The 288,358-nt window shown below is 39.3% G+C and overlaps 2 protein-coding genes and 1 long non-coding RNA gene across 8 annotated transcripts; 2 read left to right on the top strand and 1 right to left on the bottom strand.

Annotated features, from left to right (window-relative positions):
* Nucleotides 1–20,339: 20,339 nt before the first annotated feature.
* On the bottom strand, nt 20,340–28,883 carry LOC128531450 (N-lysine methyltransferase KMT5A-A-like). Of its 5 annotated transcripts, none has more exons than XR_008361196.1 (11): nt 28,309–28,878; nt 27,781–27,907; nt 27,568–27,697; nt 25,951–26,143; nt 25,261–25,329; nt 24,968–25,033; nt 24,664–24,732; nt 24,487–24,558; nt 23,127–23,200; nt 22,217–22,294; nt 20,340–21,112 (listed from the first exon to the last, which is right to left on the bottom strand). XR_008361196.1 is itself a non-coding variant. In XM_053505302.1 (11 exons), exons 2-9 carry the CDS (start codon nt 27,893–27,895, stop codon nt 22,217–22,219), a joined length of 792 nt encoding a protein of 263 aa, XP_053361277.1. In that variant the 5' UTR covers nt 27,896–27,907; nt 28,309–28,883; the 3' UTR covers nt 20,340–20,971; nt 21,068–21,112. The 5 variants fall into 5 exon arrangements, 3 of the variants coding, with proteins under 3 accessions (XP_053361277.1, XP_053361275.1, XP_053361276.1); XR_008361197.1 differs by having other exon boundaries at nt 22,221–22,294; XM_053505302.1 differs by lacking the exon at nt 23,127–23,200 and having other exon boundaries at nt 20,340–20,971; nt 21,068–21,112; nt 28,309–28,883.
* Nucleotides 28,884–50,915: 22,032 nt separating this feature from the next.
* pcdh19 (protocadherin 19) lies at nt 50,916–268,270 on the top strand. 2 transcript variants are annotated; one of them, XM_053506467.1, is made up of 5 exons: nt 50,916–54,040; nt 55,858–56,185; nt 136,411–136,469; nt 226,413–226,585; nt 264,245–268,270. In XM_053506467.1, exons 1-5 carry the CDS (start codon nt 51,909–51,911, stop codon nt 264,793–264,795), a joined length of 3,243 nt encoding a protein of 1,080 aa, XP_053362442.1. In that variant the 5' UTR covers nt 50,916–51,908; the 3' UTR covers nt 264,796–268,270. The 2 variants fall into 2 exon arrangements, with proteins under 2 accessions (XP_053362442.1, XP_053362441.1); XM_053506466.1 differs by having other exon boundaries at nt 55,840–56,185.
* LOC128532234 (uncharacterized) lies at nt 78,934–79,471 on the top strand. The gene is made up of 2 exons (XR_008361275.1): nt 78,934–79,127; nt 79,229–79,471. It is a non-coding gene; the product is annotated as an uncharacterized LOC128532234 (long non-coding RNA).
* Nucleotides 268,271–288,358: the final 20,088 nt, after the last annotated feature.

Genomic DNA, 288,358 nt, shown 5'->3' with positions numbered 1-288,358 from the left:
GGGAACAAGAATAACAACGCCGCTGCACTGCAAGTGTCTGGACACCCAGGGCTGTGTTGCATGTGCGTACAAAAGACAAGAAGGTCTCAGACCTAGTTCTAGAAGGCTGACTCGAGGACCTGTGAGCCTGGAGTAGCATGAACATCCAAACTATAAAATTTAACAAATGAGTGCGGAGAGGACCAACCTGCCATATCACACACTTGCTGCAAGGGGACTCCTCTTGCCAGCGCAATAGATAAGGCAATCCCACTGGTCGAATAAGCCCTGATTCCTAGAGGCGAAGTGTAACCACACGCCTCGTAGGCTAGGGCAATGGCATATCTCACCCAATGTGACAGCGTTTGTCTAGTGGCGGTCGCCCCTGGGTTGCGGCCCCTGTAGCATATGAAAAGCTGCTCTTACTTACACCACTGGCTAGTGCGGTGGACGTAATTCTGAAGAGCACGTACTGGATAGAGTGAATGAAGTCTTTCTTGCTCCGAAGCTGTAAAAGGCGGAGGACAGAATGCTTCGAGAACAACTGGGTGCATGGTTGAAAATGGAACTTTGGAAGATAGTTCGTTGGGGATGCAGAATAGCTTTGACTAGCCCAGGGGGAAGGTCTAGGCAGGATGGAGAGACTGACGAATCCTGCAGATCTTTAACTTTTTCTTTTCAAGGAAGTAATGGCCCTAGGAAAAAACATCTTAAGAGTCAGAAGCCTAGCGGGCGCTAACTCTAGTCATTTGAAAGGGGTGTCGATCAGATCCAAGAAGTTCCAAGAAGGGACCGTCGCTCTGGTGGGTGCCTCAACCATTTAGCTCGACAAATAAAACGGGCAACTAAAGTATGCTTTCCCACAGAAACCCTGTTGGTCAGAATGTGACAAGCCGAAATAGCGGCTATGTACGTTCTGAGAGTACTAGGGCATAAGCCCGAGAACAACTTTTCTTGCAGGAACTCCAGCACTGAAACAATTCGGCAGTGGACTGGGTCTACATGTTTTGCCATGCACCAACTTTCAAATACACTTCATTTGAGGGCATAAGTTCTTCTAGTGGCCCTAGCACTTAAAATAGTTTCAATTACACTGGCTGAAAGACCAGCATCTATTAATTGGTACCCCTCAGGGGCCAGAAGTGAAGGTTCCAGAGCTGGGTCAGGGGATGAAATATTGTCCCCTGCGCCTGAGACAGAAGATCCCTCCTCACTGGAATTGCCCACGACAAGCCGTCGAGGAAAGATATTAGATCCGAGAACCACAACCCGGTCGGCAAATGGGGTGCTATCAGTAAGAGGCGCAAACCCTGTTGACTGACCCTCGCCAGGACTCCCGGGAGCAGAGCTATCAGGAAAAACGCATAAAGGCATAAGCTGGGCCACGTATGGGCCATAACATCCAGACCCAGGGGAGCTGGAGGAGTCAGAGAGTAGTAAGTTCCACCTTTGCTACATGAAATCTCTCCCAAATTGGCCTGAATACTTCGGGATGGAGTTTCCAGTCCTTGTGTGTCACAGCTTGTCTGGACAGCAAGTCTGCTCCCACATTCATATGCCACATGCATATGAATGTAAATCACCCTGAGGGACAGGAACTTGTCCTGTGCCCAAAGCAGAACCTAGTGCGCTAGCTTGTTCAAGTGGCACGAGCGCAGTCCGCCTTGGCGATTTATGTACGAGACCACCGTAGTTTTGTCCACCCACACTAGGACATGGTATCCTCTCAAGTGCTGGAGGAAGTGCTTCAGGGCCAGAAATAGAGCCATCACTTTGAGGCAATTCATGTGCTACATGAGAAGATGACCTCTCCAGCTCCCTTGGGCTGAACGGCCATCCAAGACCGCACCCCACCCCTTTGCGACGACAAGACGGACCTAGAGTGGGACCCAGAGTTAGAAACCGCAATCTGAACTACATAGAAAGGGTACGAAGCTCCTGGCGTTTAACCATTATTTGCCTCTGGGAATTGGCCCTCGAGTGAAATCCCCTGGCTCTTAGCCACAACTGAAACGCTCTCATGTGCAGAAGGCCCAAAGGTATCACCGTGGACGCAGCTGCCATAAGACCTAAAGATCTCTGAAAGTGATGAACATTCACCTTCTGGCCTAGGTTGATTTCCTTGGGGTTGTTGAAAATGGATTCGACACGTGTGGGAGACAGCTGTGCCTGCATTGCGATCGAGTCCCATGTGATACCCAATTATTAGCTAGACCAAATGAAAGGACCCGATACTGGTAAGCTTCATTCCCAAAAGCGAACCTCAGGAACTTCCTGTGTTGTGGCAATATTTCTATATGAAAGTATGCGTTCTTCAGATCGATTGTCATAAACCAACAGTCAACATTTTAAACCTTCAGCCCTCGAAGATCTAAAATTTGGTGCAGCCCCTCCCCCCTGTTTTTCTTGAGAACCAAGAAATACTGACTTTAGTAGTCTGACTCTCTGTCTGGTAGGGGGACATGTTTTATGGCCCCTTTTCCCAGCAATTTCTGTAACTCCAGAGTCAGCAGATGCACCCTTTCTGGTTTCATGGAAGTGGAGACCACACCGTTGAAACACGGAGGGCGATGTGAAAACTGAATCCTTTAGCCTCTTTTTACAGTGCTTAGTACCCAAGAAGATATACTTGGCAGTGTCTTCCACGCTGCCAGTTTGAAGTCTTGGTGGCTTGGTTAGACAGGGGGGGCGGGGGGGAGGTGTTCGAGGTTAGATGTTCGACATCTTGAAACATACATGGCAGGAAAAGACAGAAGAACTAACATTTCGTTGGAGACCGGTGTTGCCCTAAACACCAGTGGTGGCGGAGCATGAACACCAACCTCCTAGGAGTGCCAGGGAGAACACTTTATCCTCAAAAGGGAATCTTGGTGGGGAGTGCGTGCTTTTTTTCAGGGAGGATGATGTCCCAGGAGAGAGATAGCCCACAAGCGTCTCTTCTATCTGGGGCATCATCATATAACCCTGCGCCTTCGGATCAACAATATTCGAATAAATCAAAGTTGATGGCACGAAAAACACGGGATGAATAAGGCTTATTCCATGAAAGAGTTAACTCGTCATGAAGGTCGCAAAAAAAAGACAGATAGAGAGAGCGTCGCTGAGGCTCCTCCCCCTGGCCACCTGACAGAAACCTGGCATCGACATTTTGAGTGCTTGGGAAAAATCCCGCTTTCGCGGCCAGCCAATCGCAATCGCTTGATCGCATGCATCACTTACCTGCAGTAACTCCTCCATACACGCGGAAGCGAGAGTAGGTCTCTCCAGTCCATTCACAAGAAGCACCGAGGTGCACTTGAGAAGTGGATAGAAAACTCTGGCGAAAGCGCTAGAGAAAGGGGGAATTCTGTCTCGTGCGCGTCTGCCAGATTGCACTATTTAACTCCAGGAATGCGCCGTGGCTCTTCTTTTAGCAGTGACCACATCTCCTGCTGTGGAGAAAACTTGATCTGCAGACACACTTGTGTTTGGGATACACAAGTATTGCTTTGACAGCCGAGAGAGGATAAAGCTTTACAGTATTCCTCCATTTCCTCCTTAGCAATGACATAAGGGGACTTGGGTTTTACTGTACCTTCAGTGTCAGTCAAAGACTGTTTTAGCAAACTCACAAGCAGTGATGACGATGAGGCCTTTCGTTTAGGAGCAGCAGAAGGGCTGTCCTGAGCGAACTGCTAGTGTCTTACGATCCGCCACGCCTACTTCGATCAAAGGATGCAGGCTGCTTGTCAGTACCGCGTATTACGAAAAATACAGCTGGGGGCAGAGCTTTTTCTTACAAAGCCCCAAAGTTATGGAATAGTCTTCCAAATAGTGTTCGGGACTCAGACACAGTCTCAGTGTTTAAGTCCAGGCTAAAAACCTATTTATTTAGCCAAGCATTTTTATAAATAGATTTGCCATAGGTAAAGGAGCAGATCTGGGGGACTCATGGACGTAGAGTATTATGGTGAACTGGTATGTTTGGATGCTGTCTTCCTCACTCTCATTGATCACTCAGGTTTGCTGACGGTGAGGTGATTGTTTGCTTTACATGTCAGGAAGCCCTCATGTTTGTGTTTCCTTCTGGCTCTCCCTTTTAGTTATGCTGTCATAGTTAGTCCTGCCGGAGTCTCTGCTTGCACTCTACAGTTAATATACATTCACATTATACATCGTGTGACTGTGACCATACCTAACTGCCATCTCTCCTCTTCTTCTCTTCCCCCCCCCTTTCTTTTTCCTCTCTCCTCCTGTCTCCCCCTTTCACTCTTTCTCTCTCTCTCTGTCGAGCTACACATGTCGTTCCTGAGCTGCCAGTGATCCAGACTCCCTCTGCCCTCCGGACCTGTCTGACCCATCCTGGTGCCCCGCTTCTGGCTGAAGATCTCGTCACATGGATGCCCCGTGTGTCTCTCTGGGATGCGTCCGGTGTCTGGGAATGATTCTCTCTACCTAGAAAATGGTTCTGGCCTTGACTGGTGTTGGCAACTGTTTCTCTGGGGACTTGACAGTTCGATAGTTCATAACTGGAACTTCTTACAAGTCTACCTGGGTCTTCAATAACTACCTGGACTCCATATTAACATCAATTAACATCAGCTAATATAGCTGAACTGCCTCCCACCCTACACACTGTATAAATGCAGATCATTAACTGCTTTCTGTTTCACCCAAATGAGGATGGGTTCCCTGTTGAGTCTGGTTCCTCTCAAGGTTTCTTCCTATTACCATCTCAGGGAGTTTTTCCTTGCCACTGTCGCCCTCGGCTTGCTCACCAGGGACAAACTGACCATTTTGATTCATACAAATTCACATTTCATACAAACTTAAATAATTCTTTTGACTGTGTAAAGCTGCTTTGCGGCAATGAAAATTGCTAAAAGCGCTATACAAATAAAATTGAATTGAATTGAATTGTCCTCCATGGATGATTCTTCTCCTAGAGTTTCTGTTCCCTCAGGTGCTTCATACATTCTGTACTTCTACGTGCACACTCATTCGGATCCTCTACTCTGACTCACTGTTGTACCTTTTTAGGAGATCTGTTCTGATTGCATTCTTGATATCACACATTATGTGAGTCTCCGGTGGTGTCTGACATATTCTGGAGGAGTTGCTCGTTTAGAAGAGCAATGAGAGACACTGTCGGATTGCTCTTTTCTGACATCAGTGTTGTTGCATCCTTCATTGGCTTTATTGCCCTCACAGCATCCTCTGCTTTTGTCACATCTGTTTCAGTAAGAGTGCACAGATCTGTCTTTGACTTCTGGTGATAGCAAGGCTGCACAAATTGCAGGTTGTTGTTCCAAGAAGCTCTCGACCATGTCATATGCACTGTTCCATCTTGTTGCAACATCAGTTATCAGCTTGTGATTTCTCAGGCCAAGACATTGCTGTTTCACTTTCAGACAGTGGCTCGTTGTGGTGCTGCGATGGAAGAATGTTGATATTCGGCGGATTTTGCCCAAAAGCCAGGAGAGCGCAGCCACTTTAAGCGTGCGCTGCAATGCCAGATTCACTGTATGCGCGAAGCATTTTACGTAAGGGAATGTTCTGAATTGAGCTGCAGCAATCATGTTCTACACATTATCTGTCACAAGCACTAAATATTTATCTGATACCTGCCATTCCTCGACAACCTAAGACAGTAGCTTTGTCAGATGAACACCCGTGTGTGACTCATAAACGGCTCTTGTTTGCAGCACATGTGACAACATCTTAAAGTGCTCACTAATGTAATGTGCTGTTATTGTCACATACGACTCTGTCGCGACCGAAGTCCAGGAATCACGTTATTGCAACTCGATGAGTTTGGCTCATTGATGCCATTACCTGGGTTTTGGTTTCGTGGTAAATTTCCGGCACAGTTTTCTCTAAAAAGTGATTCTATTCTATATTTTACAGTGTTATTGGATGAACATCTTGCAGGCTTTTATACCATAAAAAATGTAGACAAAATTTAATGGGGTGGTGTACAGCATACCATCAAATGTTGGTATGCTGGGATGCTTGGGCTGCATATGTTGTGTTTAGGTGCTGGTATGCTGGGGACCAGCATCAGTAAAGTGACCAGCATACCAGCAAAATGTATGCTGGTCACTAGCATAGCAGCAAAATGTATGCTGGTCACAACAGACTTTCTGAGTCTATCTAAATTTGTGTTTAGTTCAGGGCAGAGATACAGTTTCTATATAATGAACCCTGAGTGACGAATCTGTGCAGCTAGCAGACAGTTTGTTTAGCCTGTTTGTCTGCTCCCTGGCCTGGGCTCTGGATTGTCACAGATTAACTAGGCCTCTTTTGAGAATATGCGCTATACTAAAGACCAGTTTTGCCCTATAGGTGTTCAGGTGGCCCCATTTACAAAGCGGAGGCATATTGAACCAAATGATTAGAAACGACCACACATGTCCATCCTCTCAACTCACCTTTATTTAGCTTCCCCCATGCACTCTGTGTCCCTCACAAAGGTTCCTACCCCTCCATACTTCACATATCACTACTTCCCCCTTTTAGAGTATGAATAAACAATAACAACATTGTAAACATATTCAATAAGTGCAACATGCATCCTTATACAGAATTCAAATGTAACTAAATTTTTTTCGAGGCAGAAAGATAGAGATGGGAAGGATGTGCAGCAGGTTAGAGTGATTAAAGATAGAGATGGAAATGTACTGACATCATATGGAAGTGCTTAGGAGAGGTGGCAGTAGACTTTCTAACTAGTTTGTTTAACAAGATCTTGGAGAGTGAGAGGATTCCAGAAGAATGGAGGAGAAGTGGATTGGTGCCTACTTTTAAGAACAAGGGAGATGTGCAGAGCTGTGGCAATTACAGAGGCATAAAGCTAATGAGCCATACAATGAAGCTGTGGGAAAGAGTAGTGGAAGCTAGGTTAAGAGCAGAGGTGAGCATTTGTAAGCACCAATATAGTTTCATGCCTAGAAAGAGTACATCAGATGCAGTATTTGCTTTGAGGATGCTGGGGGAGAAGTACAAAGAAGGTAATAAAGAGTTGCATTGTGTCTTTGTAGATTTAGAGAAGACATGGCAGGGTGCTGAGAGAGGAGCTGTGGTGTTGTATAAGGAAGTCTGGAGTGGCAGAGAAGTATGTTAGAGTGGTGCAGGACATGTCTGAGAGCTGTAAGGCAGTGGTGTCATGCACACTCAAGACGCGACCAGCACTAGGACCCGACGTAATGCGGTCGCGAACCAGTAAGTATAAAAGGAGTAAACAAACCACAGTACAGCGCTCAGTCATTGAGTTGCCCGATGTCGTCTCGGTTGCGTTCATCAAACTGTGAGTACTCACTTTCTTGGCATTGCTTTCTTACTGAATGTGTGTTTATAGGACGCGGGTTAGATTGTGTCTTTCCCTTACTCCCCAATCGTGAGAGTCCCTAAACTAAACAGCGTGATTATCCTGCCTATTCGTGTCACTCCGCATTTGGGTTTACCATTCACGCTACACAGGGCTAACCGCTAAAGCTACGTCTTCTGGTCACCTCAGGTTAGTTCTTGACAAGTGGTGAGATTTGCTGTAGGTGTGACAGAAGAGTTTGAGGTGGAGGTGGGTCTGCATCAAGGATCAGCTCTAAGCCCCTTTTTGTTTGCTCTGGTGATGGACAGGATGACAGATGAGGTTAGACAGGAGTCTCCATGGACTATGATGTTTGCAGATGACATTGTGCTTTGTAGCGAGAGCAGGGAACAGGTAGAAGAAAATTTGGAGAGGTGGAGGTATGCTCTGGAAAGCAGAGGAATAAAGGTTAGCTGCAGTAAGACAGAATACATGTGTGCGGAAGGTACAGGACTTTAAGTACTTAAGGTCAATGGTCCAGAGCAACGGAGAGCGTGGAAAGGAGGTGAAGAGGTGGGTACAGGCAGGTTGGAATGGGTGGAGAAAAGTTTTAGGTGTGTTGTGCGATGAAAGAGTATCAGCGAGAATGAAATTAAAGGTGTACAGGACAGTGGTGAGACCAACGATGCTCTACGGCTTAGAGACAGTGGCACTGAAGAAAAAACAGAAGGCAGAGTTGGAGGTAGCAGAGCTGAAGATGTTGAGGTTCTCCTTGGGAGTGACAAGGATGTATAGGATCAAGAATGAGTTCATCAGAGGGAAAACCCATGTTAGATGTTTTGGAGTTAACGTCAGAGTGGCCAGATTGAGATGGTTTGGACATGTTCAGAGGAGAGATGGTGAATATATCGGTAGAAGGATGCAGAAGTTTGAACTGCCAGGCAGGAGGTCTAGAGGAAGACCAAAGAGGAGATTTATGGATGCAGTGAGAGAGGACATGAAGTTAGTTGGTGTGAGAGAAGAGGATGCAGAGGATAGGTTTAGATGGAGGCAGATGACTTGCTGTGGTGACCCCTGAAAGGGAACAGCCGAAAGACAAAGAAGAAGAAGAAGATGATGATTAAAGTGACCTTTTAAACATTTGAAATATCTGGCCTTTACTCACATAATATTGGTAACATCAATAGCGCAAACTGTGGAGGAATCTCTAGAAACATCAAAATTACATCTTTTCAACAATCAAACACTTTTTTTGGGGGGGATGGGGTAGACTGCCCATGCCCTATAACCGAGTGTGGGGATTATTCTGCCCCAAGTCTCATTCAGTGCAAAATTTATTCGCCAACAAAGTCTTTAAGGTATGCTGGGGGTGCGCTGACTCTCATAGGGAACTGTCTCTCCAACTGTGGTGTGTTGTGACTATTGCCACTTTGGACCTCAGGTGTAACAGTGATGCTCACCCCATCAGGAGCAGTGCTGTCAGGTTCGGATGAGCAGACGAGTGTTTCTGGTGCTGTTGGGGTTGGTGAAAGATGGTACCTGTTTCTTTGAAGGGTGCCCCTGGCTGTGTTAATGATGTAGGACCTTGGTATGTCAGCAGCAGACTTCATTGTACCTCTCTCATCTATGTCCTTGACCCACACAAAATCGCCCGGTTCTAGTTGAACCATGTCTCGTTCTCTGTGTCGGTGGTCATAGTTCTGTTTCTGCTTTTGTCTGTACCTTTGTTCCATTATTTTTAGTTTCTCCATATCTGTCCAACCTGGGTCAAGTGGGAAAGGAAGCACAGGAATAAGTGTTCTTAATTTCCCCCCCATGAGAAGCTCAGCAGGACTATGTCCATTTGCCAGAGGAGCAGCACGGTAGGCCATGAGCAAGGTAGGGATCAATGGATTTCTTCAGTAAGCCTTTTATTGTCCTTACAGCCCACTCCGCCTCTTCATTGCTCTGTGGGAAACGAGGACTGGATGTCACATGAGAGAAGCCCCACTCATGGGCGAACTGCCTAAGAGCTCGGACACAAACTGTGGACCATTGAGCAAAGATGGATTTACAGTGCAAAATCGCCGCTTCTGATGTTGCAAGGCCCTTAACCCTCAACTGCTCAGATGTGTAATGAGATAAGAAATGTAAGTCGCTCTGGATAAGAGCGTCTGCCAAATGCCCAAATGTGAATGTAAATGTTGTACTGCTTAACTTTGACACTTCAGTACCTTAAAAAGTAATCCACAATGACCAAGTACTGTTTACTTTTTATATCTGAAACAAGTCTGCTCCCACTGTAGAACATGGTCTTGATGCTAACTCCGTAGGTAGCATTGTTTCTTTTTGTTTTTTTTTCTTTCCTGGCTGCATTGGTCACATTTCTCTATTAATTTTGAAAGCTCTCTGCTAAGTCCTGGCCACCATACCAACTGCTTAGCCCTCTCCCTACACTTAGTGATTCCCAGGAGGCCCTCACGCAGTTTGGTCAGTATGTCAGCTCTAAGAGTTGCCAGAATAACTATTCTGCAGCCATAAAATAATAGACCGTTTTGAACCGTGCGCTCACCTGAGAATGGCAGATTGGCGGTTGAATGCTTTTCCAATAGAGAATTTTTCTGGCCAGCCTTCTGTGCAGTACTTCTTCAGATGCTGGAGTATATTGTCCTTGTCCTGATATGACTGTAATCCTCTGAGTCTCTTTTCAGTAGCGGGAAGACTTCCTATTACTACATATAAATTGATCTCCTCCTCCTGTAAACCTTCTGCCGTGTTGCTGACAGGAGCTCTAGAGAGCACATCTGCTGGGGCGATATTTTTACCTGCTACATGTGAGATAGTGTAAGAGAACCTCATGAGTCGCATGAGTCGATGCTGTATGCGAGATGGTAGTTCATCCAGACTTTTTGAACCCAGCAGAGGGATCAATGGCTTGTGATCAGGTTTAATATGAAAGTTTTTCCCAATAACAAACTCTGCAAATCTCTCACAGGCCCATTTTGTGGCTAATGCTTCCTTACCGCTGAGGGAGTCTCTGCAGAAGAACAGCCACTATGCCATAGGAAGATGAATCAGCGGAGGCAAGCGTTTCAGCATACAATGCAAGACCGGAAGGTGTTATCAGTTCTTCCTTGATACTATTAAAGGCCTGTTGCTGTTCAGGTCCTCAGGCCCACATGTTGGACTTTTTTTTAGAAGATCCCTGAGAGGGTGAGTTTTTTCTGCCAGGTGAGGCAAAAATTTCCCCAGGTGATTTGTCATCCCCAGGAAGCGCCTCACCTCACTCACATTTTTGGGCTTTGTCATTGCTTTGACTCGCTGACCCCTGATGCCTGAATAACTTGTCCCAGGAACTTTATCATGCTCTTTGAAAACATTTATCATTGAGCGTCACTTCCGCCTCCTGTAGTCAAAACAATGCCTTCCGCAGCCTCTCGTCATGTTCAGTCTGTGTCGCTCCCCAGATAATTATGTCGTCCATCTGACACAGGACTCCCTCCAGGCCTTCCAGGATGCGAGACATGCGTTTTTGCAAGTTCAGGTGCTGATGAGATACCAAAACATAAATGGTTGTAGCAATACCGCCAATGCCGTTATAAATGTAGTTAGCAGCAAAGATTTTTTTGACAATGTAATCTGCCAAAATCTAGCATTTTGTCCAAGGGTGTTTTCAACAGACGGAAGAGGATGTTTTTCTCTCAATACCGATTTATTCAGTTCTGTCAGGTCAGTGCATATACGAACTCTACCTGAGCGTTTGGGTACTACCACTAATCTGTAGGTGCACACCATTCTGTGGGCTCTTCCAACTTGGAGATGACCCCTTGCTGTTCCATATGACAGAGCTCCTCTTTAACTCTTGGTAGAAGCAGTAGAGATATGCGTCTGGGTGTTGAGATAGAGACAGGTTTTGCTCCGGACTTAAGCACAATATTGTACTCACCTCCCATTTTCCCCAATCCAGAAAAAAGCTTTGGGAACTCACAACTCAGGTTTCACTGTCTCTTTAGAATTTAAGCTGATGCTGCCCAGTCTGGATATGAGCTTCAGTGCCATGGCAGCTAGCCCTCCTAGCAATGGTGTGCGCAGCCCATCCTCTACATAAATCTCGTCTTTTGTGCTTATCTTATCCCTATTAATAGTGGTTCTAAACCTGGAGCGCCCTGGAACGCCACCCCATCATCACTGTCTTCAGTCACTGCTGCTACGTTAGCTTCCCCTGCTTTTTTTAACTGCTCTGATAAGCGTTTGTCTCTCAGTCCCACCACGAGCCTGTCTCTCACCATCTCATCATGTAGGGCTTGCAATGGCTAGGCAATGCAGAGCTGTATGGAAGCTATTTACTGATTCGCCTGTTTCTTGTTGCCTCTGATTAAATTTAGCTCTCTCAAAAATGATATTTCTTCGAGCTACAAAGTAAGCCTCTAGTTTACTTTTAACTGTATCATACTCACTTGCTTCCACAGGGCTTAAATGTAGAGAGACCAAGATATCTTCAGCTTCTTCCTCCATAGTGTAGATCAGTGCTTTTACTTGATTCACTTCCACTTGCATTTCTAATCCAGATGCAATGCGAAATCTTTTAAATTGCTTAATCCACTTGGGCCACTTGTCAGTTTTAAAAGTAAACTTTTCTGGTTTCCAAAAAGTCTGTTTTAGTCATTTAATTAACATAGATACCACAAACTCGGATCACACTGAATGTGCAGCCGGCACCTTTGATCTGAAGCTAGGACTGTTAAATATTAGATCTCTCGCATCTAAAGCAGTTACAGTTAATGAAATTATCACGGATCAGGAATTTAATATACTCTGTTTTACAGAAACCTGGATTAAACAGGACGAGTATGTAGCTCTAAATGAAGCTAGTCCTCCTGGATACAGCTACATACGGTTAACTGGTAGAGGAGGAGGCGTCGCAGTTATTCACAATGATAATTTGACTATTATACAAAAACACGGACACAAATTTAATTCATTTGAAGTTCTCTATAGTAACATAACAAATGTAGCTACAAATATTAAGTCAGCTCAGTCGACTCCACTAATCATCATTTACAGACCTCCAGGACCGTACTCTGAATTTCTTAGTGAATTTGCAGATTTCCGCTCAAACCTAGTCATCTATTGTCCATGTCCAAAGTTATATTATATATATATATATATATATATATCATATTATAGATATATTATCAATTCAACTATGTCATAGTAATAACGTACGCACAGCCCCGCGTTACCGTACTAAACGTACATTCACATCAACTACCACACAGAGTTTTATCAGTAATCTCCCAGACTTACCAACTTTGATTAGATCACCGTCTGACCCCACAGAACTCGATCAGGCAACTGAATATTTAGAGTCAGCATTTCATTATACCTTAGATAATGTAGCTCCAGTTAAAAGAAAAATTGATAGAGATAAGAAACTCGCTCCCTGGTATAACGATCATACGTGCTCTTTAAAACCAGGCCGGGTAGCTCAGTGGTTAAGGCATTGAACTACGGTTCGGAAGATCCCCGGTTCGAACCCCACAACCACCAAGTTGCCACTGTTGGGCCCTTGAGCAAGGCCCTTAACCCTCAACTGCTCAGATGTATAATGAGATAAAACTGTAAGTCACTCTGGATAAGAGCGTCTGCCAAATGCCTAAATGTAATGTAAGACAGACTCAAAAATTAGAACGTAAATGATGTCAAACTAAATTGTTAGTATTTCAAATAGCATTGAAGGAGAGCCTCCTGAACTATAAAAAAGCTCTTAGTGTAGCTAGATCAATGTATCTCTCCACTCTTATAGAAAATAAGATATTAATACTGTAGCCAAATTAACCAGAAATAAGACCACTGCAGAAATCTCCACAACAGCATTGTGTAATAGTGAGGACTTCATGAACTTTTTTAATAATAAAATTGTAAATATTAGGCATAAAATTTAGGCCTTGAAACTAAACAATGTAAGTTATGCAGATGTTAAACTAGCCATGTCAGATCAGAACCTAGAATACTTTACTCCCCTTGAAGATAATGAACTAATTTCACTCATCTATTCTGCAAATTCGTAAACCTGTATATTAGATCCTGTACCGACACATTTTCTCAAACAGATAGTACCAGCAATAACAGAACCCCTGTTGAGAATAATTAATTCTTCACTCAGCATTGGGTATGTTCCAAAATATTTTTGAATTAGCAGTTATTAAACCGATTATTAGGAAACCTGACCTTGATCCCTGTCAGCTGTCCAATTACAGGCCAAAATCAAACCTCCCCTATATCGCTAAGATTTTGGAAAAAAAAGTAGCGGAGCAGCTATGCTCATATCTACATAGAAATGGCATACATGAACTGTATTAGTCAGGATTTAGGCCTCATCACAGCACAGAGACAGCACTCGTTAAAGTAGTAAATGACCTCTTATTGGCCTCTGATCAAGGTTGTGTAACCATGCTTGTATTACCCGACCTCAGTGCAGCTTTTGACACCATTGATCATAGTATTTCTCTTCACAGGTTAAAAAATGTAGTAGAAATTAAGGGTACAGCCCTCTCCTGGCTCAGATCCCATTTGACCGATCTATATCAGTATGTAGACTTAAATGGTGATTATTCTGCATGTTTTCTAATGGAGTTTGGTGTTCCACAGGGTTTAGTTTTAGGCCCACTGCTTTTTTCTCATTACATGCTTCCTCTGGGCAATGATATTAGTATGATAAGCATGATATTAGTTTTCACTGTTATGCTGACGACACACAGTTATATGTCTCAGCAAAACCTGATGAGATAAACCAGCTTACTAGCTGAGTTGTTGAGCAATGTGTGCAGGACATAAGAAATTGGATGCTAATTAACTTCCTTTTGCTTAATTCAGATAAGACAGAAGTTCTAGTCATAGGATCGCATACAGCTAAAAGTAAGATTTTAGATCACTCTGTAACTTTAGATGTTTAGCCTTTAGCCTTTCTGTTCTATTAAGTGCAACAGTAAAAGACCTTGGTGTGATTATAGACTCTAGCCTTTCATTTGAAGCTCATGTGGATAATATTACCAGGATAGCATTCTTTCACCAAAGAAATATTGCCAAGATAAGAAATATATTGTCGCTAAACGATGCAGAAAAACTAGTTCATGCTTTTATCACCTCTAGGTTGGACTATTGTAATGCCCTACTGTCTGGTTGTTCAACTAGGTGCATAAACAAGCTTCAGCTAGTCCAGAATGCAGCAGCGAGAGTCCTCACTAGAACCAGAAGATACGAGCACATCACACCTATCTTATTTTCACTTCATTGGCTCCCTGTGAAATTCGCATCGACTTTAAAATACTACTTTTGACATATAAAGCATCAAATGGTCTTGCACTGCAGTATCTGAGTGAAATGCTAGTGTCTTACGATTCGCCACGCCTACTTCGATCAAAGGATGCAGGCTGCTTATCAGTACCGCGTATTATGAAAGCTACAGCTGGGGGCAGAGCTTTTTCTTACAAAGCCCCAAAATTATAGTCTTCCAAATAGTGTTTGGGACTCAGACACAGTCTCAGTGTTTAAGTCCAGGCTAAAAACCTATTTATTTAATCAAGCATTTTAATAAATAGATTTGCCTTAGGTAAGGGAGCAGATCTTAGGGACTCATGGTCGTAGAGTATTATGGTGAACTGGTATGTTTAGATGCTGTCCTACCCACTCTCATTGATCACTCAGGTTTGTTGACGGTGAAGTGATTGGTTGCTTTACATCTCAGGGAGCCCTCATGTTTGTGTTTCCTTCTGGCCCCTTCTCTTTTAGGTATGCTGTTATAGTTAGTCCTGCCGGAGTCTCTGCTTGCACTCTACAGTAAATATACATTTACATTATACATTATGTGACTGTGACCAGACCTAACTGTTATCTCTTCTCTTCAGCTTTCTCTCCTGCTCTTTCTCTTCCCTCTCTTTCCCTCTCTCTCCATCCCTCTCTCTGTCGAGCTACACATGTCGTTCCTGAGCTGCCAGTGATCCAGACTCCCTGTGCCCCTCCGGACCTGTCTGACCCATCCTGGTGCACCACTTCTGGTTGGAGATCTCGTCACATGGATGCCCCGTGTGTCTCTTTAGGATGCGTCTCGTGTCTGGGGATGGTTCTCTCTACCTAGGAGATGGTTCTGGCCTCGACTGTTGTTGGCAGCTGTTTCCCTGAGGACTTGACTGTTTGATAGTTCAGGACTTGAACTTCATACAAGTCTACCTGAGTTTTCAATAACTGGACTCCATATTAACATCGATTAACATCAACTGTTATGCTGAACTGCCCGCCAACTAACAAACAGTATGAATGCAGATCAATTCCTGCTCTCTGTTTCACCCAAATGAGGATGGGTTCCCTGCTGAGTCTGGTTCCTCTCAAGGTTTCTTCTTACTACCATCTCAGGGAGTTTTTCCTTGCCACTGTCGCCCTCGGCTTGTTTACCAGGGACTATTTGACCATTTTGATTCATACACATGCAAATTCCATAATATTTAATATTATTCCAATAATTTTTTGATTATGTAAAGCTGCTTTGGGACAATGCCAATTGTTAAAAGCACTATACAAATAAAATTGAATTGAGTTGAAAACTGAATTTCCTGCTAAACTTCACGTGCTAAACTGCTGTGTGTTGCACTGTTTTGTTGCGTATTACTGCAAGTCGCTTAACTTATGACACCATGTTAAATTGGTCGCATTTTATAAAGCAGAGGTATATAAAACCTCACCTTTATTTAGCTCCCCCCATATCACTACAAAAGGTTTTTCAATTATTTATAAATACCACATTATTTTCGGAGCACCAACTGGACATCCAGCGGTTCAGCAACCATAACCTGCTGTAAGCTATGTTGCCACGTCTCATTGGGATGGGACCAGAGAATACCACCTCAATTACCTAGCTGTCACTAATTTAAAAACCTTTGTAAAGTTACACTTACTAACCTTTGACTGACAAAGGTGTAAATCGTTAGCTCCAGCATGTGCGACTATCTTAGAGAACCTATGCTGTCCTAGAGCCCTAAGATTGTCCAGTGCTCTGCATCCTGTGATACACCTAATCACTCCCACTGGTGCCCCTACAGGCCTAGCTAATTTCCCGTACCTCAGTATAGAGTATCCTATTACCAGAGCTCTTTCAGGTTTCTCAAAGGATGCATCATTGAGGAGAGCAAAACTGTTGGACATGTGAAGCGCGGAGGAGGTGTGCTCCGTTGGGCTAGTCTTAGCGTTAGCTTTGGCTGAACCAGTATGCTGCTCATCACACCCTCACCTCGCTGTGAGGGCTCTAATGCTGGCGTCGGTGGCTGGTTATCTCCGCCTGTGGCCTCCAGACTTTCCGCTATGGGAATAACACTGCTCTCGCGCTTTCTAACCCTCTCTAAAGTCTGGATGCACTCCTCTAATGCTGATATCTTCTCCGTCAGAGTGTTCACTAACACACACCTATCACAAGTAAAATCATCAGTAACGACGGAGAAAGCATGTCTAAACATCCTGCACTTCACACACTGAACAAGCTAAATATTATCTATTATAGAGTACCTGAGTGAGAGTTTAGTTGTTTGATTGGTACCCTGTCCAGATTGTACTCGCCTCGTGCCCTTAGTCTCCTGGGATAGGCTCCAGGTCCCCACGATCCTGAATACAGGATGAAGCGGTATAGAAGATGAGTAAGTAATGTTGTCCCCTCAAATGTTGTCATTCAAATTTGGCTGAGTGCTAAATGTTTTTTCCCCGGTGTGTTACACATTTATATTTTTGCTTAGTCAGTCTTACAACTTTATGTCTTCAGGTGCCAGCATTACATCAGGCGTAAGACATCACCCTGTGGAACAAATGTGTGGTTGGATTTTATTCGAATGCAGGATTATCTAAAATATCAAAATCTCTAAAAGATCCACTTTCTTTTTATAATTCTAGTGGTGCTCTTTTGGACAACAAATCACGTTTCTTGGCATCTTTTCCTGATAAGCCTTTGCTTTGTTTGTTGTCCTTTGTTAATAGACTTGTCATTCGCTAATTTATAAGCAATTTGAAGAATCAAAATGTGAAAAGGAATAACATGTATGTATAACAAAATGCATGAATGTTGTGGAAATTATAATTTATTAGATGTTGAGCCTTTTAAAATGAGATAAAGCGTTTGCTGCGTTCTTAGCGCTGTACGAGCTCAGGACAGCGGTTTTCTCACACAACTCATGCATGGAAATTGTAAAACATACAACATGAGTTTGTAAGCATTTTGAAGCATCAAAGTTTAAAAAAGAATAACGAAAAAGTAGTTTTCCAACATGTATGCCAAAATGCACGAATGTTGTGGAAATTATCATTTATTAGATTTTTCGCCTTTTTAAGATGAGATGCGTTCTTAGCGCTGTATGACCTCAGGAAAGCAGTTTTATTACTCAACTAATGGATAGTTATGTAAAACATACCAAATAAGTTTATAAGCATTTTTAAGCATCAACAGAAACCGAAAACAGAGATTAATGAACTGAGCGCACTGATTGGTTTACCAGTGTTGTTTTGAACTTAGTTTCCCTATCAAGATGCATTTTTCTTAGCCCCTTCTCTGTGCAAATGCTGTATTCAGAGATAGGCTCGCACAAGAAAAGGTTGTGTGCATACTGAGCTTCTACGGGTTCTAAAATTGATATTGTTAACATTTTTTAATCTCAGGAATACAAAAGACAGAGAATTTCCTTGTCATAAGATGCACTGTATTGTTCTTCAATCACTCTATACACAACCTATGATTTTTTATTTTATTTTATAAATAGAAAAATTTTCTTTGTTACTTTTTTACACAATATTTTAATTTTATTTGTTTTTTTTAAATGGACTACTACCAGTGCTGATTTCTTTTATATGCAGTTTGGGTTCATTCAGATAGATACAGTATGATTTTGTAAATTAGCGAAGATTCATCATATTTAGTTTCATATATTTAAAAATATTTAGAATGATAAAGCTAATTCACTTTTGTTGTGAATAGTAACATTTTGACAGATGTGGGAACACCTGTACTAGCTGTTTTTTTTTTTTTTAAATATTATGTATGTAATAAAAGAGACAAAGGTGAAGGCAAAAGTTAAAGCCGTGTAATCATACAAATCAGTCAGCAATAACTGATTGATACGCTGGGATTATTTTTATTACAAAAGATTGATTTATGAAAATTATGAGTCATATCATTATTGTCTTGGTCTTGCACATCAATTTATAAAAATAATTTTTGAGAATTATTCTGTGCAGCATGTACTGTAGTATCCTAATTAGGCTCAACCTCCCTTCCATGGCACTGAGGTCACGTGACCTTAGACCTCATTATAATTTTTTTCAAAATAGTGGACACAGGGCCAACTCTCAAAAAAGATGCAAGCTTTTTTTAGTTGTTTGTGTTTCCGACACCTTGTCACATGACCGTTTCATTTGCATACTTATTAATATTCATAAGCATCTGCCAAAGATGGGCATGTACACAGGATCAGCTTTGTCTGTGTTCAGTTAATTAAATGTTTATACAACACAGTTGTATATGCTATAGTTTATTTAATTTTTCCCCTTTTTTAAACTATTTTAACTAGTGTTAATTTTGTCAACGAAAAATCTCTCATAAAGGGGAGACGATGACGAGACGTCATGGATATCAATGATTAGTGACAAAATAATATTTATTTATTTATTTATTACACCAGAAAAGTCTGGGCCAACAGCCTTGATAGGGCTGAGTGTCCTCAGTTCTATTCTGACCTGTTGTGCTGTGATGGTGGGGGGCAGCGAGGCTCCTTGTTGCAGTGTGGGTGAGGACTGAGACAGTAGTTGAGGGGGATGGGTGGTGTTAACAGGACAGACAGTCGTTGGTAAAGAAGTGAGGCAGTCAAACCTGTTGGGCTTTAGGAAAATATGTTTCCCCATACTTCAATTGAAAGACAGTGTTTTTAAAAAACATTCTGTGCATTGTGTTACCTTTGTCCCATGTACACATGTCTCTGAGGCAATTTCAGACATCTTTGATATTTCTACAGCCAGTAGGAAGAGGGAAACAAATTTTCCTGATGATCAGGAAAATATGTTTTCCATAATCCAACTTAGGCTTAGGTACAATGTTATCTGTAGTACAAATGTCATACAGTGGGGCAAAAAAGTATTTAGTCAGCCACAAATTGTGCAAGTTTTCCCAGAGGCCTGTAATTTTCATCATAGGCATACCTATGATGAATATACAGTATACACACACAATAAAATAATGTTTCAAATTTCAAATTCCTGGGCATCAGGAAAATCTGTTCCCCCCCTCCCTACTGCCTGTGGAAGTATCAGGGATGTCTGAAACTGACTCAGAAATATGTGTTCCCGTAGCAAAGAAAAAAATAGTAATTAGAATGTTTTAAAAAACAGTCTTTTAAATTAAAGTATGGGAAACGTATTTTCCTGGGCATCAGGAAAATCGGTTTCCCTCCTTCTACTGGCTGTGGAAGTGGAACCAATTCAGATACATTATTCAATGTAAAAATGCTATTATAATATGTGCTGTGCCAATTATCCCTCTCTCTCTCTCTCTCTCTCTCTCTCACATACACACACACACACACACACACACACACACACACACACACACATACTGGTTTTTGTGGTTTATAAGGTCTTTAAAGGCCAAACCAGTAGGGTGGTGGTTTAAGGGGACCCACCTTTCCCAATGCTTTACAGAGATGAGAATACTATCAAAAAATTTCTTTTGTTCTGCAGAAAAAGAACCTCACTCAGGATTTCCTATACACACAACAGAACTCAAAATATGATAACATGATATTTAAGTGGTACATAAGGACTTCCCCGCCCACTCCTAAAAGTACCCGCCCCTGTGAAAATTGGGGTTTACTAGGTCCTACTGATTTATGACGCCTTGCAGTTTACAACACACAGAAAAAGTAAATTTGCTAGTTTATAGGAACAAATGTGTTTTACTGGCACATTATAGTAAACAACACACAAACATGACAATACTGTGCATTGCCAGGACCAAGGTGATTTGAAAGAACCGTTTTGCAAATACAACACACAATAAAAGATCTTACAGTACTACAGGGACAAATGTGTTTTATTGGAACATATCCAAATGCAACACACAAAATTTACAACAGTGCATTGCCAGGATAAACACAAGTACTATTATATAAAATTTTTATCCCTTAGATAATATTGAAAAACTTTTTTTTAGTTCAAGCATGCCAAGTGAAGAAACAGACATCCATCATGTACAACTATGTACTTTCATAGGCATCTTAATCCATTGAACCATTCAAAACAATCTAAATAAAACAAGGCATAGCTATATATATAATCAATAAAACATAAGATGAAACCTAAACCAGTTATTCAAAATAAAATGTTAAAGCAGAATTTAAGAACAACTGTAGAATTTAAAAACAATCTGCTGCATATGTAAATGAAAAACAAAATAAGTGGACAAAAAAATCTTAAAGAAATAACGTACTTGCTTGTGTATCACTTATTTTGGGCTTTCCTTTTCAAGCAAAGACCTCCATTTCTTACAAAGTCTAACACTGCTGGCATTCAGACAAAGTGCCGAGTTTCCCTTTAGTTATATGTGCTTTCAAAAGTTTCATCACAGTTGTAAAAAAATCCCAGCATTGGACCAACACACTCTTCAACTTATTCATGGGTTCCCAATCTTTGTCCCGGACTCATTTCCTGTACATAAGAATACTTACTTTATTAAGCCTGAATTTTGTGGGAGGTTCATGTACTTACATTGCTGGCTATATTCCAATGTAAAATCTCAGGTACCTTGAGAAACTTCAGGAGGTGTTTCAGTGGGCATCTTCTGAATACCTGCAAGACATAAGCAATGCACTGATAAGAAACCTCAACAGTTCTTAAGCACATACCCAAAATTCTAATTATACGGCCAGCAAACATCTGAAGAAAATACAATATGTAAAACAACCTATATTGATCACTGCTACTCTGAATTCTAAAAAAAAGAACATTCTACGAACAGTGATGCATGGTGGTGGAAATGTAAGGTCTGGGGCTTCTTTTTGCTGGGCCGAAAATAGGCCAAAGTGGGGCCCAAAATGAGTGGTGCAACAAGCCAAGCCAAGTCATTTTACAGCCAAGTGATACTATTTATCCTTTCCTGATTTTTCTGTATTTCCATCATGTTTATTCTACGTAAAGCTGCTTTATAACTACTACTTTATGACAATTGAGAAAAGCTATATACAGTTAAAACCAGATACTTACATGCACTTGAAAAATTAATTAATAATACTAAATAAAAAAAAAAACCTTTTGTTCCTTTACTGTCAAACATTAAATCAAAGTAAAACAGGAGAACTTTTGTACCCTTATTTTTTTCAGTAAAGAAAGAACTGTTTTTTTTTTTCTGAAAGTGTATGTAAATATCTGGTTTCAACAAGGTTTCATTGACTTAAGTTGAACAAGTAGTTCAAGTGTACATTCTCAAGTTTTATAAAAGGTAATTTTATGCATATTGGTGTCAATATGAAAGACATTTTACCTATAATCTCCCTGAATTGTACATCTGCATAATAGGAACTTCCCCATGTACTGCAACACTATACATACAGCATATGCCTTAAAATATTGCCACTACAGTATGGACATCACATATTTAATGGAAATTATAAAAACACTTTATAAAACCTGACCATATACAGTTTAACCACTTAACAACTTGCTTGATTACAAATTTAAAGCTGTGTAATACAGAGGAAAAGTATATTTAAAGGAAAGAAATAACTAAATTCGTCCTAAATATAGCATCTCTAATTTCAACAATATTCTAGTCATGCACTAATTAATAAATGTAAACATTTCAACTATATAAAACATTTAGTCTATAGGTAATTATTCCCTAAATACAATTATGGGTTAAAAAATTAACAGATATACATAAAGATGAGTCCATACCTACATGATTAGAGGCACCAGCAGGAACGTTATCTTCAGCATCAGGTCCACTGGCTTCACACTGTCACACAATCTCACCTTAAAGTAAAAGTGACATGAGAAATGTCAAAATGTGTTTAACATGCACACAACATCAAACATGGACTAAAATGACTGCAGAGTTTCTGTTAAAATTTGCTGAGGCCCAGGGCAAAATCATGAAGAGCAGTACTGTCCCTTTCCTGAAAACTTGCAGCATTTTTTACACATCGCCAGCATGTCTATGATTAAAAACAATCATTCTTGCAAGTGTTGCTTTGGCTAGATCAATGTAGACCTGAGATGATGTTTCTTTGAGTTTCCCAAACGCCATATTTGCAGTCTTTTCAAGGAACTGATAAAGACACTGTACATCTTGGGTGAATGATAGTGTTAATGGTTTGTTAAATTTGGCCTCAATCAGTGTAACTAAGGCAGTGTGTGAAATCAACTCTCTGAAGTATAGAGCTTTTTAAAGGCATCTGTTGATGTTCTGTATGTCTTTATGGACCCTTGCTTTGTGCACTGGTGTGCAGTCATGTTGGAACTGGTGTGAGGTTGTTTTTCAGGGGTTTCAGCCCTTTATTTCCAGTGAAAAACTCTGAATGCTCAAGCATAGCAAGACATTTTAGACAATTTCATCCTTTCAACTTTTTGGGGACCGGTTAGGGATGTCCCCTTCCTGTTCCTGATTGTGTGAAGCTGCTTTGGGACAATGCCAATTGTTAAAAGCGCTATTTAAATAAAATTGAATTTAATTGTTCCAACATGACTGCACACGAGTGCACAAAGCAAGGTCCATAAAGACATGGATGAGCACGTTTGGTGTGGAAGAACTTGACTAGCTGTCAAAAGTAACTGTACTCGTAAGGAAAAAAAAAGTGTCACTTACATCAACTTCTTGGATGCCTTTTTATCTGATGTATCCTGTTGTTCTGGTGTCGGTGAATTCTTAAATGATGTCATCTAAAAACAGTTTTAAAGGTTTAAAATATTTACAGGCATAAAGCAAGCAAACATTTTTTTCCATGCCATTTCATGTGATCAGTCGACTTAGCAATCTTATTTCGTTACTACCTTTTACACAGAAGTGGCTATACTCCTGTATAGGCAGACTGTATATACAGACTTAAATATTTAATTTATCAATTAACTTACATCAGTCAATTAACTTACATCAGTCAATTAACTTACATCAGTCAATTAACTTGCATCATAGACATGCTTAATCTTGGCTATCGCTATTCAGCTTACAGTTTAAGCTGCAATTGTGTTTCTATATATAAATTTTAAATTAAAATTTTGCATTTCCTTGGCCCAAAGAATCATCTCCCACCCCGTGTCCCTGTTAAAAACAAGTGTCCTCATAAACAAGGTTTTTGTAAAACTAACAACACACTGAGATTCTTCAGTCAGATCAAACACTGAGAACATGTTCTGAGGATGTCCTAATAAAACAGTGTTCTCTTAAAACTGGTTTCAGTCATACACAATTTTATAAACACTAATACAGTACACTGTCCCAATAATAACTAGTGTCCTCATAGACAAGGTTTTTGTAAAACTCACAACACACAGATTCTTCAGTCAGGACATACTCTTAGAACATGTTCAGGGGGATGTCCTTATAAAACAGATTTATGTCTTACACAACTTTATCAACACTACAAAACACTTTCCCAATAATAATTCGACTGTTTTAAGAGTTCTGCAATGTTTTTTTTTTATTACTCCAATTCAGGTGTTTATAACAGTATTCTTTCAGTATTTACACTTTCCTCAGATGGTGATATGGCTGTTTACACAGCGTGTGGAGTTATTGATATGAGGTGTACGCTGGTCAGTTTCTGTGACTCTACACAAGGCCTTTCTGATGGTTGTATGTTGCTAAGTATCAAGTCATAACATTCTACCCCTGCTTTGTTCCACACTGTACATGTTTGGCACCACAATGCGGTGTTAACCCTGCAAAAGCGGTGTGGATCCTGCTACAGAGCAGTGTTTTAGAACAACAGGTAAAATGCTGTGATAATCCCACTCCTTAATTTCAAGTGTGAAACACTCCTTTACATGGAGTTAAAAGTAGGGTTTAGAAAGATGATAACCTGGGGTTAGGCACAGTGTGGAACGGTGTATACAAACACATTCACACAGTATTAAAACCTATACTGACAATGTGTTGTTCCAGTTTTAATAAAAAAGGTGAAATACTGTAAATAATGTCTAACAAATCCATCTAAATATTTAAATACCTGTTCAAGTCCTTGTGTTGATAAGCAAAAGCTCAGCTCCTCTTTAACCAACGACTCTTTGACAGGATAAACCTGGAAATATTAAGAATAGAAAAACATCCAGGTATTAGACTTATAGCTCAATAGGTAAAGACTACAGGTAATCATTTTCCTGAATCATGTAATTCTCAATATTACCTTCTCCCCACCGTTCTTCTCAATATAATTCTGCTTCTCTGAGGACAATTGGGCCATACCAAGGGTAACCTGAAATTCAAGAAAAAGAAAAATATTCTACTACAGGCAAAGGGTTTGAATATTAAATTCTACTTCAGCTCTGACTTCTGACTGAGATGAGGTGTTTAATTCATGGGTAGAATGATGAACAAAACAATTATCAGGTTATATTCAGCTACAGAAAGGTAGAACACTGCACTAAATGTGTACGTCAACACAGTTCTCACAAACACAACTTTACTTAAATGCAGAATAACTAATTTACCTCGTCTGTTTCTACGGTCAGTTCTTCACAGGCAGCACTGTCTGATGGCAACTCGCTTATCGGGCACTAAGAAATAAAATTTCACATTCAGAAACACTTTTACTAAGAGAAAGAAAAAACACTTATCCAGCAGAATATCAAACAATGTATACAAAAGATAAAGTCAAAGTTTGCATATTCAGAAAATAAAAACGCTACAATGTCCACACTGTGCACAGATATAATAAACAGTGCACACATTTGTAAGAGTAACTGTAATCGTAAGAATAACACTTTACTCTTTTCTACATCACCTTTTTGGATGCCTTTTTATCTGCTGTATCTTTTTGTTCTGGAGGTGGTGAATTCTTAGACGATGTCATCTAAAAAAAGTTTTGAAGGTTTTAAATATTTACGGGCATAAAGCAAGCAAACAAAAATATTTTTATGCTATTTCATGTAATCAGTCGACTCAGCAATCTTATTTCTTATAATCTTATAAAGCTTTCACACAGAAGTGGCTATACTACTGTATATGCAAACTTAAATATTGAATTTATCAAAAGTCAGTTAACTTACATTACAGACATGCTAAATATTGGATATCGCTATTTAGCTCACAGTTTGAGCTGCAATTGTGTTTCTCCATGTGCCAATGTTTTCGCAATGAATGCTAAACATGTTGCATGCGAACAGGCACATCAGCACTGTTTTAGACCTGATACCAATTTATAAACGCTAATACAGAACACTGTCCCAAGAACTAGCGTCCTTATGGACTATCCCTAACAACACAGTGAGCATGATTCCATAGACAAAGGATGCAAAAAAAAAAAAAAAAACTTTGAAGGGAAAAATTAGCATCCTGCTCCTGAACTTATATCAACAGACTGTAAGACACATTCTCTGGCAGAAACCAGATGTTAAGTGTGTTAAACTGCTTAAAGCATTTAATATACACCAATGCTTTAAAATAATGCACAAAATTACTAACATCTACATACCTTGCATCGCCATGGCCACTCAGAATCGCCGTAATTGTATGTGATCTCTTCACCAGGACAGATGCTTCTTATGGCAAATAAACAAAGATGAGGTTTACCATCCACACGGATGGTCTTCATTCTGCAGTTTGGTTTTAGATGATCATCATTCACCAGTCTCCCAAGGGAGCCATCATCCAGGGCTGCATCAACACTGAACAAATGACAGTGAATCTCTTAATAATACATTACTATTACAATAATACATACTTCTTATTCCAAATAGACACAACAACTGAGAATATCAGCACCAAAAGCTTCTCATCGAATATTATATTATTTGAAAACATTATCATTGAATATTTAATGGTCAATGGTCTTTAAGAAAATAAAACTGGGCCCATATTTACTAAGCATCTCAGAATCACTCATAGGAATCAAAGTTTATTTAGGACTAAAGACACCTCAGAGAAGGACATATAGGTTATTTATAAAGCTTTCTATTCTTACTTTCGGCAAGGAGTAAGACTGCGACAAGGAAAGTGTGAGACGTCACTTTTTACGACACAGAGCCGCAAAGTAGTCTGCACATTATAGGAGGTGTTGTAAAGTGTACAAAGTTTTAAACGGTGAAAAAGTGAAATGCTAAAATCAGCGGCAGATATGTGAAGGTTTTATGCACATGAACAAAACCTATAGATGTGTGACTCGCTGCATGACGTTATTCTAATCACTCTGCTCCAATCACAACTGATTAAAGCCCCTATAATAGAGCTGTCTAGGTCAGTCATAATCTGATCAACATGACTTCAAATAAAACGAGAGGATGAGAGTGTTTTGCTTGTGGCGAAGGGAGTAAAATGTAAAGAAATAATTGAAGTAATATTCTGTCCTACTCTTACCTCTAAAGATAAAAAGTCAATGGATGCAATATGTAAAAGCATCAGAGTAACCAGTCAGTTTGTTACACGTACCCCTGAGGAGTGAGAAACATGGGGATACGCCATGTTAATGAAACGATGAAGTGCTGCTCATAACAAGGAAACAAGAAAACAGTTCACTTAAATAATTTAATACAAGATAAAATGTATATATGAATATAATTATTTTAATATGTGCCATGGATTATGCATTCATGCTGCATGGTGGGGAAATGTGCGTGATCTATGAAGTTTAATTTATTATTTCGGACTGCTGGAATTAGTAGCCAGAGAAAAAGTTTTACTCCCCCACCCCATTTTTGTCTAAACATGCCCGTTATGAGCTCTGTGCTCTAAGCATCTCTCCTCTACATGTGTTACTGCCTGAACACCACTTCCTCACTATTCCTAACCAGTTAGGACACCTCCGGCGCTCTCCAACATTTTGGTGAAGATAGGAATGATTTCCTATTTTAAGAATCTTGATGAATAGCTCTTACCCCTCCCCACTCATGAAAATAAGGCCAAAATAGCGTCATTCTGAAGTTTTTGACCATTTAGGAATTGCAGTAGGAGCGATTTCAGACTCTGAGACGCTTGGTGAACATGAGCCCTGATCATTAGTGCTAAATAACCATGCAAATAACTTCCACATCTCCCCCATGTATATAATATTTGTACATACCAAAGGAATTTGCCATTGAATCAAAATTCATACATGAACACTTTGAGGGCATCATGATATATTCTTTGCCTCCGCTCACATTCTTCTCTGCTTATGAGATCCCCTCTGTACTCCAATAGGAAATCTCCCTTATCAAAGTCAGTACAACTAAACACACCTCTCCCTAAATAAGAGGAGTACAGCATGTCATGTACCTGAGACATTAATCATTAATTAAACAATCCCACCTGAACACGTAACACTTACCTTTAAACTCATTTATAAACTGAGCTTCCAGACCATCTTGATCTTCCTTCTTAAGGCTGAAGTGTGTGGCCTCCTCCAGTGGACTGGGCTTCCTCCTCCTCCTCCTCCTCATCATGTTTTAATCAGACTGTTTCACAGAGGAAAACCTCCTTTATACCACTTCATTTATGGTCAAATTCATATTAATCTGTGTTTATTTATAATTTGTGTTAATTTATATGTTTATCTTAACCAGAACACTGTACTGTGAGTCCCCTCTCACCCCCCCCCAAACAAAGACTGTAGTCATGACGACGCGCTACCGTGACGTCACAGGCGCGTGTCACACGCTCAATTTATATATTAAATATAATAAAACAGCTTAAAACTAATTGACCAAAAGTTAAATTAATATTTTAAACACTTATATGTATCTGCGCGCGCCTTTAACAGCGCACGCGACACTTTCTGGCGCCGTTTAACTGACATAAACAAACCAAACTAACTCACGTGCAGTAATTAAACCGATTAAACGGCGTTATAACTCACCTTTCATATGGCAGCGGCTTCCGACACCGATGTCCTCTTCTCCAGGGTGCAGAGAGTCCAAACACGATATTAATTCGTCATGTGTTATATTACTTTACAAACTCCGTGGATTAAAACCCCGCTGTATTAAATCACCTGCAGCTGTGTCTTAAAGGAAGTCCCGCCTCTTAGCGAGGCCTTATATGTGCACGGTCCCTCTAAGGTCCCGCCCCTTAGCGGAAGCGCTTCTCCTGTTACTGCTGGCCAATCACCGACGAGGATTCTTGTAGCCAGCCAATCAGAGACCGGGAAAACTTACACTTGTGTATATATGCAAATTCTTAATGACGTAGGTGCAGTTCCGCGACCGGTCTACAGGGGCGCATGGAGGGGTTAGAGAACACACAGTGTGTGGTATTTTTTCAGGTTTATGTGGTCTATACGGACATGGGGCCAAAAACGGTACAGAATTGATCCCTAGACTGAGATAATGACTGCTACAAGGTCGGATTTATAAGGACATGGCCCCTGTCCTCATAAACGGAAATGTCCCTTTAATGCTGGTGCGTATTCAGGTCAAAAGTCCTCTTAAACCACAAAAACCAACACACACACACACACACACACGTGAGTGACCTCCATCCTAGCAATAGCATAGCATAGTCTACTATTAAATGTTTTTAAGTTTGAATACAATAATTTGAGCATTTGCACAGTGTTAGCCTACAAATCCTCCAGATAGCTTACTATTTAGTGAAGATGTAGGCTACACTTAACATTTTCATTGTTAATTCCATGGGCTATTATCATTCTGCGTGTGTGTAGGCTTACGTGTGTCAACCTAGAAATCCAATAGTCAGCCATGTCATTTATATAGCTCTGAGGGTTTATTTGTTGCACTGCGTGAAGATTGTCAACAATTTCGATCAATCGTGACAGACGTAAGACCACTCATTAATTTGATGTGGATGGCAATGTAGCCTAGCCTAATTGGCAGACGGTTCATTTGGGAATAGCAGCTAGGTAGGCTAATGGTGCAGGTTGTCGACAAACACTCAAAAGCACGAGTGACACACACACAGACCACAAAAAATCTTTCTTCCCTACATAAATGTCCCTCCCTTCACTCTGCCAACATTTCAGCTACTTCTTACCGGTCTCGTAGCTATTCTGAAGCCTTCCTCAATCTGTCCCTGCTGGGTCACGTCTCTCATCACCTCCGAATCAATTTTAATAGCTACTTCTTCTTTATCTGTGTAACTAACGTTGACGTTACTCTGTTCTACATTCCCTTGTGCCGCTCCGGCAGCCTGAGCACTCTGGACTCCCTCTGCACTGTTGCTAGATCTTGATGGCCCTACACCAGCAGCTGCAATTGAACGTGTGGTGGTGGCAAACATTTCTGTGATTTTCGCACATTTTGCTGCTTCCACTTGTAGGCTTTTGCGTCTTTTCTCCCGCAGCTTCTCTCTTTTTCTGGTTTATCCATTGTTATAGACGGAGTCATCTCAAACTCCGGTCGAACTCTAAATAGCAGATTTTGTCAAGGGGAGATGAGGGCGGGCCAGGAGGGAGGCAGGGTGTGGCCTGAGATTTCATTGGACTAGCTCAATGTCCTTTAAGACAGTCCACCAATAGGCCGTGATTCGTGTCTCAGATACTCTACCGTTGCGTTAATAAATAAATTGGCCTAATAAACTTAAAAAAAAAAAAAATTAAATTATGACTGACAGCCCCGGCCCAAAAATGTGCGACGGCCCACTGGGCATTGCCCGGTCAGTCCAGGCCTGCCTATAATCGCTGTAACTGTGTGTTTCATATGTACACCATAAACTGGATGTTTGAGTGGGTTAAAAAAAAGAGTATCCTGGTTATTACGAGAAGACACTCTACCCTTGATTTATGTGCTATAATAAATTACAAATTATAACCTAAAATATATTTAGAAAAAATCAGTATCACATCTATCATCACACAGCTGATGTACGTGTATTAAAAGTAGTTGCAATGTCAGTACTTGCCCAGCAAACCAGTCTTTTGCAGCGGCTTAAAACGTCTGAATTATCTTCAAATATACAAAAAAAACGAAAAGACACTCGATTATTTTGCATAGGTTATATGTTTAATTCACAAAGTTCGTAAAAACACTTTAAAACAAGAGAAAACTGTTGAAATCCTCGTTCGCCTTCTCAGCGTTAGGTAGCGAGTGACGTCATGATTTGAATCTGCACTGCGCGCGACTGGGAAAACATAGGGAAACTGAATGTCCCGAAACACACCTCCAGGAAAAAGTGCTTCACCGTCATGGAGGAGGGCAGTGCCCCGGTCAGTGCACATGCAGTATATTACAATAATTATATACTGTCAGATATTCCATTCATTTTGTGATAAAATAATTTAGTCAAAGTTTAGTTAAAGTTGGGCTAGCTAGCATGAGACCCAGACTGATGTTTTTGTTACGCACATGAGACAGAGAAAGAGAGTGAGACAGTGGTGGCCAAAAGTATCAGGACAACATGTATTAGTTCTTCACAGAACAGGTGACGCTTAAATTAATTTGGATCTGGGTGTAGAGTTGCTAAATAAAATCAGCTGGTTTAGTTAACTGGTGAAACAAATAAGTGTCAGGACTTTTACTTCCTGAAGCCATGGTGTCCACCACGTCACAAAATCTTTAGTTTTAGAAGAAAATGACTTCATAATAAATACTGATAGTTGTATGGCAATTTAAATAAAAATATCAAGTTATTCTTATTTTTTGTACTGTCATTATTTAAATGCTTGAAATTGACACAATAACTTTCCCTTTGTCTCAATACTTTTAGCCACCACCATTTATTATAAAGGTGGATGTAATTATGTTGAACCTTGTATGTGTGTATATAATGCCTCAGGACAACTTGATTCAGTTCCTGGGGCCTGATGTATAAACGTTGCGTACGCCCAAAATGGGCATAGAAATATGCGTACGCATTTTTCCACGTACATATCGGGATTTATAAAAAATAAACTTGGCGTAAATAAGTGCGCTCCGTAAGGATGCTCTTGACCGTGCCTACGCACTCTTTTAGAAGAGTATGTGTTTTGGCGACACCAACTGGCCCAAATAGCAATAACTATTTAAAATTGTCATCACCCAATTAATCAAATTGCATCAACCTGAATTATCATTATCAGCATTCTTAACCAGATGCAAATACTTTGAATTAACTTTTTTTTTTTTTTTTTAATGAATGGGCTATAAAAAGGTATGTGCGTTATATAACATATCATCATAATGGATGCTCTAGCGCTGTTAGAAGACCTTGCTAATGACGCTCTACGGAGGGAGCGTGTTTTCAGAGACCGTAAAGATTTCCTTGCTCATGATGATGATTGGCTCATGAGCCGATTTCGATTCCCAAGAGCCATCCTCTTGGAATTGTGTTCTGAATTACGGCCAGTATTGGAAAGACCCTCGCGGAGAAACCACGCGCTGTGTGTTCAAGTACAAGTATTGACCACATTAGGCCACTTGGCCACTGGTACTTTCCAGCGAGAGTTGGCAGACCGATCGGGTATGTCGCAGTCATCCCTGAGCCGTGTCATGCCATATGTATGGGATGCCATAGTGGGGATGGCACCCTGATACATCCGTTTTCCTTACACGCAAGCTGAACAGGCCAACATCAAAACGCAATTTGCAGCAATCGCCGGTTTTCCCAATGTAATCGGTGCTATTGACTGCACTCATGTTGCAATAAAGGCACCATCTGAGAATTAATTTGCTTTCGTTAACTGAAAACATTTTCATTCTTTGAACGTGCAGATCATATGTGATGCGCATATGTCTCTGACAAATGTAGTTGCGAGATGGCCTGGGTCAACTCATGATTCCTACATTTTGTCCAACAGCAGTGTAGGGAACAGACTGCGAACAGGTGCTGTGCGTGATGGATGGCTTCTTGGTAAGTCGGCAGGAATGCGCATGTAATTGTAATTGAGTAATGATGCAAATGTGTTTAAAGCATACCTTTTAAAATGTTTTTTCTTTTAGGTATAATTATAATCTCCAATGATAAACAACCCCACACTTATTTTTATATTTTTAATGCAAAATTTCACTTCAATGCAAATTTTCAGGAAACAAAACATGTTTCATAGCATTTAAAAATTAAGTTAAATGTTATATTAAATCAATATTAAATATTGTATTATATTAAAACAAATTTCTTTGTTTAGTCTTCTACTTTCCTTCATAGCAGCATTATTTTCTCTTTAAAACAGACCTGCTTTAGATCTTTCATTCCTTTTTTTTTATACAGAAAGACTGATGGGTATTAATTGTTCATTACAGATGTGCACTGTGTAGTCCAGGTAGCAAAGCATAGTCTTTATAATACATGTTTAACTGATGAAAAAAACGTCTGTGTGTACTCTATGTACTTTCCTTGTGTAAGAGAAGTAGAGAATTCTGGGGAGATTTAAATACTTAGTATAAAAAGTAACTTACTTTAAATGTATTTAATTACAATTATTCATGACTGTGTACTTGTTTCATATATACATAATTTTTAATGCAATGATACACACTTTTTAAATATGCCATTGATATTTTTCATTTAAACACAACACAACGGTCACCATTGGCCTCCACGGCCCCTAGTTGGACTTCAGAGGTTTCTAGATAGATGAATGGATTAGACCTAAAAGATTATTTAAATTAAATGACTATATGATCCAAGATGGCTGCCGCAGCATGTGGAGTTGCTACAGGCAGGAGCAAAATTCGAACAAAACCTGAAATCTATCATACAGATACAGGGCAAGTGATTGTGGAAGATGAGCTTTTGAACTTCTTGTTTGTCAAGCTCAAAACTGTGAAGCAGGATGAGATTGTTTTGATGGCTACAGACCGTTTTGGATCAGAATGGATTGCAAACTCCACCAAACTGCTTTTTGAATTGTGTCCAGGTTCTACTCGCAAGCTTGTGGCTCACACCGGACCTCAAAAAGACTCAAAAAACATCAGGAGTTGCCTTAAGCTCCCTAATGAAGCTGGTGAAAATGTACCTCAGTTTGTTTCGCACCATCTTGATAAACTTCCACCTGTGACTTTTAACAGCCTTGATGTGTCCTGTTTGCTTGGTAAGATTGAACAACTAAGTGTGGATATTACAACTATGAAACAGGCTGTGGCTCTGCAGACTAACTCCTGTAACAATCTGCGGATTTTCACCATGGACATAAATCAACGTTTGAATGCTATTGAGCAGCCTAGAACAAATCGGAAGAGAGGGCCTGTTCTCCAAACCACCAAGCCTGTGATGACTCAGGGAGTGTCTACTCCTCAAGCCTGTGAGAAGACACAAGATGACATGGAGGGTCAGACCAGCGAAGGAGATTTAAGCCAGATGGAGAATTCTGCCTCAGGCCTGGGCAGATTAACCAGTGTTGCAAAGGAAGACTCTCATGCAAAGTGGAGTGACATGGCAGCTACTCCACCCTGGAACCTGGCCCAGGGCAAGAGGAGCAACAACCGCAAAAAACAGGTACATGAAAATGCTTCAGTAAAGCCCAAACCTCGGATGAATACTCACAAAGGGAAGAAACCTGCTGGCATTGTTGGAACTGGTACAGGTGGAGACATCCAAGTCATAAAATCCAAACTGGTAAGTGTATTTGCAACAAAATTCTCTCCTGATTTGGACTCTGAGACTTTGACTAAATATAAGAAAGATAAACTTGGGCGTGATGCAACCTGCCAAAAGATAGAAGCTGTACAAAGTCGGTTCAGCTCTTTTAAAATAACTGCAGAGTGCAAAGAAGTAGATGAAATGTATAATCCAGAGCTGTGGCCTGAGGGCACTTTTGTGCGGCGATTCTATGAGGCACGCAAACCTAAATCTACAGCTATGTCAATATCAGTGATGAATGTGCCTGTAATGGGATCAGGGGTACCTCATGCCTAGTACTAGCAATAGTGATGGTGCTCAAAGTGGTGTCATACAACTCACGAGGCTTGCGCCTAGGACAGAGTGCTGGGGACAGAGCACGTCGGATTGTGGTTAACCAGCTACTGGAGACCACAGATATTCTCTGCCTGCAAGAGACATTTTTAGCCAAACAGGACCTTGATAAACTTAATTCTGTCCACAGTGATTTTCATGGAGCAGGAGAATCCACAACAGATTTAAGCGCCAAAATGGTGCGTGGTAGAATACCTGGAGGCGTGGCCATTTTGTGGCGTAAGAAATATGATCCAATGATTAGTATTATCAGATTAGAGGTGGACTGGTGCATTGCAATTAAAGTTGTGCATTCTATGAATGTTTTTATTATTTTAAATGTCTATACCCCATATGATTGTTATAAAAATGAAGATGAATATATGAATAGATTGGCTTTTTTGAACTCTTATATTAGGGAATGTGCATATGCAAATATATTTGTGATGGGTGATTTGAATGCAGATATCTCTGATGACAAATCTCTTTTTGGTCAGCACTTGTTACAGTTCTGTCATGATAGTAAACTGGTTCTTTCCAGTATGAATTTTCTCCCTGCCGGTAGCTATACTTACATCAGTGAAGCATGGAACACTATATCTTGGCTGGATCATGTAATTTGTACAGCTGATGCTCATGAAAGTCTGGAAAAAGTTGAAATTCTGTATGATTTGACTACAACTGATCACTTACCTGTCTCTATGATTATAAATGTCGATAACTTGCCTGACTGCAGTAGTTTGACAGAAGATGGTGCCAACATGGGTAAAGTGAATTGGGATAAACTACATAGAAAGGATGTCTTGTACTATTGTGGGAGGACGGATGCTCTCCTAAGGAAAATACAGCTACCCATGGGTGCTATTTTGTGTTCAAATATTAATTGTGATGATGTCACTCACTGTAATGATTTATGTGAAATGTACTATGGTATAGTGAGTGCTATACATGATGCTAGTCGCCCACTATATACACATTCCAGAAAGGCTAAGAATATTAAGCCTGGTTGGAATGAGTATGTAGTTGACTACCAAGAAGCCGCTAAGACGGCTCATAGGTCCTGGGTTATAGCTGGTAGACCCAGACAGGGGCCAGAGTTAGAACATAAAAAACATACCAGGGCTAAATATAAATATGCAGTGCGCTTTATTGAAAAACATGAGGAAGCATTAAGAGCTCACTATATGGCGGGAAACTTGATTGGCAACAATGTCACTGAGTTCTGGAAGGAGGTGAAAGCTACAAATAGGGCCAAGACAATATTGCCTTGCCATATCGAGGGTGTATCTGGTGCAGAAAATATAGCAGAGCTGTGGAGACAGCACTATGCAACTCTGTTTAATTGTATTAAAAGTGAGCCCTATTGTGTGGGTGAGTTAAATGAGGATTTAATTCACTTTACTCCAAATGAGATCTATAATGCTATAGAGCAACTAGCTGATAACAAAGCTAGTGGCAAAGATAACATCACTGCAGAGCATCTCAAGTTAGCCAGCCCTAGAGTGGCAGCCCTGTTATCCATTTGCTTCACAGGGCTGATGACTCATGGTATACTGCCAGACACCATGTTGACCGTCACATTAGTGCCCGTCATCAAGGATAAGGCAGGGAAAATAGGGAGTCTTGACAATTATAGACCCATTGCTCTAGCTAGCATTCTTTCAAAGGTGTTAGAAAAGTTGCTACTAGATAGACTGAGTGGGCTCATTTGCACTACAGAAAATCAATTTGGCTTTAAGTCTCAGCATAGTACTGATCTATGTATCTATGCCTTGAAAGAAGCTGTTGAATCCTACAGAAGGCAGGGCTCTACAATGTTTATTGGGTTTATTGATGCGTCCAAGGCATTTGACAGAGTAAATCATCATAAGCTTTTTACTAAACTCATGCTTAGGGGTGTGCCGGGATGCATTATACGTATACTGGTTTACTGGTATGCCCAACAAAGCATGCAGGTTAAATGGGGAAATAGCCTATCGGCACCCTTCAGTGTAAGTAATGGAGTACGGCAGGGGGGGATTTTGTCTCCAGCCCTGTTTAACTTATATATGGACAACCTTTCAAAACAGTTGGGGAAATGTAAGACGGGTTGTGTAATAGGGAATACTCTGTTAAACCACCTGATGTATGCAGACGATTTAGTTATTATGTCCCCCAGCACTGTTGGGTTCCAGCAGTTGTTGGATATATGTTCCAAGTATGGGGCTGAGTTTGATGTACAGTACAATGCAAAGAAGAGTGTTGTGTTGATTTGTAGGACTAAGGAGGATCAGAAGGTGCACTTCCCTATGTTTTACCTGTCGGGACATTGTATCTGTGTATCTAACTGTACAAAATATCTTGGGCATATTATTACTGACAAGATGGAAGATGATGCTGATATGTATAGGCAGAGACGAATGTTGTATATCCAAGCGAACATGTTGGTCAGGAAATTTCATTATTGCTCTAATAATGTGAAGGTGCACTTGTTTCGTGCTTATTGCACCCCTATGTATGCAGCCCCATTATGGGTCAACTATAAAAAGGAGACTATGCGCAAACTGCAGGTAGCATATAATGATTGTCTGAGAATATTGTTGAAGAAGCCTAGGAGTAGCAGTGCAAGTAAGCTTTTTTGTGACGTGAGGCTAAGTTGTTTACAGGCCCTTTTGAGGAACCTAATGTTTAAGTTTATGTGTCGACTTGATGAGTCAGAAAACTGTATTATAGTAAGGCTCACAAGTCCTATGTGTAGCTCGGTCCGGTATCAATCACATCTATGGAAGCATTGGTATGAGTGCCTTTTAAGACTCTTGTGAAAAAGGGTGTATTTTTTATATGTTTATGTAGATTTCTTTTTTTTTCCCTTGTATATGTTGTATGTTCTGTTATTGGGCCTGGAGCCTGTAATAAAGATTATATATATATATATATATATATATATATATATATATATATATATATATATAATATTGCCCTGGAAAAAAACAAAAAGCTATCTGGAGGCTATTTTACAAGCATGTACTTTCTTTAAAGTATTTTTATAATATTGTTTATAATTGTTACCTCTGCCTAGCACTTGAAATGTTATATTAATTGTCCCATTGTATTTACATTCATTGTTTTGTTATATTTCCTTTAAAAAAAATTGTAAATGTTTTACCTCTCAGGAGACAGTGGTTATCCCCTTAGATTGTGGCTGCTAACTCCACTAACTAGACCCCAAACCGAACAAGAACGGCGTTATAACGAGAAGCATTGCCGGACGCGTTCAGTGGTCGAACGCACTATTGGTCTGCTAAAAGGACGCTGGAGGTGCGATCGAATGCCCATCCTGAAGATAATGAACCCGACCCTGGCCCTCCTAATGCAGTGCATAATGCTATGGCAATACAGCGGCGTATTAATGTAATAAATGCAATGTAAAAAGGCAAGTGAATTCAAACTTTTTATTTTTTCACAAGTTCTTTAAGTGAACCACTTATTTCTGACAAAATTGTTTTTATTTCTTTCAGTTCGGAACACACCGCATTAACAGCATGAACCATGTGACGTTGGGTCTGCATGACTTCTTCCGTCAGTACACGCCTTGAGTTACCAGCGCTCGGTGGTGGCACAAAGGATGATGATGATGCACTAGATTGCGCACAGGATGGGGTTGCTTGGGCATTTGATGATGGCGGCACACTGGACGTTGGTGGAGGCACACAGGATGGTGGTGGTGGCACACAGGATGGTGGTGGAGGCACACAGGATGGCGGCGGCGGTGGCACGTAGGATGTAAGCCTACATCCCTTGTCTACTTTAATTAAAGGTTGTATTGCATATCTGTAAATGTGTGATATAAAATGTGCACTTGATGACTTGCTTTTGTCTTTTTAAGTTAATTTTTTTGCATATGAATAAACAGGAAAATCGACTGTTTTAATAAACGTATATCTTAAATACAGCTGCATCTATTGCTAGATTTGTCACTTGGATATTTTAGGACTTTCCACTTCCGCGGAATGTGAATTGGTTGATTTAAATTATCCACAATAAAAAAGCAGAATTTTGAACAGACAAAAACTTATATAATGTGTAGATAAATCAATTACTTACCATCGTCACTGCAAATCACATCCGTATCACCTTGGAATTCTGGAAGAACTCCACTTAATCCTGTTTCCCCTATAATCGCGCCCACCCTTGCATCAAAGGCTGAGAGGTCAGTGATTCCTTGACCACCACCAGTTGTTACAACACTGCGCCTGTGTGCACATATTCTTTTTTTTACCACAACTTTTAAGTCTGACCGTTTTTTTTGGTCTCTTGGACTGTGCGAGGCACCGATGTAACAGCATTGACTGCTTCTGTTACTTGCTCCCATTCTACCATTTTTCTTTTATTTGAAATGCCCGCAGAGAGCCCACCAAATAAAACTTTTTTTCGGCCCTCCACCTCAGACAGCAGTACCTCCTCCTCTTTTTTTGCTTTTCGTTTCTGTTCTTCCATTTTTAGCCAAACAGATCAATGACAATTATCGGTCGTATTAATATACAGGGAGATCATACATATTCAAAATAGGCGGTCTTAACCTCCAAATATGGTTATTTCGGAAGGAAATTGGGGTAAGCTATAAGCACATGCACCTGCGCACAATATTCAGATAATTGTGATTTATAAAGCGAACCTTGCGCAGGTTCTGGCGTACGTAGGGTTTTATAAATCTAAAAACTTTTGTGCGTACGCAAATTCTGCCTTATGTGCGTACACACAGTTTAAGGATGAAATCTACGCAAAGTTTTATACATGAGGCCCCTGATCTTTTTGTTTTTGTTTTCAATATAGGTTGTTTTCCAACACATCATCTGGCTCCATGAGAAGAAGTCTCTCAAATTGTTTGTCAGGCAAACTGTTTCTCCTTGAAATCAGCTCTTACTGCTCAGGCATGGATCTCCACAAGTGAACAGTCTTGACTGCTTATTTCCATTGATATAAACTTGCTGTAGGGCCGTGGTTCTCAAAGTGTGGGGCCCGCCCCACTACTGGGGAATACAAACATGACAGGTGCTGTTTCTATGACTTTTTCAGGTATTAAAAGGTAGGCAAGATTTGGCAGGATGTGTATGAATTGTTCCTCGCAGAAGTTCACAATTCACTTGAGAATTCCTGAGTTTTAGGCGTTTTGTACAGAGGTGGACACCACAGCTTTACTAAGTAAAAGTCCTGCCACTTAGTGTTCCATTAATTACCTGAAGCAGCTGATTATAATTAACAACTCTTCAGCCAGACTCTAACTAATTAGTGACGTCACATGTTTTGTGCAGAGAGAACTAATACATGGCGTATTCTGTCCTAATACTTTTGGCCACCACTGTGTCTCTCTCTTGTGAGAATTCTTCAGTTTATTAGTTGAGTTGGGGTGTTGCATTTTATGGGATATACATTTTATCCTTGGGGGCTTGCCGTGCACGCAAATGTATGGACAAGAGAGCCCCCTGCCCTTTTTCCCCTGGTGTGTGTGTGTTTGTGTGTGTGTGTGAGAGAGCGCAGCTGGTTGGAAAGGGGAGATAATAAAAGTGAGCATCGTTCACATAACTTTTGAGTCTCATCTTCATAATTTATAAAGTTAAAAATAAGTCATTTAAGCGAACCCGATGTGGAAGCTCGATCACACTTGTAGCAGCGGTTTTGTTTTGCATGAGCAGAGTGATTTATTTTGAAGTGTGCTGGCAGCTGTTTAACTAGGTAGCTTGTCTTCAAAAATTTATATGGAGGTAGCAAAAGTGGCCAATCATTATGTGGTGCAAAGATAAGGACAGGTTTAGTACGTTGCAGAACCGTGACAGAAGCCATAGGAGAGTATATATTGAATTGTCGCCACCACTCTCTGGGGAGAAGAAACAAAGCTTGAACTGGTCCAGACAGTTTGAAGTAGCTGTAAAAGCAATCACAGAAGGAGGTGGAACCACGTCATACAACTACGAACTGACTAGGATTTTACCTACAAGTTTAAGCAGCTTTCTCATTGTGGGACAGTCTTCCTGATGCTGTTAAAGTGAACTGTAATGCAGTGAAAGAGAAGCTGAAAGAAGCTTTTGGAAGAAAACTGTTTCAGAGTGATTCACAGCCAGCTCATCTGCCCCACCCCGAGCAGCACGGGAGGGTCTTGGAAAGTTATGCAGCAGAAATAAGCTGGCTAGTGGTTGAGGCTTTTCCCAAATATGGTGACAGGGCCCTGAGAAAGGAAAAGTTTCGTTGTTTCATGGCAGGCTTGGACCCAGTGCTGAGGACGAACTGTTACAAACAGGGAGCGACAGATATGGAAAAGGCTGTAATAATCGCAGGTTGGTCTGAGAATGCAAGAAGTTAAATTGATGTGGGATATGCAACTGCCAATATCAGACATAATTTGATCGCTATCGGGGCTGTGGCCAATGTGAACAATATAAATGTCAGAAATTGGTGGACTTTACAGAGCAATTGACTGGTTAACTGATGAGGTGAGAGACATGAAGGAAGCTTTTAGCCGTCTGAAGGACGAGAACCACAGACTGAAAGAGAAAATGAAACATAGCAGCAAGGACTACTGGACTAGAGCATGCTTCCCATTACGTGAAGCAAGTCAGTGCTACTGTCAGGGAGCACTCTTCTGAGTGTCGCTCTTCTGAAGGAAAACCATTTATGAGGTTTAATACTCAGAAGGATCATAATTCGACACGTAGCCCCGTGAGGCGCGCTACCAGCCCCAGCCCCAGCATGCGCAGACGGAGCAGTTACGAGGAGGAAACTAAAAAGGAGGTAGTTCGTTTCATGACCCCTGGCAGTAAGGAGAGGAATTACATGCCAAGAAACGGGCTGTAGCTGATGTTGCAGCCCAAACACCAGCTGTACTACCCAGGGCCCCAAACCCCAATGACAGTTCATCTGTATTATTGGTCACTGAGATGCGCACAAACTCATTATTTTATTTCATTCATTCATTTATTTATTTCATTTACTTTTGAAAAGAAATAAAAGGGAGCAGAAAGAAGATACATTTATAATATCTGCCCCTTATCAACATAAAACAAATTACAATTCCAATAAGGTGCGCTTAAACACATATAACTTTGCAACACATATACAATGTCATAAATCAAATATATGCAACACATATTCATTGTCATAAATCAAATATCACATTTTCCTGCTATTTAGCATCATAATATTTCTCTATTAGTAATGCTCTTACACACTTCCTAAAAACAAAAAATTATGTTGCAGTTTTAATTTCAGTATTTAAACTTTTCCACAGACTAACACCTTGCATTGAGACACATCTTTCCTTTTGTTCTAAACTCAGATTTCTGGAAGACTACAGTTCCTCTTAAAGTGTAATTACTAACTCTCTTAATGAATCTGTTTTGCAATTTATCAGGTAATATTTTCTGGTGTGTTTTAAACATTATTTTAAAAGGCTATATTCTAATAAATCATAAAATTTTAATGTTTTTAATTGTGCAAATATTGGATTTGTGTGGGCCTTATATCCACTTTCATTTACAACACGAATGGCACATTTTTGCAGTTTAAAAACTGGTTTAGTATAAATCTTGTTAGCACTTCCCCACGCTTCAGTGCAATAGGTTAGATGTCGAACAATCGATGAATTATATAACAAAACCAAGGCACTTTTATTAACAAATTCTTTTACCTTATGCAGCACAGCTATAATTTGGGATACCTTAGATTTAACATAATCGATATGGAATTTCCATGTTAATTGTTCATCAATCAAAACACCTAAAAATTTATATTCATGGGTCCTTTCAATCTGTACTCCTTGTACTGACAATACTGCATTAAAATCCTTTTTTATACAACTAAAAATCATAAACTTAGTTTTACTAATATTTAAAAATAATTTATTTGCATTAAACCATCTCATAATTTTCCCAAACTCATACTCTACAACTTGTAATATATAATTTATGTTTTTACCAGCATAAAATAAAGTAGTATCATCCGCTAACAAAATACATTTAAGTAAATTAGAAACAATTGCAATATCATTTACATAAAGAAGAAAAAGAACTGGACCTAGTACCGATCCCTGGGGTACACCACAAGTTATTTGACAAGATATATGTTATTAATTTCAACAATTTTCTGCTATCTTTTTTTTAAATAGCTTTTGACCCACTGATATGCTATGCCTCTTATACCATATTTATATAATTTACTCCATAATATTTCATGATCTAAGGTGTCTAACGCTTTTTGCAAATTAACAAAACACTTACAGTAACATGTTTCTTATCCACAGCATTGGTAATTTCTTCTACCAGATCCAAAATTGCTGTTGCTATTGAATGATTTGAACAAAATCCATGTTGATTATTTTTTAACATTTTATTCTTATAAATTTTATTTTATCTAAACACAAATCATTTTTCTAAAATTTTAGATAACTGTGGTAGCAGGGATATGGGTCTATAATTCGAAACATCATTTTTGTTTCCTTTTTTTTTTTTATTGGAACCACTATGGCTATTTTCATATGTTCTGGAAATATCCCTGAAGTGAATGACAATTACAAATGTACGTTGGAGGTTCAACAATGACCTCTATAATTTGCTTTATTAAAGACATGTTCATCTCTGTATAATCATTTAACTTTTTATTTGCAAATTTATGCACAATTTTCAAAATTTCACCCACTTGTACGATCTCAAGAAAAATGCTGTCAACACTGTGGAATAATACAACAATCAACGTTTTCATCTGGGATATGTTGTACTAAATTGAAGCCAATGTTTGCGAAATAATTATTGAATTCATTTGCAATTTCTTTTGTCGCATATATATCTGAGTTGATTTTAGTTATATAATCGAGAGTAGTATTTTTGGCCTTGCCTTTATGTAAGACTGTATTTATTACACCCCATGTGTTTTTGATACTGCCTTTACTTTAATCTATTAATTTAGCATAATAATCCTTTTTTTTGTTTTCGTATAATCAATACAAGTTTATTTTTATACTTTTTATATCTACACTCTGCTTCTTCTGTTCTTTTTTTAATAAACATTCTATACAGATAAAAAAAAAATTACAAGCATTTTTCAACCCATTTGTCATCCAAGGGTTTTCAAATAAAATTTTCGCAGTTGAAGCACGGATTTAGATTATTATTATTTTTTTTTTACAATTTTTATCATATAAATTTATAAGTATAGTCATAAAAGCATTATAGGCATTATTTAAATCATTCATATATACTTGATCCCAGTTTTGTCTCTTAAGATCTTCTCTAAAATCCTCAATAGCTTTACTAGACCTATCCCTTATAATGACAAAAGAGTTATCTTGCATAATATTAATACAGAAATTATCATAAATTGTAAATACAAGGAGATGATCACTCACATCCGTCACGAAAATACCGTTTATAATTTCACCATGTATATTTGTATATATGTTATCAATAATCGTGGCACTATGAGTTGTGATTCTAGTTGGTTGAGTCACCGTTGGGCATAGACCAGCAATTGCCATATTATTCTTAAAATCATTAATTGCTACTGTGTTACCTAAATCTATATTGAAATCACCACATACAATTACTGATTTATTCTTTACATCCTCAAGCATATCTATATTTTTTTCTGTGTACAAGTCGGTAACAGGCCCAGGTGGTCTATAAACACAAGTGATTAACACATTTTTTCCTTTGTCATTTATAATTTTTATCGTTGATGCTTCCATCAAATCAGTCACTACTATAGTTTTGTGCTCAACAACTTTACATTTCAATTTAGCATCAAAATAGAAGGCAACACCTCCTCCCCCTTTCCCTATCCTGTTAACATAAAACATATTGTAACCATTGATCTGTACACTGTCAACTTGCGATTCATTCAACCAGGTTTCTGTTACAGCAATCACTTTAAATGTCTATTTTAAATCATTTAAAAAGTCATTAATCTTTAATAATTTACATTTAAAACTTTGACTATTAAATTGTATGATGGAAAATGCATCATCAGAAAACCTGTATGTAGTCCTATTGAACTCTTGTGATGTGAAGTAATGACATTCCCCAGGGGCTAGTATATTATGTGCAAAGACAGTATCCATATCAAATATTTTATCACTGTTTATATCAACATCTGAGACCATTATCAAAAATGTAGGCACTTGGAGCGAATGAACATTCTAATGAAATCTTGCAGGCCCAGTCCAACAATACCAAAAGAATCAATTGATCCATTAAATCCATTAATCTAACAACAATTTCTTTTTGACACATTTATGTTCATTCCCACAGGGTATCTTAAAATATGACAAAATACACAGCAAAATATGCCACATCATTTAAATTGTTCAAGGTCTATTGAATCTCTTAATGTCATAACTTTAGCTTGTTCTGGATTTGCCCCATTTAACTAATTATATACCTTACAATTTCTTGTCCAAGTCGCCTTGATTTTTCCAATTTTCAGCAGCATGGGATGCCGTGCTGGTGTGTACATTTATCTTCTCTACAGCCTTCGCGATCGCTCCAGCCAGTGTCAATATCCGGATTGTTCTGTTGTATAGTAACAATGTCCACTGTATCATAGGACAAATCAGACACGCTCAGTACATTATCCGCACTTGAGGACATGTCAGGCCCAGTTATTATCTTAGCCGCCTTGGTGGTCTCAGAAGAACTATACATGTTGTTATCATATTGAACATGGACATCTGTCACAGGAAAAGCAATTAGGCCAGAACGGACCCAGGGAAGTGGACGCCTTGAGTCTAGCCAGAAGACAAACCACACCTCCAGGAGAGGGTGATTCACCATAATGCTGACGGCGGCCCGGTCAGTGCACCTGCAGTGTGTTACACTAATTATGAACTGTTAGACATTCTAGTCATTTTGTGATAAAAAAGAGTTTATGTTACTATTTGACTGAGTTTAACTATCTCTCTATAATAAATGGACTGCTGTGTCAATCTGCTTCCAAGGCTCACAGGTGACCTTGTTGCTCAGGTTGTCGTCCCTCCTGCTCTTAGACATGACCTACTTCTAGAGCTTCATGGAGCCCAGACTGTTGCTCACTTTTCTTTACAACAAGTGTGGAAATGAGTGAGGCAGTTATGCTACTATCTGTCTATGTTTAAGAACATCAAAACATGGTGCGAACAATGCACAGAGTGCAAAACTCGTCTTAAGCCTGTCCCTATGCATCAGACCCTTTGAGAGAGTCACTATGGACATTTTGAAACTGCGAATAACAACCAAAGGGAATTGGCTGCCTAAACAGTCTGCACAGACTGTCGCTTATTGCCTGCTTGAAGACTTTTTGATACATGGCATTCCCGAAGCTTTACATTCTGATCAGGGCCGTTAGTTTGAATCAGAAGTAGTACTTACTCTATGTCTTTGTTGAATATAAAGAAAACACGCACCACCCCATACCACCCAGCATCGCATGGCATGGTGGAACATTTTAACAGGATCAAATATCTAAGATACTTTTGTCCTGTGGGGGTGAGTGGGATGATTTTGTTAAACAGGTTGCGTTTGCATACAATTCCTCACCTCATTCATAATATTCTATTCTAAATAAGTTTTTACCATACTTTTTAGTTTTTGTATGAGAACTGAGGATGCCCACTGACTTGTTACAAGCCACATGTACACTTAATCAGAACATTTCAAGGCTTATAGAGTCAGTGCCATGGTGTGGCTCATAATCCGGTAGAGAGCCGCATGAAGCTGGCACCTCATTGGAAGGGACCTTTTTAAGATTATAGAAATCCTGGGGTCTGGTGAGCCATAACTGACATGCAGTATCGTTAGCCCTAAAGACTTAGATGGACAATGACAAATAGTGCATTACAATAGGTTGAGACCTTATACATTGCCTGATGTTTGCTAAGACACTGATGTTTGCTAAGAACCTGTCTGAGGATCCTCATTCTCTCTACAATTCCCCTCCTGAGGAGGCTTACATGTTGGGTGGGTTAGAGTGCAGTTTACCTAAAAAGAATGTCAATGAAGCATTTGAAGGGCCTTATGAGGCCAAACTTGCTGCAAGCAGAGCTGGGAGGAAGATACAACCTTCTGGTTGTATGAAAGATTTTGTGTTGTACTAATGTGCCTTAAAAAAAAGTGGAAATGTTGGGGGAAATGTAAGTGTGTTTTAGGTGAAACACATGGTTTTACTGTAGGACATGTGTTCTGGTATTATACATGTTAATGTGTATTATGTTCTTATCTGTTCCGCTGTTGACTGTTCTGGTAGATAAACAGGGAGGTTTATTTTAGGAGGATGGGACGTATGTAACAGAATAATTCGTCGGTTTAAGTTGTTGGAGTGCTGCATTTTATATTCAGATACAGATTTTGTGCTTGGGGGCTTAAGTGGGTGTGCACGCGTATGTATGGACAAAAAAAGCACACACTCTGTCACACTAGCTAGCCCAACTTTAACTAAACTTTAAATTTTTTATCACAAAATAACAGTATATAATCAGTGTAACTCACTGCAGGTAAGTTTACAGCTTGAAATAGACTATTAAGAATTTCATGTGACATTCAGATCACATAAATTCAGATATTACTTTTTAAAGTCAAATATTTCAGTGTAATAAATTCATTATGCAGGGAGAGTGGCCCATTGGTTTATCCTCTATACTAACAGAGTTAGCTCAATCACATGGTGCCATAGGCAAAGCAATGAAGTATCTTTTTACCTATAAAAAAACTTTCATGACACCCCTTCTCACTTCCATCTCTCCTGTCAAAATAGACAGATCTAAGCGGAAACGTGCTGCAGAAAAAGAGACAAGCTTATAAGTTTGGACGTTACATCATCTACAGTATGCACATTTGGTAGCATTCCCGTCCAAAAAGTGTAGGGAAAATGGAGAAAGAGAGATTGAGAGAGAGAGAGAGAACCACAACTACAAAGCAGCACAATCCAAATTTATATTCTGTATCTTTATTTTTCCCCCTTCTCTTCTTCTTCCCTTCATTTATATCAAGAATGATTCTTCTTTGCCTGAACTTTCTCTGTTCATTCTTCTTTTTCTTCGTATTATTATTTATAGTAGAGGCACTGGTGGCTCAGTGTTAGGTTTTTCGCCTGGTATGCGGAAGGCCGGGGATCGATTCCCAGCCAGTGCCCAAACTGGACGCAGTGCCGGATAAATATAATATGATATAAGCCCAGAAAAATGGGAGGGTTGCATCAGGCGTAAAACCTGTGCCAATTTGTTGTGCGGACTGCATATTCCGCTGTGGCAACCCATTGCTGGGAGTAGCCGAAAGACCAACAACAACAATAGTAGTAGTAATAGTGTTGTGGTAATTATTAGGGCCCAAGCACTATGACATCACCCTAGTACGTCATAGTGTGTAAAGGACCCATTTGTTTTTTCCTAAAATTGTAACGGCCCATGCACTATGACATCAGTCCTACACCTGCTGCCATTAGAGTCTCTTTACAAGTGATTTTGCATTGGTAGTCTGAGATGTTGAGGTATATTTGTTGGATAGAGCCCATGATATGCAGAGTGTAAATTGTTCAGCTCCATGAGATCTAAAAGTGTACTAATTTTGATTAGCAAATCATGTTTGTATGAGCTGTACAGGATAATCTAAAAAAAAAAAGAATATATATAGCATATAGAACATATAGAATAATATATATATATATATATATATATATATATATATATATATATATATATTCAACTTAAATGAAACATATATTATTTTAAATTTCATTATTAGAAATTATAAAATTAAAATATTACTTAAGACCAATAAGATTTTTAACACAGAAATGTTTAACTGGTGAAAAATGAAAAATATGTAGTTAATACTTGTTCAGGGCTCCCTTTGCATGAATTACTGCAGCAATGTGGCATAGAGGCAATTAGTCTGTGACACTGCTGAAGTTGTTATATGGGATTCTCTATGGAGTATAGGTGGAAGCAGTCAGAAAGGATATGAAGGGAAATACAAGCAAGCTAACTCTACCACACATCAATGTATGCACCAGGCTGTGTCGTTTAGTTTGGAAATAGGCATGGGCCTGTGCTCATAAGTTCGATTGGCAGGTTAGGCATGTGGAATAATGGATGACCACATTGAACAATAAATGTGGCAGCAGTGAATAACAAAGCTCTTTTGATAAAAGCTACACATAGACCTTAAAACAGAAAACAGTGATGGTGAATGTAATGGTTACAGATTCTTTTGTATTTTCATATTTAATGCCTGATATTTAATTATTCGACCTCTGTGTTCTTTTTTTTATGTGATTTGTAGACATTCTTTGTGTGACTTTCTGAATTATAGTACTTGGTTTTCTATTAACTTTAGTGTGTTTGTAAACAGGTTTTTGGCTTTTTATTAGGAGATTGTGGATATTTATTATTTGGATTATGTGCATTTATTATTTGATGATTTATTTAGTGCAAATATTTAGATTTTTTTATGTGTACATTCATCATTTCCTAATTTGTTATTTGAAGTGTCGTTTTATTGATTGGTTGTAATGGTGTATGAATTAAATTGGAGGTTTAATTGAAAGAGGTTTCATAATATCCAGCTTTGGAAAAAATTAACAACCACTCCAAAATAATCTTCTTATGTACAGGTGCATGTATTGGTGAGTTGAAATTATTATTTTTTTTTTCATTTTTTGTGAACGGATGACAATATTTCTTCTAAATTTAAGATACACCCCTTGTTTTTTAAAGTGTATATATTCAAAAGAAAATTACAGAAAAAATACATAAAAATAACCCAATATCATGCAGTATTTGCAGAGCTTTAATACCTTAAATAAATCAAAATGCAAAAATTTGTGAGCAAATTGTGTTAATGATTTGGCTAAATGACATTAAGAAATCAGTATTTGGTGAAATAACTCCGATTTGCAATTATAGCTTTCATGCGTTTTGGCATGCTCTTCACCAGTTTTTTACATTGCTGTTGGGTAACTTTATACCACGAAAAAAAAAAGAAAAAAAACAACAGCTCAGCTTGACGGTTTGAGACCATCCATCTTCCTTTTAATGACATTCCTGAAGTTTGCTGGAGTAAATTGTAGTGGTCTCGTACTTTTTTTCAAAGCTGTCCTTGGATCAATTTATTAGAATAAAAGCTGAAAATAAATATTTATATACATTTATATATGTGTAAATATAATATTTCAAAGTTATGAAATATTTGAATATGAATTCCAAAGTAAAATATATTTTTTATTTTAAAGATGACAGCTTACAGCTACTATAAATCCAAAACCAAATATTTTTAAATATTGGAATACTGCTTAAGATCAATCACAAAAAGGATTTACAATATAGAAATGTCCAACTTTTGAAAAGTATGTCCATGGCTATTTTTTTGGGGATGAACAATATATAGTTGTGTCCAACTAGAACGATTCTGAATTGTAGTACCACCTGGCCCAAAAATGCCAGGGCTAATTTATTGGTCCCAGTCCAGCACAGATGGTAAGTTTTACTCTTATGAATCCTAAGCCCTTTACTTAATATTATAGCATATTATACTGTATATTCTGATTGAGTAAGTAAACCTGTCAAACCTGTGATGACAGTAACTGAAAAATTATTTGACATCAAACAACTGCTTTGTTTAAGACATAGCAAATATACAAATATAATCACACCGGTCTGCAAAACTAAGTATATATATATATATATATATATATATATATATATATATATATATATGTAATTCTCAATAAGGTTGATAAGTTAATTTATTTCTGTAATTCAGTTCAAAAGTATTTTATAGATTTAATACACACAGACTGATATATTTCAAGTGTTTATATTTCATATGACAAGTCCTGCTGAAAAATTAAACCAGCATCTCTGAAAAGCTGGTCAGCAGAGAGAAGCATGAATCGCTCAAAAACTTCCTGGTAGACAGCAGCACTGACTTTGGATCAGATGAAACAAAATGGACCAACACCAGCAGATGACATGGCTTTCAAACCAACCCCTGACTGTGCAAACTTTACACTATACTTTAAGCAATTTGGTTTCTATGCCTCTGCTTTCTTCCTTCAGACTTCGGAAATTTGGCTCACTGAACAACAGTCCAGTCCTTTTTGTCACATTGCTGCAGGATATTATGTAAATGGAGCTCTAACCAAGAATTTAGTGCTGTATATGTTCATACTTTTCAGTAGTCCAACATTTCTGTGTTAAAAATCCTTACTGTGTATTGGTCTTAAGTAATGTACACATTTTCTGTCAATCAGCAGAATAATAAAAAAAGCACTTGAAATACACCAGTCTGTGTGCAATTAATCTATATAATATATAAGTAAATCCGTAGATGGTATTCTAATTTATTGAGATGCAACTGTATGTGTATGTATACACACACACACACATATGCTTACGCATGTTTAAATGAGCGCTTTAACCTTTAACACTGTTATATGATTACATTAAGAGTTTAGGTAGTTATGAAGGAGAAGCCCCTCCGCTCGCTTTCTAATAAAATCCACTTCACCGTACTCGAGCAGGATTTTTGGCCTGATATCAGTGCGTTATTTGGTTACGCCCACTCGTCAGTGTAAGCTGTGGTTGGCTGAGGGGCTTACAGGTCCTGAGAGCAGCGCGCATCGAGGTCTGCGTTCTCTAGTGAAAACTGAGGGTGCGTGTAGTGAGCTGCAGCTATAGTCTCGTTCGGAATTAACCATTTTTTGCCCCCATATACGGTTTTTCTTTAATAGCTACACGACACAGACAGCAACACTGAATTGGACAGCTAAATCATCGCGTTTAATAAGGATTTTACCCATTCCTGGACTTAAACCTGATAATACGGCGTATTTTTGTCTGAAGAAATTTGGTCGCTTAAACCTAAAGCGCGCGGAGCTGTCTCCGTTTGGGAATACTGGATTACCGTAAAACTGATTTGGACATCTACCAGTGATTCGTGAATTATCGTCGTCATTACCATCATTACAATCGCTGTTTCCGTATGTGAGTTTGATTTTTTTTTTTTGTCCGGGTACTTGATCTGTATGTTTAACTAGTACAGTGGGGCTTCGACATATAGGCCAATCGTGGAGTGAAAAGGAGAGGCATGTTAATTTTAATTTATTGGGTTTTTGGGCATAACAAACGGTTAGAAAGACAGTTTATTTAAAATAAACACGTGAACTCTAACAAACATGCATTTGATTAGGAACGTTTAAAATAATTTCTGTGTCACGTATATCCTAATTTGTAGACCTGTCTATCCGTGGCTGCTTTCTCCTCATTGTCACAAAATGGTCGGCTCACAGTAGCGTATTGTTTGTTATACAATATTGTATTTGATGTGCGCGAATGCCGTCAGTGCATTTTTTGTTTTGTTTTTATAAAAGGCTTCTTCTCGCTCACACTATATTCGAATTTTTTGCAGCACGCACATATTTTTTTAGATGACGTTAAAATGGCCAGCAGGAAAAGAGCGATGAAGTGACTAGAAGACGCAGTCTCGGTCATTCCTATGAAATCAGTTAACGTTAGGCTTGTTAAGGCCGTGATTCCGACATCGTTCTCGTATATTTTTTACACGACGCCATTCCTGGCTGCTGCTAAGATGGGTAATAAGTAGGATAAGAACATCAACAGGTTTTCACCACTTTAAGGACATGGATTTCGTGCACGTAATTCTGTGTTTTCTGGCGTGCTGGAGCGGCACCGGGGCCGTTTTCAATCTGAAATACACCATCGAGGAAGAATTGCGCGCGGGAACGAAAATCGCCAATGTTACGGCGGACGCGAAAGTAGCTGGATTCGCGCTCGGGAATCGGCAACCTGTTTTGCGAGTAATCTCTAATTCCGAACCGCGGTGGGTAAACCTAAGCCCGGCAGGACTGCTCCTCACTAAACAGAAAATCGATCGCGACGCTGTATGCCGGCAGACGCCGAAGTGCATAATTTCTCTGGAGGTCATGTCCAATTCGATGGAGATATGCGTGATTAAAATCGAGATTCTGGATGTGAATGATAACGCGCCCCGATTCCCCACCAGCCATATCGACATAGAGATCTCGGAAAATGCCGCTCCTGGCACGAGATTTCCCCTAGAGGGGGCAAGCGATCTGGACTCGGGGAGCAATGGCGTTCAGACATACACCATCACTCCAAACGACATTTTCGGTCTGGAGATCAAGACCAGGGGAGACGGATCTAAAATAGCCGAGCTAATAGTAGAAAAGACTCTTGACCGAGAGACGCAATCTCATTATACGTTTGAAATCACGGCTGAGGACGGAGGAGAACCACCAAAGACGGGGAGTGTACCACTTAACATTAAAGTCATCGACTCCAATGATAATAATCCTGTATTTGATGAACCTGTTTACACAGTTAACGTGATGGAGAATTCTCCTATAAATACATTAGTAATAGACCTGAATGCAACTGATCCAGATGAAGGAACAAATGGTGAGGTTGTATATTCATTTATTAATTTTGTGTCCAACCTGACGAAACAAATTTTTAAAATTGATCCCAAAACTGGTGTCATAACTGTTAATGGAATTTTAGACCATGAAGAACTGGGTGTGCATGAAATAGATGTTCAAGCCAAAGATCTAGGCCCAAATTCCATTCCAGCACACTGCAAAGTGATGGTTAATGTAATAGATGTAAATGACAATGCACCAGAAATTAAACTTTTGTCCGAAAACAGTGAGATGGTAGAGGTCAGTGAGAATGCACCTATTGGATATGTCATTGCACTGGTAAGAGTTTCAGATGATGATTCAGGTGCAAATGGGAAAGTGCAGTGCAGACTACAGGGTAATGTGCCTTTCAGACTTAATGAGTTTGAGAGCTTCTCTACGTTACTTGTTGATGGCCGACTAGACAGGGAGCAGAGAGACATGTACAATCTTACAGTCTTGGCTGAGGATAGTGGTTATCCCCCACTTAAAAGTTCAAAATCTTTTGCTGTTAAAGTAACGGATGAAAATGACAACCTGCCTTATTTCACAAAGCCACATTACCAAGCAATGGTGTTGGAAAACAATGTCCCAGGGGCATTCCTACTTGCTGTGTCTGCTAAAGATCCTGACCTGGGAATGAATGGCACAGTGTCTTATGAAATCATTAAGTCAGAAGTTCGAGGAATGTCAGTGGAATCGTATGTTACTGTAAACTCAAATGGTGAAATTTATGGGGTCAGGGCTTTTAATCATGAAGACACCCGCACGTTTGAATTTAAAGTCTCTGCCAAAGATGGAGGAGATCCTTCATTAACAAGTAATGCTACAGTGCGCATTGTTGTTTTGGATGTAAATGACAACACTCCAGTGATGACAACCCCACCACTTGTTAACGGCACTGCAGAGGTTTCCATCCCCAAAAATGCTGGAGTTGGTTATTTGGTTACTCAAATCAAGGCTGATGATTATGATGAGGGAGAAAATGGAAGACTGACGTATTCCATATCAGAGGGAGACATGGCTTACTTTGAAATTGACCAAATTAATGGTGAAGTACGGACTACAAAAATGTTTGGAGAAAATGCCAAGCCATCCTATCAAATCACTGTTGTGGCCCATGACCATGGCCAGACATCTTTATCTGCTTCTGCATACATCATTGTCTACCTCTCTCCGGACCTTAACACACAAGAGCAGATTGGACCTGTAAACCTGTCTCTCATCTTCATCATCGCTCTGGGTTCCATTGCTGCTATTTTGTTTGTCACAATGATCTTTGTAGCAGTGAAGTGCAAAAGGGATAACAAGGAAATTCGGACATACAACTGCAGGTATGTTAGCTAGTTTAATTAGCTCCTTTTGTGTTATCATAGCATCATGAAACCGAGTGATTTTCATGGTGTGAAATGTGCATATGAGATGTTATTGTAGAATGTAGTGCATGTTTTACTTTTAGTTTATCTTGACAGTTGCTGTGTTGTTTTTTTGGTGGTTTTCTGTGCATGTGACAAGGTCTTTCTTAAATGAGGCCAGTCAGGATTGCATGTCCAAAAGTTCCAGGTTGAAAACATGCAGAACGGAACAGGAACATGTAGAATCGTACAACTCTATTGTACTCTTTTTATTTATATAATATAGTGTTTTAATTTCTAAGGCTCGGGTGAATCCAAAAAATTAAAAACTTAAAATAAATAATCTCACAAATAGGATTACAAGAGCTAAGTGTTAGTAAGAGTAACCTATCTAGTGCCCTAAGTCCCATGGGTAGGCTCCAGGCTTCATGTGACAATGGACTGAATAAGCAGTGTGAGAATAGTCTCTTGGGAAAGAAGAAAAGTCTGCTGGGAAAGATTGTTACAACACAATACTCACTATTGAGTTCATTAGTTCATGTCTAGTTTAAAAACATTGCAGACAAAGCATGTTACAGTTACTACTCTTCTGCTGTGTTAGTGATCAAATTATTGTGTTTGAAGTGAACTTGCCGTAAAGACTATTAAGTATTAAAATGCATGTGTGAGTTGAGATTTGAATATTTATATATATATATTTTGCTTACACTACTGTGTATGCTGCTGTGGTCTAGCATGTTTACATTGTGCTGGTTGTTTGTGACAAGTAAAGCTTTAATGCATGGGATTGCAAACAAATCAGGAATAATGGCTCCGTTGGTGGCTGGAGGTCAATTTACTGTGGCTTTGCCAATGAGCCCATTTCTGGTAGCAGGTGACGCGTTGATTGTAAGGGCTCTATTTTTATGCTGATCCAGAAACATATATATATTTTTTATAAATATATATTTTAAAACAGGTGGTTTTCACATTAATCAGCCTAGACCATCTTTTCTTGTTCTCACACAGCTGATATTTTTTGCCACCACTTACCCCAAAATTGAATAGAACGGTATTGATTTTTTTTTTTCTAATCCAAAATGATGCTTAACCAAAACAGTTGTTAAAGAAGTCCAGTTGACCTTAACCAACTACAAATGTCTTATTTATTTAAAAAAATTACAAAACATGACAAAGCCCACAAAATAAATGTGTTAAGAAATTTATTATTATTTGTTATTTATTACTATTATGCAAAATTGTCCCAAATATTTCTAAACCTTTCCATAAGGTGTACATGGTCACATAAGTAGGGATCATTATTATGTTTGGGGAAGAAATGTGGTTGACAGATTTGAAAATAAAGAGATTAAGGCAATCAATAACCGATCTTACACTGATAAGTATTAATCAAACACTTTTAAATCTAGTTCAATAGGTCAGCAATATATGCAATATATAATGTGAATAATTAAATTAATGTATATAGTAGAAGTAATGTCTTTGTGTCAAGTGATTTGAACAAATAGAATAATTAATAACTCTAATTAAATACTACACTTTAAATGTATGATTTGGCAGTATCACTATAAAGTCTATAAGTAAAATCTAACCATTTCCCAAATGTTTATGTGATTCACTGCACACACAGTAAATTTCTACACATAGTACATACTAAAAGAAAAGCACATATTATTATTGCAGGCACATGCATTATTTTTGTGTTTGCAATATAGTTTAAAAATGGGGCCCTGCGTTTAGCTGTAAATATAGAGCACTGCTTTATTGAGTCTGTTCAGTTGTTTTTACCTGCACAGGGTGGCGGAGTGCTCCTATGGTAACCAGAAGAAGTCAAGCAAGAAAAAGAAATTGAGCAAGAATGATATCCGCCTGGTACCACGTGACATGGAGGAGACAGACAAGATGAATGTGGTGAGCTGCTCATCCCTCACATCCTCTCTCAACTACTTTGACTACCACCAGCAGACACTGCCACTGGGCTGCAGACGCTCTGAGAGCACCTTCCTCACTGTGGAAAGCCAGAATTCAAGAAATACTCCACCAAAACATGGCCATCATCATACCTACACTGGGCAGGGCCCACAACAACCGGACCTTATCATCAACGGCATGCCACTGCCAGAGGTGAGAGTCACTTTATATCAGTCTTGGAGTCTTGCATGGGATTTTCGAACAAAACAATTTGGTTGAAAATGCTTGATATTGATATTTTTTTTAGAAGCTTTGAACTACCAATAGCACAGGTTTTGCTGCATTGTGAGCCATGATGCACTTTATGTTTATGTTTACAAAAGAAAATAAAGCAGAAAATTAACACTACAACAGTCAATTGTGGGAACTGTTGCATTTGCCATGTCTAGTTACATCTGATATGTCAAATTCTCTAATCAAGATTTCTGAACTCTACTATAACTTATAGTTATTATAATTATTGTGACCACTGATGCACACATGATCTGCTGATGCCTGCCATATGTGGCATATTCCTCCATATAACTATTATAAGGTGCTGTTATCAACTAGTAAAGTGAAACTGTTGAGGAAGGAGGCTGATGATGCATTATAAACTTTTCATAAAGTTTTCAGTATTGTTTTTAATATTTCCCATAATTTTTAACAAGATTTTGCTTGTAGGCTGATTTATCGATTGTGACATAACTGAGACAAAATCATACAACATTCACACTAATATAAGCAAAAAATTTTGACCTAATATTAACATTTGTAACCATACACAAAATATGCTCTAACAGTTAATAAATATTTGTAATACTTTTTCCTTCTCCAAATGGCATTTTGTAGTCAAGCTGATAGAACAAGATTATTTCGCCTTGATCTTAAAAAACAGCTTGATATAGCTTTTGTTGGATTTTAGCATATTGGCCCCACTTAGCTTATAAAACTTTATAAGCTTATAAAAGCTTATCACATGACTGTGGTTGTCAATGTGCAGCCTAAATATTTTTTTTAGATTTAGAGAAGGGCAAAATTATTTCAAGACATGGGTAGCTTTTTTCTCAGTCACCTTAGACAAAAAAAAGTTAAATGTCTAAATTATCTAGTTAAAAGTGAAAACTAAACCATGCAGCTTAGTTTGATTGGCATTTCCAAATTCCCTGTTGTGCGTGCGTGTGCACACTGTGTGCCCTGCGATGAATTGGCCCCCTATCTAATGCCCCTGGGACCCTGTCTAGGATAAGTGGTACAAAAGAGGAATGGATGTTATTAAGCTAAAAAAAAAAACACCACCACCCTGTGACTTGTTTTTAAAATTGAATACTTGAAGTTCTTTAATGTTGAACAGTCTGCATGTTTACGCTGACAGACAAGATGGTACGTGGTGAAAATGTGGGTTAAAATGAAAACTAAAAAAATATACATTGTGTTCCAATGTAGAGTCAAAACATGCCAATTATTAATTATTATTAATAGCACTTCATAATTGGATTAAAGTTGCATCTTAATTTAATTTTATACTATCTTCCCTTGATAGTGATCTTGATCTTTTTTTTTTTTTGCAAAAAACAATTTGATTAGGTCTACTACTGTGATAACTAAAGATGTACCCATCAGTCGGCCAAGCATTATCTGAAGATCGTGATTTCAAATAATGGTTTATTTTAAGGAGTAGATGGGCATGCTCTTAGTGGGAAGGAAAGCATACTTGCTCTTTCACATCAGTCACAGCACACTTGTCAGTCATAGGGGTCCCCAGCATTCATAGTTCTCATAATTTTCTGTTTTACATATTTTATAGAAGTTGTACAAGTTAGTTAATAGTCAATGCTGCATTACATAGATACTATTTAAAAACTATATACAATACAAATTTTCATCTAAAGAAATGTATTAAAAAGGTTTGGATATGCTGTCAATTATACAGTAGGAGCCATCTCAAACAGCTGCCTGGAGCATGGCAGTCCATGGCAGAATCATGACAAGTCCATGCATGATCTGTGCATGGAATGTGATCCCCTGTGATGATGCAGTTAATGATGCCCAGCCCCATGAACGCTCCCATGCGCTTTCTAATAAGATAATTGCAATGCTGTATAATCATGCCAGGTGGAGCATTGACTGCTTCAGTTAACTGCAGTGTCCAGGCAGCCTTATACAACATGTTCAATATATAGGCATTTATTACATTGTCAACATAGTTTCATAAATTGATGATGTGTTAAAAAAAAAGGTTAATAAAACAGATTTTTTTAAATCACTCAATACACAAACATCATTAATAATACTTAAAGACACAGTAACATCTGTAATTTATTTATACTGATCGTTGTAGGTACAGAATACAAATGCGGGCTATATACAGTATTTTACATTACGGTGTAAGGCTGGGCGATATGGCTGAAAACTGTATTATGATATCAACGATAATCATTGATATTTTTATGACCCATTTAAAATAAGGACCAGGAGAAAAATATATTACATTTAAACATTTTTATTTTAAACTTAACCTTCCTCTGATCATAGTCCCCTCAGTTATTAAGACAAAAATGTCAATAACCATGGAAAACTCAAATAATTAAAACGTAAACATAAGTCTAAAGTCACAATGAACACAACAATTATCTCTTAACATTTACGGTGCAAAATGAAAGAAAATGTAAGAAATGCTTAATAAAGTGTAATAAAATAAGTGCATTTTCTGCTTTTGAAGAGGAATCCAGCAGACCAGCATGAGACAACGACATGGCGCAACCAAACGTGATACACTAACGTCAATCATGTAACAGTATCACTCCCTACGTTGCTAGGTTACCAGAGAACGAGTGCTTTTGTTAATGCAACGGTCACGGGCAACCGGAAGCGGACCAGAAGACTAGCAGTTAGCCCTTGTAGCGTGGATGGTAAATCCAAACTTGGAAATAGCGTGAACAGGCAGGATAACCACGCGAGTCATTGTAAGAACTCTCACGCTGAGAGCAAGAGTTTACACAATTATACCCGCTGTTGCCGGAGAGAGGTTGATTTTACGGCAGCTGTTTACGGCAGTGTAGTCCAGTGCAAGCAATGCTTTGTGAGTAATGCAGTCCAATGTGCGTGTACTCGGAAATGTGAGATGAGCTGAAATATAGAGCCTGAACCTGTTTTCTTTTAGTAGTTTTTGGTTTGAGTTAAGTACGGAATCCACCCGGAAGCTTCTAATATCGCCTGACAACGCAGTAAATAAAAGAATGGACATGCATCGACTCGTTTGTCTTTCCCATCAGCGCCATCTTGTCTCCTTTTATACTTCTTGGATCGCGACCGTACTACCTCAGGGTCCTAGTGGCGGTCGCGGAGCGAGTGCGCATGACAGCAACCAAACTAGCTTTGCGACCTCTGTTTTCTTCTGACAGAGAATAAAAATTATCGAACGTTTAACCGAACAGATTTTTTATTGATATCGATCACGTGTCTATCATGATACATATTGTTATCGCTTTATCGCCCAGCCCTATTACGGTGTATTTTATCTATTTCTGTTTAATATCCTGTAAATAATATTTTGCTACAAAGTAAAGCTTAAAATCTAACTTTTGCTTCGGTTTGTTTTCGTTATATATTTTTGATAATGGTTTCGCTGATGATTTTTTTCGCTGATAGTCAAAAATTGGCATAACAATTTGATTAATGGTCCACAATATCTGGAACAAATATCTGCCCTTACGGATCAGTATTTCTTTAGTCATTTAACTATACATAACGGTTCCCCATCAAAGATCTAATGGGCCATTAATTACTTTAATGATTGAAGTGGCAGCAGAGACAGATTAAATACTTATAATCATTCACACTTGAAAACAATACTAACAGGACTAAACAGTTCCAAAGGGTTAGAGCCTGACAGGCATCACCTACAGTATACTAATTTATTTTTCACTGCTTATATATTTTTGCCCCTTGTACTGATTCATTGGACATGGCTCTTTTGTAATGTTCAGCAAAATAAACACTGTCTACCATTCAAATATTTTGTTAACGTCTCAAAGTCATGATGTAATAGAGACAAGTCTCTTTAGATCCTTCTGCATTAATGTTATCATGGTGTAAATTATTAACGTATTGATGTATTTCACTTGCGGACAAAATAGACAATGTGTCTGTTTAGTATTTCTTCTAAACAGCTGTGTTCATAGGTTTAATCAGCTGTTTACAAGAGAACGTTGATGCACAAACAGTTGAAGTGCCACAGGTGTGTGTGTGCGCTCCTGTATTTGTCAGGTTTGCATGAGTTGGCTTTAACACAAACTCATTTGTGCACCGGCAGGACGAAAGAACCTATCTTAGCACCATCTAACAGTCAGTAGTGGGGGGAGTCAGTACATTCTCCATTGAGATTTCTCACCTTACCTTTCTCACATTTCACTTCCCCCAAGTTTGTCTTTCAATGAAGTTCTTAAAACCCAAAGCATTTTTTAAACTAAGAAAAAATAAATATGGACGCAAATAATCAAGTGTTTGTTATTGTCGGTTTCTCAAACATAATTTTCCCAACTTGGCGTTTATAAAGATTCAGACAGACTGAATTTAAGAATGCACCCCTAGGAACCTAAAACACAAACACACACTCACCAAGGAGCAAAGCGGAGATGCGCACTCATACCACTGACCATCTTTTGTCTTGTAAATTAGGTATCCTCATTTATTTCCCCCCCCTAATGCACATACTCTTTCTTTGTACTGTACACTCTTGCTATGTTTGTTGGGGCACATGGTTATACACAGTATTTTAATGTATGGAACACTTACTTCCTGGTTTGTTTTATTTTAAATATAGCTTATTACCTTATTCAGCAAAATAAACAATGTTGTCATTGTGTAAATTATTAACGTATTGATGTCTTTTAATTAAGGACAAAAACAGACCTTGCGCTTGTGTTTAGGACTGCTGAACAGCTGTGTGCATAGGTTTAATCAACGATTTACAAGACAACAGTTAAAGCATTTGTGGATGGAGAGGTGCCTGTGTGCGCCTGCCTTTCTCTGTTGGCTTTAACACAAACACAAAGACAGGTCTAAAGAACCCCTCCCCCGCCAAAAAAACAAAACAAAACACACAGAGCAATTAGCACCATGTCATAGTCAGTATTCTCCATTGAGGTTTCTCACCTTCCAGTCCTAAGTTTGTCTTTGCTCTTTTGTTTGAGTTCTTAAAAACCAAAAAAAAATTTATACTGAGAAAAAATTATGGGTCACATATCACAAACACAAACTAGCACAGATGCATATGATCAAGTGTTTAACTGTTGTTTTCATTTGTTTCTATGACCAAGAATAATATTAATAATCATTATTATTATAATTATTATCCCAACTCTTTAACACTTTAAAACGCTTTAACACTTTAAAGATTGTCTCCCATTTTTTGCCCATTAAAGTAGTTGGTTCGAATAAATGTTTTTTTTTTTTTTTTTTAAATACCCAAACAATCTCCCAACATTTAAAACATGCAAACATGAAAAGTCATAGCATCCCATTTCCGAATAGGCCACACGATTTAATACCTCTTTCATGGGTCTACAACAAATGGTATGGGACTAGTTATGCGGCAAACTTTTGTACAGAAGCATCATATCTTATTAGTTAGGGCCCCAGCACTGTTTTCCTAAGGATTATTTTTTATCTACTCTTTTGGGCTTTTTGGGGGTCTTAACATGCTCAAAAACTCTGTCAGGTTAAAATCTGCTGCCATTAGGATGCCTGAAAATCATGTGGCCTGAGGCCCTCAAGGGCCCTCACACAAGATTTTGCTGTAGGGCTGAAACGATTCCTCGTTATGTTTGTGTGCAATTATTTGTTTGGCGTGACACTGCGCGTTACCGGATGCAAACCGCAACTAAATACTGACGATGAATAAAAGCTTACGTCACCCAAAAAAGGGGAAGGAGACGCAAACAGTTAGCTGTGTATTAATTTGATGGAGTGTTCTGTTGTGGGCTGTGAAATGAAAGAGAGCGAAAAAAACATATCAGCGAGCCAAGAGAAGAAGAAACCAGCAAGAGAAAATGACAGAAATTCAGTATAGGCTTATGTTATGTCTGAGCTGTAAATTATGAAACTTTAAGTTGTGAAAGTTAAGTTACAAAAACAACTTAGTATTTATTTTAATGTGTGTTATGCCACAATAGTCTTATCCAATTTCTCCCCGTCACTAGGGGGCTCCCTCATTAAGGCTACTACCACTCGGTCAGGAGGGCCGAAAACTTTCACGTGTTTTCTCCGAAAAACGTGACGCCAGCCGAACACATCTTTTCGAACTGCTCACTCACACACCGTTGTGGGCCGCGTCACACACTTGGAGGACAGCGCTATCCACTCCTTTCGCTTGCGCGAGCTCATAGACGCCCCTGATTGGCTGTAGAGCCGTGATTTAATGTGGGAGCACAAAGTACCTCTCCTCCCTCCCCTCTGAGAGAGCTCGGCCAAACAGCTCTCTCTAGACCTTCGGCTGCGAGAGGTTACAGCATCACCCTGGAACCAAACCAGCGATCTCCGGATGATAGGGTGAGCACTTTACCACTGCGCCACTCAGAGGCCCCCACACGAAACTATTATAATAAAATAAGCAATATAAAAGTATACATGCTGTATATAAAAAATATATATAATTTATATATTTTTTGCCTTTACAATTTGTGTTTTTTATATTGCTTATTTTATAATCAAATTCGTTTGGTAGCAATACAATACATGCTCAGATCAAACATGAGGATTCCCAGGACTGTTCTATATGACATACTAACAGTGCCAGCAGTCTTGTGAATTGTTCTCTCACGATCATTATGCACAAGTTGCCAGATGGTTTAAACATTTTTGCAGTTAAGCTTGTTGAGGGGCTTTCTGATCTTTGTGTCGTCTTCCAGTGATGTTCTTCTGCTCTTGAAGCGCACCTGCAACTCAAAACACCTCGAACGACTCATTGCAGCATCGCCATAAACTTGCCGAATCATCTAAAATGTCTGTCAGATTTGCCCAGTTTTATGTTCGCTTTGTTCTAACTTCCATAATAAAATAGCAGACGTGGTCAGAATAGCACCAGTTGCATATGTCCTGATGTCCACAGACTTAGGAAGTCGGTGCTCCCTGTGACTGTATGTGTAGCCGTGTGTGTGTGTCTCATATTAACCTCTGTAGTCTAATAAGGAAACATTGGAGGCCAATGGGGAGTATTGTATTTATTCCCATTTGCATGACCGTGGTAGGACCTCCGGTCAACACTCACATGCTCTTTCACACACTATTTGGAATAATTTGAAAACGCCAGAAAAACCTAATCTGCATGTGGAAACCGGATAAGACAGAGAAAAGCCGCCAAGCACGTGGAGAACATGCAAATTCAATGCACGCAGACCCGACACGGGAATCAAACCGGAGATGCAGGAAATCCTTCAGACCACTTTTTGTATGTCTGCCAAATGCCTAAATGTAAATGTGATGCAAGGCGACAGTGCTAACCACAAGTGCTAAAAAGTCACCATGCATATATACACACGCACACAGGTACGTGTGTATATTTACAGTGGGGTATGGAAGACCCCCTTACATTTTTCACTCTTTGTTATATTGCAGCTATTTGCTAAAATAAAAAAAAAAGTCAAGGTCCTTTTTTTTCTCATTAATGTACACACACGTGCACCCCATATTGACAGAAAAACACAGAACTGTTGACATTTTTGCAGATTTATTAAAATAGAAAAACTGAAATATTACATGGGCCTAAGTATTTAGACCCTTTGCTGTGACTCTCATATATTTAACTCAGGTGCTGTACATTTCCTTTGATCATCCTTGAGATGGTTCTACACCTTTATTTGAGTACAGCTGTGTTTAATTATATTGATTGGACTTGATTAGGAAAGCCACACACCTGTCTATATAAGACCTTACAGCTCAAAATGCATGTCGGAGCAAATGAGAATCATGAGGTTAAACGAACTGCCTGAAGAGCTCAGAGACAGAATTGTGGCAAGGCACAGATCTGGCCATGGTTACAAATTTTTTTTGCTGCATTTAACGTTCTTAAGAGCACAGTGGCCTCCATAATCCTTAAATGGAAGACGTTAGGGATGACCAGAACCCTTCCTAGAGCTGGCTGGAACTGAGCTATCGGGGGGAGAAGAGCCTTGGTGTGAGAGGTAAAGAAGAAACCAAGGGTCACTGTGGCTGAGCTTCAGAGGTGCAGTCGGGAGATGGGAGAAAGTTGTAGAAAGTCAACCATCACTGCCGCCCTCCACCAGTCGGGGATTTATGGCACACATTTTAAAACACCTGAAGGACTCAAAGATGTTGAGACATTCTCTAATAAGACCAAGATGGAACTTTTTGGCCTTAATTCTAAGCGGTATGTGTGAAAACCAGGCACTGTTTATCACCTGTCCAATACAATCCCAATAGTGAAGCGTGGTGGTGGCAGCATCATGCTGTGGGGGTGTTTTTCAGCTGCAGGGACAGAACAACTGGTTGCAATAGAGGGAAAGATGAATGCGGCCAAGTACAGGGATATCCCGGATGAAAACCTTCTCCAGAGTGCTTAGGATCTTAGACTGGGCCGAAGGTTTACCTTCTTACAAGACAAGGACCCTAAGCACACAGCTAAAATAACAAAGGAGTGGCTTTACAACAACTCTGTGACTGTTCTTAAATGGCCCAGCCAGAGCCCTGACTTAAACCTAATTGAGCATCTCTGGAGAGACCTAAAAGTGGCTGTTCACCAACGTTTACCATCCAGAACTGACGGAACTGGAGAGGATCTGCAAGGAGGAATGGCAGAGGATCCCCAAATCCAGGTGTGAAAACTTGTCTATCCCAAAAAGGCTCATGGCTGTATTAGATCAAAGGGGTGCTTTTACTAAATACTGAGCAAAGGGTCTGAAAACTTTAATAAATCTGCAAAAATGTTGTCAATTCTGTGTTTTTCTGTCAATATATGGTGCTGTGTGTATATTAATGAGGAAACTTAAAAACTTAAATGATTTTAGCAAATGACTGCAATATAACAGAGTGAAAAATGTATGTATCACCTTGTGATTTTGAAAGTTCTCTTACTTAGAAATCATGGAGGGGTCTACAATTTTCAGCATAGGTGCATTTCCACTGTGAGAGACAATCCGGAAATCACATTATGATTTTTTTAAAAACAATTTGTGAATTACGGTGTCAAATAAGTATTTGATCACTTGCTTATAAGCCAGATTTTTGACCTTTAAAGACCAGTTGTTTTTCTTTTAAATAGTCTGCTATTTAAAAACCACTGCTTGGTTTTCCTTCCTGTGTGCTTTGGTTCATTGTCATGTTGGAAGACCCAGCCACAACCCATCCTTAATGCTCTGACTGAGGCATGGCCCCGTTCATCCTCTCCTTAATACATTGCCGTTGTCCTGTTCCCTTTTCAGAAAAACACCCCCAAAGCATGATGCTTCCAGCCCCATGCTTCACTATAGGTATGGTATTATTGGGATGATACTTATCATTTTTCTTCCTTCATACACGGCGAATGGAGTTAAGACAAAAAATTCTATTTTAGTCTCATCTGACCAAATGACTTTAGCCCATGACTCCTCTGGATCATCCAGATGGCCCCTGGCAAACTATAGACGGGCCTGGACACGGGCTAACATAAGCAGGGAAACCTTCTGTGCGATGCAAGATTTTAAACCAATGTCTTAGTGTATTACTGATGGTAGCCTTGGAAACAATGTTCCCAGCTCTCTTCACGGCATTGACCAGCTCCTCCCTGGTATAGTTCTGGGCTGATTCTTCACCATTCTTAGCATCATTGATACCACATGTATCTACTTAGACTTCGGCTGTTTGTGGGGTGCACAGGTGTCTTTATGACAGCTAACGACTTCAAACAGGTGCTACTAATTTAGAATCATGAGCAGAGTGTAGCTGGACTATTTAAAAGCAAAATAACAGGTCAGAAATCTGGGTCAGAGGGTCAGAAATAAGCAAGTGATCAAATACTTATTTGACACAGTAATTTACAAATAAATAGTTAAAATCATACAATGTGATTTCCGGATTTTTCTCTTTAGATCTTGTCTCTCACAGTGGACATGCACCTATGCTGATTGACCTCAGCATAATACTTATTGACCTCACTGTATATTCAATTCAATTTTATTTGTATAGCGCTTTTAACAATTGGCATTTAACTGACCATTTTGATTCATACACATTCACATTTCATACAAACTTAAATAATTCTTTTGATTGTGTAAAGCTGCTTTGCGGCAATGACAATTGCTAAAAGCGCTATACAAATAAAATTGAATTGAAGTGAATTTAAGTTTGTATGGAATTTGAATGTGTATAATTCAAAAATGGTCAGATTGTCCCTAGTGAGCAAGCCGCGGGCGACAGTGGCAAGGAAAAACTCCCTGAGATGGTAGTAGGAAGAAACCTTGAGAGGAACCAGACTTAACAGGGAACCCATCCTCATTTGGGTGAAACAGAGAGCAGGAATTGATCTGCATTCATACTGTGTGTTAGTTGGCAGGCAGTTCAGCATAACAGTTGATGTTAATTTGGAGTCCAGTTAGTTATTGAAAACTCAGGTAGACTTGTATATAGTTCCAGTCCTGAACTAACAAACGGTCAAGTCCTCAGAGAAACAGCTGCCAACACCAGTCGAGGCCAGAACTATCTTTTAGGTAGAGAACCATCCCCAGACACGAGACGCATCCCAAAAAGACACACAGGGCATCCATGTGACGGGATCTCCAACCAAATGCGGGGCACCAGGATGGGTCAGACAGGTCCGGAGGGCAGAGGGAGATCACTGGCAGCTCAGGATCGACATGTGTAGCTCGACAGAGAGAGGGAATGAGAGAGAGGGGGACAGAGGGAAGAGAAAGAGCAGGAGGGAGAGCAGAAAAGGAGAGATAAGTTAGGTCTGGTCACAGTCATATAATGTAAATGTATATTAACTGTAGAGTGCAAGCAGAGACTCCGGCAGGACTAACTATGACAGCATAACTAAAGGGGAGAGCCAGAAGGAAACACAGACATGAGGGCTCCCTGAGATGTAAAGCAACCAATCACCTCACCGTCAACAAACCTGAGTGATCAATGAGAGAGGTGGACAGCACTAAACATACCAGTTCACCATAATACTCTGCCCATGAGTTCCCCAGATCTGCTCCTTTATCTAAGGCAAATCTATTTACAAAAATGCTTGATTAAAAAATTAGGTTTTTAGCCTGGACTTAAACACTGAGACTGTGTCTGAGTCTTGAACACTATTTGGAAGACTCTTCTATAATTTTGGGGCTTAGTAAGAAAAAGCAGGGAAGAAAATTTCACAGGGAGCCAATGAAGTGAAGATAAGATGGATGTGATGTGCTCGTATCTTCTGTTTCAAGTGAGGACTCACTAGAATGCTGCTGCATTCTGGACTAGCTGAAGCTTGTTTATGTACCTAGTTGAACAACCAGACAGTAGGGCATTACAATAGTGCAACCTAGAGGTGATAAAAGCATGAACTAGTTTTTCTGCATTGTTTAGCTTCAATATATTTCTTATCTTGGCAATGTTTCTTTGGTGAAAGAATGCTATCTTGTTAATATTATCTACATGAGCTTCAAATGAAAGGCTGGAATCTAATCCTCTCACACCGAGGTCTTTTACTGTTGCACTTGATGAAACAGAAAGGCCATCTAAAGTTACAGAGTGATCTAGAATCTTACTTCTAGCTGTATGCGTTCCCATGACTAGAAGGTCTGTCTTATCTGGATTAAGCAGAAGGAAGTTAATTAGCATCCAATTTCTCATGTCCTGCACACATTGCTCAACTTTAGTAAGCTGGTTTATCCCATTAGGTTTTACAGAGACATATAACTGTGTGTCGTCAGCATAACAGTAAAAATTAATACCATGCTTACGGATTATGTTGCCCAGGAATGAAGCATGTAAAGGGAAAAAAGCAGTGGGCCTAAAACTGAGCCCTGTGGAAGACCTCTAGAGAACATGCAGAATAATCACCATTTAAGTCTACATACTGATACCGATCGGTCAAATGGGATCTAAGCCAGGAGAGGGCTGTATCCTTAATTCCCACTACATTTTCTAATCTGTGAAGAAAAATACTATGATCAATGGTGTCTAAAGCTGCACTGAGTTTAAGTAATACAAGCATGGTTACACAACCTTGACCAGAGGCCAATAGGAGGTCATTTACTACTTTAACAAGTGCTGCCTCTGTGCTGTGATGAGCCTAAATCCTGACTGATACAGTTCATGTATGCCATTTCTATGTAGTTATGAGCATAGCTGCTCCGCTTCTATCTTTACCAGAATCTTAGAGATAAAGGGGAGGTTTGATATTGGCCTGTAATTGGACAGCTTACAGGGGTCAAGGTTAGGTTTCTTAATAATCGGTTTAATAACTGCTAATTTAAAAGATTTTGGAACATACCCCATGCTGAGTGAAGAATTAATTATTCCCAACAGGGTTTCTGTTATTGCTGGTACTATCTGTTAAAGTAAATGTGTCGGTACAGGATCTAATATACAGGTTGATAAATTTGCAGAAGAGATGAGTGAAATTAGTTCATTGTCTTCAAGGGGAGTAAAGTATTCTAGGTTCCGATCTGACACGGCTAATTTAACATCTGCATAACTTGCATTGTTTGGTTCCAAAGCCTCAATTTTATGCCTAATATTTACAATTTTATTATTAAAAAAGTTCAGAGTCCTCACTTTTACACGATGTTGTTGTGAAGATTTCTGCAGTAGTCTTATTTTTGGTTGATTTGGCTATGGTATTAAATAAAAATCTAGGATTATTTTTGTGGAGAGTGGAGAAATACGTTGATCTAGTTACACTAAGAGCTTTTCTATAGTTCAGGATGCTCTCCTTCCATGATATTTGAAATACTAACAATTTAGTTTGACGCCATTTACGTTCTAATTTCCGAGCGGTCTGTTTTAAATAGCGCGTATGATCGTTATACCAGGGAGCAAGTTTCCTATCTCTAATAATTTTTCTTTTAACTGGAGCTACATTATCTAAGGTATAAAGGAGTGTCGACTCTAAATATTCAGTCGCCTGATTGAGTTCTGTGGGGTCAGACGCTGATCTCATCAAAGTAGGTAACTTTTTGGGAGATTACTGATAAAACTGTGTGGTAGTTGATGTGAATGTACATTTAGTACGGTAGCGAGGTGCTGTGCGTACATTATTACTATGACACACTTGAATTGAGACAGGTTAGTGATCTGATATAACTTCAGACAATTAAATTGTAAAACATTTTTATACTTAATCCAAGTGTGACCTGCTTTATGAGTGGGTCCTACTACACACTGATTGAGTCCAGTATGGACATAAATGCTCTACGCACAAGGTCTTCTGGATTCTCAAAATTAAACTGCAATTAACGCCTTGTCTACAGAAACGACTAGGTTTGAGAGAAAATCTGACAATTAGTGGAATCGACTAAGCTGACCTAATATTTGTAGCTACACTTATGTTACTATAGAGAACTTCAAATGAATTAAATTTGTGTCTGTGTTTTTGTATAATAGTCAAATTATCATTGTGAATAACTGCGACGCATCCTCCTCTACCAGTTAACTGAGGCTGGTGTATGTAGTTGTATTCAGGAGGACTAGCTTCATTTAGAGATCCATACTCGTCCTGTTTAATTCAGGTTTCTGTTAAACAAAGTATATTAAATTTCTGATCCGTGATAATTTAATTAACTATAACTGCTTTAGATGCGAGAGATCTAATGTTTAAAAGTCCTAGCTTCAGATCAGAGGTGCCGACTGCGCATTTAGTGTGCTCCAAATTTGTGATATCTATGTTAATTAAATTACTAAAACAGACTTTCCAGGTCTTTTTACATTTTTGCTTACCTCGGGGAACAGACACAGTCTCAATATGATGAACCCTAAATGACGACTCTATGCAGCTAGCAGATGGTTGGTTTAGCCTGTCTGTCTGCTCCCTGGCCTGGGCTCTGGATTGTCACTGAATAACTAGACCTCTTCTGAGACTATGAGCTATACTACAGGAAATGAAAGCAGCACCTTCCAGAGTGGGATGGACACTGTCCTGCCCTAACAGGCCAGCTTTGCCCTCAAAGGTCTTCCAATTGTCTATGAAGCCCACATTTTTTTCGGAGCACCACGTGCACATCCACAATCGGGCAAGATTCCACATTTTCCAAAGTACTCGTACTCGTTAAAAGTCCCCCAATACCGGGGACCGATACCACAGTCTGAGAAATGTCTATGTTTGAGCGGCGTGTAGGGGGTTAATCACAGGCGCCCAGTGCCCGCCCCCGGGCCCCGGCTGCAGCTGAGAGCGGGGAGAAGGCGAGGCGAGACATGTCATCTGTGTGGAACTGTTTCAAAGGGAATGAACACAACAAAACAAAGGCGGACTGCAAATTGTGCTCAGCAAAATTGTCCAATGGAGGCTCAAAAGGTAGCGCATTTAATTTAATCAAGCACCTAAAATCCCAACACAACAACGAGTACAAAGACTTTACCCACGCTGCAGCAAACTCTTGTAAGACGAGAGAAAATGTCCAGAGACAATCCACGTGCTGTGAAAATAACACAGGCAATTATCGAGTACATTGCATTGAGTGACCAGCCACTCTCGGAGGTAGAAAATGTAGGATTCCTGCGTCTCCTCCATGTTCTGGAGCCCAGATATGATGTCCCAAGCCGCGGCTACGTGACCGACACAGAGCTGCCTAAATTACACGACTCTGTGAAAAAACATATTCACAGCCTACTGCAAGCCTCCTCTGCGTTTAGTTTCACCACGGATATTTGGACAAGCAGTGTTAGCCCCATGTCGCTAATTAGCCTAACCTTAAGTACTCTGTATCGGTATCAGCGAGTATTGAAATGCAAGTACTCGTACTCGTTTTCCAAAAAGTGGTATCGGTGCATCCCTAGTAATTGTCACCTAAACCTAATAACTGGCAACAACTGCAGTCAAGCTCTAGTGATAGCTGGCAATGAGACTGGATGTTCTTTTTGTAAAATGCTGTTAGTTTTAAGTTTAATGCACTGCCTCTGCTCTGGAAAGTCTTTTGTGACTTGTCTGCAACGCAACTAAGAGTGCAGTAAATCCCAGTTACCGACACGTACTAATGCTCAGACTAAACTCATTATAATACATACTTAAGTTGCTGTCTTGTCGTTTTAAACTTGTGTGTCTGTGTATGCGTATGTGGTGGCGTTAAATAAGCACAACGCCTTTGAATAGAATTCTTGTAAAGTGACGTGATGCATATGTTAATTGTTAAATTTAAATGTCCCAGCGCTCTTATGCTCTAGATGAGCACCTGTGGAAAGCCTGCTGTCTAATCCAATTGCCTGGTCGGAATTAACTGTTTATTAATCAATAATTTGTAGAAGTAAAAGTAAAGGTACTTTTGCCAAGGTCTGGAAGATGATCTTATCTGTCCTATCAGCTGACAGGCAGTTGGTTTAGATGATCAGGAACAACCCATGAACCACCAAAGCACATGCCTTTCATGAACAGGAAGCTGTTGGTACACCGAGCTGGTATACGAGTTTTAGATCACTATAAACTGAAATGTTGCAACCCAAGAAAGAAGTGCTTGCTCCAAAATTGGCATCTTAATGCTCAACAAAAGTTTGTGGCTGACCACATAGATAAGAGCTACGTTGAAAGAAGTAGGTCATACATTTAACCCCAAGAATACTTTAAAACTGTTGAGCGTGGTGGCGGTAGCAGCATCGTGTTTGAGGTCTTTTCCTGCCAGTTCATTGAACAAATTACATGCAATAATAAAGAAAATGCCCCAGAATTCAGCATGATCTGAAATCATCAGCTAGATGGTTGTAAGTTGGAAAAACATAAGCATTCTAACAAGACAGTGACCCAAAACACACATTAAAGATGATAAGATTTTCTTCCTTATTTAGTCGTGTCCAATTCCTCCCCATCGCTAGGACATTAAGGCTAATACTACAGATGTCGCCATTAAAAACGCACGTTTCGAGAAAAGAAATCCCGTGACTTGCCGCGGCATTGTGTGGCTGCGCAAGGCAAGCTGTGAAAATGCCATTCATTACCTGTAGGGGGCAGTCGTTTTTCAGTCTGAAGTATCGTGTGTCTACTGAAGCCGAAAATGTGTTTAAAAAAAAGTGTGTGCAAAAAGACTACAATGATGTTAGCCTAAAACAATTGTTTTATTGTTTTTATGTGCTTTAAATATACAATCTTGTGCAAAGTGAAAGTGAGTTGCGCGTGCGGCTTTTTGATCAAAAGGCTGATAAACGTGTGCGCAGATATAAGCAGATTTTTCCATAAAACAACAGACATGAAATGAAAAAAAAAAAAAACCACAAAAATATGTACTACTCTCTGAATACAACGTGACAGCGCGCAAAATCCCCCAAAAAAACACGTGTAAACACATCGTTGGGTTGTTTATGCTGGGTCAAAATTCTGTGTTATTTCGGGTACTTTATTTATACTGTTGGGTTGATTTTGCTATGAATACTAAAAGTGCTGCATGATAAACTCAATGAAAATGTTTTGTCCTTAGACCTTTTGTTCTGGTGTTTATGCAGTAAACCCATGGGTGAACACGATGACTTAAGAATTTAATTAAACACGAATATAACTGGCATTTTAATTCAAATCCAACATTTTAATGGTTAGTGATTGGTGCAAGGGCGTCAACTCGCACGTTCTGCGATATTACATTGTCCAAGTTTTACTGTGTGTGCTTTGCAATGTCAGACACATTCAAATGCAAATAATACCCCCTCCTCAGGTGTGAATAAGTTTCTCCACTGTGCATGGTTTCAGCAAAGTGGAGGATCTTGGATCTTGCTTCAGGCCTCTTCTTAAATTTGTGTAAATTTAAAATCTTCTGGATTCTACATTCTAAAATTGACATTGTTACCATTTTTAATCTCTGGAATGCAATTTTTCTTATTATAACATGCATGCTTTTAAATACTCTACAATGTTTTAATTTTAGATTTTATTAAAAAATAAATGAATAAACCAAATTAAATTATTCCATTTGTAAAAAAAAAGATGGGTTGTGTATTGAGCGATTAAAAACAATGCAAGACATGTTACGATAAGGTGTTCCAGTGATTAAAAAAACGGCTCACCAGTCATGTGTCCTCCTCTTTAATTTACCACGTAGTCTAAATCAGCGCTCAGCCGCACGCAAAAAGTTTTCCAGAGCGCACCAGCAGAAGTATTTCTGCTTGTACAGAGATGTCTGCTCGGTCTTGTTACAGAAGCTTGTACAGTATATTTCTATTTTCGTACAGCATATTTCTATTTTTAGTTCTATTTTTCCTAGGTTCATTTTATTTTTATTTATTTAATTTTTCTTTTATTCATATTTATTACTTATTATAAGCTTTAATTCTCTTTTTAAGGTCACTGGCGGTCGTGTTCACTACATTTCGTACTGTGTATGACTGTGTATGTGACAAATAAAATTTGAATTTTGATTTGAAGTTGACTAATGATTGTGAACGCGTCGGGAAAAACAGCAGGCAGACTGACTCTGACCATTTAAAAAAACGTTTGCCATAATTTTCTGACACGCTCAAGTTCACCAAAAACAATACAGAGTAGCGCACCTTATTTGCTTATTATTGATTGAAACGTTTTCCCGAGCGCGGAGGAATGTTGTCTTTTATTCCTATTAATCCTGGGTTGTCGCACCCTCCCCAGGTGTGAATCAGCTGTTTTCACCTATACTTTCAGAGAAACTGAAATGCACCTCTCCACACTTTAAAAACCTTTTGAATCTGAGGCTCTTCTGGAGACTTTCAGTGATTTAAATTTGTGTAATTTTAATCTTCTGGATTCTAGATCCTAAAGTTGACATTGTTACCGTTTTTAGTCCTTGAAATGAAAGAAATCGAGATTTTCCGTATCACTCTATACACAATAATATTCTTTGGTATTTTTATTTAAAAAATAAAAACGGGTATGGGGCTATCTTGGTTTATTAATCTTCGTGCCTGGCTTAGGTTTAATATTTAGTGCGCAGTGTTTGTACATCTGTTATTTTAACTATATCATAACACTCAGAAAGACCTTTTATTTGGGGTTAAGTGACTGATGAGCCTAACATTTTTCAGCAGAAAAGACCTCTTGACACCTCTCTCTCTCTCTCTCTCACACACACACACACAGCAAACCAAATCGTCATTAGCACGTCCCTCCCCCAAACAGCGCAGCAATTTACTTTCTTTCCATTTACTTACATCTGAACTGAGTCGTTTACATAAGTCAATGATCAATAGCTTATCATATCAATTTATTCATACAGATGTACCTGTTTTACATGGAAATTTACTGGTTTGTTACAGAATGATTGACTCTGACAGAGCCATCAGTACAGTGGCAGCTGGAACACCTAAAACACATGCAGGATTATTTTTTTTATAATCTAAATAAAAATGCTTTTCTAAATGTGGGCTATTGTTATTACACAAAATATTTGTTAATTTAATTTAAATGGGGTTTGGGCTTCAGTATGTTGAGCATCGTGATCCTCAACTTTACCTTCTGTGACGGCGTGCGCCTGTGATGGGTGTGCGCCCAAATCTACTATCGCTACTCACTCACTCCGTAGGCTCCCTGAATAGGCGGCAAAGGGACGGAGCCGCCTATTTGTGCCGGCTGGCTATAATTAACGTTAATAAGATTGCGGGCTTATAGAGTTACTGCATTATGTTTCAAGACATTCTTAATTGAGATTTTTCTCCTAATTACATGTCCACAAATACTTTGACATACACTTATCAACAGAAACTCTCCGTGTTATCATGAGTTGCATTTTATATGAATGTTACGTATGAGATGCGCGCACAAGCACATAATACATTTTAGGCAGAGACGTCTGCTCGGTCTTGTTAAATAGTTTTAAACCCCTCAATTCTGCCAATTCCCCCATCCGCGAAACCGGTTTGATAACGTCACACCTACGTCAAAGGTGAGAAGAGGGATGATAACTAAGCGCGGTCACGTTGTATATACTGCGCGCACACACACACACACACACACACACACACACACACACACATACATATATAGTTCATTCATGTCTTCTGATGATGGCGACACATTTTTACGCTTTAAATAAGATATGTTGGCATATTCACGAATCAGGACATTCGCATAGTTAACACTATCAGATTATAAGGTAGCTTATCAGGTAATTAAATAAATTTAAGACCACTTAAACTGAGGCATTGCCGCGTCTTTTATTAATTTGTCCCTGTTAAGACATTACAAAAACTATATATGAAACTTACTATAAATTTCAAAGCACGAGTTTGGGCATCTCATTTCATCCTTATGAAAATAATATGAAGCACATACATTGTATATGAGATGCGCACACGGACACACACACACACCTTATATAAAAATAAAAATAACCAGAGCTTCACCGTCTACACGAGAACGGATGGGATTCTGGAAACTAAACCAAAAAACTAAAGATGTTATCGGGGCTAACTGTATGCCCTTACCGAGGATTTATAGGAAGAAAGAGTTTGTACTTTGTGCGCTTTAACCCGAGAGCGCGCGCTAAACTGTTTATGCGCGGCACTGCCCCTTACGCGAGCCGTGTCGTTACTGTACATACATATCCACAAATACTTTAACAACATGCACTCATAAATTGCATTTAATATGAATGTTACATATGAGACGCGCGCGCACACATACTTATATAATATATTCACTACAAACATACTGTATTCACATAAAAACATAATATAATCAGTAAATTTGTGAATTACACTCAAAGTAATTATGAAGTCTGATTTGATTGGTACCATTAAACATTTTATTTCTATATATTCTATGTTTTGCTGGCGAAATAATTTTAGGCAGAGACATTGTTAAATAGTTTTAAACCCCTCAACTCCGCCAATTTCCTCTGCCAATATTTAACGTTTTAAATAAGATATGTTGGCATATTCACAAAACCATTTATTTTAAATTCCCGAATGTTGCCTCCGGCAAGTGGCGGCACGCCGCATGATAAATTGCGGCATCTCGTGGGAAAACGGCAACATCTGTACCACTCAGTCGGGCTATCAAAGACTATCACGTGTTTCCTCCAAACCACCTGACGCCTGCCGACCGCATTTTGCTTGCTCACGCACCGTTGGGGGCTGTGCAACGCACTCGGAGAACAGCGCTATCCGCTTCTTCCGCCTGCGTGAGCTCCCTGATTGGCTGTAGAGTCATGATTAATGTTGGAGCACTAAATACCTTTCATCCCTCAGGTGTGCATTCCACACCACTTAGCTGATTTTTATTTATTTATTTATTTGAATTGTGTAGTGGTTTTTACCTTCCAAAGGTAGTACAAGAAGAAACAACCAGTGAACCACCAACAGTCATGGGTGACCAAGGCACACTGATGTGTACTCAAGGCTCACTGATGTGTGACCAAAGACTAGCTAGTCTGGTCCAGTACTACAGAAGAGATACTGTAGCACATACCGCTAAAAAGTTTATTAAATTAGTTTATTGCTCTACTCACTCATTTTGAATGTGTCTGATACACATGCTTACACAATGGCATTTAGTGCCACACTTACTAATAGTGTTCTCATTGTTCACGCATGCACATTTTAGTCTACTCTTTTTGGCTGCCAGGATACATTAATGTAACTTTTTCCAGACAGATCGTGTATATCAACTAGTGTATTATATAATTCTTTAGAACTCACTGTTTGGTGTGTTTCAGTGAAGTGGTCACACTTTTTTTGTATAAAGATGCCATTGTTTGTCCACGCACATAGATAGCCCTTAAACCCTGAGCATTTCTTTGCATTACTGTGTGCATTTTGTGACTTACATTTTTGTAAAATGTACGTTTTTAAAGTAATGATAACTTTTGGTTTTTGTGATGTCTGATGTGACGAGACACTAGCAGCTCACTTAGATACCTCAGATAATAGTAGTATTTTTAAAATAGATGCGAAATTTCACAGGGAGACGGTGCTGTTTGGCTAAGATAGGGATGATCTGCTCGTATCTTCTGGTTCTAGTGAGGGCTCCCGCTGCTGCATTCTGGACTAACTGAAGCTTGCTTATGCACCTAGTTGAACAGCCAGACAGTAAGGAGTTACAATAGTCCAACCTAGAGGTGATAAAAGCATGAAATAGTTATCTGCATAATTTAGTGACAATAAACTAAACATTTCCTGACTTATGCAGTTCGTTTATGCTATTTCTATGTGGATATGAACATAGCTGCTGTGATACTATCTTTTCCAGAATCTTCGAAATATAGGGTTTGATATCAGCTGTAATTGGAAAGCTGACAGGGGTCAAAGTCAGGTTTCTTGATTTAGCGGTTTAATAACTGCTAATTTAAAGGATTTGGGAACATACCCACTGCTGAGTAAACACTTAATGACTTTCATCAGGGGTTCTGTTATTGCTGAAACTACCTGCCTGAGGTAGGTGTAGGACCGTTATTGGATCTCCTTTAGAGCTGCACGTAGTAGCGGATAAAATGAAGTGAAACATCCCATAGCCAAGAAACTCCAAGATGAAATCTCATGTTAATCTCTTCTTTGTCTTCTAGAAATGAGCCGTCTTTGAGACTTAAATAAAATTTAGACATATTCTGCATCTTCTCAATGGTGTCTTAAATGTGGCTCATTACCTTTAAATCTCCAAAATAGTTCATATTGGTCTTGTGTGCGACTCATATTTTTTATTTTCCCAAAGCAGTGTTTTCCACACAAGGTATACATTACTGTGCATTTAAGTTTTCTGATATGATCCTTTTTTATTTTTGCTTAGTCATGTGTATAGTTAGTTAAAATTAAATAAAATTGAGTTCTTTATATTAAAGAATATATTGTGCTGAAAAAATGTCACTATATATTGCACAATCCTGACTCATATACAGTATAATTATTAAAACAGTGCAAACAGTGGCTAAAAATGCTTTGGGGTTTAAGAGCTATGGTTCTCTGACAAACAGCATCATGTACACTAAAGGGTGTTTAGGACTTTTTAATTGTGTGTGTTTTTAGTACTTTTCACATACAGGTAGATGGAGAGGAGGGTTAGTAGGTTGGATCTCTGAAATGAAGATGTGTAGATATGTAGGTTGGTGACGACTAAAGACAATTACAAAATTGCTTTGTAAATAAATGTTTTATTTTTAAATCTAGCTTCTTTATTTAAAAAAAGAAATCCACACATGCTCTAAGCCTGCAAATTGGCCAGTGTGTTAGAGAAAGTGTATCACCAGGCTTCAGTGTCGAGACAGCAAAAAACACTTTACTCGTCATTCATCCAGACATTTAGGTGGCGGTAACGCACCAACAACTTTTCCTGACGCGAATAAAAGTGAAGCAGAAGACCAAGAAGACAAAGCGGACGATGAAGGTGGGTTTTACTTTTTCACACTAAATTTAAAATTCATTATTATTGATAAGCGGTCAGAATGTATGTTAAAACCACAGAGTCTGTGGTAAAATAAAATAAAAAAAACTGTGGTATAATTGGCTGAAAATTATACAGCTTACGTTTGTTGTTAAACTGCAAAAGGAATTCAAATGCTAGCCGTGTGTGCTTTAGCACGTGGTTTAGCATATCTAGGTAACTAACACTTATGAGGTTGTAAGGTTTTATTTATAATTTTTTGAATGGTAAAAATTAGTCACCTTGTTACAGTATTATTATAAGGCATGCCTAAAGTTAACCAGTGTGGTTTGACATATTAAGTTACTTTTTATCCTTTTTTTTAATACCAAGTTAATATTATTGCATGATCTTTTTTTTTTTTTTTTTTAAACCAGTACTTATAGAGTGTTAAGTGTTTCACAGTAGTTACCAGAACATGTGACTTTAGAGACATTGGTTAATTATATTCTATAATAAAGGACCAATATGTTTGTTTGTGGAAAGGTTATGTTAGTAATTATACATATTTTACTTTAACTGGGTTCTTTTTAGAAGCATGCCACCTCAGCAGACCAAGAATCTCAACAAAGAAACTGCCGGAGAATGTTCCATCAGAGTCTCTGTCAGCACTACATCATCAGTCAGGTAAGGGCACCTCTCAACCTTCAGAAATTTGGGAATGGAGTAGCTAAATGGTGTTTAGGTAAATCTCAAATGTTTTAATGTATATTTTTTTGTTCCACTAGATACTAAGCAACTTCAGGGGTTGCAGACTTTGGACAAACTTGTTGGACATCCACCACAAGAGAAGAGTGATGTAGCCGGTGAGAGAACTTTTCCTGGCCTGTTCTTGTAGCCCTTTACATACAGCAAGCAACTAATTTTTTCTTTAAGAATTGAATCTCCTTTTTGACTAATTTTTTTACTGGAATATTGTCAAAATGCTGTGGCCGTTGTGTAACTCCAAAATAAATCATACTTTAAGTTGAGTAATGTGACATTATCTTTGTCAGGTGCGGTGACATTTTGTATCATTTAGTATCTTGATTTGCCAGATTTTGCTGGTGTCTGTTATATTGTGTGAATTGTAAATTCAATACACTGTATTCTGTAAATTGAGGATTTTTGATATGTTCAATAAAACTGTAATATTTAAAATTTGTGTTTTATGCATCTCAGTTATAGCTGGCTTTAATCTCATTACGGTCTTATATATGGCTCATTTGCTTCTCCTTCAAATGCACTTTTTTCAATATTTTTATTTAACAATTGTCATACATAAACATAACAAAAGCAACTAATTAAATGTATTATTATCAAATGAAAAGAAAAATGAAAAACTCCCTAGCCACACACACACACACACACACACACCCTGGCATCCTTCAGCTCAAACTAATCTGTGTAAATTAGATTGGTCATACATACACTCCGATGCTTGACCCAGTCCAGATAATCATTCAGGCAGTACCTGTAAGCTTGCGAAATAAGCAATAAATGGTTGCCATTTGTGAAAAAACATTATTAGAACCTCTGTGTATATTTTATCTTTTCTAGCTTAAGAAAAAATAATAAATCTTTGATCCACTGAGAGATCGAGGAACAAATTAACAGACTTCAAGTGTAAAAGTATTGTACGTCTGGCCAACAAAGATGAGAAGGTGACAACGTCTTTATGTGCAGAACTTAATGGAACTGAGACATCTGTAATGCCAATATAGCAGTTAATGGACATGGCTCCAACTGTACCCCAAGTATAGTGGACATGAAATTAAAAAAACCTTTCCAAAAGTTGTGCAGGTTTGGGCACAAATAGAACACAAATAGAACTCCCTGTAACTTAAGTTACAGGGAGAGGCATGGCACTTGTCACATCTGTCCTCAACATCAGGAAATATTTCAGCCAGCCTTGATTTGGAATAATGGACTCTGTCCAAAACCTTAAACTGAATAAGACTGAGACGGGCACAGGAAGAGCTGGAGCGTATTCTGTCTATAGCTTTCTCCCAACATTCCTCACTCAACTGCAATCCCAGTTCATTTTCCCAAGCAGCTCTGGTTTTAGCGATTTTACAATCACCAAAAGATAAAATTATATATTCTTGATATCCCACCTGGCTGATATGGATTACATGTGATCAGATTTTCCAACGGCTGCCTGGGAGGTATAGAAGAAAAATTAGCAAAACATTGGATACGAAGTTGCGAACTTGCAGGTAACAAAAGAAATGAGCTCCAGGCAGCTCATACTCCGAGGACAGACTAGCAAAACTTTTAAGAACTCCATCTTTATACAAATTATAAAAATTTGTGATGCCTTTGTCGTGCCATGATAATAATGCTGAATCTAAAAGTGACGGGGGGAACAAATGATTTTTATGCAATAGATCCATTGCTGATGCAGATCCAAATTTAAAGTGGCGTCCAAACTGATACCAAATTTTACGTGTATTAAGTACCACTGGATTATCAGTGTATTGAGGGGTTTTGATTGGAAATTAAGTGCAAAGTAGAGCTAATATACAGAATGGTTTACAAGACAGTAACTCTAATTTACACCATGGGGATTCAGCTAAGTTTATCCAAAAATTAAAATTTTGAATATGTGGCCCAGTAGTAAATTTGAAAATTAGGCAGAGCTAGTCCACCACGAACTCCACATCTCTGTAGTAAGGTCTTAAGGATTTGAGAGATTAAAGATTATTAAATTTTATTTTAAGGACTCAAAAAATACTTAGGAAGAAATAAAGGAAGTGATTGAAAAAAATAAAGAAATTTTGCAAGGATGGTCATTTTAACTGCATTGATTTTTCCGGTTCCAGAGAAGGAACCAAAATTATCCAAAATGGTTAAAATAACAGGAATATAGGCAGCAGGATAAGTCACATATAACAACATGCCATCGGCATATAGGGATAATTTATGCTCCAACCCATAACGAATAATACCTTTTAAAAGCAAGAGAAGATCTAAGCTTAATAGACAATGGTTCAATAGCATGGGCAAAAAGCAGTGGTGACAGTGGGCACCCCTGCCGGGTATCACGCCCAAGAGTGAAATAATCAGAGCTTATATTATTTGTATGAACACTAGCTTGCAGGGATTTGTAAAGGAGGCGAATGCAAGAAATAAATTTGTCACCAAACCCAAATTTCTTTAATACTGCAAACAAGTATTTCCACTCAACCCTATCGAAAGCTTTCTCAGCATGCAGTGAAATTACAACCTCAGGAAATACAGATGTTTGTTTGGAGTAAATTATATTAAAAAGTGTACGAGTATTAAAAAAACAAATGGCGTCCTTTTATGAAACCAGTTTGCTCCTCAGATATAACGTGGTAAAACATCTTTTAAACAGGATGCAATTACTTTAGCCAGAACTTTCACATCAGCATTTAGCAATGATAATGGCCTATATGATCCACACTGAAGGGGATCCTTTCCCTATTTAAGAAGAAGAGCAATTGAGGCTTGGTTAAAGATAGATGGTAATGAGCCCTGGTTGAAGGATTCATTGAACACACCAAGAAGCAATGGGGCTAATTTATCTAATTGTCTTTCTAATTTTTCTAATTTATCTATTAACTTTTAATAAACTTCTATTGGAAAACTGTCCAATAGAGGGCCTTGAGCTTTATTAGACTGCATTGCCTTAATTGAAACTATGGGTTCTTCAAGAGATAATGGAGACTCCAAGTCCCTTACAGATATTGTATCAATAACAGGAATATCAATACTTTGAAGGAAATCATTCAATTTTATATCATCTTTAAGGCATTCAGATTTATAAAGGGAGGAGTAATATGATTTAAAAACTGCATTGATCTCTATAGGATCAGCAGTGATAATATTTAAGTAATTTTTTATTTGTATTAGGCGTGAGGCATGCTGTCATTTTAGCTGATGTGCTAACAATCTACTTGATTTATCACCATATTCATAATACGTTCCCAGAGTCTGTAACAACATAGGTTCTGTTTCTTTTGTTGAAAGAAGATCAAATTCTGATTGTAAGTCAATGTGTTGCTTGTACAACTCCAGGGAGACAGATTAGATGCATAAATATGGTTTGCTAATAGCTGATGTGAGTTCGTTGAGCCTAGTCTTGTGACTTAGAAAAGCAGAGTATGAGATGATTTGCCCTCCAAGATAAGCCTTGAGAGTTTCCCATAATAATGAATAAGAAGTGGACTCGAGATGGTTAAACAACAAAAATTCATCAATAGTGTTAGAAATGAATGTACAAAACTCTTTGTCCGCTAAAAGAAGTGAGTTAAACCTCCAAGACGATGGGGTGTGTTTATGCGTTGATAATTGAATAGCCAGTGATAAGGGAGCATGATCAGAAATCACAATACTTAAATAATACTTTAAAAAAAAATACGGAATCTCCTTGGGTCTGCAAGGCCATTCTGTGACATGAAATCAAAAAATATTTTAGACATGGCAGACTAGGACACAACGCAAGAGCTAGAGTGATCCAAAACTGGATCAGAAACACAGTTTAAATCTCCCCCAAAAATTATCAAGTGGGTGTTTAAGCAGGGAAGGCTACTAAGTAAATCTGGATTATCAAAGTTTGGAGTATATACATTTCCCAACAAAACCTTGGTCTGAAATAGTGTGCCTGCAACAAGAAGATACCTGCCATTTCTGTCAGCAATTATATGGCTAGGTGAAAACTGTATCTTTTTGTTAACTATTATGGCCACACCCGTGACTTAGAATAAAAAAAATAAATAAATAATTGACGTACCCAGGGACAGAGAAGCCTACGATGTTACTTAACTTAAATAGAGGTAGCATCAGAAAATGTAAACAGATCACACATTTTGCTTTTTGAAAAAGGAAAGAAAACCCCTATTCAACAATAAATAAATAAATTAAAGTTAAATATATGACGAACTATTTAAAACACTGCGAGTGCAGATCACACAGTGTGAATAGTTTTAATGTAGTCTTTTGCTTCATTGGCCGAAAGAAAATCTTCCCCTACACCATGTTAGGTTATCCTCAGCCGCGCTGGGTAAAACAGGCCGTAGCGCGTGCCCTCAATGCCACGGAGTTGTCGTAGGACCTCATTAAAAGAAGCACGCACTTTTGCAATTTTTGCTGTGTGATCGGGAAAAACAGAAATACTAAATTCCTTGCATTTAATCTGGCTTAACTCTCTGGCACGCCGTAAAATATCAAGGCATTCACTGTGGTAGTGAAATCTGGCCACAACAGCTCGAGGTCGTTCACCAGGCTTTGGTACAGGCTGTAGAGTGCGATGAGATCTGTCCAAAGTTGGCTCCTTCTCCAGGCTGAGCGCCTCTTTAAGCAACGCAGCGACGCTAGAGGTATGCAGCTGTTAGGACCCTCAGGAACACCGATTATGCAAATATTATCACAACGGGATCTGGTGTCCAAATCTTTGCATTTGTTATCCAGTTTAATTAAATCTGCTGTAAGACGTATCTTACTTTGCATTGCAGTAATATCAGTACAACCGGAGTGCGAACGCTCCATCTCACCTACGGTACCCTTTAGACAGTCCGACATCAATGGCGGCCTTGTCATTAGCCAGTTGTGTCTTTACAGCCTGTAATTCCGATTTAATTTTGGACAAGTCATCACCCAATGCAGCACGCAGTTCCGCCTTAAAAATACAGTGGAACCTCGGATTACGAGCATAATTCGTTCCGGAAGCGGGTTCATATTCTAAAATACTTGTAAATCAAAGCACATGTTTTCATAGGAAATAATGGAAATTAAAATTATTTGTTCCACAGCCCAAAAAAAATAAATACATAAAAATAATTAACAGAAAATATAAATTAAAAATAAAACAAATTAACCTGCACGTTACCTTAAAAAAAGTAAAAATTAAAATCCAGACAGATAAGTGTTTCCATTTATGCACACAGGCGCTGTGTGTGTCTCTCCTGCGCTGCTGAGTGTCTGTTATGTGTGTGCGCGAGCGTAATTTGACACCGTGACACACAACACACAAACTTTGCAGCGCAAGAGAAAAAAACACACACACACGGATTGATTATACCAGTAAGAGACGAGCACTAAGACCCAGCAGGGGAGATGAATACCCGCAGCTCCAGAGAGAGAAAAACGGCTGGCTCAGTTGTGATGACGTGACACTCGGTGTCAAAACAAGAAACGCATGCGTTATACATGATACTCGGTGCTCGTAAACCACGGCAACTCTCGTTTTTTAAGTCAAAAATTAATAAAAATCTTTGCCCATCTTCCTCAATGAGGACGATATCTCGAGCTTTAGCGCACCCGTGTCAATCACAGAGACTGCCTGGTGAACCGTGGGGTCAGCGTGCGGCGGCGAATCTTGTGAAGGCGAATCATATGAATTAGGACTCAGTTGTGACTGCGTTGTGCTATGGGTTTTAGTGTTTTTACCGACACTGTAACCACCTTTAGAGACGAATATACAAATAAAACTGTTAACGGGGAAGAATGACAGTAAAATTAAAACTGGAAAGCGCAATTTAATAACAATTTTAACAAAAATCCTCCGGAGCTTCCCAAAATAGTCCTACTCCATCACAAGCTCAACAGCGCCCCCTCTTCAAATGCAGTTTGGAGAAACATTTAAGAAATCTGAGGTGTACATGAGAAACACTCATGTACACCTCAGATTTCTCAAATGTTTCTCAAAAGTATGTCTTGGATTGTGTCTGTTATTTCTCTTTGTTTCTCCTAAGTGGGGTTTAGGAGAAATAGAAAAGACAAAGTTGAGCTTTTAATGAGACAGCTCAATTCAGTCTCATGAGACAAGAAAAACCTCATTCTGAACAACAAAATAAAAAAATAAAGATTTTATCATGTGTAATTAGAAAAACTATCCGTGTAGGGTTTTGTCATCTTATATTTCGTGTTCTTTAAATTTGTAGTAGATTTATTAACCTAAATGGAACAAATGGAAAAATACAAATGGAAAAAATAACTAATAATAATAAGTAAATAAAGCAAATAACACTTTTATTTGGTTTATTTATTTATTAATCTTTTCAATAAAATCTAACATTAAAACATTCTGTAAAAATACAGAAGAAAATTATTGTTTGTAGAGTGATAAAAAAAAAACAATACAATGCATGTTATGATAAGGAAAATCTCAATTTCTTCCATTCCAGTGATTAAAAATGGCAACAATGTCAATTTTAGAATCTAGAATTCAGAATTTTTTTTAAAAAGTCCTCGCCGTTGTTATACTGCATAAATATTATTTAGTACAACACAATTCCTCCTGCTCTCGAAAACTTTATGCGTGCGGTTGAGCACTGATTAGACTACATAGGAAATTAAAGAGGAAAATTACGATGCCGGCTCAACACCCTGAGCCCAAACCTCATTTAAATTAAATTAACAAATATTGTTAGTAAACAACAATAGCCCACAATTAATAAAGCATTTTTATTAAAAATCATCTATTTTTAGACATGCCAGCTGCCACTTTTTATTTAGAAGTTTTCAATACAAATCTTTTAATGCCCACATGACATCAAACATTCCCCATCTTAATATTTATCTATTTATTTTAACTATTTAAACCATTGAACTATTTATTTTACTGTTTTAACTATTATTATTTAATTTACTTCAAAATAAATTTAAGAACAATAAAACTTTTTAAAATATTGTTGATTACATTTAGGCTGAAAAAACTGTTGTCCTCAAAAATTTAACAGATGAAGACTCATGTCCATCAATTTGATATACAGTATGCTGGAGAAACTTCCAGGTGGGAAGACACTGCTTTATGTAGTTAACATTAGTTAAAAAAAACAAAAAAACTTAAAAATAAACAACATTCACCAAAGAGTCTGGAACGCAGAGTACAGGGTGCATCACACAGCCATATATAATATACTATAAGTGTATTATACCAAAGAATACCAGTGAGAAATATCCTAAATAAAGTACCTCAGCTGTTTTAACAATTACAGAGACATTACAGCCAGTGACAGTTTTCAGAAATTCTTTAGGTTGTACACACATGCATTCTCCCTAAACAACTCTTAATGCTACAATAACAGTAATTTCGGACATTTTGGTGGTCGTTTGGAGAAACCAAAAATTAAAGAATAACCCGTTGTCAAAATACCCCACCAGGTGTTTAAAGAAACAACTTGCCATTTTTAGCGTGTATTTTTAGTTATTCTAATGTTCTATTCTAAAAGTCTATTTTTCAAATTATTTTTATTTTTAAAGTTTGATGTCCTTAAATGTAATTTTTTAAAATAATAACAAACAGATACAAACAGAGGCTATATAACAGTTTATTCTTTGTACAAACAAAGTTGTGAGCTAGTCAATTGATCATCTGTCTAAACAACATTTAACCATTTTTTTAAACTCATTGTAGTTGTGGTTCAGATTTTTCATGTTTGTTTTATAAAGTACTCAGATGTGAAAATTACCATTACTAGTATTTCTTCGATACATGTTTTTTTATGACTTAAGATCTAATCATATTTGAAAACTGTGGTGAATGAAAAGGTCACTTTGCGCCACCTGGCATTCATTTCATGAATGACACCAAATGCGACTGATTTATTTGGCGGCTGTCGTTTTGCCGGTGGCGGTAAGCATGGTGGTAAGCATGGCGGTAATGGACATCACTCTTGACTACCTACTGTACATATTTACTACTTACTGATCAAACAACTACATATGAAATGTGCGCACACTTTAGTTTGTATATGTGATATAATATGTGTATATATATGTATGACTGTTCCATTTATGTATATGCCAGTGTTTCATGTGTGTGCATAAGTGAAGTTTGATTTAAGCCCTATACTGAGTTAAAGATGACTAAGCTTCCAGAGCTAGACATCCCATCACTGCATGCACAAAATACTCCTGACATGCTGCGTGCTGTGATCCGGGAAATACTGCTGCTCGTGCCATAATGAATGAACAGCGGTTTCCGACAAATTAAATGTTGGCGAAAATAAAGACAGATGTTTTTTTGTTTTTTTTTAAACCACATTTTAGTCTTGTTTTTTCCATCAACAATATTGCATGCTGATTTTGTCACTGTTCATTTATATCTGTGAAGTCTTATCATCGTCTCGTCTTAGTCTCAGGAAAAGCAGTCGTCACAAATATTTTTCTTGACGCAATTGACACTAGTTCAGACTTCCAGCCCAAATCCGAGTGTCCTATGCAGATTGGAATCAGATTGCTTTTTGTGATCATTAGGAAAACAAAAACAAAAATATTTAATCTCGTTTTTGCTTATCCGATTTAAACCACATCCAGAAATCAGAATCAGATCGGATTCCTGAATATGTGTCTTACCTTGGATGTTCTACCTGCTTTACCAGATTTCAAACTGTCCATTATTTCACTCGAACCCGAATCGCAAGACCACAAGATCACGTGGTATGGAGCCATGGTGAAAATTTGTAGTTGGCAATTGAGTGAGGGGATGATTGAAGGAAAGGAGATGTACATATATTAATTATAATTTTGTAGAAAGTTGAGTGCTATGCATTAGGAAGTCACTTTTAAATTAGATTTACACTCAACAAAAATATATACGCAACACCTTTGTTTCTGCTCCGATTTTTCATGAGATGGACTTAAAGATCTAAAATTTATTCCAGATACACAATATTACCATTTCTCTCAAACATTGTTCACAAATCAGTCTAAATGTGTGATAGTGAGCACTTCTGCTTTGCTGAGATAATTCATCCTATTTCACAGGTGTGCCACATCAAGATGCTGATCTGACATGGTGTACCTTATACTGCCCACAATAAAAGGCCACCCTGGAATGTGCAGTTTTGTCTCACAGCAAAAAAGCATTGAGGGAGCGTGCAATTGACATGCTGACAGCAGGAATGTCAACCAGATCTGTTGCTCGTGCATTGAATGTTCATTTCTCCACCATAAGCCGTCTCCAAAGGCGTTTCAGAGAATATGGCAGTACATCCAACTGGCCTCACAACCGCAGACCACGTGTAACCACACCAGCCCAGGACCTCCACATCCAGCAGGTTCACCTCCAAGATCGTCTGAGACCAGCCACTCAGACAGCTGCTAAAACAATTGGTTTGCATAACCAAACAATTTTTGCACAAACTGTCAGAAACCGTCTCAGGGAAGCTCAACTGCATGCTCGTCGTCCTCATCGGGGTCTTGACCTGACTCCAGCTCGTCGCCGTAACAGACTTGAGTGGGCAAATGCTCACATTCCATGGCGTCTGGCATGTTGGAGAGGTGTTCTCTTCACGGATGAATCTCGGTTTACATTGTTCAGGGCAGATGGCAGACAGTGTGTGTGGCGTTGTGTGGGTGAACGCTTTGCTGATGTCAATGTTGTGGATCGAGTGGCCCATGGTGGTGGTGGGGTTATGGTATGGGCAGGCATCTGTTATGGACAAAGAACACGGGTACATTTTATTGATGGCATTTTGAATGCACAGAGATACCGTGATGAGATCCTGAGGCCCATTGTTGTGCCATACATCCATGAACATCACCTCATGTTTCAGCAAGATAATGCACGGCCCCATGTTGCAAGGATCTGTACACAGTTCTTGGAAGCTGAAAATGTCCCAGTTCTTGCATGGCCAGCATACTCACCGGACATGTCACCCGTTGAGCATGTTTGGGATGTGTGGGATACGACAGTGTGTACTAGTTCCCACTAATATCCAACAACTTCGCACAGCCATTGAAGAGGAGTGGACCAACATTCCACAGGCCACAATTGACAATCTGATAAACTCTATGCGAAGAAGATGTGTTGCACTGCATGAGGCAAATGGTGGTCACACCAGATACTGACTGGTTCTGAGTCCCCAGACCCCCAATAAAGCAAAAAACTGCACATTCCAGGGTGGCCTTTTATTGTGGGCAGTATAAGGTACACCTGTGCACTACTCATGATGTCAGATCAGCATCTTGATGTGGCACACCTGTGAGGTGGGATGGATTATCTCAGCAAAGCAGAAGTGCTCACTATCACACATTTAGACTGATTTGTGAACAATGTTTGAGAAAAATGGTAATATTGTGTATCTGGAATGAATTTTAGATCTTTAAGTCCATCTCATGAAAAATCGGAGCAGAAACAAAGATGTTGCGTTTATATTTTTGTTGAGTGTAGATTTGCCTGCAGTCTGAACAAGGCCTAAGAGCCAAGACCAAACCAGTTCACACTGGTAGTGTGCAGAATGGTTTTATATTTTCTTAACATACAGTATAATACAATATATATTACCAGAATTATAGAAAAAAAAAATTGGTGGATGATTTTACTCATTGTATTGATGTACAATTAGAGGTACCCCCAAGAGAGGCATCTAGTGAGGAGACCATCTAGCCACCCTATTCCAGTCTCATAGTTCTGAGTGGGAAATCTACTCAGACAGTAACCTTCGTATTTTACAAAGTAGAATCAAGGTGCCTATTCTGACAATGTTAATTGACCCATGCCGTAACATGATTGATGTGACATGCAAATGTTTTGTTAGTTTGTTTCTATGGTGGAAAATCATAAAAACAGTTCATGTTCAAAAATTTTATTCTTGTAAAGCTGCTTCAAATGCTTACTTTCTAGGAGAGTTTTTATACATGATGTCTCCAAAAATGCATGCATGTTGGCTAAGCAGTCAAGGTTTTGTTTTCTTTTTTCCCCTTCTTCTTTTTCATTAAGTCAACCCTGAAACTATGTGCTTTACAAGCACTCTTTAAAGGTGTCATCCAGCCCCATTTTAAATGTTAATATGATTCTTTAGGGTCCTAATGAAAAGTTTGTAATATACTTTAATTACAAATTCTACTACTTTTACCTGGTAAAAATTAGCTCTGTTCTCAGCAACCTGTTTCAGTGCGGGCAATGCTTTGTGGGTAATGCAGTCCAAACTGGAAAATGCTGGAATTTAGAGCCTGAGCCTGTTTTCTTAAGCAGTTTTTGGTTTGATTTAAGTACGGAACCTACGCGGAAGTTTGTAATATCGCCTGACAACGCAGAAACGGATGTACATAGAGAAGACTACATACCCATGTCCTATGAGAGTGTTAGTTAACTTACACTCCACATTCATCGTGATTATTAGAAAAGGCGATATGCAAAGATTCATAGAAAAAGAAATTACACTCACCAAGCCTGGTAAAGATGCAGGAACACGAAGCGTTAGTACAGATCTATTTTTAGGAGCTGCTTCCTAGCAAAACCTGCTTTATATTGACCCGCGTTTATAAAGCAGTCTGGTGAAAAATGATTAGCGCAAACATGAACGCATTTAGGTAGATCGGCGGGGACGTTAGCTTCAAAAACAAAATTCAGGCACTGCCTCCTCAGCAGCTCAGAAGTCGGTAGTGAATGATGACTGCTGTGTTCGCTATTACACCCAACAACTGTACACCACACTCGCTTAGGCGACATTTTGCTCCAGCGGCGAAAAACAATGGCCGACAGCTTCTACTCACTCGGGGCGGGTCTTTGCTAAAACACTGGTGACAATCAACTATAGTAGGAGCGGCCTCTTTTGGTGTGGCGTCACATTGCCAGGCATTTGAGATTGGCCTGATTTCAGAAGGGGCATGTTATTTTAATAACTGAAAAGAATCTCTTTCATGACGCTTTCATGATCATTAGTCTACTTCTACTGGTGCGCTCTAGAAAAATTTATGCATGCGTTTGAGTGTTAATAAGACTACGTAGGCAATGTTTGGCTTTCTGTGATCTAAGTCTGTTAAGTGTGTGTGGGGTGTCACCTGCTAGGTGTCAATAGGTCTTACATATTCATGAAAAATCGTGGATTATTCAGTAAAACAGAGGCTCTGCCGTAAAATGTTTATCAGCTCATTAGTCACTTTACCCCAAAAAAAAGGTCTTTCTGAGTGTTATAGTTGTAACATGACAGTTATACAAACTGAACAAATGATGCGTACTGAAAACTAAACCTTAGCCATCCCCGTGAAAACGGTGTATTCCGAGAAAGGTTCGCCTGCGAGAGGTTGTGCGCGGACCATTGAGCTTCTGCGGATTCAAAAACTGACATTGTTACCGTTTTTAATCACTGAAGAGATGGAAAATTTCCTTATCATAACATGGGTTATATCATGCTATACACAACCCATAATCTTTTATGCTATTTAATGGAAAATACAAATAGATTTTTTTTTTATTATTAAAGAAAATAATTTTATATAAAATTAATAAAATTAAAAAAACAATACAACGGATATTTTAATGAGGGAAATCTCAATTTCTTCCATTCCAGGCATTAAAAATGGTAACAATGTCAATTTTAGAATCTAGAATCCAGAAGATTTAAAATGTACACAAATTTAAAAATAGGCCTGAAGCACTGCCGGTCTTTAGAAAGTCCTCAGATCCAAGAGGGTCTTAAAGTGGGGAGGGGTGCATTTTAGTTTCTCTGAATGTACTGTATAGGTGAGCTGATTTAATCCTGGAAAGAGGTGAATTATTTGCATTTGAATGTTGTCTGACATTGTAAAGAATACACCATAACAATAAAACAACAACCACCTAGAATAAATATGAGGCCCTGATTATACTGCGTAAATATTATTTAGTACAACAAAATTCCTCTGTGCTCTGGAAAACATGCGGTTGAGTGCTGGTTAGACTACGTAGGAAATTAAAGTGGAGGATCACGGTGACGGCTCAACATCCCGAGCCCAAACCTCATTTAAATTTAATTAACAAATATTTTAAGTAAACAATAGCCTACGTTTAGAAAATAATTCTGCATCATTTTTTAGGCGTGCCAACTGACACTTTTTATCATGCCCAAATAACTTTATTTTAACCATTTAAACCATTAAACTATTTTAACTGTTAGTATTTCCTTTACTTTAAAATAACATTAAAAACAAGAACAATAAAACTTTATAAAATATAAACTTAACATAAATATTAAATTGTTAAAATATTAAACAACAGAAAATTAACAGTTGAGGGCTCATGTCCATCAATATACAGTATGCTGGAAGTTAACATCAAAGACAAAAAAACTTTAAAAAACAACTATCACCAGCCTTAACCAAAGAGGTTGGAACGCAGAGTACAGGATGTGTCACACAGCTGCAATATATTATACTATAACCGTATTCTATTAAAGAAGGCCAGTTAGAAAAACCCGAAATATAATACATCCACTTTTTTAACCACCACAAAGACGTTACAGCCAGTGGTAGTTTTCAGAAGTTCTTTCCAAGATAAGTCTACAATATATTATTTATTATAATAACGGTAATATTTTGAACATTTTGCAGGCTCCCGTTGGTGAAACCAGAGCATAAAGAATAAAACAGTTGTTGAATCAAAATAACCCAAACAGGTGTTCATTTGTAAATGACGCACTACATCTCATTTGACCCCGCATGAGCCAACCCAATGTGTTTAAAGTATCTGAAATAACCCAAAATTTTGACCCAGCATAAACAACCCAACAATGTGTTCACAGCAGCAATCCAGCATTTTTTAAAGTATATTTTCTGAGTTATTCTAATGTTCTAAAAGTCTCTTTCCAGTTATTTTGATATTTAAACGTGTAAAAATTTTGATGTCTTTAAATGTAAATTATTTTTAAATAAAAACAATTTAAATGGATACAAACAGATATAGACTATATAACAATCCATTCTTTGTGCAATTAAAATTGTCAGCTAGTGAACTTGATCGTCTGTCTAAACAACATTGGTTAAAGTTTTTTTTTTTTTTTTTTTTAACTTATTGTATAGTAAATGTCTAGCTCTGGATCTGATTTTTCATGTTTGTTGTATAAAGTACTCAGATTTGGAAATTAACATTATGGTAGTATTTCTTCAATACAACATATTGAGAATTGATATGAATTTTTTTATGACTTGAGCTCCAATTGCATTAAAAAAAATTGGGCAAATTAAAATGTCACTTTCTCCCCAGCTGGCGGTTATTTCACAAATGACTTGAAAATGCGACTCATTTTATTTTGGCTGCTGTTGTTTTGCCGCAGCGGTAAGCAGAATTTACGTTGACTACCTACTATACTATGTATGATTGTTAGCTGCTAATTGTGTTTAATTACTGTGCTTTAAACTGCCCGACAAATGGTCGCAAAATGTTAATTGCCATTAGGAAAAAAGCATCTCGGTTTGTAATCCACGTGAACGGTTTAATGTTCCGTGTGGATGGTTTGTTTGCTTTTTTTTCTATTTTTTAAATGACATGACTCTACTGGGCTACTGTGTAGGATGACTTACACACACACAAACACACAACAGTTTACAGATAAATACTTACTTACACGGGCACGCGCGCACACACACAGACACACCAGCTTGCCAAATTACAGAATAGAGACTCTTTTCACACCAGCTTGCCGACAGACAAATAGTATATGTGTGAGTGGATGTTGGATGATGAATGACACGCACACTGAGCTGAAGCATGGAAGACGCACACAATACCCACAATACTGCTTGTGGGTATATAAGATTATGTACCCACAATACCTACAATAAGACTATGTATTTGGGTTTTTGGATATGTCAGGTAGAACAAGTTATCAACTGTAAATTTGACCACTATCAGAATACGGGATTAAAGTTGCAAAAATATAGAACTATTTTTATTTTTTGGCTATTATTATTATTATTATTATTATTTAAAAAAAAAAATTGTGTGATTGTGTTATGAATGTGATTAAGTCTTTGCCTTTGAGCCCAGTTTATAATTTTTCGCTCAGTCATGTTTGGGGACGTTGGTTAAAATAAAAACTTGTATTCCGTTTCTTATATGGCCTATTTTGTGTTGAAAAAAAATGTAATTATATACTGCACAATCCTGGGGCCTATACAAAAAAAAGGCAAAACAAATAATGTTTAAAATGCTCTAAGTTTAAAAGGCTATGGCATGCAGAGTAGTTGTACAGATACAATAGAATAAAATAAAATACAACTGATGGGGAGGAGGTTTGTTTTTCTGCACGACAGGAGTTTTAATCACAAATGTCCTGAGAGTCCTTGGAATGGGAACAGGCCACTATGGAGCTACAGTCTCAGCAGCTTATGGTTCTGAGGCCTAATTAGCCTAAAGTAATGTGTCATGGGCTGTTTTTTTGAAGCACACATACCCAGAAGACTGCCGTTGGATAAAAATAATGCTAGGAGAGTACAGGGAGGAGTTTTATTCTCTGAAGTATGTTGTTTGTCTTTTATATGTCATATAACAAATAGAAGGAGAACGCTTTTATCAAGGATTCTTAGATTCTCCGTAAAAAGTGTTATCAATTGTTATTGTGCTACATTTCATACCCTTAACTGCCGAGGTAACAATAGGTGCTGCTTTCTTCAGCTTTCTTTGACATTTTTTGGTATGTTTATATTTAGTAGTTCTGGCTGACTTAATTCTTCAGAGCGCCAAATTATCACCACAGACTCTAAAGGTTGTTGAACATGATAGTGTATGCTTTATTGCTTATTGATAGAAATTATAGGTCTCACAATTTGCACTTGTACTCACGTTATGATTGAATCTTTAATGATTCGGGCTAGTTTGATTCGGGCTAATTTGATTAACTGATTTAAGGAATACACTTTATATACTTTAAGTCCATTGTAAATATAATTGAGTGTATCTTACCAATCCTCTTTATCCCGCGGCCAAAAAGGATAATACAAAACCTGGTATTTATTGATTATGAGCAAGGTAACGTAAGATCTGGGACAGTTTAGACTTTAAAATACATGACCAAGACAACAGTTCTTCATAAAGAAACAAGAATTTATTTTACTAATCTATGACACATAAAACTACACTACTTAAACACACATGCGCGCACACACATGCATACAAACGGTTTGCAAGGGGAAAGTTAATGGAGTTCATCTACTACTGTTTACTAGACCAAAGAAAGTCACAAGAGTAGAGTCTTGGGTTTAATCTTAAAGTTATGAAGCAAGCACAAGTTTTCAGCAAGGTATGAATCTTTGTTTGTTAAGCTTTCGATTTATATCACACATCCCATATTTTGCACATATCATTCATACCTTCATCTAATAAAAGGGGTTGGTAAATGCTGATTACACTTTTTACGTTATGCAAAATCATCAAAAATACACAGAAATAATGAAAAAAACTAAGTGAATATATGTATATGTTTTTTCCCTACTGGCACACTTTAAAGATTGTCTAAAATAATGTCTCTGCCATATGCCTCTTTCTTCGTTGAGCCACAAGGAGAAACATTGTACATCCCGTGTCCTGCAATCAATGAGAGTGTCAAAAGGTGACTTAGTGGTTTCCATACAACTCGGGGTGTAGCTGTAAAACTGTTTAGTGGATTGCCGATGTACACTGTTGTGTTTGGGTTTAATTCGAGGCCTCTGGTTTCAGCATGGCTCCAGGCACAGTGGACTTCCTGTCCCATGCCTGGTTAATGTTCACAAATGACATAAGGTTATTGAGATGGTGCCATTCGGCTGGGAGAGGGGTTCTAGAATGTGATTGTTCGATTGCTTTCTTTGTGGGCCTGTTCATTCCTACAGATGTAACCAAGAGGGAGAAGGTAGATGGGGAACAGAAGGTGGTCAAGGAAAGAGTCTTGCAAACACCACAGCTGACTGGGAGAGGCTGAGAATGGAATTTTTTTTATTTGCACAAGATGGATATGGTCAGAAAAGTATGAGATGAACCAGGCTAGAGGGATGTCAGTGATGCCAATTATAGCTAAATAGTCTAATAGAATGGAGTGAGAGATGGTGTCGAAGGCTGCCATTAAAAGATGTTTTCTCTAGTCTATGAGGCACCGAACTCTGCTAGCATCAGTGCGCGAGACCCATTGTGTTCACTCCGCTCCGCGCTCAACAAAATTATTTTTTTTAAATTAATCAAATGTCTCTGCGTCGCATGACACAACGAACCGATTATGAAATTCGTTGCCAACTCTTTTGGTAATCGATTTTTATTGTTTTAATAGATTGGGGTTGCAGCCATAATTTCAATGTACCGGTCATAGTTACTGTTGCGCCACGTTCCTCAAAAAAGTATGGGGCAATCACACCAAAGTTGGCAATTGAATATGTATATGCTTCATGCTCGGTTGAAATGCATCTGTACCAGATCATAAAACAATTTTGCCATGGATGTCTCACCTTCGGGCAACTGGATCCACACTGTAAGGGGGGTAGTTCAAGTACTGCAGAAACAGATGCGTCTTGAGTCGTCGTTTAAAGATAGTCGAAGTCTCAGCTGTACGGACATCTAGAGGAAGTTTATTCCACCACCTAGGTGCCAGAACAGAAAAGAGCCTGGATGAATGCCGCCCTCGATCCCTGAGAGATGGTGGAAAGAGGCGAGCAGTGCTGGAGGATCGGAGGGAACGTGGTGCAGTGTGTGTTGTGATTAGAAAGTGCTGGGCCACTTTTAGCTTTGTAGGCAAGCATCAGCGTTTTGAATTTAATGCGGGCAGCTACAGGAAGCCAGCGCAGGGAGCGGAGGAGTGGTGTGGTGTGGAAGAACTTGGGAAGGTTAAAAACGAGACGTGCTGCTGCATTCTGAATCAGTTGCAGAGGACGAATTGTGGACAGCGGCAGGCCTGCCAGGAGTGAGTTGCAGTAGTCCAGTCCTGAAATAACAAGGGACTGAACAAGCACCTGAGTAGCCTGTGAAGAAAGAAATGGGCGAATTCTTTTGATATTGTAAAGGAGAAATCTACAAGAGCGAGTAAGGTTAGCGATGTGTGGGGAAAATGACAGATGATTGTCCACAGTTACCCCAAGATTGCGGGCAGTGGTTGAAGGAGTGATTTGGTTGTTGTCCAGGGATATCACAAGGTCTTGACATGGGGATGAGTCACAAGGGATACACAACAGTTCTGTTTTACTGAGATTGAGCTTCAGCTGATGAGCAGCCATCCAGGATGAGATGTCTGCCAGACATGCTGAGATCCGGTTGGAAACCTGAGTGTCAGAGGGAGGAAAGGAGAGAGTAAGTTGGGTGTCATCTGCATAACAATGGTATGAAAATCCATGCGATGATATGACCTTAGCAAGAGACCGGGTATAGAGGGAGAACAGAAGAGGACCAAGTACTGAGCCCTGCGAGACACCAGTAGAGAGTCTACGTGGGGCAGATGTAGATCCTTTCCATGTTACCTCATATGACCTATCTTCTAGGTAAGAAGCAAACCATTGCCACGCTGTTCCACAAATTCCAAGGCTTGTAAGAATAGGTAATAGAATCTTGTGGTTCACCGTGTCAAATGCAGCTGACAGGGCCAGGAGGATGAGGACAGATGATAGTTTAGCAGATCTAGCAGCATGGAGCTTCTCAGTGACTGACAGAAGGGCAGTCTCTGTAGAATGTGCCACTTTAAATCCAGATTGGTTGGGATCATTAAGGTTGTTCTGTGAGAGATAAAGAGACATTTGGTTATAAACAGTTCTTTCAAGAATTTTGAAAATAAAAGAGAGAAGTGATACCGGGCGATAATTGTTAACTTCTGATGGGTCCAGGCAGGGTTTCTTGAGGATGGGAATAACTAGAGATGGGCCCGATCCGATATGATATCGGTATCGGGTCCGATATACCCGTAAGTCCGTCATCGGATATCGGTCGGACAGGCCGATATATATATTCTAGTTCGCAGCTTGCACTGGACCTTAAACTTGACGCAATGCACCGCTCCTTATTCCATATCATGAAACTGCGGCAACTTCGATCTGAGCAAATGAATAACATTAGCCGTTGTTGTGAACAAAATGTCGCTCGTTTGGAGATACTTTAGTTTGGAAACGCCGAAAAGCAAGACGGCTACTTGCAATGTGTGTAAAGCCAGCGTGCCGAGGGGTGGTAGTACGGTTGCTTCGAACAATACAACTAATTTAATCAAGCACCTGCAGAGATTTCACGGGAAAGAGTACCAGGAGTTTATGCTAGCAAACAGGGAAAAAGACACCAGGCAGCAGACGCTCGTCGGTTTTTTTTAACTGACTTTTTTTTTTTTTTTACTCGGAAGATGTTTATTTCTTTGCAGTTTATTTTAAAGCCTTATTTAGTTGGTGCTGTTGTTGGTCTGTTGCTTGACCTGTCAAATAGATGCGTCTGGGCTTATTGTTTTTAACTTTTTTGATAGTTAAGATATTTATTTAAAATGTATTAGTTTTGCACTTTTATTTTTTACACAGTTGTTGCTGCTAAAATGGACATAATACTTGAACTTATTTCAACCAAGATTGTTGTGTTTGCTGCTACCTTTTTGTGAAGTGTGACATAAATTCCTTCGGAATGCCTTTAAATTCAAAGTAGTTGTGTATATTTTTTGCTCTTCTAACAAGTGCTTAATAGTTTATTTATTCTGTGATGTAACCTTACAAACAGCACAATTTCAACAAAATAATGCTAATATTAAAGTAAAAAGATGTATTATATATCGGAATCTGTATCGGTATCGACAGTCATGTATCGGAATCGGATCAGAACTGGAAAATCGTGGATCGGCCCATCACTAGGAATAACCCTTACCTTCTTAAAAGCAGCAGGAACATGACCAGATAATATGGAATGGTTGATGATGGTTGTGGTGAAAGAGGTCTTGTGAGATGGCCTGGAGCATTGTGGAACGGATTGGGTCTAATGACCAGGTGGTGGGGTAAGATGACGAGATGATCTGCTGAACCTTATCAGATGACAGGTTGGAGAATTCTGCTAAGGGAGGGAAGGAAAGGTCCTGAGGTTCTGCAGTAGGAGTTTGGTTGGGAGCGAAGGACTGGCGGATTGCTGTAATCTTCCCATCGTAGAATGTGGCAAAATCGTCAGCAGTCAGAAAGGAAGGGGCAGGAGGAGTCAGTGGGTTAAGTAGTGAGGAGAAAATGTTGTGGAGTTTGCCAGGATCATGTGCAGAGGCTTCCAGCTTTTCTCTGAAGAAGGTAGTTTTGGCAGAAGTCACGTCATATAAGAATTTGAAGAGAAGAGTCTGGTAAGAGATGAGATCTGCATCAAGTTGCGATTTCTTCCATCTTCTCTCTGCAGTTCTTAATTCTCTCCTGTTGTTGCGCAGTACATCAGATAGCCAAGGAGCAGGACAAGATGTCTTTCTTGGTTTAGATGACAGCGGGCAAAGGAGATCTATGGATGAGGAGAGAGAGGAAAGGAAAGTTTCAGGCACAGTCTCTAGTGGTAGAGAGGAGAAGGAGTCTGGGGCTGAAAGGGATGATGGGGTGCAGGAAGACACAGAGGAAGGGGAGAGTGAAGGTTTCCGCGGGTAAAAGAGACATTTTGGTTAGGTTTACATAGAATAGGAAGGGTTATGGTGAAGGACACCAGGTAATGATCAGATTTATGAAGAGGAATAGTAGTGATATCTGTGACTGAGGAATGGGGAAGTGCCATGTGTAGGTCGAGAGAATTCCCTGCCTTGTGTGTGGGAGGGCAGCTGTTTAGAGTTAAAGAGAAGGAGTTAAGGAGAGGGAGAAGGAAAGAAGATTGGAGTTTGTCAGATGGAAGGTTGAAATCTCCTAGAACAGTGAGAGGAGTGTTAGCAGAAGGAAAAATACTAAGAAGCATGTCCATTTCATCTAGAAAGTTTCCTAGAGAGCCAGGAGGACGGTAAATAACCAAGATGTGGAGGTTAACTGGAGAGGTTACCTTAACTGCATGAAATTCAAATGATGAAAAACTGAGATGAGACAGGGGGATAGGCGAGAAGGACCATCTCTTGGACAACAGGAGACCTGTACCACCACCTCTGCCAGTTTCTCGTGGAGTGTGAGCAATCGTTAGAACTCCAGAAAATGTGGAAGCAGTAAGAGTATAAATTCAGCAATCGCCAAGGCGAGAAAAAAAACTAAACAACTTACCGTTATCATTTTGGCACTGATAAGCAAGCCGAGGACGATGGTGGCAAGGAAAAACTTTATGAGATGAAGAAGGAAGAAACCTTGAGAGAAACCAGACTCAACAGGGAGCCCATCCTCATTAAGTTGATATCAGAAGGATATATAGCGGGGATTGATTTGTGTTAAAAGTTTAGCATAATGTGAAAGGTGATTAAGTTAATATAAAGTCCATGTTCATTGTTGGAGACTTGGGTACAAAACTGTTTGTGGGGAATTTTAGTTCTAAACTATTAAGCAATGGTAGTCAATTAGAGAAAAACTGCCTGCATCAGTTAGGTCAAAGGCCATTTTGATAGTTAAGTGTAACTATACGCAGTCACTATACATGTCTCCAGGAGACCACACATGGCCAAGCTCAGCAATGAGCCAGAGATCCCCATGTGACAAGAACTCCAACCAGAAGCAGGGCATCAGAATTTGTTGGCAACTCCGAAGTGCCATGTGTAGCTTGAAAGAGGGAGAGAGAGGGAGAGAGAGAGAGGGAGAGAACAGGTATACTTAGTCCAGTGGTTCTCTAACATTTTCTGTCATTCCCCAGTTAAGGGGGTGGGCGAATTTTCAAGCCCCACTTATCAACAAAATGCTAACGAAATCAGCCAAGTTTACTATTTATTAAAATATCAATTTCTAAACCAATAAGATCAAATAACACCAAGTTCAAAACAAATAAACAAAAAAAGTCACTTATATAGAGCTTTATTTCAAAGAAGTCGAGTGGCTTATTACTCTGACTGGGTGTGTTGTCTTCCTACTTTGTTCGGTCTCATGCTGTCTGCTGCCAACGGTTTAAGACACAGAACACACAGGTCTATCCTCTGCCCCCACCATCCCCACCATGAATCCAAGCGCAACATACAGTGGGCTTTGTCATGTTTTCCTTTCGGCTGGCTTTTTGGCTGATAGTGCTGAATCACCTGCGTTTTTGTGGTCCATGTAACAAATGTATCCATTGACGTTATTATGCTCACTACATACAGTACGCTACTGACCCGGTTTGTGTCCGCGGTAAAGTTAGTTTAATTTTCGCATCTCCAAATTCAATAGCTGCGTAAATAAACCCGCAAATAAGATACACACATATATTTCCTCTCTTTAATGTCTTTAAGCTACATTCGCCTTAAATTATACATGTTTAAAAGCATAAACACCGTTATTCTCTACGGCGCAACAAATGATTTAGGGATTATCGCAAAATGCCGCACAGCAACAAAAAGCGTAGAACAATATTGATCTTCCCTTTTGTTCAGCGCCTGAAGGATCTAAAAGCAACTTTGTTGCCACACTGGAAACTAGAAATGCCAGACTAGTACTCCCTGATAAAATATTAATTTTTAACAAAAATAAAGAAACATTAGCATACACATTGGAATAAATGAAATTACATGTATAATACTGAATGTTTCCTTGTATATTGTTCCTCTGCAATTAAGATGCAGACGTTAAACAGTTATCGTTGCACTATGATTCCACTTTTTCTCTGATGTTATTTTAATTTACTTGTATTAATGATCCATTTCTTTGCGTGTGATTGTTTAGTTTCGAGTGTCTGATCTTTATTGTCAATAAATAAAAGCATGAATTAGAATAGGTACTTTCCTATTATTTTCCACTAATTTCCTCCCGTTTATTATGCCCCACCTGTCATGTCTGTATTCCCCACTAGTGGGGTGCACCCCACACTTCGAGAACCACAGACTTAGTCTAATAGTGGATAAGGTCTGAGTATACAGTGCTATGAATAAATTATTTGTCCTTTTTCTGATTTTTTCTTTTTTGGGGGGGGGGCATATATGAAAAAAAAGCTTTCCAAGCTGCCTGACCCCATGTGGAGAAATGAATTGTCCCTAAACCTAATAACTGGTTGTGACACACTTGGTGACAACAACAACTGCATTTAAGCATTTGATGTAAACTGTCACTGGCATTTTCAATTGCTGTTGAGAAATTTTGGCATGCTCTTCATGGGAGAATTGGTTTTATTCTTTGTATTCACGTATCCTCAAGCTAAAGGGGGCTCTACTAAGTACTGAAGATGTTTCTTATCAAGAACTTAAATAATTTTCATACTATAGTAGTCATTAAAAGTAGCATTTTGTGTTGACATCAGAGAAAACATTTTCACTGATTTATACAAACCCCTGCAAGTTAGTAATTTTGGACAAAAAAAATATCATCCAATGGGGGATTGAATAATTTTGAGTGCAACTGCCCTTCATACTTTTAAAAGCACATCTCTGGGGGTTATGTCTGCAGTGACTTGGGCTCACAGACAACACCCATAAGCACCATCTTGGGGCAGAGTATGTCACACTGCCCAGTTAGCCTAGGATTTCTTTGCATTTTGTCTCTTCATTGAATTATGTGAACACTTCTGCACACATGAGAGGATTGAGATTGTCTCTTACCTACCTCATACAACTTTTTATGCTACCAGAAAATGTGAATGACGTCACAGAAATGTAGAACTTAAATGAGACACCCCCATTAAAAAGTAATTTATTCAGTAGCTCAATAAACAAAAGAACAATTACCAAAATTTTTACAAGGCTGAGTTTTTTTTAACACTTGTTTAACTCCATAACATGAAATTAAGGTTAATAATATAACTTAGATCACAAAATCTTTAGTTTTACTCAAATTTAATGAATACACCTCGCAACAAAAACTACTACAGCTAGTATTTTATAGGCCACCGTGATTTTTAAGGACAACAGTTTTCTAGGCATGGAATGAACAAGTTGGCGACATATTGCAACATAAATTCTTTTCTGTTCATTAAGAATAACCTCTTTTAGAGCCTAAATGCTGGATGGCGAGTGATGCTCAACTTGTCCCTTCAGAATTCCCCACAAAGTGTTCGATTGGGTTCAGATCAGGAGACATACTTTGCCATTCAATTACCTTCACCCTGTTCTAATTCACAAATGCAACAGTAGATGTGTGTTTTGTATCATTGTCGTGTTGAAAAAGTGCATGACGACCAAGTGCACGGAGTGATGTCAGCATCTTCTCTTTCAGTATAGAGCAGTACATTGTTGAGTTCATGATACCATAAATGAAATGCAGCTCCCCAACACTAGCAGCACTCATGTAGCCCCACATAAGGACACTGCCACCACCATGTTTCACTGTATGCAACATTGAATTTTTCTTTGAAATCCTCACCTTTACGACACTATACAGTTTTAAAACCATTAGTACCAAAAACAGTGATTTTTGTCTCATTACTCCAGAGAGTCCCAGTAGTCCTTATCTTTTCAAATTCTAGGCATGCTTTTTGTGCATGGGCTTTAGGAGCGGCTTCCTTTGTGAACGATACCCATGCATACCATTCCTCTGCAGTGTGTGCCGTATGGTGTCACGGGAAACGGTCACTCTAGTTTGGCTTTCTACTGCTTTAGCTAACTGCAGTGAACTTGCATGGCAATTTTCTTAAACCCTTCTTATCAGAAGACGCTCCTGTCGGCATGTTAACTTCCGTTGACAGCCTGAATGTCTCATTAAGTTGGTTGCACTTGCATCTTTCTTAAATTTGTTTGGATCACTTTTGCTACAATATTTTGACTAATATGTAAAGCTTTGCTGGTCTTCTTGTAGCCCTCACCTTTTTTGTGTGAGGAAATAATTTCCTTTCTCATATTTTGTAACATTTCTCTTTCATGTGGAGCCATTGCTGACAGCATGAAATGGGAAGGGCTTTTCTTCATTAAGTAATGCCCTTTAAAATTAACAAATCTTGTTTGCACTTAATGGCCCACATTTGTGGGAGTATTTTGTAGTATAGTATCTCATAGAAAATGTTGATTCTGAAAGGAAACTTAAGGTTTTCTGACAAATGTAGTGAGGTGTAATCATTTATGCTGAGCACTGTATATGGGTCAATGACGTGACGCCCCCTTTTTCTGTCCGGGTTAATTTTATTTTGCAGAAAAAACTAAAAAATACATTAAAATTTCTCATCTACTTGTTATACCTTCTTTACCTACTAAACCACTCTAACTTCTCCAAATTTTTAAGTTTTTCATCATTTTTCTGCTATCCTAAATGCCAAAACATCATATGGGGTGACCGTCCGGCCTTGACTTTAGTTAGGACAACTGGTTTAAAAACACTTTAAATCAACTTAAATATATCCCTTTTCCTAGTTGGCATAATTTTAAACATGTTTTACATCCATTGACAAAACTATAAAGCATTTGCTCATATATTTCTAGCATGATATACAAACGAATGTTGTCCGAATTATGTTGATTCTATCCATATCATCCGGGGCGACCATCAAGAAACCACAATTTTGAGACCTTTATTTTAAATAAAACATCTCAAGGATGGGATACTGCATCAGCCAGACACAAGTGAAGACCCCCTGGAAACAACTGTATAGTAAATCAGTCTCTCTCATATAGTAAGAAAAAGCTGTTTTTTAACTGCTGTAATGCTGTAGTCACTTTTGGTCATCATGTGGGGCGACCACCCCAAAACTGTAAATTAATTTTTTTTTCCACAAATCTATATTTTGATGATAAATTTGATAGTGCTTTGTCACTAGAAGAAGCTAGTTTGGTTTCTGAGGCTAACCGTTAGCCTGTTATACTTGAGTAAACTTGAAAACATCATATGGGGCGACCGAGTATCATGTGGGGCGACCACTGCTGAGTGTGTTAAATGATAGATATATGTCCTATATTTGTAGTTTTCATATTCTATACATCAATTATATACATAGAGTTAATTGTTTAAGTATAATTATTTGTATATTTTATCTTTTTTTGTTTTTCCTAAATTCAGCCATTTTCCATTCCTTTTATAGGGATAAACATTTATTTTAACTGGATAATGAAGGAGACTCTGATATTATAGAATAAACTTGTGAAATAATGGTTTTCATAAAATGAAAAGGCACTGAAGTTCATCTTTCTACATCAGTTTATCTACTTACTGATATGAGTTCAACTAGTCTTAATGATACATAAAAATGTGAATTCTGAGATATATTACGGTCGCCCCAGATGACTTTTTTTAAGGCTGTTTTATTACCTTAAGTGTAAAAACACTAAAATGAATTTTTTTTTACTTTTCTTTATAAAGGCATGTGTACACTACATTCCAAATGTTTAGAAAATGGCCAAACATATTCATATTTTTGGTATTTTAAAATTGGCCTATTAAAAAGTCTTATCCGTCAATGACCCATATGCACAGTAGTTAGTCAAGTGGAATGTCTATTACCACCGCGCTCTTTGTCACGGCAAAACGGCAACGGCCAAAATAAATCAGTCACATTTTGTAACATTCATGAAACAACCGCCAGGAGGCGCAAAATGACATTTTCAGTTGATGCAGTTTTTAAATATGATTTGAGCTTAAGTCATAAAAAGTCATATGTTGTATCGAGAAATACTAGTGATTGTAATTTCCATCAGAGTTCTTTATACAACAAACATGAAAATTTTTTTGTACAATAATGAGTTTTAAAAAATTGCTTAAATGTTGTTTGGACAGACAAATTCACTAGCTAACAATTTTATTTTTACAAAGAATTAACTGTTATACAGATGTCGCCATTAAAAACTTTTATTTACCTTTATTATTACCTGTAGGGGGCAGTCGTATTTCAGTCTGAAGTATTGTGTGTGTACTGAAGCCGAAAATGTGTTATCTCTCTTAGGCAGCAATTGACAGCAAGCGACAGAGCTCATGAACGTTTCGAGCTCAAACTGTAAATACTGATATGTATTTGTTTTTCATTTTCTATTCTCCTTTAATAATGATACTTATTTAACTGCGCTTTGTCCACTTAGTATTATTATTATTAGTAGTAGTAGTGCTCCGAATTTATTCTTCTTCTTCTTATTATTATTATTGTAACGCACCCGCGTTTATGTGCAAAAAGACTAAAAAAATTTGATATGTTAGCCTAAAATATTATTGTTTTATTGTGTTTATGTGCTTCAAATATTCACTAAACAATAAACACTAAAAAATAAACACTGCCTTGTGCAAAGTGAAAGTAAGTTGCGCGTGCAGTTTTTTGATTAACACTGAACCCAAACAGCAAAAGAACATAACAATAATAATCATCTTCGTGATTTTAGCTGTTTATTTCCAGCATTGAATTATTATTTAATTATTCATAATAAAAGCTGCTCACATTGCGCGCGCTTTCACTTAAAGAATGCGTCAGGGAAAACAGCAAGGAAACTGACTGGCCAAACAAGCACTACCTTCAACAGCCCAAGGGCTTGTTATTTATTTATTTTTTAACTAGGTAATTAAGTTCACTAGCTAATGATTTTATTTGTACAGAGAATGAACTGTTATATAGCTTAAATGCAAATAATACACCCTCCCCAGGTGTAAATCAGCTTTTCTCACCTTTACACTCGGAGAAACTAAAATGCACCCCTCCCCACTGTGCATGGTTTCAGAAAAACCGGGGAGGATCTTGGATCTTGCTTCAGGCCTCTTCTTAAATTTGTGTAAATTTAAATTCTTCTGGATTCTACATTCTAAAATTGACATTGTTACCGTTTTTAATCCCTGGAATGCGATTTTTTATCATCATAACATGCATGCTTTTAATTACGCTACAATGTTTTAATTTTAGATTATTTAAAAATAAATAAACCAAATTAAACGATTCCATTTGTATTTACCCTTGTAAAATAGCATTTAAAAATTATGGGTTGTGTATCGAGCGATTAAAAACAATACAAGACATGTTATGATAAGGAAACTTTTTATCTCTTCCATTCCAGTATTTAAAAAACGGCTCACCAGCCATGCCTAATTCTGTCATGTCATGTGTTCTCCTCTTTAATTTACTACGTAGTCTAAATCAGCGCTCAGCCGCACGCAAAAAGTTTTCCAGAGCGCACCGGCAGAAGTAGACTAATGAATATGAATGCATCGCGAAAAACAGCAAGCATGGACTCTGACCATTTTAAAAAACATTTGCGTTTATTTTCTGACACGCTCAAGTTCACCAAAAACAATACAGGACAACGCAGCTTATTTGCTTTAAAACATTTACAAAATCATAATGTTTTTTGTTATTGTGAGTGCGCTTAAATAAAAGTTGAGTCTTATAAAGGCTATGTAGTCTTATATAGTTTCATTATATAGTTTTTATACATTAAGCAGAATCCTCATCTGTTACATTTTTGAGGACAATAGGTTTTGGCCTGTCACGGCGTGCGCCCAAATCAATATCACTCCTCGCTCACTAGTTAGCCCCCCCCCTCCCTCTCCCTTAAGATACGCGAAGGAGCGGGGCCGCGGAATTAGGCACGGCTGGTGAGCTAACCTTGCTAATGATCCCGGGCTTGCACCCTGCGCTATAAAATAGTCACGGAACTATAAAATAGCGGACTGAGGCAGGAGCTGCTGGAGCTCCTGTCCTCGCTGCCCCCGCTCACCAGGCCGTGCCCGCATGCCAACCAAACCTGCACGTGCACATTCCTTCCTTCCATCCTCACTTCTTTAACCCTTTCCTTCCCATTTTTTTCTGTAAGACCTCGCCTCGAGTCCTACAGCCTAATCAGCGCTCAACCACACCAAAACGTTTCCCGAGCGCGGAGGAATGTTGTTTTACTAAATAATATTTATGCAGTATAATCAGGGCCTTTTATTCCTATTAATCCTGGGTTGTTGTTCTTTCAGTGTTACTGTGTGTGCTTTACAATGCCAGACAACATTCAAATACAAATTATTCACCCTCCCCAGGTGTAAATCAGCTGTTCTCACCTATACATTCAAAGAAACTGTAATGCACCTCTTCACACTTTAAAAACCTTTTGAATCTGAGGCTCTTCTGGAGACTTTCAGTGATTTAAATTTGTGTAATTTTAATCTTTTGGATTCTAGATTCTAAAGTTGACATTGTTACCGTTTTTAATCCTTAGAATGGAAGAAATCGAGATTTTCCGTAGGATAGCAAAACTTGCATTGTTTTTAACCACTCTATACACAATAATATTCTTTGGAATTTTTATTTAAAAAATAAAAACGGGTATGAGGCTATCTTGGTTTATTAATCCTTGTGCCTGGCTTAGGTTTAGTATTTAGTGCGCACCGTTTGTACATCTGTTATTTTAACTATATCATAACACTTAGAAAGACCTTTTATTTGGGGTTAAGTGACTGATGAGCCTAAAATTTTTTAGCAGAGCCTCTGTTTCACAAAATAATCCTTGACTTTTCATGAGTATGTAAGACCTCTTGAAACCTCTCTTTCCCACATACACACACACATACACACACACACAGCAGACCAAATCGTCAATAGCATGCCCCACCCCCAAACAGCGCAGCCATTTACTTTCTTTCCATTTACTAACATTTGAACTAAGTCGTTTACATAAGTCACTGATCAATAACTTATATCGATTTATTTATACAGATGTTCCTGTTTTACATGGAAATTTACAGGCTTGTTATAGAATGATTTACTCTGACAGAGCCATCAGAACAGTGGCAGCTGGAACACCTGAAACACATGCAGGATTATTTTTTATAATTTAAATAAAAATGCATTTCTAAACGTGAGCTATTGTTATTTACATACAATATTTGTTAATTTAATTTAAATGGGGTTTGGGCTCCAGGATGTTGAACATCGTGATCCTCAACTTTACTTTCTGTGACGGCGTGCGTCTGTGATGGGTGTGCGCCCAAATCTACTACCGCTACTCGCTCACTCCGTAGGCTCCCTGAATAGGCGGCAAAGGGACGGAGCCGCCTGTTCGTGCCGGCTGGCTATAATAAACTTAATAAGATTGCGGGCTTATAGAGTTACTGCATTATGTTTCAAGACATTCATAATTGAGATTTTTCTCCTAATTATATGTCTACAAATACTTTGACAACATACACTTATCAACTTATCCACATACACTTATTAACGGAAACTCTCCGTGCACGCACATACAATCTCTCCGCGCGAAAACAACGCGTGTAGCCTATATACAGTACTGTACATGTATTTCTCTTTGGTGCATTTCTGGCCGAGAATGTCTGCATTTTTATTGATAAATCGCGCGTGATTAGCAGCCTTTATAAAACAAATTAACCTGCACTTTATCTTATCTTATCTTTATCGATAAAAATGCAAACATTTTCGGGCAGAAATGCACCAAAGACATATACATGTACTGTATATACTGTAGGCTACTCACGTTGTTTTTGCGCGGAGAGATTGTGTGTGCGTGCACGGAGAGTTTGTGTGTGTCCTCGCACGCTTTTTATATGTATGCACGGAGAGAGTTTGTGTGTTTGTGCGCGCGTCTCATATTTGACATTCATATGAACATTCATATGAAATGCACATTCTTGATACTTGTTGAGTGAGTGTATGTTGATAAGTGTAGGTTGTCAAAGTATTTGTGGACATATAATTAGGAGAAAAATGTTAATTAAGGATGTCTTGAAACATAATGATGTAACTCTATTTAAACACGGTAAATAAAGTCAGTGGGTCAAATAAAGTCAGTAGAAAAATCTGTAACTGAAAAACTACTATATATTATTAAAACCAGTGAATGATATTAAATACCACAAATGTTTACCTCGAGGATTTAAGAACTTAATTAAACACAAATATACATTTTTTTATATCTGTGTGTGTGTGTGTGTGTAATATGGAATATCATATACTCAGCAAAAAAAGAAACGTCCTCTGACTTTAACTGTTTTTACTTTCAGTAACTTAATGTGTAAATATTTGTATGAACACTAAAAGAGTCAACACCATAAGACATAAACTAAAAATGTTTCACAATGTGTCCCTGAATGAAGGGAGGCTCAAAATCAAAAGTACCAGTCAGTATCTGGTGTGGCCACCAGCTGCTTGAAGTACTGCAGTGCATCTCCTCCTCATGGACTGCCTATTGCGGACAGTCTGAGCACTGATGGAGGGATTGTGTGTTCCTGGCAGAGTTGTGGACTCGAGTGTGTGTGACAGAGAGCATGCGCGCATTCGGCACGACATCCAATCACAGTACCGTAGATTCTTTTGATTCCACAGCGTCCAACGTGACAACAACGTGATACATGGTTGCCAGGGTAGCAGTTTTACCGCACAATTGGGCTATTTTAGAAAAGGAGTTGCGGGAAAAAATACGGAGTTGCGGGTTGTGGTTTTTTGGGCTACATTTATAATGTACCGCGGCCGCAAAAAAAAAAAAAAAAAATTAATTGTGGACAAAGATAAAAGGGAACTATGGCAAGCCGTTTTAACATTTAATGGCAAGTCTGGATATGTATTACAGATATCCGTAATTCAGTTCTTCCTAGGCAAAATGAAAATTTCAGATATCCACAATAGCATTCCTCCTATCAACAACGACCATTCCAGATATCCACAACGTCGTTCTTCCTAGGACGAATGACGTCACTTTTACCGTTCATGTCTATGGAGCTTTCCTTAACAGATATCTTTAACTCAGTTGTAGATATTCACATTGTGAAATGTGGATATCTACAAGTAAATTATGACTATCCATAATTCCTGTTAGAGATATCTACAATTTAATTCTGACTAGTCACAATTCCAATTCAATATATCATCAACTCCCCTCAATTAAAGATATGTATAATGTCCTTTTTAGATATCTTGAATTCTACTTTAACTAGTCAAAACTGGATTATAGATATCTTGAACTGGTATTGTCACTAGTCAGAATGAAATTGTAGATATCTTTAACAGGAATTGTGAATAGACATAATTTAAAATCAGATATCTGTTATCAAATTATAGATATCTTTAAATGAATTTTGATTAGAGATATCTCAAATGAGAGATATTTTTAACTTTTATTCTGCCTAGTCAAATTGTAGTTACAGATATCTTGAATATAGAGCTTTGACTAGGCAAAATAAAGTTGCAGATATCTGTAATTGTGTCACAAGTTATGGCAAATAGGAGGACGGGACGGGTTTGATATTGGCGGGAGCGGCTTACTGTTTAAATACGACGTAAATTTTTCCCACAACTGAACTCTTGTTCCCCACAGATTCCTTGGTTGTGTATGAGTTCTATGGCATGGCATTTTTTTATTATTTTGTCTACAACAGCGACCGCCATTTCTTCTGCTAACTGTTCAAATAATTTGTCTGCTAGGCAAATATCCAATGGGAAGTCTTTCACGAGCAACGTCGGACACAACAATGCTGACGTTTACGATATCTTTAACTTTAATTCTGCCTAGTTATAGATATCTGTTATTGTAATTTAGAATGTCTGACAAGTCGAATATCAGTTTTAGTGACGTCATTGCAGATATCCATAATTCAGTTTTGACTCTTAAAAACTTAATTGCAGATACTGTATCCCTAACTTTCATTGTGACTATCCAAACCTGAATTACAGATATCTCTAACTTTCATTTTGACTTGTCAGAATGCAATTACAACTTGTCAAAAATATGTTGTTGATATCTGTAAGGTTTTATTCCGGGTAGTAAAATTTTGCCATTAAATGTTAAAACGGCTTGCCATACGCGCGCCACTTGTGCTTTTGACATCACAAATCAAGCATCATCATCACGTCACTCCATGAGAGCGTTGTAGTCAGAAGTGTCGGTTCGGTTGTCTGTGGATGAACAAGCAGCATTATAAAATGTCAGGTAAATGGGAAAAGTATGGAAAGTTCCAAATGATGATAGAAAAGCGTTCTGCAAATATTGCAAATGTGAAGTAAGAGCTCACCACGGTGATCTGGTAGCTCATGCTGCGACTGAAAAACATTAAAAAAAAAAGGACTCCTTTCTCAAATGCCAGAACATTATTTGACACAGGCAGTTCCTTTCTAAGAAATAATGCACCTGTGAAAGAGGCAGAGTTGAAGCTGGCTGCCCATGTTGCTCGTCACTCAAGCACTTGTTGACCACTTAGGAAGTGTTGTGAAAAAAATTTCGAAAAAAGGCATTAGTTCACATCGAACGAAATGCACAGCACTAATTAATTCAGTGATAGGACCAGTAGTACATGAAGACCTTTTGGAGGATCTAGGAAATGGACCTTACTCACTCATTGTTGTACAAGTTAAGTTAAGTACAAGTTTATACTTCTGACTAGGGTCAGTAAATATTAGAGAGGACATGTTTTTATATGATCTTTATTGTATGAGATTGTGTATTTAAAAAAAACACAGTGTGTGATATTAAGAATTTGGGTAAGACAAAAGGCCAATACTTTAAACTTAAACTTATATAAATTTATTTTAAGGCCCTTTGTGGGAATCCAGCCGTTGTCTAATTTGATTGGACACGGAAAAATTGGGCCAGTTTTCAATCCATTTTTGCGGATTTTAAGTTGTATGAGTTGTCATTGGGCTGGAAATATTTCTGGGACCTGGCAACCCTGAACATGAACGCGCCAGTTCGCGAAATAATAACGAAGGTAGTTTCGTTTGGCTATAAAAATTACGAGGTGGTCAACAAAAAAATGAATTGCAGTATCGAAGATTACAGACGGAGATGCCACAACTTCCAACTTAGTTCGACACTTAAGGTAAGTTTTGGATGAATACCAAGACTACCTTATCAGCTAAGTAATTTACAAGCTGCATGTTTATATCAATGAGACATTTCCTCAACGTCACCTTTCAAACATTATAATCTGCAAACCCCTGCTGGTTCATACTAAGCGGGATTTTGAAAGCTGGATTGTTTGTATGAGGTAGCCTATGTAAGTGTATCACACAAGGTAGAGAGCAAAATTCTTCAATGTTCTGTGAAGAAAACAACGTTATTGTTTGTATGAAGTAGCCTACTTCATTGAAAATATGTGCTACCATTTTACAGTGGTTAATCAATCGGAATGTAGGTCCTACCGTCGCCGCGCTCGGCGGTACCGTTTGGCTTTGTGCGTTTGCTGGCTTTTACCGTTGAGTGGCGCTATATAACTACAGGCTGATGCCTCATGCCTTAGTTCATTCTCTGCTGGATTAATGAGACACAGAGTTTTAGAACTGCACGTAGTAGCGGATAAAATCAAGTAAAACATTGTAGTTAAACAAATTTATAATCACAGAACTAAAATGACGATACAAATGTAGATTTTTAAATTAAATTAAATCTTATTAGGATCAAAGTTAAACAAAATAAATGTTAACACAGTGAGCCTTTAAATTTTATCACGTGTAATTAGAAAAAACGCGTGTAGGGTTTTGTGTCGTCTTATATCTTGTGTTCTTTAAATTTATAGTAGATTTATTAACTAAAATAAATGACCATAAAAATTATAACATTGTCAGGACGTTCTACTGCGTCAGCTGATGTCGGTCATTCAGCCCTGCCTGTGTTTGTGCGTTATTATAAGAATGAAATGCAGTAGACTGTTATGATCTGTAAACGGGTTCGACCCATGTTGCACGGGCGGCACCATAAAGCACGGACACGAGGCGAGGTCTTACGGGGAAAAGGGTAATTTATTTAGGCAAAATGGGGAAGGAAAGTGTTGAAAGAGGAAGAAAGGAAAGAATGGGATAAAGGTTGTGCATGTGCAGTTCCGGGGGCTGTGCCACACTGGCATGCGGGCACACAGCTGATGTTAAGTGTTGGTGCGAGTGGCAGAACTGAGCACGCGGAGGCAGCGCTCCTGCACGCTCCCTCGTGACGGCGCTTCTCCCGCTGTCGATGGCCGGCGCGAGTTCTCGCTGATGCAAAAACCTAACCACACTTTTCCTCTTCGGCAGCGGGGCTGCGAGGGCGGGCACGGTGCGGGAGTGAAGATGCCGCGGGAGCTCGCGCAGCTCTTTCTCGCGCTGTCCTCAGCGCGGAGATCAAAGGGCGGAATTCTAGTGTCCTTGTTTAAAGTCCCTGGGCCGCGTCACATCTCCCCACTGACATGCTTTTTTTATATTCTCCATTACATCATGTACTTCCCAGACCTCAGACAAACCTCCGCGCCTTGCTTTTATAATGCGGAGCAAGCCCGAGATCATATTAACGTTAATTATCGCCAGCCGGCACAAATAGGCGGCCCCGTCCCCTTTGCTGCCTATTCAGGGAGCCTACGGAGTGAGGGAGTAGTTATAGTAGATTTGGGCATACACCCATCACACGCGCACGCCGTGGCAGATCATCATAATTGTCCTAAACTTGTATTTCATAAGGTTTTCCGAGCGGTGGTACAGCGCAACGGGGTCATTATTTACTATTAAACATTAAACGAATTTACAAAACTTAATGCGTGCGATTAAGCGCTGATTCTACGTAGGAAAGTAAAGAAGAGGATCCTGATGCTCAACATTCCGGAGACCAAACCCCATTTAAATTAAATTAACAAATATTGCATGTAAATAACAATAGCCCACGTTTAAAAAAGCATTTTTATTTAGATTATAAAAAATAATCCTGCATCTGTTTTAGGTGTACCAGCTGCCACTGTTCTAAAATTCAAATTAAATCAAATCTTATTAGGATCAAATTTAAGCACAATAAATGTTAACACAATGAGCCTTTTGATTTTATCACTTGTAATTAGAAAAAAAGCGTGTATGGATTTGTGTCATCTTATTTCTTGTGTTCTTTAAATTTATAGTAGATTTATTAACTGAAATAAATTACCATAAAATTAAAACAGTGTTAGGACGTTCTACTGCGTCAGCAGATGTCGGTCTTTCAGCCCCGCTTGTGTTTTTGCGTTATTATAAGAATGAAATGCAGTAGACTGTTATGATTTGTAACGGGTTCGACCCATGTTACTCAAACAACTCAGTTCAGGTGTAAGTAAATGGATAGAAAGTAAATGGCTGTGCTGTTTGGGGGAGGGATGTGCTAATGATTTGGTCGGCTCTCTGTGTGTGTGTGTGTGTGTGTGTGTGAGAGAGAGAGGGGTGTCGCTGTCGTTTTCAGTGAAACAAAGGCTCAGCTGAAAAATGTTAGGCACATCAGTCACTTAACCCCCAATAAAAGGTATTTGAGTGATAGTTTTAATATAACAGATGCGCACTGAATACTAAACCTAAACCAGGCACGGAGATTAATGAACCAAGATGGCCCCCATACCCGTTTAAAAAAAAAAAAAAAAAAACCCAAAGAATATTATTGTGTATAGACTGATTAAAAACAATGCAATTTATGCTATCATAAGGAAAATAACAAGTTCTTCCATTCCAATGATTAAAAAAGGTAACAATGTCAACTTTAGAATGTAGAATCCAGGAGATTAAAATTACACAAATTGAAATCACTGAAAGTCTCCAGAAGAGCCTCAGATTCAAGAGGTTTTTAAAGTGGGGAGAAGTGCATTTCAGTTCCTCTGAATGTATAGGTGAGAACAGCCGATTCACACCTGGGGAGGGTGGATAATTTGTATTTGAATGTTTTCTGGCATTGTAAAGCACTATAGTGACACTAAAAGAACAACCCAGGATTAATAGGAATTCTTATACTGCATAAACATTATTTAGCACAAAAAAATTCCTCGCGCTCGGGAAAACTATGCGTGCGGTTGAGCGCTGGTTAGAATTTAGGAAATTAAATCGGAGGGTTTTTATTTAGACTATTAAAAAAATAACCTGCGTCTATTTTTAGGCGTGCCAGCTGCCACTTTTTAGTTAGAAGTTTTTAATACAAAGCTTATAATGCCCACATGACATGACGGAATAAGGCACGGCTGGTGATGATTGGGGTTTGTTGGGTTACAGTGGATTTTACTACGCGGTGTGAGTGCAATGGCCATCCGTCTGCTCGCGCTGACTCTGCTCTCCGCGGATGGCCGTACCGGCCCCTCCCACCTCTCGCTCCTTTGAAGTCCCCGGGGCGCGTTCCATTTGCCCTGCTTGCATGCCGCACTTCTGCATTGTTGCACGCGCGCTGCATACACAGCGCGTAGTAAAATCCACTGTAGCCCGACAAACCCCGAGTATTTTATAGCGCGGGGTGCAAGCCCGGGCAACGATAGCAACGATAGCTCACCAGTCATGTGTAATTCTGCGGTCCCGCTGCTTCGCATGTCTGAAGGGGAGGCCGCCTAACTAGTGAGCGAGGAGCGATATTGATTTGGGCGCACGCCGTGACAGGCTGAAAAAACTGTGTCAGATTAATGTGCAAAAACACATGTACACATTACAAACACATTAAAAAATGTAATAAAACTATATAAGACTACATGCCTTTATAAGACTCAACTTTTATTTAAGCGCACTCACAATAACGAAAAAACTTTGTGATTTTGTAAGTGTTGGGATTTTGTAAGTGTTGTAAGCTGCGCTGTTCTGTATTGTTTTTGGTGAACTTGAGCGCGTCAGAAAATGAACGCAAACGTTTTTTTAAATGGTCAAAGTCAGTCTGCTTGCTGTTTTCCCGACGCGTTTATAATCATTAGTCTATTCCTGCCGGTGCGCTCTGGAAAACTCCATGCATGCGGGTGAGCGCTGATTAAAACTATGGAGTAAATTAAAGAGGAGAATCACGATGCCGAATCAAAGTCCTGAGCCCAAACCTCATTTAAATTAAATTAACAAATATTATAAGTAAAAAAAAACAATAGCGCACGTTCAGAAACCGTTTATAAATTCTTTCCGACATGAGTTGGCCCGGTGTTATGCGCAGAGCGCCGGGAGATTTCCTGAAGCTCCGAAATCACTGGGCATGTTTTCTAAATAGCCGCTATTTTTAATAACTGATGGAGGTTTTGAGCTGTATACACATGCATTCCTGCCTAAACAACTCTCAAAACTACACCTGTGACACAATAACAGTAATATTTCAAACATTCTGCAGGCTGATATTTGGAGAAAGGAAAGAATAATGAATAAACCAGTTGTTGGGTCAAAATAACCCAACCAGGTGTTCATTTGTAAACTACATCTCATATGAGCCAACATGAGCAAACCAACAATGTGTTTAAAGTACCTAAAATAATCCAGAACTTAAATAACAATAAACCGATACAGAGATACATGACTTTGAAATGCAACTGATTTATTTTGGCCGCTGACGTTTTTACGCGGCGGTGAGCGCGACGGTAATAACCATTCCAATTGATCAACTACTGTACATTGCTACTAGCATTTACTAACATTTGTATTTTTATGTATCTGAGCAATGTTCTTTTATAAAAAAAGGTTTGTTTAATAAATACAGATCTTACAACCATACATAATCTGTATACATTTTATTTTTCTAAAAAGACTTGAAAAGACTCGAAAGTCAAACCGTAGGACTTTGGACTTGACTTGAGACTTGTTGGCCTTTGACTTTGGACTTGACTCGGGACTTGAAGGCAATGAATTGAGACTTACTTGTGACTTGCCAAACAATGACTTTGTCCCACCTCTGGTTCCTGGTGTGACTTGGGCAGTTGTTGTGGCCATCCTGTACCTGGGTAGACTGTACCCAGTCGGTAGACAAGTCTCTTTGGTGTCTTGCGTTTTTAAAACTGTGTCCTTAAATGCTATTTTCTGTAAGCTGTTAAGGTCTTAACGACCATTCCAGGTGCATGTTAATTAATTGATTCTTATTGATTAATTGATTAATTGAACATGCATGGAAAACATTGTTTAAACCCTTTACAATGAAGATCCGTAAAGTTATTTGGATTTTTACATTATTGTTGAAATACACAGTCCTGAAAAAGGGACGTTTCTTTTTTTGCTGCGTGTATATATATATATATATATATATACATATATATATATATATATATATATATATATATACACACAGTGGAACCTCGGATTACGAGTAACGTGGTTTACGAGTGTTTTGCAAGACGAGCAACACTTTTAAATAATTTTTTACTTAAAAAACGAGCATTGTCTTAGTTAACGAGCACCGAGTATCATGTTTCACGCATTCGCTTCTTGTTTTAACAACGAGCGTTACGTCATCACAAGTGAGCCAACGGTTTTTCTGTCTCTTGCAGCAGAATTGTAGGTAATCGTCTCTCCTGCTGGGTGAATACACACACGCGCTGTGTGTGTGTGTGTGTGTATGTGTGTGTGTGTGTGAGATGTGCATGTGCGCGCGCACACACACACACACACACATTAACGGAGAGACCGTTTTTAAAACCGTTTAAAAATTAGCAAGGAACATTGCTAGTCACACTCGCGTGAGTGCATACTAACGGGATCACTACTGTAAAGTAAAACAACAACAAAAATTAAACAGCTCCTCACCTTTGAAAACAGTCGCGACAGAGAAGAGTTTGTGTGTTTATTTGGCAACCTGAGAGAAGCGGAGCTGTAAAGCCGAGACCTATCGTCTCCCCTGCTGGGTCTTAGTGCCTGCAGTGTTTTTGAGTGTATGTGTGTTTGTGTGTGTGTAAGGCAGAGAGTTTGTGTGTTTGTTTGGCAACCTGAGAGAAGGGGGCCGTAAACGCGAGCGGGCCCCCCTTCATCCCCCCTCCTCTCAGGTTGCCAAATAAACACACAAACTTCTCTCTGTCGCGATTGTTTTCAAAGGTGAGGAGCTGTTTAAGGTTTAATTTGTTTTTTGTTGTTGTTTTACTTACAGCAGTGATCCTGTTAGTATGCGCTCACGTGAGTGTGACTAGGAATGTTCCTTGCTAATTTTTAAATGGTTTTAAAAAGGGTCTTTCCGTTAATGTGTGTGTGTGTGCGCGTGTGCGGGCGCGCACATTTTACACACATACACTCTGCATGCACAAACGAAAACCCTTATCTGTCGGGGTTTAATTTTAAATTTTTTTAATGTAAAGTACAGGTTAATTTGTTTTATTTTTACTTTATATTTTGTATTAATTATATTTATGTATTTATTTTTTTTGGGCTGTAGAACAAATAATTTAAGTTTCCATTATTTCCTATGGGAAAATTAAATTTGGTTTACGAGTGTTTTGGAATACGAGCCCACTTCCGGAACGAATTAAGCTCGTAATCCGAGGTTCCACTATATATATTTATGCTTACCTCGGGTGTAACGAGTGGTTATTTCAGTCAAAGTTGCTCTTCTATGAGCATGAATCAGTCAGCCCATTCTCCTCTGACCTCTGGCATCAACAAGGCATTTTTGCCCACAGGACTGCCGCATACTGGATGTTTTTCCTTTTTCACACCATTCTTTGTAAACCCTAGAAATGGTTGTGTGTGAAAATTCCAGTAACTGAGCAGATTGTGAAATACTCAACAGGCCCAACAACCATGCCGTGCTCAAAATTGCTTAAATCACCCTTCTTTCCCATTCTGACATTCAGTTTGGAGTTCAGGAGATTGTCTTGACGAGGACCACACCCCTAAATGCATTAAAGCAACTGCCATGTGATTGGTTGATTAGATAATTATAATAATGAGAAATTTAATAGGTGTTCCTAATAATCCTTTAGGTAAGTGTGTATATATATATATATATATATATATATATATATATATATATACACTTACCTAAAGGATTATATATATATATATATACATACACGTGATATTTATTTGCCACTGTGACCCTTTTTCTATTTTTTTCTGAATAAAATTTAGAAAAAAGGGTATGTCACTCTATATCACACAATTCTGACCCTATTTACAGTGGGGCAAAAAAGTATTTAGTCAGCCAGTTGTGCAAGTTCACCCACTTAAAAAGATGAGAGATGCCTGTAATTTTCATCATAGGTATACCTCAACTATGAGAGACAAGATAAGTAAAAAGAAAAATCCAGAAAATCACATTAAAGGATTTTGGATGAATGAATTTGTAAATTTCTCTGTAAAATAAGTATTTGGTCACCTACAAATAAGCAAGATTTCTGGCTCTCACAGACCTGTAACTTCTTCTTGAAGAGCCTCCGCTGTCCTCCACTTGTTACCTGTATTAATGCTATCTGTTTAAACTTATCAGTATAAAAGACACCTGTCCATAACCTCAGTCAGTCACACTCCAAACTTCACTATGGCCAAGACCAAAGGGCTGCCAAAGGACAGCAGAAACAAAATTGTAGACCTGCACTAGGCTGAGGAGACTGAATCTGCAATAGGTAATTAAAAAAATAGAAGACATACAAGACCACTGATAATCTCCCTCGATCTGCAGCTCTACACAAGATCACAGGAACTGATCCCAAAACCACATGGGGGGACCTAGTGAAAGACTTGCAGAGCTGGGACCAAAGTAACAAAGGCTACCATCAGTAACACTGCACCGCCAGGGACTCAAATCCTGCAGTGCCAGACATTTTCCCCTGCTTAAGCCAGTACATGTCCAGGCCTGTCTGAAGTTTGCTAGAGAGCATTTGGATGATCCAGAAGAGGATTGTGAGAATGTCATACAGGATGGTCAGATGAAACCAAAATAGAATTTTTCGGTAAAAACTCAATTGTCGTGTTTGGAGGAGAAAGAATGCTGAGTTGCATACCTAATGTGAAGCATGGAGTGGAAACATCATGCTAGGGGCTGTTTTTCTGCAAAGGGACCAGCACGACTGATCCATGTAAAGAAAGGACTGAATGGGACCATGTATTGTGAGATTTTAAGTGAAAACCTCCTTCTATCAGCAAGGACGGTGAAGGTGAAACGTGGCTGGGTCTTTCATCATGACAGTGATCCCAAACACACCGCCCGGGCAACGAAGGAGTAGCTTTGTAAGAAGCATTTTAAGGTCCTGGAGTGGCCTAGCCAGTCTCCAGATCTCAACCCCATAGAAAATCTTTGGAGGGAACTGAAAGTCCCTGTTGCCCAGTGACAGCCTCAAAACATCACTGCTTTAGAGGAGATCTGCATGGAGGAATGGGCCAAAATACCAGCAAAAGTGTGTGAAAACCTTACTGAAAATGTTTGACTTATGTCATTGCCAACAAAGAGTATATAACAAAATATAAGTTTTGTTATTGACCAGAGCCCGATTTCTCGATAACGCACACTCTTTGCGCGCTAAGAAGACTCTTAAGATATATCTTACGTAAAGTGTATTTCTCGAACTGTCCCTTAGGAGTCTTCTTAAGTTGCTGCCTCTTACGTCTGATGTTACAAGGCACTGTCTACAATGAAGGTACTGAATTAGCTGACATCGATTGCACAGGAATCGATATTTGACTCCTTTTGCGTGACAGTACTATGCAAATTAAACACTGCACTAAATTATTTAAGTAGCGTTTATTTTGACATGGGTTAACTTATTAATAACATGCCATAATAGACAAATATATAAATTAAATCACCAAACTGTCGCTAATATTTTCATGTAACCCGTAGTGACAGTGAAACGAACTGAGTATACAATCATAGTTGATTGACAAACAGCTGATAACACTCTTCACCAGCTTCAGAAACAATGTGAAGCATGTCAGTTGTTGGGGTTGTATAGCGCACTATGGAATAAATACGATGAGATGATAGCGTAGAGGTTTAATACCCCTATCTTACCTACGCGGTTTCGTGCGGTGGCCGTAAATACGGTTCATCATGATTCAGCGCGAGTTTTGGTGCCGTGATTACGTTTCCATTTTACCACGCAAAAAAATTAAACATGTTTACCATGCGGACCTGTCTGACCCATCCTGGTGCCCCGCTTCTGGTTGGAGATCTCGTCGCATGGATGCCCCGTGTGTCTCTTTGGAATGCGTCTGGTGTCTGAGGGTGGTCTTATTTTACCATAAAGACGGTTCTGGCCTCGACTCAGCTGTTTCTCTGAGGACTTGACTTGGCTGCGGTTGCTTGATAGTTCAAGATTGCAATTGTCTCCAATAACTACCTGGACTCCATATTTACATTAATTAACATCAACTGTTATAGCTGAACTTCTTGCCACCTAACACACTGTATAAATGCAAATTAATTCCTGCTTTCTGTTTCACACAAATGAGGATGGGTTCCCTGTTGAGTCTGGTTCCTCTCAAGATGTCTTCCTATTACCATCTCAGGGAGTTTTTCCTTGCCATCGTTGCCCGCGGCTTGCTTACCAGGGACAATCTGCTCATCTTGATCCATGCACACTTACATTCCATACAGACTTAAATAATTCTTTTGATTGTGTAAAGCTGCTTTGCGACAATGACAATTGTTAAATGCGCTATACAAATAAAATTGAATTGAATGCGGAAGCTCGCGAACCTTGCAGATCTTCGTGGAAAGTCGGGCGGGCACTCGAGGCGGCTTACAGTGCCTAATACCCCTATGTCACCTATGTGGTTTGACTCATGGTGAGATGCGATGTTAGGCACCGTGAGCTGCCGCGATTGCCCGTCAACATTCCGCTAATGTTTCGCAAAGTTCTGCAAGGTCTGCAAGCTTCCGTGAGGACCGGCAAAAAAAATTTTTTTACGCTGAAAGATTGAAACGCAATCACAGTGCAAAAACTCAGGGTGAATTATGATGAACCCTACTTACTGCCACTGCATGTAACCGCGTCGGTGATATAGGGATATAACACTGCATTTAACAGCGAGTCAAACTGCATAGGTGAAATAGGGGTATTACACATTACAACCATGCAGAAAAATTTATGGATGCGGAATTTGAAACTCCCAAGGTTATTTTTTTATTTAACTAAATAAAATTTCATAAAAATAAAACGTGTCAAAAGAAAAGCCCATCCAGTTATGGCTAATGGCTAATGATCAATGAAACATATTGTAGCGTTTTTCACCGCTAAGAAGGGACTTGGAGAGACGAGTGAGCTTCCTTGCTGCCCAATGCAAATGGCTGGGAGTATTTTATTCATTAAGTACACAATCAACAGTCACTAAAACACATATCAACAGGACACACTCTAACTCACACACACACACCCTGGCCGAAGCCACTAACCCAACCACCTTTCCTCGACAGGGTGAACACCAAACAACCACTCCCGCAAAGCATGATGGTTACTATTCCAAACCCCACCCACGCCACACTGCCCCCACCCGAGCTGTGACCGCCCCCGGTCACGATGGCGAACTCAGTCCTGGAAGCGTGACGGTGGTCGGCGCTGGCGTTGTGAACGCCGGAGTCTTTTTGCGGGGGAAGGAGGGCCGCTACTCTCTCCCTGAGGCGGACCGGCCTCCACAGAGTTCGAGGTCTCGCTGGCGTTGGGCTGGTAGGGCGCGAGACGGTCCCGGTGGAGCACGACCACTCGTGACCGCCCCGTCAACCTCACCCGGTAGACTACATCGGAGAGCTGGCCGATTACCGTACAGGGGCCCACCCAGTGAGACATGAGCTTAGGCGAGAGCCCCCTTTTCCTTCCGGGAGAATACACCCAAACCTGCTGCCCAGTAGCAAAGTCTCGCCCTCGGCTGTGAGTGTCATATAAGCGGCGCTGTTTAACACCAGCGTCCGCCAAGTGTCTACGCGCCAACTCATGGACACGGAACAGTTTGTCTTTTAACGAACAAAAATAATCCAACCCCGGCTTCGTGGGTAGATCCACCTGTGGAGGGGGGCCGAACACAAGGTCCACAGGCGTGCGCAACTCGCGCCAGAACATTAACGAAGCTGGCATCAGCTGAGAGGACTCCTGCACTGCTGTGCGGTATGCCCACAGCACGAGAGGCAAATGTTCGTCCCAATCCTTCTGCCGGTCGCTGGTCAGCACGGCGAGTTGGGTGGTGAGCGTCCGATTGAACCGCTCCACGAGGCCGTCACTTTGTGGATGAAGGGGCGTGGTGCGAGTCTTTTTCACCCCGAGGCGCTCACACACCACCGCAAACACCTCCGCCTCGAAGTTACGCCCCTGATCGCTGTGTAACTGCTCCGGGGCGCCAAATCGGCTGAACACCTCATCCACTAGCACTCGAGCGGTGGTGGAAGCGCTCTGGTCAGGCACAGCAAACGCCTCTGGCCACTTGGTGAAGTAGTCCATGGCCACTAGCACATACCGGTTCCCGCGATCGGAAATGGGAAACGGCCCGAGAATGTCCACGCCCATACGCTCCATAGGTGCCCCAACCCGAAAGTCTTGCAGGGGTGCTCGCGAGCGCTGGGTAGGGCCCTTCTTGGCCGTGCAGACGTCGCATCTGTGAACAGAGAGTTTTTGACTCCAAAGTGTCCTGCGCCCGCGTGCCCATGGACCATTCCTAACACACGTGCCCGCAGAGTCCGCGGCACCAGCAGCTGAAAAGATTCGCCAGCGCCGCACGGCCGTTCCCAGTGTCGGTAAAGTAAGCCCCCCCCGCAACGCGAGTCGATGAAACTGCGAGTGGAGGGCTTTTTCCTCTTGTCCCAGGTGAGCGACCGCGGCATAATCCGGTCTCTGGCCCGCGTTAACCCAACCTAGTACCCGCTGCAGCGCCGGATCCTTTTCCTGCTCGGCAATGAGCTGACCACAGTCCATCTGTGGCACAGGCGGAACGACTACAGGTGATGATCTAGGCGACGCAGTAATTCGGCTGCACGCCGGCTCGGTCGGCTGATTAGTAACGGGGGCTCCGGAGGATTGCGCAGGGAGAATGTTCTGATTCACGGGGGTCAGAGAGTGTTCGATGACGCGACCACCCACGCGCTCTTCAACCCGCTCGCAGTGCCGACAACTCTCTTTGCTACACGGCCGGCGAGATAAAGCATCGGCGTTAGCATGCAGTTTTCCCGCTCGGTGCTGAATGGTAAAATTATAATCCTGCAACCGCTCGAGCCAGCACGCTAACTGCCCCTCGGGCTCTTTAAAACTAAGCAGCCACACCAGCGAAGCGTGATCGGTCCGCAGCGAGAAGGATTGCCCGTATAAATACGGCCTAAAATGTTTAAGGGCCGTGACGACCACTAACAGCTCGCGCCGCGTGACGAGTAATTTTTCTCCGGTCCAGACAACGCGCGGCTGAAGTAGGCAATAGCATGCTCTTTACCATCGGAAACCTGAGACAGGACAGCCCTTAGCCCTACATCGCTTGCGTTCGTGTCGAGGATAAACATACACGACGCGTCAGGATATCCGAGAACGGGCGACGTGACCAGAGCTTCCCGTAACCGAGTGAAAGCGCGCGCGTGCACCCTGTCCCAGCGAAACGGCTGATTCTTTTTCGTGAGCCCGTGCAGCGGACTAGCGATCGTGGCAAAATCCTTCACGAACCGACGATAGTACGAGGCTAACCCGAGGAAGGTGCGTAGCTGCGACACGTTCGTCGGTTCAGGCCAATTCTGTACCGCAGCAATTTTGGCTGGATCGGTGGCAATCCCTTGAGCGCTAATTACGTGTCCCAGAAACACGGTCTCTTGCCGCAACAGCTGGCACTTTTTCGGGTTGAGCCGCAAATTCGCCCGCCGGATAGCCAAAAATACCTCCCGTAGGTTAGCTAGCGCGACCTCAAACTCCTTGCCGTGCACCAGTAAATCGTCCAGGTAGACGACACAACGATTGCGAGGAATGTCGGCCAACACTTTCTCCATCAACCGTTCGAACGTAGCTGGAGCGTTACATAGGCCGAACGGCATGCGCCGGAATTGCCATAGCCCTTGCCCGATCGAGAACGCGGTTTTAGGTCGCGCTTCCGGGGCTAGCTCTACTTGCCAGTACCCGCTACGCAGATCTAACGAGCTAAACCACGCCGAGCCCGCAGCGCATCATCTATACGCGGCAACGGAGAGGAATCTTTGCGCGTTACCTCGTTCAACCGCCGGTAATCGACACAAAACCGCCACGATTCGTCCTTTTTACGCACCAACACAACCGGTGAAGACCACGGTCCGGACGCTGGCTCTATGACGCCCGAGTCGGCCATCTCACGCAGCTTCTGCTCGGCGATAGCTCGTTTAGCTAAGGGAAGGCGTCTCGGATGTAATCGAACAGGAGCTGCGTTACCCGTATCGATCGTGTGCTGCACCAAATTAGTATGTGTGCACTCGCGCTCATCTACCGCGAAAATGTCCGCGAACTCGTGTAAAAGGGACTTCACTGTGTCGGTCTGTGTCTGACTTAGCCCCATGCTGCTACGCTGCATAAGCTCGGCCATTATTCTCGCTCGGTCTGCTACCGGGATGTTTACATGGCGCGTCCACCGGAAGTTCCGCCCCCCTGGTGCGCGCTACTAACACGTCCGGCTGCGCTTTGGGAACTAGCAACCTGACTAACCCGGAGTTACCACGTAACGTTCCGTCAGCGAGATTCAGTACCGCACCCCACCTTTCTAAAATGTCCAACCCCAAGATACAATCATCCTCAATGTCTGCCACAAAGAATGGATGAGAAAGACTGATTGTACCTACTTGTATTCGCACAGTGCGACAGGCCCGTATCTCCAAATAGCTCCCCGACACGGTGCGAATGGTCGAGGCTGGGGCCGGCAGCATACAACCGCGCTCGCCCTGTTTTAATACTCCCCAGCGCAGCAGCGAAACTGTAGAGCCGGTGTCCACGAGTGCCCGTAGTGAAACGTTGTCCAGGCCACAATTCACGTAGACGCGCGCACGATTTCCTAAGCGTCCTGACCGGAAGTTGGGCCCGGCAGTTGGGGAAACAGAAACGGCTGTGGGAGGCGGCTTCCCCGCGGCTAGTTGTAACGGCTGAATGGGCCCGAATTCCGGGTAGCCCCGGCGTGCGAGAGATCTCAAGTCCATGGCGAACGCCCCCAGTGGCTCGGAGGCGCTCCGCTCGCGGGTCGCTAGCTCTTCGCACGCGGCCTCCTGACGGTCACCCACGGCGAACCGGAAGTGGAGCGACTCCCGCAGCTTCGCCCAGTCCTTCCTCTCATCCGCCCGGAGGTCTTCCAACGACCGGAGCGCCTCGCCCTCTAGCGAGAGGGCCACCCGGACGGCTGTTTCCGCCGGGGACCAGCCCGCAAAGTCGGCGGCTAGCTCCACCTGGGCGATGAACGCGTGGGGCTCGACAGCGCCATTGTAGGACGGCAGGTGCAGCTGCAGGTCGCCTCGCCGGCTAACGGCGCACGGAGCTGTAGCTTGCTCCGGGGTGCGCTCTAACCCGTTACTCTCCATCCCACTTCTGACACCAAATGTAGCGTTTTTCACCGCTAAGAAGGGACTTGGAGAGACGAGTGAGCTTCCTTGCTGCCCAGTGCAAATGGCTGGGAGTATTTTATTCATTAAGTACACAATCAACAGTCACTAAAACACATATCAACAGGACACACTCTAACTCACACACACACAGGAAAAATTTACATGAACCACACGGCTCTGCGAACGGTGCAGTCTTAAGTTTAGCACAACAACATGCTGTATCGCTGCCAAATTGTTTGCCACCTGTTGAAATAGGCTAAATAAAAGTCACTCTATTAGTTCTGATATCAAATAAGATAAAATTCTTAAACAGGCCTACAGTATATTTCATCATTAATACAACCTTGATATTGTGCCATAATGTGCTTCCATACACCGCTAATTTATAAAGACTGCTGCTCAGTTTTACCTGGTAAAAACTAGCTCTGTTCTCAGCAAACTATTTCAGTACATGCTCCTTTAAATGCTTATGATCTCTGCTGAGCCCGCCCCGCAGTTCTGTAAGGCGTGTCTTCACAACACATGTGGGGTATAGCCACGGGAGTGTAGTCCAGTGCGGGCAATGCTTTGGACTGCATTACCCACAAAGCATTGCCCACAAAACAGTGCGGGAAATGCTTTGTGGGTAATGCAGTCCAAAGTGCGAAAATGCTGGAATATAGAGCCTGAGCCTGTTTTCTTAAGTAGTTTTTGGTTTGATTTAAGTACGGAACCCACCCGGAAGTTTGTAATATCGCCTGACAATGCAGAAATTAAAAGAATGAACATGCATCGACCCGTTTGTCTTTCTCATCACTGCATGCGCATGAATTAACGGGCTGTTACGTTGCCACGAGCAACGACAAAAAAAAGCGGAGAAGCTAACACGGTAAGTCGCGTACTGAGAGAGAAAAGAAACGCGATGTGTTTACTGATGTGTTTACATTACTTCTTAATCATTGACAGACACCGTTATAAACCATCTAGCGTTACAAAGGTAAGCATAATATAGTTTTCCCGACTACGTACACAGTTTGCAACTAGACAATCACCTTAAATGCATTGTTTATTATAAACGTGCAATTAGGAATTATATAGAGACAGATGTACATAGAGAAGACGACATAACCATGTCCTATGAGAGTGTAAGTTAACTTACACTCCGCATTCATCGTGATTATTAGAAAAGGTGATCTGCAAAGATTCATAAAAAAAATAAATTACGCTCACTGAGCCTGGTGAAGATGAAGCAGGAACACCATGCGTTAGTACAGATTCATTTTTGGGAGCAGCTTCCTAGCAAAACCTGATTTATATTGATCCTCATTTATAAAGCAGTCTGGTAAAAAAAATTATTAGCGCAAACATGAACGCATTTAGTTTTGCTTTTTTTAGAACGCACTTTTTGTTTTGCTGTTTTCTTTAATGATACACAATCCTGAGCTCTGTATGCTTAATATAGAGTGACAGCCATTTTTTTTCAGCACAACCTAGAAGACATTTAATTTAAAACTGAATAAAATTTTATCTTAACCAACTATACAAACATAACTGAGCAAAAAAAAAAAAAAAAATTCTGGTGTTTTTTATGACAAAAAAAGCTAATTTTGAGAGTCCTACATTTTTGCAACATTCAATTCAATTTAATTTTATTTGTATAGTGCTTTTAGCAATTGTCATTGCCGCAAAGCAGCTTTACACAATCAAAAGAATTATTTAAGTTTGTATGAAATGTGAATGTGTATGAATCAGAATGGTCAGTTTGTCCCTGGTGAGCAAGCCGAGGGTGACAGTGGCAAGGAAAAACTCCCTGAGATGGTAATAGGAAGAAACCTTGAGAGGAACCAGACTCAACAGGGAACCCATCCTCATTTGGGTGAAACAGAAAGCAGTAAATGATCTGCATTTATACAGTGTGTTAGGTGGCAGGCAGTTTAGCTCTAATAGCTGATGTTAATTAATGTTAATATAGAGTCCAGGTAATTATTGAAGACTCAGGTAGACTTGTAGGAAGTTCCAGTCCTGAACTATCGAACTGTCAAGTCCTTAGAGAAACAGTTGCCAACACCAGTCGAGGCCAGAACCATCTTCTAGGTAGAGAGAATCATCCCCAGACACCAGCCGCATCCCAAAGAGACACACGGGGCATCTATGTGACGAGATCTCCAACCAGAAGCAGGGCACCAGGATGGGTCAGACAGGTCTGGAGGGCAGAGGGAGTCTGGATCACTGGCAGCTCAGGAACGACATGTGTAGCTCGACAGAGAGAGAGAAAGAGTGAAAGGGGGAGAGAGGGAAGAAGAGGAGAGATGGCAGTTAGGTATGGTCAGGGGGTCAGGGGTAGCTCAGTGGTTAAGGCATTGGACTACGGTTCGGAAGATCCCAGGTTCAAACCCCACAACCACCAAGTTGCCACTGTTGGGCCCTTGAGCAAGGCCCTTAACCCTCAACTGCTCAGATGTGTAATGAGATAATAATGTAAGTCGCTCTGGATAAGAGCGTCTGCCAAATGACTAAATGTAAATGTAAATGTATGGTCACAGTCACACAATGTATAATGTAAATGTATATTAACTGTAGAGTGCAAGCAGAGACTCCGGCAGGACTAACTATGACAGCATAACTAAAAGGAAGAGCCAGAAGGTAACACAAACATGAGGGCTTCCTGAGATGTAAAGCAAACAACCACCTCACTGTCAGCAATCCTGAGTGATCAATGAGAGTGAGGAAGACAGCATCTAAACATACCAGTTCACCATAATACTTTATGTCCATGAGTCCCCCAGATCTGCTCCTTTACCTAAGGCAAATCTTTTTATAAAAATGCTTGGCTTAACACTAGAAGCGCTGCGCCAGTGTCACCTACTAATAACGCGGTTCAGCGGTCATTTGACTGCCTATTGTTTTGAATGGGAATCTGCTGCTGACACACAATGATCGCTAGATGGCGCTTTCACCCAAAGCAAATAGTTTAGCTCCAAGATCAACTTGCACTTGGACAATGCGCCATTCATTCCCGCGTTGATAATCAGCGGTATCTTTTTTTCATATTCAACTGAAAGAATGTACTACCGAGTCTCTAAGGGGACAAAGGAAGAGAGAAAAACGGCATAAAAAAAACAAGTCATGGTTTGCATTTTAACCCAAAGTTTTTGGCATGACTTTTTTTTTGCCGTTTTTTCTCCTTTGTCCATCTAGGGGCTTCGTACTATAACAAAAAAGAAAGCTCTACTTAATTTTATATCGTATGGAGAAAATTTATTAATGTCTCGGGTGGTGCAGGAGCAGCGATTTAGTTCTGAGCTTGTTTTCGTGAAATTATCGCTAAAACAATATTAAATTTGTATAAATCCGATCTACCACAGCAGATAATAAACTATGCTATGTCATAACCGAAGCAAACACCACGATTCTGCCTCGTTTCGTTCAGTGTTGCTAGGCAACGGACCACGCGCCTAATCGGCATTAGGTATTACAAACCTGCGGAATGTTTCACTGCTTATGCTTTTCATGTAATAAAAGCGAGGGAAATGTGGAAGTGATGTGTGGCCACTGAATGAGAACTAAATCAAAGATTTTCGGTAACTACACTGCATAGTAGGTCGCGCGAACATCTGCATAGTGACACTAAACAGCTGAACACCTTCACTTTTCAGTTTACCTCCGAGAAACGAAAAGCTGTATTTTGTTGTTTATATTTAGAATGTTTATAAAAGTACACGAAGTAGGCGCGCGCACACACACATCCACACACACACACACACACACCTCCCCTGAGCCCTCGGTCAACATCTAATCACCGTCGGTATGCAAATGAGTCAAGGCGTAGCCTAACGTGGTGTCGTGTCGGATTTCAGCGGTCACGGAGTGGAAAGACTTTGAAGGAGTTGCAGCGTTTTTTCAGCTACAACAAGCACGGCGATGAGTCCACGTTGTTTCACTGGTTATGACATAGTGACACTAAACAGCTGAACAACTATAACTGGAGCTACATTTTATAGCTATATTTAGTCGCCTGATCGAGTTCTGTGGGGTCAGATGGTGATCTAATCAATGTTGGGAACTCTGGGAGATTACTGATAAAACTCTGTTTGGTAGTTGATGTGAATGTACGTTTCATACGGTAGCGCGGCGCTCACCCCTGTATATTGCTACCTATTTGCATGTATTTGTGAATGGCCTAGAATAGTATGTGTTGCATACTGTGGTGAGGAAATAATGCGTTTGAAAAGTCCTGCAAGTAAATTACATTCAAATGTAGTTACACAGGAAGCATTGAATTCATGCAATAAGGGTGACTTTATTTGTTTGTGCTTGACAGTACCTTCCATAACGTCTTGAAAGGGCATTACTGTGGCAGTGCTTTTAACGGCCAGTTGGTTCACTGATTACAGTTTACTTTTTAGTTTGCACATGTGCCAGTTGCATACCAATATACAATATGCCTCCCAGTTTTTCTGTTAAAATTTGCCATAAAAGTCTTTTTTATTTTTTATTTTTTTAAATGCAATGTTTCTTGTGCCAAGTATTTAATGTGCCTATGAATTATAGTGCTATTATTGGATACTGGAATTGGAATGATTGGGTTAGCCTGGTTCTGATTTGTGAGGGCTATTTAGCCCCAATTAGGACTCGCAGCACACACCACCCCCCTTAATAAAATATACACACACATACATTGGCAGCGATATGTATAAATGCCAACTTGATGTCATGCACAATTTTGTAAAATAATTTTTTATGACCCTTACCTTCAAACCAATACAGGGGAGACACAAGTGTAAGAAAGTTCAAGGATTTTTGCAAGCCAAAAAAATAAATCAAATATTAAAAAATTTTAACATTTGTAACAAATATTTGTCAGGTCAAGTAGTATTAGTCATTCTCACAATTAATTATATTCCTTTAGGATTAACTAGCCAACTTCTTATCTTCTCTAAAAAAAAAAAAAGTTCTCTCCCCCTGTAGCTTATTGATGTACTTGGTTCAAGTTATATATATATATATATATATATATATATATATATATAATGTGTGTGTGTGTGTGTGTGTATATATATATATACACTCAACAAAAATATAAACGCAACACTTTTGTTTCTGCTCCGATTTTTCATGAGATGGACTTAAAGATCTAAAATTCATTCCAGATACACAATATTACCATTTCTCTCAAACATTGTTCACAAATCAGTCTAAATGTGTGATAGTGAGCACTTCTGCTTTGCTGAGATAATCCATCCCACCTCACAGGTGTGCCACATCAAGATGCTGATCTGACAGCATGAGTAGTGCACAGGTGTACCTTATACTGCCCACAATAAAAGGCCACCCTGGAATGTGCAGTTGTTTTTGCTTTATTGGGGGTCTGGGGACTCAGAACCGGTCATTATCTGGTGTGACCACCATTTGCCTCATGCAGTGCAACACATCATCTTCGCATAGAGTTTATCAGATTGTCAATTGTGGCCTGTGGAATGTTGGTCCACTCCTCTTCAATGTCTGTGCGAAGTTCTTGGATATTAGTGGGAACTGGTACACGCTGTCGTATACGCTAGTCTTTTTGACGGTATTTTTGTTGAGTGTATATATATATATATTATTTTTTTAGGTTGGCCTAACAATACGCCGACAATTAAAACAAACAAACATTATTTAAACTTCATTCTTCCAAAACTATTTAACACAGTGATCTGCATAAAACAGGGGCATACAGCTTCTATTTTGCTTAAAGGTCCACAAAATCCTTTTTTGTCTCCAAAAAGCAGGGATGATAGCGTTCCGGCACCACGCCGGCGTACTGTGTCTGCGGGGGGGGAAAAATCATTCTTAAATTTTCTCGGTCTTTCGATAAACCAATATGGCTTATTAAAGATGCACTGTTTTTTTTTTTGGGACATGGTTGTTTTGTAATGTTCAGCAAAATAAATACTGTCTACGGTTCGAATATACTTTTGAAGTCTCATTAGATCCTTCGGCACTAATGTTATTGTGTTGTAAATTGTTTACGTATTGATGCATTTCACTTGCGGACAAAATAGACCATTTGTATGTTTAGTATTTCTTTTGAACGGCTGTGTTTATAGGTTCAATTAGCTATTTACAAGACAGCGTTGATGCACTAACGGCAAGTTAGTATCACAGGTGTGTGTGTGTGTGTGTCTGCTCCTGCATTCGTCAGGTTTGTCTGAGCTGGCTTTAACACAAACACATTTGTGCGCTGCATGTGAAAAAAAAAACCGTCTTAGCACCATCTAGCAGTCAGTAATAAGGAGAAGTCAGTACGTTCTCGACTGAGATTTCTCTCATTCCACTCCTCCTAAATTTGTCTTTTAATGAAGTTCTAAGAAAAATATTTTAGGTCACTTAAGCACAAATTAGCACAGATGCAAATTATCAAGATTTTAATTGTTGTCATTTTCATAATTTCCAACTTGGCGTTTATAAAGATTCAGACAGACTGAATTTAGGAATGCACCCCTAGTAACCTAAAACACACACACACACCGAAGAGCAAAGCGGAGATGCGCATTCACACCTCTGACAGTCTTTTGTCTTGTAAATGAGGTATCCTCATTCACCTTCCAATCCCCCAAGCGCACATGCTTTGTCTATACTATACAGAGTACTTTAATGTATAAAACACTTACTTCCTGGTTTGTTTTATTTTTAATATAGCTTATTACCTTATTTAGCAAAATAAAAAATGTTATCATTGGGTAAATTATTAACATTTACATTTACATTTAGGCATTTGGCAGACGCTCTTATCCAGAGCGACTTACAAAAAGTGCTTTAATGTTTACAACATTGGATACATACTTACACTGGGTTAACTAGGTTAATAACTAAGTGCCATTAGATGTGACAACACATCTGAGAAGAGGTTTTTTTTTTTTTTTTTTTTTAAACGTATTGATGTCTTTCAATTAAGGACAAAAACAGACCCTGTGCTTGTGTTTAGGACTGATGCTAAACAGCTGTGTTCATAGGGTTAATTCAACAATTTACAAGACAACAGGTAAGCGTTTGTGGATGGAGAGGTGTGTCTGTGTGCGCTCCTGCATTTCTCTGTTGGCTTAAACACAAACACATTTGCGCAGACAGGTCTAAAGAACCCCTCCCCCCGCCAAAAACACACACACATAGAGCAATTAACACCATGTCATAGTCATTATTCTCCACTGAGGTTTCTCACCTTCCACTCCTTTTAAATTCATCTTTGCTCTTTTGATGGAGTTCTTAAAACCCCCCCAAAATTTATTTGTACTAAGAAAAAATTATTATGGGTCACATAATTACAAACACAAACTACCACAGATACATATGATCAAGTGTTTAACTGTTGTTTTCATTTGTTTCTATGACCGATAATAATATTATTAATAATTATTATTAGACCAACTCTTTGACTATTTAAAACAAATTCGTCTTCCATTTTTTGCCCATTGAAGTAGTTGGTTCAAGTAAATGTTTTTGTAAATACCCAAACAATCCCCCAACAATTAAAACATGCACACATGCCTTTAAAAATAAAATGTATTCTTCCAAAACTAGTCAAAGTTACAACAGTAATTTGTATAAAACCGGTGAATACATGTTTTATTTTTGCTTAAAGGTCATTAAAAATACCCGGATAACACCAGCTGCTTCAGTCTCTATCTGTTTTTTTTATATTAAAATATAAATCTAAAAACTTTTAAAGATGGAACAGTTTAAGTCTTTGTTTCCCCCAAAGTATCATATGTTTGCAATTCTATGTTCAGAATATAGACCTGACCAAACATTTTAAAGCAGTTGCACTGTGACATTATTCCTACTACAGCTCCCTCCAGTAGCTCCAAAAGGCTCCGCTGTTGAGGATGACCCCATCCTCAACAGCGGAGCTCTGATTAAAGAGAACATGAGAATTTAGTGAAGACAAAGATAAATAAACTTTACAAAATATCTAGTTGTAATAAAAATAGAAGATATTAGTAAACCTACACCACAGAGTATGAAAAAATACTGTTTGGGGGAATTCTGAAATGTAATAAACTGTGCAAATCTTAACCATTTAGCATTCAGCTCGCTAGCTCCTGTACATCTGGCCTCAGCTTGTGTCCTTCATGACCTGCATCACATTATATTTACAGAAATAACCTGCAGATTAACTCTTACCTAAAGAATAAATAAATAAATGCTGAATTTATCCAGACAACACTCAGTCAGACTCTAAAGTTATTTTCAAAGAGCACAAACACTTTTCATTGGGTAGCTTTTGTAATAGGGACATTAATAGTATTTTCTACGTTTTTGAAATCTTTTTGAGTAAAAGAGGAGTAACATTGTGAGTTTGTGACACTGACAGTAAGCTGTAATGTTAACTCCAGACTTGGTAAACAGATCATTAAGTTATCTAAAGTTACATCTGACCGCTGCTGGTGCTGCCAGTGATTTTCAAAACGTCAAAAAAAAAAAAACTAAATTGGGAAATAATCTGTAAACTAATCCCAAACAGATTTTATTAAACTAACCGCGAATAGTCCATTAAGCTGCCATCGTCATCTCTGTAGTGCAGTTTGATAGCGTCAGTTCGGAGGGGTTGGGGGTGGGTTATTAAAATCACGTTATTGCAACTCAGCGCAGCTAAATTGCTGGTGTGTGTTAACGTGTTCTTGAGAACGAAGCGCCATCTAGTGGTGGAACCAGGTAAATGAATAAATAGGGCTTGAATGGGCGTGTTTACTGTAAAATCTTGACACGCCTTTCTGGAAGGAAAAGGAGGGGGGACTACGCTGTCCATAGGGCAGCTGTATGCCGTTCGCACGCCATTCACACGGCCGCGGCTATTTGACGTGGCTCCATGTGTAGCATGACATATAATGTAACGACATAACATGGACCACAAGGTGCTTACTGGGTCAGTGCTTGTCTATTTACATCCATCTCTGTAGACCTAGATGGGTACAAGAGGGTACAAAAATCAAACTAAAAAATGCATATTCACCTTTGAGACCTACCAAGAGATGGATTAGGACGGTTCTGATCTGATGGTATACTTGTTCATGTACTTAGAGCACCAAATGGTTATTGGAAGTTTTCATAAATTGCTTTAATCTGTCTAAAGTAGTCCCTTTAAAAAATAATGGTTTTTATAGTAACATTATTGAATGTAATAAATAGCAATGAGTAGCAATGATTTTATTTCAGTTGCTGTAATTAAATATACCCCCTTTTTTTCTCTCTCTCTCCAGACAGAAAATTTTTCCAGTGACTCCAGCTATATTAACAGCAGAGCACACCTTATCAAAAGGTATGACTAGATTTTTACAATTTCCTTTCCAATAAATACACTTTTTACTTGTTGCAGATGTTGTCATAGTAATAATTGACTGACTAAAAACATTTAATTTAACATAAGAGTTCTGAAACCTTTTCTTATTTCTATGAGTAGTTATGTGTACGTCATATGTGCTTATTTGTTTGCACACTATGCCCCTTCACAAACACACCCCTCTCGCCTTTACACACACACACACACACACACACACACACACTCTCCTCCTCTCGCCTTTACACACACACACACACACACACACACACACACTCTCCTCCTCTCGCCTTCACACACACACACACACACACACACTCTGCTCTACACAGAAACATTGCTCTGTCCCAATTCTTTTCAACGGTAAAGTGCATATTAATTTTTTATTTTTACTTTACAGCAACGAGTTTGTTATTATGCGCTCACGCAAGTATTATTAGCGATGTTGCTTGCTAATTTTTCCAATAAAACAGTGTTTCTGCTAGTGTGTGTGTGTGTGTGAGAGAACCTCAAATAAGAGAGGAGGAAGGTTTACTGTGTAAGATGAGATGAGTAGGGGAGAGGGTTCCTTCTCTCCTCTTACTTTAGCTTCTCACACACACACACACACACACACATACACACACACACACACACGAACACAAACAGCACCCAAACGCATAAACAGAAACACTTATCCTTTAGGATTTATTTTTACTTTAAAAAAAAAAAGTTAATTTGTTGTATTTTTACTTCATATTTTGCATCAATTATTTTTATGTATTTACTTTTTTGGTCTGTGGAATGAGAATTTTGCATTTACATTATTTCTTATGGGGAGATTTGCTTTGATTTACATGTGTTTTAAGCCTACTTCCAAAACGAATTATGCTCGTAATCCAAGGTTCCACTGTAAAATTAAAACATATTAACCTGCAACTTTAACTTTACCTTTAAAAAAATAAATTCCAACAGTGTTTGTGTTTGTGCACAATCACCTTTGTTAAGTAAAAGTAAAACAAATTAACCTGCACTTAACCTTCGTAAAGAATTGTAACAGAGAAGTGTTTTCGTTAGAGTGTGTGTTTGTGTGTGTGTGTGCAGGCAAGGAGGAGGGAAGGGAAACACTCTTTAACGGAATCAGTGCAGTCTAACAGAGAGAGAGAAAAAATGGATCCTTAACCTCTCTAACACTTGTTTTTGCTTTATGCACATGCACAAGCGTTATAATAAACACGTGCGCATGAAAGGATGACTTACTTACACACACACAAACACAAAATAAAAGATGTTTTACGCATTCACACATGGTCATAGTGCTATAGTACGCGTGCACGGGTGTCTATCCGAGTGAGAGACTGAACATGGGAGACGATTACCCACAATTCAACCGACATGAGAGAAAGAAAAATCATTAGCTCATTTGTGATCACGTGACGCTCAGCGTCAGAACAAGAAGTGCATGCGTGCTACATGATACTCGATGATACTTGGTACTCATAAATTAAAGCACTCTCGGTTTATATTCAAAATGTATTAAATGTTTGCTTGTCTTGCGAAACGCTTGCAAACTGGGTTACTTGCAAGCCGAGGTTCCACTGTACTAAAGTTTCAGTGAAGCTCTGATATGCAGGAAAGGTGAATACTTAAAAATGAAAAAATAAATAAATAAATAGTATTCAACGAAATATTCCCATATATTGACAATAATCAGCTAGGAAAGTTCATTAGAGCAAATAAGAATTGTGACAGTTTGTAATTAGAGCAGCCTAAGCAGTGTTTATCTGCACAAGCACATTACTTCTACTCATCTCTATAGTACTTGGCCTAGAGGACATTCTGTCTATCTTCATTATACAGTATAATCAACTGAAAACATACACGATGCATTGCATAATTACAGTGTTTTATTATTGAAGTAAGCAACATAAAGTTTTAATGCTTAAGAAATGAACACTGTCAAATCAGAAAATAATAAATTAAATTTTATTTGTATAGCGCTTTTAACAATTTTTATTGTCGCAAAGCAGCTTTACACAATAAAATAATTATTTAAGTTTGTATGGAATGTGTATGAATCAAAATGGTCAGATAGTTCAATTCAATTCAATTCAATTTTATTTGTATAGCACTTTTAGCAATTTTCATTGCCGCAAAGCAGCTTTACACAGTCAAAAGAATTATTTAAGTTTGTATGAAATGTGAATTTGTATGAATCAAAATGGTCAGTTTGTCCCTGGTGAGCAAGCCGAGGGCGACAGTGGCAAGGAAAAACTCCCTGAGATGGTAATAGGAAGAAACCTTGAGAGGAACCAGACTCAACAGGGAACCCATCCTCATTTGGGTGAAACAGAAAGCAGTAAATGATCTGCATTTATACAGTGTGTAGGGTGGGAGGCAGTTCAGCTATAATAGCTGATGTTAATTGATGTTAATATGGAGTCCAGGTAGTTATTGAAGACCCAGGTAGACTTGTAAGAAGTTCCAGTCATGAACTATCGAACTGTCAAGTCCCCAGAGAAACAGTTGCCAACACCAGTCAAGGCCAGAACCATTTTCTAGGTAGAGAGAATCATTCCCAGACACCAGACGCATCCCAGAGAGACACACGGGGCATCCATGTGACGAGATCTTCAGCCAGAAGCGGGGCACCAGGATGGGTCAGACAGGTCCGGAGGGCAGAGGGAGTCTGGATCACTGGCAGCTCAGGAACGACATGTGTAGCTCGACAGAGAGAGAGAGAAAGAGTAAAGGGGGAGACAGGAGGAGAGAGGAAAAAGAAAGAGGGGGGAAGAGAAGAAGAGGAGAGATGGCAGTTAGGTATGGTCACAGTCACACAATGTATAATGTGAATGTATATTAACTGTAGAGTGCAAGCAGAGACTCCGGCAGGACTAACTATGACAGCATAACTAAAAGGGAGAGCCAGAAGGAAACACAAACATGAGGGCTTCCTGACATGTAAAGCAAACAATCATCTCACCGTCAGCAAACCTGAGTGATCAATGAGAGTGAGGAAGACAGCATCCAAACATACCAGTTCACCATAATACTCTACGTCCATGAGTCCCCCAGATCTGCTCCTTTACCTATGACAAATCTATTTATAAAAATGCTTGGCTAAATAAATAGGTTTTTAGCCTGGACTTAAACACTGAGACTGTGTCTGAGTCCCGAACACTATTTGGAAGACTATTCCATAACTTTGGGGCTTTGTAAGAAAAAGCTCTGCCCCCAGCTGTATTTTTCATAATACGCGGTACTGACAAGCAGCCTGCATCCTTCGATGCAGTAGGCGAAGTAGGCGTGGCGGATCGTAAGACACTAGCAGTTCGCTCAGGTACTGCGGCGCGAGACCATTTAATGCTTTATATGTCAAGAGTAGTATTTTAAAATCAATGCGAAATTTCACAGGAAGCCAATGGAGTGAAGATAAGATAGGGGTGATGTGCTCATATCTTCTGGTTCTGGTGAGGACTCTCGCTGCTGCATTCTGGACTAGCTAAAGCTTATTTATGCATCTAGCTGAACAACCAGACAGTAAGGCATTACAATAGTCCAACCCAGAGGTGATAAAAGCATGAACTAGTTTTTCTGCGTCGTTTAGCGACAATAAATTTCTTATTCTGGCAATATTTCTGAGGTGAAAGAATGCTATCCTGGTAATATTATCTACATGTGCTTCAAATGAAAGGCTGGAATCAATAATCACACCAAGGTCTTTCACTGTTGCATTTGATGGAACAGAAAGGCCATCTAAAGTTACGGTGTGATCTAAAATTTTACTCCTAGCTGTATGCGGTCCTATGACTAGAACTTCTGTCTTATCCGGATTTAGCAGAAGAGGGTTAATTAGTATCCAATTTCTTATGTCCTGCACACATTGCTCAATTTTAGTAAGCTGTTTTTTCTCATCAGGTTTTGCTGAGACATATAACTGTGTATCGTCAGCATAACAATGAAAACTAATACCATGCTTACGGATTATGTTGCCCAGAGGAAGCATGTAAAGGGAAAAAAGCAGTGGACCTAAAACTGAACCCTGCGGAACGCCAAACTCCACTAGAGAACATGCAGAATAATCACCATTTAAGTCTACATACTGATAACGATGGGTCAGATAGGATCTGAGCCAGGAGAGGGCTGTACCCTTAATTCCCACTACATTTTCTAATCTGTGAAGAAGAATAGCGTGATCAACGGTGTCAAAAGCTTCACTGAGGTCAAGTAATACAAGCATAGTTACACAACCCTGATCAGAGGCCAATAGAATGTAATTTACTACTTTAACGAGCGCTGTCTCTGTACTGTGATGAGGCCTAAATCCTGACTGATACAGTTCATGTATGCCATTTCTATGTATATATGAGCATAGCTGCTCCGCTACTATCTTTTCCAGAATCTTAGAGAAAAAGGGGAGGTTTGATATTGGTCTGTAACTGGACAGCTGACAGGGGTCGAGGTCAGGTTTCTTAATTATTGGTTTGATAACTGCTAATTTAAAAGATTTTGGAACATATCCAATGCTGAGTGAAGAATTAATTATTCTCAACAGGGGTTCTATTATTGCTGGTACTATCTGTTTAAGAAAATGTGTCGGTACAGGATCTAATATACAGGTTGATGAATTTGAAGAAGAGATGAGTGAAATTAGTTCATTCTCTTCAAGGGGAGTAAAGTATTCTAGGTTCTGATCTGACATGGCTAGATTAACATCTGCATCAATTACATTGTTCGGTTTCAAAACCTCAATTTTATGCCTAATATTTACAATTTTATTATTAAAAAAGTTCATGAAGTCCTCACTATTGCATGATGTTGTTGTGGAGATTTCTGCAGTGGTCTTATTTCTGGTTAATTTGGCTATAGCATTAAATAAGAATCTAGGATTATTTTTGTTATTTTCTATAAAAGTGGAGAGATATGTTCTTCTAGCGACACTAAGAGCTTTTCTATAGTTCAGGATGCTCTCCTTCCATGCTATTTGAAATACTAGCAATTTAGTTTGACGCCATTTACGTTCTAATTTCCGAGCGGTCTGTTTTAAAGTGCGCGTGTGATCATTATACCAGGGAGCAAGTTTCTTATCTCTAATAATTTTTCTTTTGACTGGAGCTACATTATCTAAGGTATAGCGAAATGTCGACTCTAAATATTCAGTTGCCTGATCGAGTTCTGTGGGGTCAGACGGTGATCTAATCGAAGTTGGGAACTCTGGGAGATTACTGATAAAACTCTGTTTGGTAGTTGATGTGAATGTACGTTTCATACGGTAGCGCGGCGCTGTGTGTACATTATTATTGTGACACACTTGAATTGAGACAAGATAGTGATCTGAGATAACTTCAGATAGTGGTATTGTGAATAAATTTCTTATACTTAATCCAAATAATATTATTAAATCTAAAGTGTGACCTGCTTTATGAGTGGGTCCTACTACACACTGATTTACTCCTACCGAGTCCAGTATAGACATAAATGCAGTTCTCAGAGGGTCTTCTGGGTTTTCAAAATGAATATTAAAATCTCCAGCAATTAACACTTTGTCTACAGAAACGACTAGATTTGAAAGGAAATCTGCAAATTCACTAAGAAATTCCGAGTACGGCCCTGGAGGTCTGTAAATGACAATTAGCGGGATCGACTGAGCTGACTTAATATAGTTAAATACACTTATGTTACTATAAAGAATTTCAAATGAATTAAATTTGTGTCCGTGTTTTTGTACAATAGTCAAATTATCATTGTGAATAACTGCGACGCCTCCTCCTCTACCAGTTAACCGAGGCTGGCGTATGTAGCTGTATCCAGGAGGACTAGCTTCATTTAGAGCTACATACTCGTCCTGTTTAATCCAGGTTTCTGTTAAACAGAGTATATCAAACTTCTGATCTGTGATAATTTCATTAACTATAACTGCTTTAGATGCGAGAGATCTAATATTTAACAGTCCTAGCTTCAGATCAGAGGTGCCGGCTGCGCATTCAGTCTGATCCAAGTTTGTGGTCTTTATGTTAATTAAATTACTAAAACAGACTTTCTGAGTCTTTCTAAATTTTAGCTCGGGGAACAGACACAGTCTCAATAGAGTGAACCCTGAGTGACGACTCTATGCAGCTAGCAGATGGTTGGTTTAGCCTGTCTGTCTGCTCCCTGGCCTGGGCTCTGGATTGTCACCGATTAACTAGGCCTTTTCTAAGACTATGAGCTATACTACAAGAAATGAGAGCAGCACCTTCCCGAGTGGGATGGACACCGTCCCGCCCTAACAGGCCAGCTTTGCCCTCAAAGGTCTTCCAATTATCAATGAAGCCCACGTTGTTTTCGGAGCACCACCTGGACATCCAGCGGTTCAGCGACCATAACCTGCTGTAAGTTATGTCACCACGTCTCATTGGGATGGGACCAGAGCATACTACTCCATCGGACATCGCCTTCGCTAATTTAAACACCTCTATAAAGTTATTCTTACTAGCCTCTGACTGACGAAGGCGTATATCGTTAGCTCCAGCATGTACTACTATCTTGGAGAACCTGTGCTGTCCTAGAGCCCTAAGATTACCTGCTATGTCCGGTGCTCTGGCTCCCGGGATACACCTAACCACTGCCGCTGGCGCCCCTAAAGGTCTAGCTAATTTCACGTGTCTCAGTATAGAGTCTCCTATAACCAGAGCTCTTTTAGGTTTCTCAGTGGGTGCATCACTGAGGAGAGCAAACCTGTTGGACACGTGAAGCGCAGAAGAGGTGTGCTCCGGTGGGCTAGCCTTAGCGTTAGCTTTGACTGAACGAGTATGCCGCCGAGTCGTCACCCACTCGCCCCGCTGTGAGGGCTCTAATGCCGGATTCGGGGGCTGGTTATCTCCGCCTGTGGCACCCAGACTGTCCGCTACAGGAATAACACTGCTCTCGCGCTCTCTAACCCTCTCTAAAGATAGTCCCTGATGAGCAAGCCGAGGGCGACAGTGGCAAGGGAAAACTCCCTGAGATGGCAATAAGAAGAAACCTTAGGAGGAACCAGACTCAACAGATAACCCATTCTCACCCATGATCATATCCGGCCGGAGGGTTCTTGTTGCAATGTGCTGGGGAAACTTCAACTGTTTTCCCAGATCCACCTGCAGCTGCCAGTCAGATGCTGTGTGGAGTAGGCCTGTTGCCATCTTTTGGTGTGCCCTGGGTTTTTCTCCAGCTTTAACAAAGGAGATTGCCTTCATCGGAGCATGTTAGTTTTTGCTGGAGCTGATGGCTGAGGCTAAACTCTCAGCGACTGCCTTGAGCACCTGGTCATGGCGCCACCGATAGCGACCCTCCGCCAGAGCCTTCACGCAGCTACTGAGGAGGTGTTCCAAAGACCCTCTGCCAGAGCACAGCGGGCAGGAGGGTGTCTCACTTTTCCCGTACACATGGAGGTTCGCTGGGCTTGGTAGGGCATCATAGACGGACTGCACTAAGAATCGGACCCGCTGGAAGTCTGGATTTGAGATGTTTGCCCAGAAAATCCTTCGGTGAAGTGCGCACTCCCACCTCATCCACGCTCCCTGTTTCCGTAGCTCCACTGCCCTACTCACTCGCTCTTCCTCCACACCCGCTCTAACTTCTTCCTGGATCAGGTGGTGTATTTCCTTTCTACGGGTCTGGCTAGTGAGGGTCTTTGGAAAGTAGCCCAACCCTGCTCTACCTGTTGCCACGGTGCCCAGCAGTTCCTTCTGTATTAGGCGTGACTCTGACAACTCCACTGCTTCCCCAGCCCTCCACTTCCTTCCTGTCCTCACCTCGATACCAGCTGCTGACACCTTGCAGTCCTTTAAGTCCCTGTACTGTAGGGCTTCCCTGGTGCGTGCCACCATAAACTCTTCTTTGAGGCCACTGATGGGCAGCTGCAGAATGTTACTTATTCCATACAGAGCAGTGCTGGTGAGGCTGCGAGGAAGGCCCAGCCACTTTCGAAGAAAGCTGCTGATCCTCCTCTCTAGGGTCTCAAAACTTTGGAATAGCCTTCCAGACAGTGTTCGGGGCTCAGACACAGTTTCCCAGTTTAAAAGTAGACTCAAGACGCATCTCTTTAATCTGGCATACGCGTAACTCATCCCATAACTTCATACTTCAGTACATCTATTCTGAATGGCAACTACGCTAATTCTCTCCATCTGTTCTGTACTTTTCTACCCATCCCGAGGCATCTGGAGATTGTACCAGCTTCAGTAGACAAAGGCCAACCCTGCGAGGATCCTGAGGCATCCAGAGAAGAACCAGCTCCAGCTAAATTCTGCCTTATTCTGGTTGGAGCTACACATCCTGCTCCTGTGCTCCCAGTGATCCAGATCCCATCTGCCCTCTGCACCTACTGACTTATCCCTATGTTGAACTGGACTTCATGTTAATTTAAAGAATTTCTGTTATATTGAACTGTACTTTCAGCTGCATAACACACATGGTGTTATATCATCTCAATCAGTTTCTCTGAGGACTTGACTTGGCTGCGGTTGCTTAATAGTTCAAGATTGCAATTGTCTTTAATAACTACCTGGAATCCATATTTACATCAATTAACATCAACTGTTATAGCTGAACTGCCTGCCACCTAACACACTGTATAAATGCAAATTAATTACTGCTTTCTGTTTCACCCAAATGAGGTTCCCTGTGGAGTCTGGTTCCTCTCAAGGTTTCTTCCTATTACCGTCTCAGGGAGATTTTCCTTGCCACTGTCGCCGTCACCCTTGGCTTGCTCATCAAAGAAATTTCATTTATTTATCTTATTATCTAGACACATTTTTCTTACACATACACAATTTATTATTAGTAGTAGTATTATTTTATTATTATTTTATTTTATATATATATATATATATATATATATATATATAATGAATTTCTTTCATCTTTGTGAAGCTGCTTTGAGACAATGACGATTGTTAAAAGCGCTATATAAATAAAATTGAATTGAATTAAATCAACTGCTGTCATTGGGACTGCATAAATCAGCAGGAGCTACTGAATGCGGGGTAGTATTGAATGCTGGTAGATCCAGGCTTTGAACCTACCAGGCAAGCCCGACTTATCTACCTTGGTGAGCCAGGTGCCGAGCTCTAAACTGGCCTTCTGGATGGCTGCTGAATCCTTCAGGCTGAAGTTTAACAATTTCCCCAAGCTCTTGATGGTTTGCTCTGTGATTGTTGGGATGACAATTCCTGAGATCGAAAAACGGAACTTGTCAATCACCTTCCCTTTCTTCAGCTCCATGGACCTTGATTTGGAGGGCTTAAAACTCATCCTTGCCCAGCTGATGATTCTTTAGAGCCCTTGTAAAATCCACCTGCACCCTGGTACTGATGTTGTTACTGTGAGGTCATATATAGGCTCTGATGGGGGGTTGTCGCACACCAGACTTAGTCAGAGGCCCTCTGCACTCCACCTCGGCTGACTTAACCACCATATTCATGGCTAGGGAAAAGAGGATAAAAGAGATGGTACAACCTGTAATTATTCCTTTCCCTATACAATGCCAGTGTGATGTTTCGGACCCAGAAGTTACTCTCATCCTGAAGTTATTATAATAATCCAGAATGAGGTCCTTGATTTTCCTGGAAACATAGTGGAGGTGCAGAGTGAGCCCTATCAGCATGTGTGGTATGGACCTATAGGCATTTACCAGGTCCAACCACAAGACAGCTAGGTCGCCTCTGTTCTTATGGGCCTCTCTAATCAGTTTATGTAAAATATATAAGAGAAACAAAGATTAATTGGTTTTCTTTTTAGAAAAATCAACTTCTGTTTTTTTTTATTTACAATACAAGGAATACCTTATATCCCTATATGCGGTGTTAGGCACCGTGAGCTGCCGCGACTGCCCGCTGACCTTTCGCTGACGTTCCGCGGAGTTCTGCAAGGTCCGCCAAAAAAATTCAACATGTTTAATTGTTCGCGCGGAAAGATGAAAACGTACTCGCAGCACCAAAACTCGCGGTAAATCATGATGCGTGGTACTTCTGGCCACCATGCGAAACCAAGTAGGTGACATACGGGTATTAAAGTTGCCTGAGATGAATTAAGTGCATTACAGTGCCATATAGGTCCTTCTTAAAAGATTTGCATATTGTGATAAAGTTCATTATTTTCTGTAATGTACTGATAAACATTAGACTTTCATATATTTTAGATTCATTACACACAACTGAAGTAGTTCAAGCCTTTTAATTATTTTAATATTCATGATTTTGGCATACAGCTCATGAAGACCCAAAGTTCCTATCTCAAAAAATTAGCATATCATGAAAAGGTTCTCTAAACGAGCTATTAACCTAATCATCTGAATCAACTAATTAACTCTAAACACCTGCAAAAGATTCTTGAGGCTTTTAAAAACTCCCAGCCTGGTTCATAGGCCATCATTGACACCCTGAAGCAAGAGGGTAAGACACAGAAATACATTTCTGAACGAATAGGCTGTTCCCAGAGTGCTGTATCAAGGCACCTCAGTGAGAAGTCTGTGGAAGGGAAGAAGTGTGGCAGAAAACGCTGCACAACGAGAAGAGGTGACTGGACCCTGAAAAAGATTGTGGAGAAGGACCGATTCCAGACCTTGGGGGACCTGCGGAAGCAGTGGACTGAGTCTGGAGTAAAAACATCCAGAGCCACCGTGTACAGGTGTGTGCAGGAAAGGGACTACAGGTGCCGCATTCCCCAGGTCAAGCCACTTTTGAACCAGAAACAGCGGCAGAAGCGTCTGACCTGGGCTACAGAGAAGCAGCACTGGACTGTTGCTCAGTGCTCCAAAATACCTTTTTCGGATGAAAGCAAATTTTGCATGTCGTTCGGAAATCAAGGTGCCAGAGTCTGGAGGAAGACTGGGGAGAGGGAAATGCCAAAATGCCTGAAGTCCAGTGTCAAATACCCACAGTCAGTGAAGGTCTGTGGTGCCATGTCAGCTGCTGGTTTTGGTCCACTGTGTTTTATTAAGGGCAGGGTCAATGCAGCTAGCTATCAGGAAATTTTGGAGCACTTCATGCTTTTATCTGCTAAAAAGCTTTATGGAGATGAAGATTTCATTTTTCAGCACGACCTGGCACCTGCTCTCAGTGTCAAAGCAATTTCCCTCTGGGATTAATAAAGTTATTTGAATCTTGAATCTTGAAAACCACTGGTAAATGGTTTAATGACCATGGTATTACTGTGCTCAATTGGCCTGCCAACTCTCCTGACCCGAACCCCATAGAGAATCTGTGGGATATTGTAAAGAGAAAGTTGAGAGACGCAAGACCCAACACTCTGGATGAGCTTAAGGCCACTATCGAAGCATCATGGGCCTTCATAACACCTCAGCAAAGCCACAGGCTGATTGCCTCCATGCCACGCCGCATTGAAGCAGTCATTTCTGCAAAAGGATTCCCGACCAAGTATTGAGTGCATAACTGAACATAACTATTTGAAGGTTGACTTTTTTTGTATTAAAAACACTTTTCTTTTATTGGTCGGATGAAATATGCAAATTTTTTGAGATAGGAATTTTGGGTTATCATGAGCTGTATGCCAAAATCATCAATATTAAAACAATTAAAAGGCTTGAACTATTTCAGTTGTGTGTAATGAATCTGAAATATATAAAAGCCTAATGATTATCAGTACATTACAGAAAATAATGAACTTTATCACAATATGCTAATTTTTTAAGAAGAACCTGTACATCCTTTTTTAAAGCCTTTTCTCGAATGCAAAAAAAAAAAGATATTTCAAATGACTTTAAGGATCATGGGCCTCTCTAATCAGTTTATGTAAAATATATAAGAGAAACAAAGATTAATTGGTTTTCTTTTTAGAAAAATCAACTTCTGTTTTTTTTAATTTACAATACAAGGAATACCTTATATCCCTATATGCGGTGTTAGGCACCGTGAGCTGCCGCGACTGCCCGCCGACGTTTCGATGACGTTCCGCGAAGTTCTGCAAGGTCCGCCAAAAAAATCAACATGTTTAATTTTTCGCGCGGAAAGATGAAAACGTACTCGCAGCACCAAAACTCGCGGTGAATCATGATGCGTAGTACTTCTGGCCACCATGTGAAACCAAGTAGGTGACATACGGGTATTAAAGTTGCCTGAGATGAATTAAGTGCATTACAGTGCCATATAGGTCCTTCTTAAAAAATTAGCATATTGTAATAAAGTTCATTATTTTCTGTAATGTACTGATAAACATTAGACTTTTATATATTTCAGATTCATTACACACAACTGAAGTAGTTCAAGCCTTTTAATTATTTTAATATTCATGATTTTGGCATACAGCTCATGAAGACCCAAAGTTCCTATCTCAAAAAATTAGCATATCATGAAAAGGTTCTCTAAACGAGCAATTAACCTAATCATCTGAATCAACTAATTAACTTATTAATTTTTTAAGAAGGACCTGTACATCCTTTTTTAAAGCCTTTTCTCGAGAAAAAAAAAAAGGTATTTCAAATGACTTTAAGGATCAAAAAACTAAGGCACACATTGAAATAAATAATTATACAAAAACACTAAGGTGTGCAACCAAACTTTCAGAACTAAAAGTTTCAAAATCTACATCATACATCGTAAGCCTTTACTGACAATTTCTGTCATTTTCTCTTGCTGCTTTTTTCTTTTCTTGGCTTGCTGATATTTTTATTGCTCCCATACATTTTGCAGCCCGCACCAGAACGCTCCATTAAATCAATACACAGCTAACTGTTTGCGTCTCCTTCCGCTTTGTGGGTGAGGTAAGCGCTTCTTCTTCGTTGGTGTTAGCTGGCAGCTTGCATCCGGAAGCACACTTTGTCAAAAGTGCGCTGTCAACAAATAATTGCGCAAAAACGCAAGCTTTTAAAATTTATTTAACGAAGCTTCGAGGCAGAACATTTTGCCTCGATAATTTTTGTAATAGAATTACTCGATTTACTCAAGGAATCGTTTCAGCACTAATATTTAGTGTAGAGGGACTTCAGCAGGGCTAACTAGAACAGCATAACTAAAAGGGAAAGCCAGAAGGAAACACAGACATGAGGGCTCCCTGAGATGTAAAACAACCAATCACCTACAGATGTTACTCATGCGGTATTCTGGTTTTACCGTCACGCCTTATGGTGGCGACATTTGGGTTTGTGCGTTTGCTGGCTTCTACCGCTGAGTGGCGCTATATAACTATAGACTGACGCCTCGGGCATCAGTTCATTCTTTCAAAGATTAATGAGCCGCGCTCCGTTAGACAATTTTAAAAAATTACATTTTCACATCCCAGCACCCCCGTCGCACTGTGTCACCGCCAGCCATTCCGTATAAAATCCAAGTGAAACATTAAATGAATTTATTATCACAGTACAAATTTAGAACCTAAATATGGGGGTTTCTTATCATGTGTAACACTCGCGTAGCCAGAAAACTCTGGGTGTGTATCAGAAAACGTGGGTGAGTCACAGGTGTTGTCAGATTAATGGGCAAAAAACTATATAATAAACCTATATAAGCTACATAGCCTTTATAAGACTTTACTTTTATTTAAGTGTACGCACAATGACGACAAAACGTCGTGATGTAAAATAATGAAAGCAAACAGAGATACAGCACTATTCTGTATCGGTTTCGGTGAACTTGAGCGCGTTAAAAAATAAACCAAAACTCTGTGTATACTCGCCTCACAGACGTGAAAAATATATACTTACAGAAAGCAGAATGTCTGCTTTTATATAAACTAAAGGGGAAAAAATCAGCTTATGTAATTCGTATGAAACATGAATTACTATAGTGCATCCACTCACAGCTGAAACGAAAAGACATCATCTTATCAATGAATTATTAAAATGGCCATTCAGTTTCCTTGCTGGTTTCCCCGACGCATTCATAATCATTAGTCTAGTTCTGCCGGTGCGTTGTTTCTTATTCCCACCCCCGTTAAAACGGTGTATTCAGAGGATCGCCCGCGAGAGGTTGTACGCGCGCAGTCCACTACACAGCAAGAACATATTTGTATATTATGAATGAGATACGGCTGCTTACATCGGCGTGCATTTCGCACAGCGCCGCAAAGACAGCGCTTATTTTACACGTATAAATGTGTTTTTTTTTTTCTGAGAAAGAGAAATCTCTTATAAATCTCTTATAAATCTCTCATATCGGGTTTACGCAAACATTTTACTTTCACTAAAAGATTCATTCACAACCACATTTCGGCCATTCACACACATGCATTGTGCTATGTTGTTTGTAGACACTTTTACTTTTTCCCTTCTTATCTACCCTTTGATCAAAATGCTCCCGATATGAGCCGACACGAGCTCATATCGTTTCATAAAGAGAGGCGACATATACTTGATTAAACATTGCATTTTTTAAAAGTGAAAGCGCGCTCGATATGAGCAGCTTTAATTATGGATAATTAAATAATTATTAAATGCTGGACATAAACAGCAAAAAGAACAATGTTATTTTGCTTTTAATTATTATCATGTTATTGAATGATTATTTGAAACTAAAGCCTTTCGTGTAGATTCATGACACGATTCATTTTATCATACAAAGATTATTACGTTGTGCTCAGACCACTAAGCATCTGTGGATTCCAAAATTGACATTTTTTCCGTTTTTTAATCACTGGAATGGAAGAGATGGAAGGGTTCCTTATCATAACACGCCTTGTATTGTTTTTAATCGCTAGATACACAACCCATCATTTTTAATGCTTTTTTACAAAGGAAAAAATACAATGGATATATATGTATATGGTTTATTTATTTATTTTTTAATAAAATCTAAAATTAAAACATTGTTGAGTAATTAAAAACAGTGTAGAGTGATTAATAACATGCATGCTATGATAAGAAAAATCTCATTCCAGGGATTAAAAACGGTAACAATGTCAATTTTTGAATGTATAATCCAGATGATTTTAAATTTACACAAATTTAAGAAGAGGCCTGAAGCAAGATCCAAGATCCTCCACTTTGCTGAAACCATGGACAGTGGGGAGGGGTGCATTTGAGTTTCTTCCAGTGTAAAGGGGAGAACAGCCGATTCACACCTGGGGAGGGTGTATTATTTGCATTTGAATGTGTCTGACATTGCAAAGCACACTCAGTAACACTGCAAGAACAACCAAAAGTTAATAGAAGTAAGAGGTCCTAATTATACTGGATAAATATTATTTAGTACAACAGAATTCCAGCTGCGATATACTATACTATAACCATATTATACAAATGATAGAAGTGTATATTTAAGTTATTTGAATGTTTTATTCTGTAGGTCTATTTTCCCAGTTTTTTTATATATTCCAATTTTAATGTCTTTAAATGTAATTTTTGTTTTATAATAACAATAAACCGATAGAAACATAAGCTAAATAACAGTTCATTCTTTGTACAAATAAAATCGGTAGCTAGTGAACTTAATTTGCTAGTCTAAATAATATATTTTTTACAAGCCCTTGAGCTGTTGTTAGTGCTTGTTTGGCCAGTCAGTTTCCTTGCTGTTTTCCCCGACGCATTCATTATCATTAGTCTAGTTCTGCTGGTGCGGTGTTTCTTATCCCCACCCCCGTTAAAACGGCGTATTCAGGGAAAGCCTCGCCCGCGAGAGATTGTGCGCGCGCGGTCCACTACACAGCAAAAACATATTTGTATATTATGACTGAGATATGGCGGCTCACATCGGCATGCGTTTCGCACAGCTTTATTTAACACGTATAAATGTGTGTTTGTTATATTTCTGGAAAAGAGAAATCTCTTATAAATCTCTCATATCGACGCGCACTTTCATCTGACATCAAAACTCTGCAAAGTGAAAGAGCGCACGCGCCGCGGGTTCACGCGAACATTTTACATTCACTTAAAGATTTATTCACATCTTAACCACATTTCGGACATTCACACACATGCATTGTGCTATGTTGTTTGTATACACTTTTACTTTTCCCCTTCTAATCTCCCCTTTGATCAAAATGCTTCCGATATGAGCCGACATGATTTAAAGTGAAAGCGTGTACGATGTAAGCAGCTTTGATTATTGATAATTAAATAATTATCAAATAGTGGACATAAACAGCAAAAATGACAATATTATTTTACTTTTGATTATTATCATGTTATTGAATGATTATTTGAAACTGAAGCGCTCTGTGTAAATACATGCCACAATTCATTTTATTATACAAAGATTATTGCGTTGTGCTCGGACCACTAAGCATCTGTGGATTCCAAAATTGACATTTTTACCGTTTTTTTTAATCATTAGAACGGAAGAGATAGAAAGTTTCTTTTCATAACATGCCTTGTATTGTTTTTAATCGCTCAATACACAACCATCTGAAATAAAGCGGCTCACATCGGCGTGCGTTTCACACAGCGTCACAAAGACAGTGCTTATTTAACACGTATAAATGCGTGTTTGTTATATTTTACTAAAAGGCTTATTCACAACCATATTTTAGCTATTCACACACATGCATTGTGCTGTGTTGTTGTTACACACTTTCACTTTTCATCTCCACTTTGATCAAATTGCTCCCGATATGAGCTGACACAAACAGCTTCGAAAAATCTGATTATTCATCTATCATAAGGAGAGGCGACATATACTTGCTGATTAAACACTGCATTATTTTTAAGTGAAAGCGCGCGATGTGAGCAGCTTTAATTATTAATAATTAAATAATTTTTCAATGCTGGACATAAACAGCTATAATCAAGATGAATGTTATTCTTTAGATTGTTATTATCATGTTCTTTTGCTGTTTGGGTTCAGCGTTAAATGATTATTTGAAACTGAAGTGCCTCTTGTAGACTCATGCCACGAGTCATTTTATCATACAAAGATCATTACGTTGTGCTTGGACCACTGACTCCAAAATTGACATTTTTACCGTTTAAAATAAAAATGTTTTTACAAGCCCTTGAGCTGTTGTTTGTGCAATTTTTAAATAATAACAATAACAGTAGACAGAGAGAAACATAGAGTCTGTCTAAACAAAATTAATTGCAGCCGTTTGCAATATGTCCCCTTGCGCCACCTGGCGGTCATTTCACAAATTACTTTGAATTGCGACTGATTTATTTTGGCTGTTGCCGTTTGCCGCGACAGAGTGCGTGGCAGTCATCGACATTCCGCGTGAGTAACCACTGTAACCATCAAGAAACCTGAGTGATCAAAAGTGGGGAAGAAAAGTGGGGAAGACAGCATCTAAACATACCAGTTCACCTAATACTCTACGTCCATGAGTCCCCCAGATCTGCTATTTTACCTAAGGCAAATCTATTTACAAAAATGCTTGATTAAATAAGTAGGTTTTTAGCCTAGACTTAAACACTGAGACTGTGTCTGAGTCCCAAACACTGTTTGGAAGGCTATTTCATAACTTTGGAGCTTTGTAAGAAAAAGCTTTACCCCCTGCTGTAATTTTCATAATACGCAGTACTGACAAGCAGCCTGCATCTTTTGATCGAAGTAGGCATGGCGGATCGTACGACACTATCAGTTCCCTCAGATACTGCAGTGCAAGACACTTTAATGCTTTATATGGCAAAAGTAGTATTTTAAAATCAATACAAAATTTCACAGGGAGCCAGTAAAGTGAAGATAAGATAGGGGTGATGTGCTCATATCTTCTGGTTCTTGTTAGGACTCTCGCTGCTGCATTCTGGACTAACTGAAGCTTGTTTATGCACCTAGTTGAACAACCAGACAGTAAGGCATTACAGTACAAGGCGTTCACCCAGGGGTGATAAAAACATAAACTAGTTTTTCTGCATTGTTTAGTGACAGTATATTCCTTAATTTTGCAATATTTCTGAGGTGAAAGAATGCTAACCTGGTAATATTATCTACATGAGCTTCAAATGAAAGGCTAGAATCTATAATCACACCAAGGTCTCTTACTGTTGCACTAGATAGCACAGAAATGACATCTAAACTTACAGTGTGATCTAAAATCTTGCTTCTAGCTGCATGCGGTCCTATGACTAGAACTTCTGTCTTATCACGATTAAGCAGAAAGAAGTTAATTGGCATCCAGTCTCTCTAGTCCATATCCTCTATGCATTGCTCAACTTTAGCAAGCTGTTTTTTCTCATCTGGTTTTGATGAGACATGTAACTGTGTGTCATCAGCATAACAATGAAAACTAATACCATGCTTAGGGATTAAGTTGCCCAAAGTAAGCATGTAAATGGAAAAAAGCAGTGGCCCTAAAACTGAACCCTGTGGAACAACAAACTCCACTAAAGAACATTCAGAATAATCACCCTTTAAATCTACATACTGATAACGATCAGTCAAATAGGATCTAGGCCATGAGAGGGCTATTCCCTTAATTCCTACTACATTTTCTAATCTGTGAAGAAGAATATTATGATCATTGGCGTCAAAAGCTGCACTAAGGCCGAGTAATACAAGCATAATTACACAACCCTGATCAGATGCCAATAGGAGGTAATTTACTACTTTAACGAGCACTGTCTCTATGATGAGGCCTAAATACTGACTGATACAGTTCATTTATGCTATTTCCATGTAGATATGAGAATAGCTGCTCTGCTTCTATCTTTTCCAGAATCTTAGAGATAAAGGGGATGATTGATATCGGCTTGTAATTGGAGAGCTGACAGGGGTCGAGGTCAGACTTCTTGATTATCAGTTTAATAACTGCTAATTTAAAAGATTTTGAAATATACCCAATGCTGAGTGAATAATTAATTATTTTTAACAGGGATTTTATTTCTGGCACTACCTTTCTAAGAGAATGTGTCGGTATAGGATCTAATATACAGGTTGATAAATTTGCAGAAGAGATGAGTAAAATTAGTTAATTCTCTTTAAGAGTAGTAAAGTATTCTAGGTTTCCTATCTCTAATAATTTAAATAATTTTTTAACTGGAGCTACATTATTTAAGGTTATAACGGAATGTTGACTCTACAGTAAGTATTCAGTTGCCTAATTGAGTTTTGTGGGGTCAGACGGCGATCCAATTAAAGTTGGTAATCTGGAAGATTACTGATAAAGCTCTGTGTGGTAGTTGATGTGAATGTACGTTTAATACGGTAGCGTGGCACTGTGCCTACATTATTTCTATGATACGTTAATTGAGACAAGATAGTTTCTGAGATAACTTCAGACAGTGGAATTGTAAATAAATTTCTTATACTTTATTAAATCTAATAATTAAATCTATTAATTAAATCTATATTATTAAATTTAAAGTGTGACATACTTTATAAGCGGGTCCTACTACACATTAATTTACTCCTACCGGGTCAAATATGGACATAAATGCTGTTCTTAGAGGGTCTTCTGGATTTTCTAAATGAATATTAAAATCTCCAGCGATTAACGCTTTGTCTACAGAAACGACCAGGTTTGAGAGGAAATCTGCAAATTCACAAAGAAAATAGAAAATAGAAAATTTCAAATGTATTAAATTTGTGTTCGTGTTTTTGTACGATGGTCAGATTATTATAAATATGTGTATGTACAGTAGATAAAGCAGTGTCGTGAATACTTGATAAAGTGATGTAATGTTAGTCGGTTTTTACATTAGAGCCCTAGGATTGTTGTTGAGTACACCTGACCAAAATCTGGTTCATCCACTTGAAAAGGTGGTCTCGGGTACACATCAAATCAGATATGGAAGCCAGTCGCACCAGAACACAAAAATTGATTGCTGTTTAGATGCGACATTATCGCTATCAGTTTCCTCCAAAATACAGCCATGTTCTGTGGAGAGTGTACATGTGTACTGGAGCGTTGAAAACTAGGATAATGTGAGAGCTGGCCTGCGGTGGAGTGGGGGGAAATGAGCTATTGTTTCTGGGCAAGATGGAACTTAATCATGCCTAGTTTAAAAACAGCCTTAGTGTAATAAATTTAAGATAGATGTTGCAGTTGAGCTGCGCTCTAATCCTTAATGTTGCATACAATAACAAGAATGATTGAGTCCCCAAAGCAAGAGTGGCCCTCTGAGATCCCACTGTCTGATTGGCCGACTGATTCCTGGCAGGCCACATGAGAAATGTGAAGATTTATTTTTGTACATTGTAGGTCCTGTGTTACTTCACCCTGTCCTTCTCCTGTCTCGGCCTCCCATGAGTGTGTGTGAGAGAGAGAGTGTAAGTTTTGTGTTTTGGCCCTGTCATCCCACACAAGGTTGCAAACATTGTCATTTGTGGCAAAATTCAAGCACCGACATCTGTCAGCTCTCACATTCCCGCACACTTTACCCTTTGCCTTTTGGGATCCAACCTTTATTTGCTCCTATTCTATCGCATTTTTCATACGCCAAGTTGGGGACCGGATGCATTAAATATAGCTTTGTGGTTCCTTATCACAAAACGGCCAAAATATTATCTGTTCAGAAGCCATTGCAAGTAAATTTGGAAGAGAGAGATGCTTTTGATGATAATATAGAGGAAAATGATCTAATTTCTAAAATGACAGTGACATTAAAGAAAAGGTTAAGACTGAGCATCAGCTAGTTTCAAAACGAAGACAAGATGCAGAACCTGCCCATCAGCAGCCAGCTCCAGAATCAGAAGCCCATCAGCAGCTAGCAAGTAAAGAAATATGGACGTCAAAAATTGGTAAAATTGAATGATGATCTTGCCCAAGAAATGGCAGTTACTTATGTGCAGGACATCAAGTCATCTTTTGAGTTTTCCCCAGATTCCATCCAGAAAATTATTCTGCATTGCAGTAATTTAGAAGGAAGGTGTGTGTTTTGGAATGAGGGGAAAGGTGATAGACCAAACCCATTCACATACCCAGTTTGGGGTTCCTATCCTTTCTGGAGTTTTCTTATCCTTGCTGGAGTGTGCGGATCCAAGATGGACAGAGAAAAAGACTATGTACATGCATCAAGAAGTACATATGCAACACAAGCACAGCAAAACTCTGCCCCATGTGTTGTATAGACTGGTATGAAAAGGCAGTGTATACAGTGGGGCTGATGGGTGTGCAGCGGGTCCCAGACTCTGAACGTTGAAATAAAAAAATATGAACACCACACAAGGGTTAATAGAGAAATACATATCAAAATAGCTAATCTAAAAGGAAATAATGTTGCAATTAAAGTGCCTTCTTCATTAAAAATTAACTGTATACTTTTATATTCTATGCTTACTTAAACACTAGAAGCACAGAGTACCGGACATTTGACTGCAATGGGGAAAAAAATAATAAATACTTCACACTTGATCAAATTCCAGGACCCTCCTTTCATGACTTTTCCTAGATCTGTAAGCTTAATCACGCAGCATGCTTACATTTTCTATTTTGCTCTTATTTACGTGAAATTGCTGACAGCTGCACGCCGGTCATGCCATTTCCTGCCTTTTCCAACCTGCGATTCTCATTTCTCTCAGCAGATGGCGCAAGGGATCGTGCATACTACTTGTTATGCGTTATTCAGTGTGTATATGTAACTATCTCAGATTTCATTCCATATATGCAGTTTATATATATATATATATATATCCATATATATATATATATATATATATATATAAATTTTTTACATTTTAATGGTTAGAGATTGGTGCAGACATTCACACTATTTTGGGGGGGAAAAGGAGGGTCCTAAGCTATCGTGGAAAAAAAGAAATTGAACAAAAACAACTGTAGGCATTTGCAGTTCCTACAGATATTAGTAGCAACAGAAATGGAGACAAAGACGTTTTATTCCATGAAGAATGTTGCCGTTGGTGTGGGCAAAAAACAAAGGGTAAGAAATCCTTTCAATAATATATTGTAGTTATTCAGTTACCGATTTTTCCACTGCCTTTGGCATTCTGATTTTGTTGTACTTGTATCCTAACTCTTTACTGTCTGTACAGAGTTCTGGAAAAGAAAACAAGTCGCCTCAAAGCACAAAAAAAATTGTGCACACCCGGCTTGTAAAAAAGAAAACGGTATGTATTTTTCTTGCAACAACATTTAACAATCTGTACATGTCAGGTGTGTGCTAAAGGTATTAAATGATTCTTATGTTGGCTTTTACAGGCTATTGTTCACTAATCAACAGTCGGTGCCCCGCTGTAATCAGCAGATCAAAGGAGCAGTTATCCGCTATAACATGTAGCCTTCTGAGTTTGGGCACCAGGGTTGGTTGGTTGGGAGCATGTTTGAAGGAAAAGATAACGTGACAAAAACCCACACAAACTCTCCGTGCATACACACTTACAGTACAGTATGAGACGCGCTTGCGGACACACACAAACTCTCCGTGCACACACACACAATCTCTCAGTGCAGATACACCGTGCAAGGAACAACTGAACAACAGGTCTTCACTTTGTAATACACTTGGCTATAAATAAGAATAAATATTTAGGGCTAAAAACATGCTTTAAAATACATCTTTAATAATTTATTGGCATGTATAAACCCGCAGCCTTAACAAAAGGCAGCGTTTTGATCAAAAGGATGATAGACATGTGCGATTTATCAATAACCCCCCCCCCCCCCCCCCCCCCCCAGAAATACAACAAAACAAGCCGAATTGTTCAAGTCATAATATAATATACCTTTTTTTTGCTGTGTATTTAATTTTTTTCTGTGTATAAGAATTGCATTTCAATTATTGTTTCATGGTGCACCAGATGGCCAGTCCTCTACTGCTCAAGAGTAAAGTATATACTATATGAGAGTGTAAAATATAAAATAAAAAGTTATTTACATGGGTACTTAAAAGTAAAGCAAATGCAATTATTAATTTATTGTGTATATTTAACTTCATAAAGCTGTTAAAGTTATATGAAATATACATGCCTATCAGCCAACTATTATTTTCTATTCAAATTTAAGGATGCCACCGTGTGTGCAAAAAAATGAAATACAACAACGAAAACAAAAGTGAATAATCTTTCATAAAGTTAGTCTAATACAATACTATTTCCATTGCTGAAGCAGACATGATTTTGTTTAAGTTTATACGCTGAATACAGGCAAACATTTAAGGTGAACAACCACCGAACTCCAGTTACTGTAATCCCTCTTCTCACCTTTCATTCACAATAGGTGTGAAGTTATCAAACCGGTTTGATCACATTGAACTGAAGCTTAGCACGTCTACTATGTCTTCTTGTTTTAATCTGTAAATAATAAAAATATTTATTATCATTCCCGGAACATTGTTGGCCATACATTTTATGTATGTGGGAAACAGTGAAACCTAAGCACAAACAGAAAGGATGAATAAAGGAATGTACGAAACATTAACTCCTTTACCGTTTTCAAATGAATAAAGAGTTACTGCATTATGTTTTAAGACATCCTCAATTTACATTTTTCTCCTAATTATATTGTTACGGATGCGGTGTGGAGAGCCACACCATGAGATGTTTTTCTGATTATAAGAGCCCTGACAAAGGGCTTTACAGGTGGTCAGTGAAATATAAGTTGTCAAAGTGCTTATGACAGACACGGAAGACCTTTACATTTGGAGATTCTGGAAACTAAAACAAAGTAACGAAAGATCCCTTATGCCCTTACCGAGGATTTATAGGAAGAAAGAGTAGAGTTTGTGCTTTGTGCACTTTAACCCGAGAGCGCGCACTAAACTGATGCATGTCGCTCTCTCTCTCTCTCTCTCGTCGGCGTCTTAGACACACAGAGGCTTGGGCTTTGCCTGTGTCTTCTTCAGCGCACTTTGTCCTTTGGCCCTAACACCTTTTACTAGTGTGACCTAATGATCACATGAAGTGTCGTGGTATCACGACCCTTTATATAAACACACTGCCAGGTGTGGCTTGTTTAGGCCTGGAAACCTATAATAACATATATAACCTAATTTCTGCGCCCTTGCCTGTTCAGAACAGTTTATGCGCGGCTCTGCCCTTCGAGCGAGCCGCGTCGTTACATATATGTCCAGAAATTCTTTGACAGTATACATTTATCATAAATAATAAAGCTTTATATCCTCAGGAGGGGTTATTACGATGTTTTAGCGATAGACTAAAGAACTAAATCGCTGCTCCTGCTCAATCTAAAGCACTGTCACACTAAACAAACATCTGAGAAGCTTTAAATAAAATTAAATTAATACATTTTGACGAAAACTAAAGTCACTACTCCAACAGAGTGACTCTAGGAGACTGCTGCAGGGACTAAGGACAGTTACGTCCAAATGCGGACGTAACTCTGGCAGACGAGCTGAAAACTTTCTATGCTCGCTTCGAGGCTGCAGCTTAAGATGCTAGCGATACTATTGCTAGTGGCACTAACAGCTTCAGACAGGAAGACACTGCCAGCACCGGAAGCGCATTCATCATCTCCAAGCATGACGTGAGGAGAGCCTTCAAGAAAGTGAACACCAGGAAAGCAGCAGGACCAGACGGCATCTCAGGCCATATTATCAGAGCCTGCACAGACCAGCTAGCACCTGTGTTCACTGAGATATATCTCTCTATCTCAGTCAAATTCAAATCTTATTTGTCATGTACATAGTCATACACAGTACGATATGCAGTGAAATGCTTTTTCGACTGCCAGTGACCTTAAAAGCCTAAACATAAGAAATAAATATGAATAAAGGAAATACGTTAAAAAATAAAGTTAACTGGTAAAATATACTGTACAAGTAAAAATAAAGATATATTGCAATAAAAGAAAAAAATGAAATTAACTAGTAAAATATTGTGTGTAAAATAAAATAAAAAATACTGTACAACAGAAATGAAGAAATGACTGAGGTGTGCAAATATGCATAAAGTGACTTCTTAGATTGTCTTATTATTAAAGTGATTTGTGCAGTGGTCCATAAATGAAAGTATAAGTATATAGTGCAAAAGTGTGCATGAATGTGTCCATAGTGGCCATGAATGCCCAGTCAGTGTTGGATGTAAAAGAGATATTATTCAGTCGGTGATCCCCACATGCTTCAAAGAGTCCATCATTGTCCCTGTCCCGAAGAAACCTCATCCTGCTTCCCTCAACAATTATCGCCCTGTAACCCTCACCTCAGTAGTGATAAAGTGCTTTGAGCGCCTGGTCAAAGACTTCATCATTTCTTCACTACCGGACTCACTGGACCCACTACAGTTTGCATACCGCCCGAACCGTTCCACAGACGATGCAATCTCTCATCTCCTTCACACATTGCTCACTCACCTGGACACTAGGAAAGGGAATTATGTTAAAATGCTCTTTATCGACTACAGCTCTGCATTCTATACCATAATTTTCTCCACACTCACCACCAAGCTGGAGCACCTGGGACTCAGCTCATCTATGTGTCAGTGTATCTCCAACTTGGCAGACCACAGGCAATAAGGATGGGTGGACATGTCTCAGCCTCCATCACTCTCAGCACTGGAGCCCCACAGGGGTGTGTTCTGAGCCCCCTGCTGTACTCCTTGTACTCCTGTGTGGCCACTACCAGCTCCACCACCATCATTAAGTTTGCTGACGACACTGTTGTGGTGGGCCTGATCACCAACAATGATGAGATGGCCTACCTAGAGGAGATAGGAAATCTGGAGAACTGGTGCCAGAGGAACAATCTCCTCCTGAATGTCAGCAAGACAAAGGAGCTGATAGTGGACTTTAGTACAAAGCAGAAGAGGAACTACCAGACCCCCATCATCAACAGAAGCCCAGTGGAGAGAGTGGACAGCTTCCGATACCTTGGTGTTCACATCACGCAGGACCTGTCATGGTCCTGTCACAACAAAACCGTGGTGAAAAAAGCCCGACAGCGTCTCTACCACCTCAGACGCTTGAGAGACTTCAGACTGCCCTCTAAGGTGCTCAGGAATTTCTACTCCTGTACCACAGAGAGAACCCTGACGGGAAACATCACAACCTGGTTTGGAAACAGCACCATGCAGGACAGACGAGCTCTACAGAGGGTGGTGCGATCAGCTTAGCGCACCATCCGCACAGAGCTCCCTGACCTGCACTTGATCTACAGCAAGAGGTGCTGGACCAAAGCCAGAAAGATTGTGTAGGACCTCAGCCCTCTCAAGAATGGATTGTTTTCTCTGTTGCTGTCTGGGAAGCGATTCCACTTCCTGAAGGCCAACAGAGAGAGACTGAGGAGCAGCTTCTTCCCGCAGGCGATAAGGTCTCTCAATCACACCACCATACAGGGCTAATAGCATCTTTTAAACTCCCAACATTGACTGGACAATCATGGGCACATTCATACACACTTGCACTACATATTTATACATTGCAGAAGACACTTTAATAAGTCACTTTTACAACCACTGTCCCTTTAAAATTTGTATATATATATATATACTTTTTTTCTTCTATATTTCTATATTTTGTAATATTTTTATTATCCCCTTATTTGTACAGTTTATTTTACTAGTTATTTTTTCTTTAATTCAATTCAATACAATTATTTTATATAGCGCTTTTAACAATGGTCATTGTCTCAAAGCAGCTTCACAAAAATAAGAGAAATCAATTAAAAATAATAATTAAAAAATAAAACAAATAATAATAATAATAATAAATTGTGTATGCGTGAGAAAAATGTGTCTAGATAATAATGAGATGAATGAATAAAATGTCTCTGATAAGCAAGCCAAGGGTGACGGCGACAGTGGCAAGGAAAAACTCCCTGAGATGGCAATAGGAAGAAACCTTGAGAGGAACCAGACTCAACAGGGAACCCATCCTCATTCGGGTGATAACAGATAGAGATAATATAACATCATGTGTGTTATGCAGCTGAAAGTACAATATAACAGAAATTCTTTGAAGTGAAGTCCAGTTCAGCATAGGGATAAGTCAGTAGGTGCAGAGGGCAGATGGGGTCTGGATCACTGGGAGCACAGGAGCAGGATGTGTAGCTCCAACCATCATAAAGCAGAATCCAGCTGGAGCTGGTCCTTCTTTGGATGCCTCAGGATCCTCGCAGGGTTGGCCTTTGTCTACTGAAGCTGGTTTAATCTCCAGATGCCTCAGGATGGGTAGAAAAGTACAGAACAAATGGACAGAATTAGCGTAGTTGTAATTCAGGATAGATGTACTGAAGTATGAAGTTATGGGATGAGTTACGCGTATGCCAGATTAAAGAGATGCGTCTTGAGTCTACTTTTAAACTGGGAAACTGTGTCTGAGCCCCGATCACTGTCTGGAAGGCTATTCCAAAGCCTTGGAGCTAAATATGAAAAATCCCTACCCCCTTTTGTAGATTTTGAAATTCTGGAAATTACAAGAAGTCCAAAGTTTTGAGATCTTAAGGAGTGTGGCGGATTATAGCGTATCAGAAGACTGGTTAGGTATGTGGGAGCTAAACCATTTAAAGCCTTGTATGTAAGTAATACTATTTTGTAATTAATTCTAAACTGAACAGGTAGCCAGTACAGGGATGATGATATTGGGGTTATATGATCATATTTTCTGGATCTAGTGAGAACCATGGCGGCTGCATTTTGGACTAACTGAAGCTTGTTTATTGAGGATGCAGAACAACCACCTAGTAAGGGATTACAATAGTCCAGCCTGGAGGTCATAAATGCATGAACTAGCTTTTCTGCATCAGATACGGATAAGATGCTCCTACGTTTGGCAATATTTTTAAGACGGAAAAAGGCTGTTTTTGTGATATTGGAAATATGATTTTCAAAGGACAATTTACTGTCTAATATTACGCCCAGGTCTTTTACTGTTGAGCTAGTAGTAACAGTACATCCTTCTAAACACAGGCTGAATTGTGAAAGCTGTTGTGTGCTGGTTTTTGGGCCGATAAGTAATATCTCTGTCTTGTCGGAGTTTAGTAAAAGAAAGTTATTGGTCATCCAATATGTCCTGGACACACTCGGTTAATCTAGACAACTTGGGTATTTCGTCTGGTTTTGTTGAGAACCTGACTGAACTTTGCTGAAACCTGACTGAAATTCTTCAAGAATGTTGTCTTCATGCAAGAATGTGCTTATTTGAGCTGATACTACTTTTTCTAATATTTTTTATATAAAGGGGAGGTTTGAAATCGGTCTATAATTTATTTCATTCGCAAATTAGATTTTTTTAAGAAGTGGAGGAGGAATAAATAATGTTTAAAAGTGGCTCTCCAACCGTATGCATCACTTCTATTAAAAATCTGGTTGGGATTGGGTCTAATAGGGACGTTGTTGATTTAGCTGAGGTGATAAGTTTATAAAGCTCTTTCTGTCCTATACCTGTAAAGCACTGAAAAACTAAATGTGAAACTTTAGGTTGAACTAGATCATGAGATGCTATTAGAGGTTGAACCTCCGTTATTTTTTTCCTGATGCTATCGATTTTTTCATTAAAGAAGTCCATAAAGTCTTCACTACTAAAATGTTGTGAAGGCATCTTGGTGAGCCACTGTACTAAATAAGAACTTGGGATTGTTTTGGTTTCTTGCTATCAGTTGGCTAAGATGCTCGGTCCTAGCAGTTTTTAGAGCCTGTCTATAGCTGCACATACTGTCTTTAAACGCAATTCGAAAAACTTCTAATTCAGTTTTTCTGCATTTTCGCTCGAAGTTACGGGTTGCTTTCTTTAGGGCACGAGTATGACTATTGTACCAAGGTGCAAGTTTTTTATCTCTAACTTTTTTTAATCTGATGGGAGCAACAGTGTCTAATGTACTGGTAAAAATAGTGGCAATGCTGCTAGTCACTTCATCTAGATGGTCTGCATTTAGGGGTCTAATAAGTAATTGGGACAGATCCGGCAGATTACTTGTGAAGCCCAGTGGACTTACTTGTGATTCCTTATGTATAAGTTTTTATTTTTTAAGGTCACTGGCGGTCGTATAAGCATTTCACTGCATATGGTACTGTGTATGACTGTGTACGTGACAAATAAAATGTAAATTTGAAAACGTTATCAAAAAACTTTACTAAATTAAGTAGAGCTTTCCTTTTTGTTATAGTGTGAAGCCCCTAGATGGACTTAAGCGGAGAAAAAATGGCAGAAAAAAGTAAAAAGTTTTGGGTTATAGCGCAAAAGATTTGAGTTATATCGCAAAAGTTTTGGGTTATAATGCAAAACATGACTTGTTTTTTCTTCTGCCTTTTTTTTTTCTTTTTTTGTCCCCTTAGAGACTCTGTATTAGATTTTCTCAGTTGAATATGAAGAAAAATGGCACATTGTCCAAGTGTAAGTTAATCTTGTAGCTAAACTGTTTGCTTTGGGTGAAAGCGATCATTGTGTGTCAGCGACAGCTCCCCATTTAAAACAATAGGCGGCCAAATGACTGGTGAATCGCATTAAAAGTAGGTAACACTGGCGCGGCGCTTCTAGTGTTAAGCCTTGGGATCATTTGCCTGTGTGTATTCAGTTTTTGTTGTAGTTTAATCCTACTGGGAAATCTTTAAAATAGTCAAAGGTCTTTAAACTGTAGATTTGTCATTGTGGACATCCCAAGTAGGTGTGGGCATGTGTTGTCTGCTTTGCTATGCTTTGCTATGATACATTTTTGCTTTGACATCGATATCATTATGAATTTCGGTATGTATTGATATCTTCTCCCTGAGGCAGAGGCACAAGAATTATCTGATTAATAAAATTATTAAAAAGTATGGAGATATAGCAGAGACCTATTAGATTTTAAATTCTCTATGTATTCTTAACTGATTGGATATATAGTATATTAATCTACGAATATATTTATTTATATATTTATCATGTCATGTCAGATCATTTTTAAAAATCAAAATAGGGCTTTGGTTGAAATACAAAATAAATAAGGTTGGGATTAAGTATTGGGAAAAATAGCAATTAAACAAGTATTTTTTATATCTCAGCCTGCTGACTATCTGGGTTTTATAAGGCACAGAAAGTTTTTCACTCATTTAAATATGTGCATCATCAATCATTAATAAAATATATATGTAACAAATAGGAAATAAATCTTGTATCCACAGTGTATTTAACACCGCAGTACAGTACAGATCCTGTGAATTAGCCAACATTTTGTATTATCTTACACAGTTAACTAGGTAATTCAGTTTACGTGCGCTCCCTGACACCATCATTATAACATGCTGGTGACCTGCATTGATACGAATTGAAATAGGTGTAGTAAGTCAGGCAAAAAAAATCTGTTTTTATCTGAGGATTTTATTTAGCTTCCAGCCAAAATAAATAAATTAGATGCTTCTTCTCAGTGGGACAAACATGTTGTGTGTTTCACTGTAACCTGGTTCAATGATTTAATTCCTGACAGTGGATTGCAATTTATGGATCATATAACCAAGCTATTGAGGAAAACAAATGGTAGGATTTGGTTCTACATGAATGAAGGTTGGTTTACTGATGTCAAAGTCCTAAACAAATACTGTAGTTTGGACCTGGTGGTGTAGTTTATCAATTGCTTGCCATTTTATACTAAGCCTTACACTGCCATTTTATCTTGGGAATGTTTCCTGCTTCATTTTGGCTGTGGCCAGAAAACGAGTGGATGAAGACCTGCCGATCTCATTACAAGAAAAGAAAAGAAAAAACATAAAGGAAATAAAAATGCATGTTTTACTAGATTATTTTAAATGACAATAAGTTATTTGCCAAATATTTATTTATTATAATTATGACAAAAGTGGGAAAACAATGTGTCCATGCCTGATGTTCTCATTAAGACCTTTTAAGCACTGTTTAAAAACATATACAGAATGCAAATAAAATTTGATTAAGTATGGAGCACATGGAACAGTTACTTCAAGATGGCTGCAAGGTAGGATAATTTCTTTATATCTCTCCAGTTAAATATTAAATGTTCTGTTGTTAGAATGTTAACATGACTTTTTGATTCTCATTACAGAAACATGAAGTGTTCCACGTTTTAAAAATTGTTAGATTTACAGGTTTTTTTAATGAAAATGTACTTTATTGCGAGTAACGTAACGAGAGTGTGCTGCAAGACAAGCAATTTTTAATAAATTTCGGCTTTACAAGTCAAATGAGCAAGTCTTGGTTTACGAATACCAACTATCGTGTAGCATGCATGTAGCGCCACATGATCACAACTGAGCCAATGTTTTTTCTCTTTCTCTTGTGATGCGGGAATTGTAGGTAATCGTCTCTCCTCCTCGTTCTTAGTGCCAATATTACTGGTATAAATGCAAATTTAAATTTTTATTTGTCACATACACAGTCATATACAGTCTGATATGCAGTGAAATGCTTAATTCTTCGCATATCCCAGCTTCCTGTTGGTAGGAGCGCAGGGTCAGCCATTTTACAGCACTCCAGGAGCAGACAGCGTCAAGGGCCTTGCTCAAGGGCCCACAGCAGCAACCTGGCGGAGCTGGGGTTTGAACCGCTGATCTTCTGATCCATAACTCAAAGCCTTAACACACAATTTATGCCCCCAATAATAATATAATCAACATCCGTGCGCGCATGTACTGTTTACTATAACACTGTGACCATGTCTGTGCGCATAAAAATATTTTTTGTGTTTGTATGCGTGTGTGCAAGCGTGTAAAGCAAAAGCAAGTCTCATTAGAGAGGTTAAGATCCATTTTTTTTCTCTCTCTATGTATCAGCCGGCACTTTGTATGGGCGCTCTTCATTGGACACTGTGCTCCTTCCAACACCCCACACTCTTCACCTTCACACGCCCCTCATTCTCTCGCCTTCACCCCCCCCCCCCTTTTCACCTTCACACACACACTTATTTTTATTTTACAGCAGTGATTCTTTAGTGTGCGCTTACACGAGTGTCATTACAGAAATTACTGGTTTATTTTCCCGATAAAACAGTGTTTCCATTAGTGTGTGTGTGTGAGAGAGAAACTCAAATAATAGAGGAGGAAGGGTTACTGTGTAAGACAAGAAGAGGGAGAGGGGAGGGTTTATTCCTCCTCTCCTCTTGCTTTAGAGAGTGTAGCCAGACAACACAGAATAGTGGTGTGTAAAATAACCCTGGTGGTGAGGAAGGTGAAGAGGACAAAGCAGAGCAGAGGACAAAGTGGTGGAAGCTGAGAAAGGAAGAATGTTGTGAAGTCTTTAGGGAGGAGTTGAGACAGGCTATGGGTGGTCAGGAGGGGCTTTCAGTTGACTGGACAACTACAGCCAATGTGATCAGGGAGACAGGTAGGAGGGTACTTGGTGTATCATCAGGTAAGGGAAAAGTGGACAAGGAGACTTGGTGGTGGAATGAGGAAGTCCAGGAGTGTATACAGGGAAAGAGGCTAGCTAAGAAGAAGTGGGACACTGAGAGGACTGAAGAGAGTAGAGAGGAGTACAGGGAGATGCAGAGTAAGGTGAAGGTAGAGGTGGCAAAGGCCAAACAAAGAGCATATGAGGAATTGTATGCTAGGCTAGACAGTAAGGAGAGAGAGGTGGATCTGTACAGCAGGTTAGAGTGATTAAAGATAGAGATGAAAATGTACTGACAGATGCCAGGAGGGTGATGGGAAGATGGAAGGAGTACTTTAAGGAATTGATGAATGAGGAAAATGAAAGAGAACAAAAAGTAAAAGAGGTGACTGTTGTGGAACGGGAAGTAGCAAATATTAGTAGAAGTGAGGTGAGAAGGGTGTTGAAGAGGATGAAGAGTGGAAAGGCTGTTGGTCCTGATGACATACCTGTGGAGGTATGGAAGTGCTTAGGAGAGGTGGCAGTAGAGTTTCTGACAAGTTTGTTTTAACAAGATCTTGGAGAGTGAGAGAATTCCAGGGGAATGGAGAGGTGTATTGGTGCCAACTTTTAAAAACAAGGGAGATGTGCAAAGCTGTGGCAATTAAAGAGGTATAAAGCTAATGAGCCAGACAATGAAGCTGTGGGAAAGAGTAGTGGAAGCTAGGTTAAGGGCAGAGGTGAGCATTTGTGAGCAGCAATATGGTTTTATGCCTAGAAAGAGTACATCAGATGCAGTATTTGCTTTGAGGATGCTGGCGGAAAAGTACAGAGAAGGTAACAGGGAGTTGCATTGTGTCTTTTTAGATTTAGAGAAAGCGTATGACAGGGTGCCAAGAGAGGAGCTGTGGTATTGTATGAGAAGGTCTGGAGTGGCAGATAAGTATGTTAGAGTGGTGCAGGGCATGTATGAGAGCTGTAAGACAGTGGTAAGATGTGCTGTAGGTGTGACAGAAGAGTTCAAGGTGGAGGTGGGTCTGCATCAAGGATCGGCTCTAAGCCCCTTATTGTTTGCTCTGGTGATAGACAGGATGACAGATGAGGTAAGACAGGAGTCCCCATGGACTATGATGTTTGCAGATGACATCGTGCTCTGTGGCGAGAGCAAAGAACAGGTGGAGGAAAATTTGGAGAGGTGGAGGTATGCTCTGGAAAGCAGAGGAATGAAGGTTAGCCGCAGCAAGACGGAATGCATGTGTGTAAATGAGAGGGACCCAGGAGGATTGGTGAGGCTACAGGGAGCAGAGGTAAAGAAGGTGCAGGATTTTAGGTACTTAGGGTCAACGGTCCAGAGCAACGGAGAGTGTTCAAAGGAGGTGAAGAGGCGGGTATAGGCAGGTTGGAATGGGTGGAGAAAAGTGTCAGGTGTGAGAATGAAAGGAAAGGTGTACAGGACAGTGGTGACACCAGCGATGCTCTACGGCTTAGAGACAGTGGTGCTGAAGAAAAGACAGTTGGCAGAGTTGGAGGTAGCAGAGCTGAAGATGTTGAGGTTCTTTTTGAGAGTGACAAGGATGGATAGGATTAAGAATGAGTTCATCAGAGGGACAACCCACGTTAGATGTTTTGGAGATAAAGTCAGAGAGGCCAGATTGAGGTGGTTTGGTCATGTTCAGAGGAGAGATTGAGAGTATATCAGTAGAAGGATGCTGAGGTTGGAACTGCCAGGCAGGAGGTCTAGAGGAAGACCAAAGAGGAGATTTATGGATGCAGTGAGCGAGGACATGAAGTCAGTTGGTGTGAGAGAAGAGGATGCAAAGGATAGGGTTAGATGGAGGCAAATGATTCGCTGTGGCGACCCCTGAAAGGGAACAGCCGAAAGACAAAGAAGAAGAAGATATTATATTATATTACACTACTCACAATAGGTTAGGGATATTATTTACATGAGTGCTTTTCCTATTTGCTCTAAATTTAAATGAAACAAGTAAAAGTTCCCTTTAATATTACTAATAATGTGTGAGAAGAAATACCATTTTCATTAGTTTAATATTTATTTCCCAAAAAATTTTAAGAATAACAGGGATAGACGTCAACAGATTTGAGATTTGTTTATTGTACATGGCTCAGTCACTGCACATTCTTACCTCAGAGACATAATAGAACCCATCATCATCCCTCAATTCCGTCATCACACCCATATTTATGTTTATAGATGATAATGCTTCACCACATCGTGGCAGAATTGTCACTGCAAACGTTTACGGCGGTGTCTTGGTGTCAGTGGAGTCACCTGCAACGGTCGTCTGGCATTCAAGACAAAGCAGTGGAGTCGGTAGCGAATGGTTTGTCTGGAAACCCTAGTACCCCTCGCATCTCGTAAATGGGCCTGCAGCTGTGTGGCAGTTGCATAACGATGTCTGAGTGCATAGGTCCTTATGTACTGGTCGTCGTTGCGGTCTGTCACTCGTGAGGCTCCACTTGTGGGGCTGAACTCTGCCAGTAGTTCTGTGTCTTGATGCAAGTCTGCTGATGACACTTTGAGACACACCAAGTTCACGAGCAACATCTGACTGCCTGCCAACAACTCGAAAGCGCGCCATGACCAGGTGGCGCTGCTCGTCCGTTAAGTGACGTCGTGTGATCATGGCTGATCGAATGATGAACTTGGAATGACTTACTGACAATACTAGCTTTTTATACCCACAGAATGTTGAAATTGATGCCACATTGAAAACGGTTGTCTTTTGAGATTTGTTCATAAATGAGTCTTGTACACCTTTGGCACAAATAAACAATATAAAGCATACCAATTCGCTTGACTAAATATGCCAAACACTGCCGAACTGTGGTGCCAAACACTACACTGCCAAAAACTAACTGTGCCTACAAAAATTAATTTCACAGTGAAATGTAGTCTCTGCCCCTTTAAATCTTGACAAGGGGAATCTCGGACAGCGAATTTACCCATAAGAAATAATGGAAACTCTAGTGATTCCTTCCACAACCCAAAAATTTTCATGTAAAAATGATTAATTGAAAATTTTAAGTAAAAATAAAACCAATTAACCTGCACTTTACCTTTGAAAAGAATCAGGCTGTGTGTGTAAAGCAGAGGCAGGAGATGGAGTGGGGTTATTGTGTAGGACGAATTTCACACGCATGCACACACACAAAAGCGCGCTCGTACACACGCGCAAACAAAAACACACACTTAATGGACAACTGATGAGGCGTCGCAGCTGGGATATTTGGAACGTGGGGTGAATCCGTCGCATGGACGAGGGGAGAAGAAGTCGGACTGCGCATGGGTTGTTTATCCTGGTTATAGTAAACTGGCCGACGAAACGGGGGGAGAGTTTACGTGAGAGAGTCTTCAAGGGGATTTCTTTTGTGGCGAGCATGACTCAGTCAGTCTCCTACACGGTACTTGGGGGCTTTGATGCGGTGGCGGTCCGCCTGTTTTTTGTAAGAGAAAATGGTTCGCCTGGTGCGTAGCCACGTTTGCCTGCAGCGGCGGACGAAGTGTTGGGCTGACGGGGTCTCCACCTCTATTTCTTGGACTGGGAAGAGTGGAGGTTGGTAGCCTAAGCAGCACTGGAACGGGGACAAGCCTGTCGACGCGGAAAGCAGAGAGTTGTGGGCATATTCGACCCAAGGGAGAAACTTGCTCCAGGTGGTAGAGTCCCGGGTCGTCATGCAGCGGAAAGAGACCTCTAGTGCTTGGTTCATGCGCTCAGTCTGTCCATTGGACTGGGGATGGAAACCTGACGATAGGCTGAGAGTGGCCCCGACGAGCCTGCAGAACGCACCCCAAAACTGCGAGGTGAACTTGTGAGCGCAGGGGAGGGGGAACGAAGAGACGGTTCGGTGGAACATCACTAGGTCCGGGCTCCTGGGCCAGGGCCTGCCGAACTTTGCTCTCTATGTCCAGTTCAATGGCGGCGACGAGGCAATGGGACGGGAGGATAGTATCTTCCGACGTGGGCTCCTGGTAGGGTGAAAACTGGCGTGAGTGGGCGTCTGGCTTGGAATTCCTTGAGCCTGGCCGGTAGGACAGGTTTAAATTAAACCTGGAGAAAAATAGTGACCATCTGGCTTGGCGAGCATTGAGTCTCTTGGCAGTGCGTAGATACTTCAGGTTCTTATGGTCGGTCCACACTAGAAATGGGAGCTCAGTCCCCTCTAGCCAGTGTCTCCACTCCTCCAGGGCTAGCTTGATGGCCAAGAGTTCTTGGTCCCCCACGTCATAGTTTCTCTTAGCTGGGGTTAGACGACGGGAGTAGAATGCGCATGGATGCATCTTGTTGTCTTGGGTGGACCTTTGGGAGAGGATCCCACCAACCGCGGTATTGGAGGCGTTAACCTCCACCACAAACTGAAGAGATGGGTCAGGGATAGTGAGGATGGGGCAGACGTAAATCTTTGCTTGAGTTTAGCAAAGGCTTGATCGGCTTCCTTATCCCAGCGGAACCGGGTCTTTGTGGAGGTTAGCGAAGTCAGGGGAGCGGCGATGGAGCTGAACCCTCGTATGAGACGCCGGTAGAAGTTGGCAAACCCCAGGAACCGTTGGAGGTCTCGCCGTGAGGTTGGTGTGGGCCAGCTAGTGACAGCCTGGACCTTGGCTGGTTCCATATTCAACATGGACGGGGAGATGACAAACCCCAGGAAGGTGGTGGAGGATGTGTGGAACACTTCTCCGCTTTGACATAGAGGTTGTTCTCTAAGAGTCTCTGGAGGACCTGACGAACGTGGTGACGATGTTCCTCCAGTCCTTGGGAGAAAATTAAAATGTCATCCAGGTAAACAAATACAAAGGAGTTGAGGAAGTCGCGGAAAACAACATTAATGAGGGATTGGAAGACGGCGGGAGCGTTAGTAAGGCCACAGGGACCACCAGATATTCATAATGTCCCGTAGGGGTGTTAAAGGCTGTCTTCCACTCGTCTCCCTCACGAATACGAACGAGGTGGTAAGCATTTCGCAGGCCAAGTTTCGTAAACGTGTCGGCCCCCTGGAGCAGTTCGAAGGCGGTCGCCATGAGTGGAAGTAGGTAGCGGTCCCTGACGGTGATTTCGTTAAGGCCCCTGTAATCTATACATAGACAAAGGGACCCGTCTTTCTTTTTCACGAAGAAAAAGCCTGCCCCCGCAGGGGAGGAGGATGGGCAGATGATTCCGGCAGCGAGGGCCTCTGTGATGTAGGTGTTCATAGATCCTCTCTCTTGGCGAGACAAGGAGTACAGTCGGCCTTTGGGCGGAGAGGTGCCTGGGAGAAGGTCGATGGGGCGGTCGTACGGGCGATGAGGAGGAAGCGACATGGCTCGGGTCTTGCTGAAGACCTGCTGGAGATCGTGATAATGAGCGGGGACGTTAGAGATATCTGGGGTGTACTCGGCCTTGGCGGTAGTAGGGAGTGCAGAGTGAAGACATGACGTGGCGCAAGAGGGGCTCCAACCCGTGATCACATGTTTGATCCAGTCAATCTGGGGACCGTGAAGAGCATAGCCGTGGAACTTGTTAATAACGAAGAAGAAGATCTCAGAGTGGTTCCCAGATGTTCTTAGGGTGAGTGGAAGGGTTCTGTAAGTGATGGCTGCAAGGGGGCTTCCATCTAGAGCTTGGACGGACAGGGGATGATCCAGCGGCATGCAGGGAACCCGCAACGCCTTGGTCGTCGCGGAGCTGATCAGATTCCGATTGGAGCCGGGGTAGATGAGCACCTGGATGGGGTGTGGTTGGCCGCTGATGACTAGTGTTACCAAGAGCAGTGGGCGTGGTTCTGGGAGTTTATCGGGAGGAGCGCCCTCTAGGGCTCCCAGTCTGGTAGTAGCTTGGTGCCTGCCTCTCTGCCGATGTGAGATCGGTCACAAAGAGGCATGATGTCCGTCGGTGCACAAAGACGGATCCAGACGCAGGTGCAGGAACAAGGCGTTGACTGGTCGAGGATAAATGAGAGTGTGCAGAGCAGAGAAATGGTGTCTGTGCCGAGACGTGAAGACAACCCGTGGTAACTCGAATGATCAGGAAGTCAGGGACTACCTGTTTTATATAACTTTTTTGCACTGTGTCTTTAACTTTTTGTGCAGTATGTGATGTCTACTCCTGTAGAGGCCGATGTATATGCTGGTTTTTGGACAGTGCCTAAGAGAAGAAAAAAGAATGTATGAAAGTATAACAGTGCCAAAATTTCTCAAAATAGCATGTCGAATTATGTGAACTAAACAAAAACTTGCTGCAATAAAAATGTTTATAATGCTTGAAATTTTTTTGCAGTTTTGTGGTATATATCTTAAATGAAAACGTAAGTCAAGCATTTTAAAGCCAATGCAAAAATATTTACCTTTTTGACCACATTTTTAAGTGTTAAAAATACCATCTTCATTATTTTTTAACCTCAGATTCAAATTCAGGCTTTTAATTCTGGTATTAAAATTTTAGTTAACAAAATTCAGGTTAAAAATACAGTTTGAGAAAATTAAGGTTTAGGAAATCTAGGTATAAAATATCATACAAAATTCACTTAATAAAATTCAGGGCAAGAAATAACAGGTATTAACATTCAGGTCGACGAAATTCAGGTCTTAACATCCACGACATCACAAGAAGGTGCAATTGACAAATTTTTGCATTAAATTTGCATTTTAGCATTAAATTGGGTATTATCTTTTCGTTGTTTTGCTATAGGCCCACACCCTTTTCATGAACTCCGTTCTGTGTTTAAAGCAATGTGTGAGGTTTAATTCTCCATTTTTACAGTTTTACTGTTTTAAAGTGTGCCCTTTCTGCTCCCTGTGCAATCTACTTTGTAGAGAACTACTTGCCAATCTTGCACATATAAACTTTATAGCACTTTTATAACCAACTAGTTTGGTTGCCAGTTAAGCAAGCTGAATAAATGTTATGCATTCAAATTCTCCCCACACCATTATCGCTATATTCATATAAATTGGGGCAGTAGTGGGTCAGTCTGTTAAGGATCGGAGTTATTGATTGGAAGGTCAGCGGTTCAAGCCCCTGCTCTGCCAGGTTTTCTTTGTTGGGAAATTAAGCCAGGCACCCTGTATGCTTTAGGGGTGGGGTATAATCGCTAACCGTGCGCTCTGACCCCTGTCTACTAACAAGAAGCTGGGATATGCCAATAATAAAGAATTTCACTGTGCAGTAATGTATGTGTGACGAATAAAGGTAGAACTAAACTGAACTTCAAAGTGAAAGCGCTCTTTCAATCAAATACGAGTGTGATGGTTTTCCTTTCCCTTACACTTGGTAATGCAAACACAGTCACGCTCCGCAACGAGATGAGATTCATTTCTTCAACAGCAGCAACAACAAACATGCTCTTTACATATTGTTGAATTTATATTGATTAAAAATTAAGGTAACAGTAACAACTTTGTAATGAAAAAAGTGTACAGTACATTGCAAGGTATAACATGAAGTACATGTGTTAAACATGAAGTGTATGTTTTATACGATAGGCTATCTAAGGGTTATTGCATTTGGCAGCAGAGAGTTAAGAAATTGTGAGAAATGCAGAATTGAATTTTAGCATTAAATTGAGTGTTATCTTCTTATTGTTTTGCTAGGGGCCCACACCTAAGACTTTCATGTACTCCGTTCTGTGTTCAAAACAATGTATGAGGTTTGTTTATTCTCCATTTTCACTGTTTTACCGAGTTAGAAATTGTATTTTCTCCTGACTCTGACAGTCGCACTTAAAAAAAAAAATAATCCACATGAATCTAACATATTTACAGCTATTATTAATTAGTGCTCTATGTAAATAAGTGAAATTATTTAGGTACTACATTGGTAAGGTCCATACTTACAAATCAATCCCTCCTGTATTTGTGGGATATACAATTCAAAGTTCAATTATATAACCCCAGTGTTAAGTGTTAAGTCATCATATAGACCACTTATTATGATGAAACCTGTTTCTGGTAATTATAGTTCCAAAATTGTTGAGCAACTGCAGCCAAGGACAGAAAAACAGCCACAAGAGCCAGGTCCAAAGCCATCTTATTTGCCATTGAATGGAATGACCTCTGTCACCATACTTACCCACAAGCAGAACACACCGGGTCGTACTCGGCTAATTATGACAGTGTAACTAAAAGAAACAGACAGATATACACAAACATTAAGGCTCCATGGGAAGCAAAGCAACAAATCAGTTCACTGTTAAATTCTAATCAAATTAAAATTTTATTTGTCTCATATTCAATTCAATTTTATTTGTATAGCGCTTTTAGCAATTTTCATTGCCGCAAAGCAGCTTTACACAATCAAAAGAATTATTTAAGTTTGTATGAAATGTGAATTTGTATGAATCAAAATCGTCAGTTTGTCGCTGGTGAGCAAGCCGAGGGCAACAGTGGCAAGGAAAAACTCCCTGAGATGGTAATAGGAAGAAACCTTGAGAGGAACCAGACTCGACAGGGAACCCATCCTCATTTGGGTGAAAAGGAAAGCGGTAAATGATCTGTATTTATACAGTGTGTTAGGTGGCAGGCAGTTCAGCTATAATAGCTGATGTTAATTGATGTTAATATGGACTCCAGGTAGTTATTGAAGACCCAGGTAGACTTGTAGGAAGTTCCAGCCTTCTTTCATACACACTGCTTATACCACCGCTTGTGACCTTTAAACTCTAAATTATCAATAGAAATGGAAATAAAAATAAAATAGGAAATGAAAATTAATAGAATTTAGAGAAGATGATGCTGTCTCCCCCCACTCTAATTGATCCCTAATTGATATATATATGAGCAAGGCCCCTAACCCTGTTTGCTTCAGGGGTGATGTAAAATGGCTGAGCCTGCACTCTGACCCGTGCCTACTAACAAGAAGCTGGGGTATGCAAAGAATAAAGAATTTCACTGTGCAGTAATGTATGTGTGACGAATAAAGGCTGAACTTAGAACACATACCAGGTTACCATAATATTCTATGCCCATGAGTCCCCCAGATCTATCTAAGATTACATTTATTTAGTTTCACTAAATGTTTAAGTTTATAGTTAAAAGACTGTGTCTGAGGCACACATTATTTGGAGGGCTATTCATAATTTGGGGCTTTGCTCTGCCCAGCCTGATGTTTTTCATAATATGAGGTTCCAACAAACAGCCCGCACCATTTGATTAATGTAGGCATGGTGGATCATAAAATACTAGCAGTTCACTTACTAACTAGCAGTTAATTACTTACGTAGTGCAACATCCAGACAATGATGCATTGTAATAATCTAACTTAGAGATAACAAAAGTATGAACTAGTTTCTCTACATTATGTAATCATGCCTGGCAAAAAAGGCGCTCACTCTAAGATTTCATTTAGTCAACTTTAGCTTTGATTACAGCACACAATTTGTTTAATATGTGAAGTTGTTTACTGTTTTTTTTTTTTTTATCATTCAACGATCTACATCCACAAATTTGATGGTTCAGCACTATTTTTCCAGGTATTGACAATGTGGTGAAAGCTTTTTAAATGAGTTGTTTGATTTGCCTAATGCAATCCAATAATTTGACTGTTCTGAAATGACTTTTTCTCTTTTTTCCCCCTTTTTTGTCAGGCAGTGTATTTATGTTTCTGAGCTTAAAGAAGGCTATATCAATAATATTATGCACGTGCTTTTCAAATGAAGGAATAATCACACCGAAGTATTTTAATACTTCACATGATAAAAGAGAGTGCCATCCAGAGTTACTACAGTATTTACTCAAGGGGAATGTCTATTACTGCCGCGCACTCTGTTGCGGCCAAACGGCAACAGCCAAAATAAATCAGTCACAATTAAAAGTAATTTGTGAAATGGCCTCCAGGTGGCGCAAAGGGACATTTTGCAAAATGGCTGCAATTAATTTTGTTTAGACAGACTCTCTGTTTCTATCTGTCTCTTGTGGTTATTAAAGAAAACAGCACAAACAACAGCTCAAGGGATTGTAAAAACATTTTTATTATTTAGACTAGCTAATTAAGTTCACTAGCTAACAGTTTTATTTGTACAGAGAATGACCTGTTATATAGCTTTTGTTTGTATCGGTTTATTGTTATTATAAAAAAATATATATATTTAAAGACATCAAAATTTAAATATAGAAATAACTAGAAAAATAAACTTTTAAAATAGAACATTAAAATAATTTTAAAAAAGACACTTCTATCTTGATATAGTACGGTTATAGTATAATATATCGCGGCTGTGTGACGCATCCTGTACTCTGCGTTCCAGACTATTGGTGAAAGTAGTTGATGTTTATTTTATTAATTTATTTTTGTCTTTGATGTTACCTACACTAGTTTCTCCAGCATACTGATTGATGGACATGAGTCCTCATCTGTTACATTTTTGGTGACAACAGTTTTTTCAGCACACATTTAATCAATAATATTTTTTAAAAGTTTGATCCGGCATTATAATTATCCACTTTAATTTCCTACGTAGTCTAATCAGCGCTCAACCGCACGCATAAAGTTTTTGAGAGCGCAAAGAAACTGTGTTACTGTGTGTACTTTGCGATGTCAGACAACATTCAAATGCAAATAATTCACCCCTTCTCCAGGTGTAAATCAGCTGTTCTCACCTATACACTTGGAGAAACTAAAATGCACCATTCCCCACTTTGCTGAAACCATGATCTTGGATCTTGCTTTTTAAATTTGTGTAAATTTAAAATCTTCTGGATTCTAAAATTGACATTGTTACCGTTTTTAATCCCTGGAATAAGATTTTTCATAACATGCGTTGTATTGTTTTTAATCACTTAGTTTAAGATTTTATTTAAAAATAAATAAATAAACAATATAAAATTATTCCATTTGTAAAATAGCATTTAATATCATAGGTTGTGTATCGAGCGTAACGTAATAATCTTTGTATGATAAAATGACTCGTGGCATGAATCTACACGAAGCTCTTTAGTTTCATTCAACGCTGAACACAAACAGCATATGAACATGATGATAACGTGTTTTTTTGCTGTTTATGTCCAGCATTGAATAATTATTTGACCACAAAGGTTAAAATGGCTAAAATAAAGCTGCTCACTTTCACTTTCAAAACATGCAGTGTTTAATCAGCATCTATATATTTGTGCTCTGTTGTTTTTCTGGGGTACTGATTTTACATTTTGTCTGCTTTGCAAATGTCGCCCCTCTTTATGATAGATAAATATTATGACTGAAACAAAACTGCTTGTGTTGGCTCATTTCGGGAGCATTTTAATCGAAGGGGAGATGGGAAGTGAAAGTGTGTACCAACAACACAGCACAATGCATGTCTCTGTAAGCCTTTAAGTGAATGTCAAATGTTTGCGTGAACCCACGGCGCGAGTGTGTGCTCTTTTACTTTGCCGAGTTTTGATCTAAAGTCAGATAATGGCACGCGTTGAGAGATTTATAAGAGATTTCTCTTTCCCAGGAATGCAACAAACACAAATTTATACTTGTTAAATAAGCGCTGTGTGAAACACGCCCTCGTGAGCCGCTTTATTTCAGTTATAATATACTAAAATATTTTTGCTGTGTAGTGGACCACGCACTCAGCCTCTAATGGGCGAGCCTTTCTCTAAATATGCCGTTTTAACAGGGATGGGGATAAGAAACACTACACCGGGAGAAGTAGACTAATGATTATGAATGTGTCGGGGGAAAACAGCAAGGAAACTGACTGGCCATTTTAATAATTCATTGATAAGTTGATATCTATGGTTTCGTCTGTGATGAAGTTGATCATGTTAAATCAGCAGTGGATGCGCCAATAATTCACGTTTTATACGAATTACAGTGGAAGCCACGTCAAACAGCTGCCTGGAGCATGACAGGTCCATGACAGGACCATGCACGATCCGTGCACGGAATGTGATCCCCGCGATGACGCAGTTAACAATGCCCCGCCCCATAAATGCCCCCATGCTTTTAAAAAGATTACTGCAATGCTGTATAATCCCGCCAGATGGAGCATTGACTGCTTTAGTTAACTGCAGTGTCCAAGCAGCCGTATACAAAATTCTAATTTTAAATTCAAATTTAATTTGTCACATACACAGTACGATATGCAGTAAAATGCTTACACGACTGCCAGTGACCTTAAAAAATAATAAAAGCTTGTGCATAAGAAAATAAATATGAATAAAAGAAATATGTTAAAAATAAAATTAACTAGTAAAATATGCTTTACAAAGTAAAATAAACAGTAATAAAAGAAATACGTTAAAAAATAAGAATAACTGGTGGAATGTACTGTACAAAGTAAAATATACTTTATAAGTAAGAACAGAATATCTATCGCAAATATAGAAAAGGAAATAGAAATAGAAATTTGTCAGAAACAGAAATTTTGAAGTTTAAAATGGCTGGGGTGTGCAAATATGCATAAAAAGTGACTTTGTAAAGTGTCGTATTTAAAGTGATTTGTTCAGTGGTCCATAGATGAAGATATAAATATAAAATATAAATATGATAAAGTGTCTTATTAAAGTGATTTGTGCAGTGGTCCATAGATGAAATATAAATATGTGGAAAATATAAAATATAAATTTGTAGTGCAAAGTGTGCATGAGTGTGTCCAAATGGGCCATGAATGTCCAAAAGACGGTATTGGTCCTGAGTTGTGTTGTGGTTGAGAGACCTTATCGCCTGCGGGAAGAAGCTCCTCCTCAGTCTCTCCGTGTTGGCCTTCAGGAAGCGGAACACTTCCCAGACCGCAACAGAGAGAACAGTCCATTGTTGGGATGGCTGAGGTCCTTTACTATCTTCCTGGCCTTGGTCCAGCACTGCTTGCTGTAGATCGAGTGCAGATCAGGAAACTCGGTGCGGATGATGCGCTCAGCTGATCGCACCACCCTCTGTAGAGCTCGTCTGTCCTGCATGGTGCTGTTTCCAAACCAGGTTGTGATGTTTCCCATCAGGATGCTCTCTTTGGTGCTGATGTGAACCCCGAGGTATTGAAAGTTGTCCACTCTCTCCATTGGGCTCCTGTTGATGACTGGGGTCTGGTAGCTCCTCTCCTGCTTCGTACAATAGTCCATTATTAGCTTCTTTTTTTGCTAACATTCAGGAGGAGGTTGTTATCCTGGCACCATTTCTCCAGATTTCCAACCTCCTCTTGGTAGGCCGACTCATAGTTGTTCGTGATCAGGCCCACCACGACAGCAACAAACTTGATGACAGTGGTGGAGTTGGTAGTGGCCATGCAGTTATAGGTGTATAAAGAGTACAGCAGGGGGCTCAGAACACAACCCTGGGGGGCTCCAGTGCTGAGAGTGATGGAGGCTGAGACATGACCGCCCATCTTTACTGTCTGTGGTCTGCCAGTTAGGAAGTTAGAGATCCACTGACACAGAGATGAGCCCCAGGTGCTCCAGCTTGGTGGTGAGTGTAAAGGGAATTATGGTATTAAATGCAGAGCCTTAGTCGATGAAGAGCATTTTAACATAATTCCCCCTTTTACCACTACTACTAATAAAAAAATATTTCAATGTAACCCATGGGTCTCAATCACAAAATCAGCCAACGCTGTAAACAGATGACACGACAATTTATATACTCTGAAACGTTTATTTGAACATTTAAAAAATATATACAAAAAACAAATTTAAAAACAATCGATTATTATTGTCAGGGTCAAGTTTACGGGGCTTCTCAGTCTTTCGTTAATTTTACTTCTGACTCGAAACCAATGTGGCATATTAAACATGCACTCTTCTCTCATGCAGCACGGCTAAAAAGATAATAAAATTACACCAATCCTGCCATGATGCTACCCTGCCCATACACAACACTGGCTGGGAAGATGAACTTAGACTTTCCAAAATGTACTATTATTTCTTTAGATGAAATTAAGCTAGGATGAAGAGAACAGAAATGAAATAAACCCTCTGTGCAATATCTAAGTAGAGTGTAACTGGAACAGCCGCAAAATGCCCCCCGTCCAACTCTGATTAGAAAAAGCTCACAGACACCAAACCTGCAGCATTTTGGTGTAATTTTTCTATTATGTTTTAGCCGTGCTGCATAAGAGAAGAGTAGTGACAAATTTGTTACTTTTAACCCTCGGGGGTCCGCGCACGTATATATGCGTTTTGAGGCATCTTCCCCTGATGACGCCAATAAGAACCTAAATTACACTTTCAGTTTTGATCGTACAGACAAGATCTATATATTAATTGAATCTGTAAAGTGTCTACTTTTATTTGTATGCACACATGTTAAAAATAAAACTTTGTGCATTAATTAAGTAAAGAAAACAAACAGGGTGCGCTTAGGTGTGTAATTTGGTCTGCGTGAACTGCAGGGAGAAACACGTCATTAAAATCAACTGAAACTCAGCAAATACTCCACAGAGAGACACAAAATACATATGTATAGAAAGCTTGAATTGTCCACTTTTACCAATTCAACTCAAAAACAAATAATCTGTTTTATGTAATCCGTATGAAAGTAAGGAGTGGCACAGATTCTCCTGTATTGGCTCATTACAGCTAATGTGATCCCGCCTCCCTGTGTGCGCGCTGTTCATATGGAAATGAACCTTTCATAAACAGCGTGCACACAGGGAGGCGGGATCACATTAGCTGTAATGAGAAAAAAAAACATTACAGCATAAAAACAAATTATTTGTTTTTGAGTTGAATTGGTAAATGTAAAAGTGGACAATTAAAGCTTTCTATAGATATGTATTTTGTGTCTGTGGAGTATTTGCTGAGTTTCAACTCATTTTAATGACGTGTTTCTCCCTGTAGTTCACGCAAACCAAAGCGACAGACAGCGCACCAGGTTTGTTTTTTTCTTTATTTTATTAATGCACAAAGCCTTATTTTTAACATGTGTGCATACAAATTAAAGTAGACACTTTACAGATTCGATTAATTTTTGGATCTTGTCTGTACAATCAAAACTGAAAGTGTAATTTAAGTTCTTATTGGTGTCATCAGTGTTTTTTTGCACTGTTCTTACACTTTTATATTTTAACATGTAATTTATGTGTAATTTGTGATAATTATAGCAACAAGCTATATTTTCTGTTATAGTGACTGCAGTAATGCTGCTAAAAAGTCAACTTCAGTTGTTTAGGCCTAATAAACTGTTTAGTCTTAATTTTTTTGTGTGTCAAATACATTCTCAAATAACCTAAACACTGAAAATATATAAACTTATTTTGTCCTCAGATTCTTTCTTGTAACTCTCCCCTCTCTGTCACATACCTGTCTGATGGCTCATTATGCAAGCCTTTGTCTTCTCAGGTGTGAATCACTGCATTGGTAATGATAGTTCACGCCTTCTCGCATAGACCCTTTACACTCAAAATGTGATGTAAAAAATGATAATCACTATATTGTTTTCTGTGAGCAAGTAAACAAGATCATTTTCACATAATTTTGAAGCAAAAACACTAGTTCACCAGCCCAGTTCTTAAAAGTCTTGTGAACAGATGTTCTGTGTGAGTTTCATGGTCTTATTTCAGCTACTTTTATTTTCACAAAACTTACTAACCATGCATAATATTTATTTCCTAAAAAATGCAAACACATACATTCATTTTGGTCACATATTATTGTAGAACAGTTTGTGCTGATTACAAGAAAAATACAGGTTGGTCAATAATATATTATAAGTAGCTGAAAAAGCACAAATATCAGAGCATGTCCAAACATCTTAAGCGCCCCAAAATCACCTCCGTGATTTAAGAACAGGGCCCGTGATGTTTGATTGGATGTCATATAATTTTAAAGTTATATAAAGTTTATTATAAAGTTTGATAGTGTCGAGTTTAGAGTGCATTATACGTGTGATGCGAAAAAGGAAGTAAATGAACACGCAATGCAAAGAGCTGCGAAATATTTAAGCAATATAAAATCAACAAAGTGTGATCATAATGGTTGCTATGGGTTAATAGGGTTAGGGCCTAACACACCTCTGAACATCTTTTGTCTTGTAAATGATTATACTCATTTACCTTCCAATCCCCCACAGCGCAAACACTTTCTACACTGTTGCTATGTTTGTTGGGGCACTTGGTTATACACAGCACTTTAATGTATGAAACATTTACTTCCTGGTTTGTTTTATTTTAAATATTGCTTATTACCTAATTCCGCAAAATAAACAATGTTATCATTGTGTAAATTACTTAATTGTAAAAAAAATAACGTATTGATGTCTTTTAATTAAGGACAGGTAGACCTGACCAAACATCATTCTAAAGCTGTTGCATTCTGACGTCATCCCTCATACAGCTTCCTCAACAGCTTGTTCAGGCTCCTCCAGTAGCTCCAAAAGTCCAGCCGTCACCCGTCTGACCCCCCAATCCTCCACAGTGGGGCTCTTTTTAAAGAAAACAGGAGAATTTATTGAAGACAAAGATAAATAAACTTTACAGAATATCTAGTTGTAATAAAAGTAAAATATATTAGTAAACCTACACCACAGAGTGTGTAAAATACTGTTTTGGGGAATTATGGAATGTAAATAAACTGCCCGTGCTTGTTAACCATTGAACTTTGTTAGCGTTAGCCGCTGTCTGTCTGTATTATTGTCTGCATTTAATTAATCGAGAATTTACTTAATGCACTTTTCATACAAATAAGTTAAGCAATATAACACTCGTATATAAGCATTAGTTCATCTCTGAAGCCAAACTATAACTTACCAAGTACTGAAGCCCCCTCACACACACCTCCCCCCTTCTCCTCCTTAACTGATAAACACTTCAGGGTTTTTATCCAGCTCGTTAACGGCCAAATTGAGAAAAATATAAACCCGGTTATGAGGGTTTAGCTCGCAAGCTCCTGTCCATCTAGCCTCAGTCTGTGTCCTTCATGAACTGCATCACATCATATTCCAGTCACAGAAATCACCTGCAGATTTACTCTTACCCAAAGAATAAATAAATGCTGAATTTATCCAGACAACATGCGGTCAGACTCTAAAGGCATTTTCAGAGAGCACAAACACTGATCAGGTAGTGCATCTTTTGTAATAGGGACATTAATGGTATTTTCGACGTTTTTAGAATCTTTTTAAGGAAAAGAGGAGTAACATTGTGAGTTTGTGACACTGACAGTAAGCAGTAACGGCCAATAAAAAAACCAAACTGGAAAATCAACTGTAAACTAAACCCAAACAAATTTTATTAAATAAAACACCACTTACCGCGAATAGTCCATTAAGCCACCATCTTCATCTCTGTAGTGCAGTTTGATAGCGTCAGTTTAGTGAGGGTGGGTTGTTAAAATCACGTGATTGCAACTCACGTTGATTGGGGGGGCTTCGGATGTAAAAATGTAATTTGTTTAAACCTTTTCATTATTTATTAAAGAACATTATAATGATCATAACAGCTTACTGCATTTAATTCTTATAATAATGCAAAAACACATTGACATCTGCTGATGCAGTAGCACGTCCTGACAATGTTTGAATTTGTATGGTCATTTAGTTTAGTTTATTTCAGTTATTTAAAGAAATGTAAAGAAATTTAAAGAACACAAAATATAACATGACAAAAAACCTGCATGCGTAGCTTTTTTAATTACACATGATAAAATCTAAAGGCCCCTGTATTAATGTTTACTTTGCTTAAATTCGATGCCAATAGGATTTAATTTGAATTTTACATTTGTACTGTAATTTTCGTACTGTGATTATGAATTCATTTAACTACAATGTTTTACTTGATTTTATCCGCTACTACGTGCAGCTCTAAAGGAGCTGCGGCTCATTAATCCTTGAAGGAATGAACTGATGCCTGAGGTGTCGTCTATAGGTATATAGCGTCGCTCAGCGGTAAAAGCCAGCAAACGCACAAACCCAAATGCTGCCACCGTGAGACATTGCGGTAGAACCAAATTACCACTTGAGTACCATCTGTATGTAACCAGAAAGTTTTCTTCGAGCTGCACGTGGTTCTACTACTAGTTTTGTTAATTTTAAGGACATGAAGGTTACACATTCAGTGTATAATGTCCTCTAGGCATTCGTCATAATAATTAATTTAGTAACTCTCATGTGGCTTTGGTGGAACTGCGTGTCTTCAGCCTAAAAGTAGTAACTTGTACCATGTTTAAGAATATTATATATATATATATATATATATATATATATATATATATATACACAGAAAAAACATATTAATTACTTACTTAATCAGCTGCCTTATTTAATAAGTAAATTTATGTTTGTGTTGAGATTACCCTGTGATATTCATGTTTTTTTTTTTTTTTCATCTTGGCTCTGGAAGCAAATATTTGAATAATATAATAAATGTAACACCTTGGACATAGGAATTCCTTAGTACATAACTCTCCTCCAAATAATGCAGCAGTTAGCATTTACTTACATTTAAATAGTCATTTACATAGAATTTGCTTGTTGATGGAGCGTTTCCTAATGTGTATGGACAGTTTCCTAATTTGTGTAGACATTCAGTTCTCAAAAGTGATGTGTTGGAGTAGTGAAGAAGAATCATTTGGATGACTGGGTGCATGGTGAAAAGATGCCACCAGTATTATGATAAAAAGGAAGCCTATTAGGGGTAGAGTAATGTACTGGGCAACGCTCTATTGAAAAACCTTGGGCCCTGGCATATATGTGGATGTTACATCAACATGTACTGCCTACCTAAACATTGTTGCAAACCAAGTACAGTGAGATTGCCTAAAAGCTGTGCCCTTATCCAACAAAAACTGTTCAGATATGGTTTAAACCAGTGATTCCTAACCCTGAATCCGAAGGAACCCTTTTCTACAACTTTTTGTGTTTTCCCAGCTTCTAATGCCTCTGACTTATCAGCTAATTAAATTTAGACTAAAGACTTATAGTCTTTCTGGATTGAAGTGGATGTCATAGAGTAGGAAAATACAAAAATAGACAGGACAGGACCAGAAAAAAAAAAAACCCTGTGGTTTAAGGAACAAAAAAGGGTTTAAGGTTAACTTAAACTGTGGAATGTGCTGGGCTAGCAAGTCTGATCCAAGGAGGGCTAAAACAAATATCTTAGTGGACTTAAATGATCTGTTTTTAATGCCATGACCAAAACTGTTTTGGTGTCAACTGAAGCCTGCACAATATTAGGCATCTTGGTTTTATAACTGATTGTTTTATCTACCTTATGTTTTTGCATACTTTTATAAATAACTCTTACAAACATTTAAAGCTTGTATTTTAAGAATATTAAAAGGGGGGAATGCAGTATTAGTTTAAATCATCAGAGAACACAAAGCAAATTTGTTGTGCTTAAAAGGGCAGCGGATGCAGAATCAGTTCACACAGACAATGTAAGGTTCACACCTTAGTTACTATGTTAGTTCATACAGACATAGTAAGACAAAGAGAAAGGTTATTCCCTTTTGTGTAAAGAGACAACAAAGTACATTCCCAGATCTACCTGGCCAACTAGTGCCTGACAGAGATGCTGGGTACATGAACATAATTAATGAAAACCAGCTTGTGACCCAAGGATTTATTTCTTATTCAATTTGCAATAAGAGTTAATTCGCTATTTAAAGTTCGAGCTCAGCATGAATCAATGTAGTGACATTTACAGTATGTAAACCTCATTTCTACAATTTTGCCTCCTGACTAAAAATAACTGTTTTAATAAATAGCAGTGGTTTCATGTCCAGCATAAAACATGCACATGTTGACTCCCTTATTTTATGTTTCCCCTGCCCTTTTTTAACAGGACCCAGTGTGCATGTGTGTGTACAGATCTGGGGCCTCATGTACAAAGACTTGCGTTGAATTCATACTAAAACATTGCGTACGGACAAAGCTGTAAATTTGCGTACGCAGTAAAAAAATCTGATGTATGAAACATTGCGTACGCGGAATCCCATGCATATTCTCTTTGTACATCCAAATTAACGTGAAATTGAGCGCACATGCACGAGCGCAAAACCCCTCCCTGCCTCCTCCTCCGTATAAATATGTTTATGACTCCACTTTGGCAAAACCAAACGAAAAAGCAATGGCAAAAGCAAGCAAGAAGAGAAACTTCACAGAATGTGAATTGGAGGTGCTCCTATCGGAGGTAAACCGGAAAAAAACTTTTTTCAAGTTTGTCCTCCAGAATTAATAACAAAATAAAAAAAAAACTTGAGCTGGAATAATATCTTTAAATACATCACTCACCAAGAAGCCACCCATCACGCACCCTGCCACCTTGGAGCCTCATCCCAACCATGCTGAATCATGGGTTGACCCAGGCCACCCTGCCACAATATTTGTTTGGCGCATTTGAGCATCACATATTATTGCACATTTATTGGATGAAAATGTTTACGATTCACGTATGCAAATTCGTCTTCAGATGGTGCCTTTATAGTAATGTGCGTGCAGTCGATCGCTCCGATTACATTAGGAAAACCGGCGATCACTGCAAATTGCGCTTTTATGTTTGGTTGGTCAACTGCATGGTATGGAAACCTTATATACTTGCTAGACATGCGGATGATCCCGTTCCATACAGCTGGCATTGCACGGCTCAAAGACGACTGGCTTAACCCCGAGCGGTCTGCCAGTTCCCTTTGGAAAGAACCAGTTGCCAGGAAACCAAGCGGTGTCAGAACCTGTAAGGGAACGGGTAATGTGTGGATCCTCGCTGTGTCTCTTTCCAAATTTGGACCCAACTCAGCACAGAGCTCCAAGAGGATAGCTCTTGAAAATCTGAAACAGCTAATAAACCAGTCATCATCGTGGGCCAGAAAATCACTGTGATCCCAAAAAACGGATTCGGCCACTGACAATGTCCTCTAATAAGGCCAACCCTGCCATTGCCATAGACTAAGGGTTGTATACATTTCAAATGCTTTTATATGTTCTAAATCACATAATTGGTATAAAAATATTGTCAATTATAAATTAATAGCAATGTTTTTCATGTGTTGGTGCGATACTTTGTAGTGTGCAATTTAACAAAATTGCCTCTAGGAGTCGCCAACGGAAATAAAACAAACACACACAAGAAATACACATACGCAGACATAAAATTGGCGTGGAAGAACGCACATTCTCACGTTAATTTCACTGTTAGTAAATCCGACCGTGAGCGTGAAAACTGGCATAAGCAAAGTTTTTGTGCGTACGTAGCGTTGATACATGAGGCCCCTGGCCATTAAGAACGCATGTTTCGAGAAAAGGGATCTCGCGACTTGCCGCAGCTGGGTGCTGCAAGCTGTAAAAATGCCCTTTATTACCTGTAGAGGGCAGTCGTGTTTCAGTCTGTATTGTTTATTGTGTGTCTGCTGAGCTGAAAATGTGTTATCTCTCTCAGGTGCCCATTGACATCAAGCAACAGAGCTCATAAACATGTCAAGCTCAAACTGTAAATACTGATGTGTATTTGTTTTTTATTTTCTTCTCTCTTTCGATGATGATACTTATTTAACTGCACTTTCTCCATTCCATATTATTATTAGTAGTAGTAATAGTGCTCCGAAATTATTATTGTTATTATTATTATTGTAATGCACCCGCGCATGTGTGCAAAAAGACTACAAAGATGTACATGTTGGCCAAAAACATTGTTTATTGTTTTATTGTGTTTATGCACCATAAATATACACTAAACAATAAACAATTTGCCTTGTGCAAAGTGCAAGTGAGTTGCGGGTGCGGCTTTTTGATCATTGCTAAACCCAAACAGCAAAAGAACATCATAATAATAATAATAATAATAATAATCAAAAGAATAATAATCATCGTGATTTAAGCTGTTTATGTCCAGCATTAAATTGTCATTTAATTATTAATAATGAAAGCTGCTCACATCGCGCACGCTTTCACTTTTTAAAAAAATGCAGTGTTTAATCAGCAAGTCTTTCTTTATCTATCTTTATGATAGATAAATATTCTGACTGAAACAAAGATGTTCTGGTCGGCTCATGTCGGGAGCATTTTTATCAAAGGGGAGATGAAAAGTGAAAGTGTGTACCAGCAACATAGCACAATGCATGTGTGTGAATGGCTGAAATGTGGTTGTGAATAAGCCTTTTAGTGAATGCAAAATGTTTGCGTGAACCTGCGGCGCACATGTGCATGCGCTCTTTCATTTTGCCGAGTTAGGATCTAACGTCAGATGAACACACACGTCGATATGAGAGATTTATAAGAGATTTCTTTTTCCCAGAAATACAACAAACACACATTTATACGTGTTAAATAAGCGCTGTCTATGCGGCGCTGTGCAAAACGCACGCCGATGTGAGCCGCTTTATTTCAGTCATAATATACTAACATATTTTTGCTGTGTAGTGGACCACGCGCGCACAATCTCTTGCGGGAAACACCACACCGGCAGAAGTAGATTAATGATTATGAATGCGTAGGGGGAAAACAGCAAGGTAACTGACTGGCCAAATAAGCACTAACAGCTCAAGGGGTTGTAAAAAAATATATTATTTAGACTAGGTAATTAAGTTCACTAGCTAACGATTTTATTCGTACAAAGAATGAACTGTTATATAGTTATATAAAAGAAATTACATTTGAAGACATCAGAATTTAAATATAGAAATAACTGGGAAAATAGACCTTTAGAATAGAACATTATAATAATAGTAAAAAAAAAAAACACTTTTATTTTTGGTATATCGCGGCTGTGTGACGCATCCTGTACTCTGCGTTCTAGACCCTTTGGTGGAAGTTGTTGATGTTTATTTTATTTATTTATTTTTGTCTTTGGTGTTAACTACACAAAGCTGTGTTTTCCCACCTGGGAGTTACTCCAGCATACTGTATATCAGATTAATGGAAATGAGTCCTCATCGGTTACATTTTTGGTGACACCATTTTTTTTCAGCACACATTTAATCAATAATATTTTTTTTTTAAGTTTAATCCGGCTTAATAATTCTCCTCTTTAATTTCCTACATAGTCTAATCAGCGCTCAACCGCACGCAAAGTTTTCGAGAGCGTGGATGAATTTTGTTTTACTAAATAATATTTATGCAGTATAATCAGGACCTATTTCTATTTATTTAGGTTGTTGTTCTTTCAATGTTACTGTGTGTGCTTTGACATGTCAGACACATTCAAAATGCAAATAATACACCCTCCCCAGGTGTGAATCGGCTGTTTTCACCTTTACACTCAGAGAAACTTAAATACACCCCTTCCCACTGTGCATGGTTTTAGCAAACTGGGGAGGATCTTGGATTTCAAATAATCATTTAACTTGGAACTCAAACAGCAAAAGAACATTATAATAATAATCAAAAGAATGATATTGTTCTTTTTGCTGTTTATGTCCACCATTTCATAATTAATTAATTATCAATAATTAAAGCTGCTCACATCGCGCTCACAAAAAAACCGACATGCCTAGCTTTTCTAATTACACATGATAAAATCTAAAGGCTTACTGTGTTAACATTTACTTTGCTTAAATTAGATCCTAATAAGATTTAATTAAATTTAAATTCTTCATGTGTACTGTTATTTTAATACTGTGATTATGAATTCGTTTAACTACTAAGATAAGTATGGCGTTATATTCCTGCCACAGAAAATTGAGCTGTTGAGCATGCAGTGGAGACACTGCACGTGCATAGAGTGCTTTGTCTGCTCTCAAAATGTCAAACGCCACGCTCAGAATTGTGGCAGTAATATAACGCCATACTCTCTCAGCATGTTCTCCACGCACGCGCAACTTCTCAATTTTGTGCGTGCTTGACTCTGTCTGCACGCGCGTGCAAAATTTTTTTTTCTGTGCATGCTCGACTCTACCTGTACGCTTACTCAACTTTGTCCAGTGTTACAAAACTGCTGTTTCTTCTATATCAGCTGGCAATATTGACCGCATAACGCATACTATAATTTGTATAGTGCTTTTAAAATGGTCATTGTCTCAAAGCTTTACAAAATCCCCAAAAAATTATACAAAATTTAAATTATATTATTATATATAATTATATACAAATGAAAAGTAATTATATAAGGGAAGCATTGTAAGTAAAGTTGTATTTATTTATAAATATTATAAACAAATATTATAGTATTTATTTTTTACTCAATGAAGTATTAGTATATACCTGTTTCGTTTGTCCATTGCGTGTTTTTATTTACATATTTAATTATCCATATAGCTCATTGATAGACTACATCGACTAAAATTCAAATCGGACAACTTGGTCGCTTTACTTATAAACCTTTATTTACAACGCTTCCGTTATGCGCTTGATATTGCCAGCCGATAGAGAAGGAACTGCCAAGCAGAGGTAGTGTATGGATGTCTGTGATTGGCTAGTTTTGTGGCAGTTTTGTAACACTGGACAAAGTTAAGCAAGCGTACAGGCAGAGTCGAGTGCGCACAGAAAATAAATGTTGCACGCGCATGCAGGCAGAGTCAAGCGCGCAAAGAATTGAGAAGTCACGTGTACGCGAAGAACATGTTGAGAGAACAGAGGAGACACTGCACGCGCAGAATCGAGCTGTTGAGCGCGCAGTGGAGTGCTTTGTCTGCTCTCAAAATGTCAAACCCCGCCCTCAGAATTGTGGCAGGAATATAGCGCCATACTCGCTGAATACAACGCGACAGCATGCTGAATCCCCGGGCTTTGACTCCGCTTTCTCCATTCATTAGTACTGTAGTAGTACACAAAAAAATGGTACTTCAGCATAGTAAAAGTACACTAGCATGAGTTATATATACTCAGCAATAAAAAAAAAAGTCCTCTGACTGTTTTTACTTTCAGTAAACTTAATGTGTAAATATTTGTATGAACACTAAAAGAGTCAACACAATAAGACATAAACTAAAAATGTTTCAAAATGTGTCCCTAAATGAAGGGAGGCTCAAAATCAAAAGTACCGGTCAATATCTGGTGTGGCCACCAGCTGCTTGAAGTACTGCAGTGCATCTCCTCATGGACTGGACCAGATTTGTCTGTTCTTGCTGTGAGATGTTACCCCACTCTTCCACCAAGGCACCTGCAAGTTCCTGAACATTTCTGGGGGAAATGGCCCTGGCCCTGGCCCTCACCCTGCGATCCAACAGGTCCCAGACGTGCTCAATGGGATTGAGATCCGGGCTCTTCGCTGGCCATGGCAGAACACCGACATTGCTGTCATGCAGAAACCCACGCACAGAACGAGCAGTATGGCTGGTGGCATTGTCCTGCTGGAGGATCAGGTCCGGAGAAGCATGCATAAAGGGTACCACATGAGGGAGGAGGATGTCTTCCCTGTACCGCAAGGCATTGAGATTGCCTGCAATGAAAACAAGCTCAGTCTGATGGTGATGTGATATACCGCCCCAGACCATGACGGACCCCCCACCTCCAAATCGATCCCGCTCCAGGGTACAGGCCTCGGTGTAACGCTCATTCCTTTGACGATAAACACGAATCCGTCCATCACCCCTGGTGAGACAAAACCGTGACTCATCAATGAAGAGCACTTTTTGCCACTCCTGTCAAAGTTGTCAAAGCGAAGGTGGGTTTGTGCCTATAAGCAGCGTTGTTGCTGGTGATGGTAAGGACCGGCCTTACAACAGGCCTACAAGCCCTCAGTCCAGCCTCTCTCAGCCTATTGCGGACACTGCACTGATGGAGGGATTGTTTTCCTGGTGTAACTCGGGCAGTTGTTGTGGCCATCCTGTACCTGTCACGCAGGTGTGATATTTGGATGTACCGATCCTGTGCAGGTGTTGTTACACATGGTCTTCCACTGCGAGGATGATCAGCTGTCCTTTCTGTCTCCCTGTAGCGCTGTCTTAGGCGTCTCACAGTGCGGACATGGCAATTTATTGCCCTAGCCACATCAGCAGTCCTCATGCCTCCCTGCGGCATGCCTAATGCACGTTCACGCAGATGAGCAGGGACCCTGGGCATCTTTCTTTGGGTGTTTTTCACAGTCGTTAGACAAGTCTTTTTAGTGTCCAACATTTTTAGAACTGTGACCTTAAATGCCTACTTTCTGTAAGCTGTTAAGGTCTTAACAACCATTCCACAGGTACATGTTAGATAGTTGATTATGGGTAATTGAACATGCATGAAAAACATTGTTTAAACCCTTTACAATGAAGATCTGTAAAGTTATTTGGTTTTTACATTATTGTTGAAATACACAGTCCTGAAAAAGGGACGTTTCTTTTTATTGCTGAGTTTATAAAATAAAAATATGTACAAAGAAAAAATAATTTATATATTCATTTTATTATTATTAATTAAATTATTAACATTTTTTGGTTAGTGATTGTTGCAGACATTCACACTATTTTGGAGGGAAGGGATTGGCTTGTACAGGCACACTGATCAGCAGTCCGCGCCCCGCTGTAATCAGCAGATCAAAGGAGCAGTTATCAGCTATGATACGTAGCTCTCTGAGTTTGGAGTCCAGAGTTGGTTGGTTGGAAGCATGTTTGAAGGAAAAGATAACGCCAAAAACACACACAATCTCTCCGTGCAGATACACCGTGCAGAACTGATTAACAGGTCTTCACTTTGTAATACACCTGGCCATAAATAAAAATGAATATTTAGGCTTAAAAAGATGCTTTAAAATTCATCTAAAATTTCTTCATCGGCGTGTATAAACCTGCAGCGTTTTGATTAAAAGGATGATAAACATGTGCGAAAAAATGCAGACATGGAGGACTATACTCAACAAGAATATAGAGAATAAGAATCATGTTTATAATAAGATAATTAATTAAATTATAAAATTGTATCAAATAAGAACTTTATCTAAAAGCCAGACCGACCACATTTCTCATTTACTGCTAAAGTACTTAAATATGCTTATACTCTAGATACGTAGGTTACATTTTAAAAGTACAATCGCAAGTAAATCAAAAACTGCATGTAATGTTGTAAAATATGAATAAAACACAATTAGACACAAATATATGATATGGTTGTATATGTAATGAAAAATCTATTTACACGAGTGCTCAAATGTAAAGCAAACGCAATTATTAATTTATTGTGTATATTTAAAGCTAACATGATTTTGTTTTAGTCAATTCTCTAAATACAACACGACAGTGCATTACCCTTCTCACCATTCAAGATAGGTGTGAAGTTATCAAACCAGTTTCGCTGCTGGAAGAATTCGCAGAATTTGGGGTTTTAAAACAAATTAACAAGACCGAGCAGACGTCTCTGCCTAAAATGTATTTCGCCAGCAAAACATAAATAGAACAATAAACATAAGTGAATATAAAATGTTTAATGGTAACAATTAAATCAGACTTCATAGTTGGATTTGATACTTTGAGTGTAATTCATAAACTTAGCGTAATAAAAGTACCCTATCATGAGTTAATATATACCTATATTAAATAAAATTTCATATTATACACACACACATACACATCGCGCAGCTCTTTCTTGAGCTGTCCTCAGCGCGGGGATCAAAAAGCGGAATTCCAGTGTCCTTGTTTAAAGTCCCTGGGGCGCGTCACATCGCACCACTCACATGCCACTCTTCTATTCTCCACCACATCACGTACTTCCTGGACCTCGGACTAAACTCCGCACATTGCTTTTATAATGTGGAGCAAGCCCGATATCATATTCATGTTAATTATCGCCAGCCGACACAAATAGGTGGCTCCGTCCCTTTGCCGCGTATTCAGGGAGCCTGTTTATCATGATTTCCCTTTAATAGTAAATAATGACTCTCGTTGCGCTGTACCACCGCTGGCAAAACCTTATGAAATACAAGTTAAACATTAAACGAATTTACACTACTGTAAGTAAATAACAATAGCCCACGTTTAGAAAAGCATTTTTATTTAGATTATAAAAAATAATCCTGCATCTGTTTTAGGTGTTCCAGTTGCCATTGTTATGGCTCTGTCAGAGTCAATCATTTAATAACAGTAAATTTCCATGTAAAACAGGTGCATCTGTATTTGAATAAATTGATATGATGTGCTATTTATCAGTGATTTATATAAACGACTCAGTTCAGATGTAAGTAAATGGATAGAAAGTAAATGGCTGCGCTGTTTGGGGGAGGGACATGCTAATGATTTGGTCTGCTCTGTGTGTGTAAGAGAGGGGTGTCACGGTCGTGGATTATTTAGTGAAACAAAGGCTTAGCTAAAAAATGTTAGGCACATCAGTCACTTAACCCCAAATAAAAGGTATTTTTAAGTGTTATGATATAGTTCTAAAATAACAGATGTACAGTAGAATACTAAACCTAAACAAGGCACGAGGATTAATAAACCAAGATAGCCCCATACCCGTTTTTTAAAATAAAAATACCAAGGAATATTACTGTGTATAGAGTGATTAAAAACAAAGCAATTTATGCTATCATAAGGAAAATTTCAATTTCTTCCATTCCAAGGATTAAAAACGGTAAAAATGTCAACTTTAAAATCTAGAATCCAGAAGATTAAATTTACACAAATTTAAAAAGAGGTCTTCAGAAGAGCCTCAGATTCAAGAGGTTTTTAAAGTGTGGAGTGGTGCATTACAGTTCCTCTAAATGTATAGGTGAGAACAGCTGATTCACACTTAAAGAGAGAATATAATTTGCATTTGAATGTTGTCTGGCATTGTAAAGCGCAGTGACCCTAAAAGAACAACAATTTAGGATTAATAGGAATAGGAGGCACTAAAGAGGAGGATTTTTATTTAGACTATAAAAAATTTACCTGCGTCTTTTTTAAGGCGTGCCAGCTGCCACCTTTTAGTTAGAAGTTTTCAGTACAAATCTTATAATGCACACATGACATCAAACATTCTCCTTGTTAATATTTTATCTATTACCATCCATGCCTAATTCCGCGGCCCGCTCCTTCGCATATCTGAAGGAGAGGCCGCCTAACTAGTGAGCAAGGAGCGATATTGATTTGGGCGCACGCCGAGACAGGCTGAAAAAACTATTGTCCTCAAAAATGTAACAGATGAGGACTCAGATTAATGTGCAAAAACTATATAATAAAACTATATAACACTACATAGCCTTTATAAGACTCAACTTTTATTTAAGCGCACTCACAATAAGAAAAAAAACATTGTGATTTTGTAAATGTTAAAAGCAAATAAAGGTGTGATGTTCTGTATTGTTTTTGGTGAACTTGAGCGCATCAGAAAGGTAATGCAAACGTTTTTGTAAATGGTGAATGTTAGTCTGCTTGCTGTTTTTCCGACGCATTCATAATCATTAGTCTACTTCTGCTGGTGCGCTCTGAAAAACTTTATGCATGCGGCTAAGCGCTGATTAAAACTATGTAGTAAATTAAAGAGGAGAATCACGATTTCGAATCGAAGTTCTGAGCCAAAACCTCATTTAAATTAAATTAACAAATATTATAAGTAAAAAAAAAAAAAAGTTATGTGTTATGCGGTGTTATGCGGAGAGAGCCAGGAGATTTCCTGAAGCTACAAAATCGCTGGGGCATTTTTTCTAAATAGATGCTATCTTTAATAACTGATGGAGGTTTTAAGCTGTATACACACGCATTTTTGAGGGGTTTAAAACTAATTAATAAGTCCGAGCAGACCTACATGAAAGGTGAGAAGTGAGTAACTGAGCGCACTGTCGCGTTGTATATACTGTACAACACGCGTTTATCAACCTTTTGATAAAAATGCTGCTTTTTGTAAAGTGAAAGTACTTTACAAAAGAGGGACAGCTTTATTTCAGTCATAAATTCACAATCCAGCTATTATTTCCAGCCGTGGTTAAATAATGGATGAAATAATTATTTAATGCTGGACACAAACAGCAAATATGATGATTATTATAAAAAGCCAGAAGAACTTCGTGTTCATGAAATAATATTTACTTAATAAGATGACATATATAGGTAATTCATGTCTTCTGATGATGTCAACACATTTTTACGCTTTAAATAAGACATGTTGGCATATTCACGAATCAGGACATTTGCATAGTTAACACTATCAGATAGCCTACTATTAGGAAATGAAATTAATTTCAAGTCCATTCAAACTAAGACATTGCCATGTCTTTCACTGTTTTGTCCCTGTTAAAACATTACAAAAACTATATAAGAAACTTTTAGGAATTTTAAAGCACAAATTTGGGCATCTCATTTCATCATTATGAAAATAATATGAAGCGCATATACACACATTTATTATGAAATATCTGTTGAACCAAAATAAAATTAATGTTTGCTTCAGCATTGGAAACAATATTGTTTTAGGCTAAGTAATTATACACAGTTCTTTGTTGTACAGTACTTGGTCCGGCTTTTAGATAAAGTTCTTTCATGCGCCATCTGGTGGATATTCAGTGAAGCACAACACATTTATTTAAATTCCCAAATGTTGCTTAAGGCAAGTCGCGGCACGCCGCGCGCTAAATTGCGGCATCTGGCGGGAAAACACATGCAGTCTTAATGGCCACATTTTTATACATACACTCACCTTAGTGCCAATTCAGGTGATTTAAGCAATTTTGAGCGTGGCATGGTTGGTGGTGCCAGACTACACCAGGTCTAAGTATTTCACAATCTGCTTAGTTACTAGGATTTTCACGCACAACGATTTCTAGCGTTAACAAAGAATGGTGTGAAAAAGGAAAAACATCCAGTATGCGGCAGTCCTGTGGGCGAAAATGCCTTGTTGATGCTAGAGGTCAGGAGAAAATGGGCCAACTGACTCAAGCTGATAGAAGAGCAACTTTGACTGAAATAACCAGTCATTACAACCGTGGTATGCAGCAAAGCATTTGTGAAGCCAAAACATGCAGAACCTTGAGGCGGATGGGCTACAACAGCAGAAGAACTCACTGGGTACTACTCATCTTCACTACAAATAGGAAAAAGAGGCTACAATTTGCACGAGCTCACCAAAATTAGACAGTTGAAGACTCGAAAAATGTTGCCTGGTCTAATGATCCTCGATTTCTGTTGAAACATCTAAATGGTAGACTCAAAACTTGGCATAAACAGAATGAGAGCATGGGTCCATCATGCCTTGTTAATAAAGTGCAGGCTGGTGGTGGTGGTATAATGGTGTGGGGGATGTTTTTTTGACACACTTTAGGCTCCTTAGTGCCAATTGTCTTTTATAAAGTCCTTTTATGCGCCATCTGGCGAATATTTAGTGAACCACAACACATTTATTTAAATTCCCGAATGTTGCTTAAGGCAAGTCGCGGCACGCGTGCTCACTGCTGCCGCAAAACAGCGGCCAAAGTAAATCGATCGCAACCTCTCGTGGGCCCGTCTCTGAATATGCTGTTTTCACGGCGGTGGGGCTAAGAAACACGCATCTCGGTTTTCAATTTAATTCAGTTTTATTTGTATAGCGCTTTTAGCAATTGTCGCAAAGCAGCTTTACACGATCAAAAGAATTATTTAAGTTTGTATGGAATGTGAATATTTATGAATCAAAATGGTCAGTTTGTCCCTGGTGAGCAAGCCAAGGGCGACAGTGGAAAATTCCCTGGGATGGTAATAGGAAGAAACCTTGAGAGGAACCAGACTCAACAGGGAACCCATTCTCATTTGGGTGAAACAGAAAGCAGGAAATGATCTGCATTTATACAGTGTGTAAGGTGGCGGGCAGTTTAGCTATAATAGGTGATGTTAATTGATGTTAATATGGAGTCCAGGTAGTTATTGAAGACTCAGGTAGACTTGAAGGAAGTTCCAGTCCTTGAAGTCCCCAGAAAAACAGTTGCCAACACCAGTCGAGGCCAGAACCATCTTCTAGGAAAAGAAAATCATCCCCAGACACCAGACGCATCCCAAAGAGACACACGGGGCATCCATTTGACGAGATCTCCAACCAGAAGCGGGGAACCAGGATGGGTCAGAAAGGTCCGGAGGGCAGAGGGAGTCTGGATCACTGGCAGCTCAGGAACAACATGTGTAGCTCGACAGTTGGAGAGAAAAAGTGAAAGGGGAAGACAGGGGAGAGAGGAAAGAGAAAGGGGGGGGGAAGAAAAAGAGGAGAGATGGCAGTTAGGTATGGTCACAGTCACGCAATGTATAATGTGAATGTATATTAACTTTAGAGTGCAAGCAGAGACTCCGGCAAGACTAACTATGACAGCATAACTAAAAGGGAGAGCCAGAAGGAAACACAAACATGAGGGCCTGCTGAGATGTAAAGCAAACAATCACCTCACCGTCAGCAAACCTGAGTGATCAGTGAGAGTAAGGAAGACAGCATCTAAACATACCAGTTCACCATAATACTCTACGTCCATGAGTCCCCCAGATCTGCTCCTTTACCTAAGGCAAATCTATTTACAAAAATGCTTGGCTAAATAAATAGATTTTTAGACTTAAACACTGAGACTGTGTTTGAGTCCCGAACACTATTTGGAAGACTATTCCATGATTTTGGGGCTTTGTAAGAAAAAGCTCTGCCCCCAGCTGTATTTTTCATAGTACGCGGTACTGACAAGCAGCCTGCATCCTTTGATCGAAGTAGGCCTTGCGGATCGTAAGACACTAGCAGTTCGCTCAGATACTGCGATGCGAGACCATTTAAAGCTTTATATGTCAAGAGTAGTATTTTAAAATCAATGTGAAATTTCACAGGGAGCTAATGCAGTGAAGATAAAATAGGGGTGATGTGCTCATATCTTCTGGTTCTAGTAAGAACTCTCGCTGCTGCATTCTGGACTAGCTGAAGCTTGTTTATCCACCTAGCTGAATAAGCAGACAGTAAGGCATTACAATATTCCAACCTAGAGGTGATAAAAGCATGAATTAGTTTTTCTGCATCGTTTAGCGACAATATATTTCTTATCTTGGCAATATTTCTGGGGTGAAAGAATGCTATCCTCGTAATATTATCTACATGAGCTTCAAATGAAAGGCTGGAATCTATAATTACTATAATCTGTCAAATAAGATCTGAGGCAGGAGAGGGCTGTACCCTTAATTACTACTACATTTTCTAGTAGAAGAATAGCATGATCAATGGTGTCAAAAGCTGCACTGAGGTCGAGTAATACAAGCTTAGTTACACAACCCTGATCAGAGGCCAATAGGAGGTCATTCACTACTTTAACGAGTACTGTCTCTGTGCTGTGATGAGGCCTAAATCCTGACTGATACAGTTCATGTATGCCATTTCTATGTAGATATTCAATTCAATTCAATTCAATTTTATTTGTATAGCGCTTTTAGCAATTTTCATTGCCGCAAAGCAGCTTTACATAGTCAAAAGAATTATTTAGGTTTGTATGAAATGTGGAATTGTATGAATCAAAATGGTCAGTTTGTCCCTGGTGAGCAAGCCGAGGGCGACAGTGGCAAGGAAAAACTCCCTGAGATGGTAAGAGGAAGAAACCTTGAGAGGAACCAGACTCAACAGGGAACCCATCCTCATTTGGGTGAAACAAAAAGCAGTAAATGATCTGCATATATACAGTGTGTAGGGTGGGAGGCAGTTCAGCTAAAATAGCTGATGTTAATTGATGTTAATATGGAGTCCAGGTAGTTATTGAAGACCCAGGTAGACTTGTAAGAAGTTCCAGTCATGAACTATCGAACTGTCAAGTCCCCAGAGAAACAGTTGCCAACACCAGTCAAGGCCAGAACCATTTTCTAGGTAGAGAGAATCATTCCCAGACACCAGACGCATCCCAGAAAGACACACGGGGCGTCCATGTGACGAGATCTTCAGCCAGAAGCGGGGCACCAGGATGGGTCAGACAGGTCCGGAGGGCAGAGGGAGTCTGGATCACTGGCAGCTCAGGAACGACATGTGTAGCTCGACAGAGAGAGAGAGAAAGAGTGAAAGGGGGGGACAGGAGGAGAGAGGAAAAAGAAAGAGGGGGGCAAAGAGAAGAAGAGGAGAGTGATCAATTAGAGTGAGGAAGACAGCATCCAAACATACCAGTTCACCATAATACTCTACGTCCATGAGTCCCCCAGATCTGCTCCTCTACCTATGGCAAATCTATTTATAAAAATGCTCGGCTAAATAAATAGGTTTTTAGCCTGGACTTAAACACTGAGACTGTGTCTGAGTCCCGAACACTATTTGGAAGACTATTCCATAACTTTGGGGCTTTGTAAGAAAAAGCTCTGCCCCCAGCTGTATTTTTCATAATACGCGATACTGACAAGCAGCCTGCATCCTTTGATCGAAGTAGGCGTGGCGGATCGTAAGACACTAGCAGTTCGCTCAGGTACTGCGGCGCGAGACCATTTAATGCTTTATATGTCAAAAGTAGTATTTTAAAATCAATGCGAAATTTCACAGGGAGCCAATGGAGTGAAGATAAGATAGGGGTGATGTGCTCATATCTTCTGGTTCTGGTGAGGACTCTCGCTGCTGCATTCTGGACTAGCTGAAGCTTATTTATGCATCTAGCTGAACAACCAGACAGTAAGGCATTACAATAGTCCAACCTAGAGGTGATAAAAGCATGAACTAGTTTTTCTGCGTCGTTTAGCGACAATAAATTTCTTATTCTGGCAATATTTCTGAGGTGAAAGAATGCTATCCTGGTAATATTATCTACATGTGCTTCAAATGAAAGGCTGGAATCAATAATCACACCAAGGTCTTTCACTGTTGCATTTGATGGAACAGAAAGGCCATCTAAAGTTACGGCATGATCTAAAATTTTACTCCTAGCTGTATGCGGTCCTATGACTAGAACTTCTGTCTTATCCGGATTTAGCAGAAGGAAGTTAGTTAGCATCCAATTTCTTATGTCCTGCACACATTGCTCAATTTTAGTAAGCTGTTTTTTCTCATCAGGTTTTGCTGAGACATATAACTGTGTATCGTCAGCATAACAATGAAAACTAATACCATGCTTACGGATTATGTTGCCCAGAGGAAGCATGTAAAGGGAAAAAAAGCAGTGGACCTAAAACTGAACCCTGCGGAACGCCAAACTCCACTAGAGAACATGCAGAATAATCACCATTTAAGTCTACATACTGATAACGATGGGTCAGATAGGATCTGAGCCAGGAGAGGGCTGTACCCTTAATTCCCACTACATTTTCTAATCTGTGAAGAAGAATAGCGTGATCAACAGTGTCAAAAGCTGCACTGAGGTCAAGTAATACAAGCATAGTTACACAACCCTGATCAGAGGCCAATAGAATGTCGTTTACTACTTTAACGAGCGCCGTCTCTGTACTGTGATGAGGCCTAAATCCTGACTGATACAGTTCATGTATGCCATTCCTATGTATATATGAGCATAGCTGCTCCGCTACTATCTTTTCCAGGATCTTAGAGATAAAGGGGAGGTTTGATATTGGTCTGTAACTGGACAGCTGACAGGGGTCGAGGTCAGGTTTCTTAATTATTGGTTTGATAACTGCTAATTTAAAAGATTTTGGAACATATCCAATGCTGAGTGAAGAATTAATTATTCTCAACAGGGGTTCTATTATTGCTGGTACTATCTGTTTAAGAAAATGTGTCGGTACAGGATCTAATATACAGGTTGATGAATTTGAAGAAGAGATGAGTGAAATTAGTTCATTCTCTTCAAGGGGAGTAAAGTATTCTAGGTTCTGGTCTGACATGGCTAGATTAACATCTGCATCAATTACATTGTTCGGTTTCAAAACCTCAATTTTATGCCTAATATTTACAATTTTATTATTAAAAAAGTTCATGAAGTCCTCACTATTGCATGATGTTGTTGTGGAGATTTCTGCAGTGGTCTTATTTCTGGTTAATTTGGCTACAGCATTAAATAAGAATCTAGGATTATTTTTATTTTCTTCTATAAGAGTGGAGAGATATGTTGATCTAGCTACACTAAGAGCTTTTCTATAGTTCAGGATGCTCTCCTTCCATGCTATTTGAAATACTAGTAATTTAGTTTGACGCCATTTACGTTCTAATTTCCGAGCGGTCTGTTTTAAAGTGCGCGTGTGATCGTTATACCAGGGAGCAAGTTTTTTATCTCTAATAATTTTTCTTTTGACTGGAGCTACATTATCTAGGGTATAGCGAAATGTCGACTCTAAATATTCAGTCGCCTGATCGAGTTCTGTGGGGTCAGACGGTGATCTAATCGAAGTTGGGAACTCTGGGAGATTACTGATAAAACTCTGTTTGGTAGTTGATGTGAATGTACGTTTCATACGGTAGCGCGGCGCTGTGTGTACATTATTATTGTGACACACTTGCAATGAGACAAGATAGTGATCTGAGATAACTTCAGATAGTGGTATTGTGAATAAATTTCTTATACTTAATCCAAATAATATTATTAAATCTAAAGTGTGACCTGCTTTATGAGTGGGTCCTACTACACACTGATTTACTCCTACCGAGTCCAGTATAGACATAAATGCAGTTCTCAGAGGGTCTTCTGGGTTTTCAAAATGAATATTAAAATCCCCAGCAATTAACACTTTGTCTACAGAAATGACTAGGTTTGAGAGGAAATCTGCAAATTCACTAAGAAATTCCGAGTACGGCCCTGGAGGTCTGTAAATGACAATTAGCGGGATCGACTGAGCTGACTTAATATAGTTAAATACACTTATGTTACTATAAAGAATTTCAAATGAATTAAATTTGTGTCCGTGTTTTTGTACAATAGTCAAATTATCATTGTGAATAACTGCGACGCCTCCTCCTCTACCAGTTAACCGAGGCTGGTGTATGTAGCTGTATCCAGGAGGACTAGCTTCATTTAGAGCTACATACTCGTCCTGTTTAATCCAGGTTTCTGTTAAACAGAGTATATCAAACTCCTGATCTGTGATAATTTCATTAACTATAACTGCTTTAGATGCGAGAGATCTAATATTTAACAGTCCTAGCTTCAGATCAGAGGTGCCGGCTGCGCATTCAGTCTGATCCAAGTTTGTGGTCTTTATGCTAATTAAATTACTAAAACAGACTTTCTGAGTCTTTCTAAATTTGTTTTTAGCTCGGGGAACAGACACAGTCTCAATAGAGTGAACCCTGAGTGACGACTCTATGCAGCTAGCAGACGGTTGGTTTAGCGTAAGGGATCTAATGTTGAGAAGTTCAAACTTTAGAGGTAGACTTCGATTACTTATTTGGGCTTTTTCTGGTTTAATGGTTACCAGATTGTTTCGGCTGGATTTAACGAATTTATTCTTTTTTCTCACTAATCGGGGAATAGACACAGTTTCTATGGTACAAGCTATGTGTGTGCGTCTATTAGTATGGTGGGTTGTATTGTGGCAGATATCTAAAGAATCTGAGGTATGACTTACCGCAAGTCAGATGGTTCGTAATGTCCTGGAGATGTTGTCAGAGAGGACCGCTGCTCCAGCTCTGCTAGGGTGCAGGCCATCTGTGCGGTAGAGCCTAGGACGCTCCCAGAAAACATTCCAGTTATCAACAAAGGGTAATCTCTGTTGTTGACACCAAGATTGTAACCATTCATTGAAGGCAAATAATCTACTGAACCTCTCGATTCCTCTGTGAAATGTCGGAAGTGGTCCAGATACGACGATCTTTGTCGTGGGTGATGTGCTGCGGACCTTCTCAACCAGGCTCCTGAAGTCCTTCTTTAGGATCTCCGTCTGCCTCAGCCTGATGTCGTTGGTGCCAGCATGGAGAACCACAGCTCGAATGTTCTTCCTCAGGGCCGCAGGCACCTGTGCAGCAACATCAAGAACACGTGCACCAGGTAAACAGCGCGTGTACGCCTTACCTTTAGCTGTGGTAGCACGCACGTGCCGGACAATGGAGTCTCCGATGACCAGCGCGTCGTGTGCCGTCTCACGGAGAGGAGCGAAGCGGTTTCGGGTTGAGATCTCGAAGACGGGTGGTGGCGGAGGAGGAGAGGTCCTCGCCCGGGGCTTGGCGTGCGTCTTCCGCTGCTGAAGTTTCCAGGCCTCGTGGTATCCCGGCGCCGGGGTGAAGGAAAGCTGGGCGGGCTGCGTCCTCGGTGCGTTGGACCTGGGCAGAGAAGCACGCGGAGTAGAGGTTGTCGGAGAATTCTCATGCCGAGAATTTACCTGGGACAGGTGAGCGTCGGTCCGCGACGATTCCAGCGTGGCTTTCCGCTGCTGTAGCCGGGCCAGCTTCACCTGTAGGTCGCGGATCAGCTTCTCCACGGCCTCCATCTCCAAGTCCACCGAGTGCAGCTCCAATGTCTCCTCACCTGCACACAGGGGCAGAGACCCAACCGACATGGTGTCTAAAAATAGAAATAACCGGTGCGAAAGAGCGTAAACAAACTTGTGATAGCCGGGCTAACGGGCTAGCGATGCTAATGAAAAGCCGGCTAGAAGCGGTGCGCTGCAAAACTATTAAAACTTATACGATATAAACTTATACGAAAACGATATAACATGCGTTTCGAGTGAATATATTATAAGGTAGTATGAAATACTTATCTGTTATATGTTTACTCTTCGTAAGGGGACGAAAAAGTAGAAAAATTGGTCAGTCTGGCGGAGCTCGGGAAAAAAGAGCTGCAGGCTTAGTCGTGAACACAGTGCAGAGATATGAGCATAGCTGCTCCGCTACTATCTTTTCCAGAATCTTAGAAATAAAGGGGAGGTTTGATATTGGCCTGTAATTGGACAGCTGACAGGGGTCGAGGTCAGGTTTCCTAATTATTGGTTTGATAACTGCTAATTTAAAAGATTTTGGAACATAACCAATGCTGGGTGAGAATTTAATTATTCTCAACAGGGGTTTTGTTATTGCTGGTACTATCTGTTTAGGACAATGTGTCGGTATCGGATATAATATACAGGTTAATAAATTTGCAGAAGAGATGAATGAAATTAGTTAATTCTCTTCAACAGGAGTAAAGTATTCTAGGTTCCGATCTGACATGGCTAGATTACCATCTGCATCAATTACATTGTTCAGATTCAAAGCCTCAATTTTATGCCTAATATTTACAATTTTATTATTAAAAAAGTTAATGAAGTCTTCACTATTGCATGATGTGGAGATTTCTGCAGTGGTCTTATTTCTGGTTAATTTGGCTACGGCATTAAATAAAAACTTAGGGTTATTATTTTTTTTTCTATAAGAGTGGAGATATATGTTGATCTAGCTACACTAAGATAGTGTGATACTTTTCTATAGTTTGGGATGCTCTCCTTTCATGCCATTTGAAATACTAACAATTTAGTTTGATGCCATTTACGGTCTAATTTCCGAGCAGTCTGTTTTAAAATGCGTGTGTGATCGTTATACCAGGGAGCAAGTTTTTTTATCTCTAATAATTTTTCTTTTAAATGGAGCTACATTATCTAAGGTATAGCAAAATGTCGACTCTAAATATTCAGTCGCCCCATCGAGGTTTTTTGGGTCAGAGGGTGATCTAATCGAAGTTGGCAAGTCTGGGAGATTACTGATAAAACTCTGTGTGGTAGTTGATGTGAATGTACGTTTAATACGGTAGCGCGGTGCTGTGCGTACATTATTACTGTAACACACTTGAATTGAGACAAGTAAGTGATCTGAGATAACTTCAGATAGTGGAATTGTGAATAAATTTCTTATACTTAATCCGAATAATATTATTAAAACTAAAGTGTGACCTGCTTTATGAGTGGGTCCTACTACACACTGATTTACTCCTACTAAGTCCAGTATGGACATAAATGCTGTTCTTAGAGGGTCTTCTGGATTCTCAAAATGAATATTAAAATGTACAGCAATTAACACTTTGTATATAGAAATGACTAGGTTTGAGAAGAACTCTGCAAATTCACTAAGAAATTCAGAGTACGGCCCTGGAGGTCTGTAAAGGACAATTAGTGGAATCTTAACTGACTTAATATACTTAATTACACTTATATTACTATGTTACTATGTCTGTGTTTTTGTACAATAGTCAAATTATCATTGTAAATAACTGCGACGCCTCCTCCTTTACCAGTTAACCGAGGCTGGTGTATGTAGCTATATCCAGGGGGACTAGCTTCATTTAGAGCTACATACTCATCCTGTTTAATCCAGGTTACAGTTAAACAGAGTATATTAAACTCCTGATCTGTGATAATTTCATTAACAATAACTGCTTTTGATGTGAGAGATCTAATATTTAACAGTCCTAGCTTCAGATCAGAGGTGCCGGCTGCGCATTCAGTATGATCCGAGTTTGTGGTCTTTATGTTAATTAAATTATTAAAACAGACTTTTTGGGTCTTTCTACATTTTTGCTTAACTCAGGAAACAGACACAGTCTCAATATAGTGAACCCTGGGTAATGACTCTATGCAGCTAGCAGACGGTTGGTTTAGCCTGTCTGTCTGCTCCCTGGCCTGGGCTCTGAATTGTCACCTCTTCTGAGACTATGAGCTATACTACAGGAAATGAGAGCAGCACCTTCCCGCCCTAACATGCCAGCTTTGTCCTCAAAGGTCTTCCAATTATCTATGAAGCCCACATTATTTTCGGGGCACCACCTGGACATCCAGCGGTTCAGCGACCATAACCTGCTGTAAGCTATGTTGCCACGTCTCATTGGGATGGGACCAGAGCATACTACTTCATCGGACATTGCCTTGGCTAATTTACATTTACATTTAGGCATTTGGCAGACGCTTTTATCCAGAGCGACTTACAAAAAGTGCTTTAATGTTTACATAATTGGATACATACTTACACTGGGTTAACTAGGTTAATAACTAAGTGCCATTAGTCCAACACAACTAAGAAGAGTTTTTTTTTTTTTTTTTTTCCGGGGGGGGGGGGGGGGTTAGTCCAAGTACTGGAGAAACAGATGAGTCTTGAGTCGTCGTTTAAAGATAGTCAAAGTCTCTGATGTACGGACATCTAGAGGAAGTTCATTCCACCACCTAGGTGCCAGAACAGAAAAGAGCCTGGATGAATGCCGCCCTCGATCCCTGAGAGATAGTGGGATGAGGCGAGCAGTGCTGGAGGATCGGAGGGAACGTGGTGCAGTGCGTGGTGTAATTAGCGCAGAGAGGTAAGTGGGTGCTGGGCCATTTTTAGCTTTGTAGGCAAGCATCAGTGTTTTGAATTTGATGCGGGCAGCTACAGGAAGCCAGTGCAGGGAGCGGAGGAGTGGGGTGGTGTGGGAGAACTTGGGGAGGTTAAAAACGAGACGTGCTGCTGCATTCTGGATCAGTTGCAGAGGACGAATCGTGGACAGAGGCAGGCCTGCCAGGAGTGAGTTGCAGTAGTCCAGTCTTGAAATAACAAGGGACTGAACAAGCACCTGAGTAGCCTGTGAAGAAAGAAATGGGCGAATTCTTCTGATATTGTAAAGAAGAAATCGACAAGAGCGAGTAAGGTTAGCGATGTGTGGGGAAAATGACAAATGATTGTCCACGGTTACCCCAAGATTGCGGGCGGTGGCTGAAGGAGTGATTTGGTTGTTGTCCATGGATATCACAAGGTCTTGACCTGGAGATGAGTCACAAGTGATAAACAACAGTTCGGTTTTACTGAGATTGAGCTTCAGCTGATGAGCAGCCATCCAAAATGAGATGTCTGCCAGACATGCTGAGATCCGGGTGGAAACCTGAGTGTCAGAGGGAGGAAAGGAGAGAACAAGTTGGGTGTCATCTGCATAACAGTGGTATGAGAATCCATGCGATGATATGACCTTACCAAGAGACCGGGTATAGAGGGAGAACAGAAGAGGACCAAGTACTGAGCCCTGCGGGACACCAGTAGAGAGTCTACATGGGGCAGATGTAGATCCCCTCCATGTTACCTCATATGACCTATCTTTTAGGTAAGAAGCAAACCATTGCCACGCTGTTCCACAAATTCCAAGGCTTGTAAGAATAGATAATAGAATCTTGTGGTTCACCGTGTCAAATGCAGCTGACAGGTCCAGGAGGATGAGGACAGATGACAGTTTAGCAGATCTAGCAGCATGGAGCTTCTCAGTGACTGACAGAAGGGCAGTCTCTGTGGAATGTGCCACTTTGAATCCAGATTGGTTTGGGTCATTAAGGTTGTTCTGCGAGAAATAAAGAGACATTTGATTATAAATGGCTCTTTCAAGAATTTTGGAAATAAAAGAGAGCAGTGATACCGGGCGATAGTTGTTAACTTCTGATGGGTCCAGACAGGGTTTCTTGAGGATGGGAATAACCCTCGCCTTCTTAAAAGCGGCAGGGACATGACCAGATGATATGGATTGGTGGATGATGGCTGTGGTGAAGGGAAGGAGGTCCCGTGAGATGGCCTGGAGCATTGTGGAAGGGATTGGGTCTAATGAACAGGTGGTGGGGTTAGATGATCTGTTGAATCTCATCAGATGACAGGTTGGAAAATTCTGCTAAAGGAGGGAAGGAAAGGTCCTGAGGTTCTGCCGTAGGAGCTTGGTTGAGAGCGAAGGACTGGCGGATTGCTGCAGTCTTCCCATCGTAGAATGTGGCAAAATCGTCAGCAGTCAGAGAGGAAGGGGCAGGAGGAGTCGGTGGGTTGAGCAGTGAGGAGAAGATGTTGTGGAGTTTGCCAGGATCATGTGCAGAGGCTTCCAACTTTTGTCTGAAGAAGGTAGTTTTGGCAGAAGTCACATCACATGAGAATTTGGAAAGAAGAGTCTGGTAAGAGCTGAGATCTGCATCAAGTTGCGATTTCTTCCATCTTCTCTCCGCAGTTCTTAATTCTCTCCTGTTGTTGCGCAGTACATCAGATAGCCAAGGAGCAGGACAAGACGTCTTCCTTGGTTCCTTGGTTTAGATTTAAACACCTCTGACTGACGAAGGCGTATATCATTAGCTCCAGCATGTACAACTATCTTAGAGAACCTATGCTGTCCTAGAGCTCTAAGATTACCTGCTATGTCCGGTGCTCTGGCTCCCGGGATACACCGAACCGCTGGCGCACCTAAAGGCCAGGCTAATTTCACATGTCTCAGTATAGAGTCTCCTATAACCAGAGCTCTTTCAGGTTTCTCAGCGGGTGCATCACTGATGAGAGCAAACCTGTTGGACACGTGAAGCGCAGAAGAGGTGTGCTTAGCATTAGCTTTGGCTGAACGAGTATGCCGAGTCGACACCCACTCGCCCCGCTGTCAGGGCTCTAATGCCGGAGTCGGGGGCTGGTTATCTCCGCCTGCGGCACCCAAACTGTCCGCTACGGGAATAACGCTGCTCTCACACTCTCTAACCCTCTCTAAAGTCTGGATGCGCTCCTCTAACGCTGATATCTTCTCCGTCAGAGTGCTCACTAACACACACCTATCACAAGTAAAATTACCACTAACGGCGGAGGAAGAATGTCTAAACATCCTGCACTCTACACACTGAACGAGCTGAACATTAGACATGATAACATACTTTAATTGTTTGGTAATGGATTTTGCTTGTTGTTCTCAGATGATACGTGCGTTCTCTGAAAAAGCGCAAAAACAGAAAAAGGCAAAATCCAGTAGTATTAAAGCATAAAAATTAGTTAATGTTGTTATTTAGAATAAACAAGGAAAGGCAATGTAATTTAAACCCTGATACAAACAAATGAGGAACTTTCGCGGGAACAATCACAGTTTTATTATAACTGATAACTGATTATAACTGATTACAGTTGTTGTTTTTTGCACTGTTCTTACACTTTTATATTTTAACATGTAATTTATGTGTAATTTGTGAGAACAGCTATATTTTCTGTTATAGTGACTAGAGTAATGCTGCTAAAAAGTAAACTTTGATTGTTTCTAATAAACTGTTTAACTCGCAAGTGAATCTCAAGTTTGTGTGTGTCAAATGCATTCTCAAATAACCTAAACACTGAAAATATATAAACTTATTTTGTCCTCAGATTCTTTTTTGTAACTCTCCTCTCTCAGTCACATACCTGTCTGATGGCTCATTATGCAGGCCTTTGTCTTCACTGCATTGGTAATGATAGTTCACGCCTTCTCGCATAGACCCTTTACATTCAAAAAGTGACGTAAAAAATGATAATCACTATATTGTTTTCTGTGAGCAAGTAAACAAAATCATTTTCACGTCATTTTGAAGCAAAAACACTAGTCCACCATCCCAGTTCTCAAAAGTCTTGTAAACAAATGTTTTGTATGAGTTTCATGGCCTTATTTCAGCTACTTTTATTTTCACAAAACTTACTAACCATGCATAATATTTTTTTCCTAAAAAATGCAAACACATACATTCATTTTGGTCACGTATTATTGTAAAACAGTTTGTGCTGATTACAAGAAAAATTCAGGTTGGTCAATAATATATTATAAGTAGCTGAAAAAATATCAGATCATGTCCAAACATCTCAAGGGCCCAAGTTTTCAAGTTTTGCAAGTTTTCGTACTTAGAAATCATGGAGGGGTCTATAATTTTTAGCATAGGTGCATTTCCACTGTGAGGGACAGAATCTTAAAAAAAAATTACTGTGTCAAATAAGTATTTGATCACTTGCTTATCAGCCAGATTTCTGACCCTCAAAGACCTGTTATTTTGCTTTTAAATAGTCCAAATGCTTTTTACGGAGCCAGTCCTTGGTTTTTCTGGCTATGTGCTTTGGGTCATTGTCATGTTGGAAGACCCAGCCATGACCCATCTTTAATGCTCTGACTGAGGGAAGGAGGTTTTTGCTCAATATGTCACAATAAATGGCCCCGTTTATCCTCTTCTTAATACAGTGCAGTCGTACTGTTCCCTGTGCAGAAAAACACCTCCAGAGCGTGATGCTTCCAGCCGCATGCTTCACTGTACATATCGTATGGTATTATTGGGACGATACTCATCATTCTTTTTCCTCCAAACACGGCGAATAGAGTAAAGACCAAAAAGTTCTACTATGGTCTCATCTGACCACTGGACTCTCTCCCATGACTCCTCTGGATCATCTCCTCTGGACTCCATCTGGTCCCTGGCAAACTTCAGACGGGCCTGGACATAGGCTGACTTAAATAGGAGAACTTTTTGTGCAATGCAAGATTTTAAACCTTGACGTCTTAGTGTATTACTGATGGTAGTCTTGGAAACAATGGTCCCAGCTCTCTTCATGGCATTGACCAGCTACTCCTGTGTAGTTCTGGGTTGATTCTTCACCATTCTTAGCATCATTGATAACCCATGTACAGTGGTGTGAAAAACTATTTGCCCCCTTCCTGATTTCTTATTCTTTTGCATGTTTGTCACACTTAAATGTTTCTGCTCATCAAAAACCGTTATCTATTAGTCAAAGATAACATAATTGAACACAAAATGCATTTTTTAAATGATGGTTTTTATTATTTAGGGAGAAAAAAATCCAAACCTACATGGCCCTGTGTGAAAAGGTGATTGCCCCCCTTGTTAAAAAATAACTTAACTGTGGTTTATTACACCTGAGTTCAATTTCTGTAGTCACCCCCAGGCCTAATTACTGCCACACCTATTTCAATCAAGAAATCACTTAAATAGGAGCTACCTGACACAGAGAAGTAGACCAAAAGCACCTTAAAAGCTAGACATCATGCCAAGAAATTCAGGAACAAATGAGAACAAAAGTAATTGAGATCTATCAGTCTGGTAAAGGTTATAAAGCCATTTCTAAAGCTTTGGGACTCCAGCGAACCACAGTGAGAGCCATTATCCACAAATGGCCAAAACATGGAACAGTGGTGAACCTTCCCAGGAGTGGCCGGACGACCAAAAATTACCCCAAGAGCGTAGAGACAACTCATCCGAGAAGCCACAAAAGACCCCAGGACAACATCTAAAGAACTGCAGGCTTTACTTGCCTCAATTAAGGTCAGTGTTCACGACTCCACCATAAGAAAGAGACTGGGCAAAAACGGCCTGCATGGCAGATTTCCAAGGCGCAAACCACTTTTAAGCAAATAGAACATTAAGGTTTTGCTAAAAAACATCTCAATGATTGCCAAGACTTTTGGGAAAATACTTTGTGGACCGACGAGACAAAAGTTGAACTTTTTGGAAGGTGCGTGTCCTGTTACATCTGGCATAAAAGTAACACAGCATTTCAGAAAAAGAACATCATACCAACAGTAAAATATGGTGGTGGTAGTGTGATGGTCTGGCGTTGTTTTGCTGCTTCAGGACCTGGAAGGCTTGCTGTGATAGATGGAACCATGAATTCTACTGTCTACCAAAAAATCCTGAAGGAGAATGTCCGGCCATCTGTTCGTCAACTCAAGATGAAGCGATCTTGGGTGCGGCAGCAGGACAATGACCCAAAACACACCAGCAAATCCACCTTTGAATGGCTGAAGAAAAACAAAATGAAGACTTTGGAGTGGCCTAGTCAAAGTCCTGACCTGAATCCTATTGAGATGTTGTGGCATGACCTTAAAAAGGCGGTTCATGCTAGAAAACCCTCAAATAAAGCGGAATTACAACAATTCTGCAAAGATGAGTGGGCCAAAATTCCTCCAGAGCGCTGTAAAAGACTTGTTGCAAGTTATCGCAAACGCTTGATTGCAGTTATTGCTGCTAAGGGTGGCCCAACCAGTTACAGTGGAACCTCGGATTATGAGTAACGTGGTTTACGAGTGTTTTGCAAGACAAGCAACAATTTTTAATAATTTTTTACTTGAAAAACGAGCATTGTCTTAGTTAACGAGCACCGAGTATCATGTTTCACGCATGCGCTTCTTGTTTTAACAACGAGCGTTACATCATCACAAGTGAGCCAACGGTTTTTCTCTCTCTTGCAGCAGAATTGTAGGTAATCGTCTCTCCTGCTGGGTGAATACACACACGCGCTGTGTGTGTGTGTGTGTGTGTGTGTGTGTGTCTGAGATGTGCGTGCGCGCGCACACACACACACACATTAACGGAGAGACCGTTTTTTAAACTGTTTAAAAATTAGCAAGGAACATCGCTAGTCACACTCGCGTGAGTGCATACTAACGGGATTACTACTGTAAAGTAAAACAACAACAACAAAAATTAAACAGCTCCTCACCTTTGAAAACAGTCGCGACAGAGAAGAGTTTGTGTTTTTATTTGGCAACCTGAGAGAAGGGGAGCTGTAAAGCCGAGACCGATCGTCTCCCCTGCTGGGTCTTAGTGCTTGCAGTGTTTTTGAGTGCGCGTGTGTTTGTGTAAGGCAGAGAGTTTGTGTGTTTGTTTGGCAACCTGAGAGAAGGGGAGCTGTAAAGCCAAGACCTATCGTCTCCCCTGCTGAGTCTTAGTGCCTGCAGTGTTTTTGAGTGTGTGTCTGTGTAAGGCAGAGAGTTTGTGTCTGTGTAAGGCAGAGAGTTTGTGTGTATGTTTGGCAACCTGAGAGAAGGAGGCCGTAAACGCGAGCGAGCCCCCTTTCAGCCCCCCTCCTCTCAGGTTGCCAAATAAACACACAAGCTTCTCTCTGTCGCGATTGTTTTCAAAGGTGAGGAGCTGTTTAATTTGTTTTTTGTTGTTTTACTTACAGCAGTGATCCTGTTAGTATGCGCTCACGTGAGTGTGACTAGGAATGTTCCTTGCTAATTTTTAAATGGTTTTAAAAACGGTCTATCCGTTAATGTGTGTATGTGTGTGTGTGTGTGTGTGTGCGCACAAATGAAAACCCTTATCTGTCGGGGTTTAATTTTACATTTTTTAAGGTAAAGTACAGGTTAATTTGTTTTTTTTTTTACTTTATATTTTGTATTAATTATATTTATGTATTTATTTTTTGGGGCTGTAGAACGAAAAATTTAAGTTTCCATTATTTCCTATGAGAAAATTAAATTTGGTTTACGAGTGTTTTGGAATACGAGCCCACTTCCGGAACGAATTAAGCTCGTAATCTGAGGTTCCACTGTATTAGGTTCAGGGCGCAATTACTTTTTCACACGGGGCCATGTAGGTTTGGATTTTTTTTCTCCCTAAATAATAAAAACCATCATTTAAAAACTGCATTTTGTGTTTACTTGTGTTATCTTTGACTAATAGTTAAATGTGTTTGATGATCAGAAACATTTTGTGTGACAAACATGCCAAAGGATTAGAAATTAGGAAAGGGGCAAATAGTTTTTCACACCACTGTATGTACTTAGATTTAGGCTGATTGTGGGGTGCACAGGTGTCCTTATGACATATAACGAACAGGTGCTACTAATTTAAAATCGTGAACAGAGTGCAGCTGGACTATTTAACACTAGAAATGCAGCGCCAGTCATATGACCGCCTATTGTTTTAAATGGGAAGCTGTCGCTGACACACAATGATCGCCAGATAACGCTTTCACCCAAAGCAAATAGTTAAGCTACAAGATCAACTTGCACTTGGACAATGCAGCATTCATTTCCGCGTTGATAATCAGCTATATATTTTTTTCATGTTCAACTGAGAAAACCTACTACAGAGTCTCAAAGGAGACAAAGTAAGAGTTTTGCGTTATAACCCAAAAGATTTGAGTTATAGCGCATTTGGGTTATTTGCTTTTTTTAGTGTGACAGTGCATTACATGAAGCAGGAGCAGCAATTCAGTTCTAAACTCGCTTCTGTCAAATTATCGCTAAAACAATGTATTGACCTCTCCTGAGAATATAAAGCTTTATTATTGCGTTTGAATAAATCAGATCTACCACAGCAGATAATAAACTATGCTATGTCATAACCGAAGCAAACACCACGATTATGTCTCGTTTCATTCAGTGTTGCTACGCAACAGACCATGCGCCTAATGGGGGGGAACGTGGTGCACTTGGCCGTGGTGTTTTAAAAACCTGCGGAATGTTTCACTGTTTATGCGCACAAGAATCATGTAAGATAAGTGAGGAAAATGTGGAAGTGATGTATGGCCACTCGATACTCAAAACTAAACCAAAGATTTTGGTAACTACACGGGGTGTAACATCTGCATAGTGACACTGCTGAAAAACAGCTGAAAAACTTCACTTTTCCATTTACTTCTGAGAAAAAAAAAGCTGTATTTAGTTTGTCTGTTTATATTTTAAAAAATTATAATTGTACAAGAAGATAAAAGTTTGTTCTGTGCAGTTAGTGCCCTTGTAGAGAATAAATAAATATTGGATAAAATATTTCCGTGATAAAATATAAATCAGACAGGCTCTGACGGACAAGTAGCCAATAATTAACACCTCCCAACCCCTTCTCAAAAGAGTGCCATAGTCCTTTGTTAGTTTTAATGATTTGGCTGAAACTAATTATCTCTAAGTACCCTACCATCAGCCGAAACTAATTCTATACATGTAATAGAAAATGTAGATGCAGATTGCAAATATATAAATATGCATGCTATTTTTAATAATGTATGTTGCAATCGATTTTGTCAACAAAGCTTTGCAGATGTATAGGCCTTTACAAGAAAATTTTTATAACTTGACCATAAAGTTTAGGGCAAAAAAACAGAAACGTTATTTCTGGTAAATCAACAACTGCATATGTAGTTTATTTACAGTAATTCGTTAGAAAAAAATAGTATAACTTGTACAATGTAAACACAAGAAAGATTACAAAATGAAAACTAGATAAAAAAGTTTGTTTAGACAAACAAATAGTTTAAGAAGTTAAAAAAGTTAAAACAGTTTAAGTTTAAAAGGTTTAAAAGACAGATAGATAGATAGTGTCAGACAGATAGACAGTTACAGATATATAGATTGATAGATAGATAGATTCATTCACTATGGAGTTTGTGGTTACAGTTGCGGATCCTTAATGTCAGATACCACCCATATTGACTAGCCTACTACTTGGATAATAATCCAAAATGTTTTGCACCTGCAGCGCACATTACACACATTGATGAATGTCACTAACATGTTGCTAGTATGATTAGCAAGTTACCAGAATTTTTCTAGCATGATTAGCAAGTTACTAGCATGTTGTTAACATGACTACCAATTTACTAGCATTTGCTAGCATGTTTCAGGCATGATTAGCAAGTTACTACCATATTGCTAGCATGATTAGCAAGTTACTAGCATAGTGCTAGAATTGGTAGTAAGTTACTAGCATGTTGCTAGCATGATTAGGACGTTGCTAGCATGTTGCTAGCATGTTTCTAGCATGATTAGCAAGTGGCTAGCATGATTCTGGCATGATTAACAAAGTGGCTAGCATGTTTCTAGCATGATTAGCAAGTGGCTAGCATGATTCTGGCATGATTAGCAAGTGGCTAACATGTTTCTAGCATGACTAGCAAAGTCGCTAGCATGTTTCTAGCATGATTAGCAAAGTCGCTAGCATGTTTCTAGCATGATTAGCAAAGTCGCTAGCATGTTTCTAGCACAATTAGCAAGTCGCTAGCATGTTTCTAGCATGATTAGCAAGTCGCAAGCATGTTTCTAGCATGATTAGCATGTTTATAGCATGACTAGCAAAGTCACTAGTATGTTTCTAGCATGATTAGCAAAGTCGCTAGCATGATTAGCATGTTCCTAGCATGTCTCTAGCATGATTAGCAAGTCGCTAGCATGTTTCTAGCATGACTAGCAAGTCGCTAGCCTGTTTCTAGCATGGTTAGCAAGTCGCTAGCATGTTTCTAGCATGATTAGCAAAGTCGCTAGTATGTTTCTAGCATGATTAGCAAGTCGCTAGCATGTCTCTAGCATGATTAGCAAAGTTGCTATCATGTCTCTAACAGGATAAGCAAAGTTGCTAGCAAGTTTCTGGCATGATTAGCAAGTTGTTAGCATGTTTCTAGCATGATTAGCAAAGTTGCTAAAATGTTTCTAGCATGATTAGCAAAGGCGCTAGCATGTTTCTAACATGATTAGCAAGTTACTAGCATGTTTCTAGCATGATTAACAAAGCTACTAGCATGTTTCTAGCATGATTAGCAAGTTGCTAGCATGTTTCTAGCCTGATTAGCAAGTTGCTAGCATGTTTCTAACAGGATTAGCAAAGTTGCTAGCATGTTTCTGGCATGATTAGCAAAGTTGCTAACATGTTTCTAGCATGATTAGCAAAGGCGCTAGCATGTTTCTAGCATGATTAGCAAGGCGCTAGCATGTTTCTAGCATGATTAGCAAAGTTGCTAGCATGTTTCTAAGATAGATAGATGAGTTTAAATGAGTTTGAATAGATTAGAAATACATTATATAGAAGGGAAGTTTGAATGAGTCTCAAAGGATTCTGGGGATTTTGACAGTTGGAATTTGAAAAGTGCTGGCTTATTTGAACATTCCGTCAATGTAAGTTTATGGGATTTTTTCCCAGTTTTAAACGTCATTTTTAGGAAAACCGTAAGTCCGATCAGTTAGAAAAGATATAGCACACCCGGTTAGATCAGTCTGAAGATCTGGGCTGAGTTTGGAGTTTGTAGAGTTAAAGCTCTAGGAGAAGTTAGAGTTGAAAATTTTAGTCTCAGAATAATAATAAGTTTAAGTCGGATATCAGTAAGTTGGCTTTCTTAAGCCAACTTAAAAACTGTCTGCTTTATAAACAGCTTTATATACTGTGTCGAGATGCTGAAATCCCTTGCATGTTGCCCCTCCACCTCAAGTTTTTGTGCTTCCATTTCAAGTGGAGAGCTATTTGACCGACAGCCTAGAACAAAAGCCTAGGTGTAATCACAACCCCGTCCTAACGACGGAATCACTTGGTCTGACCACCTCAGAAGTTCCCTTCGATGTATGTGAAGCTATAACTGTTCCCTACTAAAGCTCGCTGCTGTTTCATGCAGTACATGGCCAAACCAGACAGTTATTCAAGTGCACAGGACGGATTCAATGACGGCTGAGTAGAACTGTGTGGGCAGCTTCTGTGGCAGGTTGAATTTCTTCAGCTGGCGAAGGAAATACAACCTCTGGTGGGCCTTTTTAACAATGGAGTCAATGTGAATGTCCCACTTCAGGTCCTGAGAGATGGTCGTGCCCAGGAACCAGAATGACTCCAATGCTGTCACAGTGCTGTTTATGATGGTGAGGGGGGAAAATGCAGGTGGTTTCCTCCTGAAGTCCACAATCATCTCCACAGTTTTGAGCGTGTTCAGCTCCAGGTTGTTGTGACTGCACCAGACAGCCAGCTGCTCGACCTGACTTCTGTATGCAAACTCGTCACCGTCCTGAATGAGGCCAATGATTGTAGTGTCGTCTGTAAATTTCAGGAGCTTGACAGTGGGGTCTGTAGAGGTGCAGTTGTTGTAGAGGGAGAAGAGCAGTGGGGAGAGAACGCATCCCTGAGGGGCTCCAGTATTGGTGGTGTGGCTGTTGGACATGAATTTCATATCAGTCTCACTAGCTGCTGCCTGTCTGTCAGAAAGCTGGTGATCCAGTGACAGATAGAGCTAGGAACTGAGAGCTGGTTTAGTTTGCTCTGAAGCAGTGCTGTGATGATCGTATTAAAAGCTGATGAAAAGTCTATGAACAAGACCCTTGCATAAGTCTCTGGTTTGTCCAGATGTTGAAGGATGAAGTGCAGTCCCATGTTGACTGCATTATCAACAGACCTGTTTGCTCTATAAGCAAACTGCAGGGGGTCAAGTAAGGGTTCTGTGATGTCCCTCAGATAGGCCAACACCAGCCAGGGGGAGAAGAGAGGGTGGTTGTCAGAGGTGATAATGATGGTGTAGAAAGTGGGTCAGAAAAGGGGTGTGGTGTGAGAAATATAATGCTCACGATTTACTAGGCAAAACGAAAGAAAAATATATGAGCACAATGCATCAGGCAGTTTCAACTGATAATGCGAAAAGAAACTGCACTTCTGAGGTGGTCAGACCAAGTGATTCATAGCACGGTCGTTAGGAGGGGGTTGTGATCATTTTCTGATACATGTATAGAATAAGTTTCAGCTGAAACTCATGATCAATGTTGTTAGGGTACTTGGTGATAATTAGTTTCAGCCAAATCATTAAAACTAACAATGAACTATGGCACCCTCTTGAGAGGGGGGATGGAAGGTGCTACTCATTTATTTATTCTCTACAAGAGCACTAATTGCACAGACCAAACTGTTATCTTCTTGTACTGTTATTAAAATTCTAAATATAAACAAACAAATTACAGATTTTTTTCTCAGAGGTAAATGAAAAAGTGAAGTTGTTCAACTTTTTAGTGTCACTATGCAGATGTTACACCTAGTGCAGTTAGCGAAATCTTTGGTCAGGAGGGGTCATTACATTGTTTTAGCGATAATTCTATGGAAGCAAGTTCAGAACAAAATCGATGCTCCTGCTCCGTACAAAAAAAAAACATCCAAGAAGTTCAGAAGCACCAAATAGAATGAACAAACCAATGAATTCTTTTAAAAGGTTGTAAAATTAAGTAGAGCTAAATCCCTAAATCTCCTATAAAATATCGCTGATTATCAATGCGGGAATGAATGGCGAATTGTCGATACTTCACGGAAGTAAAGCACATATTTAAAATAACACCTGAGATAGTGACATATACACACTAAATGACTGAATGACGCATAGCTAGTATGCGCAATCCCTTGCGCCATCTGCTAAGAGAAATGAGAATCGCAGGTTGAAAAAGACAGGAAACGGCATGACCAGTGTGCAGCTGTTAGCAATTTTATGGAAGTAAGAGCACAATAGCTTTATACTGGCATTTACTGGTGCGATTTTGAAAATATAAGAATGCTGGGTGATTAAGCTCACAGATCTAGGAAAAGTCATGAAAGGAGGGTCCTGGAATTTGATCGAGTGTAAGGTATTTTTTTTCTCCCCATTGCAGTCAAATGACCGGTACTCGGCGCTTCTAGTGTTAAAAAAAATGTGATTACAATTTTTTTGATCTAACGTACTTTTACTACCATTTAAAGCTATATATTATTATAAGTGATGCAAAGGTGTCTAATAAACCAAAAAGATAAACTTAAAAAAGATGGACAGCTATTTATTTAATTTAAAATATTTATCAAAACATTAGTTAAAATATAGACCAATTAGACCACTATTAGTAACCGTACGGGACATTTTGGGGCAGTTTTTGGGGATCCCTGGGAAAACTGTGTGACCAATCCCTACCAAAAGTCATAGCACACCATTCCTGATTGAGCGGCATGAAATGGTGTAACATGGATAGATTGTTAACAAAATAGATTGCGCAATGGATTTCTGGGGAAAAAGTAATAAGTGCGCCTAGGCACACCGAAACAACGCAAATTTCGGTGCCTCATTTCGGTGCCACTTACAGTAAATGCCTGAACTGTCGATTAAAATATTTGTTCTCTGGGGCTATGATGACACAGTTGTAATAAGCATCAGATTCAACAACACATATGATCGCTAGTAAAATTTAAATACTGCATTCATGGGATGTCAGAAATGATCTGAAAAATTTATTATTACCTTAATTAGAAAAATCTTGAGAACTTCGGAAAGCTTTGATAATACAAATCCAAAACATTGTTGCAGTAATGTAACTGTCCATTTTATTTTTGTAGATTAAAAGTTTATTAGATAAGATAAAAAAAATAAAAGCACAAATCATCAGGAAATGAGAGACCAGCCGAGATGCGCGTGAAACAGCAACTAACGTTACACTTGTTCCGATGGCAGCAGGCGGTCTACCGCTATCTTAGCTTGCTAAATTAAATAACTTTTGTTAAAATGCCTAAAACTAAACAGTCGAAAGTGTGGCTATGCTGACGTCACACGGTTCGGAGGAAACATGTGATAGTCTTCGGCCCTCCCGGCTGAGTAGTAGTAGTAGCCTTAATGTGGGAGCCCCCTAGTGACGGGGAGGAATTGGCTACGACTAAATTAGGAGAGAAAATTGGAAAAATCCAAAAAGAAATTGTGGCTATATCTCACAAGAAAGAATTCCGACACCGCAACGTGTAGCAAATGTTTTACAGCAGTTGCGTGTAAAGGGGGAAACACATCAAATCTAATCAAACAGTAGAGGGCACACGGAAAAAACCTAAAGGCAGAGGGATGCACCGTGTTACAGCCTGCAGACAGCAGCTGGCACTATCGGTGTGGATGACCCCAGCCCCAGTCATACCAACCATAGCAAAAAGGAGTCCACAGATTATGATGATGACAGCAGCCTTCCTGCAGGTTAGTAGTAGGCTAATGTAATGATAATTGCAAAATGCAAATCTTGCATTCATGCTAACAAATGGTCAAATGATTTGAAAAATACTAATGTAAAAGGCATTATGTGTATAATTATGGCTTTCCAGCTAGTACTAGTAGTACTACAACAGTACTTATATATTCATATATACTTTAAACTTTTAATATATTGTTCAATTAAATTTTTTGTTCAATAAAAATTTATTCTTGAGTTATCCACATAATTTTGTGGTTTTTGTAAAGTATCGGTTCAGGCACTGTTTTGTCACTGGTACCATTTTAAAAGTATTCTAAAGTTTTAAAGTTTAAAATCGATACCCAACCCTACTCGTATGTTGAGACCTCGTTCGTTTATCAAGTTAAAAATGTATTTTAAAATGTTGCTTATCTTGCAAAACGTTTGCAGACAAAGTTACTCGCAAAAGGTTTCACTATACCTGTGGGACTCACTTTCACTTTGTAGAGTTTTGATCAAAGGGCAGGTGTAAATAAGTGGCAGTATGATATTTACTAACACAAATGCAGACATAATCCCCCAGAAAAAAAAAAAAAAACACAAATATATACCATTAAACCTTGGATTGCAAGCATAATTCGTTCCAGAAGCATGCTTCTATATCAAAGCACTTGTATATTACAATAGATTTCCCCATAAAAAATAATGGAAACTAAGATGATTCATTCCACAGCCCCAAAATATTCATATTAAAATAATTAATTCAAAATAAAATAAAAAAACTAAAACAAATTAACTTACACTTTACCTTTAAAAAAAACTGGTGTTAGACGAAAGAAGTATAAGTACTTCTAAGGAGGCTACTGTGTAGGACAACTTACACACACACACACGCACACACACACACACACACACAATGAATCACTCCTCCAAATAGATTCATCCGTACTGCTACGGTTTTCCAATTTATGTTGACTATTCGAGTGACACTGAAAGTGTCATAAGTGATGATTACCCACAATCCCACAGTGCGAGAGAGAGAGAGGAATCATTGGCTCAGTTGTGAAAAAATTTTGCTTGTGTTGCAAAACACTCGCAGGCTTTGCAACAGTGGCAGCTGGTGAAAATTTTTCCTGGTGGGGCTGATGTGACAAAATATTTCCAATATAAGAATTAAAATCAACAGTCAGACGATGATTACAATTAACAGTAATGATTTAATCTCCTCCTCATAATCACCATTTTCACAGATAAAGTAAATGAACAAATTTCCATTGTATAATACGCCATGCATGCTTAAGAGAGTATCAAATACAATAATCAGCATCAAAGGGTATGATCAGCTGGATCACCTTTCAAGCAAAGTTGCATCTCAAAGTGGTTCACACAAAGGAGTGGTTCAACAGTTTTAAAAATGCAATTTAACACAACAGTCTAAAACAATTAACAACAGCTATATGACGATTCTTATCAACCTCTTCATTGTGCCTTCTTACTGCGATGCGGTGTCCTTCATCCAGCTGCGCTGCTATGCAAATTTTTCTTAGCACAGCTAGCTTGATGCAATTTTCCATATGAACTTTTGATCGCTCATGCTTTTTTATGCGTTCTGAGAGGTGCTTCAAGTCGGTTTGTCCTGACTGTGTCCACGTTGAATCACATTTTTCGCTTTTAAAAAGAATGCAGGGGAAACAGAAAAGTGCATTGGCTATTCCACAGCCTGTCAGCCACGACTTGCGCTCAAAAACTCCGGTTGTAGACCTTATTTTTCTCCTTGGTCTGCTGGTTAATAATAAGGTCAGGCTTGTCTGGTCCCAACTCCTTAACCCAGATTTTCTCCTCCATCAGCCTTCTTGTAAACGGGTATATTAATAAGGATCTCACCGAATTTGGTGGAAACTGCTCTTCGCTCGTTAAGTTCGCCATCATTACTCTGATTGACCGCGCCTCTCTCTCTGACCGCACTCAAAAAAAAAAAAAAAACTTAAATCTCGCGGTATTTTCTGCTGCTTGCGGCAGAATTTTCAGTGCCCCAAGACCATAAAATTCTGAGAAACTTGATAATAATAAGTGTGCACCGGCAAACTGCGGGACGAGAAACACTGCAAAGTTTTAGGGATATAATACCTATAATTACTTAAAAGTAATGAACAGCATTTTCACAGCTTGTCGAGCTCTGCCGCAGCAAGAGCAGGGATTTGTTTTCTTAAAACATGAGTTCTTAATGGTCAGATCTGTACACACCTGTGGGGGCAGTGTTATGATCTGGGGTTGCTTCAGTCGGTCAGGTCTAGTTTCAGCAATGTAATCTGCCCAAAAGATATCAAGTGACTACCTGAATATGCGGAATGACCAGGTTTTTTTCATCAATGGATTTTTTCCCCTGAGGAAAAGGGCACTTTACAGGATGATAATACCAGGATTCATCCAGCCATCACAGAATCCAGACCTTAAACTCACTGAGAATCTTCGGTATGTGCTGAAAAAGACTGTGCAGCAGAAAAATTAATGCTACTCTGGACTGAAATAAATTTTGTGACTTTGCATAAGCTTATCAAAATGAAAAGGGCTGCAATCAAAGAATATAATGATTCAATCAAACATTAAAGTAAGATAGCTTAACTGCAGTGTAGCAGTCCACATTCACATTGCATAAATATATCCAAATAAATATTGGACAGCTATTGTCATATTCTCAAATTTATTTTTTATGTGGTTGGCTAAAATTGTAGAAGACCAAGGAAATGACCTTTTGAAAAAGAAATTGTGAATCAAAGTGCATCACAGAAGTCTCAAAAATCCAGCAATGTTTACAAATGGAGAAAGGTTTGTAAATGCAAAGTGCATAAATTGTGACATTTATTTGTGTATCACAAAACACGTTTGTAAATCTTATTGCATTTACTTGTGAATGACACTAATCTGACACTTGTGTGTGTGTGTGTGTGTGTGTACACATGCATAGTGAGATGTGAGATGGCTATCAAATTAGAGGTATTTCTGTTTACTGCAGCTGCAATATTTTTTACCCTGTCCTTGATAGGCAATCAGTTCCACTGACATAATGCAATTCTAATGATTATTAGTTCCTCAGAAGCAAAGCATTTTTATGATTATCACAGTTAGTGGTGATTTTAAATAATGATATTTTTCCAGAGTGAAAACAAAGAAGTCAAATTGAACACAATGTAACAGCAAATTGAAAACTTTGTCTCTCACCTCCCTCTTTTTTAGTACCTCAACATTTAAGGACATGGAAGGTAACAGCCTAAAGGACAGTGGCCATGAAGAAAGCGACCAGACGGACAGTGAGCACGATGTACAGAGGGGCCACTATGCTGACACAGCTGTAAATGACGTTCTCAGTATGACTGTTCCACCCAACAGTTGCCAACTATCAGATCCAGGTATGATTGTGTGTGAGAGAGTAACAAAAAAGGAGACTTGAGACAACAAGGGATGGGCAGGTGGTTAGTAAAGGGGATTTTCAGTATAGAACTTGTGCTCTTTCACATTTTCATTTCATTTGTTTAGCTGCTTAATCATAGGCATAATTTTCAGCCAGTAGGATCCCCAAATATCATATATAATGATGAGTTCAAATTATTTATTGTTATGAATCACAGTAAAGTGGTAGGTTTTCTCAAATTCAATGTAATTAGCAAAGAAAGAATTAATACACCCCACCCCTGTGTGAGACTACTTTTCAGTTATGCAACAGTAACTGTAGCAGATGCAAGTAACAGCATGTAAAGAGGAGGGGGCAAAGGGACAAATTCCAGCTTCCCAATTCACATTTTTTCCGCTATTTACAAGTTAGGCATTATGTCAGAGATAAAATAAAAAATTTTGAAAGTATACCAATCCAACATCCTTTCATCAACGTCTCTGTGCATCCCAAGACGTCGATGTAGCCATGATTAATTTTATTTAACTATGCTTAGCCTTATTTAAGAAGTTATGCATTTCTTTTTTGGTGCTCACCTGTTTACTACATTTCAAAGATAACTAACTAAAAAATAAAAAACAGTTATTCCATTCATTTTTAAATTAAATTTTATTTGTATAGGGCTTTTAACAATTGTCATTGTCGCAAAGCAACTTTACACAATCAAAAGAAAATTATGGAAATTTGTATGAAATATAAAAATGTATATAAATGTGTATAAATTAAAAAGATTAGATAGTACTGTACCTGATGAGCTAGCCTCGGACAACGGTGGAAAGAGATGGCAATAGGAAGAAACGTTGAGAGAAGGGGAGAGAGAGTGAAAGAGAGATGGGGGGAAAAGAAAATAGGAGAAGAGAGAACAGTTAAGTATGGTCACAAAAATGTAATGTAGTTTGCAAGCAGGGACTCCAGCCGGACTAACTATGACAGCATAACTTGAAGATAAATTTTTCTGCATCGTTTAGTAACAATATATTCCTTATCTTGGCGGTATTTCTGAGATAAAAGAATGCAATTCTGGTAATATTATCTACATGAGCTTCGAACGAAAGACTGGAATCTATAATCACAACAAAGTATTTTACTGTTGCACTTGATGGAACAGAAAGGCCATCCAGAATTACAGTACAGAGTGATCAAAAAGCTTGCTTCTAGCTGCATGTGTTCCAATGACTAAAACTTCTGTCTTGTCAGGATTAAGCATAAGGAAGTTAATTAACATTCAGTCTCTTATGTTCTTCACCAATTGCTCAATTTTATTAAGCTTGTTTTTATCATCTGTTTTTGCTGAGACATATAACTGTGTGTCATCAGCATAACAGTGAATAACCTGCTTAAGAAATTAGGTTGCCCAGAGGAAGCATGTAAAGAGGGAAAAGCAGTTGGTCTAAAACCAAACCCTATGGAACACCAAACTCTGGAGAGGAGAGGGCCGTTCCCTTAATTCCTACTACACTTTTCAGTCTGTCAAGAAGAATACTATAATTGATTATCAAAAGCTGCACTGAGGTTGGGTAACACAATTATAGTGATGCAACCCTGACAAGAGGCCAATAGGAGGTTATTTACTACTTTAACGAGGGCTGTCTCTGTGCTGTGATGAGGCCTAAATCCTGACTCATAGAGGATTTTTTTTTATTTGTCACATACACAGTCATACACAGTACGATATGCAGTGAAATGTTTAATTAGACATTTTAGCAGGGTTAGACATTTTTACCGCGCCCCTGGAGCAGACAGCATTAAGGGCCTCAAGGGCCCCACAGCGGCAACCTGGCAGAGCTGGGACTCGAACCGCAGATCTTCCAATCCGTAACTCAGAGCCTTAACACACTAAGCCACCACTGCCCAAAAAACAGCTGTATCCTGGTGCCAAACTGGGCTCTATGTTAACTTGGTTATCTTCTGTTATATTAAAACTTAACTTAAGGTTAGCTAGTTCAGTTAAGTTCAGCCTTTATTCGGTACACTTACATTACTGCACAGTGAAATTCTTTTTATTTTTCGCATATCCCAGCTCCTTGTTAGTAGGCAGGGGTCAGAACACAGGGTCAGCCATTTTACGGCGCCCCTGGCGCAGACAGGGTTAAAGGGCCTTGCTCTAGGGCCCAACAGCGGCAACCTGGCGGAGCTGGTGCTTGAACTGCCAATCTTCCGATCTGTAACTGAGAGCCTTAACACATTGAGCCACCACTGCCCCCACTGAATGCTTTAGCTCCTTTTTTTTTCCTCCCTCATTGCAATTCTTGTTTGCTGCTTAAATATTGTATATTATTAGGTGAACTGGCTGAATTTCCCTTTGGGATTAATTAAGTACTCTATCTATCTATCTATCTATCTATCTATCTAAGAACCCACCCACCCAGATAGAACACACGCGTCGCGGAGACGTCTATGCAACGTCGTCTTTTTTATCTGGCAGATGTCTGGCAGAGGGCGTTTGCTCATCTGGCAGACGTCGCCAAGACGTCCGTGCCCCAATGTTAGAACAAAGCCTAACCTACATATATTTTTTAAATTATATTTATTAATTTTACACTATTAACAACCAACAGTTTGAAACATAACTACACATTTACTACACACGGTACCTGAAAAAATAAAAAAACACACACCAAAACTAACAATTAAATGATTGCTTACTTAAAAATAAATAAATAAATAAAACTTAAAAAATAAATAACTAAGCTGCCAGGGGGTACAATAAATGTAGGCTATGAATTGTGAAATATAAACAGTATTCCTGTCTTTGTCGTTCTCCAGATAGGAAAGAAACGGACTCCAAATATCTAAACATGTATCCAATGATTTGGATCTTGTGTACCTTAATTTTTCCATCAGGATAATAGACACCATTTCCAAAATCCACCTTTGAAAAGATGGCGCAGAGTGAGATTTCTAGTCTGTTAAAATTATCCTCTTGGCGGGGTTCATACCAAGCATCAAAGATTTCTGTAAGGCTTTAGGTAGATGCAGCGTTGATTGTGAACATCCAAAGATTGCTAGTTCACTAATTAGATCTTTATATCTTTGCCATATGCTTTGGAAAACCAAGAAAAAATGTCTGACCAATATCCTGTAAGTTTATGACAATGCCAGAAAGTGTGTGACAAGGTACCCTCTGAAATTTTACACCTGTCACATTGAGCTGAAACAGATTGATAAATCTTGTGCAGTTTAGACTTAGAGTAGTGAAGACGGTGTACGACTTTAAACTGAATTAAATGGTGTCTACTGTTAATGGAACAAGAATGTGTTCTGGCCATGATTTCAGTCCACAAGGATTCAGACAGGTCAATGCCCAACTCGCTACTCCACGCCTTTCGTAGATGGTCAGTGGGTGTTTTAACTTGACTGCTGAAAACGGATACAAACGATGAGACCATCTGTCTGGAGTCAGGGGGACGCACCAAGACGTCGATGAAAGGATGTTGGATTGGTATACTTTCAAAAAATTTTATTTTATCTCTGACATAATGCCTAACTTGTAAATAGCGGAAAAATGTGAATTGGGAAGCTGGAAATTGTCCCTTTTCTGATCAAAGGAGGCAAATTTACCATTAATATAAAAATCTTGGATGGTAGTTAGTCCACTTCTACTCCAAGCATCGTAGCATTTGTCTGACCATGGTGGCAGGAAAGAATGATTAAAACAGATGGGGGTTCTTACTGAAGTCTCGGGTATATTGAGCACCTTCTCGATCTGGTTAAGAATTCTGATAGAGTTTCTTGTTATATAACTTAGGGTGTTAGGTTTACCCAGCTTAGAGAACAGCAAGGGCTGTAAGGAAGAGTCACCAACTGAGTTAGCTTCCATTTTTACGCACAGAGGGGAATCAGGGGCATGATCCATTGTGCTGCAGGTGTTCCAATACATTAATGCTCTTGCATTAGCAGCCCAGTAGAACTGTCTAAACACGTGAAGGCCAAGCCCACCCTGAGATTTGGGCTTTTGCAGGTGAGCTTTAGATATCCTGGGAGTTTTATAATTCCAGATATAAGAAAGAGTAACAGAATCCAAGGGTTTAAAAAATGCAGATGTGCGAAAGATAGGTAAATTGTGACACAGATAAAGAATTCTGGGGAGGGACACCATTTTAATAGAGTTAATACGGCCAATCATGGATAAAGGGAGAATTTTTCAGCAATCTATATTCTGCTTTAACCTAGATGTGAACTCTAAATAATTAAGTTTAAATATTAATTTAGAATTTTGGGGAATTCTTAAGCCCAGGCGGATCTGATCACTGACTATCCTAAATGATGTATTTCCAAGGAAACCTGGGCTATAGATACCCCACAATGGCATAAGATCACTTTTTGTCCAGTTGATGGTATATCCTGACAATCTTCCGAATGAATTAATTAATTCCAATGATTTTTCTACATTTTGCAGATATAACATTATATCGTCAGCATATAAACTAATTAGTGTTTCAGTGCCTCCCACTGTTAGGCCTTCGATATCGGGGTGACCTCTGATTTTTAGGACAAGCGCCTCCAGTGCAATAGCAAAAAGAGCAGGTGAAAGAGGGCAGCCTTGTTGAACCGAACAATGTAGAGGGAATGAAACTGACTTATCACCGTTGGTTATAATTGAGCATACTGGACTGTTATAGATTATTTTTACCCAAGAGATGAATAATTCACCAATGCCAAAACGCCGCAATGACTCAAACATATATGGCCATTCTATCTGGTCGAAAGCCTTCTGTGCATCCAAGGATATAATAGCTGTTTGATTAGTCTTGCCATGATATTGTATTAAGCAGTCGTCTAAAATTAAAGAAGGAAAACCTTCCTGGAATAAACCCAGTCTGATCAGGATAAATAATAGATGTAAGATGTTTACTCAATCTGTTTGCCAGCACCTTTGTAATAACTTTTCTGTCGACGTTTTGAAGAGCAATTGGCCTATAATTGGCGAAGTCAGTAAGAGACAGATATTGGCCTTGTACAAAGTTTTGGGTAATGTCTTCTCTTTTGCGGAATGACAAATCATTCTAAGTAATAATGGACTTAGTAAGTCTGAAAATGCTTTATAATATTCGCTAAAAAAATCCATCAGGCCCCGCAGCCTTCCCGAAAGGAAATGATTTAATCACCGAAAGTAGTTCTTCCTTGGTAAAATCAGAGTCCAATTCTTCCCTAGCCAGATCGCTGAGCTTTGGATTATCCATAGAGTCAAAAAAAGGTATCTAGGTCAGATTGTGTGACATTACATTAAGAGGAATAGAGGTCACTATAGAACTCTCTAAACCTGTTGTTGATGTCCATAGGGTTGGTGAGCAAAACGCCTAAATTTGATTTAATTCTATAGATTGACCTAGTAGCTTAAGAGCTTTTTAGTTGCTGTGCTAACAGTTTCTGCGGCTTGTCTCCTAATTCAAATTGCTTTTGTTTCAGTTTAAGAAGTGAATTATTAACCTGGCATCCTAGAATACAGTTATATTCATATTTAAACTTTACAATTTCATTGAACTCTAAAGGGGATTTAGAAATTTGGTATGCTGATTCAAGCATGGGAAGGATGTTTTCAATTTCTATTTTATTTCGCTTGTCCCTTTCCTTTCTAACAGAAGATTCATAAGAAATGATATGACCACGCATTACCACCTTAAGTGTTTTCCAAAGGGGTTAAATCGGAAACCTCCCCTGTGTCATTTGTTTCAATAAACTTGCTTATCTTCACTGCCATGCTTTTCCGAAATGTATTGTCAGCCAATAACAAGGGGTTAAAACGCCATGAGTAATGTTGTTTGGGAAGAGTAAAATCAATGGTCATTAGTAGGGGACTATGATCAGAGATAAGTATGCTATGATAGTTATGTACACTTTTAATTAAATTAGAATCCACCAAGAAGTAGTCAATTCTACTGTAGGATCTATGGACGTGAGAATAGTAGGAGTATTCTTTATCTGTGGGATGTTGAAGTCTCCATATATCGATGAGATTCCTAGATTTCATTAAATTATTTAAAGTTTGAGGTGATGCAATATTGGGTGGGGGACAAGAAGATAATCTGTCTAAATAGGGATCCAAAACACAATTAAAGTCCCAATTATAATGTTTGTTTTATTATCGTCTGAAAGCAGATTAAAAACCTTTTTAAAAAATAATGGGTCATCAAAATTTGGACCATATATGTTCAGGAAAGCAACAGGGATTGAGTTAATACTGCCAGAAATAATAATGCATCTTCCATTTGGGTCTGCGCGCAAATTAGTAAGTTGAAAGGGAACGTTTTTGCGAAAGAAAATGACAACGCCTCGGGCCTTGAAAGAAAAGGGTGATTGGTAAACCTGTGAAATCCAATTACATCTTAATCTTCGTTGTTCTGTGGTTTTAATATGGGTTTCTTGTAGAAAAATTATATCTGTTGAAAGGGACTTGAGGTGTTTAAAAACCTTGCCCCTCTTAATAGCATGACCCAAACCCCTGACGTTCCAGGAAACCAAAGTGAGATGATGACTGCCTACCCTAACACCCTGTTGAGACCTGTGCATTTAAAAAAGATAGACAGGACACTACATCCAGTGCATGCTTACAGTGAGAATGATGGTGATTACCTGGCAGCATCATGCAACTAACAAAAGGCTGCATAGACAAAGCACGACTCTTTTCATCAGAACAGAAATAGCTGCTGGGCGATGGCTACTGAGCTACTTATAAACAATACAGTAACTGCAAAAGTTACCTAAAACACCTAAAAAACAGAACCTCTCCATGAAGATGAAAAGAAATTATATACATACCAGTATAAAATAATTGAAAATAATGGGAGTGTAATATAAGTTACAGGCTGAAAGAAAACAATTATATATATAATATATAAAAATAATAATGATTATTATTATTCGACAGCCTCTGAACAGGAATAATTCTCCTCCACAAACCGTGTTGCTTCTTTTGGATCTAAAAAGATGGTGGGTGCTCCGTCTGGATGATGGATGTGAAGCTTGGCCGGGTAAAGTAAGCTGTGTTTGACACCTGTATCTCGAAGGACTCGCAGCACATCACGTCAAGCGCGGCGTTGCATCAATACCTCGTTTGTGTAGTCCGGGAAGATGAAAATTCTCTTCCCGTTATATTCCAGAGGTTGTTGTCTACCAAGGCGAATGATCAGTTCTTTCTGCTGATAATGGTGAACACGCGCCATGATAGTGCGCGGGTTTGCGCCCGGAGACGGCTTTGGCTGGAGCGAGCGGTGAGCACGGTCAATAGACACAGGCTTTGGGAAATGTTGCGAAATCAACTTGGAGACAAATTCTGTGGGTTTGCCGCTTTCTTCTCCTTCTGAAATGCCCACAATTTTAATGTTGTTTCTGCGGGAACGTGCTTCCAAGTCGTAAACTTTAGTTTGCAGTTGCTTGTTAGCGCCGGTCAGTTAGAAACATTTCTTTTCCAGAAGTTGAATCCGGGTTTCATGGTCACTGACAGCTTGCTTTTGAGTGACCACCCGAGACTCCAGGTCGGCTTGTGAGGTCAAAAGAGACTGAAATTTTATCTCGAATGCGTCGAAATGTTCGTTAATGCCGCTAAGAATAGCCTCTGACATCTCTTTACAAAGCTCTTTGCACATAGCCAGTGACATCTCCGCTGAGTAAGAAGACTCAGAGCGGGTTAATTTGCTAGCCACATTAAATATTTTATATTTATTAAAAACCCTGTTTTACACTAGCAGCAACTTACAAATGAGGTCTCAATTTAAAAAGGTGTACAAAACATAAAACACCACAAATAAATATTAATCATAGAAAAAAATATATACACCAACAGAAACGTTTTGTACTTTAACTGTATGTTATGACTTTTAAAAATGACCGTTAGATACGGGTGGTCAGGAAACTCCTGAAGTCAGATGCAGACAGGACACTTTTTAATCACACACTGCTGTGAATTGCTGTGAAAAAATATAGAGATAAATTCAATTAAAATTGATGATACTTAATTTAGCAAATAAACAATATTTATTCTTTGTTCACAACTCATGAAAACAGACCAAAGCCAGAACCAAACCGCAGATTAAGCACGCGCATATAACCGTCGGTATTTTAAGTTTGATTAAAAATACAAGAAATAGCTTAAACCAAAATAATGTGACTAAACATCGCTAAACAGCAGGTGACATTTATGTTCAGTATTTCGTTTCTATTTAGAAAGATGGGAATTAATTCCTGCTGACCTTTTCCACACGCCCGCTAAATGTTTGTCTTCTCGACGAACTGTTCTTCCTCTCCTCGGAGTTTAACGGCGTATAGACGTCATACAGATGTAAAGACGATGTATCATTTAACAGCTCAAACAGGCGATCTACAGACGATCAAAATACGACAATAAAAAAACGAACACAATGTTTACCAGATAATACGCTCTTTAGCAGACATCCATCTCCGCGACGTACCTGTGCTATCTAGTTTAAAAGTATTATAATATAAGCAACTAATGAATATAAACAAAATAGTTTAATGCTGACATATGTTACAGTGACTACTGGAATAATCACACTGCTGAGACTGTATTAATAAAAGTGTAAAAGCAAGTATTTATAACATGCATAAAGTTGGAAACCAAGTTGCCTAAAGATGGTAATCTTTCAACACCCAGCTGCCTTCCTCAATATCTTGTCTTTCAGGGAGTTGTCTTGGGAACCAGAAAGTAATTCAGTTCAATTCAGTTTTATTTGTATAGCACTTTTTAACAATTGTCATTGTTGCAAAGCAGCTTTACACAATCAAAAGAAATTATGAAAATTTGTATGAATTTTGAATGTGTATGAATCAAAAGAATCACTTGGGGGTGGGGCCGAGGGCGACAGTTGCAAGGGAAAACTCCCTGAGATGGCAGAAGGAAAAAACCTTGAGAGGACCTTGACTCAACAGGGAACCATCCTCATGTTGGTGAAACGGATAACAGGGATTGATCTGCAATCATAATTGGAAGGCTGGGAGTTCAATATAACAGTTGGTGTCTTTTAATTAATATGAAGTTCAATTTATTATTGGAGACTTATGTAGACTGTAGGAAACTCCAGTCCAGACCTATTGAGCAACTGTAGTCACGTGTCCTCAGAGATCAGTTGTCTGCTTCAGCCGAGGCCAGTAAAGTAAAAACCATCCCCAGTCACCATACGCATCCCAAGCAGACCACACAGGGCATCCATGTGACGAGAACTTCTACCAGAAGCAGGGCACCAGGACGAGTCAGACAGGTCCAGAGGGGGGCTGGATTACTGGTAGCTCAGGAGTGGCAGGTGCCCCTCAGCAGAAAGACAGGGAGAGGGAAAGATAGAATAAAGAGAAGAAAAGAAAACAGTTAAGTATGGTCACAGTCACGTAATGTATAAGGTGAATGTACAGATGATACTTAACCATGAATAATGATTTTACTGCCGCGTTCCCCGCGGCGATGGCATTAGGGTTTTGTGTTTGCTGGCTTTACTGCTAAGTGGCGCTATAACTATAGACTATAGACCCAGTTCATTCTCTCAAGGATTAATGAGCTGCAGCTCACGTTATAGAGAATAAATACAAGTAAAACTAATTTAAAATCACAGTACTAAAATTAATTAAATTACATTTAATGTAGAATTTAAATTAAATGTGGCCACTTCTTATTTGCATCAAATTTAAGCAATGTAAATGTTAACACAGTGAGTCTTTAGATTTTGTCATGTGTAACACATGAACTATGGTCTGGAAAAAGTGGGTGTGCTACATTTATTGTTTGTTTAATGTGCAAAAACTATATAAGCTACATTAACATACACAGACTCTACTTTGCACTCTAAATGACAACAAAACGTTATGATATTGTAAAATAATAAATGCAAATTCTGTATCAGTGCTGAGTGCTGATTAGACCACGTGGGAAATTTAAAAAAAAAAGGATCACAATGCCGGCTAACATCCTGGAGCCCAAACCTCATTTAAATTAAAATAAACAAATAGTGTAGGTAAACAACAATAGCCGAGGTTTAAAATTAAATTATTTTTTAAACTATAAACGTTTAAACGTGGGCTATTGTTTTTTACTGATAATATTTGTTAATTTAATTTATATGAGGTTTGGGCTTGAGATTTTGATTCAGGTCCTTGATTCTCCTCTTTAATTTCCTACGTGGTCTAATCAGCGCTCAACTGCATGCATAAAGTTTTCCAGAGTGCATCGGCAGAAGTAGACTTATGATTATGAATGCATCGGGAAAAAACAGCAAGCAGACTCTGACCATTTTTAAAATTGATTAATAAATTAGTGATGTCTTTGGTTTTGGCTGTAGTGATGAAGGTAATCATGTCATCTCGTCGTCTCTGTAGCAGTGGACGCATCAAAAATCCACTTTTTATACGAATTACATAGTCAAATTTTTTTCCATTAGTTTATATAAAAGCAGATATTTCGCTTTTTGTAAGATGTATATACTTACAGTAAGAATATATAATCTGTGAGGCAAGTATACATTCATTTTCTGACACGCTCAAGTTCAACAAAAACAATACAGAACAGCGCACCCTGTTTGCTTTAAAACATTTACAAAATCATAAAGTTTTTTTCATCATTGTGAGTGCGCTTAAATAAAAGTAAAATCTTATAAAGGCTATGTAGTCTTAAAGTTTTATTATATAGTTTTTGCACATTATTTAAATCACATTCATTTTGCAAACTTTTTTTGATGCACACCCAGAGTCAGTTTTCTGAAAGGCTTGGTATACATTTACTTTACTTAAATTCGATGCAGATAAGAAACTCATATTTAATTTAAATTCAAAATTTGTACTGTAATTTTAGTATTGTGATTGTAAATTCGTTTAATGTTTGACATGCATTTTATAAGGTTTTGCGGCGGTGGTATAGCGCGACAGGGGTGCTGCTGGGATGTAAAAATGTAATTTGTTAAAATGTTTTCGTTATTTATTATGGATGAATAATAGCCTACTGCATTTAATTCTTATATATTTTTTTAATATGAGCTTCAGAAAGTTCTCAGGTGCTCTCCACATAACACCAGCCCAACGCAGCCTCACATGGTAAAGAATTTCTGAAAACTACCGCTGGCTGTGATGTCTCTGTAATAGTTAAAACAGCTGAGGTATTTTATTCCGGGTATTTCTAACTGGTATTCTTTGGTTTAATATGCTTATAGTATAATATATTGCGGCTGTGTGGCGCATTCTATACTTAGCGTTCCAGACAATTGTTGGAGGCTGTTGATGTTTGTTTTAAAGGTTTTCTTGTCTTTGAACTACACAAAGCAGTGTCTTTCAACCTGAAAGTTTCTCCAGCATACTGTATATCAGATTGCTGGATATGAGTCCTTATCTGTTACATTTTTGAGGACAACATTACATTAGCCCAAATGTAATCAACAATATATTTTACAGTTTAATTGTTATTGTTTTAATGTTATTAAATACACAACTTACAATAAGTTATAAATAATATTGTTTACATAAGTGCTTTTCGTATTTGCTCTGAATTTGAATGAAATAAGTAAATGTTCCCTTTGATATTACTAATAATGTATGAGAAGAAACACCTTTTTCATTAGTTTAATATTTGTTTCCCAAAAATTTAGACAATAACAGGGATAGCCCCAAATAACAAAAAACAAAATAAAAAAAATTGACAATGTCAGTAGCGGGTGTTTCCACCATTTGCTGCAATGACAGCTTGACAGCGATGTCTCATGCTCCTCACTAGGCTCATGATGTTGTTCTGAGGCAATGCGTTTCACTCTTCCACAACTCTTACACGCAGTTCTGCCAGGTCACGTGGGGGTGGGGTACGATCATCCAGTCTCTGCTTCAACTGGTCCCAGACGTGCTCTATGGGGTTCAGGTCAAGAGACATTGATGGCCATACCATATGAGGCACTCCAACTTTCTGAAGTCAAGCTGTGATAATTGTGCCACGATGTGTTGGAGCATTATCATCCATAAACAGAAAGTTGGGGGTGTGCTGGCGGAATTGGGGGATGATGATGGGTTCTATGATGTTTTTAAGGTAAGAACGTGCAGTGACTGAGCCATGTACAACGACCAAATCTGTTTTGCGCTCACTGGTGATTCCTGCCCAAACTGTTGCACTTCCTCCACTAAAGCAAACCCTGTGGACCATGTTGACCTCAGCGTATCGCTCACCTCGCCTTCTTCAGCAATGCTGACAACAATCATCAGTGAACAGGTTGCTAGACCACTGCTGCATCGTCCAGGTCACATGGTTTTGTGCCCACTGCAAACGTTCACGGCAGTGTCTTGGTGTCAGTTGAGTCACCTGCAACGGTCATCTGGCATTCAAGCCAAAGCAATTGAGTCGGTTGCAAATGGTTTGTCTGGAAACCCTTATACCCCTCGCATCTTGTAAACGGGCCTGCAGCTGTGTGACAGTTGCATAACGATGTCTGAGTGCATAGGTCCTTAGGTACAGGTCATTGTTGCGGTCTGTCATAAACTCTGGCAGTAGTTCTTTGATTTGCTATGTTTTTACTACCTCAACACCATATTTTATGTCTTATGTTTTATGTTCTGATATGTCGTTGTCGTCGCACTGTCACTTTGTTGTTGCTCGTTTTGCACATTTGCACGTGCACTTTATGTTGTTGTCTGGGAAAAAAAAAACCTGTAGATAGTCTTTTAGTTAGTTAGTCTTTTTAGTTTTTTTTTTTTTTTGTTAATTTATGTTGTAATTTATGTTAGGAATATCTGTCTTGTCTCTGCTAGCCAGCTAACTAGGCCTCCTAGCTAGCTAGTTTAGCTTCTCTGTTAATTTATGTTGTAAGTTTATGTTGCATGTAGCACCTTGGTCCTGGAGGAACGTTGTTTCGTTTCACTGTGTACTAACTGTATATGGTTGAAGTGACAATAAAGCCTACTTGAACTTGAACTTGAACTTTGACCACTTTGAGACGAACCAAGTTCACAAGCAACATCTGACTGCCTGCCACTGACCCGAAAAGGCACCATGGCCAGGTGGCGCTGCTCGTCCATTAAGGGACATCGTGTGTTCATGGCTGTTTAAATTATGAACTTGGAATGACTTACTGACAAACTAGCTTTTTATACCCACAGAATGTTGAAATTGATGCCACATTGAAAAAGGTTGTCTTTTGGGATTGGCCCCAATATAAGGCACACCTGTACACAATAAGACCATTACATGGAAAACACAAAATGAGGTGTGTCTGTTACCCCAATACAATTGCCTCCCTATCCCAAAAATGTCGGAAGTGAAACAAACAGTTAAAATAGTAAAAGTAGTTTAATGGTTTAAATACATAAAATAAAGTTAAAATGTTTGATGTCATGTGAGCATTATAAAACTTGTTTCAAAAACTTCTAACTAAAAAGTGGCAGCTGGCACGCCTAAAATAGATGCAGGATTATTCTAAATAAAAGAGTCTGAATAAAAATGCTTTTCTAAACGTGGGCTATTGTTGTTTACTTCCTCCTCTTTAATTTCCTACGTAGTCTAATCAGCGCTCAACCACACAAAAAGTTTTTAGAGCCTGGAGTAATTTTGTTGTACTAAATAATATTTGTGCAGTATAATCAGAGCCTCTTATTCCCATTTACCCTGGGTTGTTGTTATTTTAGTGTAACTGTGTGTGCTTTAAAATTTCAGGCAACATTCAAATGCAAATAATTCAACTTTCCCCAGGTGTGAATCAGCTGTTCTCATTCAGTGAAATGTTCAGAGAAACTGAAATGCACCCCACCCCACTTTAAGAGCCTCTTGGATTTGGATTTGCTTACGTCTGAACTGAGTCGTTTACATAAATCACTGATCGATAGCTCATCATATCAGTTTATTTATCCAGATGTACCTGTTTTACATGGACATTTACAGGCTTGTTACTAAATGATTTACTCTGACAGAGCCATTAGAACAGTGGCAGCTGGAACACCTTAAACAGATGCAGGATTATTTTTTATAATCTAGAGAAAATTGCTTTTCTGAATGTGGGCTATTGTTATTTACTTACAATATTTGTTAATTTAATTGAAATGAGATTTGGGCTCCGGGATGTTGAGCCATGATCCTCCTCTTTAATTTCCTACATAGTCTAATCAGCTCTCAACCACACACATGAAGTTTTCCAGAGCGCACTGGCAGAAGTAGACTAATGATTATTAATGCGCGGGAAAAACAAAAAGGAGACTGCCTCTGACCATTTTAATAAGTCATTGATAAATTAGTGATTTCTTTGGTTTTGGCTGTGATGAAGGTAATCATGTCTCCTAAACATCTCTGCTGTAGTGGTAGTCATACAATTCACTTTTCAAAATTACGGATTACATCGTTTAAAATTAGACATCTAAATTTGTTTTCAATTTGTTTATATAAAAGCGGACATTTCGCTTTTTTATAAGTATACATATATTATATTATTGTTTTATTTTTATAAGTATACATTGCTCCTATTATTTTACAAAAATAATAAAGGCAAACCAGTAAAACGTCCTGACAATGTTTAAATTTTATGGTCATTTATTCTAGTTAATAAATCTACTACAAATTTAAAGAACACAAAATATAAGATGACACAAAATGCGTAGCTTTTCTAATTACACATGATAAAATCTAAAGGCTTACTGTGTTAATGTTTACTTCGCCTAAATTTGATCCTAATAAGATTTTATTTAATTTGAATTCTACATTTGTACTGTAATTTTAGAACCGTGTAATTATGAATTTGTTTAACTACAATGTTTCACTTGATTATATCCGCTACTACATGCAGCTCTAAAAAGCTCTAAAAGAATGAACTAATGCCTGAAGCGTCAGTAGTTATATAGCACCACTCAGCGGTAAAAGACAGCAAACGTCCAAACCTAAATGTAAAACAAACATTCCGTCAGGTACATGGAATAAATACATTTTCAAATGTATGTATTATGGTCTATTGATGAGTGATTTATGTAAACAACTCTTTTAAGATGTAAGTAAATGCTAATGGCTGCGCTGTTTGAGGGTAGTGATGTGATGATGACGTTTGGTCTGCTTTTTGGAAGTTGCCTCTCTCTGCCAGAGAAGAGTGTGTGTGTGTGTGTGTGTGTGTGGTGTCAACTGAGAGGTGTAAATAGGTCTTACATATTCACAAATAGTCGTGGATTATTCAGTAAAACACTAAACCTAAAATGGATTAATAAACCAAGATGCGACTTTTTTAGCCCTACCTTCATGAAAATGGTGTACTCAGAGAAAGGCGCGCCAGCGAATGATTGGGCACAGACCAAGCTTTTGAAGATTTCAAAACTGTATGTTAATATAGTCTTTTTAATCACTGGAATAAAAGAGACAGAAAATTTCATTATCGTAATGTGTGTATTGTTTTTAATCACTCTACAGATGTGGCCATTTAGAATGAATTTGAATGAAATTGTGTTTTCCTGTGAGATGCTGCATTTTGGCACGCGGCGTGCCACAACTTGCTGCAAACAACATTTGGGAATTTAAATAAATGTGTTGTGCTTCACTGAATATCCACCAGATGGCGCATAGAGGGACTTTATCTAAAAGCCAGACCAAGTACAACAAATAATTGTGTATAATTAATTAGCCAAAAACAATATTGTTTCCAATGCTGAAGCAAACATGAAATTACTTTTGTTTTACAATAGATCTTTCATGATGAATGTGTGAACGATAAAATGGGATGCCCAAATTTATGCTTTGAAATTCATAAAAAGTTTTTTATGTAGTTTTTGTAATGTCTTAACAGGGACAAAACAATAAAAGATATGGCAATGCCTTGGTTTAAATGGTCTTAAATGAAATTAATTTAATAACCTAATAATAGGCTACCTTATAATCTGATAGGGTTAACCATGCGAATGTCCTGATTTGTGAATACAGATGGGGCATTTAAAAACGAGTTTTTTTCTGCGGCATGACGCAATTCTTCCCGCTGACTGGTGCGCTATTCTGCGAGTGCGCGCGTTGCAATTTTTATCCAAGTGTTGTACTTTACAGAATTCCCACCAGGTGGCACATGGAAGAACTCTGCCAGAGCACATTATATGTATAATCGTTCAAAGTCTGCAATGTATAGTATAGTCTATATGCTTGTGTAACTTAATGATTGTGTGAAAACAGCAACACAGTTCTTATATATTTGTCTATTTGTTTAGAATTTTACACCAAGTTTCCTTTTTTGGGTTCTGCCAACGTTACAAAATCCGCATTTTCAGAAGCGGAGCCACGCAGGTTTTATGTGGACGGACTGATGTAAAATAAATCAAATATCTATATATAATAATATTGTTGTTGTAACAGTGTTTTTAAAAATACACACTACATTAATGTTGGCAAACAGCATTTAATCTTATCTCTGGAGGAAACAGTTGTGTGACTTTACTCAAAACAGAAACCGATTACTCCGTCATGATATTTTATTAATAACTTATGCAGTCTCCATTGATACCTAATAAACATTGATACAAGTAGGCTATGGTTAAAGTGGTGAACTACGAGCTCCGAATATCATGTATAACGCATGCGCTTCTTGTTTTGACACCGAGCATCGCGTCATCACAACTAAGCCAACGGTTTTTCTCTCTCTTGCGCTACGGGTATTTATCTTCCCTGCTGGGACTTAGTGCTCGTCTCTTACTGGTATAATCAACATCTGTGCACGCGTGTACTGTTTACTATAACACTGTGACTACGTGTGTGTGAAACATATTTTATTATGTGTTCGGAAGCGCGTGTGTACAGCGTGTGTACTGTTTCTTATAACACACGTGTGTGCGCGCGAGTAAGGCAAAAGAAATTGTCAATACAGAGGTTAAAAATCTACAGTGGAACCTCGGATTTCGAGCTTAATTCGTTCCGGAAGCGGGCTCGTATTCCAAAACACTTGCAAGGAACATTCCTAGTCACACTCACGTGAGCGCATACTAACAGGATCACTGCTGTAAGTAAAAGAACAACAACAACAAAAAAAAATTAAACATCTCCTCACCTTTGAAAACAATCGCGACAGAGAGAGGCCGGAGGACGAATAATTTAAGTTTCCATTATTTCTTATGGGAAAATTAAATTTGGTTTACGAGCATATTGGAATACGAGCCCACTTCCGGAGCGAATTATGCTCGTAATCCGAGGTTCCACTGTATTCCAAAATATAAATCCTATAGCTCAGTTGGAGCCTTAAGTAAAATAAGTAAAAAAAATCTGAGGTATAAAAGGGTTACACACACATGTGGTGTCTCTCGAAAGTGCTCAGTCACCATGGGACTCTCTTTAAAGGGCTCGGTCTTCTCTCTGGAGTCTTAGAGAAGAAAGAAACATAGTAAAACTCGAAAAAAACTATTTACAGGGGACCTTGGAAAACATTAGACATGTCAATAAATTAAAGTTACATGCAAAAGTACTCAGCCAAACATCATACAAATCCATATAGCTCTGTTTGAGTAACAAGTAAACTAAATAAATAAAAATGCAAGGGAGAAAAATACTCACCAGATGCATTTCTCCAAAAGTCGAGAAGGAATCTAGATCCTCCACAGGAGTCCTTCTAGTCTTGTTCTTTCAAGAAAAATATAGTTATTCTCTTTAATAAATTAAAATGCAAATACATCAAATAATTAACACTATCAATCAGCCCAACATCATAAGTCTCTACAGCTCTGCTTGAGAAACAATTAAAAAAGCAATGAAAATCAGAGGAAGTTACCTTTTGAGCAATAATGGCGAGGTCACTTTTCATTTGAGTGATTTCTGGAAAAAGGTTATATAAAGAAAACAATAATTACAATCACTAGATCAAATTAGCACCCAGCAACTCAGTGCCCTTACTCTTCGAAAAATATTTCTTGCACCTGTGAATGCAAGCTACAACCCCCCTCAAAAGCCCATTGATAAGGCTCTGCAGAGAAAACCTGGTTGTGAACGCAATTTTCTGACATGATCCCATGATCGGAAGGTCGGGGGTTTAAATCCCGGCTCCTGCAGGTGCAGACACTTGGGCACGACACTTCACCCAATCCCTATGTGTGAATGGTTGGTGTTGGTCAGAGGGACCGTTGGTGCAGATGGTCCGTTGGTCAGTTTAACCCATAGGAAACTGTGGCTACAAATGTAGCTTACCACCATCAGCATGGAGTGAATGAACCCCCCTCCCTTTCAGTGCTTTGGGTGTGACTTGTGTCTTATGAAAAGCGCTATACAAATAAGATTCCCTTATCCCCCATAAAAAATTTTACTCATCATGAATGTATTGTAACGTAACAACACACACAGGATGCAGACTGGTAGTGTACCTTGATCTTTGAAAGTCTGTCATGACCCTCCTCCTGCTTCTCACCCTCCTGGTGCTTATATTTGGAAGCCTCTCCCTTTTTATTGTCAACCTTGAGAGACAGACTGACTTTTAGCCCAACTCTTATTAACTTAAGTTACACCACCTTGCACATACATCTTGTCAACAAAGCACATGAAATCATCATAGATGACACAATTACAAACCTACACACATGCCTACACATTAAAAACAAGAGAGAGAGAGGGGGAGATAACTCTATGTAAAGCACTAATTGGTGCAGTCAGTTAGCTTTTTCTTAGAAGCCTTCCCAGTCTGCCCCTGCTGCTCACTGTACTTTGAGTTTGGAATGTGAGGACGTTTTGTTTGCTCTTTTGTGTCCTCTTTCTCCATCTCGATCGCACGCAGTTTAATTTGGAGTTTTTTCAAACGCAGTTGAGTTTTTTCAAATTCTGTTGCAATAAAATTAAAATGTTATCATGAACTGCAAACGTCTGTCTAATCATGTTTAACGTTACCAAATCTAACATTTGTCCCAATTGAATTTCGCTAACATTAGCAAATTAGGTAGATAACATGAGCCAGAAGGCTAAGCTATTGCTAGCCAGGTACCTAGCAAAATCCACTTTAAGTTTACACTTCTTTAAGTGCGAGCAAAACCATTTAATATGGTATGTAACTACATAACGTCAGCTAAAATCAGCGTGTAACATACTTGCCACGTCAATAATTTTGGCTCGGTGCACCGGCCAGGGTTTGCGGTCTTTTCGCCATTCCACCAGCTTCTCGGTTTTATCAGTCCTTTCAAGAAAATCTTTAACTGAAAAATTCCGGACACATTAGAGGGCCAAAACACTATGGGCCCCTCTATCCTCCCCCTCAGTCCATTTAAGTAGGACATAGCGGATCTCCAGTGCTGATATCGCCATTTTTACTCCCAGCCGCTATCTTTCGGCGCGAATGCCGCATGCAGATGACGTCATCAGTGGTAGCGGCCGATTGGAGTGGATGTAGACATCATAGCTTTTCATCTCCTCTCACTTATTTGCCATAGTTAAATTCCATAACATGCCAATTATAGCGTGATACCAATTTTATGTGTTCACACACAAGTTTTTTGCATTTTTTTTTTGTTAGTTGTTAGTTATTGCCTTGATAAAAGAAAATATGGGCTAGGCATCATGTATGACAGTTGCCAATGTGAGATATGAGCTAAAATGACCAGATCCTGCCATGATCTATATAGGAGACATATCTTGTATGTACATTAAGGGCTTGCTTATATGTGGATATAAAGAAGCAATACAGGAGACCTATATGACCTGTATATGCACATGTATGCACCTTAATTTTGCCTATATGTGGCATATATAAGCATATATGCAGCATATATATATGATCATATCATATATATGCATATATACTGCATATAGGTTTCATATATGCGCATATATCGTCATATAGGTGGGTTTTATTTATGTCCACAAAACATTGTGCTTTTGTAAAATGAAGAAAATAAAACAGGCTGCGCTTTCAGCCGTCTCAGTCTACGCGAAAATCTTTTTAAAACACGTCACTAAAATGAACTACAAACTTCAACACAGACATGAGAAATATATCTATAGAAAGCTTAAAGTGTCTACTTTTAAATGACGCAAGTCACTAATATCTCAGTTTATGTAATCCATATAAAACCAAGGAGAGGCACAGAATTTTTGTTGCACTTTATTTTCTGCTAATGACCTGGGGCAGGACATGCCCACACGTCATTTACATTGAAAATAGTACCTTGGTAATCTACGTACAAGGCCACGCCCCCCAACACCAGCATGAAAACACACACACAGACAGGCCTGAAAACACAAAGTTTCAACACAGATTCAGTGAGTTTTTCTGCACGTTTGGAAGATGGCACGCGCTACACAGCCGAGGAAGCTCTTCAGAATGTTCTGTACAGTGGGAGGAGTTTACCTTTACCCCAGAAGAAGTCTATGTGACTCTGACGCATTTTGAAGAGAGAATAGATCCAGCAGGGAACATTCAAGCAAGCTGCTGTGACAGGGGGTAAGTTATTAAGTCTTATATAACTCTTATTCTAATAATATTAAACTCTTCCTCTTCGGCTGTTCCCTTTCAGCGGTCGCCACAGCAAATCATCTGCCTCCATCTAACCCTATCCTCTGCATCCTCTTTTCTCACACCAACTAACTTCATGTCCTCTCTCACCGCATCCATAAATCGCCTCTTTGGTCTTGCTCTAGACCTTTTGCCTGGCAGTTTTAACCTCAGCATCCTTCTACCGATATATTCACCATCTCTTCTCTGAACATGTCCTAACCACCTCAATCTGATGAACTCATTCTTGATCCTATCCATCCTTGTCACTCCCAAGGAGAACCTCAACATCTTCAGTTCTGCTACCTCAAACTCTGCCTCCTGTCTTTTCTTCAGCGCCACAGTCTCTAAGCCGTAGAGCATCTCTGGTCTTACCACTGTCCTGTACACCTTTCCTTTCATTCTTGCTGATACTCTTTTATCACTCAACACACCTGACACTTTTCTCCACCCATTCCAACCTGCCTGTACCCGCCTCTTCACCTCCTTTCCACACTCTCCATTGCTCTGGACCGTTGACCCTAAGTACTTAAAATCCTGCACCTTCTTTACCTCTCCCCCCTCTAGCCTCACTGATCCTCTTGGGTCCCTCTCATTTACACACATGTATTCCGTCTTGCTGCAGCTAACCTTCATTCCTCTGCTTTCCAGAGCATACCTCCACCTCTCCAAATTTGCCTCCACCTGTTTCCTGCTCTCGCTACAAAGCACAATGTCATCTGCAAACATCATAGTCCATGGAGACTCCTGTCTTACCTCATCTGTCATCCTGTCCATCACCAGAGCAAACAAAAAGGGGCTTAGAGCCGATCCTTGGTGCAGACCCACCATATTTGCTACTTCCTGTTCCACAACAGTCACCTCTTCTACTCTTTGTTTTCTTTCGTTTTTCTCATTCCTCAACTTTTCAAAGCACTTCTTTCTATTACCCTCCTGGCATCTGTCAGTACATTTCCATCGCTATCTTTAATTACTCTAACCTGCTGCACATCCTTCCCATCTCTATCTCTCTGCCTTGCCAACCTGTACAAATCCATCTCTCCCTACTTACTATACAATCTAGCATACATATGCTCTTTGTTTGGCCTTTGCCACTTCTACCTTCACCTTACTCCCTGTAATACTGTCTATTCTCTTTAGTCCTCTCAGAGTCCCACTTTTTCTTAGCTACCCTCTTTTCCTGTATACACTCCTGAACTTCCTTGTTCCACCACCAAGTCCTCTTGTCCACTTTTCCCTTACCTGATGATACACCAAGTACCCTCCAACCTGTCCCCCTGATCACATTGGCTGTAGTTGTCCAGTCAATTGAAAGCACCTCCTGACCACCCATAGCCTGTCTCAACTCCTCCCTGAATACTACACAACATTCTTCCTTTCTCCGCTTCCACCACTTTTTCTGCTCTGCCTTTGTTCCCTTCACCTTCCTAACCACCAGGGTTATTTTACACACCACCAATACTGTGTTGTCTGGCTACACTCTCCCCTACCAACACTTTGCAGTCACTGATCTCTTTCAGATTACAACATTGGCACAAGATATAGTCCACCTGAGTGCTTCTGCCTCCACTCTTATATGTCACCCTTTGTTCCTGCCTCTTCTGGAAGAAAGTATTTACTACTGCCATTTCCATCCTCTTTGCAAAGTCCACCACCATCTGTCCACCTACATTCCTGTCCTGAAGACCAAACCTGCCCATCACATTTTCATCACCTCTGTTCCCTTCCCCTACATGTCCATTAAAGTCTGCACCAAGCACCACTCTCTCACCTCTAGGGATGCTCTGCATCACTTCATCTAAATCACTCCAGAATGTTTCCTTCTCTTCTAACTCACTTCCTACCTGTAGTGCATAGCCACTAACAACATTAAACATCACCCCTTCAATTTCCAGCCTCAGACCCATTACCCTATCTGATACTCTCTTCACCTATAGAACGTTCCTTACAAACTCCTGTTTCAGAATAACTCCTACTCCATTTCTTTTTCTATCCACACCATGGTAAAACAATTTGAACCCTAATCCTAATCTTCTAGCCTTGCTACCTTTCCACCTGGTCTCCTGGACGCACAGTATATCCACCTTCCACCTTCCTTCTCTGCATCATATCAACCAACTCTCTTGCCTTTCCTGTCATAGTCCCAACATTCAAAGTCCCTACCATCACTCCTAAACTCCTGCCTTTCCTTTTCTCTCTCTGCCTTCAAACACGCCTTCCTCCCCTCCTTTTTCGACCACCAGTAGCCCAATTTGGTTGGTAGGTCAACAGCACCGGTGGTGGTCATTGTTAACTCTGGCCGCGACCGATCTGATATGGAAATTATATTTGTGTTAACAGCCTCCGTGGTTGCATTATTCTGATAATATTAAATTAATATTAGTAAATTTTTTTTTTCACTTCAGCTAGCTTTTGGCAGTTAATGTGACACATTGGCTTTCAATGATATTTACATAGTTTAATGTAACATGTAGATAACACTGCTAACATGCTGCCTTATGTACTGTAGCAAACTTTCCCGGTGGCTAAGCTAATGCCTTATGGAGTTTACTGATGTTTATAAATTTTCTAATGTTTTTCACCTCGTCTTGGATAGCTTTAGATTATGGTTGCTAATATATATATATATATATATATATATATATATATATATATGGTTCATTTTGGTTAGCTTATAACACTGCTATTGGTAATGTTATTTAGCACAAACAAGCTAGCTCCAGTTGGCTAAAATACTGCCTTACTGTATGTAGCTAAAAGATGTTTATGAATATTTCTGTGGTGTTACAAATATTTCTGTGGTATTTACAAATACCTAAAGCATGTCCAGTGGATGGTGTTTACTAATGTCTCAGGTGTAAATGTTTGAGATGCACTACATGGTCTATGGGCCATCGACAGATATTTGTCCAGCCTATTGCCCATCAACTGACACAGAGGGGCACAAAAATGTATACACACTTTTACAATTGTTATCTATGGCCTTTTTTTTAAACTCAAATTAAATTATGGCGGCAGTGTGTAGTATTATCTTTCCTCTAAAAATGTTAGGTGTATCACCACCATTGATGCTGTCATGTGACCTACAGAAGACAGGTGTACAGTATATTTTTTATGTTGAAGTGTGGATACATTTTTTGGGCCACTCTGTATATATTGTGCGTCCATTATTAATTGTACATCCATTTACTCTGAACAGTATAGACTAACATTATTTATTTGTTTTTAGGAATGTGTCAGCATCACCCTTGCCTTCACCAGCACCTCACATCAGGACACGCAAGCACCGTTCAAATTTGTATTTGTGAAGTGGATGGACACACAGAAAGTAGCTGTCTGTTCTACCATCCATTTTGCTTATACAGTAAATATGGTAAAGATGAGGGTAAAATTACAAGGTACATGGACTACAAAGACATTTCCATTTCCTGCACCTGTGACTGCGTACAACCAGCACATGGGGGGTTGATCTCTGTGATCAGCTCTCACAGTACTACACTGCACAGCACAAAACAATGAAGTAGTACAGAAACATTTTTGTACACTTCTGGGACATTGCTGCCACCAGTGCTTACCCTGCATATATGTTTTTGCACAGTTTTTTTTTATCTTGCACTGTTTTACCCTAAATTTCTGTCTTTTTTTCTTCAGTTTTTATTTTGTACTGTGCCTGTTGCAGTTTTGCACCATTTATACCCTGAATGTGTAAATGTTTTCTACACTGTTTTTTGTTTGCACCATTTTACCCTGAATGTTATTTGCACTTTTTGCAGTTTTTTATTTTTAGTTTTGCATTTATTTTGAACTGTTCCTGGAATTTTTGCAAGTGAATTTTAAGTTATTCCAAATAAACCACAAAGAAAGAAATGTGTTTCTGTCCTTAAAATTTTTTGTAGCACTTTCCTCTGTCCCATACCTGACTGAAAGGGGTAATTATACAGCTCATTATGCGGTTCTTTGTCTTCTCTGGTGTGAATTACAGCATCATTCATGATCTCCTTGCATACGGCCTTTCTAAACAAAAAGTAAAATGTATTGTAAATGAATGTATTGTTTTCTGTACATGAGTGAGCGAGATGATTGTCACATCATTTTGAAGTAAAACCTCTACACTACAAGATAAAATTCTTGTGCACAAAATTGTGTTTTGTGGTCTTATTTCAGTGACCTATTTTTTTTTTATTTTCAAAAATCACGCATAACTGTTTTTTCCTCCAATATACAAACTTGTACATACATGCTGATCATATATTATTGTTGCCCAGTTTGTGGTAAATAAAATGTTATCAAAATTTTGACATTTATATGTTTATAAATAACTGAAAAATACACAAATGCCAGGACATGTCAGAATCTTTTCAGGACTCCAAAACACCCTTAGAGTCCTAAGGGTTAAAGTGCCACTATTATGCTTTTTAAAATATTTTCTTTCATGGAGTGCGTCATGAAGTCTATAAAAAAAAGAGTCGGCTCACATTCGCCTAAACAAGTCGTTAGCAAATCTATTTTTACTCTGATCCACGTCACTCCGTAACATATTTGCATAATGTCCGCCCACGTTGTACTTCACGAACAACTTGCCCGCCATCTTATTATTAACGTTATAACACTTTTGTTAATGTGACCGAGCATGCCGGGGTTCACTTAAACACTTTGTAATATAAAAGCACACGAAATCCTTTTAGTGCGCATGCCTATCTACGGCAAGCCCCTAAGGGAAAATGGCCGAAGTGTAAGGGCACGGAGCATGCCCACTTCGTGCATCACACACACACACACAAAGAGTAAGGACACGAAGCATGCGCACTTTGCGCATCACACACACACGCGCGCGCCGAGGGAGACAGTGGCAAGGAAAAACTCCCTGAGATGGTAGTAGGAAGAAACCTTAAGATGAACCAGACTCAACAGGGAACCCATCCTCATTTGGGTGAAACAGAGAGCAGGAATTGATCTGCATTCATACTGTGTGTTAGGTGGCAGGCAGTTCAGCATAACAGTAGATGGTAACTGATGTTAATATGGAGTCCAGTTAGTTTTTGAAAACTCAGGTAGACTTTTATGAAGTTCAAGTCCTGAACTATCGAACGGTCAAGTCCTCAGGGAAACAGCTGCCAACACCGGTCGAGGCAAGAACCGTCTTCTAGATAGAGAGAACAATCCCCAGACACGAGACGCATCCCAAAGAGACATACAGGGCATCCATGTGACGAGATCTCCAACCAGAAGCGGGGCACCAGAATGGGTCAGACAGGTCCGGAGGGCAGAGGGAGTCTGAATCACTGGCAGCTCAGGAACGTCATGTGTAGCTCGACAGAAAAAGGGAAGGAGAGCGAGGGGGAGAGAGGGAAGAGAAAGAGCAGAAGAGAGCAGAAAAGATAAAAGACCTCCCAATTTTTGTAGCCACAGTTAATATAAAATTAGCTGGTCATTACACGGTAAAACTGACGCCATCTTTTCTATGTATTGTCGGATCTCCAGAGCTGTTGTTCTGTTATGATCATGGGCGTTTTGTTTTCCGACACACGCTATAGCGGTAGACCAATCATAGATCACCGGACCATCTGACCAATCACAGCAGTGAGGGCTCATGGAAAGGAGGGGTTTAGACAAACTGAATATTCGAACTGCTTCACACGAGTCGTTTACGAATCATTTCGAAATGGGGTAAAATTTAATCTATTTTTAAACTAAAGTGTTTTTTGACCTTGCATACATAAAAACCTGTTTTTAAAGACTCATTAAGGAATATTAGCAACCTCTAAAATGACATAATTGGGGTACTTTAAGTACTTCAGCAGTGAATGAAAAATTTGGTTGTTCTGGCAAATTAAAGTATAAATAAATTTATAATAAAGTTCTTATTTGATACAATTTTATCATTTAATTAATTATTTTATTATAAACATGATTCCTATTCTCTATATTCTTGTCGAGTATAGTCCTTCATGTCTGCATTTTTTCGCATGCGTTTATCATCCCTTTGTTAAGACAATCATCTCGCTGTTTATACACGCCCATTAAGAAATTTTAGATAAATTTTAAAGCATCTTTTTAGTCCTAAATATTTATTTTTATTTATGGCCAGGTGTATTATTAAGTGAAGCCCTGTTGCTCGGTTGTTATCTGCATGGAGAGATTGTGTGTGTGTATGTGCACGGAGAGTTGTGTGTGTTTGTGACGTTATCTTCTCCTTCAAATGTGCTTCCAACCAACCAACTCTGGCCTCCAAACTCAGAAGGCTACATGTCATAGCCGATAACTACTACTTTGATCTGCTGGTTGAGTCAGCGGGGCGCCGACTGCTGATCAGCATAAAGTAGCCTGTACAATCACCCCCCCCCCCAAAATAGTGTGAATGTCTGCAACAATCACTAACCATTAAAATGTTAAGAATTTAATTAAACACGAATATATGAATTATATTTTTAACTATATGTACTTTATACATATTTTCATTATATATATATATATATATATATATATATATATATATATACACTTTTACTACACTGAAGGACCATTTAAAGCTATTTATTCATTTATCTTTTATTTGCTTACTTACTAACTAACGAATGCTTTGGTAAAGAGCTCTAAAACAACGGCATTATGAATGACAATGGAATATTACAGAACGTGCGAGTTGACGCCCATGCACCAATCACTAACCAGTAAATGTTGGATTTGAATTAAATTCCAGACTTCCAAATTCTAAGACTTTTAAGGATTTATAAATAAAAATCTTGTCAAAGTGCAGGATTCTGCTTTGGATGGCTTCTTAAGGAGTTTAGTGATGGATAAAATCAACACAGAAAATGTATGTAGTAGAATTTGTGTGTAACAGTATAATTTGTTAAGTTCGCCATGTCACAGTTATTCAACCCCTATATAGTATTCTTGTTTTTAAAGCTTTCTGACAGTTTTTTATGGCCTGAAGTGGAGCTGAAACATCATTAAGCCTTTGGGAACTCTATAACGATCCTTCATTTGCTTCAGTTGTGATGCATATATAAACCCCGAACATGAAGGCGTTCAAGGTGAGTTGCAATCATGGGAAAGACAAAGGATCTTCCACAAAAGCTAAGGGAGGAGATTATTTCATCACATCTGAAGGGCCCTAAGTATAAGAAGATTTCCAAAAGACTTAACATTCCAAGAGATTGGAATTGGGAGCATTATAAGGAAGTTTTAAACTTATGGAACAGCTGTAAACCTGCCTCGCCATGGAGGAAAATTCACAATTTCATCAAGGGCCCTTAGCAACTTAGTCAGCTAAGGAAAACCCCTGCAAGACAGCTACAGAATAATATGACGAAGGCTGGTACAAGTGCTTCAGTGGCAACTATAAGACGTGCATTGAATAACCAAGCATGTCATGGCCGGACCCCAAGACACACTCCACTCTTGACCTCAAGGAATATTAGGAGTTGACTAAAATAAGCCAGTAGGAATTTGTATAAAACTACAGAGTTCTGGGAGACAGTTATATGAACTGATGAAACCAAACTGGAACTTTTTGGACTTTTTGGACCAGCAGTATGTCTGGCGTGCAAAAGGTCAGGCTTATGACCAAAAGAATACCATCCCCACGGTCAAGCATGGAGATGGGTCAATAATGATGTGGGGCTGTTTTTCCGCGACAGGAACTGACAATCTTGATTGTGTACCTGGCATCTTGGATTCCCAGAAATACCAGGTCATTTTAAAGAAGAACGTGATGCCTTCTGTTGAAAAATTAAACCTTGGTGATCATTGAATCTTCGAGCAAGACAATGATCCCAAGCATCCCTCCAAATCAACCAAAGCTTGGTTGGGGAAGAAATGCTGTAGTGTCGTGGAGTGGCCTTCTTAGTCACCAGATTTAAATCCAATTTAAAATCTCTGGTGGGATTTGAAGAAGGCAGTTGCAGCACGGAAGGCATCAAACATCACTGAGTTAGAGACTTTTGCATCAGAAGAATGGGCTAAGATTCCAATTGAGAGGTGCAAGAAGCTTGTCAGCACTTATCGAAAATGCTTGTTAGAAGTTATAAAAACTAAAGTGCGCTTCACAAGGTACTGAAGCTGGGGGTTAAATAATACTGCTCGTGTAACCGGTCACTCCAGTTAAACTTTACTTTGCATTGTGTGAATCAGACACGGGACACAGGTGGCGGTTCACTGGAAGCATTTCATTTCTTCTCTCTCTGACACATAAAGAAACAAACAGCCTTTGAGTGAGAATTGCCCTTGTTCTCTCTTCCATACAGTTCCATCAGAAAAAGGGCAGAATAACAGCATAAATGATTCAACATATGTAAATAAATTTGAAAATTAAATATAAAGAACCATACCTGACACATAAAGGAACAAACAGCCTTTGAGTGAAAATTGCACTTGTTTTCTATAAAATAAACGTGATGTACGTCATGTGCTAGATTTCCACATGTTTAAGCCAAAATTATTAATAGAACTCAAAAAAATGAAAAATGGCAGAAAATAATTACTCAAATACATAAAATAACATTATACACACAAATTGGGGTTAAAATATAGAAATAAAATAGTTAATAAAAATAAAGATTAAATTGGATTACAGGGAGTCAGAAACAACATACCTCTTCCATACAGTTCCATCAGGAAAAGGGAAAAGGAGGGGACAAAACAGGAAATTCTTTAGGTGACATTACAGGATTTAAAGGGAAAAGGGCTCATCTCAATCAGGCACTTACATGAGGTATAGGAAATGAACAATTTTGTGTAAATTCTAACAAGAGGTTTATTTTTTTACCCGTTACACTCGTCTTCTGTTGTCAAAATAACTTGAATATGTATCAATAAATATTTTGATATTTCATGAGTTTTTTTTTTTTCATTTTTTTTCATTATCTTTTATCAACATCACTATATTGTCTATTGAGGTGAGGGGATTGAATATTTCTGATTGCAAGTGTATATATATTCGTGTTTAATTAAATCCTTAATCATTGTGTTCACCCATGAGTTTACTGCATAAACACCGGAACAAAAGGGAGGAAACTGAGACATTTCTTTTTAATCATGCAGAGTTTATTCATGCAGCACTTTTAGTATTCATAGCAAAAGCAACCCAACATTTGTAATTAAAGTAACCAAAATGACACAGAATTTTGACCGAGCATAGACAACCAAGCGAGAAACCACGGAAACCCAGCATTTTTTTAGTGTACTACTACAGTACTAATGAATGAAAAAGGACAGTCAAAGCCCGGGTATTCTGCGTGCTATCGCGTTGTATTCAGCGAGTAGCACATATTTTTGTGTTTGTTGCATTTCATGTCTGTAGTTTTATTAATAAATCTGCTCATATCTGCACACGCATTTATCAGCCTTTTAATCTTAGTTCTTATCTTTGTATTTAAACTTATTCATAATCACAGTATTAAAATTACAATACAAATGTAGAATTTAAATTAAATTAAATTTTATTAGGATCGAATTTAAGCAAAGTAAACGTTAACACCTTTAGATTTTATCATGTGTAATTGGAAAAGCTATACGCATGTAGGTTTACAAAGCTATACGCATGTAGAACAAAATTATTCTGTTGATTATTATTATCATGTTGTTTTGCTGTTTAAGTTCAGAGTTGAATGATTATCTGAAACTGAAGCGCTTCGTGTAGATTCATGCCACGAGTCATTTTATCATACAAAGATTATTACGTTGTGTTTGGACCACTAAGCATCTGTGGATTCCAAAATTTAAATTTTTACAGTTTTTTAATCACTGGAATGGAAGAAATAGAAAGTTACCTTATCATAACATGCCTTGTATTGTTTTTAATTGCTCGATACACAACCCATCATTTTTAATGCTATTTTAGAAGGGTAAATACAAATGCAATAATTTTATTTGGTTTATTTATTTCTTTTTAAATAAAATCTAAAATTAAAACATCGTAGAGTGATTAAAAACAGTGTGGAATGATTAATAACAATACAATGCATGTTATGAAAAGAAAATCGCATTCCAGGGATTAAAAATTATAACAATGTCAATTTTAGAATGTAGAATCCAGTAGATTTTAAATTTACACACATTTAAGAAGAAGCCTGAAGCAAGATCCTCCCCACCATGCATAGTGGGGAGGGGTTAATTTTAGTTTCTCTGAGTGTAAAGGTGAGAACAGCAGATTCACACCTGTGGAGGGTGTATTATTTGCATTTAAATGTAATAAAATTATCACTAACGACGGAGGAAGAATGTCCAAACATCCTGCACTCCACACACTGAACAAGCTGAATATTATCCATTATATCGTACCTGAGTCAGAGTTTAGTTGTTTTGAGCTGAATTTCGTTTGTTGTTCTTAGAAGAAGAAACTAGCGTTTTCCAACAAGCGCAAAAAATGGGAAAAAATGCGAAGCCAAATAGTTTAAAGATGTAAAAACTAGTTGCTATTAATATTATGATTGTATAAACGAAAAAGCAATATAATTTAAACGCTGATAAAAACATGAAACTTTCACGGCAACGATACGAAAACATTCATGAAGACCTTTCATGTAGGTCTGCTCGGTCTTTTTAAATCATTTTAAAGCCCTCAATTCTAAGGTTTTGATAGCTTGCGGTAAAAAAAGGGGTTTGATAACTTCACACCTACCTGTATCTTAATTGAAGGGTGAGAAGAGGGATTACAGTAACTCGGGGTTCTGTGGATGTTCACCTTGGAGGGTGCTGTCGCGTTGTGTTCAGCGAATAGACTAAAACAAAATCATGTTTAGTGCTTCAGCATTGGAAACAATATTGTATTAGGCTAACTGCAGCATACAGTTTTAAAGCTACACCTGTCAACTTCTGCTGATACCAGCTCAGTGACAAAGCAGCTGGACAGTGAAGATGAAAATAATTTACTTGCTAATCTGTAAATCATCTAAATGGAAATCAAAGAATGCCAGAGGAAAAAACACTGTACAGCTAACCAGCCAAGAAGAACCACCTTCCTGATAGATGCCTAGCAACACACACATATCACATTCAAGTTAAACTGCTAGCTCAAATTGTTTTTCATAACTGTTAATTTACTAATATTTGTTAACATGCATAATTGTTTGTAATTTAGGTAGCAATAAATTTCAATAGTGCTATAATTGTTGTCACTTTCACTCTTCTTCTTTATCTTTCGGCTGTTCCCTTTCAGGGGTCGCCACAGCGAATTATTTGCCTCCATCTAACCCTATCCTCTGCATCCTCTTCTCTCACACCAACTAACTTCATGTCCTCTCTCACTGCATCCATAAATCTCCTCTTTGGACTTCCTCTAGACCTCCTGCCTGGCAGTCCTAACCTCAGCATCCTTCTACCGATATATTCACAATCTCTCCTCTGAACATGTCCAAACCACCTCAATCTGGCCTCTCTGACTTTATCTCCAAAACATCTAACGTGGGTTGTCCCTCTGATGAACTCATTCTTGATCCTATCCATCCTTGTCACTCCCAAAGAGAACCTCAACATCTTCAGCTCTGCTACCTCCAACTCTGCCTCCTGTCTTTTCTTCAGCGCCACTGTCTCTAAGCCGTAGAGCATTGCTGGTCTCACCACTGTCCTGTACACCTTTCCTTTCATTCTTGCTGATACTCTTTTATCGCACAACACACCTGACACTTTTCTCCACCCATTCCAACCTGCCTGTACCCGCCTCTTCACCTCCTTTGAACACTCTCCGTTGCTCTGGACCGTTGACCCTAAGTACTTAAAATCCTGCACTTTCTTTACCTCTGCTCCCTGTAGCCTCACCGATCCTCCTGGGTCCCTCTCATTTACACACATGTATTCCGTCTTGCTGCAGCTAACCTTCATTCCTCTGCTTTCCAGAGCATACCTCCACCTCTCCAAATTTTCCTCCACCTGTTCCCTGCTCTCGCTAGAGAGCACAATGTCATCTGCAAACATCATAGTCCATGGAGACTCCTGTCTTACCTCATCTGTCATCCTGTCCATCACCAGAGCAAACAAAAAGGGGCTTAGAGCCGATCCTTGATGCAGACCCACCTCCACCTTGAACTCTTCTGTCACCCCTATAGCACATCTTACCACTGTCTTACAGCTCTCATACATGTCCTGCACCACTCTAACATACTTCTCTGCCACTCCAGACTTCCTCATACAATACCACAGCTCCTCTCTTGGCACCCTGTCATACGCTTTCTCTAAATCTAAAAAGACACAATGCAACTCCCTGTTACCTTCTCTGTACTTCTCCGCCAGCATCCTCAAAGCAAATACTGTATCTGATGTACTCTTTCTAGGCATAAAACCATATTGCTGCTCACAAATGCTCACCTCTGCCCTTAACCTAGCTTCTACTACTCTTTCCCACAGCTTCATTGTCTGGCTCATTAGCTTTATACCTCTATAATTGCCACAGCTTTGCACATCTCCCTTGTTCTTAAAAATTGGTACCAATACACTTCTCCTCCATTCCTCTGGAATCCTCTCACTCTCCAAGATCTTGTTAAACAAACTTGTCAGAAACTCTACTGCCACCTCTCCTAAGCACTTCCATACCTCCACAGGTATGTCATCAGGACCAACAGCCTTTCCACTCTTTATCCTCTTCAACGCCCTTCTCACCTCACTTCTACTAATATTTGCTACTTCCTGTTTCACAACAGTCACCTCTTCTACTCTTTGTTCTCTTTCGTTTTCCTCATTCATCAACTCCTTAAAGTACTCCTTCCATCTTCCCATCACCCTCCTGGCATCTGTCAGTACATTTCCATCTCTATCTTTAATCACTCTAACCTGCTGCACATCCTTCCCATCTCTATCTCTCTGCCTTGCCAACCTGTACAGATCCACCTCTCCCTCCTTACTGTCTAGCCTAGCATACAAGTCCTCATATGCTCTTTGTTTGGCTTTTGTCACCTCTACCTTCACCTTACTCTGCATCTCCCTGTACTCCTGTCTACTCTCTTCAGTCCTCTAAGTGTCCCACTTCTTCTTAGCTAGCCTCTTTCCCTGTATACACTCCTGGACTTCCTCATTCCACCACCAAGTCTCCTTGTCCACTTTCCCCTTACCTGATGATACACCAAGTACCCTTTTGTTGTCACTTTCACAGATGTGTTAATTTCACAAGTTAAAAAGAGTAAGTACACAAGCTGTGATTGTTTAAAAGAATGTAACTGTTCATTATCAGTGTTATATTTAAAAATAAAAAAAATCTTATCAAAAAGTGTTTGTATTACTTTTACAAATAGTCAACTATATTTTTCATACAAATCTAAATGGACATATTTCAAATAATGTTTTTGCTGAGATGGCCAGTAAATTTGAGAAAACGTTAATTATTTTGTATACTACATAAAGTTAATAAGAACCTATTTATTGTGCATCTGAATGTAATTTTTTAATATAATATAATACACGACGCCTCAGAGAGTAGAGACATGACGGGCTTACGCTTGTCAGATACTACATGATGACATCACTGACATGCAAATTAGTGTGTGACATCATCTGGCAACATTTAACTACTTTTTGGGCAGGCTTCAGCTACTTTTCATTTGAAATAGTTGGCAACACTGAGAGTGAATTTGCTGCTCAGGCAACCACTGATTTAGTCATCAGTATTAATACATAATATCTGCCTTATATTAGCAGGTGTGTGGATCGGGTGACAACAAAAAGAAAAATCATAGCATTCCCCAGTCAGAAACCAGAGAGGTCATTGTGGATTTCTAATAAGCTAGCGATCACACTCATGTTCCCATTAAATCAACAGGGTAGCTGTCAAGCCAGTACTCTGCGTCAAGTTCAGTGGAGTCCATATCTCCGAGGACCTCACCTGGTCTCCACACTCTTCCCTTCTGATCTTTCTAACAGGAATTAACACTAGAAGCGCCGTGCCAGTGTCACCTACTTTTAACGCGATTCAACGGTCATATGACCGCCTATTGTTTTGAATGGAAAGCTGTCGCTGACACACAATGATCGCTAGATGGCCCTTTCACCCAAAGCAAATAGTCTAGCTACTGTATAAGATCACCTTGCACTTGGAAAATGTGCCATTCATTCCCGCGTTGATAATCAGCAATATATCTTTTTTTTTATCAATATTCTTTTTTTATTCAACTAAGAAAACCTACTACAGAGTCTCTAAGAGCACAAAGGTAGAAAAAGAAAATGGCAGAAGAAATATATAACCCAAAACTTTTGCTTTTTGGGTTATATCGCAAAAGTTTGGGGTTATGACACAAAACATGACTTTTTTTCTGCCATTTTTTCTCCTCCTTTGTCCATCTAGGGGCTTCCTACTATAACAAAAATGAAAGCTCTACTTGACTTTATACCGTTTTAAGAAAATTAATTAGTTTGTTCATTCTATTTGAAGCTTCTGAACTTCTCGGATGTTTTTTAGTGTGACAGTGCTTTAGATGAAGCAGGAACAGCGATTCAATTTAGTTCAGTTCAGCCTTTATTTGTCACACATACATTACTAAACAGTGAAATTCTTTATTCTTTGCATATCCCAGCTCCTTGTTAGTTGGCAGGGGTCAGAGCGCAGGGTCAGCCATTTTACGGCGCCCCTGGAGCAGACAAGGTTAAGGGCCTTGCTCAAGAGCCCAACAGCGGCAACCTGGCGGAGCTGGGGCTCGAACTGCCGAATTTCCGATGCGTAACTCAGAGCCTTAACACACTGAGCCTGACTTCTGAGAATATAAAGCTTTATTATTGTGTTTGAATAAATCAGATTTACCACAGCAGATAATAAACTATGCTATGTAATAACCGAAGCAAACAAGTTCAAGTAGGCTTTATTGTCACTTCAACCATATACAGTTAGTACACAGTGAAACGAAACAACGTTCCTTCAGGACCAAGGTGCTACATGCAACATACATTTACAACATAAATTAACAGAAAAACTAAACTAGCTAACTAAGAGGCCTTGTTTTGTTCAGTGTTGCTAGGCAATGGACCACGCGCCTAATCAGCGGCAATGTGGTGCACTTGGCCACGGTGTATTATAAACCAGCGAAATGTTTTACTGTTTATGCGCACATACTGTAAGAATCATGTAAAAAAAGCGAGGAAAATGTGGAAGTGATGTGGGGCCACTTAATGAGAACTAACCCAAAGATTTCGGTAACTACACTGGGTGTAATATCTGCATAGTGACATTAAACAGCTAAACAACTTCACTTTTCCATATACCTCTGAGAAAAAAGCTGTGTATTTTGTTTGTTTATATTTAGAAATTTTTATAACAGTACAAGAAAATAACAGTTTGCCCTTTGCAGTTAGTGCCCTTGTAGAGAATAAATATATATTGGATAAAAGATTTCCTTGATGAAATATGAATCAAGCAGGCTCTGACGGACAAGTAGCCAACGATCAACACCTCCCAACCCCTTCTCAAAAGAGTGCCATAGTCCTTTGTTAGTTTTAATCATTTGGCTAAAACTAATTATCACTAAGTACCCTACCATCAGCTGAAACTAATTCTATACATGTAACAGAAAATGTATATGCAGATTGCGAATATATAAATATGCATGCTATTTTTAATAATGTAGAAGACATTAAGGTCTCATAAAGATCTAGGAAAAGTCATGAAAGGAGGGTCCTGGAAGTTGATACAGTGTGAAGTATTTATTATTGTTTTTCTCATTGCGGTCTTCTCGACGCTTCTAGTGTTAAAAGTCCCACCTGTTTTCCAGGATACTAGAGAACTTTTTCTCCTGTGCCATTAAGTGCATCCTTACAAACTGCATCAGCTTGTGTTGATACAGCAATTACACTGCTCAGGGCCGTAAAGCCCTTCAGAGGGTGCAGTGCAAAACTCAGAGACATTTGCAACCACCCTCAACCAGATATATAATTCGTGTACATATTTAATATGTTCCAAACATTTACACCTGATCATATATTTGCAAGATGTACTAAATATAAATAAATATAAACATTTACACCACAGTGGAAATTCACAAATATCTGTAAGTTACATGGGGCAGTATTTTAGCCCCCAGGAGCATTACCAGTAGCCGTGTCATAAGCTGACCAAAACTGAACTAAATACCATAATCTAAGGCTACCCAAAAATGGGGTGAATGTTAACATTACAGATATTTACAAACATCTGTAAGCTAAGTAAGGCAGTAGCTTAGCCACTGTGAGCTAACATGTTTGCACTAAGCTACGTAAGGAAGTATGTAAGCATAATAAGCACTGTAAACTGTGTAAGTGACATTAAAAGACCATGTTTTACTGTAAGCTTTCTGGAAACATTGTCTCTTCTTTGCTGCAGTAATTCGCTCTTTAAAATGCAACTATTTATGATCAGAGAGAAAAAGTTACATTCTTCCTCACTGTCCACTACCGTCTAAGGAGCTGTCTTACCTCTACAGCGCGTGCCATCTTCCACATGCATAGGAAACTCACTGAATCTGTGTGAAAACTTTGTCTGAGGTGTGTGGCCTTGTAAGGTATGTGGCCACGTGAACAGTGTGCGGGCATGTACCATTTCAGGTCAATATCAGATACAGTAATGTTCAGTGGAAAGACTACATTCTTATCCTTTTATTTTAGGGTTACCAAATCAGATCAGTTGATTCACAAGATCTGGCATAGATTATGCCAGATGCCCATCCTGTCACAAATCATGCAAGTTTCTTCAAGCTTGGGATGGGCAGTAAACATAAATGGACTGTGGCTGGGTATACATTTTAGCAGTAAGGGTTATGGGCCTTGCTCCAGGGCCCAACAGTGGTGACACAGTAGAGGCACTCCTTAAACCCCTGACACTAATTAGCAACCCACAGCCTCAACCATCTAAGCCACCACTTCCCTGTATATTTAAATCAACTCATACAAAAATTGTTCCTTCAAGCTAAAGTTGGTGATGTTACTACATTATATGGTTTGCTTAAATATTCCACACCTGGTTTTGAAATGTTGATTACCTTTTTGGCAAAGTTAATGTAGACTACATTATTTAGGCCTTGAAAAAAACTGAATTGAAAGAGGGTGCACTTTTCCCCCTATGACAGTAATTAATTATATTTTGCCATTACTGATATTGACTGTGAGGAAAATTACAATGCTGAGATATTGTGTTAAATAAAGACTACTTGCATGAAATGAAAGGTGGATGTTCTTAACTTGTCTTTGTGCTTTGTTCATGAATATCAGGAATCTAGGAAAATGACTGAAACAATTTAACAACTTTATTATGACTCTTTATAACTTTCTATTTCTCATCCACTCAGATTCCTCGGAAAGCTTCCACTGCCGGGACGAGTGCCGGATTTTGGGCCACTCAGATCGCTGCTGGATGCCACGTGTGCCAGTGGCAGCACATGTCACGTCACCTGAGCACAGTCGTGACATCATTGCCCTGTCTATTGAGGCTACTGGCATGGATATGCCACATTATGAGGGCTGTGGAACCACCAAAAGGACTTTTGCCACATTTGGCAAGGATGGGCCGGAGGGGGAGCAAAGAAGCAAGAGAACAAGTGAAATGACCACCGGCATCTGCAGCCCTAAAGCTGGTGGCATTCGTGAGGCTGGAAATGGACGTGAGGCCATCAGCCCCATCACATCACCAGCACATGTTAAGAGTCCACAGTCCAAGCCAACCACTGGCTACAACACATTAAAACGCTCCAATGTTGAGCGCATTGCAAATCATAGTGTGCTGCGCCAACCAGAGGGCAAAGACAGTGAGCCAGCCATGAGTGAGATCAATACACTATTGCACGATGGACGGGAGAAAGAATCCCCTAGTATCAAGCGCCTGAAGGACATTGTGCTTTAGCTTAATAGCTCACAGCTCACAGACACTCACTGTAAGTATTATTCTCAGTGTGTGTTTGTATGGGGTGGAAAGAAGGGGGCACACAGCTTTGTCTTTAGAGAGAGTGAGTTCATACTTATATTAGGCACCAAGGAAGAGTATGCTGAACTGAAAATGTGTCTGCCCGGCTCAAGCAGAGGCCATGGCTTCATTATAACAGGAATTTCCTTTTTGTTTTTCTTATGTTTCTCTTTTTTGCAAACAGTGGACACGCAGGTCAGTGTTAGCTGTGTGCATGCTAATCTCTTCACCATTTTTGTCCCACACAATACTTGGTTAATCCAAGGAAAGACCTTTTGGTGGACCAGGAGTTCCATCCGAGTATACTTTTTTTTTTAGACATTAATAGACAGCTTCTGGATAATGTGTGCATTTTGCTTCAGCCGCCAAATGGACCCATTGTGCCCAGAGATAATAATCATTCTTCTGGAGAACCTCCTTATGTTCTGCACTGCCCAAATCAGCACTCCCAGCATTTATGGTACACAAATCTGTGGGAATGTGTCGCAGATATCTTTTTACCCTATTTCTTTCCTTGCCATATAAGACAAAGCTCCTTAGATTGCCTCAAGACACTGTTTAATATATTAAGTAAATAAAATGGTTATATGTGTTTAATGCAACAAAAATAATCCATGTCTTACACTTAACTAAAGTTGGTGAAACATGCTCCATCGGGGGGAGGGGTGACTCATCATTGACTTTGAAATGTTCTGTGGCCATTTTTGACTGGAGAATGAAACATTGTGCTTTTTGTTGTTGTTGATGATAATGATGATGTTGTGGTTGTTGTTGTTGTTTTACTTATCTAGAATATAAAGGATCGTCACTTTTATTCAAATCTCTGTATAGGGTTTACTATCATAATTTTTAATAACCTGTTATGTGACAATCCCTTTAATGTTTTGTTGCAAAAGTTAAAACAACAACAAAAATAAATGAATAAACACATGTTTAACTAATGCTACAGTAGCATTTGTTACACAAAAAATCTAAAAGATTTTTTATAAATAATCTGATGTAATGTGTAATATTTATTGCTATTGTGTTTTTATCACCAAGATGCACTTGAAATCAGCAGGCTTTTTAAATGACTGAACAGATTTCAACTGATCTTAGATTTTTGTTGAATGTGTTACCCCTGGTGTTTATTATTAGAGTCTTGTAAAAAAAAAGTTTCTTAATGATTAGTCCTTGTGCCATTAAGGCCTTGTTCAGACTGTAGGCCAATTCGATTTGTTTCACAACTGTGATCTTTAGGACTGACTGTCCACTGAAAGTGATTAGATCGGATTTGGCTCTGTTTAGACTGGCAGGCCAAATTTTACACTCTGTCACCCTGGCTACATTGGTTGCTGAGGTAATGACGCCAGAGGCTCACATGCTGCACAGTATTTGCTCATATATCATCTCTCTACATTCCCTTTAGCATTGCTTGTACTGATGAGTCCCCCCAAAACATTATCAGAAATGTCACTTCCTCCTTCGGTCCACAGACTATTATTGTCCATTTCCATACTACAGTTAAGCTAGCTGATTTTCCTGCACAGAAAATTTAGTAATAGTCGCAAAAGCAGACATAGCATAGCAACTAAATTTTTTGCAAAATTCCTTTTTTTTTATTTCTATTTTTTTCATCTGTCTGCTCATTTTTCAACCATTGTGTGGACAACCTCCACAGTGTGTTGTGAGTGATGACAGTTGAAATCTGTTTATTCTTTAGGAATAAAATTTTAATCTGATTTTAAACTGTTTCTGGATGTAGTTCAAATTGGATTTGCAAAAATTAGATTCAATGTGTTTTTTTTTGTTGTTTTTTGTTTTTTACTGTTGAAAGAATATGTGAAAGCAATCCAATTCCAAACTGATTCCAATCTAGATGTACCAAAAATCATATTTGGGCTGAAAATCTGAACAAGGCCTTAGTTTTTGTGTGGGCAAAATGCAGGGAAAGGACTCACACTAAATGCATAGAACAATAAATAAATAAGTAAATAAATCAAAATCAATCTCGATACCAATTGTATTGTGTCAGTAGTGTGACAGTACAATGAGCTTACATTGATATAGGAAAAGAAAGGATCAAATGATTAGACTGCGTCAAGCAAAGAAAACAGCTTATTAGGAATTACGGGATCTGTGATAAAAACACTATCCAAACTTTAAAGAATAATGCTGAACCCCATCAACTTTGTGGAAGTAATGTGGTCAGAAAGAAAATCATGAATGGAGATCACTTAAAGACTTAAAGTTTCATAATAAAATGTACTGTACAACAGTAAAAAACATGTTTAATAGTGAAAGTAAAAGAGTTTTAATATGCACATAATGTGATGACAACACAGAATTGGGACTAAACAACTGTGTGGCCATAAGAAAACAACTGTAAGTGAGGCTAATCAGAAAACATGGGTTGAATTTGCTAGGGAGTAAGATTAAACTTTGCAAAAAAGTAATGGAAAAAGATCATGTAACCACATTATGAATTCAGATTGAACTTATTCTAGAGCGATGATCGCATCAGGGTAAGAAGGGAAGTGCATGAAGCAATGCAACCATTGTTGCATTGTTGCGCAGAGATCTGAGATTGCTTCAGTTAGTCAGGTCTAGGCTCAGACATGTTAAGCAGCAATAAAATGGAGTCAGCTAATAACCTAAATGTACTGAATGACCAGGTTATCACATCAATGGAGTTTTTCTTACCTGATGGAACAGCCATTTTCTAGGATTCAAATTGTGAAGAGTGGTTCTGGGAGCATGTGGAATAATTTTCATACATGAAACCACATTTGTGTGTAATCAAGACTAAAGGTAACTGAATGAAATTGGAGAGCACAAAATTTTTTGGCCAAGCAGTAAATTAATGTCAGAAGTTAACAGATTGTTGCTCATTGTTAAAATTGAAGCCAGGACAAGAGACATTTGTTTTTGAAATAAGCAAAGGTACACTTGTTTCGTTTGTGATGTATTTAAGGCATTCATTATAGTTCATGGGTAATAGCTTTATGTAGCTACATGTGTCAGAATAGATTTGTTATGACTAGCACAGTGAGGCCAATATGTGTATTTTTGACAGGAATGCATATATTAAGTGGAAATAAAATGAGGAATTTAATATCATATAATTCAAAATTTGCTTATTCAGATAGATTCAGCTGGTTAAAATCCACTTGGTTTCTGTAACTGAATAATATGCAGGTCTCACCAACTGCATCTCTCAGCATAATAACAGAATTATCACTGAATGTACACTGCTGGCTGTACTATTAAAGAATTTAATGTTGTCCAGTTTGTTTCTTTATTGTCTCTTTTTCTAATTGTACAGACCTGGCCAACTTAACAAACACATTATATATATTTTACTTTTTATGTGTTAAATGAAGTCAGCTGATGACTGAATGTATTAAATGACCAGGGTATTATACCAATGTTTTTCTTCCCTCATGGCACAAATATATTCCAAGAGTAAATTGTAATAAAAAATATTTTAAAAAAGAAAGAAAAAAGGTTCTAAGAACATGAAGAATTATTTTCACGCAGGAACCTGCCCCATTGGCTAGTTATATGCAATGTGATTCACTTGAAAGAGTCCCTGAATATTCTGTAATATCTCTCATTAATAATGAAGCAATCTATACCAAAAAATATCCTACATACATTAATGTAGGTGTAATTAATTGCATTACATGTGATCTCCATTTTCTGCCAGACACATTATAACGCAGCACTCCAGGTTCTTGAACATAATGGTAAACGGTAAAATGGCATAATGACTGTCTTGCGCCAACCTTATCAGTCCAACTCAGGGGCATTTTGGCGTGTTTGAAGCTCCATATACTGAGAAGAACATTGTACATGGTTCCGATCAGATTGCTTCATTAGAGCTAGTTACTACAGAATATTTGGGGTCTCTTTCAAGTGAATCACCCTGTATCACTGCCGCTTCCCCTTTTTTAATGACATAAAAATTCAAATGGTGATAAATAATTCACTTTATTTGATTCAACATGAAATGTAACAAGTAAATGTGTATTGTTAAAAAGTAACAAGCATTAAATTGCTGTTATCCCTGCTGAACTCTGCATATTGCTGTTATCCTTTTTTTTCCATAGTGTTTTGTTTTTCTAAAATTTTGTGGTGTTACATAGTTTTCATTAAGATTCTAGGCAGGTGATATCATACAGAGTACAATTAACTAATAAATTATATAATGTGTTTGTTCAGTTAGCTAGGTGTAGGCTCACCACATTATGTGCTGAGCCTAGACCTGGCCAAATGAACAAACACATTATGTATTTTACTTTTTATGTGTAAAATGTAGTCAGCGGATGACTGAATGACCAGGGGTATTACATGTTTTTCTTCCCCTATGGCACAGATATATTTCAAGAGTAAAATTGTAAAAAAAAAAAAAAAAAGAAAGAAAAAAGGTTCTAAGCACATGAGAAATTATTTTCATGCATGAACTTCTCCCATTGGCTATGTGTAATGTGATTGATGCTGTGTAGAACAACAGGGAATGTTAAAAGGGAAAAATACCTGTTTTACTAATGGAGACCAGTGTAAGGAATCACCACTAGAGGGCACTGTTTAGCCCTTTGTAGTTTTTGTTTTACAGACTCAGTTTCCCAAAAGGCACCTCGGTCAGGTGATGCGGGAGCACACCTGAACCGAGGTAGGTCGTTAAATCTTCAATAAAAAGCTGATTAGTCTGGGAAACTGGGTCGAGCATTGGCCGTTTGTATGTACTGTTAGTTATGTGGGCTTAACTGTTTTGCCCATTTTGGGCAAAAACATTTTGTTTTGTGTATTGTTTTTCTTTGTTTATATGTTAATTTATATTGTTATTTTGTAGTTAATGTTATTCCATAACTACTAAGCATGTCCCCAGGCTAAGAGTGTTTGTATGTAAGTCTTTGTTTAAGTGTGTGTGGAGCTGATTCGGTGTTGAGTTGTGTTGTGTTAGAGATTAGGTAAGTAGTTAGTCTCTGTGTGTCCCTTTAGCCTAGCCTCTGGGTGTCCCTTTAGCCTAGCCTCTGGGTGTCCCTGTGTCCCGAGTCCCTAGTGTTGTGGTAGCTATTTGGTAAGTGTAGCTAGTTGTATGTTTAGCTATGAGGTAAGTGTAGTTATGTGCATGTTAAGCTAAAGACATGCTTAGCTAAATGTGTAGCTGACTGCCATGGTTAGCTAATGACCATGTTTAGCTAAATATATGTGTATCTGACTGCCATGGTTAGCTAATGACCATGTTTAGCTAATAGCCATGTTTAGCTGATTGCCATGTCTTTAGCCTTAGTCCTGTCTCGTGTCTCTGGTCCTGTCTCGTGTGTCTCTCTGAGTCTCTCGTCTTGTCCCTGTTTCCAGCTCCATGCTTAGCGTGAGTCTGTGTTTCGTCTTTAAGCATGTGTCTCAACATAGTGCTTATATTTTGTGTAACGGGTATTGGAGCCTGTGTTTCGTCCTTAAGCATGTGTCTCAACATAGTGCTTATATTTAGTGTAACGGGTATTGGAGCCTGTGTTTCGTTCTTAAGCATGTGTCTCAACATAGTGCTTATATTATGTGTATTAGAGTCTGTGTCTTGTCAGTTAAGCATGTATGTCCTCTAGTCTGGGTGTTGGTCAGTTATGGGTTGTATAATTTAAGTGTTCGTTTCTTTTTTTTGTTTCTTTGGAAGTCCTGTTTTGGTTAAATCCTGAAAAAATACTTTTGTTTAAAAACACCCATCTGCACCTATGCCTGCCCTTTTCTGCCCACGGCATTAACAGCCATTACCACCCAGCCATGACAACTAGTTGAATTTCTAGGACAAATTTTTTATTCTATTTTAACAATCACTGGGAAAATATAACAGCTTGTCTTTTAAGTCAAGTATGCTTTTATTGTCATTTAACCATATTCAGTGCACAGTGAAGGGCACTGGTGGCTCAGTGGTAGGTGTTTCGCCTGCCATGCGGAAGGCCTGGTTCGATTCCCAAACCCCAGCCACTGGATGAGGTGCCGGTCCCAAGCCCGGATGAAATGGGAGGGTTGTGTCAGGAAGGGCACCTGGCGTAAAACCTGTGCCAAGTTGTAGTGCGGACCGGGTATTCCGCTGTGGCGACCCCTTGCCAGGAACAGCTGAAAGACCAACAGTTCAGTGCACAGTAAAAAGAAACATTGTTCCTCCAGGACTAAGGTGCCACATACAACACAGGTTAACAAAACTATACAAAAAGACAAAAGCTGGCCATTTTATTTATTCAGTTTTAATTGTATAGCACTTGTAACAATTGTTATGGTCGCAAAGCATCTTTACACAATCAAAATTATGGAAGTTTGTATGAAATTTGAATGCGTATGAATCAATGATCTAATTGTCCCTGATGAGCAAGCCGAGAACAATGGTGGCAAGAAAAAACTGAGACTGGGTTATAGACTTCTGGGCTCGTATTCACAAAGCTTCTTAAGTTGCTCCTAGTGATGAAATTTTAAGAAAATTCCCAGAATTATAATTTTTTTTCGAATTTCCCCTTAAATTTAGAACTAAGAAAAATTATTGACGAAACAACTTAGCCCTAAAAACAGCTCCTAAGGTAAAATTTAGGAATAGAGAGGAGGACTTTTAAGAGGCCTAAAAGTTTTTTTATTTTATTTTGATGTAGCAGTGTAAACAATACATTATTTCCAAACAAATGTAACCAGATTGTTCTCTGCCAATTAATTTACTTTTTTTTTTTTTACCATAATACAGAACTAGATAAAACAAAGTATAATTCTATGACCGAGGCCCAGCAAAGAGACGGCATTCCATCTATGAATATCGTCTTTGATTTTTGTTAACAGTGGGTCCAGATTTGCCTCTACAAAATGTTGTGAATGCCAAATATTTCAAGAGCCCCATACAGGCAGGGCCAACTTAGGGAATCAAAAGCCTTCTCCGCATTTAAACTAATTAGAAGAGCTTCCACTTCGTCTTTTGTGGGGGGTGGGGGGGGGTGTCTTCTTGTGACAGCCCCATGTCTGGATAAATACAGTGGGTTGTGTCTGAAAGGGCATCCGACATAAAACATTTGCCACAACGACCACAACTGGTGTTGTTGACCTACAGGGTGCCGGTGGAAATTGGGCTACTGTTGGTCGAAGAAGGAGAGGAGGAAGGCGTGTTCGAAGGCAGAGAGAGAAGAGGAAAGGCAAGAGTTTAGGAATGATAGTAGGGACTTTAAATGTTGGGACCATGACAGGGGAGGTGTTAGAATTATTTTTATATATAAAGGAGTAATTTTTACTCTCTTGCTCTCTTCCTCATAGATCTGATATTAACGTGTTAAATCTTTCCTGCTGCTAGCTTCCTGTCTCCTCTTGCATCTGCTCTTTAAGGTGTGAACGCTCCCACGCTCACCTTCCAATTCTCTCTTTATGTCTTTCTCCCCATCTGTCTCCTTCCCCCTCTCCCCTAACTCGAGCCAACATCTGTCTCTGGACGGACACCTTTCTATCTTCCTCTCCTTTGATTCTTCAGGATCTCACCAGGACATTTACAATGGTTCACATGTTCTTTGTAGTAACATATGTCTATGGCACAGGTGTTTGGTCAAACATATATAAACCCCATCTTTTGCTGTTAATAAACAGAGACCTTTCTGACAGACAACGTGTGTGTGTGTTTGACTGAGTCTCTCCTGGTGCCAGAAAAGCTTACCGAAGCACAGCGGACAGACCGAGCCACTCGCCTCTCCTACTATGTAACTTTAGAAAAACTTTACAATCTGGGGGCTCGTCTAACCTTTTTTCTCCAGGAAGGTAAGTTAAGCATTACTTTTGCTATTGTACTTCCTTCCTTGGTCAGAAAAGTTTTTGAACCAATAGTTCATTTACGTAGTAAATTGGCATATATTTGGGGTATATTTTGGAAAAAGAAACTTTATGCGTGTTAATTTGTTTTTGTCTCACGTTGTGTTTGACATTACTCGCGTTGATTTATTACTTAAAATTACAACGGCTGTAGCGATTGTGGTTAATTGAAAGATATAGATAAAACTAGGTGTTTAATTAAAACTGAACAGGTGTTAGCAATAAGCTAAAAACATACACAGCGCTGTCGTCGCAAGTACCTACGTCATCAAACCACATCCTGTTAAAGGAGACGCGCTACTTCGGGGGTGTTTTAAAAATTTCTACGTTCACTAACTTCTGTTGTTGACATAATTTATGCATTACAATATTAGTAATTTAGTGAGGCATTTGTAGCATGCACTTTGTGTATAAGCTGGCCCTGGCGTAGAGGCGCGTGGTTAGAAAATAAATAAATTAATTGGTTATAGCCATATTCCTTAGTGTTCTTTGGAACAGGGAACGGCGTGCAGTTGCAGTTATACACGTGTGATGTGCATGATTTTTATTGTCTCCCTGACGTAGAGGCGTGCGAACTCAGCCCGGCGCACCTGAGGTTCGTTTTTCTGAGAGTGTTTCCAGAAACAGAGTAGATTGGCCGAATGCCTCATTAATTCACGATATTAGTATTTGATAAATGTGTGGATAATCTCCAAAGGTATAGAGGCACGTGAGATTTGAAATAGAATCCATATTCCTGGTAGTGTTATCAGGAACGCGGAGATATTGCACATTTTGATAATACGCTTATAAATTACAGTATTCTTCAGTTTTAAATAGATTCTGATACACTCTGTTCGAACGTCAAACCACCCGTAATTTAAAAAAAAAAAAGCTTAAAGTGTCCGCTTAACTTCGATAAGCTTGGTTTGTTTACTAACTGTAACTTACTAACAAAATGGGAAATGGTCATTCCAAACAGTCTCTTACTCCTAATGATTGGATGTATAATCAAGGATTTGGAATTTTTGTTCAACCTTTCATTAACAATTTGGCTGGATGGACAGAGGGTTTTTTTTTCAGTGGAGACATTATCCAGAAGGTTCATTTGACAATGCTGACATTATCACATGCTAATCTTGTCTCTCATCTTTTACAGGCTAGTTTGCTTCCCTCACAATTGGCTATAGTGAAGGTCAAAGGTCATGCATCTAATGACTCTAAAGCGGTTTTGGGTAACTGTTTAGCTGATGAAGTTGCCAAATGGGCCGCTAAAGAAGCACTTTTGTCCCCACAGGTTTGTAGGGATACAGTATTCTCTCTGACGTCCCATGTCTCCGTCCCAAGCTTGTCATCTGACATTGACATAGCCTTCTTGCAAACCCATTCATCACCCGAAGATCTACATTTTTGGTCCTCCCGTAGGTGTTCACCTGGCAGCGATATGCTAATTCGGGATGAGACCGGCCGTATAGCTCTTCCAGCATCTGTCCTTCCGTTATTAGTGCGACATTTTCATGGTATTTCACATGTCGCAAAACGGGGGATAATCCGTATGATCGAGGACAGATTCTGCATTCGCAATATCAAACAGGCCACACTTGTTCTATTAGATTTCTGTTTGATCTGTGCTCGTGCAAATACACAAGGACAACATGTTAAACATGATGCCTTGCTGATGCCTATTGCACCGTTTCAATGTTTACAAATTGACTTTACACACATGCCACCTGTCAGAAATCTTAAATACATGCTTGTAATTGTGGACAGATTTTCTAAATGGGTAGAAGCATTTCCATGCTCAAAAGAAAATGCAACAATAGTAGTTAAAATTCTGGCTAAAGAAATCATTCCTAGATATGGTATTCCAACATCTATTGACAGTGATAATGGCATGCCCTTCATCTCCAAAGTGACAGAAAAATTGTGTAAATTTTTAAGCATTGATTGGAATGTTCTGTTGTGGTAGAAAGGATGAACAAAACAATCAAAGATAGGTTGACCAAAGCCATGATGGATACAGGTAAGAACTGGGTTGACCTGTTACCATCTGTGCTTTGTGAAATTAGAATGACACCCAATTCTACAACCAAACTTTCATCATTTAAGATTATAATGGGATGACCATTTCCCACCCCCTGGGTAAAAGTTAACCCTGGTGTTTCCCTTACAGGTGATCTGGATGTGATTGTCGGCGATTACACGCAAGCACTCATTGAAAAACTGAACAGTGTTCATGGTACTGTAATGTATCTGCTTCTCTCCCTCTGCCTACAGACAAGCCTACTCATTCTTTTATCCCAGGTGATAGTGTTGGTGAAAAGTTTGAATCCCAGGCAGGTGGGGGACGCTGCCTACAGTACACCTACAACTGTAATTGCAGTGACTCGCACAGCTGTTCTCACAGATTCACAGCCACAGTGGATTCCCGCCAGCCGTGTAAAGAAGGCACCGCAGATGACTCTGACTGCTTGAGATAATCGACCACTACTTCACAAGATCTCCTAGCCCGCACCGAGGGGCTAGTGGAGCGACACACGTCCTGAAGAAAAGGGGGCTCTCGTCGCTTCTCACCTTTTTCACGTACACATATAGTTTTAACTTTGTATTAGCTTTTTTCCACATTTTATTTTGTGCCAACGCCTGATGACCTAGGTACTGTTAATTTCATTTCTAATTGTGATTCTAGAAGTGATTTAATCCTGACCATCTTCTCTATAACTGTTCTATTTATTCTATCTATTCTATTTATTATCCTTATTAGTATTCTTGCTGACTTTACTAATTAAGAATCTTTGCTTCTTCACGTTAATATCTCTTGCTATGTTAACTAATTGACATTCACAAATTATTTTTGAATTTAAGGGGGCAACTGTTAGAATCATTTTATATATAAAGGAGTAATTTCTACTCTCTTGCTCTCTTCCTCATAGATCTGATATTAACGGGTTAAATCTTTCCTGCTGCTATCTTTCTGTCTCCTCTTGCATCTGCTCTTTAAGGTGTGAACGCTCCCACGCTCACCTTCCCATTCTTTAGAAAAACTTTACAGAAGGGAAGAGAGTTGGTTGATATGATGCAAGGAAGGTGGATATACTGTGTGTCCAGGAGACCAGAAGCTTAGGATCAGGGTTCAAATTGTTTTACCATGGTGTGGATAGGAAAAGAAATGGAGTAGGAGTTATTCTGAAGGAGAGTTTGTAAGGAATGTTTTAGAGGTGAAGAGAGTCAGGGTGATGAGTCTAAAGCTGGAAATTGAAGGGATAATGTTCAATGTTAGTGGTTATGCCCCACAGGTAGGATGTGAGTGAAAAGAGAAGAAGAAATTCTGGAGTGAGTTAGATGAAGTGATGCAGAGCATCCCCACAGGTGAGAGAGTGGTGATAACCATTTTACGTGGTTGCGGGGGACTTCAATCACGTGAAACTGACGGACACTCTTCCCAAATTCCACCAGCATGTGAAAAATCCACCACGGGGAGAAAATATTTTGGACTGTATGTATACAAACATCTGCGGTGCATACAGAGCTCTCCCCTGCCCCCATCTTGGTGCTTCCGATCACATAGCCGTACTGCTGGCGCCAGCCTATTGCCCCCTGCTGAGGAGGACAATACACACAAAGAAAACGATCACTGTATGGCCCAGTGATGCAGACATTGTTCTCCAGGACTGCTTTCAGTGCACTGACTGGCAGATGTTTGAAGAAGCAGCCACTTACGGGGATAAGCTGGACCTAGATGAATACACTTCTTCCGTCCTCGGCTTTATATCTAAATGTGCTGATGATGTAACCACCACCAAGACAATTACCTGTTTTCCTAATCAGAAGCCCTGGCTGAATGCTGAAGTAAAGGCTCTGCTGAAAGCTAGGGATGCTGCATTTAGGGCAGGTGATGCATCAGCGCTAAAGTTGGCGAGGAAACAACTGACGGCAGGCATTGGGAGGGCTAAATCCACATACGCCCAAAAAATCCAGGGTCACCTTACGTCCAACGATCCGCGAAGTATGTGGAAGGGCATTAAATGCATCACAGACTACAACACCAAAGATGCACAATGCCCTAGGGACCCCTCCCTGCCTGATATACTAAACTCATTCTATGCCCGCTTCGAGGAACATGACAACCCTCCTCCCTGTACCAAGCTCCCATCACTTCCTGATGACACGCCCCTTAAAGTAACAACAGCCGACGTGGAGAGGATTCTAAAAAGAATTAACCCCCGCAAAGCTGCAGGCCCTGATAACATACCAGAAAGGGTACTTAAGGACTGTGCTCACCAGCTGTCAGAAGTGTTAACTGACATATTTAACACCTCTTTGTCAACTGCGACTGTTCCTACCTGCCTGAAGACTGCCACTATTGTTTCAGTCCCAAAGTGTTCAACAGTGACTTGTCTGAATGATTACCGCCCCATAGCTCTAACCCCGGTAGTCATGAAGTGCTTTGAGAGGCTGGTCATGACTCACATCAAAGCCTCCATCGATGCCACTGTAGACCCCCATCAGTATGCATACAAGACAAATTGCTCTGCAGATGACGCCATCTCATCAGTGATCCACACAGCCCTTACACACCTGGAGAATAAGAATTCCTACATCTGCCTGCTTTTCCTGGACTTTTCCTCTGCCTTTAACACCATCTCTCCACAGACATTAATTCTAAAGCTTTCCTTTCTTGGCTTAAGCTCTTCAGTAGGGAACTGGGTCCTAGACTTCCTGACCAACAGATCTCAAACTGTGGATCCATGACACCATTTCCTCCACCATCACCATCAGCACAGGCTCGCCTCAAGGTTGTGTGCTGAGCCCCCTCCTGTTCACTCTGTTGACGTATGACTGCATAGCGAGACACTCCAGCTGTCATATAGTCAAATTCGCAGATGACACAGCAGTAGTGGGACGCATCACTGACAACGATGAATCCTATTACAGAGAGGAGGTAGAACAACTGGTACAGTGGTGTAGGGGAAATAACCTCTGCATCAATGTAAAAAAGACCAAAGAGATGGTGGTGGACTTCAGAAAGGACAAGCGAACTCCTCTCCCCCTACACATTGATGGAGCAGCTGTGGAAGTGGTCTCCAGCTTTAAGTATCTAGGCGTCCATATAGCTAAGGACTTAAACTGGAGCGTCAACACCTCGGGCCTGATTAAAAAGGCCCACCAGCGCCTCTACTTCCTCAGGAAGCTAAAACGAGCTGGGCTTGGAAGCCTGCTGAAGAGTTTCTATCGAGGAGCGGTTGAAAGCATCATCAGCTCCTACATCACTGTGTGGCATGGCAATAGCACCGTAGCTGAGAGGAAAGCCCTGCAGAGAGTAGTTAAAGCTGCACAGAGGACAGTGGGGAGCAGGCTCCCCTCCATCACTGAACTGTACACTGCAAGATGCAGAGGAAGAGCCCTCCACATTATTAAGGACTCCACCCACCCTGCACATGCTCTATTTCAACCTCTTCCCTTGGGCAGAAGGCTGAGGAGCCTTCAGTGCAAGACCACCAGGCTCAAAAACAGCTTTTACCCTGAAGCAATTAGACTGCTGAACTCTAGCCGTGCTCTGTAGGTCCTCTCCCATTAAACCCCATTAAACTTTTAGTGTAATATATAACTCTATGGTGCAATATATATATATATATATATATATATATATATATATATATAACCCTATATGTCGAATATACAATGTATGCAATACAGCCTCTGAAAATGTGCAATACACTATGTATAGTTTATGTCTAATTTCCTGCATAATATATCTCTGACTGCTCTTATTTATATTCATGTATATACATATTTACACCCTCATATTTATATTACTATGCTATCTCTGTGGCTTAAACGGGACCTGGGTCCTAATTTCGTACCAGAACATGGAAGTGTGCTGGCATGACAATAAAGCTCCTTGAATCCTTGATTGGTGTAGACTTCAATGGACATGTTGGGGAAGGGAACAGAGGTGATGAAAATGTGATGGGCAGGTTTGGTCTTCAGGACAGAAATGTAGAAGGACAGATGGTGGTGGACTTTGCAAAGAGGATGGAAATGGCAGTAGTAAATACTTTCTTCCAAAAGAGGCAGGAACATAGGGTGACAGAGTGGAGGCAGAAGCACTCAGGTCGACTACATCCTGTGTCGACGTTGTAATTTGAAAGAGATCAGTGACTGCAAAGTGTTGGTAGGGAAGAGTGTAGCCAGACAACACAGAATGGTGGTGTGTAAAATAACCCTGGTGGTTAGGAAGGTGAAGGGAACAAAGGCAGAGCAGAGGAAGTGGTGGAAGCTGAGAAAGGAAGAATGTTGTGTAGTCTTTAGGGAGGAGTTGAAACAGGCTATTGGTGGTCAGGAGGTGCTTTCAGTTGACTGGACAACTACAGCCAATGTGACCAGGGAGACAGATAGGAGGGTACTTGGTGTATCATCAGGTAAGGGGAAAGTGGACAAGGAGACTTGGGTGGAATGAGGTGGTGGAATGAGGAAGTACAGGAGTGTATACAGGGAAAGAGGCTAGCTAAGAAGAAGTGGCACACTGAGAGGACTGAAGAGAGTAGACAGGAGTACAGGGAGATGCAGAGTAAATGTGAAGGTAGAGGTGGCAAAGGCCAAACAAAGAGCATATGAGGACTTGTTTGCTAGGCTAGACAGTAAGGAGGGAGAGGTGGATCTGTACAGGTTGGCAAGGCAGAGAGATAGAGATGGGAAGGATGTGCAGCAGGTTAGAGTGATTAAAGATAGAGATAGAAATGTACTGACAGATGCCAGGAGGGTGATGGGAACATGGAAGGAGTACTTTAAGGAGTGGATAAATAAGGAAAACGAAAGAGAACAAAGAGTATAAGAGGTGACTGTTGTGAAACAGGAAGTAGCAAATATTAGTAGAAGTGAGGTGAGAAGGGTGTTGAAGAGGATGAAGAGTGGGAAGGCTGTTGGTCCTGATGACATACCTGTGGAGGTATGGAAGTGCTTAGGAGAGGTAGCAGTAGAGTTTCTAACTAGTTTGTTTAACGAGATCTTGAAGAGTGAGAGGATTCCAGAGGAATGGAGGACAAGTGTATGGGTGCCAATTTTTAAGAACAAGGGAGATGTGCAAAGCTGTGGCAATTATAGAGGTATAAAGCTAATGAGCCAGACAATGAAGCTGTGGGAAAGAGAAGTGGAAGCTAGGGTAAGGGCAGAGGTGAGCATTTGTGAGCAGCAAAATGGTTTTATGCCTAGAAAGAGTACATCAGATGCAGTACAGTGGAACCTCGAATTATGAGCTTAATTCGTTCCGGAAGTGGGCTCGTATTTCAAAACACTTGTAAACCAAATTTAATTTTCCCATAGGAAATAATGGAAACTTAAATAATTCATTCTACAGCCCAAAAAAATAAATACATAAATATAATTAATAGAAAATATAAAGTAAAAATAAAACAAATTAACCTGTACTTTACCTTAAAAAATGTAAAAATAAATCTTGACGGAAAAGTGTGTTCATTTGTGCACGCAGGGTGGGTGTGTGTAAAATATGCGTGCACACACACATTAATGGATAGACTGTTTTTAAAACCGTTTAAAAATTAGCAAGGAACATTTCTAGTCACACTCACGTGAGCGCATACTAACAGGAACACTGCTGTAAGTAAAACAACAACAGCAAAAAACAAATTAAACAGCTCCTCACCTTTGAAAACAATCGTGACAGAGAAGAGTTTGTGTGTTTGTTTGGCAACCTGAGAGAAGGGGGGCTGAAAGGGGGCTCGCTCGCGTTTACGGCCCTCTTCTCTCAGGTTTCCAAACTAACACACAAACTCTCTGCCCTACACAGACAAAAACACACAAACACACACTCAAAAACACTGCAAGCACTAAGACCCAGCAGGGGAGACAATAGGTCTCGGCTTTACAGCTTCCCTCCTCCCAGGTTGCCAAACAAACACACAAACTTTTCTCTGTCGCGACTGTTTTCAAAGGTGAGGAGCTGTTTAATTTTTTGTTGTTGTTGTTTTAATTTACAGTAGTGATCCCGTTGGTATGCGATCACGCGAGTGTGACTAGTGATGTTTCTTGCTAATTTTTAAACAGTTTTAAACCGTTAATGTGCATGTGTGTGTGCGCACGCACATTATACACACACACACACACACAGCGTGTGTTTATTCACCCAGCAGGAGAGACGATTATCTACAATACTCGGTGCTCATTTTTCAAGTTAAAAATTATTAAAAATTGTTGCTCCTCTTGCGGAACACTCATAAACCATGTCACTCGTAATCCGAGGTTCCACTGTATTTGCTTTGAGGATGCTGGCGGAAAAGTACAGAGAAGGTAACAGGGAGTTGCATTGTGTCTTTGTAGATTTAGAGAAAGCGTATAACAGGCTGCCAAGAGAGGAGCTGTGGTATTATATGAGAAGGTCTGGAGTGGCAGAGAAGTATGTTAGAGTGGTGCAGGACATGTATGAGAGCTGTAAGACAGTGGTAAGATGTGCTGTAGGTGTGACAGAAGAGTTCAAGGTGGAGGTGGGTCTGCATCAAGGATCGGCTCTAAGCCCTTGTTTTTGCTCTGGTGATGGACAGGATGACAGATGAGGTAAGACAGGAGTCTCCATGGACTATGATGTTTGTAGATGACATTGTGCTTTGTAGCGAGAGCAGGGAACAGGTGGAGGAAAATTTGAAAAGGTGAAGGTATGCTCTGGAAAGCAGAGGAATGAAGGTTAGCCACAGCAAGACAGAATACATGTGTGTAAATGAGAGGGACCCAAGAGGATCGGTGAGGCTACAGGGAGCAGTGGTAAAGAAGGTGCAGAATTTTAAGTACTTAGGGTCAACGGTCCAGAGCAATGGAGAGTGTGGAAAGGAGGTGAAGAGGCGGGTACAGGCAGGTTGAAATGGGTGGAGAAAAGTGTCAGGTGTGTTGGGCGATAAAAGAATATCAGCGAGAATAAAAGGAAAGGTGTACAGGACAGTGGTAAGACCAGCGATGCTCTACGGCTTAGAGACAGTGGCGCTGAAGAAAAGACAGGAGGCAGAGTTGGAGGAAGCAGAACTGAAGATGTTGACGTTCTCTTTGGGAGTGACAAGGATGGATAGGATCAAGAATGAGTTCATCAGAGAGACAACCCACGAGGACATGAAGTTAGTTGGTGTAAGAAAAGAGGATGCAGAGGATAGGGTTAGATGGAGGCAAATGATTCGCTGTGGCGACCCCTGAAAGGGAACAGCCGAAAGACAAAGAAGATCTGCAGAGATCATCTAATATTATCATGAGTTTGTCTTTGGGAGATAAACCCAGTCTGATTATTATGTATTAATTGCGGGAGAATCTTTTCGTTTGTATATAGTTTGTAATCTACATTCAGAATTTAAATTGGTCTGTATGAATTGCATTCTAATTTATCTTTTCCCTCTTTTGGGATAACTGAGATGACTGCCTCGCTCCATGATCGAGGCATTTTGGCCTCCAATAAAGATGCATTGCAAGCCCGAAGAAGATTTGTACTAATTCAGACCGAAAAGTCTTATACCACTCTGACGTGAAGCCATCGGGGCCAGGAGACTTATTTGTCTTGAGCCTGGAGATGGCGTTATTTAGCTTTGTACCAGTTATGGTAGCTATTAATGTTTAATTTTGTTCCTCTGTTAGAACTGGTAAGTTGAGGGGGTTGAGAAATTGTCTAATCTGCTGCTCATCCTCTAGGTGAGGTTGTGTGTACAATAACTTGTCATATTTTTAAAACTTTTTTGCATTTAATTTTGTTTATATTGTATGCTTTTAGAATTAAAATCCCTTGTTTTATATATTGTATTATTCGTTTTTTGTTTCTGTAGCTTTCTTGCCAAAAGTTTAGATGATTTATAGCCTGATTCATAGTATTTCTGTTTCTTAAATTTTATCTTTCAATTTCTTGAGAGTACATTATATTTATTTCATTTCTAATTTTCTTTATCTTAATCATCAAATTTAATTTTTGTTCTTTTTTTGTTTTGTCTTTCAAGTTCTTTTAGTTCCGTATTGAGATTTGTTAGTCTTAATTGCTGTAATTTCTTTTCATAGGTACAAAAGAATATAATTTTGCCCGCAATGACCGCTTTTAAAGCATCTATGCTTTGGCTGCGTTAACTTCCCCATTATTTTTTTTTCAAGGAATATTCTTATATCTTCTTTAATTTGAGTTTTAAATTGTTGGTTATTTAGAATGTTTGTATTTAACCTCCACTGTGTTGTTCCCAGATTATCTCTGATATATAGTGCATATAACAGCTCCCGAATATATTTTCCTGACCAGCAAAAACACTTTTCAACTGATGCTTTCAATGCTTTCGAATTTTACATTTACATTTACATTTAGGCATTTGGCAGACGCTCTTATCCAGAGCGATTTACATTTTTATCTCATTACACATCTGAGCAGTTGAGGGTTAAGGGCCTTGCTCAAGGGCCCAACAGTGGCGACTTAGTGGTTGTGGGGTTTGAACCTGGGATCTTCTGAACCGTAGTCCAATGCCTTAACCACTGAGCTGCCCCTGGCCCCCTGGGGCCCCCTGGAATTTTAAGGTCATCTTCTCAAAAGTGAGGACAGTCAACTTGACGAACATCAAATGGCCACCGTGAAAAAACTATAATATGAAAATAAACAACATTACAATCAAAATTACAAATTGTGAAGTGAATGCGCCATGACAGGTAAATTAATCAAAAATTATTTCAAAACTTTTCTCAATACAACCTTTACCATAAAGGCAAGATAATTAAAGGCATGATAATCAAAATATAAACAAACATACCGTTTGCCTTTTAATCAGAATTCAGGAGACATTAACACATACATTTTAAACACGACTTTTCTTTATCTTGCACGCTCGACACACTCGCAACCTCATGTCTTTTGTGTTCACACAGCTAATAAAAAACACATGACTGGTTAGTGTAGTGCTGCTGGTTTTCTCCTGTAGGTGGCACATTTTTCATATTATCATATAAATCAAATGAACGATTCAAAATACAAAGTTAAATATCACACACCATTTCTAACAAACAAAAAAAGGTATTTCAAAATGTGACCAAAAAATATTCTGAACAAAAATACTGCCACCAAAATGACAAGGATTTATGTAAGTAGAATTTTGCTTAACTCCTTAAACCTGTAATTTTCCTTTAAACTGTTACTTACCCGTGTTACATTCAGTATTACCTATTTTTAGTTTACTCAAAAAATACTAATTTGATGTTAAGACTAATCTGTCTAATCCCATTTGTTGTTTTACTTATAGGTTAGAAGATGTTCTCAACTATTACAACCAATTTTTGGATTTGACGCTCCAAAAAGGATCTCTGCGTCAATCGTTCATCTTTTTTCCCTTACCTTTTTTGTCCCATGTGGAGTTTAAACTTTCGCACAAGCCCATCATCATCTACATTTGTCTCTACTACTCTAGCCAGCCTTCATTTATTTCTGGGAACATTGTCCTTTTTGACAATTACTATGTCTCCAACATGAACATTTCTTCTGAGCGTGTGCCACTGTTGTCTGAGGCTTACATTGGTTAGGTATTCTTTGTGCCATCTGCTCCAGAACTGTTGTGACAAATACTGCACTCTTCTCCACCTTTTCCGAGCGTACAAATCTTCACGAACAAATTTTACAGGAGGAGGAAGCGCCAGTGAGGTCTTCATTGTGAGCAGATTAGGGGTTAATGGTTCAGCTCTTTTTGGGTCATTTATTGTATTAGTGGTAAGCAGACGACAATTAACAATTGACATTGCCTCATAGAAAAATGTCCTTAATCCTCCATCTTCCTTTGGCTTGTGCCAGAACAACGTTTACATTTCGCAATGTTCTAATTTGGCACTCCCACATGCCTCCCATGTGGCTCGCTTCAGGCACATTCATTAAGAAGTCACATTGTTTACTTGCCAGATAGGTAGATATCCTCTCTTGGTCTAAATCCTTTAAACCTTTCTCCAACCTTTCTTTTTGCCCCCACAAAATTAGTGCCCTGGTCGGATCTGATCTGTCGGACAGCTCCTCTGATTGCTATAAAACATCGCAAAGCATTCAGAAATGCATCCGTAAAAAGATCTTCTAACATTTCTAAATGTACAGCTCTGGAGCTCAAACATGTGAACAACAGCCCATACCTTTTGAATTTCTTTCGACCTTGTTTTGTGTAGAAGGGGCCAAAACAATCAACACCAGAGTATGAGAATGGGGGTGGGGGTTCTACTCTGTCAGCTGGAAGGTCAGCCATATGCTGTTCTTCGACTGGTCAATGCATCTTTCTGCAAGTAACACAATCATTAATGTATTTGGCCACTACCTTACTAGCACCTAATATCCAGTATCCATTGGCTCTGAGTTAATTCAATGTTTGACCTCGACCTTGATGCTAAGTTTTCTTGTGACAGTGGTCAAGTATTAGTCGTGTGACAATACCTTCCTTAGGAAGAATTACTGGATGTTTCAACTGGAATGTCATATTAGATTTAACCGACCTCCACCCCTGAGTAGTTCATACTTAAGGATAGGATCAAGTTGATATAACTTGTTAGTCTTATGGAGCTTAGCAGGATTTTGATGGAACCATTTCAACTCCTTTTCAAAGGCTTCTTGTTGTGCTGCCTTGATGAGTGCAAGAGATGCCTTTTCTCTCTTCTCAACACTAATGAGCCTTGACCTGGTTTTGTTTTCTAGCCTTTTGATTCGAGCAATGGTGTTGAGTGCTGTATTCCAGTCTGAGAATCTGGAAAGTCTCTCAAGAGAGCTGTGACACAGGCACAGGCATCTGTTTTTAGAACCTTTACCTCGGTGTCCCCCACAAGAAGCTTTGGGATGCTTTCATTCGTAAGAATTTCACGCTCCCATAAGAACTTAGGACCTTTCAGCCAACTTGAGTCCATTAGGTCTGCCACCTTGAGACCCCTAGATGCACAGTCTTCTGGATTCTGATTCCAGTTCTGAGAATCTGGAAAGTCTCTCAAGAGAGCTGTCACACAGGCACAGGCATCTGTTTTTAGAACCTTTACCTCGGTGTCCCCCAAAAGAAGCTTTGGGATGCTTTCATTCGTAAAAATTTCACGCTCCCATAAGAACTTAGGACCTTTCAGCCAACTTGAGTCCATTAGGTCTGCCACCTTGAGACCCCTAGATGCACAGTCTGCTGGATTCTGATTTGTTTCTCCATAGAACCACTGCTTTGGATCTGTAGCGTCTCTTATTTTCTGAACTCAATTAGCTACGAAGACATGAAAACGTCGGGCTTCATTCTTAATATATCCTAACACTATCTGAGAATCCGTTCGAAAGAACTCCTGATTTACTTTCAAATCGAGATCTTCCCTAAGAACACGACTTACTGCAGCAGATACTGCCACAGCAGTCAACTCAAGGGGAGGTATACTAAAAATCCTCGCAGGAGCTACTCTGGCCTTCCCCATGACCAGTGTGCAATGCACTTGTTCATCAGCAACAACCCTGATGTATGAGCACTGCCCACAACCTTGATTGTTGGCATCTGAAAAATTATGCAGCTAAATGTTCTGTATTTTAGCCATATTTTCATTAATAAAACATCTCTGTATTGAAACCTTTTGGATATTCTTCAAGTCGTGGAGCCATGTATCCCATTTTGGCTTCAAATCTATGGGAATAGAGTCGTCCCATCCTACTCCTCGTTTGCACATTTCTTGGAGCACTTTTTTCCCAATCAAAACATAAGGAGCAAAAAAAACAAAACAATGGGTCATACACACTTTCAAAGAAGAAGTTCTTTCAAAATGGTCAACTTTGAATGAAAACATATCACTTTCTATGTTCCATTGTATTCCCAATACACTCTGCACTGGCAGATCATTGTAGTTTAGATCTACATCTTTCCCTCCACTGGTGCTTTCACTCTTTGGAATTAAACTCAAGACCTTCCTACTGTTGGGCACAAACTTGTGTAAATGTAGTTTCCCTTTAGATAAGACTTCTTGTGCTTCTTTAACCAACTTATTGGCCTCCTCGATGGAATCAACACTTACAAGACCATCATCCACATAGAAATGTTTCTAAATAAAGCTTGCTGCCACAGAATAGTTCTTCTCATATTTGCTGGTGAGATATTTTATACCGTGATTCGCACAACCTGGAGAAGATGCTGCTCCAAATATATGCACCCTCATACGGTATTCTTTGGGTTCCTTTGCAGTGTCCCCATTTTCCCACCATAAGAAACTTAAAAGGTCACGATCATCTGGGCTGACATGAAAGCGGTGGAACATATTTTCCAAGTCGCAGGCAATAGCAATTTTATGCTCTCAAAATCTGCACAATACACCAGTAAAAGTATTTGTCAGATCTGGTCCTGTGAGAAGATGGTTGTTTAGAGACGTGGCTTCAAATTTGGCTGAGCAGTCAAATACAACTCCTATTTTCTCTGGCTTCCTAGGATGGTACACCCCATGGTGTGGAATATAGCAAGAATTGTGTGACTTTTGCTTCTTCAGCATCACCGTCTCTGATAACCTTGTCCATATATCTAACATAGTTCTTCTGTACTTGGGATATTTCTCCAACTTTCTTTTCAAGTGCTTCAGACGAACCATGGCTAGTTGCTTATTGTTTGGTAACATAGGACGTACTCTAAAAGATAAGGGCATTTCCACACGACCTTCTTTATTGTGATAAGTTTTTTTCTCCAGTTGTTGAAGAAACCGAATGTCCTCTTGTGCAAAGTACTTTCCCTTTACAGAAGGCAGTGTTTTTATCAAAAGGTTGATAAACGCATGTTGTACAGTATATACAATGTGACAGCACGCTCTGTTACTGTAATCCCACTTCTCACCTTTCATGTAGGTCTGCTCGGACTTATTAATTCATTTTAAACCCCTCAAAAATGCATATGTATACAGCTCAAAACCTCCATCAGTTATTAAAGATAGCATCTATTTAGAAAAAATGCCCCAGCGATTTCGGAGCTTCAGGAAATCTCCCCACGCTCTGCGCAAACCACGCCAACTCATGTCGGAAAGAATTTATAAACAGTTTCTAAACGTGAGCTATTGTTTTTTTTACTTATAATATTTGTTAACTTAATTTAAATCAGGTTTGGGCTCAGGACTTCGATTCAGCATCGTGATTCTTCTCTTTAATTTACTACATAGTTTTAATCAGCGCTCAGCCGCACGCATAAAGTTTTTCAGAGCACACCGGCAGAAGTAGACTAATGATTATGAATGCATCAGGAAAACAGCAAGCAGACTGAATTTGACCATTTAAAAAAACGTTTGCATTTATTTTCTGATGCGCACAAGTTCACCAAAAACAATATAGAACATCGCTCCTTGTTTGTTTTCAAACATTTACAAAAACACAGCGTTTTTTCGTTATTGTGAGTGCGCTTAAATAAAAGTTGAGTCTTATAAAGGCTGTGTAGTCTTAAATAGTTTTGTTATACAGTTTTTGCACATCAATTTAAGCCCTCATCTGTTACAGTTTTGAGGACAATAGTTTTTTAAGCCTGTCACGGCGTGTGCCCAAATCAATATCCCTCTCCGCTTACTATTTAGGCGGCCTCCCCTTCAGATATGCGAAGGAGCGGGGCCGCGGAATTAGGAACGGATGGTAATAGTTAAAATATTAACAAGGGGAATGTTTGATGTCATGTGGGCAAGATTTGTACTGAAAACTTCTAACTAAAAGGTGGCAGGCCTAAAAATAGACACAGGTTAATTTTTTATAGTCTAA

Source organism: Clarias gariepinus, chromosome 10, assembly GCF_024256425.1.
Source record: "Clarias gariepinus isolate MV-2021 ecotype Netherlands chromosome 10, CGAR_prim_01v2, whole genome shotgun sequence".
Lineage (NCBI taxonomy): Eukaryota > Metazoa > Chordata > Actinopteri > Siluriformes > Clariidae > Clarias > Clarias gariepinus.
The sequence above is the reverse complement of the archived record's forward strand: the minus strand, read 5'-3'. Positions and strand labels throughout refer to the sequence as shown.

Coding starts and splice junctions, on each gene's coding strand:
- LOC128531450 (XM_053505300.1), bottom strand. CDS start 27,895: ATGATGAGGAGGAGGAGGAGGAGGAAGCCCAGTCCACTGGAGGAGGCC. Junction 26,144..27,567: donor GATGCCCTCAAAGTGTTCAT/GTATGAATTTTG, acceptor TCATTTGTTCAG/TGTTGATGCAGCCCTGGATG. Junction 25,330..25,950: donor AGTGGCCATGGCGATGCAAG/GTATGTAGATGT, acceptor AACTTTTTTTAG/ATGACATCGTCTAAGAATTC.
- pcdh19 (XM_053506466.1), top strand. CDS start 51,909: ATGGATTTCGTGCACGTAATTCTGTGTTTTCTGGCGTGCTGGAGCGGC. Junction 54,041..55,839: donor ATTCGGACATACAACTGCAG/GTATGTTAGCTA, acceptor GAGTCTGTTCAG/TTGTTTTTACCTGCACAGGG. Junction 226,586..264,244: donor TTGCCAACTATCAGATCCAG/GTATGATTGTGT, acceptor TCATCCACTCAG/ATTCCTCGGAAAGCTTCCAC.